The sequence below is a fragment of the Sphaeramia orbicularis genome, chromosome 17 (genome assembly GCF_902148855.1).
Source record: "Sphaeramia orbicularis chromosome 17, fSphaOr1.1, whole genome shotgun sequence".
Classification (NCBI taxonomy): domain Eukaryota; kingdom Metazoa; phylum Chordata; class Actinopteri; order Kurtiformes; family Apogonidae; genus Sphaeramia; species Sphaeramia orbicularis.
In genome coordinates this window covers 5,456,547-5,697,659 of record NC_043973.1, presented here as the reverse complement: position 1 = coordinate 5,697,659, position 241,113 = coordinate 5,456,547, and the positions used below count along the sequence as shown (strand labels likewise).

General features: G+C 38.3%; 5 protein-coding genes and 1 long non-coding RNA gene across 7 annotated transcripts in view; 3 read left to right on the top strand and 3 right to left on the bottom strand.

Moving 5' to 3' along the window:
• paxip1 (PAX interacting (with transcription-activation domain) protein 1) overlaps window positions 1–21,036 on the top strand; it is a 35,887-nt gene extending 14,851 nt beyond the window's left edge. The window contains exons 8-23 of one of the 2 annotated variants that reach the window (XM_030160879.1): window positions 5,420–5,532; window positions 6,948–7,695; window positions 9,021–9,115; window positions 9,214–9,309; window positions 10,102–10,239; window positions 10,429–10,550; window positions 11,634–11,818; window positions 13,335–13,378; window positions 15,351–15,418; window positions 16,722–16,824; window positions 16,992–17,160; window positions 17,460–17,560; window positions 17,683–17,817; window positions 18,553–18,628; window positions 18,861–18,921; window positions 20,747–21,036. In XM_030160879.1, coding sequence (XP_030016739.1) covers window positions 5,420–5,532; window positions 6,948–7,695; window positions 9,021–9,115; window positions 9,214–9,309; window positions 10,102–10,239; window positions 10,429–10,550; window positions 11,634–11,818; window positions 13,335–13,378; window positions 15,351–15,418; window positions 16,722–16,824; window positions 16,992–17,160; window positions 17,460–17,560; window positions 17,683–17,817; window positions 18,553–18,628; window positions 18,861–18,921; window positions 20,747–20,762 — 2,270 coding nt within the window. In that variant the 3' untranslated portion in view covers window positions 20,763–21,036. Of the gene's footprint in view, window positions 1–5,416; window positions 5,533–6,947; window positions 7,696–9,020; window positions 9,116–9,213; window positions 9,310–10,101; window positions 10,240–10,428; window positions 10,551–11,633; window positions 11,819–13,334; window positions 13,379–15,350; window positions 15,419–16,721; window positions 16,825–16,991; window positions 17,161–17,459; window positions 17,561–17,682; window positions 17,818–18,552; window positions 18,629–18,860; window positions 18,922–20,746 lie in introns of both variants that reach the window. The other variant, XM_030160878.1, reaches the window with a different exon arrangement.
• LOC115437596 (uncharacterized) lies at window positions 18,932–20,603 on the top strand. The gene is made up of 2 exons (XR_003937951.1): window positions 18,932–19,816; window positions 19,936–20,603. It is a non-coding gene; the product is annotated as an uncharacterized LOC115437596 (long non-coding RNA).
• Window positions 21,037–29,125: 8,089 nt separating the features above from the next.
• LOC115436836 (sickle tail protein homolog) lies at window positions 29,126–133,250 on the bottom strand. The gene is made up of 24 exons (XM_030159793.1): window positions 132,442–133,250; window positions 108,614–108,918; window positions 95,938–96,133; window positions 92,983–93,181; window positions 91,480–91,573; window positions 75,927–76,209; window positions 75,550–75,820; window positions 72,859–73,152; window positions 68,803–68,907; window positions 68,349–68,387; window positions 68,310–68,314; window positions 68,018–68,184; window positions 67,215–67,390; window positions 55,519–55,637; window positions 55,162–55,309; window positions 54,772–55,069; window positions 53,348–53,549; window positions 52,385–52,486; window positions 51,727–51,907; window positions 50,746–50,827; window positions 50,072–50,269; window positions 38,123–39,970; window positions 37,249–37,380; window positions 29,126–35,864 (listed from the first exon to the last, which is right to left on the bottom strand). Exons 1-24 carry the CDS (start codon window positions 132,704–132,706, stop codon window positions 35,061–35,063), a joined length of 6,513 nt encoding a protein of 2,170 aa, XP_030015653.1. The 5' UTR covers window positions 132,707–133,250; the 3' UTR covers window positions 29,126–35,060.
• A 6,048-nt stretch (window positions 133,251–139,298) lies between these two features.
• Window positions 139,299–160,275, bottom strand: tgs1 (trimethylguanosine synthase 1). The gene is given in 16 exon segments (XM_030160013.1): window positions 139,299–139,608; window positions 140,783–140,861; window positions 141,360–141,576; window positions 143,908–144,054; window positions 144,647–144,808; window positions 144,945–145,290; window positions 146,431–146,590; window positions 148,285–148,371; window positions 151,923–152,046; window positions 152,397–152,903; window positions 154,371–154,463; window positions 156,535–156,622; window positions 157,847–157,971; window positions 158,593–158,657; window positions 160,164–160,209; window positions 160,212–160,275. Coding segments are annotated over 16 exon segments (2,448 nt in total). The 5' UTR covers window positions 160,273–160,275; the 3' UTR covers window positions 139,299–139,467.
• Window positions 160,276–164,293: 4,018 nt separating this feature from the next.
• On the top strand, window positions 164,294–182,000 carry tmem68 (transmembrane protein 68). Its single transcript, XM_030159543.1, is given in 12 exon segments — window positions 164,294–164,869; window positions 164,973–165,096; window positions 168,813–168,986; window positions 172,528–172,627; window positions 174,550–174,717; window positions 176,073–176,098; window positions 176,101–176,268; window positions 176,622–176,682; window positions 177,356–177,409; window positions 177,412–177,447; window positions 177,450–177,493; window positions 180,855–182,000. Coding segments are annotated over 11 exon segments (996 nt in total). The 5' UTR covers window positions 164,294–164,869; window positions 164,973–165,036; the 3' UTR covers window positions 180,960–182,000.
• Window positions 182,001–189,632: 7,632 nt separating this feature from the next.
• Window positions 189,633–226,888, bottom strand: xkr4 (XK related 4). Its single transcript, XM_030159540.1, has 4 exons — window positions 225,471–226,888; window positions 207,969–208,168; window positions 201,888–202,242; window positions 189,633–199,185 (listed from the first exon to the last, which is right to left on the bottom strand). The coding sequence occupies exons 1-4, from the start codon at window positions 226,166–226,168 to the stop codon at window positions 198,585–198,587; spliced, it is 1,854 nt and encodes a 617-aa protein (XP_030015400.1). The 5' UTR covers window positions 226,169–226,888; the 3' UTR covers window positions 189,633–198,584.
• Window positions 226,889–241,113: the final 14,225 nt, after the last annotated feature.

The following is a 241,113-nucleotide window of genomic DNA, read 5'->3' as shown; positions in this document are numbered from 1 at the left end:
CTGCAAAGGGTGGACCCACGTCATATTGAACCCCATAGACTAGGAATGGGATGGCACTGAAATTCATATGTGAGTCAAGGCAGGTGAGCAAATACTTTCGGCAATATAGTGTAGGAGGGTCATGTTCAGCTCATCAGCCATTTTCATTCATTGTGTCTGGGCCCTCATCATTCTGAACACAGTGATGACATTGTCCCGACTGTTAAATCATGAGTCATTAGTATTAGTCACAATTAGGGATGTAACGGTGCAGAAAAATTTCGATTCGGTACGCTTTTGGTACAGGGGTCTTCGGTTCGATACATTTTTGATACATTTTCGGTACAGTGAAGAAAACCAGTGAAGGGGGGGGGTTATAGGGGAGGTGCGCGCCGTAACTACCTGTGGGACACAGGACATGTCTACAAAATATTGTTCGGTCATTTGTGCATTAACAGGCACCCCACATGTTCTGTATTTTTGAATGTTCAATGTTCATTTATGGCAAACAGTGTAATTTACTGAGTGTTTTTGAAGACCTCACAGTATTCCCCGAGGTGCTGTGAACGTGACCTCACAGTAATACCGCAGAACGTCTGACTTGGCTTCTGTGCCTCTGTTATTCTTTCTGTTGTCATGTTTTGTTTTTTTTGCAACCCTGCACATGGGTTCTGCTTGCAGCCACCCTGCTTCCCAAGTGTTTATGTTCTTCACATAAGCTACATTCAGTACACTTCTGTATCGTATTGAAGGCACCGAACCGAAATGATTTGGTACAAACGAGTGCACCGTTACACCCCTAGTCACAATGCTACAGTTTTTTTTTGTCTGGCATTACTAAAAGTATTTGGTTCCTTAACCTGCTTAACTTTAACCTGCAGAACTTTTTGTGAAGTGTTTTGATACCACTGTAAAGGTGTATCATAAGGGTGTGACAGTGTTCAGTGGCAGATACACATGGGTGACCATGACTAAAAAGCCTTGCTTGTTAAGGTTAAAGGTCAACTTGCTTTATTACACTTGTAGGAAAGTTTGGTCTCCACATTTTACCCATCCTAATACACACAGTACCTAGCATTATCATTAGCATATAGTGCACACTTTAGGAGCAGTAGCTGCCATTTAAGGCGCTCAGGAATCACTTTTTTTTTTGTCCTCGATCCAGAATAGAGACCTGGGTTCAGGTCTCTGAAGGGTGGGTCAGCTCTCTGTCACACACTGGAGCTCTGAGCAGCTCCAACATACTGGCAGCAACCAGGGGGAACAACAATCTAGACCAGGTATATACCAACAGAAGAAAGATGTACAGAGCGGTGCCCCGCCCCCACTTGGGCTTCTCTGATCATATTCCCATCTTGCTGATTCCAACTCATCACCCCGTGCTTAAATACTACAGGCCCACACTGAGAAGCATTACTCTTTTGCCCAGCACAGCTGTTGCCATGCTTCAAGACTGCTTGGAGTGCACCGACTGTCAGATCATCACAGAGGCTACAACAAAGGAGAACTGTGTTGACCTTGAGGAGTATGCATCATCAGTCTGTTGTAGGGATGCACCGATACCGATACAAGTATCGGCATTAGCTCCAATACTCGGTGTGTGTACTCGTACTTGTAAAAGTAATCCGATACAAATGCACCGATACCACTTAACGGCCGTTTGACATTCACAGTTCAGTGCAGCAGGTACACGGCAGTGGAATAATGTGTGTGGAGTGTGAAGAGTGTGGAGATTTTTCAAAATAAATGACGGTGATAAAAGTAACACTGACTGCAAGTAACGCTAAAGACACGGACAGATACAGACACAGCGTTCTGTCCGTCCTCTGCGTACATTCCATCCGTTTATCAGGTGCTCGGGGATGCGTAAACAGAATGAGAATACCAGAGGGTGTACCGAGCGGTGCGGACCGCCGCCAACAGAAGTGAACACGAAACTTATCACTCATTTCTCTTTTCTCTACCTGCTGAAGCTAAGCTTTTAAACCTTACCAGTGAAAACGCTGCAATATTAGTATCACATTAGTGTTGCCTCCGTCGTTTCCATGTTTGTTATTACTGACTTTCTTCTTCTTCTCAAAAAACTTTACTCTTCTTCGTGGTATTTTTCCAGTATGGTTAATTAAGAGCGGCGCCCCCTGATGGATTAATTGAGAAACACTCATTCCAACACATTAAATGTCAGTAGCAGCACTTTTTTCCAATCAGACTAATGACAACGACAATAAAGCACATTTACAAAAGGAACTAAGAACTGGAATGGGATTATTAAGTACTCGTATCAGTACTTGGTATCGGCAAGTACTCAAATGTAAGTACTCATACTCGTACTCGGTCTGGAAAAAAGTGGTATCGGTGCATTCCTAGTCTGTAGTTACTTCATCAAATGTATTGATGATGTCACTATCCAACCAGAAACCCAGGCTGAATAGAGAGGTGTGGCGTCTCCTTAGTGGACAGGACCCAGCCTTTAGATCAGGAGAAAGCAGCAAGGAGAAACCTGGAGTACTCTCTTAAAATACAGGTTAATTATTCCACCAGTGACCCCCAGAGCATGAGTAGCCCTAGAAACAGCAAGGGATTTGTTAAATGCCCTTGGGAACCATCTCTCCCAAATGCTCTTAACATATTCTATGATCACTTTGAATCCTCTAAGTCCACAACCAGCTCCAGAACCAGCTGATCAGCTGACCCTTTTGAGGACGTAATCAAAATCTTGCAGCACATCAACCTCCGTAAAGCACCTGGTGCACGTAATATTCAATTTACCCCAGCTCTGCTTTCAATACATTCATCCCACAAATGCTAGTCAATAAATTCCTGCGGCTTGGAATAACATCTTCCCTCTGCAACTGCATTCTGGACTATTTGACAAACTGACCACAGACAAAAATCCATGGCATCTCATCTTCCCCCATCACCCTTTTAACACCAGCTCCCCCCAGGTTGTGTCTTCAGCCCTCCACTGTGTGCACTACTCACATACTACTGCTCCACTTAATGACTTGGCATCTGATCACATATGATGAGTCATTGTATTGACATTAGGTGGAAGACCTGGTGGACTTGTGCAGGCCGAATAACCCTCACAGCACTGTAAGTAAGGCAAAGGAGCTGGTCATGGACTTGGGGAGGAAAATTCATCAATCAACTGCACATGTGATAAAGAGGATGCACCAACACCCTTACTTCCAGAAGAAACTCAAGCAGGTTGCCCTTAACACCCCAGTTCTGGCAACTTTCTATTAGTATATGGTGGAGAGTACCCTCACTTTCTCCATGAGTGCTTGGTATGGAAACTACTCTGCTGTGGACAGGAAGGTGCTGCAGAGTGTGGTAGAAGCTGCCCAGAAATGCACCACCAGCAGCAGCCTCCCTTCCGTAGAGGACAGCAGCAGGTGCAGGGCCAATGCAGCTTACATCATGAGTGACCCCACCCATCTGGCCCGCAAGCTGTTTGACCCCTCCCCTCAGGCAGGAGGCTGCAGAGTATGAAGACTAGAACAACAAGACTCAAATGCAGCTTCTACCCACTGGCAGTACAACTGGTGAATTTTTAATCTCACTAATAAACCTATACTGCTCTACTCTGCTGTGGTCTGTATACTACTCTTTTCTGTTTTGTTGTTACATGTTGTAAACGTATGCTACTCGTTCTAAGGACAAATTACATTAATGTGGAAACATTGTGAATTTGGATATCTGGAGGCAGCAGAATAACTGTTGTACTATCAAAATATTGATAAAACTAAAAGTGCTGCATTCAGTTTTATACTTAAATTAGGGCTGTCAAAATTAACACTTTAAAGGTACCCAACCACACGTATTTCATTACTTTTGTGGTAATGTCTGAAGTTCTACAGTGGACTTTAACATTTTTTGTGTAAAAAATGCCTTGGTTACCAAGTTTCAAGCAATTCTAACATGGTATAGAAAGCCCGCTGGAAGACTCGGCTCAATTTGCGCCAGTTCTCATGATTATTCAACATGATAATCTGCTTGACTGTTTGGCTACCAGCTAGCCAATGAGAGCCTGGCTTGTCAGCATCCCTGCACAACAAGTAGAGGAACTGCCGGAAACCGAAAACGAAACTTAACATGCTTTGAATATCTGACTCCCGGCTTCTATGCCTCTCTTGTACGACTCTTATACCTTACACGGAATTTCACAACTTCTAACCTGTATCCACGGGGCCCCCTCCACTGCTCTATGGGTCCCCCAGGAATGCTTGGCCCCATGAATTTGTTAGGTTTACCCCCCCTTTATAGCGCCCCAGCTTGCTTTATATGAAAAATGTCACTGAGCGAGACAAATTCTGTGGGCATGGTCTCACCCAATCAAGCTCATAAATAGTAATGAGCTCAGGCATTAACACATCACACTGACCAGCTTTTCTAACTGACCTGATTTCTCCACTTATTTCTTTTCAGTGGCAATAGCAGACCAAGGACGTAGCGGTTCATTTTCAAATTCACTACATAACACAAACACCTATGGACCTAACATATTTAAAAAAACAATACAAGGAAAAATGGTTTTATGTGGTAGGGTACCTGTAACATGGATTAATCAATCATGATGAATCTGATAAAAAAAATTTAATGCAATTAACCCATCTGCAATGCAGAATGACTCTGAATATCTCTGGCAACACATTTCGGGGAGTTTGTCCAAGTAGAGTTATTGTCGTGCATGCACAAATGAGCAGTTGTTCCGGTAGTGACAGGCAGCAGAACCAACTGATAAAGATGAAAGACGCTAAACAGCACGTTGGCCCTCTGGATGGGAAATTTTAGTACAAAAAAACCCAAGATTGAGCAGTTGACCGACATATCGTATTATGCACACTCTGCAGGAAGGCGTTTTCTTTTCACTGAAGCATTTCAAGCTTAAAATACCACATTAATGTGAAGCATATATTAGTCCGGGATTCTGCTAGCACTTCAGCTAACACATCACCCAGTTTCTGACAAATACATTAAGTGCATAAGTATTCCCTTCTTTCTTGAGTTTGTTTGCTCATGTGAAATGAAACACAATTTATATAGATAAAGAATTAATGATATTTAATCATGATTAATCAAAATTAATCCACAGCAACCCTTTGATTGATCTGATTAAACATTTTAATTGCTTGACAGCACTTATTTAAATACAATTAGTGAAACACATTTTTTTTTCTTTTGCAATGATCAGTTTTGATTTTTTTTTTAATGACATTCTGTCACTCTACGCATTTCACATTTACTGATTTAATGAAACTGTTACTTGCAGTTTTGCATCTTTTATTTGATTTATGCACTACTTAGTTTTTAAAGTTGTTATGAAAGTTGTTTTGAGACTTGCAATACTAAGTAGTTTCAAAGCAGTTCAGTAGGTGTGTGCTGCAGGTTTAATGCCGTTATTTCTGTTGTATGTTTTGTGTTTTATCATTAGGAGTTGTATCAGTTCCAGAGGGTATTCCTGGGTGGAGTCCAGCTGCAAGAACTCTCCGCAACATCACCAACAACTCAGACATACAGCCGGCTGCTCGACCTGCCAACATAGCACATGTAAGGCATCAAGCAACTTTTCTTGCTTTTAAAAGAGCAGGGCCCTGTTGCATGTCATAGTCTGCTGTTCAGAATCAGAAATATGTCATAAATGTGGACTTTCCATTTAAATTTGATGTCCCAAGTCACTCCAAAAGTGACAGTTAAACATAATGGAGTAACAGACCACAATTGATCTCTTATATGTGCAGCCCCACATGGTTCAGCAGGCATGTGAACTGCAAATTTTTATTTTCATAGTTTGAAATCTTTGACTTAATTAGAAACTGGATAACTATTGTTACTATTGTCATCTCACCGTGGGCTTTTCGTGTTCTGTGTTTTATGTGTTCGCTATGGTTCTCCTTAATGGCGCATTTCGACTGATGGAATCAACTCAGTTCTCTTCAACTTTAATTGACTTTAGCTTGGTTTTAGTATCAAAACATTGCATTTCCACCACAGGTGCACATATATCCGTTATTAGGGCTGGGTAAAAAAATCGATTTAATCGATCTTAGATCCATCTCATTTTAATTTTCATAAATTGCGTAATCGATTAATAGTGGATGAGATCGATTTTTCAGAGCAGGACCGGGAGTATGCGGAACCGCAGGCAGCTCTGTCTTGCGAACCCCAGGGGAAGACTTGGTCTCGCTCGCGAAAAAGACACGGAAAAGACGCGGTGGGGAAACCCTCCGCTGGAGGTCCTCCGGCCTCAAACTCAAACCTGCAGTGTGAAGGAAGTGGCCACCCGGCGAGTTGCGGAAGCCGGTCGTTCTTGGAATAATAACTTGGATCCATACTATCACCTATAGCTGAGTATGGAGTTAGAGGAATGGTACAGCGACAATGTCCGACCGCTACGCTGCTACCCCCTGACCAACATTCACGGAGCGCACCCCCCACCCCACCCCCAGTGAGTAGTAGCCTCCAGCCATAAAACAGCATAAAGGTGACGCAGTCCGTTCTTAGCCACTGTAAAAACATGGCAATGTTTCTGTCCCATTCATTATTTAAGAGCACATTCAGTAATTTACTGCTGAAATGTCATATTTATTTCCTTTCTAATATCAATATTGATACCAGTATTGATGTGTTGCAAGACTGCGGTACTTAAATAATCATCTTACAACTCAAAATTGTACTTTGGTATCACTAAATTACTCGGAATCAATCAATTAATACTGAATCGAATCAATATTGACTCGAATCGAATCGTGATTAATCGATTCAGAACCTTGTGAATCGAAATCGAATCGATTATGGAAATTGGCCATGATACCCAGCCCTATCCGTTATGTCTCCCTTTGTTCTGAAAAGTGACGTGGTCCAAATTATGAGTTTAGTCAACTGTTGCATATGTTGTTAATTAGACAAAACCAGTGCAGAAGTGCACAGTGAATGCTAACATTGCCACTTCTTGTCTCTATTAGTCTAAAGCTACAGGTCAGGGCCTCACTGCTGAGCATCAGCAGCTCCTGCAGCAGCAACAAGCACACCAAGCTGTCCTGCAGCAACACCAACAGTTACCACAGCAACCACAGCATCCCATGATGCACCTTCAGCAGCATCAGATGATGCAGCTACATCACCAACAGCAACAGCATCAACAGCAGCAATCACAGGTCACCCAACAAAGCTTTCCACAGCTGCCCCAACAACAGCAGCAGCAATTCCTACAACAGCAACAGCAAATGCACCAACAGCAGATGTTCTCCCAGCAGCAGCAGCAACAGCAGCAGCATGCCTTCTCCCAGCAGCAACTGCGACCCCAGCAACTCCTGCGGCCAGGTTTACAGCAGCTGCAGCAGCAACAGGTGTTACAGCAGCAGCTTCAACAGTTCCAACAGCAACAACGCATGCAGATGTTACAACAACAACAACAGCAGCAGCAGAATCAGCAACAGTTACACCAACAGCATTTACAGCAGCAACAACAACAGCAGCAGCATTTCCTCCAACAACAGCAGCACATGCAGCAGATGCAACAGGTGCAGCAGCAACAGCAGCAGCAGCAGCAGCATCACCTGCAGAACCAGCAGCTGCAGCACCAGAACCAGCAGGCCCTACAGCAGCAGCAACATCAGCAACAGCAGCAGACAACACTGCAGCCTCAGCTCCAGCAGCCACCTCACATCTCCCAGATCTCCCAGCTGTTTGGCCATGAGCCAGGCCAAGAGAGTGAGTACATTCGCATTTAGTGGACATTCGCAGTAACAAGGCAGGTCCATTACATAAGCATAAGCTGTCTCTTATGTTTGGGTACAAGGTAAAATCATACATTAAACTTTAGGTTTTTTTAAAAAAATATTTATAACTTTACCTGTTTTATAATGCTATAGGTGATGTTAAACATTGACCTTTTAGACCAATTTCAAAACCAAATTTAACATCACAACACTATAAACTACAGGTAATTCCCTCAAGCAAAGCCTGCAGTAGATATCTGCTCACAAAAAGTGGCCATAAATCACATCGGAATTTGACAGAAGGCTCAATGGGTTACCTGGAACGTTCCGCAAAGTTTATGAATCTGGACATTCAAACTTCCTCAGTCAGTGGCAGTTCTTTTAGTTAAAAGCTTTGCTCACATTTTGCAAATAAAGAAGAAAAAAATTGAAAATGTGTTAACAGTACTAGACTGGAACACATGTGCAAATGCCACCTCAGAAAATTTTAATGTGCATGCTATATATCAATTTGGTCAGAGTCTTAAACAGATTTGGTCATGACCAGAATCAACAACAGCTCTCGCCCAGTAAATATGCATTTTGAATTTTATAAGTTTCAGCAAGAAGCAAGGAGTGGAAAGAAATTGGATCATTTTATGAATAAGTATTGTACCATAAAAACTAAAATGTATTTGAGTTGTTGTATTTTATCCCAACTTTAATATGAAACATGTAGAGCTGCAACCGATTAATCGACTAGGTGCTTGAAGTCAATGCAAAAAGTCCCAATTCGATTAATCGACTCAAATTGATTGAAGGGAAATATTCTATTGCAGTTTTCCTGAATTGAAGCTTCTTTGTGCATCACAGTAAGCGTCTGTGTGAAACACAACAGTTGAACCAATGTTTAACAGCAGAGAAATGAAGGAAACAAAGCTTTGATTCAGGAGAATTTTTGATTTTTTTTTTTTTTTTGATCACTTTGAGTCAATTAATCGGTTGCAGCTCTAGAAACATGGCTCTTGGCCAGACTTACACATTTTATCATTAATATGAGGTTGGTGATTAGATATTACGATGTTATGACATTAGATTAGGATTATGAGACAGTCAGTCAGTCATCTTCTGAAACGCTTTATCCTTGAGAGGGTCGCAGTAATGATGGAGCCTATCCCAGCTACATTTCGGGCAAAGGTGGTGTACACTTTGGACATGTCACCAATTTATTGTAGTTTTTAATAAATTATTTTAAAATATATATTTTTTTAATGATGTGTATTTTTAATTTGTTTTAAACTAGTGTTTGTTTGGTGTCTGGTTTTTGTTGTCCTCTAGTTCCACAGGATGGTTTCCTGTTGGGCTGTGTGTTTGCTATAGCTGACTATCCAGAACAGATGGCTGACAAACAGCTCCTGGCCACATGGAAGAGGGTAAGACAGTCCCACTCAGAAAACATAACCAGTACCCGTTACCAGCAGATGGATTTGAACATGGTGTTGGTGTTTGTTAAAAAAACATTATGCTGCAGGTGATCCAGGCTTGTGGAGGTGCAGCTGACCCCACCCTAACTAGCCGCTGCACACACCTACTATGTGAGAGTCAAGTCAGTAACATGTATGTCCAGGTGAGAACATGCACACATGTGCACTTGACTTTTCTGAGACTGGGCTGTGTATGGGCACCACAGCTCTAAACATTTTTTCATTATATATTATTATTTGTAATTTTAATTTGCAGCAAGGTACATTTAAAAGAAATTAATTTTCTGAAATAACTCAATCAAATTAAAAATGAATATGTGGAACAAACCTACAGATTCTGCATCAGTATAGCCATGGAGAGAATAGGTAAACAGGCCAATTTTCATGTCGGTACTATGTGAAGGAGATGATTTGAATTTTCTCTGCAGGGACAGAGGATAATGCAGTTTTACTGGATGAAACAGCCAGGCTATTGTCATTATCAAATGATTAATCATCAGGGAGCAACTCAGTTTAATGCCAAACTTTCTACAATTTGGTAGTTGGTTAGCAAGTAAACAACAAACTACAATAACATTAATGTTAACTACTACTGTTAACATAAAAAATTCAATTGTTAGTATTAATACTAAGCTGACATGACTGGTGTTGATTTCTCTGTTGCAGCTGTAGCTCTCATTGGATCAGAGGCTGTGGTTAAGGGTCTGACTTTGCATATTCTTGTGCTCTGATAACACAATTAAAACAGGCATTTGGCTCATTCTGAATCCATTGCCATCACAGTGTATATAAGGATAGAAATGCTAGTCTTCTGTTTTCACCTCTCTTCTGAAGTTAGGTTGAATTTTGTATGCATATCCATTGTTTCAGTAAAATTCATGGTAATGTGGAACATGGATCGTTTGTGTTGATGTGTGTGGTGTTTTGTCTCCCAGGCCCTCAGAGAGGGTAAGCGATGTGTAACAGCCCACTGGCTCAATACGGTGTTGAAAAAGAAGAAGATGGTTCCGCCACACAGGACATTACACCTGCCCTTTGCCTTTCCTCCTGGAGCTAAACCTTGCTCTCAGCATGTATGTCGAACATGCACACGCTACCACACACTGATCCATATTATGTCCACAAAGTCATATCTTCAATTTGTGCTGTACCTCTGTTCTTTTGTTTTGGTATTTGTTTTACACTATAAAAAAAAACAAAGCACAATGGCTCATTTTATTTCTGGGTGTTTGTCTCAATATGTATGTGTCCTTCCTCCTCAGATTATCTCAGTGACAGGTTTTGTGGATTCTGACAGAGATGATCTGAAGTTGATGGCATACCTGGTTGGTGCCAGATATACAGGTTACCTGTGCCGCAGTAACACGGTCCTCATCTGTAAAGAGTAAGAACATCTACATGAGTTCTTTCATCTTTTATAGTCACTGATTAGTATGGAGTTCAGTTGTAGTTAAAGGTGCTCTGCCACACACATTTCATTACTTTTGTTGTAATATCTGAAGTTCTACCATGGACTCTGTAACATTTTTTGTGAAAAAATGGCTTGGTTACCAAGTTTCAAGTCATTCTAATGTGGTACAGAAAGCCTGCTTGAAGACTCAGCTTGATTTGCGCCAGTTTTCATGAATATTCAACATGCTAATCTGCTTGACTCTGATTGGCTAACCAATTAGCCAATGAGAGTCTGGCTTTTCAGTAGACTGCCACGATGGTACTGCTCCAGGCTTCAACAGTAACCTGATTACGAAGCCTCTGCTGAACTCGCCAAAGTTGATGAAGTCACTCTTCAAAATGTAAGGAAGAGTTAATTTTGAATTATAGTGTTGTGGCATTGTTCCAAAAATAAACTGAAACCATTTGATCCTCAACTCTGGGGTCTTGGGCAACATGTGCATTGCTGAAGTTCTGTTTGAACATAGCGCACAAGAACGTTGAAGTTCAGCCATCCTTGCTGTATATGAAAACTGTCACTGAGCTAGACAAATTCTGTGGGTGCAGTCTCACTTGGGCACCCTCATGAATAGGAATGAGCTCAGGCAACAACACGTCAGACTGACTAGCTTTTTGAATTAGCCTGGTTTCTCTGCTTATTTCTTTTCAGTGGCAATAGCAGACAGAGAAGGTTGTGGTTAATTTTCACATTCGCCACATAACACAAACACCTATGGACATAACATATTTCAAAAAATGCAAGTAAAAATGGTTTTGTGTGGAAGAGCACTTTAAATGTTTTTTTCTCTCCGTATATACATACCTGTTATTAAATATATATAAGACTGAGTCTTGCACAGTCTTACTTGTAATTCTAGCTCAAAAATTGTCATACAAATTTTAGCCAAATCACTCAGCCCTGGTAACAGCCTGCATGTAATGTAATGGCAAACACTGATTCCAGTTACTTGTGCACTTTAGTTTTAGAATTGGTAGGGCCAGGTAAAGTGTTGTCATCTTATGAACATCTCCACAGACCCAGTGGACTCAAGTATGAGAAGGCTAAGGAGTGGAAGATCCCCTGTGTGAATGCCCAATGGCTGTGTGACATACTGCTAGGGAACTTTGAAGCCCTAAGACAGATCCAGCACAGCAGATACTCCATCTACAGCCACCCTGATCCACTGGTCCCAAACCCACAGCTGGTCCAGAACCTGCTGAGTATGTAGACTGTGGATTTCTGTGAATTATCAGATTTGTACAACAGCTATAATCTATAACGTCTGTATATATACAACTCTGGGAAAAATTAAGAGACCACTGCAATCTCCTGTGAAATCAGCATGTCAGCATGTATGACATACAACTTCCATTCCTGTGTCTGTTGAATTCCAAAACAAGCACACCTTATTCTACTCAGTGAACACCTGATCCATGTGCTATTTAAGAAGAAGTATAAAAACCACTGCTGTGGCCATCATTATCTTCTTGCAATAGGTAAAAAGTGCTATTAGTACTGCAAAAGTAATTGGAATCAAAAAATAACTATTGAAAACTACTCGAGTTCTCTGACAATGTTCCCAAACTCTGAGGACTGGTTTTTCTGTCAGGACAATGCTCCTTGCCTCAGCTAGGTCAATAAAGGTATGGATGACAGACCACCAGATGAAGACCCTGTCACGGCCAGCCCAATCTCCTGACCTGAACCCACTTTGAAAACCTCTGGAGGAAGATGGATGGTCACAAGCCATTGAACATTGCTGAGCTTCTTGAATTTCTATGCCAGGAGCTGTATAAAGTTATCCAACAGCAATGGTGGAGAGCTAAGACACGTGAAAGCTGTCATTGAAAATCAGGGTTATTCCACCAAATATTGATGTCTGAACTTCAGTTACAAGTTACAACATTAGTATTGTGTTGTTTACAAATGAATATGAACTGGTTTTCTTTGCATTATTTGAGGTCTGAAAACATTGCATCTTTTCATTATTTTGACCATGTGTCGTGTTCTGCAAATACATGCTCTAAATAATATTTTTATTTGGAATTTGGGAGAAATGTTGTCAGTAGTTTAGAGAATAAAACAAAAATGTTCATTTTACTCAAACACATTCCTATAAATGGTAAAGTCAGACAAAGTGATAATTTTGCAGTGGTCTTGTATTTTTTTCCAGAGCTGTATATGATATAGCAAGTGCCATCAAGTCTATGGATCATTTGTTCATACATTCATCAAAACAAAACCATCACTCAGAAAAATTTAAATCCAATATTGTGTCCAACTCAAAATTTGATGTACAAGCAGTTGCATTCTGCTTTGATATTTTCATGGCACACAAGTTTTGTGACTCAGAAGTCACCACTACATGTGGCAAACAACCAAACAACAACCCACTCTCACAAAAAATGAAATTTGTGTAACTGAACTTGCTGCTGCTGGTGAATAGGTGCATTTGAATAAATATAAGAAAGTTTTGAAGTTGGAACTATTTTTACTTTTTATTTTTGGAAATGATTACTGAAAATGTAATTTTAGTTTTTGGTTTTATTTTGAAAAATGTTTAAAACTGAACAAGTGATACATGAGTATCAGGAAAAAATACATTAGATTGTTGATATGAGTTAGTCCAATGTGGTCAGAGGTCTCAAGGCAGGTAAGAGAATCAGTGTACCATTTGAGAGTAAAAGCCCCAGATTTGTATTGTGGGGTGACTTTGTGTTTGCTCTGTATCAATAGGTGCTTGGAGAACACCCATCAAAGTCTCTCCAGAAGCTCTGGCGGTGAGTTAGACCATTCCCGATAAAATGAGCAGTGTGCGGAAACGAGTTTTCAGACATGACATTCTCTCCAGTCTCTCATAGCCCTTTTCCACTGAAATGGTTCCAGTGCTATGCCAGGGTCAGGGCTAGTGGTGCTTATTGTTTTCTTATTGTGCGCCTTCTAAGACCGGGTTTGCTTTTCCATTGGGTGGGAGTCACTGCAGTGCTACAACATTAGATCACTGTATACGTTTGCAGGTGATGGAAAGAGATGAAGCAGCAAATCTAGACTGGATATCTGTAAGTAAATGTTTCTAAATACAACAGTTGTTGGGTCATTAAATGTAGTTTTAAGCATTTTCTGGTGAAGTTTTCTTGCCAATCAAAAGACAGAATGCCTTTTTTGCCTTTGCCATCAGGAGGTCATAATAGTGTAAATGCTTGAGAGAAAATGACATGAAAGCCAGAATTTTGTGCAGATTTTGCCTTTTGAAGGCTATGGTCTTAAACTTTTTATCAGCTGATACACAGCCTGTTCGAGTTGAAATGCAGCTTCTTCTTTTGGCATTTTGAAGCCATACTTAAACCTGGTTGTGACCCACCAATAAAAATTGTGAATTATTTTTGATTTTTTTTCCCGGTCTTAAGATTTTGTACAGGTGTGTGGGTGTGTGTTTTTGAAAGGAAAAAAAAAGTTGATTTCATAAGATAGAGCCTACTTGAAAACTCATCCCAATATTGTTGGAGATGTGTTATCCCTTTAACTACTCTCATTAATGACTATCTAGTGGCTAGTGGGACTGCCAGTGTACCTCACTGTCTGTCAACATAGAAGACCTGGGCAGTCAGAGCTGGTTTAACTGCAGTTAGATCAACCTTATTTTGGCAAGTACTGTTGGAATATGCTGTTGGCTCTGAGACCACAGTGGTTGTTTGTTTTTACTTCATGCTGACCCCATAACAGTAGTATTTAGAAAATTATAACAGGATTGTAATTTTTTTTCTTTAAAAGAGGACAGACTGAATCCAGCAGCCAGCATGGCACATTGGCTCTCTTGATGGCTTCTAACTTAGCAGCTAAGATTAGTGGCTAGTGAGAGCCAGCCTGGATTGCTTACTGTCAGTCTAACTAGTGATCAGCACCATTTACTCCACTCTGAGAACAGCTTTGTCATAACAGGATCTTTTGTAATGTAGGCTGTGTGACTTTTCTGCATGGACACTTGCTGCTTTGACTTCATGTCTATACTGATGCTCTCATTTTGTTCTTATTAAGCTAGGTTAGGCAGCCCAAACACTATGCCACAGCTGATTTTCATTGTTGTTTCATTTTAAAATCAATATGAAGTACTTTGAACTTTGAGCAACTGCAAACTGCTTACATACTGTTGCATACCTTATAGTCAACCTGTGATTGTGTTATTATTTTTATTAGTTATTATTTTTGATCATTTTGATTTTGTTAATATCACGATTATATTATCACTGGTAATGATAATGACTTTTTTTGGATAATTATAATTTGTCGTTACCAATTCCTTTGTCTTTTCTTTCATTTGTCTCTCTCTCTCTCTCTCTCTCTCTCTCTCTCTCTCTCTCTCTCTCTCTCTCACACATACACACACACACACTAATGTATCATGATGAATATGTAGTTAGTATCTGTTTTTGTTTTGTCTTATTTGTTGTCGTGTATTTCATGTGTTTTGTTATATATATTCAGATATGTGGTTACCCTCGTTCCTGTCTGTGGACAAGTATGTGTCTAGTGTTAATCACAGTTATGTTAGTGCACAGGTTCAGGCCCAAAAGTGTGGTGACTGGATCAAATTTTGTTTATGTAGCACCAAATCAAAACAAAAGTTATCTCATGACACTTTACATTTAGAGCTGGTCAGGACCACAGTGTCACATGTCAGTACTACTAGTTCGCATTAACCTCTGTTAAAACTTTATGTGTCACATGTTTAACTCCGTATGTTGTTGTGTTCAGAGTCTCCAGCTGCTGCAGAAACAGAAGGTCATAGACTCCACCAGCCAGCCTCCCAACAAGAAGGCCAGGTCAGTCTAGCACAGCAGCTCTTCTGTACTCTGCACAAAGAAATAACGCTGCCTATTTACTATAGAGCAAATGACGTAACAGCTGACAGTTCCCAAGTATGATCTTACTGATGAAGTCCTGACTGATCCCTACACTCATAGTTTTGGAGGGTAAAACCAACATGATATGGAATTAGAGATGGCTGCAGTGAATCATTAATTTAATACCTGTTTCTAGCCAATATTCAGATCACCTCTCAAAGAAATAAAACAAACATATGAGAACAAACTAAGTTGTGTGGTGATGTAGTGTGCTTTTTGATATGAAATTTCCATTAGATATGTCCTGTTGACTAAACAGTTACTGTCAAAAGTCATTCTGGTGGCTGGAGCTTGAGCTCCATACAGTATGTTTTGTCAATGCACCAGTTGTCTATCAGCATAGCATACGAAGAGAGTTGGCCTTGACCATTGTCTAGATTTTCTACCATTATTTTTAAACCTGTGCTCTGCTGAGGCTGTATGACTTAGTTAAGCTGTTGCCATGTGAAGCTCACAATGAGTGTAAGCCCTGTTATCTTGGGAGGGATATGACTTAATCTTTATTTTATGTATTCTATACTCAAGGAAATGGGCCATTTCTTATTAACAGAATGTTACATTTCAGTGCCTCAGTTGTTACAATAGGACTAATGTCGAATTAGAAACGGTGGGATATGTTTGAAAATGAACAAAGAAAAGCTGTACCCATTTGTTTATCTATCAATCAATCAATCAATCAAATTTTATTTATATACCGCCAAATCATAACAATAGTTATCTCATGACACTTTGCATATAGAAACCAGACTCTCAAGCCAATTTACAGAGCCCAACAGAATCCTCCCGGAGCAAACACTTAGTGACAGTGAAAAACCTTTTAACAGTTAATGTTCCTTACGAGTCCGAAAATGTTACATGCCTCAGTGCCTCTTTCAATCTAAAGCAGTTGTAGATACAGACTACCTTCTCCTTTTTAGCAAAGCCCTGGTCAGAAAACCTTGCCATGATGACCATGTTTTGAACACTGAACTCAGATGATCCATTGCGTGTCCAGTAACAATGAAGTGGCACTTTCAAGAGGGATGGAAACTTTATTCAATAATCATGGAGTGGAGCTATCATATAACAGAAAAGACTGTTAGGTGGTACTTGGAACTTATTAAACTAAATGGAGAGAACTGAAATTTACTCATTTACAGTACATGGAAGTGAAAACTTCAGTACTGTCTACAGATATGCATAGTACTCAGTCAACCTAACAGTTGTGTGTATGTGTGTGCAGACTGGAGGAGATCCAGTCCCCAAGTAAGAAGCTTCCACCTGAGTCCACTCCTCGAGTCCTGTTTACAGGCTTTGAGCCCACACAGGTGCAGCAGTACACAAAGGTAAAGAGAGCATAAACATGCCCTTCATGACTAATGATCTGTATGCACTTTCCACTCGTTTCCACAGAAGCTGAGAGCAACCATCAGAGCTGACTATGCTGACTTGTTGTCCACTTTTACAGTGTGATCAGTGACTAATGGTCTCTCTCCCTCCTGCATCTCTGCAGAGGTTACATGCCCTAGGTGGAGAAGTGGCAGACAGCAGTCAGAAGGTCACTCACCTAGTGGCCAGTAAGGTGACACGCACCGTCAAGTTCCTCACAGCCATGTCTGTGGTTAAACACGTTGTGACCCCTGAGTGGCTAGAGGAGAGCTGGAGGAGCCAGAAGTTTGTTGGTATGTGTCAGTCTGCTCCTCTTTGAACACAAAGGATCATTTTCTTCTATAGTTTCTCTTTACAAAATTGCACTCCTGTTTGTGAATCCTTAACACAAACAGTTTATATTCAAGCTAAGCTTTATGCATCCAGAGGAAAAAGGATAGATTTTTTTTTTAATTACATTGCCAATTTATTATATCAGCTCAGTCAAGTGAAAATTAGTTTGAAAGGCAACATCACTTAATTTAAACACAGCTCCTTTTTCAGTTGTGGCTAAGCTGTGTGCTTGTGTGTGTGTGTGTGTGTGTGTGTTCAGATGAGCAGAGTTACATTCTGAGGGATGCCGAAGCTGAGGTGTTGTTTGGGTTCAGTCTGGAGGAGTCGCTGAAGAGAGCCCATAATTCGCCACTGTTCAAGGTTAGACAGCAGTATATCATACTGCCAACTAGCAACAAAGAACACACAGTCACTATAACACAATGTCTCTCACACACAACACCTGTTTACTTGTCAACACTGGGCTTAATGTGTGTGATCAGGGCAAGTATTTTTACCTGACCCCGGGGATCTGTCCCAGCATCAGCACAATGAAGTCCATCCTGGAGAGTGCCGGAGGGAAGCTGCTGGCCAAACAGCCGTCCTACAGGAAAATCATGGAGCACAAACAGAACAAGGTGAGTTTGTCCTGCAAAATTTAACACTGTTGAACAGCTTTCAGTAAAATAAAATTAGAAGCCAACAATAGAGATGAAAGTGTAATGAGGAATAGAACAAAGTAAACAAAATTAGGAAGGTCAACAATATTGCCTAAGCTATGTTGACTCACACAGCCATCCTACATAAAACTACATACTACGCAGTAAAGTGGAAATAATGAATAACGAATGGTTTCAGACCCACAATCCATAACTGCAGTTTTCTGAAATGTCCACCATTTTCCTATCCATAACTGACTGGATGTCTCTGTATCTGTTGTACAGCCCAGTTGAACTTAAATCATGATGCGCCAGTGGTCTCTTGGAACAGTAGTCAACACAACGACTGGATTTGCAAAGCACAAGCCACTGAAAATAATGTATTTTGTCCTGCATCTAAAATGAACTGAAGTGGCTGTTAAATTTAACTTCACATTTTGACTGTTGTCAAATGGGATTGTTTCAATCTTCCTGCAACCTTTTCTGGAAAAGTGTTTTCTCAAGGGAATCCAAGACTTGAACAGAGAGGAAATAACCAAAAATGCTAGAATGAACATGCATCACAAATACCATTTATTTCCTGTCACTTAAACTGTATTTTTCACATGGTTTATGGTCTTGATCGCAACTACTGACTTAAGCTATGTGCTGAAGCAGTATATAATCAACTCTTGTCATCTGACTACATGTTATGTATCTGTATGTTCTGTGCAGAACCTCCCAGAAATCATCTTGATTTCCTGTGACAATGACCTGCACCTCTGTAGAGAATATTTCCTGAAGAACATTGGTAAGACACACGTCATCTAAGTGTGCTTGTAATCAGCTAATAATCATTCAAATTATTCGAAGTCTCCGTAAACACCAATAAAATGACACAAACCTTATCTGACAGTTTTTCTACCTACCTGCAATTACAGTGACTTCATGGTAGTTTCATCTTAAATTCCATTCTGAATACATAAACTACTAAAGTCACTAAAAAAAATATTCTAAGTGACCCTCTGACATCTGTTTTCCAGATGTCCACAATGCTGAGTTCATCCTGACAGGAGTTCTAACCCAGAAGATGGACTACGACTCATATCCTTTACAGTTATAGTACAGCTAAAGCTGAAACAGATCAGGGACTTCATGAACCACTTCAGATGAACCAGGTTTGAATTTGCCATATGTTAATGTTTCATATTCTCTTGTACTGCAGCATAAGGTCAAACCACAGTTCTAACACCCCACCAGGCAGCAGATGTTTGAGTATTGTTCACTGCTCAACATGGTCATGAAAAACCTGGAACTGGATCCATGGAATTTTAAAATGTCATTGTTCAAGACTGGATAAGTCCCCATGTTGTGGTGTAATTAGCCATTTTCAGATCAAAGTAGTCGCCTATAAAATCATTGTGTAGAGCAATTGACATTTTAAAGCAAAATGTTAAGAATATGGTCGCAAAAAGATAATAGATGAACTAGAACTAATTACTGAATGTTAAATTCAAAGCTAGCATTCATAAATGTGAATCCAGAGCTCATGCTATAGCACTGGATTGTCTGATACAATGCTGTGAAATTCAGACTATGTAGAAGACAAAGTTGAGGTTGAGTAAATGCAGTATTCACATTTCATCTATTCCCTCTGTTGGTTCTAAGCATTATTAAAAAAAAAAAAAACATAACATGTACAGAAGTATTCACAGTGTTTGCGTAATACTTTGTCGATGCACCTTTGGCAGCAATTTCAGCCTCAAGTCTGTTTGACTGATGCCACCAGCTTGGTACACCTATGTTTGGGCAGTTTCTCCCATTCTTCTTTGTAAAACCTCTCAAGCTCCATTGGGTTAGATGGGGAGCATCTGTGCACAGCCATTTTCAGATCTCCAGAGATATTCAATGGGGTTCAAGTCTGGGCTTTGGCTGGGCCACTCAAGGACATTCACAGAGTTGTCCCAAAACCACTGCTTTGTTATCTTGGCTGTGCTGGGTGGTGCATAGTGCATGATGCTGGGGTTAGGGTTTCACTTTAGGGATGGTGTTGAGCAGGTGATGAGCGGTGCATGATGCTACTACCACCATTTTTCACTGTAGGATGGTGTTGAGCAGGTGATGAGCGGTGCATGATGCTGCCACCACCATTTTTCACTGTAGGATGGTGTTGGGCAGGTGATGAGCGGTGTATGATGCTGCCACCACCATTTTTCACTGTAGGAAGGTGTTGGGCAGGTGATGAGCGGTGCATGATGCTGCCCCCACCATGCTTCCAAACTTCTTCCATTTATGGATGATGGAGGCCACTGTGCTCATTGAGACCTTCAATGCTGCACTTCCCAGATCTATGCCTCAACACAATCCTGTCTCTGACATCTACAGATAATTCCTTGGACTTCATGACTTGGTTTGTGCTCTGACATGTACTGTCAACTATCAGACCTTATATAGATAGGTGTGTGTCTTTCCAAATCATGCTCAGTCAACTGAATCTACTACCACAGGTGGAAACCGGATGCACACTGAGCTCAATTTTGAGTGTCATAGCAAATGCAGTGAATACTTAATGTACATATTATATTTTTCTCTTGTATATTTAATACATTTGCACACATACATACACTTCAAACTTTTTCACTTTGTCATTATGAGGTATTATGTGTAGAATTTTGAGGTAAAATGAACTTAATCTATTTTAGAATAGGCTGTAATACAAGCAAAATGTAAAAAAAAAAAAAAAAAAAAAAGGGTAGCGCTGTGAATACTTTCCGGATGTGCTTTAACTGGAATGACTGAAGTACACTAGATAACAGAGTTGTTATTTAGTTACTTACCACAAAAGTGAGGCTTCATTTTTTTCCAGTGGTAGCTGCAGGACATCAGCTCACATTGCAGTAATGAAGTGAGATTTCCTTGACAGTCACACATATAAATTCACTTGATGGTGAAGCATCATCAACTATGGTGGAGGACAAGGATCAACAGCAGCCTGTATACAGTTCAGTCCCACTGATTTTTCTACATTTTTATTTGGTCTCTGTGCATAGATCAACAGTCATTTTGTAGTTTTTTGTTACATGTTGAGAATAAATAAATTGATGTTATTTTTGTGAAATGAATGTTTAAATTATGGAGGATTTTAACCTTTTTCCTGTTAAAATAGAATGTGTATTGATTTGAGCATTTTGGAATAAAAATTGTACATTTGTTTGTGAACATATTGTGGCTGTTGTTTTTGTATCATTTTCAGTACCAGAAAACACAATTTATTTTAAACATGAGGGCAGCTACACTTAAAACATATTAAAAGAATCCACATTTGAGCTTTTTTCACAGGTTGAACAACCACGTCTAAAAGAAAGAAGGTGAATGAAATGAAACAAAAAGCTGCGTTCTCCTTGTGTCTTTCTTGAAGGTATTTCAGATTTTACATGATAATTCCTGATAGATTTGATTTAATTAACTGTTAATGAGGGTCTGGGGTAGTTACTGGTGAAGTTCTAATTGCTGGCTGTCAGACAAATAGCTGGGGGTCATGTGTGGGTGGGGTGGGTGCTGGGTAGCTGGGTGGGAGCGAGTGCGGAGCGTCGCCTGCGGTGATGCCCTCAAAACTCCAGCAGACTGAATTAGACACAGCCTGATCCAAGGTCATGTGCTACATATTCTGTGTGTGTGTGTGTGTAGTCTTGCTGCTTGCTTAGTGTGAAGCTACAGCATCAGTATGTCACATTCACACTGAAACAATGTTTCGTGGCCGTAGTGAAAAAAACCCCAACCCATTTCTACTTTCCAGTTACTCATGTTACAAAAACCTCATTGTGATTGTGCAATGTTCTCGATAGTAAAATCATAGCTATAATCTCAATATGTTTAAGATTGCAATACGTATACATATTGCCTATATTCTTTTGTCTTGCAGGTTTGTTCACATTCTCAACTAAAACACAATGTTTGAATGTCTTCTGTTGTGTGTCTTGTAATTTTTGTCTTTTAAGACATGTTTATTTTATTTGTCCTCTTGTGTCTTCAGTTTTACCATCTCTGTTTAACCATCTGATTTCTTCAGCTGTAACTCAAGACCAAAAGTATGTGATATGAAAATGTGAAGACATAGACCTATTTTCTGTGTAAATCAGCACATCAAAGCTCACCTCATGGGCATGTTGAAGACATAGCAGGATGTCCAGTGAATTTTGACGTTTACGTCTACATACTTAAAAATAAGACCAATGGCCCTGTAGCTTACCGGCCAAATTAAAAGCTTTGGGAGATGTATCCAGATGCCATTTATTATCACCCAGTTATGTGTATTTATTATATTACAGAAATAGCCCATGTATTGGTCATATTCCAATCAGATCTGTAAAAAAGTCAAATTCCAACTTCATATCATTGATACTTACTGATTTATTGTATCAATCCACTTCCTATCTCTTATAATGGGAACATTTTTCAAAGTGGCACCAAATCCAGAATCAGATCCAGATCCAAATAATTTCACTAACTTTTGTTGACATCATCATAAAGAAGCTGTACACCAAGTTTGAAGTCAATTGGAATTGTAGTTTCAGAGAAGAAGACGATTGAAAGTTTTGTAACAGACGACGGTCGCTGCATGACGACAATAGTTTACGGCCTGTCGGCCAGTAAGCTAAAAACAAAGTGACTAAATCTTTGGCCAGCTTTTAACATCTATTATTGGTTCTTGTATAATTACTCATACCTTTTAATTTATACATGTTATCTATTTTACAAAGCATAATTTCCCTACTGAAATGCTTGTGTTGATGTCAGATGTGAATGAACCTTGTGTCATGAGGGTTTTTTTGGTTTTTTTTGGGGAATTATGAAGTAGTCTGACTTCATTAGTGCCTCTGTATTGTTTAACTATTTTGCCACTAATGGCATGTTATTACGGAGCTTCAAGTTAAGTGTTGACTCACTGATCAAGCACTTGTACACATCATGGTGGATTGTATCCCTTTATTGATTCTCTTTATGAAATTGAGGCCCTGTTTGAGCCTTACATTTACATCCATCCTGAGATATCTGAACATAAGTCTTCAGCTTGAAGAGCGTTTGTTCACATCTAACACTAGAATATGTCTTGAGGGATCAAATTTGACTTAATGATTTTTAAAGTATTTTGTATACGTTTGGGAATTGCAGATTATGTGAACTGTAGATTCTTTCCTCAGAAAAAAAGGTGGTGAGTTGGAGTTTGTTGGTCAGCTCTGGCAACAATGCATGAAGCACTGGTATGCATTTCTCTCTTTTTTTTATTTTTTTTATTTTATTTTTTTTATTTGTCAGACGTCGGCATGGACACTCTTCCTACTTCCTGCTGCTCATGCTCTGTTGATAATGACATCATCAGATGGATAAAGAAATCTGCATAAGCAAGAACACCAACTGAGCCCTGTGAGCACACACATACACACATTCTATTTGGGCAATCCTAATTAATTCCAATTAGAAATGCAAATAAGGAACCACATCTTTGATTAAGCCACAGTCAAGTTCCTTGTTGGTTTGTGATGTCCTCTGCCGACGCAGCCCAGTTGTGAAGAGAAAGAGGGAAAAAAAGTACTGGGACAGAAAATGTTGTAATTAATCTAGAAATGCTTCAAGTGAGATATTTCTAATTACTCCGCAGTCTCTCCCTCTGTTGCATCAGACACACTGTTGGCTGCCAACATCACCCGGTTCCACAGGATGCAGAGGAATTACAGACTAATTACATAGAGACGGGCAGTGGGATTCATCAAGCCCTGCAACTTACATCTGAGCTAATTAGAATATGATGGAACTAATTACCAATCATTTAGCAAATTATAGGCCTGGGCTATCTCATTACAGTTTTAGAAAACAGAGACTTGGAGAAAATGGCATTGTTTGAGCAGCAGACATAGAGAAGAGGTGAAGAAAAGGCTCTCATTTTTGATGTTTTAGTGTAGGAATAAGAGGCTTTAACTCACAGTGTTGGAGGTTTAATGCCTGTGTCTCTGGGAGAACAGTCCACAGCCTGACAAACTCATTCTCAATCCCAAGTCACCCCATTCTACTACTTGGTCATGAGCCCTTGGCATCCCTTTTCATCGCCAGGGGTTCCAAATAGAACTCACTGTAAGTCCATAGACATCTGAAATTGATGACATGGGGCAGATTATGTCATTAAGCAGCAAAACCCTCATACAGGGGTTGGACAAAATAATGGAAACACCTTCACCTCAAGATGATAATGCCCCAATCCATACAGCTAGAATTGTTAAAGAATGGCATGAGGAACATTCTAATGAAGTTGAGCATCTCGTATGGCCGGCACAGTCCCCAGACCTCAACATTATTGAGCATTTATGGTCAGTTTTAGAGATTCAAGTAAGACGTCGATTTCCACCGCCATCGTCTCTAAAAGAGTTGGAGGGTATTCTAACTGAAGAATGGCTTAAAATTCCTTTGGAAACAATTCACAAGTTGTATGAATCAATACCTCGGAGAATTGAGGCTGTAATTGCCGCAAAAGGCGGACCTACACCATATTAAATTATATTTTGTTGATTTTTTAAGGTGTTTCCATTATTTTGTCCAACCCCTGTAGGTTGGTTGTAGATAGGGTGGAGACCAGGATTTGTGTCCTGGTTTCATTTTGTCTTTATTTTAGTCTTTGCCCCTACCTTTTTTCCTGATCCAAACCATGTTGTTAGTATGCCTAATTCTAACACTTATTTCTTCCTTTTTTTTTTTTTTATTTGTCACATATCCAGACATCTTTGAGATTACACCATGCTTCAAAAGACAATATACACCCCTTTACATTCTCAGCTCCAACTCATCAGATACTGATATTGGGCAGCCTATCAATGCAGATGATACCCCTTAAATGTAAGTTTTCAATACACTGGGTAGTCTGAAAGAGGTCTAGACAATGCCGTGACCTGGTTTAGGCAAAAAAAAAAAAAAACTTGGTTAGGGCCAGAAAAAAGGTTAGGGTTGGGTATAAGGGTAAAATCAGGGTGAATAAAAAAAAAAAAAAAGAAAATGTACAAATAAGCATTCCATGACATGAGTCTCCTGTGTACAAAGTTTGATGTTTTATTCTAATTACCACAATCACCTCCTACTTTGTTAGGATTTTGCTTCTTACCATCACCTGGACCATGTTGTCAATTTTCATTTTTTTATTAGAAGCGATGCACAATGACAACTCATTTAAACATACTGAATTTGGTCGCTTCATGCATCAGGTAAAGATGTACAAAAAGCCTCGTAGAGCTGTACCCCACAGACAACAAGGAATCCACCATTTTGAATTGAAGATGTTTAGCCAGTTTTTTGGGTTTTTTTTGCCACAACCTGCTGTTGTACTTTAACAAACTTCTCCTAAAGAATGACATGAAACATTAAATTTTGCTAATGTTAGTTTTGTGATAAACGTTTGTCGTAAAACAATGCTCCGTTTTGAAAAAAAAATCAAAATTAAGACCCTACCTTCAGGCTAAGCTTGAAGGCATCTACATGCTGCCAGCCCACACTTCCCTCCCAACATACATGTAGCTGCTAGGGCCCAGTCTTTACTATTTGCTGTATTTATTCTTATTACTGCTTTAGAAATTGTATGGCTGAATAAAACTGCCTAATACACTGTCCTGCCAATAAAAATCATCACCTGGATTTAACTAAGTTGATAAATTTCTCCCATTGGATAATTACTGCACGGGTGATTGTGTTTTAAGTGGAAACAATTTATTTAACCCTAACTGCTGCAGTGAGTAATTTCTCATTTCTTAAATAACCATGTTGAAGACGTGTCCTGTGGTTGTGAAAAAGATGTTCATCTGTTTGAGAAGGGTCAAAGTATTGGCATCAAGCAAAGAAGACATCTAAGGAGATTGCTGAAACTACTAAAATTGGATTAAGAACTGTCCAACATTTATTTATCTATTTATTTTAAGGATCAAAACTCCCTGTATCTCAGTGGCAGGTTCTATGAAGAATCAATACCAAGTTGAATTTCCAAGGTTGTCAGGGTCTGCTGCTATGTTAGAGTCCTGTGGTCTTGATGTAGAAGATCAATCTCCCAACTGAAGTGGGTGGTACTTTCACTGGAGGATAACTCAACAAATAAACTGTGAGAAATTAACAGGAGTTCAATCCTAATATGAAAGGTTGCATTATTTGAAAAGTTACCGTTAACTGCTGTAACTATAAAGAGTAAATCAACAATAGGACATAGAAATAATGCAATGATTAATTATGATGGGGATGATGATGACATGATGCACATTAATGAGCCTCAAATACTTTGATGAAATACTGAGCTATTTAAATGCATTTAAGATGTACAATGTCACATCCATAATACTTAATAACAAACAAACAAACAAACCATAATACATTAATTATTTTTCCCCTCAATGCACAAATATTAACCCTTTATCAGGCAAGTGACTATTTTTGGGCATTTCTGCATACATCAAAAGACAGTGACAGTACCAGTTCCAGGGAGGACAGTGAGTCACCAATCTCAGGTCAAATGTGGTCTACAAGGTCTGTAAGGTCCACCTGTGCATGAACAGTGAGTGTACCTGCTATGTTAGGTACCATGAAGTAATGAAACTAATGTAAGGAATGATGTTCAAAAGGATAATGTGGATGTTGACAGGACTGGATCAGCACTTATGTTGTTGTGATGTTCTAAAAATGTTGTTCTAGTGTTCTAAAATACATGTTCCTTTCACCTTACATGTGTTTATCTTGTATTTTTTATATTTACTCTTTGCATTTTTTGTCACTATTAGGCAAGGAACCAAATATGGTAACTTCATTGACCTTGATTTTCTACATGACAATAAAAAAAATGCAAAAAATTGCACAAAAGTAATAAAATGTCTTGTCATGTCCTCCAATAACACACTAAGGTTGAAATTTTGAATTTCAGAGCATTTCTATGAGTGACCTATAAAGGGTTAAGGAACTTAAAATTATACAACTTTCTGTAACAGCCAGACCTATATGACACTGTATATCATGTGTGGATCTAGTGCATGTTTGTATCTCTATTTCTTTATATTCAGGTTCACAACCTATTGGTTATTGTCCATTACCACTTCACCAGCAACATGTGAAATTGCTGCGCCAAACGTCTTGTAATGCACTTGCTGTGAAGAAATAAATTACTACCACTTGCCTACAACTACTACTACAAGAATATGTAAGATTTTGGCGATGAAATCAGTATTCAGTACGTATTTTGACGTTTCCTCAATAAATACACAGGGTTTTTTTGGACCAAAATGTAATTGTCAATGACTGAACAGACACTATGAAGACCGAACTGCATTGGATTCTTCTAACATAAAATAAATGAAATCCTTAAAACGATCAGGTAAAATTTGTGTTAACAAATAACACAAACACAGATCAAAATCACATGTACTTAATATTGGGTCATACATTTATCACATAAAAATGAAACAACCGGAGTGACCCATTAGGAATCTTCCATCATGTAATGTTAATTTTTATTGAAATGAGATACATCTACATGTAACATACAGAACCCACAGAGTGTACCATTTCAGACTGAAATGCAATTAATTTCAATTTAGTGGGCCATACAAATGACTTCAAAGAATTACCTGTAAATGACAATTAATTGATAGTACATCAGACTAGGACTAATCATGACCAAAGTTTCTCAAAACAAACAAAAAAAAACCTGTCCCAATTAATCTCCATTCAAAATATGTTTCAGTTTCAGAGAATAAGATTGTTGAAGTCTTGAAAATAATGACCTTGGGCTTGATCTTTCAAGGTCACTCAACACCAAAGATCGTGGACCCAAATGAAAGTCAATATATGACTTCATTTCAGTTCTCAATAACTATACTGATACCTGTAACCATTTCCATGCTATAAGCCATCAAATTATGGTTCATTATAAGTTAAATCAAATTATTTAATATTACAAAAATTCAACAAAAATTTTAAAATCTAAAAATTCTCAAAACTGTGAACAAACTTTGTAGACACTGTCCCAAGGAAGCTACATAAAAGATATGAAATAATCCGACCAGTAGTTTCATCGGAGAAGATGTTTGAAAAAATTGCTGATGAAGACAATGATGATGATTACAACAGCAATGAAAGAATTGGGACTAAACAGTTGTGTAGTCTTAAGAAAACCACTCATCACAGAGTCAAATTGGGGGGTGGGGGGGCTTCATTTTGATTTGGGTGCAAAAACATTGGACTCTGCAGCAATGGAAGAAGGTCATGTGGTGTGATGAGTCAAGATTGACCTTGATCCAGAGGAAGCATCAGGGTGAGAAGTGAAGGAGATACTGAATGACCAGCTTATTCCATCAATGAATTTTTTCTTCCCTCATGGCACAGGTATCATTCCAAGATGACAATACCAGGATTCATTAGGCTCAAATTGTGAACTGGTTCAGGGAGCATGAGACATTATTTACACACATGTACTGGCCTCCACAGAGTCCAGACCAGAACCTCATTGAGAATCTTTGGGATGTGCTGAAGAACACTTTGCACAGTAGTTCAACTCTCTCATCACTGACAGAAGATCTTGGCAAAAAATGAATGCTTTTCTAGATGGAAATAAATGTTGTGACATTGCAGAGGCTTAATGAAACAATGTCACAAGGAATGCCTGTTCTAATGACAGCTAAAGGCTGTGTGACCGTTTTTTGCCCGGACAGTGTACATTTTCTTTACGATCTCAATCCCATTCTACAGAGATCACATGAAAAAATTATAAAGTTTATGTAAGGGTTTTTTAAAGCCAAGGAGTTAATCACTTTGCATTGTGTTTTTTATACATTATATACTTAACATAATTTTATCATTTTTGGCCGTCAACTGTCATGAGTTTTTAGTTCATTGCATCATACTCTAAGTATGGTTATTATATTTACTGTTTTTCATGCCTTGCACACAAAACTTCAAAATGTTACATATTTTGTTAAATGTCCATGTAATTTATTCATTCTTCGTCAACAAGACATCTATTTGTAACATACATTTTATTACAATGAAACTGGTTTTCTTTTGCTTTTCGGGCCTTTTTATCTCTAGGTCTTCACATAATTGCACATCTGAAAGAGATGATTGGGACTTTTAATGAAATAATATAGTAACCTTCAAATTTGCTCAGGGTGATTATTATTAATGATGTAGTCCTGCGTTTTGTGGAACATTAATAGTGTTTGGATCCTCAGCACCCTGATGTGACTCTACTGCCCTCTATTGGAAATACACAACATGCTGAAATATGCACAATAGCGAGATGCTTTGGAAGCCCTTTATTAGTTCTCTTACAAAATAAGCAAACACAGCAGCTACTTACAACAGTGTAAAGACAGCAAGTTTCCAACTGGCAGACAATTATTTTAAGGCATGCAAAGGTTGAGGGGAAAAAAATGATATGTAAACAAAGCTTTTATTGAATTCAGCCTCAGGTTTGAATTCCAAACTCTGATGCTGAACACTGTGAAAGGTCCACACTGTCTAAATCAAATTGTAAAACCAAACACACATCACTTAAAACGGGCAGTTTGGGCTTTCTGTTTCAGAATCAGAGCCACTTTATCATGTGTCCAGTGAAGAGGCGTCACATGATCAAAATGAGATTGAGTTTGTCAGCAGAGGGAGGAAGTAACAAAGTACAAATTCTTCAGTTCAGTTTTATTTATATAGTGCCAAACATAATACACAATTATCTTCACTAATCTTAAAACTTCATTAATGTACTTCAACCTTTTCCTTTTACTCCCTATGTTTTTAAAACAAATATCTGTAATTTCTGCTCTAAACATTTGAAAAACAGGCTTTTTACTTATCCATTATTTTTATTTTGCATCACAACATCCCCAACGTTGAGTCTGATCTCAGTGTACCACAAATTAGTATCACATATCAGACATCTCTCACTGTATAGAACATTATACATCACATGACATATGTAGCAACATAAAATACATCACATGATGAAACAGACGCCAAGAGCCTGAACTGTGGAGCAAAGGTGATGTCCATTTAATGAATTAGAACTAATCCCCTCATGGATGATGTGAGGTTCAGTTGGACAGGAACATGAGGATTCTAGAAATATTTTTTTACATTTCAGACATGCTGCATGTTTGGGACTCTGAGGCTAATAGATAAAATATAGAAAACCAAACTAAACCAAACCAAACCAAACCAAACCACAAAGCTAACTTACTTACTCACTTGTGTTTGATGTGTTACAGAAGAATAGAGTGTGAAACAGCATCACCTTTTGTCTTCAGGATATCTCAATGAGCCATTTTATTTTTTGCAATTAGTGACATTTGTCAAAAGTGATAAATAGGTAATAGTTTTGTATTAACAGTAGCTAAATCTATGTAATAATAGATTGACATTTATGCAACAGTTAGGGCAGGGTACACAAATGAAATACTTTTACACCTGAGATGCGTCCTGAATTTAGTATAAAAAAATGTCTAGTAAACTTTGATACACAAGGAGTAGCTCTCGTCAGCATCAGTGAAAGTGGCACTCCTAAATGGCTGGTGTACACAACATGAACTTTTGAATACGTTCATCTTCTGTGTTGTAAAAGTAATTTCACTGTATAAAAATGCAAATGAGCTGCATTAGGTTATGTTACATACAGCCTAATATAATTTTGATTTTGCTATAATGGGAAATAAGACCTGCTTTTGACGCTGAGGTGCTTCAAAAGCACCTTGAAAGCACTGTTCAATATCAGTACAGATATTGAACATTTCTGAACTCTACCCAGCCCTAGGCAGTGTAACAAGAGGATAAAAAAACAATGGGTAAGAATAAGGAAACACATTAAATGGTTGTAGCAATAAGTCAAAAATATTTAGTAATAATCAAATAAACTACAATCATAAAATGGTTATATAGCAATATCTGGTGTAGGAGTTGAGCTAAGGGGGTTATAAATAATAATGACATAATATAGGCCGTGGACTGAGACACCAGGGCAATATAAGCCACTTTTTACATTTTATGGTAACAGTTACTGAATGTAGTAACATTAGTAAGTGTTGTGCACTAAATTTCAACATATAATCATATTATTCTAGTTTTAGGACAATGGTCTGACATCCTATGGCACAATTTGTCCTGAGGTAAGACAAATTGTGAAACCAAACACACTGACCCATTTATGGGTAAATAACCCATAGTTAGCACTATTGCCTCTTAGGAAGAAGGTAGAAATAAATCCAGTGCCGATTTACTGTTTGTTCTCCCCATGTCAGTGCAGGTTCTCTCCAGCTACTCCAGCTTCCTCCTTTAATTCAAACACGTGTGTTTTAATAGGTCATTCTAAATTGCCCATATGTGTGATCATAATTTTATATTTTGCCTCATTAGTATCTTTAAATGTGTTCCACTATTATTACCCTGTTTTTAACCTATTGGCATACATATTACTGACCAAATACAATTACTGTTAATACCAAGCTATTACCAGTTTACAAAGTCACTACAATGCTGTTAAAAAAAAACACAAAAAAACAAAAAACTAATTGGATTGATTACAATGATTTAAAATGCAAAGAATTAGGGGAGACTGTTGATATATTTTTTTATTATATTATATTATATTATATTATATTATATTATATTATATTATATTATATTTTTTTCCAAATATTTCCCATCTGAAAAACATTGAGCATTGGGAAGCACTGGGAAGTGGCCTTTATACACAGGCAGAAAGGCCCTGTAATCATGAACAGAGAGAGGAAAAAAGAAACACCAAATTCTTTATTTTTGGCAAGAGTCACTTCAAACAACTCACTAAGACTTCACACAATTCTGTAAAAGCACAATAGTCATCAGCTACATAAAAAGACACTACCCAGGCTGAAGAAAGCTGTATAGAGCTGATATATTATACTTTATCTGCATATAAAAATACACTGACACTGACTGATCTTTACAGAAAGTATTCTTTACATAGTGAAATCTATATATGGGACTATAGAGGACTGACTTTGGGAAAAGTGCATATACATAATAACATGTCCTAATACACTTCAAAATTTATAAATATATTCAAATGTTTAAAGTCACCACACATTCTGTATTCCACTAATAGTCCCTTAATTGGCTGGTGTTAACTAATGACTAACCAGTGAGGTAGTCATCCTTAAAAACATGTCGGTAGAAAATAAACTCTGCTTACCTGCTTATCATTATATTCATATTCATAAACATATAATGACTCAGTACATTAAAATAATTAAACTTATAATCAAATCATGGTAAATCTTTTATTAAATAGCCATCACAGAAATATACGCAAATCTGAAGGATGCGTTTGGTGTGTTTCTATAATGAACGACCTCTGAAAACTGATATCATTTTCACCCTGAAACAAGCTGCTACATCATTTTGCGGAAGAGCTTGGAGACGGCTGGTAGGCATCATCATTTTATAACTCTACAGAAAACTAAAAATGTTGAGGTAATTCCTCCTCTCCTCAGCTATGTGGACGTTAGCACTGGAAATTTCTTATGCTGCATGTGATTTACAGAATCTATATAAATACTGAATTGCATATATTTATAGGAAGACTAACGTGTTCATTTGACATTCTGAAATAAAACAGCCAGTGCGCTGACACTTGAAACATTTCTGTGACATTTCTAAATTTTATTTGAAGATAAAATATTAACAAGAAGCAGTGATCAGCAGGTTTTATAATGTATTGTGAGATATTTAGCTATCAGCTAGTCAGCTATGTAGAATATAGTCATTTTTAAAGAGACTTGACCAGCACTAAAAAATGGTATGTTCTTTTTTATAAAAGAACATATAAAAAAATGTCGTTTCTGTATATGAAGTGCATTTGCACCTGTTGGCTACTGTAGTATCATGATAATAAAAAAAAAACAGAATTTAAAAACAGCTGCTAAGAGAAACAGCAAGAAAAGAAGCACTGTAATTTAGTATATGTTGAATCAACATTTGGAGCTGGTCTCATATTGTTCTGGGCAGTGTTCTTTAATACTACATATATGATTATCTGCTACTTCTGAACATATGTTTAGAATTAAGTTTTTTTTGATTTGCAGAAGATTAGATTAAGTCTGATGTTGCTTATGGACATGTTGACATGCAATCTGGATCTTGTTCCAGAAAGCAGGTTTACTGAGTTTTTTAAACTCAGAAATTAGGGAAACAATTTAACCTGGAGTCAGTCACTGGAGCACCTGGTTCTATGAAACTAACCTGCTTCCTGGCAGGTTTTCTTCAACAAACCTTGAGTATCTGTGTGTCTCCTCTTACTGCTTTCTAAATGAAACACTGATTGGTTACTTGCTCAGGTCAGTTCACAATGACTAGATACAATATGAATCTGTTTTGTAAAATAAAATAACACCTGTACTGCACTGCAGACATATGATCAATGAATCACTTTATGTGATGGCCAGAGTTGGAAGTACTTAAAAACAGGCAAGTGATGTTTCATTTAACACTGAGATACATGCTTCTGACATGCTCAGCTTTACCAAGATGCAGCTTATACTGCAGGTTAGTGAAATCCATGCATGAGTTCATGAGTTTATACCTTCATTTACCAGGCACACACTGAACTCAAAATACTGAAGTGAAAATAGGACCAATGGCCCTGTAGCTTACCGGCACTTCCTATCTCTTATAAATCAAAGTCGCACCAAATCCAGAATCAGAGCCGAATCCAAATAATTTCACTAACTTTTGTTGACATCATCATAAAGAAGCTGTATACCAAATTTGAAGTCAATCGGAATTGTAGTTTCGGAGAAGAAGACAATTGAAATTTTTGTAACACACGACGACGAAAGACACCGCCGCCGGAGGCCGCATGACGACAATAGCTTACAGCCTATCGGCCAGTAAGCTAAAAATGGAACTAACACAAATTGACTGTCCTTGAACAAACATTCAGAGTTTATGAACTCAGAATTCAGCTTCAGAATGAGATTCTTAGACCTGCTTTCTGGAGCAGGACCTCACCACCAAAGCAATCATTTGGGTTGATAAGAAAAGTAGATTACTGCGACCTCATGGTTGTATGAATATGTGTCAGAAGAGGCAGGTGAAGACTAGCCCTATAACAGGGCTCTTGGGATGTATCATGACAAACTTTGTGACTCAGTGACTGACTCTTCAAATCCAGACTCACCATAGTAACTGTCATTACAATTACTCTGTACTGCACTTCCTGCACTTCCTTTTCCTTCTGTATTTGTCTTTATCCATTGGTTTTTAGTGCCCTTGAGATTTTTGAAAGGCACTTACAAATAAAAATTATTAATTTTATTTATTGATATTTTTTTTTATGCTAGCCCAATGTTTTGTAGCAAAACTCAACCAAACCTTAGCCATGATATTGCCATACCCATCATGGGTGTTTCATGTCTAAATATCAGGTGTATATGTCTGTTTTAAGACTGACTGAAAATTGATCTATGCTGTCTATGCTGTGTATTTTAAAGTGTTTGGAAATGTTGGTTTTCATCATATATGCTCAGTAAATACTTAAAAATTGAATGTGTGGGATTCAAGGAGATGTAATTTCAGAAATGGAAAATAATACTTAGAAGTACGTTTTAATAATGCAAAAAGAATGGCTGTTCTTTGGTCGGCTTAGATGGAGTTCTCTAAACTGTATCTACAGAGGGAGCAGGCTGCATCCACCATGAGCCATGTTTTTACCATAGCTCACAATAGACTTCATTTTCTTTTCTCGAAGTTTATGGCAAGTGGTATGCAATGCACTTTGCCAACACCTACTGTTTTGGGCTGTGGACCAGACCAAAAAGCCCAGGACACACAGACCAAATACTGACCCTAGAGAGGGACCTTAGTGTTTTTAAACGGTCATTGAAAGGGAGGGTGAGTGGAGGAGGATTCAGCTGGTGGCAATTTGCAATATTACCACTGGATGCCTCTAAATCAAAAAGATTACACAATTCATTCACACTTGTACATGTACAGAAGGCCTAGTATTTACAAGCCTTACTATAATGTTCATACTATAATGTTCATATTTTTCATAAAAAAATTCAAATGGTAAACTTCACACAGTATTGCTGTACGAAAACACAGTGCAATGTTGTTTAATAATCACTTACCCATCAGCTAGATGTGAGCACATCTTTTCATCTGTTTTTGTTTTCATATCATCGGATGACGCTATGAAAGTGTCATGCTGTATCCTTGAAAGCTGTCCCAGACACTGGTGTTTGCAGGACACCACTCACTTTACCCACGCTGCGCTGCTTCTTGCTGTGGCTTGGAGAGCGGGGACTGGATGCTGGTGTTCGAACACTCTTTGCTCCATGACTCACCATAGTGGGGAGGAGGAAGGAGGAAGGAGAGGAAGGGGAGGAGGAGGAGGAAGTGGGAGACAAAGAGGAGGAAGTGGAGGATGATGGTGGGGATGACGAGGAAGAGGAGGAGTAACTGTGTTGGGAGGTACAGATGGTGCTGGAGGTGAAGGCGAGGCAGTGCTGATGTTTGCTGCTGCTGTGGGGCCCGTGCTGAGCGGGGGCTGCAGATGTGCTGCTAGCGTGGGATGGCGATGACACGAGGCTAGACGAGGTGAGGAGACGACTCAGATTCAGAGAGGGGATCAAAGACTTGTGAAGAAGAGAAGAGGATAATAGGGGAGAGGAAGGTGGAGACTCAGACGAAGAGGAGTTTTTAACCAATGAGGAGCGAGAGAGGGAGCACAGAAAAGCCTGCCTGGGATACTGTGCTGAGGAAGGAGGGGAATGAGAAAGACACTTTGAAGAATGATAGTGTTTCCCCAAAGAGGGGGTGGAAGAAAATGAAGGTGAAGAGGAGGAGGAGGAGGTGGATAAGTTGGTGTCTGAGCAGAGAGAAGTGGACAAAGAGGCATATGGCTGTTTCCCAGAGCTATGGCACAAAGCTGGTATCTTTGAGGCACGTGAGGGAGTCGCAGAATCATTAGTATCACCAACTGCTCTAGTGCCTCTGCTGTTAGCCTGCAAACACACACCATACTGCAGGTCAACACCAGCCATAGGCATGAGCCTGCAACAACACAACTGCTCATATCTGGATGATAGAGAGCAAGAGTTTGAAACCTTTGGGAGCTTAAAGCTGCAGTGGCCAAAATCACAGGAAAAAACATCTTAAAATACATCCAGTACCTTCATTCTGTAGCTCTATATCTATCTACATTTGGACGGACGGACAGAAAGACAGACAGACATCTAAAAGCACCTATGATTTTCCTCTCAGATCACTTGAATTACAATATGCCGAATCATAATTATGGATTGTTAGCCCAATGATACCATGAATCTATTGCACACTGCAGCTTTAAGGCATACAACTACTTTAAAAAAAAAAAAAAAAAAAAAGCACCACTGTTCTAGATATACAAGAAAAAAACATTTCATGACAAGCTAGAATTAGTGCCTTGATGTCAGTGTTTTCCATTAAAATGTAATCACTTCATCTTTGATGTTTAGAATTCAAAGATATTCAATCAAGTTGTTCCTGTGATACTAGGTTTATAGGAATTAGACGTATGTCAGAAAAGTTGGATGGACAACTAGAAAACCTGAAACATACAGGATTCAGCTGTCGTCACTACATACAGTGAACAAGACAAAGGTGTTCACAAGGACATGAAAAGGACTCATATACTGGTCTTAAGCTTGAGTCAGTCATAACTTTTGCATTCCAAGTCTAACCTATTAGTTAAGCCGGTTGCATCAGGTCATGCCTTCTCTGGAGCAGGCAAAAATTCAAAGTCTGTAGACACACACCCCTCTTCATTTTAAAGTGAGGGCATCCCTCTGTTGCCCATCAAAAGTTTTCTTTTTCTTGACAAACCCAACCATTATGTCCACAACTCACTGTCAGACGGAGAACAGCCGGGTTTAAGATACAGTCCCTGATTTTAGCTTTACTGTGAAATGTTTTGTTTTAAATATCCAACAAATGTAGGATATGAGGTGTCAAGTACTACAAAAGAATCATGGGATGCACCTTAAAAGGGTGAAGGTGAAGAGGACAGAGACTAGACACAGAGAAAGACATCTATACAAATTGTGCACCACAGAATTAATATCAAAAATCATAATGCATGGAAAGCACTGAACTGAAACAGTATGAGCTAACAATTAACATTAGCAGTGCCTTGTAGTGAAAATTACAATTTAGGAGGCAAGTTGTCCAAATTCCATTTGAGAATATAATCTGATTTATTATGGCTGGATACAAAGCACAAAGCTGCCTTGCTGTTCACAATGTAAACCCAGATTAAATCCATGGTTTTTAGTTCTCCTACTTGAGGAATACAGAGTGCACCATGCAGTCTAAGATTACTAACTTCAGGTCTCTTCAGAGGAAATGTACCTGGCTGCTCTGCTTCTGGATGGTTTGCTGCTGACTTGTGGGTGGTGAAATCTTTGGTGAGCCAGAGGTGGACGAATGTCGGAACTTGACCTGGGATCGCTGAGCTGGAGAGCTGGAGCTACTGCTGGAAGTCTAAGAAGGGGATTAATAAACACGAAGTAGAAAGACATAAAGCAGGAAGTGAACTTCAAAGTTCAAAAGCAAAACATATTTATAATTCAAACTGAACTTTATAAACAGTTAGTGAGAGTGAAATCACAGTGTGAGTGTCAATTTAAGAAAAAACACACACAAAGACTGGACAACATTTTCATATACTGATGATTTATGAAAATAGGAGGTTAGGAAAGAAACAACACCTGGCAGTCCAAGTAATATTTCAGATCTAAACAGTCATGCAAAGCAGATTAAACAAAACTCCACACACAGGACTGATATGTGCATTGCGAGCTTGCCACATCAATTTCTTTCAGTTTGTATTGTTTTTAGTGGAAAATAGTGTGAGACCAAATCTGGCTCATTCTCCATCCTATTGACTTATTTAGTCGTTGAATGTACTGTGATTTAAAGACATGGCCCAATGGTGTAAGCACTTAAAAGGGGCATGAGAGGACTTTCGGGTTCAGTGTTCAAGCTGAAGGTAACACTACCACCTTACAATGGAGTGGACAATACACTCCCCCTCCTGAGCCACAAACACAGATGCCTTACATCTTGGGTATGACTAATTTTTCATCAGAATGGGATTCATTAACCTCTGACTATGGAATCACCAAAAGCACATTTATCTTTTCCCAGGTAATCAGAGTAGAGATCCCACCACCAGCCCCATACCAGTGAAGCAAGTACGCTATACAGGGGAGGAACATCAGACCTGTTTCTTGGTGGATGTTTTCATCTTGCCATGTGGAGGTTGTGCTTTGGCCCTTTTACTTTGAGGCAGATTTGGATCCTTCAGAATTTGAGAGGCTGGCCTCTTGGAAGGACTTTGTTCCCTTTCTCTTTTAACATTGTCTTGAAGTTTAGCTCTATCACTGGAGCCTAAGGAAGGATCAGGGGACTGTGGGGGTGAACATCTAATAGAGGAAGATGAGAGCGAGGAAGTTATACTGTCCACACTGGTTTCCAACTGTTTAATGGACTCTTGTACATTGTCGCAAAATGCAATCTTGCAGAGATCTTGGCTAGTTGTCTTGGAGAGTCTAGGAGAGGATATGTCTCTGTTACAAGTGTTGACTTTGCTCAAGTCTGCTTCCTGCTGTTTGGTGTTGCTGATCTCAAACCTCTTGATTTCCTTTGATTGCTTCTTGGTTTCTCTCCTAGGTTTGATGTCTGATGTTATCACCTGTTCTTCCTCACGGACAACAATCTCAAGAGTTTTTTTTTCTGTCTTGGTTGTTCCTGTTCGAATAGCCTGGCTAATTTGTGCCAATTTATTTTTTGAGAACTTAAATTTGAATTTCCTTTTTGTGTCTGTCTTTCTGAGGGAATCTGGTTTACCTTGCTCTTGGTTATCAAACATTGGCCCATTATCTGTTTTTTCAATGCCAGTCATTTCCAATTTCTGTTCCTCTTCCTCTTGCCTCAATCCCTCTTCATCGAGAAGAATCTGATCCTCTTCATATTCAAATATAGTTGACAGACGCTTGTAGGCAGTCTGAATGTCCATAGGCTCATCTAAGAAAACAATGACAGGTGCCTTGTTAGAGTCACTGCGGTCTTCAAAGCCATGGTTCTCATAAGCCAGATTGATGGCATCCCCATCCTCAGTCTGTATCTCTGAGTCATTCATCTTATTTAGCTTCTCCTCTTTGGACCGAGTTTTGGGTTTGGTCTTTGATAGTCGCAGGCTGATTTTTTTTGCTGGAGGTGGTGGAGGGGGAGGTCCCTCATCATTGCAGCTCTCCGGGCTAAGACTGCATCCATCCTCATCTGTGTATAGAATTAGATCTGTGGATCCCTCCACTGCTGCATTTTGGATCTCCCGTTTGCTGCTGTGGTTGTAAATGAGGTGAGGTTTTATGGCTGATGGAGATCCTACATCTTGATGTGATCTGGGGGACTTCTCTTGTGACCCTGGTGATAATGCTGCAGAGTAATCCTCTGTGGTGTTTGCTTTTTGTACAGTTACAACCACTGTCAAATTAGACTTCTTCTCAGCTAGTGATTGGTTAACAGCCTTTTCATTTGTCTTATCAGGACTGGGAATACCATGTGCTTGTTTGTATTCTTTCTGCAGAGTTACAACTGCTGTATATTTTACTTTTTCTGTATCTACCATAGTTGTAGAGGACACATCTGTCATCTTATTAGGACTCACAGTATTAACAGGAGGAGCCTTTACATCCTGTGAAGTTGACACTAACTTATCTGTTGGCTTTACGGTGGGATTTAGTGCTTCATTTCCTTCATTAACAATGTGGACATCTTGTAAAGCAGGTGCTGGTACCCAAATCTTTTCTGCTGGTGCACAAGTTAAGATAACAACTTCATTGCTATCAGGATCCACAGTGTCTTCCTTAGCATCGCAGGAGTCTTTACATTCAAGTGTTGTGGATTTATCAGGGCAGATTTCTGCAATTGCTGGGCATGGAACAGACTTATGGACAGATGTTAGCAGGTCTGGAGGATTCTGAATTGCCACCTGTGGTTCTGAAGATGTACTTCCCACTCCTTTAGTTTTTCCAATAAATAGACTTTCATGTGATGTATCAACAGTCACCTAAAATGGAAATGGTAAGACCAAAGACTTTACCATATTGAAATTAAGAACAAATATTCTTGATTTTTACTCAAAATTGAATATCACTGTTACTTACAATTTTTGAAGGGTAAACCCATTCACCAAAAGTAAAACATTAATATTAGGATACAAACAAACTCAGGTGAATACAAACATGACTTATATATCACCACAACGTTTTTCAGCAAAGTGAATAAAACCGCTTTTACGATGTTTGAATTCACCTTACAACACTAGTGTTGGGATCTATATGAACAAATTCATGGTCATATGACTCCAGTGTCACTACTGCTACACTTCTAATTTGTATTTTGATTTCACATGCCAACCTTCTATACAAAAACTTTTCCTCTTTGAGTGAATGAATAGAAAAAATTGTAGACTGCAACTGCACTTGGCTGTTGAGGGAAAACAAGTAAATAGGAAATCTTGGTCAGTGTGATGAAGCTTAATGTCCCTGACAACCTCTGTGGTCTTACTGAAACATAGCTTAATGGTTTCTTTAAGACATCATGAATGCAGAGGATGGACAGAACGCTCTGTCTTTATGCGCATGTGTCTTTAATGTAGAGCATGAATGGGCCTTATAGCTTTACCTTCCTATTTCATATTAAACAAAACCTGAAAATCTATTAAACTTGCCTTGTTATTTCAGACATCAAATGAAAACCATATTTAAAAAAACCACTGATTTCAAGAGAAGGGAACTCTCACTCATTTTAGTTTTTAAGAATAATTTCTTTAGCTTTCTACATCTAGCCAGTATAGTTATGTTATGAGATAAAGTTGATCAGATAATACATTAAATATGTTGTGTTCACACTGTCTGCAATGTAATAGGCTACAAGCAAACCATTTTAATTTAACTACTTTCTTTTGTAAATTGCATTTTCCATATCATCTAAACATCTTCATGTCAAAGGTCAATATCATGTTCTCTATACCCCCTACTTCAACAGGAAGCAATTCTGTACTGCACATAGCTGTGTGCTCACAGGGTCATTTCAGATGGTCACTTTATGTTTCTTCAATGTCCTCAAACTTGTAATAATATCACAGTACTCCAAGATGACAGCATCAGACAATGTAATCATTATTCATTTAGTCTTAGACATAACTGAATATGAACCACCTGAACCCACATTCACCAGACAAAAGACATGCATCCAAAAATTGATGAAGTTAAATTTACAGAACACATGCCCTAACAAGGCCTGGGTGATAAAACTAAATAATGATGATGATTGCAATACAATTTGATGTCATATAACAACATTATTTTTATTATATTATATGGTGATCATTTTCCTCATATCAGGAGCTGTGATTATTACAGTATAACTTCATACAAAGTGTTTGTTTGCTTTACTCAACTTAAACTTATTTATTTTGATGTTCAACAAACATTTTTCATCATAATAGTTTGGATGTTCTATCGCTAGATTTGTGAAATGCTCTGTTGTTGCATATTCTGAACACACAAATTACTTTATTTTACACAATAGCCATCTTGTTGAATAACTAAACTATTTTCTTTATTTTGAGTTATCAGCTAAATTTTTGTCATGTTGTGTCTTGTAATATATTCTTGTCCGGTAACATTTTGTTATATCTTTCATAATGTTTTCAATTTGTTTTGTCTTTAATAATGTTTTCAACTTGTTTTGTCTTTTATGATGTTTTTATTTCTTTCTTTTATAGGGGTTTGTCTTGTTGCAAATTTGCATCTTTTTTTTGTCTTTATTCCATTAACTTGTTTTCATCACATTGCATTGTTTTAATCTAATCTTGCCTTTAAATGTGAAAAAAGAAATTACAGTTATAGTGATGATTATGAATGTGTATTCATTTTTTTTTAATCATTACAACATTAATGGCCATCACATATCACTCCATCCTAATAACAACAAATAAAAGTGTTATTACAGCAGAGCAGCAGCAGCGTGTTAATTAGTTAATAAAAAGGCTGATGTGTTAGAGGCAGAGGATATTCACTGCAAACCAGAAATTAAGTGCGAAAACAAAACTGGGATTAATCTACGGATTTCCATTTACTCTAATGAGTTGTGTATGTATGCTATTGTTGTTACATATGTAAGTTTATAATGTATGGATTTGCTATAATTAGGGAGAAATGCATGAATACAGATTATATACATCTTTACATTCACTGTTAATGCAAGTTCCATTCATTAAAGATTAGTACAATTTTTGGAGGTTTTTGGGTTTACCTTAGGGTCACAGACTCTGCTCTGAAACACCTGACAGGGGCACAGTCACAATCACACAATCCATTTTAATCATACATTCATGTGTACATATGTAGGAGAAACACTATCTATTCTCCAAAAGTGTTACAGTGTCAAAGTCTGTGTATCCCCAGCTGCACCGCATTCAAACAGCAAAGAAAACAGAACTTGAATGTTTGTTGTGTGTTGTATGTCTTTTTTGACAAAACAAACTGCTGTAATTTCAATTGATAAGTAACATTAGATACAGTACTGAGCACAAGTCCTAGGCCAACATTAAGTTTGTTGGTTGACTAAGTTATAATAACCACACATAAGCATTTCCTTCTGTATTCATAGCATTAAAAACAAAAGAGTTAAGGAAAAAAATTGCTCCTATAAACCAAAGAGGTAGCATTTAGTGTGACCTCCCTTTGCACTTATGTATTTGACCCTTTTGTTTCAGGCAATATGAGATTTACTGTAATATTTTTTTCTGATATTTTACAATAGACTTCATTCAACACATGTCAGATGTTACGAAGTGTTAGTGGTGCTTCTTGTCATGGGGTCAAAAGTCACACTAAATATTGACTGTAACCATTAGCACCTATTTAGTTTAGCTTTTTGTGCTGTACACATATTTCCTGTATTTTCTTGTTGTATCTAAAGAAAATAGAATGAGAAACAAATATTTATGCTTATTTAAACCCTGTAAAAATGGCAAAGCTAAAGGTTGCCTAAGACTTTTGCACAGTATGTATGTATGTTAAATGAGAGATGATCCAGTTAATGTGAAAATGCAAAAATGTGTATTGTATATGTAGTATATGTATTCTGTATTCTATATATGTAACAAGGATGTGATTTGTTGGGGGGGGGGGGGGGATCAACCCCCCCACCCCTCTGGTTTTTACATCCCTACCTTTGCTAAATGAATGTCATCCTGGGGGGGGGGGGGGGGGGGGCGGTTGGGGGCAACCCTGTTAATGATTAAAAACCAATTGAAATAACAGGCAGGTTGTGACTGACTTTTCTTACATCCTTAGCCTACATTGCTGGCAGGGGCCCACTGACTTCAGGGGCCTACCATTTTTGGGACAGGAAGAAAGATAAGTGTCCAGTGCTAATTGGAGTAAGACCGGTGTGTCCACCCATGCTGTGAACTATGGCACATCAGTATACGACAGTGTGCGCTGAGCCCAGTGCCAACTCAGGGTTTGAGCTGTTCATCATGGGTGTCTTTGGCTGATGGGGTGAGGACTGACATCCAGGTATCGCAGGACACTGAGGCTAAACATTCATTCTCACTCACTGGACTCACTCACTCACTGGACTCACTCTGTGACTGCCTCCAACAGATCACTGTGGATGCAAAACAACTTTCTCCAGCTAAATTCAGACAAGACCAAAGTCATTGTCTTTGGCCCACAAAAACCCAGAGAAAGTGTCATCAGTCATCTGGAACCTGTTACTCTAAAAGCTAAAAACCAGGTTAGAAATCTAGGGGTAATAATGGACTCAGACCTAAACTTTAACAGCCACATTAAATCAATTACATCATCAGCCTTTTACCATCTCAAAAGCATTGCCAGAATCAAAGGTTTACTGTCTAAACCAGACTTAGAGAGACTTATCCATGCATTTATCTCTAGCAGGTTACACTACTGTAACGGCCTTCTCACTGGATTCTCTAAACGAGCTGTAAACAGCTGCAGTACATCCAGAACGCTGCTGCTCGAGTCCTGACTAGAACAAGGAAGTACGACCATATTAGTCCTGTGCTCAGATCTCTGCACTGGCTTCCTGTGGCTCAGAGAATAGATTTTAAAACAGCTCTGCTCATTTATAAGTCTCTCCATGGTCTAGCACCAAAGTACATCTGTGACATGTTGGTCCCATATGAACCATCTCGGACCCTGACAACCTCAGGGACTGGTCTTTTGCTGGTGCCCAGAGTCAGGACTAAACACGGTGAAGCTGTGTTTCAGTTCTATGCAGCAAAAATCTGGAACAGTCTTCCTGATAATGTGAGACAGGCCTCTATACTGTGACAATGTTTAAGTCCAGGCTGAAAACGGCTCTGTTCAACTGTGCATATAACAACTGAAAGGGTTCTATCGGCACTCTTCTCTTTTACTTTGTTTTAATTGATTATTATTTATCTTTTATTGGTTATGTTTTAATTGTAATTGTGTGTTTTTAATCTGTCTCTTTTCCATTTTTGTAAAGCACTGTGAATTGCCCTGTGTATGATGAATTGTGCTATACAAATAAATCTGCCTTGCCTTGCCATTCATTGCTCAGTCAGTGTTGCCTTTTTCATCTGACTCTGAGACTGGTGATTTTGTGCTCATGCAGGGAATGGAACTTGGCTTTGTTCCTGTGCACACATAATGTGGTCTTAGACTGTGACCTTTTTTAAGGTGTATTTCCAGTTGGTGTTCACCCAGCTTTACCTTTAGAGGGAGTGCAGTTTAGCCTACTGGCCCACCACCGCCTGTTGTTGTAGCCAAACCTCTAACTACAGAAGTGTCCTGCGAGAGCTCTGTTGACCTCCAGTCCAGTCTGCGCAGTGACGCACGCACAGAATAAAACTGTGTCTGATCCTGTCACAATAACTAATGTTGACCAGGCATTGATTGATCCAGTTTCACTGTGTAGTCTGTGTCCATCTGTGTCTAGAGACCAGTGGATTAAAGTGTAGAAATCAGACACATCTCTGTCTGTGTTGTGGGACCAGGTTGTGCTACATGACCAAATTGGAGCTAGTGCTCAGGGTTATTTTGTTCATGATGAGTTGTTAATTGGTAAGTGGATGTGAAGGTGATTTGGTGGGCAAAGCTGTATTTCAGATTGTGGTGCCTGCTGAGTTTAGAGCTGAAGTGTTGAAAATGGCACATGGACATTTCGCAGTGTGAACAGTAAAACCTGTCTGCATGTCCTTAAACACTTGCATTAAAGATGAATGTTCAACTGTTTGGCGTGTAAGAGGAACTACCGCTAACTTGAAAAAGAATTAGGCCTGTTGATTGCTTGTTTTTCATGATTAAAAAAAAAAAAAAAAAAATACCCCCCCTCTCTCTGTTTTTTGGACAAATTGCACCCTGTATGTAACCCAACTTTAACAAAAACTCTGTCCATACTGTCTGTTGTCAACCAAGAGCTCTATAAAGGTATTAAAGGAAAGAGACATGACAACATCTCGTCGCCCTTGTAATTATTTTTGACACTTGTGATAAAAACAGTTACTTTTGTTATTCTATCATTTGTTTACTGAAGCAGTAGTTGGTTGGGTTAATAAAGACTAAGCAGACAACAAACATAGTATCACAATTACACTTACACACTGTTTATTTTAATTTTTTAGAGCTAATGGAATAATATATTTCCCCCTGGGGATAAAAAAAAAAGTTGATCTGCATCTGTCTCTGAGTCCTTCAGGTTTTGACCACAAATGGGGAGCACATCTTGATGGGGAAATAGCGCAACACCACTTCCAAATACAAATCATGAAAAAACAGGATAAACTCCTCCTACATGTGCAAATCAGTTGAGCAGAATGTGCAGTACATTTCTGCAGATTTAATTTAATAACACTAACTGCAGTGGTTGGCACCGTCGCCTCACAGCAAGAAGATTCTGGGTTCGATTTGAACCCCAGCTGATACCCACCATCCAAAGACATGTAGGGTTAATTGGTTAATCTAAATTGCCCCTAATGATAATGATGGTTAAAGTTAACAAGGTGATCGTGAGACTTCAGTCTCATCCTGATCAGTGGGGACTTCAACCATGTCTCTCTCCTGTTCTGACCAGTTTAACACAATATGTGGACTGTGTATCGAGAGGGAATAAAATCCTGGACCTCCTGTATGCCAATGTGAAAAAGGGATATAATTGTTCATCTTTCCCTCCCCTTGGTGACTCAGACCACAACCCAATACACCTTGTATCACCTACAGGCCAGGACTGTAAAGGTTTGGTCTAATGACACTGTGGAGGCATTACAAGAGTGTCAGACTGGGAAACTTTTACAGACAACTTTGGGTACAAAAAAAAAAAAAAAGTTTTGCTGCTCCTCAAACAAGCCATGGATCAACAAAGACATTAAAGGCCTTCTTAATAGGAAGAAGAATAGAAGAACATTAGGAACCTGGGGCTGTTCAACAGGACCTGAAGAGGAAACTGAGGGAGGCTAAAACAACAACAAGGAGAAGATCGAGGCCAAGACGGGACAGAACAACACAAAAGAGGTGTAGAAGATGAAGAAGATGACAGGCTGTGGGAAAGCTACACCTGGAGTCAAGAGGAGTGGTTCTACTACAGGAACTTAGGGGTACAAGCGGGGAGGGGGATAATTTACAGGAACATCTCACTCTGCCCTCTCAGCTGCCTTGTCTCCACTGCAGAGTCAGACCCACTGCCATCTTAATCAGTTCAACGTCATGTGAACGTTATGTGACCGGTTTGGCCGTAGAATGCAAGTAGTGCCTCCACATCAGCGTCGGCCCACTAATATGATATGATATGATATGATAATACATTATTCTTTAGATTGAAAAATCCATTGATTCTCCCAAATCCTACTATTTCCTACTTGTCTTCTGCAGGGCTTTAAAAATGCTGCTTGTTTAGAGTACTGTGAGAGTCATGTTCTTTGATTTCTCCAGTGCTTTCAACACCATCCAGCCATTGCTGCTGCAGGGGAAGGTGGGGGAGACAGGCATGGACCAACATCTGGCTGCATGGACCACCGACTACCTCACTGACAGACCACAGTATGTGAGACTACAAAACTGTGTCAGATGTGGCAAATCTTGCTGTGATTACACACTTGAATCTCTTCCCTCACGGTGAACAATTTTGAAGTGTACTCCACCATAAACAATCCATTTGTTTACAAACAGAGCCGGTAGGTCACTTGGGCATTTTTGGAAATTTGTCGTGACGTGCATTGTGAGAAGCGGAGCTCCACGTGGCTGCAGTAGCAAGAGGCAATGAAGCTATTTCTGTGTTTGTTGCTGCTGCAGCCATAATGCAGCTGTGTGGAGCTCTGCTTCCCACAATGCACATTGCAACAAATTTCCAAAAATGCCTGAGTGATCTACCATCTCTGTTTGTAAACAAATAGATTGTACCTACCCCAGAGCAGGGACTCGGTTAGACCCCATACAGGTTACTGTAATTTGATCCGTGAGGGCGGTTCCTGCAGTGGAGACATGGACTGACAACCACAGCCCCGAAAAACTAATCTCCAGACTGAAGGGGAATAAAGCCAATAATATATTTATTGCAGTAAGGACAACATTAGCCCAAGGGTCATCAGAGTGTGCGCAGGACAGCTTGCGGGAGACCTCTTTAACCACTCCCTCAGATTGAAGAAGGGGCCTGCATTGTTCCAGTACCAAACAAAGCTCATCCCAGCACTGTCAATGACTACAGGCTGGTGGCACTCATGTCACATGTCATGAAGACATTTGAGAGGCTCGCACCTGAGGCCACTGCTCTCTCCTTTCCTGGACCCCCTGCAGTTCATGTACCGGCACCAAATCGGAATTGAAGATGCTATCATCTTCCTCACTCACAAGGCTCTGTCTTATCTGGAGAGTTTGGAAGCACTGTGTGAGTCATATTCTTTGACTTCTCCAGTGCTTTCAAGAGCATTCAACCCAGCCTCCTGACAGACAAGCTCCTGGATATGATTCTTCACCCAGACATCACTGCTTGGATTTTGGATTACCTCACAGGCCAGCAGCAGTACGTCAGGGTGGATGGCTGCTTGTCTGAAGTGGTATCAAGCAGCACTGGGTTGCCTCAAGGAACTATTCTTGCTCCATTCTTCTTCACCCTCTACACCTCTGATTTTTGGTTCAATTCTGGATCCTGCCACCTCCAAAGGATTACAGATTACTCTTCTATAGTCAAAAGCATCAGCAATCGGGACAAAGAGGAGTACAGAGGATTGCTGGAGAGCTTTGTTGTGTGGAGCAGTTGGAACCACCTAAAGCTCAACATCAGCAAGACTACTGAGATGGTGGGGGACTTCAGGAGGAACCGGAGGCAGCCTGTCCCAATCACCATCCAGGGCATGGAGGTGGAAATTGTAGATTTATACAAGTCCACATCAACCATTAATCGAACTGGTCTGACAACACAGATGTACTTTACAGGAAAGGCCACAGCAGGATGTTCTTCCTGAGGAGACTGAGGTTGTTTGATGTCTGCAGTGGGTCCTCTAGACCTTCTACCAGGCCATGGGGGCCTGTGTAATATTCTCCTGTTGTAGTGTGCTGGTATGGCAGAGTTAGGACTAGTGAGGCCAACAGGCTCAACAAGCTAGTGAAGAAAACCCTTTCTGTGGTGGGAATGGACCTGGACAGTCTGGATATGATGGCTGAGAGGAGGGTGAAGGACAAAATCTGTGCAATCCTGGATAATCCTTCTCACCCCCTGCATGATGAGCTGTGGCTTATGGGCAGCTCATTCAGCGGATTATTCCACAGTGCAGGATTCAATGTTTCAGATGCTTCTTTGTCCAACAGCAGGTTGGCTTGAATTACATCCTGCACTGAACAGACTATTGCATCTGTTTACTGTCACTTACTTGCATACTTGACACTTTATTTATTTCTATTTATGTCATTTTTAGTCACTTTCACAACCTTTTTTATATCTTGTCTTTCTCTTTTATTTGATGCCTCTTGTCTTGTGCTGCTGCTACATTTTAATTTCCCCCTTGGAGGATCAATGAAGTATATCTTATCTTATCTTGTACAATATAATGATGTTTTGTCTTTGCAGTTCATGATTACATGTCTATAATGTCTGAATACAGTCATTGACGATGCATTATATTTCAGTTTGTAGTTACATTCAAGTGCCACAGGAGAGCAAAGTTTTCACAACAAATGAAAAAGTTTGTGGAGCTTACTAATAACCCCGCCCCACCGCACAACACTTTGCCCTTCTTGCTCACTGACACCCTGCCTCATCAGGGGTTAATTTTGAAATTTAAATTAAAGATAATTGTGAACTAGATTAAACTAAATTACTGTCCTTTTTGGTAGTTCAGTCAAGCCAAGACAAACATTAGTCTTACCTTTCACTGTTTTCAAAAAAATTTCAAAGATCCATAAAAAAATCAGAGAACTGAAATTCAGCCATAAAACTGTGCACTACATGTTTCTTAGTGATAAAGAACATGCGTGTGGAATTTGAAAAGAGTCAGGTGAATAGTCTTGGAAAAATCGGTTGGACAACTTTTCTAAGTTCAAATTTTCCAAAATTTGTAAAAAAAGAAATCCAGAAATTGAAATTCAGCTGTTAAACTCAATGTGTGTCAGATTTGAAAAGAATTGGGTGAATAGTCTTTGAGAAATTGCTTGGACAAAAAATCTGAAACGGACAGAATGAAAGGCAGATGAAATTTCCCTATGGGTGGGTGGGGGTATAATAATTTTTAAAAAAAATCCCTGTTATGAAATTAATGTTTTCACTCTTGATCGTTTCATTTGAGAGTGAAAGTAAAAAGCAGCTTACAAAAATATGACTTGTTTGACACATGAAGCAGAGGGAAATAGAAGTAAAGGCCTGACTCTAATCCAAACCTACTTCAAATCAACACCCAGTACCTTCTGCAGATGAAAGGGATAAAGGCCCAGGACAGCACACACACCTCTACACAGCCATATCAAGAAACTTTAATATTACTAAATGACTTTATTTTCTAATCACTAAAGTTGAACTACATAGAAGTCACAGCTGAACTCACAAAAATAATTTCTGACCTTTTGTACTTCCATTCATAATTGGTTAGGGTATGTTAAGAAACAGTAAAATGAAAATGTACCTGGAGTTCTTTCATGAATTTGTTGTCCTCATCCTCTTCCTCTTCTTGCTCCTCCTTCCTGTCAGTTGTGGCTGGGGTGGGGCTGGAGGTGGGAGGAGGCAACACACCGGCAGTGTTTTGGGGTTTAGCTTTGACCTCGGGTGGCTGTCTGGGAGGTTTGGGCTGTGGAGTCACTGGCAGCTCCTTCTCATGCTTGTCCTAGGACAAGGTCAACACAGAACATTCTAAGATAGACTCTCTAGCCATTAGATTATTAGGAAACATATATAAAACAAAGATGCTTCAAAGTAACAATTTATTTTCAAGGCCAGTAGAAGGCTAAACAAGAGTAGAGTAGTGTTTTATATTTAAAGTGTTACATCAAATCAGAAACTCTTTATTTACATCTCTGTTTTTCACTTTGGTTTCTAACATGAAGTCTAAAGCCTCCACAGGTATAGAAAAGAGAGAAAATGAATATCAAAAATATTTCTTTGTATGATCACAGTTCGATCCATTCAGTCCACTGAAATATAGTCCTGAAGTGCCATATAAGAAAATGAGCCTAAGCCTTTCATATTGCTAATAATGGAAACTGTAAAATGTATTTGTCCAACTGCAAATCATTCTTTCATAAACACACTATCTATTTATTGATAATAAATAGACTTTATAGATAGAGACAGTGCTCATACCTGTACTCCCAAAGGATCTTTTCTGCTGCTGACCACTTCTTCTGACCTTCCTGCGGTGAGGCCTGAACTGACTGCATGAAACCTGCAAGAAGAAGAAGAAGAAGAAGAAGAAGAAGAAGAAGAAGAAGAAGAAGAAGAAGAAGAAGAAGAAGAAGAAGCAGTGAAAGAAGAGGTGTTCTTAAAATGTTATCAAAGCCTAAACAATATGATAGACAATAAAACTATTATAGGAATGTATTTGTTGTGTTTCATATTTCAGCATTAATTCTCATTATTTATTTTGTATTCAGTACATGATGACTGAATTAATGTATTTTTCCCCAAAAATTTCAGAGGAAGAAGAAGAAGAAATAGAAATGTTCTTGAAATTTTACCAAAGCTTAAACAAGATGATTCATAATTAAAGTAAAATGGTTAAATGTACAGTAAAAGTAACTTCCTTACCAGTAGGTGGTGCTATACCCCTGACTCAATACTGACATGGAGATGTGCATGTTGGTATGAAATGAGTTACTTCCTCTTTCAAAATGAAACATCAAAATTTACCATAACATTGGAATTTGCTGTGCTGCCACAGAAATAGTATTCCACTTTGTGTGTAGTCAAATGACGCCAACTAAATCTAAAGTGGACTGAATAAATAGCTATAAATGAGCACTATATTCAAGATGTGTAGAGGTCACATGACCAAGAGACTTTTTGCTGATCTATGCCTGACACATATTTACCAGATTTAAATCATGTGTTTGAAACTTGCTACAGCCAGTGGTTTTTAGGTAGTGAGTAGTTTCTCAGTTCCTTTTGCAAATCCCACTAATATGTGTGCAATGTTTTATAAGTGTTTGAGCAAGCCAAGAAAAATGAGATTCATCCAATAAAAATAAATACTATCCTTACAGTTTCAAAAGGGCACATCATGTGTACTTCAGGCATGATTGTAATAAAAGTGTGGCAAGACAACTTGTGCAGCAAGGAACTGACCTTCTTGGAGGAGGTGGAGGAGGAGACTTGCTGGCTCTTTCTGGACTTTGGTTCAGGTCTTTATCAACAGTGGAGCGGCAGGGTTTGTCAACCTGTGGCCTGCTACTCTGCTCTGTGCTGCCAGCAGCTGATGCTGTTGATGATGATGACAATGATGACGATGATGATGATAGAGCAGTTGCTGCAGGAAGTAATCATATCCAATCTGTTATTGCACACATTCTGTAATTCAGAACAGTCTAAAATAGATGTGTCATTTCCTCTCTCACATGATGGAGTTTCTACTGAAGACTGAGGCAAAGGTGATAGATACCCCTTGAAGATTTTCCTGTTAGCATGTAAAAAGGCTATCACTAAATACTGACTTAAGAAAAACTCCTGAATGTGGACCTTTTTACAAGAACTGCCAATTATATTTGCTAAATAACCCACAAAAGACAGACAAGGGCAGATACAAACATGGGACCAGAAATATTAGCCATACACTGAATTAGCTTGAATTTTAAAGATCTGGTACTGGTTTGAAGTGACATCATCAGAAATGCTACATTTTAAGTAAGTTTAGCATTTGGTTAAATCTATTAAAAACTGGAAAATATTAATGTGAAATCAGCACATTGTGTCAGCATAATGTCAGAACCTAAACATGGAAACCCACCTGTGTCTGAGGGTTTGAGTTGATGTGAATCCACTTCATCACTCTGTGTGGGAGCTTTGTGTTCCTCGGTGTCAGACCCAGCTGTCTGTTGCTCTGCTGGAGCTGCAGTGTAAATGCAACACATTATTTAGGGAGACATATGCCACGTTTCCACTACATGGTATACTCGACTCGACTAACCCTAACTCATAGAGTTGCTAAGATCACTTTTAAAACCACTTTTCCCTGACACAGACAAAAACTGATCCATAATTAAAGTAAAATGTAATGTAGCACAAAAAAGAAGCTTCTAAAAGTATTTTAATGTTTTGTTATTTTGCTTTTATTGAATTTTACCAGAGTCAAAACTCAGCCTATAAACATGGCAGGTTCTTGATTTTATTTTGTATGGATTTAGCCATTTAATGCCAGGGTTTGACTTCACCAACAACAACATCTGGGGCTGAAAAGTGAAGCCAACATTGAAGTGCAAAAAACTGCACTTACACAAATATTCACTCGAAGTTGGCTGTGAGTCAACCCTCATAGAAGTTGAAATTCCCACCTTCACTAAAATTTTTTTTAACAGCCTGATCTCTATAACTAATTTCCCCATTCATGACAACTGCACGAGAGTGAATTTTTTATATAACATCCTCTGTTTAAATTAAGGAATGAATAAGGGAGATGATGTCTGCCACATTAACAAATGTCCCAAAACAAGTTAGAACATTTTTTTAGAAAGACTCTGATGTTGCATCCTTTTTTCCTGTTCCAAAATGCTAAAATATGGCAAGAGTACATGTACTGTGAAGCACTGCTATGCTATATTTTGACGCTAATTAAAAACAAGACAAACACTATCATTTATGAAATCTTTGAGATACTCATGGTGTAGTGAGCTCCTTAAGTCTTCCATGCTTTAATTCCAATCAGTCCAATATTTTTGGAGGACTCTCAGTAAGATTGAATGTTCAGGTCAACCTTGTAGTGTCAGGTTCGGTGGGGTGTCCTGCTCTGCCTTTGGTGCAGGCGGGGTAGGCTGGGTCTTCCGGAGAGCCTTGTCACACTCTGTGATGGTAGTGTTGGGAGGAGCAATGTGACTGAAGTCAGAGTTGCTGCTGGGCTGGATCACAGTGCTGGGGTCTACACTGAGAGGGCCCTCTCGGGTCTGTCTTTCTGTAGTCTATGGAGACACACACTGTCAAACAGCTGCTGCGGTACATTGGAAAAGTGTGATGTATATTGATGAATATGATGAATACCTTGATGAATAATACATTCATATATACATATATTATATGTATATTAATGAATAATATATTATATCAATCCAGTGTAATGTCTACAGATGTTCACGTATGGAGATAATTTCTTATGAAAAACATACAAACAAGGCATTTTTTTCTAAACACAATTGGTTTGGAAATACAACATATGATTAAAAAACGAATAAATTTTGTTTTTGCAAAATACAAACTATCAAACAATTTTGAATCATATTTCTAATACAATAGGAGCCAAATCCACAAAGGACTGATTGTGCAAACTAATTGCACTGTGAATTGCATGTCCACAATCTTCTCCATTTCAAGGACCTATTCACAAAAAAAATTTGCATTAATGAGTGATCAAATGAGTGACTTCAGCACACAGATTTGTGTATTATGAAAACTGCAGAGCAAAAAAACACATGGGTGGGTTTCTCTGTGTGTTCTCCTGCGCTGATAGTGTATACTGACTGAGCCCTTTGTTTGCTGAGGCACTGCTTTCCTGTGCAGAGTGGGTCTGCTCCCCCTGCTACAAGGACTTACCTTCATAACACAACACAACACGACATGACAAAATACGACATGACACAACAAAACAAAGCACGACATGACACAACACAACACAATCCAACACGATACAGCATGACATGACACAACACAACGCAACAGGACAAAACACAACATGATACAAGACAACATGACACAAATTAGGTTTTCGACAATATTAATATCTCCATCTCTTGAGAAACTATACTCTTTGAAAGCAGCTGGCCAAGGTAGTGTGTGCCTATAGTGTGTATGTGTGTCTGCCTTTTCCATACAAAGAACACATTGGAGTGCATGATGCTGTCCCCTACACCTAGCCTACTCTCATCTGGAGGTTTTTCCATTGTGTTCAACACAATCGAGCCCTCCATATTCAGAGACTAGCTCAAAAGGATGGGGGGGTGAATCTTTCCTTTGTGTCCTGAATCACTGATGACCAATCAAGAGGGCCTCAATTTGTCAGGCTGGAGACCTGTGTCTGTGTGGGACAGTAATGACCAGCACTAGAGACTGTTTTGTCTCTTTTCCTATTCACACTATCCACAGCAGGCCTACAGAATGGACTAAACAGGACAAATGTGTTTGCAGTACCTTGACTACAGCCACTGAATCTTCTCCATGAGTGGGTGTCAGCAGGGGGTTGTGATGGGAGGCCTGGATCACTGTAGCTGTTGTAGTCTTCATTCTGTGGGCCTTGATGGGGGAGGTTGAGCCTGCAAAGCCAACTTCAGCCTCTGGTGTGGCCATAGGTGGTCTGAATGAAGAGCGAGGTTGAGGTTTGGGAGAGCTCCTGGGACTCTGAGTTTTCAGAGGGTCTTTGTCTGTTTCCTGGACCTTTAGAGGTTCGCCATGGACTGGTCTGGCAAGAGGGAAAGACTCTGACATACACCTGTTCAAAGAACAAAGATGGCCATACACCCATAGGTTACTTCCTGTCACTCATTTCGCTCCAGTGAGAAGACAGGGTGAGGTGTGATGTACCTGCGGAGTGCACTGAGGTCCTCAGTCAGAGCTTTGACCCTCTTCAACATGGAATCCATTTTCTGGGGTTCATCTTTCAGGAAACGCATTGCTTCCACCTCCAGCCTAAGCACTGAGCACATCTTGACCTGCAGTTCTGGAAACTCACCTGGAGGAGAACCACACACTAGAGTTACAAGGGCTCACACTTCCCACATCTCAGTTCCATGTCCACAACCAAAACATTTCATACTTTGGCTAAAAGTGACTCAAGCTGCCTTATGTATGAATGTATAATGAACTACAAAACATTCATTCATTTTGTGTAACTACTTCTAGTCTCTAAAGTTCTGGGGTGTAGCTACTATTACTACGTACTTTTAAGAATGGCCAGAGTTTCTCCAACATTGCGCAGGCTCACCGCTCCTTCTTCCACATCTCTCAGAGTGACAGAGCAGCGGGAGCTCTGTAGATGTGCCACGTACTCTTCCAGTTTACTGAAAGTGAAGGCAAACATGACCAATATTGCTTTAACAGTCAGCATACACAAGATGGCATCAGAGAGTAAACGCCCAGTCCTGCTGGTACTGGGCTTTACATACAACAGTATTTTAATAAGTAACACATTTTTTGCATGACAGTAAGTGCTAAACTGCTGTGCTTTGACCCTACACTGTAAAGAAGGATGTGTATTGCAAAGCCATTTCCTCCCACTATGTAAAAATCCCACCATCACGTTGCTTGTGTGACATAATATAGAATCTGACTGGGACTTCAGTTTAATCTGCTTGAATTTGTGTTTATTTTAAAATGTAAATGAGGTACTTTATCTCAATATGTGGAATACCTGCTCAACCTGCCACCCACTTGCCTGATGTGTTTCTGGTTGTGTGCCCGGAGCATTCAGGATCACAACTGGTCATTGTCAATCATGCCCCATGATTGATATTGATGTCAAGTAACTTATGAAAACAATCTGATCCCAAAGATGAAGATTTAAACACAGCTTCATGGAGTCTGCCTAAAAAGACAGAATTCAACTTGTGTATTCTTAATGATCTGCACCTCAGTCTGTCACCAGGGGAGATGGAGATGTTTTAAGATCACATCTGAAATGTTCTCGCAGTGACTATGTTTATTTACAGTCTTTGGTTTTGACACAGAGTCTGTCTTTGTTGATCAAGCAAACCTGTTTGGCATTGTCTGTTTAGTAATGTTTAGTATGAGAGCCAGTCAGGACCAGTGTGATTTTGAAGTCACATGTATTATTTTATGCTTATATAGGTAAAAGCAGATTATTGAACTCAATTCCTGTTATGCGAGTTGTATGAAGGTAGGACTCAGAACAGCTTTCCTGACAGATGCTGTGCTATTCAGCAGTCGCACTTATTTTCTTATGCAAGTGGGTCATTCCATCCCAAATCAACCAGATTTCAGACAGTGCCCCACATGACCCCCTTAGAAAATTCTGAAAAAAAATCACACTTGTTCATCTACCAGATAAACGAACACATCCAAAATTTTAATGTCACATCTGTAAAAGTTTAGGAGATACAGCCCTTTGAAAATTAATGTTTTTTTTTTTTTAATTTTGCAAATTTGCTTTTCGGCCAACTTTGAGGAGCTATATCTCCTTAGGTATTCAAGCCACACTGCTGAAACTTACTATCTGGGGTGAAATCCCCCTGAAAAGACCATATTTTGCATCAAAATAATTGTAGGTGCCGTCATGTTTGGTCCATGAGGCCTTGAAATCAGGCAAAAAGGCTAATTCTTCAAAATGTCCTCTCTCTTGATTGGACTTGATTAGGAAAGGCACACACCTGTCTATATAAGACATTACAGCTCACAGTGCATGTCAGAAACCTGAAACAAAACCCATCATAGAGAACTATGTACACAAAATCTGGCAGGAACATTAGGATATATCTGATACTGGAAGACATTTGTACAATATTCAGGAAAACGCTGGCTTGTCCAGGACAGTGGACAGAAACGCAAAGGAAGAAAAAGCATTTACTTGTCTAAGAATAGGCTACTCAGAACTCAACCACCCACTGCATAAAATAAGCAAACACCCTACTGGTTTATGCAATCATTGTCATAACCCAGAAACCATTGAGCATGTTCTGATCCACTGTAATAAATATGAGTGTGAAAGGCGTGATTTAACTGCATGACTTAGAGACCATAGGCAAGATTTTACTTTAACCAACCTTCAAGGTGCTCCTTCACCAAACCTGTGGAAAATCATTGCTTCCTTTCTAAATGAAACAGGACAAATGAATAGATTATAGTAGGTAGCCTCGGAATGCTATAGAGTACATAGTACGTTATAGCTGCTATCTATCTATCTATCTATCTATCTATCTATCTATCTATCTATCTATCTATCTATCTATCTATCTATCTATCTATCTATCTATCTATCTATCTATCTATCTATCTATCTATCTATCTATCTATCTATCCATTTTATTTTATTATTATTATTTAATCTATTTTTTCTGTTTATCTCCTGTCCACACTCCAGCCCAGTAGGTGGCAGTAAATGCACCTTTCAGTTGACTGCCAACCGCCATTAAAAGCAAAAGAAGAAGAAGTCGTAGTAGCGCATGTCAGAGCAAATGACAATCATGAGGTCGAAGGAACTGCTGAAAGAGCTCAGAGACAGAATTGTGGCAAGGCACAGATTTGGTCAAGGTTACAAAAGAATTTCTGCTGCACTTAAGGTTCCTAAGAGCACAGTGGCCTCCATAACCCCTAAATGGAAGACATTTGGGACCAGAACTCTTCCTAGAGCTGGCCGTCCAGTCAAACTGAGCAATCAGGGGAGAAGAGCCTTGGTGAGAGAGGTAAAGAAGAACGCAGTGATCATTGTGGCTGAGCTCCAGAGATGCAGTGGAAAAATGGGAGAAAGTTGTAGAAAGTCAGCCATCACTGCGGTCCTCCACCAATCGGGGCTTTATGGCAGAGTGGCCTGATGGAAGCCTCTCCTCAGTGCAAGACACATGAAAGCCTGCATAGAGTTGGCCAAAAAACAAATGAAGGACTCCCAGACTATGAGAAAAAAATTCTCTGGTCTGATGAGACGAAGCTTGAACTTTTTGGTCTTAATTCTAAGTGGTATGCGTGAAGAAAACCACGCACTGCTCATCACCTGCCCAATACAATCCCAACAGTGAAGCATGGAGATGGCAGCATCATGCTGTGGGGGTGTTTTTCAGCTGCAGGGACAGGATGACTGATTGCAATTGAAGGAAAGATGAATGTGGCCAAGTACAGAGAAATCCTGGACGAAAACCTTTTCCAGAGTGCTATGGACCTCAGACTGGGCTGAGGGTTCACCTTCCAACAAGACAATGACCCTAAGATCACAGCTGAAATAACAAAGGAGTGGCTTCGGAACAACTCAGTGACTGTTCTTGAGTGGCCCAGCCAGAGCCCTGATTTAAACCCAATTGAGCATCTCTGGAGAGACCTGAAAATGGCTGTCCACCAACGTTCACCATCCAACCTGACAGAACTGGAGAAGATCTGCAAGGAGGAATGGCAGAGGATCTCCAAATCCAGGTGTGAAAAACTTGTTGCAATATTTCCAAGAAGACTCATGGCTGTATTAGCTCAAAAGGGTGCATCTACTCAATACTGAGCGAAGGATCTGAAAACTTCTGGTCATGTGATATTTCAGTTTGTCTTTTTTAATAAATCTGCAAAAATGACTATAAATTCTGTTTTTTCTGTCTAAATGGGGTGCTGTGAGTACATTAATGAGAGAAAAAAATGAACTTCAATGATTTTAGCAAATAGCTGCAACATAACAAAGAGTGAAGAACATAGAGGGAATACTATAATCTCTAGTCTTTGGAGAGAGATTGAAAATCATGTTACATTACAATATGTTACGCTATGTTGCGCTACAAAGCAAGGTTTCATAAAGGATAAATGTTATGGTTTTTTTTTAATTTCATATTTTTTTCAGATTAGGTTGATACAAGGAGGGTGTATGAGAATAATAAAACAAAAGATGGTATCTTAATCCATGTGGACTATGTTCATTAGTGCTATAATCATTCTGGATAAGAGGCAGAAATTCCTACACACTAGGCTTGAAAAATGCCATGCTTCTTCTTACGAATCTGTGGGGTCCAACTACCTTAAGAAATGAACTGGGTAAGCTATAATGGTAAACTACAATTTTAAAACTGAAAAACATGATTCAAATGTTGTTAAAATTAATGTGATTTTTGACAAAAAAAATTTAAGTTTAAATTTTAAAGTTGCATTATTGTTATTGCAATATAACATACAGAAACATACATATAAAATAAAACTATAAATTAAAGCTGCAAGCAGCATTGGGTGGGACCTCATACCGGGCGTTCCACGTCCGCGATCCGCCTCCCACACGATCCGTGTCCCCCACGGGAGTCGACACCGTCGACACCTCAGCTCCACTCACACCTCTCCGTCCCGATACCAGTTCCCACCCTTTAGTGTCCGTCCTCCTTACATCTCTACAGAACACCAGCGACCCTCTGGCGAAACCACCATCACCTTTAAATGAGACTTTTATTTTGGAAACCCTACTGTGTGTATGTGCATTTGTTTTGTATGTGAGAGAAAGAATCAGTTTGAAAAATGAATTGAAATTGTATGAATAATTGAGCATAAAAGTGATGATTTCTCACATTTAAGGCTTTTATTTTGGAAAAACCCTATTGTGTGAGCATGTGTGTCTGTGAGAAAGAGTACTTTTGAATGAAGAAACATTGTACAAACAGTTGAGTGTTTGGTCATAAAAACGAAAAGAAGTTATGCAATAGATATTATGTATTATTTTTAATAGGGGTTTTATTTTGACAAAATGTACTCCGTGTACTTTGTAATGTGTGCAAAATGTCCAGTATCCACAATACAATGCAGCAAAACCTGTTTTAAAATGTGAGAGGTGGGGAATTAAAAAAAAAAAAAAAAAAAAAAAGCCAGTGCCCTGCCTGAGTTTTGAACTCATGCCTCCTGCACAACAGACTAATGCTTTAACCAGTGGTCTACCATCAGTCACACACAGCTTAGCACTGGTTAGCCTTATATAGGGATTTTGTCAATGTGAAAAGTGAAACCAAACATACTCTTCAAAAAATCGCGATTATTCCGTAACCGTAGGTCGTATCTGAAAAATTCTTTCACTTTTGGATTCTGCAGACTTGTGGGAATTTAATGAGTATAATGTATTAATGAATATAATGTTTTTGTCAAAAGTCTGAAATGAATAAGCAGTAATTGCAGAAACGTAGAGTAACTTTCAAAGGCAGATTGCCAACTTCCTGTTGGAGTTAGCTAATGAGTGTCAGTGTATGATTTGTCGGGCTCAATCAGACCAACATTTTGGCATTTGTTTCATGTTTCTGTGACATTCCTACTGGCTGCTAGGGCATATTTTGTGTGTTTTTTAGTACAAAGGTGGCGCTACAGAGTCCATTTTGGCACCCAAGGGGTTAATATTTGATATTGAATCAAAGTGTTCACCAGCCATGACATACATGGCAAATTTGGTGAGTTTTGGAGCATGTTAAGGGGGTCAAATGGCAGTCTAAAATGGAAAAAGCATGAAAATAAACAAATTGTTATAAATCAATAACCGTACATTGTATCTCAAAAATGTTTGTATGTGAGAGTTGTGCTGAGTCCCGTGAATGGATAGATATGTCACATGTGTGGAAAAACTCCAAAGTGAAAAATGAGTCCCAAACATCGCAAGTTTGCGGGCTTCTAAAAAAAAAAACTAAGACAGTTATGGAAAAAGTATCACATCTCTTTTTTCGCTCTATCTTTTGGTGCTATTTAGAAGACAATATGACAAACAGTGTCATCAGAGTTAGTTTTAGAAATTTTATTTTGAAAGGCATATTGTGAACTTCCTGTTGGAGCTAGCTCATAGGTGTCAGTACGTGATTTGTTGGGCTCGATTAAACGAAAGTTTTGGCGTTGGTTTCGTGTGTCTACGACATTCCTACTGGAAGTTTGCAATTTGAGCATTTATTTTGAAAGGTAAATTCTGAATTTCCTGTCGGAGTTAGGTCATGAGTGTCAGTGTATGATTTGTCGGGCTCGATGAGACAAAAATTTTGGCGTTGGTTTCATGTTTCTACGACATTCCTACTGGCCTCTAGGGCTGTTTTTGTGTATCTAGGGGGTGCTACGGCATCTATGGGTATAATTTTGACATTGTATAAAATTTTTCGCCAGATCTCACAGGTGTGCCAAATTTGGTGAGTTTTCAAGCATGTTTAGGGGGTCAAAATCCAGGTGAAAGTGGCGGAGTAAGAAAAATAATATAAAAACGAACGAATAACAATAGGGCCTTGCTTGCAGGCAAGGCCTCTCACTGTGTGAGAGGGCCTTACCTTTCGGCTCGGTCCCTAAAAAAAAGGCTGCCCGTTGACAGTCAATGATCTAATCATCTGTTGTGAGAATAGAGGCCAACCAGGTCTGGACCTTGAACACTCGTCTTTAATCCCTGATGTGTGCATGATTGACCCGTTAGCCTTGTGTTAAATATTCCTTTTCATGCAATTCCTTATATTTATATCAGACCGCACACACACACACACACACACACACACACACACACCCACACACCCATGCCCTTACTGTTGATATTAATTAAAATCATTGTTAGTCAATTGGCTAGCACTTGGCAACTATGGTCAGTGAACAGAGCCTTTTTGACGGGGCTTCATGCATCATATATAGTTGCATATTGAAAAACTGTTGCATTAAATGTGGTTAAAATCAATGAAACTATTGCCAATGGATCGCTTGATTGTTACATGTGAAAAAAATGAATGAAAAAAGAAAAATTAATAGTAAAACGTTTGTATTGAACAGCCCATTCTGATTCTACTGCCAAATTTCTGAGTCAGGTACTGCATAACAGCACCAAGTGAAGTTAAAAAATACAGAGACAAATTGGAAACCCTAAAGGGTGAGTGAATATGAACACAGAAGTTATGAATTTGTGTGAAGAGCCAAATTTTTATTTTTTCCGTCAGGTGATAATGTAATGTCACAAGCCATTGATTGTCAAACCACTTTACTTCCAGTAGCTGAATAGCCAAGTGATGTTCAACCCTTAAACTACAGTTACTGATCCAAACTAATGATAGTCTAATGATGTCTAATGTGGCCTGTGAAATTTGGAACAGGTTAATAATTTGCTTGTGTTCACTCTGGAGACCAGAAAACATTGGAATCTCACTCAAAGCAACTAAGAGAAAATTATACAATCACATATTAAGCGAGAAAAAGAAACTCTGAAAGGTGACTGCTGAAGGCCTGTAGAGCAGATTTGCAACACTGAAAATACTGCAATGTGAACACAGTAAAAGTGACTCTTTTGTACATTCAAATCAAGCTTGAGTTTTTGAAGTTTGATCACTCCTTTCAGTTAAAACTCTGAGAATTTATTCAATTTTTTCAAATTTCTGCTTTTGATGTTTTGATTTCTGAAGGCAATTTGAGCTCATATGTAGCATGCTATGAAAATCAGTTCTGATCTCTCTGGAACTCTGTCACGCAAGATCACATCATTTCCCAATCCCAACTCTATTTTTAACAACGTGTATCTACACATTTTCTCTGTGCTACAAGATGATTTCATGCTGTGCCGTGCTTGCCATCCATGATTTCACTCCAGTTGCAGTCACATGCTTAGTGGCATGATGTCAGTGTGAGTGTGAACATTAAAAATGCTAAATCCCTGCTTCATAGACCTCAGCAGTCACACTGAAGATGACTTCAATCTGTACTCTGACCTCAATTCATTTGAACCATATAACTCCAAATCATAACAAAACTCAGTTAACAGCATAAAGTCACTCTACAAGTAGGAGGGAGCCTAGGGCGTCTCAAAAATCACTTTTCTCTTCAGATCACAGTGTTATTTAAACCAGTTAATCTCCAACATGATAATACCCCCCCCAAAAAAATTGAGATGTAGCTGGGATAGGCTCCAAGTGACCCCCCTAGTGAGGATGAAGTGGGTTCAGAAAATGAATGTCTCGGAGCTATCTGTTGTTAACGATGCTGCAGAAAGAGGTGTTAAGGACATCCAAGATTATGCCAATGCAGTCATGGATGGTGTCCACAGAGGGAACATCATCTTAGTGTCTGGTTCCCACAGAATCAAGCTACCAGAGTTCCTCAAGAATGAAATGGAAGAGAAACTATAGAGCGAGTAATATCTCAATAAATTGTGAAATGCACATGTACAAAAGTCACCATTAAAGTCTTTGATTTATGCAACCTTAATTCTTATATTTATATTTTTATATTTAATATTATTATAACATTTATTATTTAAGTGTTCAGCTATATTTGTCTTTGACTAAAATCTGTATTTTGCTGAAAGGAGGTTAAGAAAATAGACATTGTGTTCAACTAGATTTACTGTTCTGAACTTCTTTCTATTTCAAGTTTTTAGCCTATAATTGAGTTATTTTATCTTAAAATCACCTTATTTTCACTTATATATCACCTGATACAATAACCTATAAAGTTGATATTACAGGGACGCTGTAAAATACCAGAAAAAGCAATTTGTGGACACTTAAGACCTCATTACATGTGATTTTCTGGGCTAAAATGAGCGTTTTTGGTGTTTTTTGACGGGCCCTTCATACTTTGTGGTCGGAGGGGGTCAAACATTGACAGATTTTGCTGAAATTTTTTGGGAGGGCTATTATCATGTTGGAGATTAACTGGTTTAAATAACACCGTGATCTGAAGAGAAAGTGATTTTTGAGATACCCTAAGGGAGCCATAGTAGGAAAAAGCCCTCACCAAAAGGGGACTAAAAAGCTAGATGCTAAAAAATGTGCTCTGATGATGATGGTGATACAGCACATGATCAGAGAAAAGAATCCACTGTGACCCCCTGTGATATTAAATACCACTGAGTCTAAAGAAATGGGAACAATGGGAAAGCAAATCAGTTAGAAAAGTTGTCATTATTATGCCACTCGCACTGACAAGTCTGAAAGCCCTGTTGTATATGTAAAGATGAACTTTATTTTTAAGGGGCTAAAGGTACTAAAATGCACAACTATGCACAAATCCTAGAAGTGTATTTAATTATATTATAAACTCAACAGGAACTCTAGCATTTTGGTTTGCATATCCAAGTTTTGCTTCTTTTGTCGTGTCTCCTCTAAAAATCTTCTCATTTGTCCAGGTCATCGTTCATCTTCAGATTGTTTTTAACCTCCTAAGACCCAGGAAATGTCAGCAAAGTACAAGCTTTTTTGTTTTTGTTAAGTAAGTGTCTATATTGGAAACATCATGATGCAACAGTTTTTTCAGATGCAGTTTTTAAAATTTTGATGGAATGTCCTTTGTGGTGGACAGTTTTCTTTTCTTTTCTTTTTTTTTGTACAAAGTTGTGAAACTCTTGCTCACAAATGTGGAGAGAAAACCCATAGCTGGGTCTTAGGAGGTTAAAGTTCAACTGGACTGGTTTTTGTTAATGAAAACATTTAATCTCTCATCAAAGAGACTTCATCAGTTCTTCATCAGAACTGAGTTTTCATGAAGAAAAGCCGGTCTAGTTGAACTTTGAAAACTCCACTGAATAGTGACTTTTTGTTGAATGGTGTTGGTGTGGTACTATAAAAGGTGTAGATGAAATTATGTATAATTAACATGATGAACATTCAAGGAGAACAAGCCTGAACACAACTAGAGGGGGGGAAGTGGCAGACAAATAGAGCTTGTCGCACAAACCATACTGGAGTGGATGATGGCGGAATCAGTATCCATGTCAAACAAATCAAACTTCATGCATGAAGATCAGTAGACAGGACCAGATACATGCATTCTGTGAAACATTGTCCCTAGACATTTCTAGCAAAAGTGATATCTACAGCTTGATAACATGGAAGCCAAAAGAGTCTCTGACAGGTTAGTAAGATACAACTAAGAGCTCAAAGTCAAATTAGCTGATAAGACATGAAGCTTATTTTTTATTCAGTTGTAACATCAGTGTGTAGAGGCAGACACTGTATACACTCACTAGCCTGGACTGAAAGCCTCTTTGGTTCTGTGATCTTTAGCTGAGGGTTCGGTAAATGTTGACCGACTAATTTGACACACATAACACCTTCAGGAAAATTCAAAATTCATATCAATTCATCCTTGATTCGAAGTAAATGTTTGTGCCAAACAATGTAATAATAATAATAATAATAATAATAATAATAATAATAATAATAATAATAATAACTATTATTATCATTATTATTATTATTATCACAAAATCCACCAAAACATTTCTGAGATGTCTGAGATGATTAATGAGAATGCATTGTCAAAATCTCCAAGATGAGCCACCAGGCAACCCAGCATTACCACTTTTAAATAAAATACATTTTAAATAGTTTATAAATTAGCACACTTGATTGACCCATGTAAAATTGCTTTAATCTTCATGCCAAGTATTGCAATTTGATGGCTGCAATGGTGTTTAGCTCAGCTGGTCTATTCTCAGTCATGATGCAAGCCAAGTGACCATGACTGCTGGCACAGGTTCAAGTTCAAACATTTTTTTGCATTTATTTGTATTTATTTATTTAGTTACAGGACAGTGTGTATTGGCATTAGTTACAAAGAACAAGATGCATGCACCAGATTTAACAGAGAACCTAATTTCCATCTGTTGTCCTGGCATAACAAACATCACTCAGATTACAAAGTCCTAATATATTGGAAGAAAATCGTTAAACATGACAGATATAGGAAAGTCTGCTCAGACTGAATGGCTTCAGCCGAATACATAAAACGGGGCTTACAGGGATACTACAGGGGTTTATGGTCCAACTCGATGTTTCTTGTTAGTTAAATAGATTTTTTCTAATAGATATTATCATTAGATATTATTATTTTATCATTGCAGTCTATAAGGAAATTGCCTGAATTTTCAGTTCAGGACCATGAGTGGCCACTGGGAAAATTTTTAACACTTCTGAGTGGTGGTGTTGCAGCTTTTTGTCTTCATACATGCATGGTTGTCAGTGGATTGTTATGGGTCACAGTAGGTCCACAGGAAGAATTAACCAATTAGAGCAATGTGACATTTTCTAGAGCAAGGAAACCTCCAAAGAGCCTTCATTTTATAATTTGTATAGAAACAAGAAAGGACAAATATAGTACATGGGATAAATGAGCACGAGCAAAGTTTCCCATTAGCCACTTCATGGGTACATGACGCTTTGAATAAAAAGATGTTAATGAGAGGCAAACTCTATGGTCAGTGAGTGTGTTGAGCTGAGCTGAGAGGTGTTTACTTGTTTTAGTACAGTGTTTTTCAACCTTGGGGTCGAGACCCCACATGGGGTCGCCTGGAAATCCAATGGGGTCACCTGAAATTTCTAGTAATTGATGAAAATAAAAAAAACAACAACTTACTAATAAAAAATATATGGTGAGTTGACAGAGACAATCACAATACATAAACGACATGACAAACTCTGAAGCTGAAACTGAAGCACTGTGGTACTGTTTATCTTTCAAATGTTCATTATGGTTGGTTTAAGATGCTGCAGCTCTTTCATAATTCATAGTTTGAGTTATTGTTTGTTCAGTATTAATTTGCAGTCTTGTAAATCCAAGCTGGACTGACTGTACATATCCTGACCAAGGAAAAAAAATTCTCACTTTGTGCAGTAATCTACACCTGGCTTTTCTGCCTCCGTCCATAACAATATACATTATATAGCCTAAATGTCACCTAAAATTAACATTTATTTGCAACATAGTATAGCAAACTATTACATGATCAAAACAAATTAATTTTAGCAAAAAAAATGTCTCTGTTTTGAATGTTTGGGGTCGCCAGAAATTTGTGATGTTAAAATAGGGGTCACAATCCAAAAAAGGAAGTAACCACCGGTTTAGTAGTTCCAGTTTTTTCACTGTAAATACAAGGGAACGTGTTTTGTCTTTCCAAAGTCACATACCAACACTGTACACAGACAAAAAGAGAACAGAATACAGAAGTTTGTGGTAGAAACTCTCACCTGAGCTGTGTGAGGATTTTCTCCTCTGTAGCCAGATATTGCATCTTCTCCTCCTCCATCTCAGCTCTTTGTCTGTATGCTGCCTCCTCAGACTGTGCCAGACGTTCACACATCACCACCAGCAGCTCCTGACCTGCCATCCTCAGCATGGAATTCACTGCCTCCTGGTTTGAGATCTGTAACAGATCATTAAAAGAGGATACAGCTCAGAAGATTTTGGCAAGGCCTCACCGAAGATAGTGTTGCAAGGCTGTCTTCTAGAGAAAACTATTGAAGGTAAATAAATCCCTCTAACTTAAAAAAAACTATATTATGATACCTTTTATCCATTCCTGTCTATTTTATTGTTTCCTGTCTGTTTTACCTCTGTAAGCATTAATACTATACTAACAACTCTGTTTTTAAAATGTAAGAAGCAGAAAGTACAGGCATTTAACATCATAATGTTATGAGGAAAAGGAAAAAAGTTTTTAGTGATGTTTGCAAGTAATGCTACTTAAAAACTAACAATGGAATTTTACTTCCCACCACTGACATTTATCTTTCTGATATCTGTACAGAGTAGTTGTCATTGTTCTTGTATTTTCTGTGCCAGGAAATGAAAATGTTCATCTATATATTTTGCATAGTATTTATTCATTCTTCTCTGGCAAACATGTCACATGGAATTATCATCCTTAGGACTCTGATATATTTATGCACAGGTGTTGTTATTTTGAGATTTCTAATTGTTATCATGAATTATTATTTGTATTTAGTAGATGGCCATTAATAAATCATGTAATTGTGAACAATGACAATACCTGCAAGTGCCTGAGTTTGCTGAGTTGCACCCGCAGGTCAGACACGCTCCTCTTTGCTGAAGTCAGGTTGTGCTGCAGCCTGTTGTCACAGGGACGGACTGCCACAGCCATGGATGCGGGACAACAGGTATTAACAGTGGCTGCTGACTTCTGAGCTTCAGATAGCACTGCCACAGGTAAACAAGGGTAATGTGATTTCTTTTTTTTTTATTTAACCTTTATTTTACCAGGTAAGTTATTAAGAAATTTTTTTTTGTTTGCAAGCTCATCCTCATGTTTATGATATTGACACATGGGCTTTAAGTGTACCAGTGGTTACATGAATTCTCACCTGATGTGTTGTTGGTAACTTTGTGGCCCCCATTTCTCTCTGTAAAGCCACACATATATACACAGGACATTAACATCCTCGGTTTACAGATACAGATTCTAGATGCAAGTTCACTCATCCTCGGGTGGAAAATAATTTTCTATCAGTATAACAAAATAAAAATAATCCTGAACAAGCAATTATCAGTTTATAAAGTACTCACAGTTTCATAGCTAGCCAGGGTTTGTAATGAAAAATAACTGACTGGAAGCATAAATTCATTAAAGTCAAGTTATGTACTGCAATACTTTTTATGATATTGTATAAATTACTGTACATGCCAAAATTGCATGCAGTTCAATTTTTTCAGCCAAATAAGTAGTAGATGAGTAGTAATAGAAAACCAAATTTGTAAAACAACAGTATTTCATCCAAAGTGCTGCAACTCTGCAATTGCAGTGATGACTGTACAGACCTTGCAGTGTCCTTCAGTCCTGCACTTTCTGCTCCCATGGACAAAGCATGGTGCACCAGCCCTGCCAGACTGGCAATCTGCTCCTCCATCGCTTTCATTCGCTCACTACAAAAGAAAAGTATGTGCACCTATTAAAGCCTATGATGATGAAGTTCTGTTAGATGGCAAAGTTTTGCTTCTTTTTATAAATTCCACAGGATGTTCTAATTGCTCTGAGTAGAATGTGATGGATGTCCTACCACTAACCAAAAAAGACTATATCAGAAATAGACAAAGCCTTTGTGGTTTGTGGATTGCTGTTCTGAAGCCTCAAGTCTGGCATTTTGGCCATCATCAAGAACCCATATTTGGACAAGAAGGTGGAGGTGGGGAAAATAAATTTACTAAGCTAAGACTAACTTATTGAGAAGACTGACTGCATCAGCTAACAGTGCCGTGATGAATATTCATTTTCAAATCTGCTTAATCCCCAGAAACTTTGCTGGAGTCTGTCCCAGCTACCAATGGGCTAAGGTGGGGTACAATCAGGATGTGTTACCAGGGCTGACATGCAGATAAACAATAGGGTGCTCCTTATTTTTCAACTTTTAAAAGTGCATGCTCTCACCCTACCAATGTGTTTGAATGAATAAAAAAAATGTGGGCAAAATTTTATCAATATTTAGAGGTCGCTCAGGACCTCTGAAGTTTAAACACGTACTATGCATATTTGGGATTTTTTGCATATGATGTGATAGATAATGCTAGCAGGTATAGTTGTTTAATATTATACGCTTATGTTAGCAATGGGCTTATTTGACCATGGAGTCAATGTTTTACCTACGTCACCTAATGAATCTTAGAATGGGAATTCCATACTGTCCATGCAAATTTACAATGCTGATTTGCTAAATGCTAATCTCATCTGCTGATTCCGGTATGTCGCAATAATACGCTGTTGTGAGCAATTTTCATAGCAACTCCTGTTTTAGTTGTGATATGTCTTTCAAAGCAAGACCACGTCAATCTGAATTAAACACAGTAGACAATATACACTGAGACAATGATTGAAGCAACATGTAGCAAGTCCGCTATATGGTTTTTCGGATCAGAAGAGACAGGAACAAAGTTACCCTCCAAGAAGCAGGTTTTATGTGTGTTGTTATATCACCAATGAAACATTGAAAAAATGTATTCATGAAAGTGCAACAGTGGTGATCAAAGAAGTCTTGTAATTCAGAACAAGGCTAGGATTCCTGTTCGTCCCCAAAATCATGCCATAAAACAACTGGAAACACTTGTCAACAACTGGCAGAAGCTGAAAAAAAATGCCAAGAGAACTTCTGAGACTCAGCAGTCCAATACAGAGGCCTTCGTAGACCAGTTGGGAGCCCTGTTTGATATTGCACATCAAGATGCACTCATTCTTCTCAAGAATCCAAATGATAGAGATTTTCTTCTGGCCCAGAGAGAAAAAGGATGGGTGCAGTTGATAAGACCCTTGCAATAAAAGAAACTAAAGACAAGATGAAGAATACAACAGGCTACAACAAGCACAACTAGAGGAGACCTTGATGAATGAAACAGTAGTGTTGACTGCTTCTGAAGATAGTACTAAGTATGATGATACTGGTGATGATGAGTGTTATTCTATAAAATATGCTGTGAACAGAGGTGGCAAAAGTACTCATACTCATTCTGTACTTAAGTAGAAGTATAGCTACTTGTGTGAAAAACCAGGCAACCAGGCAAAATCATACAAGTTTCTGTTTTCTAATTCCACAGTGAATGGTACTGACCAGAGTCCTGCACTGGGTCGGGTACCCAACAGGTAACCCGCAAAAACAGGCGGGGATGGGTAAAAAAAATTATAAGAATTTTCATGGGGTACGGTCAGGGGTAAAATTAAAATACTGGCAAAACTCCAAAAAGAGCTCAAAAGAGCATTGTTAACCCTGAACTGGCTGCTACAATGGACAGAACAAAGCTTTCTGATCGAAAGGCAACATTTATTTTTGATGAACATTTATCGATCCGAAAGGCAACCTTTATTCTTCCTGCGACTGCCAGAAGCCTTGGAAATGACGTTCAGGATTTCACCTTCAACAGGTCATTGATCCGCAGGGCCCATCATAGTTCCAACAGGACATATCCAAGCATTTGAAGGACGAGTTTGACCCTAAAACACCACTAACTGTTAATTGGGATGGAAAACTGTTGCAGGATCTCACAGGAAAGATACTTGTAGATCATTTACCAGTCCTTGTATCTGGACTTGGCACCAACCAACTTTTGAGAGGAGTGTCGCTCTCATCAAGGAGTACAACTTCTTGTTGACCAGTGACGAGGAACAGAAACAATACTTACTGCAAGTTGTCCTGGACCATTGGAGCAGATTCCCTGATGCGATAAAGAGCACACTAACTAATAACTATGAGTGACAATAGTTACTAATCACCAAAACTCTATTTTATCATGATGCTACTATGGCTTTGAGTTCAACATTTAGTCATACAAGCATGACAAGTGTTTCTTGTTTGTTTCTTTTTATGATGTCACATACTTATAATATACGAGTGACAATAGTTAGTTACAGATCACTAAAACTGTACAATATGACACTATACTATAGTTCTGAGTTCAGCATTCTGTCATACAAGCATGACAAGTGTGTTTGTTTGTTTGTTTGTTTGTTTGTTTCTTTCTTTCTTTCTTTCTTTCTTTCTTTGATGTATTATGTTGTTTACCACACTACCACAGTGCCTGTGTTATTAAAAATAATACTACATTTTATTTTTGTAGTTGGTGTGCTATTAGACTACATAATGCTTTGTACCTAGGGGTTGGTTGAAACTTCCTGGTTTATAGTAAACACTTTTTCTCTCAACCAGTTTTTATTATACAGTTTTGTTGTGTGTTCTTAAATGGTACAATTTCTGCAAAAATGAGTGATTCTGGAAATATTCAAAGGCCTTGAGGAACCTCTAGATATTGTAGAAATAATTCAAAATTTTGCAAAGTGTGTTTTATTTGATATCCTAACACATTTAGGGGGTGAGAGTTGAAGTTAAAAAAAAAAACAAACAAACTAATAACCAACCATATTTAGAGTGACCAGTTCACCTATCTAGGTGCATAACTTTGGACGGTTGTAAAAATAGCCTCTCTTGCAGATACATGGAGAGCATGCAAATTCCGCACAGAAAGGACCAAGTTGGCCAGCGCTGGGATCAAACCACTGCAACAGTGCTAACTGCACCAGTATTCCTACCACCACAAACATCAAAAAGTAAACACAATATTGTTGAATAAACATGATAATAAGCACTAGTTCACCTAATTAGCTTGTTAACTGACATACCATAGATGTTAATATTAATGAAGTGCCAAATCAGTGCTAACAGGCCCAGTAATATAATTAAGTATGCTTTGTAACAGAATCTTTGTATGGTTTTATTAGTGTAACTTTTCAGCCACTACTAGAGTTGAGTTCTTTGTAAGGAAAAAAAAAAAAGGTTTATTTGATAATCAGAAAGTCAGCCTCAGTGGCTCCATTTTCTATCAATTATTGTATACAAAAACATGAACCACACTCACATATCAATCACAGTGGCCCTACCCATAATTATATTTAACTTAAATGTCTTAATAATAATCATATAAAAACAATTTAAAATAGTTGAAGTCTGTAAGAAATTCCCCCACAAAAGTGGTAGTGAATGGGGGCTATAGAAACTGTTGTAAAGTGGGGACCAACTCACTTTTGTAATCAGCCTAAAGTTTACACTTAAGGAATGGCACGGAATTTTTGCAAACCTAGAGGATGACACTTGTTTCTAATGCACTATTTTTTCACATGCAAGATTAGAATCATAGGTGATATTGGTTATCATAATAACACAGGTTAATATCATGCAATATTCTAGAGTTCTGTATTGCTTTAATCAATGTAACTTAGATGTGTAACTTTCAAATGTTAATATTTTGTAGCCTACTGACTTCTGATAGTGCAGGTAGGTGGGCTCAACAGTAAAGCAGTAATTTTTTTGTTAATGAGAACTTCATTTTGTCCCTCACCTTTGTGTGTCAGCAGTAGTCACAGGACCTTGAAACGGTGTTTCAGGTTGTGCCAGCGGATTGTCCATAAAAACAGATGACACAGAAGATGACGATCCACTTCCTCTGCTTCTGTTTCTGATCTCATTTGCGGCCCCGTTACTCTCCTGCCAAAGGGGCCGTCGGATCTGTGACATCCTCTCGGGAGACACTGGGCCCACCCCTCTGATGATCTGCGCATCAGCCATTCTGATGGCGGCGGTTTTGCTACCTTGCAGAGGATATTGGCTATCCCCATAGTTCCTGCTTTTTTGTCTGAATGGTGCAAAAACAGATGGCACAATGGATAAATTTACTACACAGATCCAAGTGCATTTATGCAAATTAATGGTCCTCACTTGAAGAAAAAAAAAAAAAAAGCAGTAGCATACGTGTGCAAGTGCTTTATAAAGCTGCATGCATTAACTTGTTGCATATTAGTACACTGAGCAAAAATATAAACACACCCCTTTTGTTTTTGCTCCCATTTTTCATGAGCTGCACTCAAAGATCTAAGACTTTTTCTATGTACACAAAAGGCCTATTTCTCTCAAGTATTGTTCACAAATCTGTCTAAATCTGTGTTAGTGAGCACTTCTCTTTTGCTGAGATAATCCATTCACCTCACAGGTATGACATATCAGGATGCTAATTAGACAGCATGATTATTGTACAGTTGTGCCTTAGGCTGGCCACAGTAAAAAGACACTCTAAAATGTGCAGTTTTATCACACAGCACAATGCCACAGATGTCGCAAGTTTTAAGGGAACATGCAATTGATAGGCTGACTGCAAGAATGTCCACCAGAGCTGTTGCCCATGAACTGAATGCTCATTTCTCTACCATATGCGGTCTCCAAAGGTGTTTCAGAGAATTTGGCAGTACATCCAACCAGCCTCACAACCGCAGACCACGTGTAACCACACCAGCCCAGGACATCCACATCCAGAATCTTCACTTCCAAGATCATCAGGGACCAGCCAACTGGACAGCTGCTGCAACAATTGGTTTGCATAATCAAATAATTTCTGCACAAACTGTCAGACACCATCTCAGGGAAGCTCATCTGCATGTTCGTTGTCCTCATTGAGGTCTCAGACTAACTGCAGTGTGTCATCAAAACCGACTTGAGAGGGAAAATGCTCACATTCGATAGTGTCTGGCACTTTGGAGAGAAGTTCTCTTCACGGATGAATCCCGGTTTTCACTGTGCAGGGCAGATAGCAGACAGCGTGTATGGCATTGTGTGGGTGAGTGGTTTGCTGATGTCAACGTTGTGAATCAAGTGGCCCATGGTGGTGATGAGGTTATGGAATGGGCAGGTGTACATTATGGACAACAAACACAGGTGCGTTTTATTGATGGCATTTTGAATGCACAGAGATACCATGACGAGATCCAGGGGCCCATTGTTGTGCCATTCATCCATGACCATCACCTCATGTTGGACCATGATAATGCACGGCCCCATGTTACAAGGATCTGTACACAATTCCTGGAAGCTGAAAACATCCCAGTTCTTGCATGGCCAGCATACTCACCAGACATGCCACCCATTGAGCATGTTTGGGATGCTCTGGATTGGTGTTTATGACAGTGTGTTCTGGTCCCTGCAGCAACTTTGCACACCCATTGAAGAGGAGTGGACCAACATTCCACAGGCCACAATCAACAACCTGATCAACTCTATGTGAAGGAGATGTGTTACACTGCGTGAGGCAACTGGTAGTCACACCAGATACTGACTGGTTTTCTGACAACCCCAGACTCCCCAAATACAGGAAAACTGCACATTTTAGAGTCTAACCAGCATCTTGATATGCCACACCTGTGAGGTGTGAGCACTTCTCAGCAAAAGAGAAGTGCTATCTAACACAGATTTTGACAGATTTGTGAACAATATTTGAGAGAAATAGGCCTTTTGTGTACATAAAAAAAGTCTTAGAGCTTTGGGTGCAGCTCATGAAAAATGGGAGCAAAAACAAAAGTGGTGCGTTTATATTTTTGTTCAGTGTACATATCAGTAACATGTTGGCTCTTCATAAACACTTGCTCATGACCTAATAACCTTCTATTTACTGCTTATTATTAATAATAATAATGGATTAGATTTCTATAGTGCTTTTCAAGACACCTAAAGCCCTTTTACATACACATTCACTCTCTGGTGGTAAACTACGTTTGTAGCCACAGCTGCCCTGGTGAAGGCTGACGGAAGCATGGCTGCCAATTTGCGCCAAACGGCCCCTCCAACCACCAAACATTCATAGGTATTCATACACCAGTGTGAATGACACTGGAGGCAAGGTGGGTGAAGTGTCTTGCCCAAGGACACAACGGAAGATGACTAGGACAGAGCGGGATTCAAACACTTTGGTTATTGGACGACCCACTCTACCTCCTGAGCCATGGCCGCCCTATTGATAATTAGCTTTGCAGCATTGAAGACTGGCTGTGATGTCTCAGATGAGACACAGTTTCTCCATATCTTGAGTTCCACACAGCTTTGGCCTTGAACACAGCTGTGAGGAAGTCGAGACCACATTACTAACTTAATTACTTTGCATTATGTCACTTATTTGTAAAAATCTATTTATTAAAAACTACTTTACTTACTGCTTTAAATGTAATCAATAATCTTAAATTTGAAATACTTGGTTTACGATCAGTACCTATGGGGGGAGCAGGTCTGGTGCTCTATGCGTTCCCCATAGCCCATTAGTGGTTTAACTGAGGCCCGGTACTGTTGCAAACCCCCTGGGATCCCCGGTACCCCTCCATCCACCAGGTCTGCAGTGAGAGAGGGAGGAGCACTGCACTGAGAGGACGCTATGCTCAGATGAGCAACTTCATCCCAAATCGATGAGCAGTATGAGTCCGCGTAATGTGGTCCTTCACCATGCACCACTAGAGCCATGCTCTTGCTGCTGCCAACATCCTCATCTGAAAACAGTCACATCACAAGTGAATGAATACAGTATATATATATATATATATATATATATATATATATATATATATATATATATCTCCCTGGCATGGATCTTACCGGGCTTCACATCTCTCCTCTCCAGTATTGAACTACTACTGCTTGACAGGGTGCTGGATCGGCCTGACAGGCACTCCCGTGGTAATGTGGCACTTCCTGGATCTACAACCCCAGCTCCTCCATGTGCACCCCCTCCACCATAAGCCATTCTGGAGGGAGAAGACGGCATGGAGCGGACCATGGGTGGGGACATGGAGCCCTGCAGGCTGTGCAAGGGGCTGCGGCTGGATGACGACAGTGTGTGGAGGGGACTGCAGCTTCCATATAACCCCTCTTTTGAGATCTGTACAAAAAAAGACATGATTGCATGTCGTATGTGATCATTCAGTGTTTCTATAAAAGCACATGAAAGTTAAGAATACAACATGTCGTAGTGTATCAGAGCCAGTGTGTGCCTGATTTCTTCATGAATTTTTCAAAATAAAGCAAAAACCCAACAAACAAACAACTTTTTTAGTATAAATAAACAAAATAGTAAAAATCTGGAAATTAAACTTACAGCAGTTTATATCCATATCCATGTCTATTCACACTCTGAGTAGAGCTACAGCCATTATTCAATAAAGTAATGAATCAATTGAAGCTATAAAGAAGCTAAAATGACCAAACAGCAAATCAAAATCAATAGATAAATAAAACTTCCATGTCAAGTCACATCTGATGGAATCTGATCTGTGAACATGAGTTACAGGTCCCAAACCTGCCTGTTGTGATTACCCAGAAGTGGCATTACAAATTAGATTTTTCACCAGCCAGAAATGCAGGAAGGAATAGGTGTACAAGTCTTGTATCCTCTCAGACAACTTGAATTACAGTGTGCTAGGAGGTAATTAGCATCTGTGGAAAGTGAAAAAAAGAAAACAAACAAAACTAATAAGCACTGCAACTTTAATAATCGATTAAGTAGTTCTTTGAAAAAGACTTCACCTTCTGCCAAACATTTCAGATCATCTGCTTATTTTATTCATTTATTATTATTTTTAAGTGCATATTTTATTTCATGTTTTACACATTTGCTGTTTGTTCTTTTGTCTCCATTTTGATTAACAGTTATTTTTCTACACTATGGTGTTTCATGATTAACAAGTGGTATCAGGCACAACAAACCCCACCTCTCGCATGTATTGTAGCTTATTTTGGCATCGATCCAGCTGATGTCATCATGTCTATGCTTGGGCTGATGTTAGCATAGACATAGAAAGCATGGACAAATTTTGGCCATTATAAGTAAATGGGGGGAAAAAAGATTTTAAAAACCAAAAATGGAAAAAACAACCAAAAACAAAGAAACAAACCAAACCAAAAACAAGTGGTGTCAGCCACAACAAACCCCGCCCCTCACATGTACTGTAGCTTATTTTGGCATCGATCCAGCTGATGTCATAATATCTATGTGTGTGCTGATGTCGGCATATCAATTGCCTCTATATATGTGCCAAGTTTGAAGTAAACTGAAACAAAATTTATGTTTTTATTGACATTTGAAATTTTGCCCATTATAAGTAAATAGGAGAAGAAAAAAGATTTTAAAAATGTAAAAAATATGTGAACTTTGATTTACTTTTCCCAAAATGTAACCACATCTATTCTGGGTAACTGGCAATCTATAAACCCAATTTGGTATAAATTCAACCAATAGGTTTGCTGCCACAGACATGTGAAATTTCACCCATTATAAGTAAATGGGAAAAAAAAAGATTCTAAAAATTCATTAAAAAATTTGAACTTTGACTTACTTTTCCCCAAAATGTAATCAAATGTATTCTGGGTCACTGGGTCTATAAACCCAATTTGGTATGAATTCAACTAACAGTTTTGCTGCTAGAGTGTTAACAAACAAAGAAACAAAAAAACAAACAAACCAAACCCCCTTGCCTCCCTTTGGGGGGCAGGGTAACAATAATACTCGATAGCACTTTTCAAGGCACCCAAAGTGCTTTACATTATTGATCCATTATTCATTCATTCTCATATTCTAATGGTGAGCTATGGATGGGCAAGCTGATGGAAGTGTGGCTGCCAATTCGTGCCAAACAGGCCCTCCGACCACCACCAAACATTGACACTGGAGACAAGGTGGGTGAAGTGTCTTGCCCAAGGACACAACAGCACATGATTAGGACAAAGCAGGATTCAAACCGCCAACCCTTCATTATTGGATGACCCACTCTACCTCCTGAGCCATGGCCGCCCCACATAACAGAACATCAACAGAACCCTGTGAGAAAGACTGTTGTGTAAGCTATGCATGAAAGAACAAAAATACAGATAATCAATGACTAAAACAAACAAGAAAAACTGCTTTTAAAGAGAAAGCCAGTATGTGTTCAGGCTCTGGAGTTCCTCTGCAGGAACTCCAATCATGTGTGTTGTCATGAACAAGGTGAACTAAAATATGTAACATTCCACATGCTCTCCACAAAGACCCCAGAACAACCCAATGTCCCATAAATCACACTGATTCAGTACTCAACATGACCCTGGCTGTTTGTGTGGTCCAATCTCAGTTGTGCAGTTACACACTCTAACTGCCAGACTGGTCCCCTGAACAGTAACTGTCAATGCACATGGCCCCCACTTCTGTTTTCCTCATACATATCAGCAGGTGTTCTGATCTTTGCTATTCAAGAGGTTCATTTGGGATGTTTTGCTCAGTCCGTCTGAATGAGCTGCATCTTCTGTGATTTGCAGCCTTTCTTAGGATGTCTTTTATCATTCCACCCACAAAAAACAGGTTTAAACTTGTATGCAAACGTGAAGGATCTGAGTGGTCAGGCAGTCAGTTATACTTTTATGTGTAGAACTGGGTGAGTTCTGCAGGTACTATATAAACATTTAAAAATTTAAAGTTTTTCTTCAAATGACAAAAAGCACAACCTCTTTTTAATTTCCAACACATTTTCTGCCGTTTGTGACTTACCTCAGCATGAACGCATTCAGTAATCCTGTGTGTGTGTGGAAAGGTGCAGGGCTGCTTATAAATCTGAGAGGGTGACACAATTCCAATTCATGTCTTGATTTAAAAAAGCTGTTGATCTCTGAACTTACACAGAGCTGGCATGTCGTAACACATAAACTGTTGCAAGCCTGACAGTCTGACATGAAATAAAGCCTGCAGTGTAACGTCCAGACCAGTTACACAAGGAGAGCATGCTGTCAATCAAATTATTGTTCCAGCACAAATTGAGTTGACACAGATTCCTCTTAACAACAAAATATGCCTCTAACTCTGACTCAGCTCAGAGTCTCTTCAGGTTTCAAGCAGCATCTCCTCTCAGCACGCACACTCTGTAGCCTCCATAAAAGTCCAATGTGAGCTTTTGTTTAGTTGTATGTACCTTTCATTTATTTAAAAAATGACTTATCGCTTTGGCTTCTAGGGGATCAGATCATGGCTGTGTCTGAACTTGGCATCCTCTTTTCAAGGGCTTTGCACAGATTGTGTCATTAAATAAGTGTCGGCACTGTTCTCCAGTGTAAACACACATTGCATTTACAGCAGTATTAAAGTTGGTTCTCTAGCAAGTGATTTAAGTCTGTTCATAATGACTTGATAACGTTGGAAAAACTTAATGACTTGAGAGTTATTCTATTGTAACTTGCAGGGGCTTGTGTAACAGGGATTTTCTGCCACTAATGAAATATAGTCATGATGAAGACAAATTAAAAGTGAAAGCGTTTGTCAGTATGTCCTGTTCATACCAACATAGATATTTCTTCTCAAATAATATTTTTGTCCTCTACTTCAATACCATACATAACTTGTCAGGGGTATAGTTGACAATAAGGTCAGGGCTAGTTTTTCTTCTTGACTAGCTTTGATTAGTGTTTAGGAGTAATTCCAGGTGAACTCAGAGGAAACTCCTGAGGAGCAGGACAAGGCTGTGGAGAACTAATGAAGGGATGGACAAAGAGGTTTCATTCCTTAAGTATTATAATATTGCCATTTTTAAAGCATTTTCATCCACTCATTGTGTTAACAGAAATGTAGGTCTATATTTAAACAAGAAAAATAAGAAAACACATCAACCTTTGCATTTAAACATTTCTGAATTCACATGGTGCACTTGACTGTAGCATATAGCATATATTTCAAAATCGAGGATACTTCCTTTGTATGAATGAACCCCAATGCAATGGTTCACTGACACAGTTACTATTTTGAGGGGGAAAAAAAAATTATACACTGACCCTGACAGCTGTATTTGATTAAATTCTGAAGAATACTTTTAAGGGCAAAAACAATTTTTTCATTGCATTTTTCCCCAGTGTTTGCACAGGTTCTCTCCTGGTACTCCGGCTTCCTCCCACCATCCAGAGACATGCCCATAGATGTGAATGTGAGAGTGATTGGTTGTTCATGTTGGCTCTGCGATGAACTGGCGACTCATCCAGGGTGAACCCCACCTTCGCCCATAGATTGGAAAGGCTCCAGTAACCCCTGCTATCCTAGTGAGGTTAAAGCTGGTTCAGAAGATAAATAAATGAATGCAAAGGCCATGTGTCAACCTCTGACATAGACAGCAGCAGGAACTGAGACAGTATGTGTGTAAATAAGACCAAGACTAAACACAGACAGGGCGACACGGTGGTGCAGTGGTTAGCACTCGTGCCTCACAGCAAGAAGGTCCTGGGTTTGATTCCAACACCAGTCGACGGGGGGTGGGACCTTTCTGTGTGGAGTTTGCATGTTCTCCCCGTGTCTGCGTGGGTTCTCTCCGGGTACTCCAGCTTCCTCCCACCATCCAAAGACATGCACTGATAGGTTAATTGGTTAATCTAAAATTGCCCATAGGTGTGAATGTGAGAGTGACTGTTTGTCTCTATATGTCAGCCCTGCGATGAACTGGCGACTTGTCCAGGGTGTACCCCGCCTTCGCCCCTATGTAGCTGGGATAGGTTCCAAGCGACCCCCGTGACCCTAGTGAGGATAAAGCGGGTTCAGAAAATGAATGAATGAATAAACACAGACAGTGAGACGAGTTTTTAGCAAACTGTCCGACAGGCCATAAGCTACTGTCGTCGTGCGGTGTCCGGCATCGTTGTCATCTGTCGTCGTCTGTCATCCGTTACAAAACTTTCAATCGTCTTCTTCTCCGAAACTACAATTCCGATTGACTTCAAACTTGGTATACAGCTTCTTTATGATCATGTCAGCAAAAGTTAGTGAAATTATTTGGATCCGGATCTGATTCTGGATTTCGTGCGACTTTGAAAAATTTCCCCATTATAAGAGATAGGAAGTGGATCAATGCAATAACTCAGTAAATATAAATGATATCAAGTTAACATTTCTACAGTCCAGCCCTGATGGGGAGATGACCAAAACTTAATGGCCACATGCTGATCAGGATCTTCTTCTGGATCCGGGAACTTATGCAAAATTATCATGGGCTCTTATGGGGAAAAAATTTCAATCGTCTTCTTCTCTGAAACTGCAGTTCTGATTGACTTCAAACTTGGTATACAGCTTCTTTATGATGATGTCCACACAAGGTATTGAAATTATTTTGATCTGAATCTGATTCTGGATTTGGTGTGACTTTGAAAAATTTCCCCATTATAAGAGATAGGAAGTGGATTGATACAATAAATCAGTAAGTATCAATGATATCAAGTTGGAATTTGAATTTTTTACAGATCTGATTGGAATATGACCAAAACATGGGCTATTTCTGTAATATAATAAATACACATAACTGGATGATAATAAATGGCATCTGGATACATTTCCCAAAGCTTTTAATTTGGCCGGTAAGCTACAGGGCCATTGGTCCTATTTTTATCTTGGTATTGTTGAGATTGTTGTATTACCTAGCCCTAAGCTGATGTCAAGTGTTCCCCAGAGTAGAGGGCTGAATACAGAAAGCAATTCCAGGCCTGTGAGTTATAGACTACAGTGGATGTAAGCAGTAGTTGTTCCCAGACCACCACACCAGAGGGTTTTTGTCAATTTTGTTATATTTATGTGGCTAGACCTCACCATGACAGACTATATAACTAGGAAGTATTAAGTTTGCAGTATAGTATCAAGTTTACACTGGAAACTTAATAACATAGCCCTGTATTTTTAACAGTTTTATCTGTTCCTCTGTATTATGCACATTTCCAGAGCTGCATGATGCTTGAATCCTATATCAGACAAAAATGGGACAAAATTCCAGCATGTGGTCTCTCCTCAGATACAAGAGGTTTACATGTACTGTGGTCACAACTTTTTTTCAGACATGTCACTACCATCAGTTGCCTTATTTTAGTGTATCTTTTATTCTGTGTAAAGGATGCAAAAAGACAAAAACTCTAAAATGAGATGAAAACATGATCAGTGATCATTTTGTTCATTTTCTTTATTTCTAAGTTCATTTACACACACTTTGTTTTGGTAAGTATTTTACTCTGTGAGGCACCATTCACTTCCATTTGAATAGCAGAGTCAGGAGGTTTTCATAAGGTCAACTTTAGATGGGAAGGTACAAGTTGTATTAATCATTCAACCAAGACTGATGTTTGGCACAAGGATCTACAGAGCTGCATGTGTCCACAACCCTCCTCAGGGAGCTGTGTGTGTTGAAGGTAACATGGGGGAGTGAGCAGATGGACAGCCAGAAATTCCACATGTTAATTAGTCTGTAGGCCACTGAGAAATAAACAGAGAGGAGTGGAAAGTAGTAGAGGCATTTTTCTGTCAACTATCTTATCCGTCAGTCTAATGTGGTTTTCCTGCCATGTACCAAACCCCATCACTGATAAACATGTCTTTGTAATGTTTACCACTACAATTTTTATAGAAAATTTTAAAAGTACATGATTGGAAATTTTCGTCCTATTTCTATCAGTATAAATTTTCATCAAAGTCATGTTATACCCAATTAATTAGTGCTTAAAAATTTTCTGCTCCTTTCCAATGATATACAAACCTTGTAGTTTCAACATAACACTCTCATAGGTGACATTGTTAGGTGCCATTGTCTATTCTTATGCCAATGACACACAACTACATCTATCTATGAAAGCAGACAAAACAGACAATTAAATAGAAATTTACAAAAATACAGGACTGACCTACATTTTTGATGTCAACCAATGAAAAATTCTTGGGACTTTGATACAGAGACTGCTTAATCTGAAGACATCTGTCCAATTTGTTCATTTCAAAGCTTTACTTTGACAGCCAGAGAGAAGGATGTTGAGGTTTGCAAGAAGGATGTGGGAGTGGTACCGTGGCAATGTTATATTGTGCAATTTATTTTACGAATGTTATACTAGGAATTTTCTTTCAATTGCTGACACAATCAACACAGGTCTGTAACAGATTATGGGTCCCATCCCTAAGTTTGAGAAAGGCAACTCTATTCCAAACGTGAGTCATCAGCAGGGAGGGGCAGAGACCCTCTGAGGGGCAGGTGTTCAAATTTTAAAGAGCTACATGGAGTAAAATTTTTAAACACCATACAAGAACTTATAGTCTACCTGTGGAATTATTCTGTTTAAAGCATAAAACCAGAACCAGTGCAATCAGCGCCACTTAGCAAAATCAGCTATATTTAAACTGTCAATTCCATTTCAACATGTCTCAAGTGTCTGCCTGGGTCAGTGGTCATTTAACACCACTTGAGAGTAACAGGGATGCTCTGTGGCTGTCTGTTACTGTGCCTGTGCAAAATCATGTAGTGAAATGTAATATATAACATTTGGTTAATATACAAACAATGAACAACTTGCAAACATGCTCAGATTGCTAATCTAATAATAATGAATATACATTATATTAATAATTTTAGTAATGTTAAAGTAATGACAAATGGTTAACACGGAAAAGGTATTAAAAGGCTCGATGGGGATCAAGAACAGTAACACATTCCATCAGCTGCTTAACTTTCTCTAATATAACTAAAACATTCCTCTACAAACACCCAACAGTGTCTCCTGGAGCTACAGTTCATAATATCCCGCCAGTTTTAAATGCTGTGCACTGGTTGTCCTCATTTACACTGTGTGAATGAAGAAGAAAATGTGAATCTGACAGTAACCTTCATATTCATGGAATATGTTGGTGGATTCACTCACCGACACAAAGCCACAGAATGTCCATGGAGTGTCCAAAGAGGTCTGTTATTGACACAAATATACTGCAAACTTTGTCCAGTAAAAAGACTAATTATTCACATATAACAATGTCCCAAACCCAAAAACCAAGCTTCTTCTTCTTCTTTTCTTCTTCTTCTTATTAACAATCAAATATTTTTCTTTATTAGTCATTGATATGTCCAAACTAAAATAATAAAAAAGGAAAAAAGAAAAGGTAGCAGGTGGGCCACTCCTTTCCCTCCTCTGTATGTGCTTGGTTGTCAGTATTCTAATGCAACAAATACTCATTCATCAATAGCATTACAACTGCCTTCCAACCATATTTCAATGCATGCTTTGCATGGCGAAGAACATAGCTTACATGTTTAACAACTCTACTCATCATTTCTAAAGTGTCCTGCTATGTTTCCTGCCTGTTTATGATTAGTCATGGGGGTTTTATCATTACGGGTCATAACAGGGTGACATGTGTTACTGATTGTCCTGGAGTCAAATGGATCATTTAGGGGGAACATCATGTTTGCTGCAACTTTGTTGAGCCTGTTTCTGCTCATATTAGTCCAACACACACAGACAACCTCCCAGTGTGTGAGACAAGCTGAGCAATAGGGTCATGTGCAGTGCTCAGCCATAACAACTTGCCCACAGGGAAACTTCAATAGATACTACCACCCAACAAGACTGAGGACATGAACAGATCTAACCTTAGTTTTTAAACACTCCAGATTGGATCAATACTCCAGATCTGTGAAACAAAGGGTGTATTCATATATTCACACCTACCACATTTGGTCCATTTAAAACGGACCAGAGTTCGTTTCCCCAGAAAGTCCGGACCTTTTGTTTTGGTGTGAATACAAACATGCGAACTCTGATTCGAACCAAACAAGCGCTTCCAAACGGACTCTGCGCCGGTTCACTTCTGGTGTGAACATAACCGACCTTGAACCGAACCAAACCAAGGAATCTTGCACCTTTTTGTGCTTGACGAGCCACCGTAGCCACTGGAAGTAGCCGAGGTTTACGGGTGGTCAGAGCTAATAGCAGCAGCTATGAGCTGTGGACAGACGTGGAGCAATGAAGAGACTGAATGTGCCATTGACATTTGGTCAGATGCCCGTATTATGAAACTGGCTCCGACTGAGCTTTTCTTGAGTGTTAACGTTATTTTCGTAAATTTGTGTATGAAAAATACAATTTATATTCCAAAAATGATAACTGTATGTAGGAGCACCACGTCTATTTTCATCAACACCAGCTGTCTCTGATTCACCCCGCCCCCAACTTTTCTGTCCAATGCTAGCGCAGTTCGTCACATGCGGCAGAGCTGTTGTCTAGCCCAAGACCAGGGGAGGGAAAGGACATTTGAGAAACAGTGAGAAAGCACTGATAATATATTCTGACCAGTATTTCAGTGTAGATTGTATGAATGCAATATATTCATGTTTTGTCCGGTTTCATTCATTCACGTTATGAACCGCTTGGTCCTCAACAGGGTTGCAGGGATGCTGGAGCCTATCCCAGCTACCAATGGGCAGAGGCGGGGTACACCCTGGACATGTCGCCAGTTCATCACAGAGCTGACATATAGAGATGAACAACCAATCACTTTCAAATTCACACCTATGGGCAATTTAGGTTAACCAATTACCAATTAACCAATTGAGTGCATATCTTTTGATGATGAGAGGAAGCCAGAGATCCTGGAGAGACACGGGGAACATGCAAACTCCTCACAGAAAGGTCACCCCATTGGCTGGTGTTGGAATTGAACCCAGGACCATCTTGCTGTGAGGCACTGCATCACTGTGTTCCCCACAGTTAATTTCATTTCATTTTTAAAGACAACCATTCCTGACATTCAAGCTATAACACATTCAAGAAAAAAAAAAAAAAGAAGAAACGCAATTTAGGATTAGTAGGGGTGTAACGGTGCACTCATTTGTACAGAACCATTTTGGTTTGGGGCCTTTGAAACAATATGGAGGTGTACAAAACAAATACATTTAACCTATGTGAAGAACGCAAACACTCTGGAAGCCGGGTGGAGCCAAGCAGAACCCATGTGCAGAGTTTCCCCCATATATACTTAACGCCATTAAAAATGCACAGTCCAAACATGTGGTGTAATTTCCAGAAAAGGATTTGCTCAGGTGCCTATTTTGTATGTGTTGTTCATGAGATGAGTAACAGTTAACAGCCGTATTTTTTTCATTCCCAACGCGTGCAACGTTGGTATTTGGACTAATCCCTTAATGCCAGACACTGAGTCAAATCTCTTGTACAGAGTCACGCTTGACTGGTAACTTCAGGTGTGGTCAATAGCCTATATAAAGGTCGCAAAGAAAACGGAGAAATGTTTTTGCCAGCTCAAAATACCACGTCTTACGATATAACAGAGAGAATGTGCCATTGGCATTTTAAGCACAGGTCTGAGCCGTGGTGAAGTCACTAGCTATCTTTGCTGTCATCGCAGTACAATCAGTTGTCTGAGTGCCAGAGAACATGAGACAAGCTCAGATCCCTCAGGACAGGATCATGAGACTTGTCACTTCCATGCGTTGTTGCTGCACTGCTTGTTTGGAAGCCAGAGGTGGACACACCTGATATTGAATGATGACACTTCCAACTTCTGAGTACCTGTATTCGGTGCACTGAATAAATGTGCTAAGTTGATCACAATTTGTCCACAAAGCATTCTCTAATGACCAATACTTCCCTCTTTAATATGAAGGTAACCCCAAACCAATTAATTTAATATATCTCCATATATACAGAATTTTCTGACTCGTACATTTTTAATGGCGCTAAGTATACATTCAGCAGCAGCGAATTCTCAGCCTCACTGCAAAAAACCCCCCAAAACATGACAACAGAGAGTAAAAGAGAGGCACAGAAGCTGGGTCGAACTTTCAAAGCATGTTAAGTTTCACTTTCAGTTTTCGGTATGTTGCAGCTTTGTGGCACAAAAGAGTCCACAGGTTCCTTTATTGCAAAAAGGTTTTTATTTTTTAACTCAAGTTGGCAAAATCAAGTGAACCTGCTCCTCTTCTCCTCCACCGTGCCTCTGCTGTGGTGTTACTGTGAGGTCACGTTCACAGCACCTCAGGGAATACTGAGGCATTCAAAAACACTCAGTAAATTACAGTGTTTGCCATAAACAAACATTGAACATTCAAAAATACGGAACATGTGGGGTGCCTGTTAATGCACAAATGACTGAACAATATTTTGTAGAAATGTCACATGTCCCTCAAGTAGTTACAGAGCACCCCTCGCCACCCTTTACTGGTCTCCTTCACTGTACCGAAAACGTATTGACCCGAAGACCCCTGTACCCAAAACGTACCAAACCGAAATTTGTACCATTATACCTCGAAGTATTAGCAGTTGTTTAAAACTGGTGATGTGAAAACTGATATTTTTCTTTACATTTGTTCCTCTTGTCAACATGTAAACAATGTTTTAAGTTGACAAAAAAAGTTATTTCTTGTGCATTGTCACTTTCCAAAGTGATGTTGTACTGGAAAAATGGAGATGTTGCAGTTCATATTGCACTTACATAAGTGCAACATGAGCTGAAGAGGAGACTGAAGCAAGTAAAAAAGGACAACAAAAACAATGTAGCAAGGAAGCTGCAGCACAACATCAGAGAGTTGTGGAAGAGACTCGATACCATCACTGACTTCAGGACAAGGACTACCCAGGCAATAGCGGGTGATGTGGACAATGAACACCAATTCTTCAACAGGTTTGACACCACCACAGCTGGCACAACCACAGCCACAGCCACAGCCACACAGCCTCCATCCACTTCAGCAGCAACTCCATCGTCATCCTATTGTTCCTCCAGCTTCGGATCATACCTTCCTCCTCCACTATCTCCTTCACAACTGTTCATCCCTAAATCCACAAACACCAGGACCCCCTATGCTGTCTGTCACAGTAGCAGGGGTGCAGAGGGAACTGCAGAAACTGTGTCCTGGGAAAGCAGCTGGTTCAGATGGTGTGTGTTCAAAGCTTCTTAAGGACTGTGCTGCTCAAAAGGGGTGTGCCATCTGAGGCACCACACGATTCTATTCGATAACAATTCAGGGTGCTACGATTCGATTAATCAACGATTATCACAATAATTATGATTATAACAATTATTACAATTATAACAATTTTCGATGCATCTTTTTCCCCATTCAAGATTTTTTTCTCTGTCTGTGGGTACTTCATACTTTTAAACAAGGTATATTTATCAGTATCTATAAATTCAAGTAATCAAACAAATTTGCCTCCATTATCTTTCATTTGTGTCAAACCACTGAATGATCCAACATATTTTCCACCAGGGAACCAACAGGAAAAAGGTAGCAGTGGCATATACAGCAAAAGCTGCTCTTATTCACAAATAAAGATTTCCAGTTACCTGCAAAACCTTTGCTGTATCAAAAGTAGGGATGCACCGATACCACTTTTTTCCAGACCGAGTACGAGTACTTACATTTGAGTACTTGCCGATACCGAGTACCGATACGAGTACTTAATAATCCCATTCCAGTTCTTAGTTCCTTTTGTAAATGTGCTTTATTGTCATTGTCATTAGTCTGATTCGAAAAAAGTGCCGCTACTGACATTTAATGTGTTGGAATGAGCGTTTCTCAATTATTCCACCAGGGGGCGCCACTCTGAATTAACCATACTGGACTAATACCATGAAGAAGAGTAAAGTTTTTTGAGAAGAAGAAGAAAGTCAGTAATAACAAACATGGAGACAACGAAGGCAACACTAATGTGATACTAATATTGCAGCGTTTTCACTGGTAAGGTTTAAAAGCTTAGCTTCAGCAGGAAGAGAAAAGAGAAATGAGTGATAAGCTTCATTTACACTTCTGCTGGCAGCGGTCCGCACCACTCCTTACACCGGCTGGTATTCTCATTCTGTTTACGCATCAGCCAGCACCTGGAAAATGGATGGAATGTACGCAGAGGACGGGCAGAACACTGCGTCCGTATCTGTCTGTCTTTAACGTTACTTGCAGTCAGCGTTACTTTTATCACCGTCATTTATTTTGAAAAATCTCCACACTCTTCACACTCCCCACACATTATTCCACCGCCGCATACCTGCTGCACTGAACTGTGACTGTCAAACGGCCATAAGTGGTATCGGTGCATTTGTATCAGATGTCTTTTACGAGTTCGAGTACAAGTACACACACTGAGTATTGGCGCCAGTGCTGATACTCGTATCGGCATCGGTGCATCCCTAATCAAAAGCAATATTTTTCAAAACTAGAAGCACTCGGGGAGTGCAGACCTCCGCCAAGGCAGATCAGTGCCCCGGATTCGGATGAAAATTTCAGGAAATGTTGATACTGGCACAAGGAACAAATGATTAAATTTTAGTGGTGATTGGGGGTGGGGGGGGGCACTGATCTGCTTTGGCGGAGGTCTGCGCTGTCTTTTCTAGAAAAGCACTCATAGAGCGCGGACCTCCGCCAAGGCAGATCAGTGGGCCCCCCACCCCTCGATCACCACCAAAATTTAATCATTTGTACCTTGTGCCAGTATCAACATTTCCTGAAATTTTCATCCAAATCCGTCCATAACTTTTTGAGTTATCTTGCACACAATCAAACAGACAAACAGACAAACCAACGTCGACAAAAACATAACTTCCTTGGTGGAGGTAACTATAGATTTCGTTATCCACAATCAAAGCATGCATCACATGTTGGAGCTATCCCACGTGCTTTCCTCAGTGATTCCACTACTTTGGTTTTGGTCTCATTGTGCAGTTCAGGAACTGCTTTCTGGGCAAAATACTTTGTGTTCAGAAGTTTGTATCTGTGCTCCAGCATCCGCATCAGAGCACAACAGCCCTGCTTCCAAATGCCAGCTTTTAAACCTGTTGGGTGAATCTCACGCTCTGTAACTGTAACCAGACAGTTAGAGTTAGTTTTACTGTGTTCCCCCTGTTCTGGTCCTTAAGGCATCCGGGCGGCATGCAGCACTTTTATTTTCCAGCCGTGCGCTGCGGTTGTGTTCCTGTCATTTAGTAATAATGAAAACTAATCATTTTTGAACATTTATGAATTGTTACTGAATCACCATGTGTCTCATCGCAATGAATCTAATAATCGATGTAACGGCACATCCTTACTGCGCAAGTGTGTGAAATTCTCCAAAAGATCTTCAACCTGAGTCTATAGTTAGGGAGGATTCCACCTCTGTAGAAAATATCATGTCTTACACCAATACCCAAAGTAGGCTGGTCAGCTGAGCCAGACTACAGACTTGTGGCCCTACCATTACACATCGTTAAAATGACTTGACTGAAGATATCATGGTGGTTTTCAGAAAGGCTGAGGTCTTTTACTGTCTGCCCAAAGATGCTGCACATGTTTTACAAGTCAGTTGTTGCCAGTGCACACATCTATGCTGTTGTCTGTTGAGGAGGCAGCATCAAACAAAAGGATTGCAAAACAGCTGGTGAAAAAAACAGCTGGTTGTTTTTGGAGAGATGCTAGACACCCAGGTTATTGTAGCAGTGAGATGTGCCTGAGTAAGGGTGCAAGACACTAAGGCATAGCCTTGACATGCAGGACTGAGAGGTATAGAAGATCCCTCATGCCCACTGCTATCACAGACATTTGAGTCATGGACTCAATTATTGATTTATTCTGTGTTTACATGGTTTAATTTCTTTTTTTTTATTGAGCTGATGAAAACAGTGAATTTCCCCCTGTGGTCAGTTCATTTAATCTTTATTAGTGTCTTCCAGTGCCATTTGATTCAGAGCAGATGAGTTCCCCGGGTAATCACTGCATTCACATTCACAGCACGATCCCCTAAAACCCAGCCCAACATAAACTGCTCTAATAATTGAATATCTAATTATTTATATCTAAATATGTAACCTTAGTAATATAGGTTATTATTTTGAGTTGTGGGATAACACAGGTGAAAAAGTAGTGTGTTTCCTTGTGTCCTTATTACTGATTATTCTGACGTAATTGCCGTAATCTGTTATGGCCTTTGTATGTCCTGCAGCATGATTATTCTTTGTATCAAGAAGATGATATGTTTGCATTAAGATGTCATCATTATCAAAATGTTACCCTGTACGTTAAATGCCATCCTGCCTGTAAACTGTTGTCATTATCAAATGTGTAATGGATGCAGCAAGTGCCTGACATAGTAACTTTTGGGTATAAAGGTGTCTTTCTTTTGGATGGTCAACAGAGGTCTCTCCTCACATCCCAACTGTACTTTGGTTGCTGTGTGTGCTTTTATCTATGCAAAAACAAGCTCCTAAAATGAACAAAGCATTTCTTCTTCAAGAACCTCATCTCAGAGTGGTCATTTTTTTGTTTTGTCTTCAAATCCCACAACAGGCCATAGGCAGAATAGGTCTGATGTCTAGAGCTGTATGTAGTGAGTGGAGGCTTAGAAATAAGTGTTAGTGACTGACCCTTCCCTCAGTGTTGGTGGGCCCAGTGTGGCGGTTGAACACATGTGCAGGGTCCTTATGGTAAACCTTCAGACAAGAGTGAGGTGCAATGTTTCTGAAATCAAAAACAAGCAGAGCCGAGACATTAACATTAAATTTTCTTTTTACTCCCAACATTTTAACACAAATATCTGTACTTTTACTCCTTCTACATTTTCAGAACAGGCAGGTCAGTGTACTGTTTTCTATTTGATTGAAGGTTGAAATGGTTTAATAGTCTTCACCAAGTGTTTGGTCCTGGAGGATTCTGTTGGTGTCTGTGAGTTGGGTTATTACGAGGCTGGTCTACACCAGCTCTAAATGTAAAGTGTTATGAGATAACTTTTGTTATGATTTGGCACTATAATAAATATGATTTGATTCGATTCATATTAATAAGATGTTAGGTTCTCTTGTCATGTTAATAGTGACACTAAATTATTTAAATCCAAAAGATAAGAAAGGGGGGAAAAGGTTTATAGTGATATAAAAAAAATTAGGGATGAACGATGAACTTCAGTTATTGCAAACATCAAAGGTACATAATTTATATAATTGAATTGCTTAATTTTATCACCACTAATAAAAAGTGACAAAGATGCTGACACTAGATGAGGAGGATCTAAATCTCCAGGTGTGGATGTGATGCAGGAGTATTTTAGGGACACTAGGAAAGAAAATCACCTAATACAAAATTATATGAAGGACTGAAAGGTTAGTGCTTTTTGTACTGCTTTACCAACTAAAAAATGGCCATCTAAAGAGCAATAGTATGTTAAACCATCAAGATTTGGTGATATACTGGGTTCAGTGTCTGTCAGAAAATGAGGAAGCTTGGCAAACACAAACTTAACAACAACTGGGTCACATATCTCTGACCAAAGTACTGATTTTTAAACACAAATTTCATGTTGTTGTAGAATGATCCAAAATCATCATACAAGTAGGAAGGCTCAAGATGATTTTAAGACAAAAAGTGGAATGTTGAGGTGTTTTAATCTATAAAAAAGACACCTGTATTATTGCTAGGATTCAAGTGTTTTATCACAATTCGAGGTGCAGGAGACTGATGAAAAAATAAAACACCAGAATTTAAAACTACAGCTACTAACTTTCTTCTACAGCCCCTCCTCTTGTTCCAAAATGAAAGACTAAAAACACTATTTCATTTCACTGTGATACAGAGAAGCCAGGACAGTTGAGTCATAACTACCAAAAATATTAACTACAGGTATAACTACATGTATTTTACCCCCATCCCTGTCAGAAAGTACTTATGATTAGTCCAAAAATATGGAAGAATTCTTGGTTTACCTTAGACAAATAGAATTAAAATATGCCAACAAGTAATTATGTCGTTTTTTTCCCCATGATTTCAACTAACAAGGATTGTAGCGTTAAGTCATAAAATTCAGTTTTATGTTTAAAGTTTAAAAATGTCTTAGAACTTAGCAACACTTTGAATCTGAATAAAATGTCCCTCACCTGATGTCCTCAAGACCATAGTAGCCATTGCGGCTTGTATCTTTGATGTAGATGGCCATGTTGGGAGACTGCAGCATCTTCATGGTGAGCTGTTGTGGGAAGGCGCTTATAAACATGGCCCGCAGAGCATCCTGACTCATTATTTCTGAAGACATATAGACCTGCTTAGTCTCCTCCCCATACTGCAGGTACAGCACACCTGAACGGGACACACAGTCAAGACCTGCTTCAGTCTCTGACAGAGGGCTTACATCCAACAGGTATACATGCATTCAAATCATGAGACTAACAGCACAATTCTCTGCAGATAGAATGGTCTTCATTGCCATGGTCGCTCAGGTTACATACCCTCTGCTGTTTTGAGATAAATGATAGTGTTGTCTGTGCAATACTGGCAAAATCCATTATAGGTTCAGTCTGTAATATTTATTGACATCTAATGCCAAAGATGCAGATTGTGAGAGACCCCTATCTACTTTCCCTATGGTGGCAACAAAGATGCAAAAGGCCTTCACTGGTTGGTTTGCCAGTTTGCTGTTTTAGTTCAGGGGATTTTAAATCTGTTCCGTACTCCAACATCATTATTACAGAATCACTATGTTGCATTTATTTTAAATAATCATAATTATTGCATATAATCATAATGACAGTATCTTGTTGAACCCCATTCTTCTTTTGCTATGATTTCAATGGAGAACTATGGCCATTTATATTGATTTGATATCTTGGTCTTTCATTTCTGTAATGGTCTTTTTTTTTTTTTTTTTTTTTTTTTTTTGCATCTTAGTCATCTCATATTTCCTATGTTCAATTTTTGTCATTAAAAGCAAACTGAAATATAGTTAATATGTTGTGAAACTGTATGTCAATAAAGATTTCATTTTTATCTTCAAGTATTAGTATATTAACCACTACTATTCTACAATGATGGGATAAAATACCTCAAATTAAAGTAATTCAAATTTCAGTGTCTTGATAACCTTAAATTTTAAGTAATGCACCTGAAGACTAGATGTCACCTCCTCTAACATGGGATAAAGGAGAAAAGGAAGTCCATTCTGAGCAAAGAACATGGTACTTACTATTTCCCTATGTACATAAAACTCATCCTATGGTAACAAAAACACTACTGATGTTGTTATTATTCAGGTGATTACAAAATAAGGAAAACAATTATGAACAATATTAAATTTCTGCTATCTTCCTAAAAAAATCTTAGACAATGGACCTGAAACACATTCAGGATCTAAGGTTTAAACCTGATCCAAATAATAGTTTTGACAATTCTAAGTCATTATCCTATCTGAGCTAAAATTATTCTGAATGATACAGACTGACTTTCTCATAGGGATGTTTTTCTGAATGCTTCTTGTGACTAACAAAGCTTTTTGAAAGCTGAGTATTGAATAACCTTGAGTGTCAAAGAACTACAGTTGCCTGTGGCCTTATTCAACATGGTAACAGGTTCTGTTTAGTTAATAGCTATAATTACAAGCCTGTGGATATATATGTGTGTAAGTCACAAGGCACTGCATCCATTTGTGTTTAGACTAATCATATATGTAGTAAAGACTGAATGAATTTAATTAAAGGTATTAAGCACAATTAATAGAAATTACTGAACCAACTCTGTGCAACCTTATAATTTCATCCAATTATCACAGCTTTTCCGCAAATTGTTGCAGTTTCCTGTGAGTTTTGCCAGTCATAAGCCACATTTACACAGAGATCCCAGAAAAAAGGTGAGATGGTGATCCCACCTTTTTTCCACCAACTGACCAATTTACACAGCCAAGCCAAAGGAGTAACAGAGGTGAGACAGGCTTTACTTTTACACAGCAAACCTGCATTCCGGAATAAAAGGGGCAGTGATGCAGTGCAACATATAGTGTGACGTATAACTTCTGCATCAGAAACACCCCGAGCATAACGGTGTTGGTTCTCAAAACAACAATGGAGGAAGGACAATGTTAGCATGGATAGAGTCCTCCATCCGAAGTGACAATAGCTCACGGATCTCAGCGTCTCTTCAGTTTGACATCTCTCTGGTCGTGTTATACTGTAGACGGCCCGTGCTCGTTTTTAAATCCCCTCAGCATGGGGGTTGCACATGCAATGCGTAATCAAAACATCACACCTCGGTTGCAGAACAAGAGGTGTTCCTTTTACATAGCATTCTGGAATCATGATTCCACCTTTGTTACTACTACTACTACTCTGTTACTACCTTCAGAGACATTAGCCGTGACAGAGGTGGAACCAAATTATCCCACCATTTCGTTTACACAGACGTCGTTCCAAAATAAAGGTGAAATATTCCCGGAACAGAAGTGCTGTGTAAAAGGGGCTATAGATGAAATCCTGCAAAATGCTGAGCCATCATCAAACTCACATCCTTGTGTTTTGAAGATACAAATAGAATATAAATATAATGACTTATTATTTTGGGAGGGAAAAATACAAGATTTGTCTTTGTTTTATCATTGTCACTGATAACAAAGTCCAGCACACTTTAATATTTGGTCATTGTGTGTTGGTTGTTTTGACTGTGAGTCTGACTTTGACAGATTTTGTTGTTTCATGGCAAAAAAAAAAAAAAACCTGCACTTTATTTGGGAATACATCTTGTCATTTTGTTAGAATGTTTGTAATCCAACTTTATTGCGAAGATTATATAACACTCTAAAAAATACAGCACATTCATTTTCATTGGAGCAACTTGTATTCAAAAAATGACACTGGTCAACTATTTCATTTGCAAGTTAATTTAATTGTGTCATCATTAGAAAAAACATCCTTTCAGCTCTGTCCCCCCACAGATGGTATCCATTTGGTGTCCTTAACACTTTTAAATCCTTTGGATGTTGGATGTAGGAAATTTCAGTGCATCTATGGCAATTATCCAACCCTAATTTCTGTATGAATCTACATGTGTGAGTGTGTTCATCTGCCTACCTTTCGATCTCTCTTTAGAGTGACTACTGGAGCGACCTACAGGTAGACTTGCTCTGGCTTTACAACCCCTGGTAAATTGTCCTGCAGTCGGTAGCCCTTCTCCTTTAGACATGGTCACTGCAGCCACAGACTCCTGCTGTGCCAAGCCCAGGACACCTGTACAGTGGGGGCTTTCAGGAGGTTGGGGGTTTCTGGCCTGTATGAGATGAAAAACAGATAATAAAAATAAGTGACTGAGGGAACAATGGATGCAAAATGGATAACTGTCTGTTCAGGATAGGTCATACAACACACAGCATAAGTGTTGCCTGGAGAACAATGTATTTGAGCTCATGGTCAGTCAGATTTATAGGCTGTAAGACAAAAAGGTTGTAAGACAAAAATAAAATGGCTGGAAAAATGAATAAAAATGACTTCATCCAGGCCAGTGGTTGTAGAAAATGTCAAATTTCTCAAAACTTGTGCAAAAGACATTCTCTCTCCCTCATTTCGATACACACTGCTAAAGACTCGACATCCTAGAAAAAGGTAGCAGTGGCATATACAGCAAAAGCTGCTCTTATTCACAAATAAAGATTTCCAGTTACCTGCAAAACCTTTGCTGTATCAAAAGTAGGGATGCACCGATACCACTTTTTTCCAGACCGAGTACAAGTACTTACATTTGAGTACTTGCCGATACCGAGTACCGATACGAGTACTTAATAATCCCATTCCAGTTCTTAGTTCCTTTTGTAAATGTGCTTTATTGTCATTGTCATTAGTCTGACTGGAAAAAAGTGCTGCTACTGACATTTAATGTGTTGGAATGAGCGTTTCTCAATTAATCCACCAGGGGGCGCCACTCTGAATTAACCATACTGGACAAACACCATGAAGAAGAGTAAAGTTTTTTGAGAAGAAGAAGAAGAAAGTCAGTAATAACAAACATGGAGACGACGGAGGCAACACTAATGTGATACTAATTTTGCAGGACTTTCACTGGTAAGGTTTAAAAGCTTAGCTTCAGCAGGTAGAGAAAAAAGAAATGAGTGATAAGTTTCGTTTTCACTTCTGCTGGCAGCGGTCCGCACCACTCCTTACACCTACTGGTATTCTCATTCTGTTTACGCACCCGCCAGCACCTGGAAAACAGATGGAATGTACGCAGAGGACGGACAGAACACTGCGTCCGTATCTGTCTGTGTCTTTAACGTTACTTGCAGTCAGCGTTACTTTTATCACTGTCATTTATTTTGAAAAATCTCCACACTCCCCACACATTATTCCACCGCCGCGTACCTGCTGCACTGAACTGTGACTGTCAAATGGCCATAAGTGGTATCGGTGCATTTGTATCGGATGTCTTTTATGAATACGAGAACGAGTACACACACTGAGTATCGGAGCCAGTGCCGATTCTCGTATCGGTATCGGTGCTTCCCTAGTCTCAAATCATGTACAGGTCAAGGTAACATGATTTTAAGACAAGGTCATGGTTATTTGACAATGAAAAATGGGTAAAATCACATGTTTTTGCTGATTTCTTTATTGCCTAGTCTTATTTCAAAGATATGCACTCAGGGCTTTCACTGGAGAACATTTTATCCTAGATTACCCATCCGGTACCTTCCCTTTTCTTCAGTTCAGCAGGTACCAGATTTCTTTTTCCAGAGAAGGGTAACACATTTTCAGTGTAAATATGCCAAGTCATCCTAAAGGCAAAACACCCAAGAGTAGTGAAGAGAAAAAGGTCAAGCACCCTGGAGGCCCTTTGAAGAGAAACGGTGGCTCTGCAGATAAATGGGAGGAAGTTATTGGCCCTTCACTGAATGCTATTCCAGCCACTCAGCTTCCTTTGGTGAGAACAGTCCTTCAAAGGTACAAATCACTGCCAATAGAAAAGCCATTAGAAGACAGTAAAACCATAGCAAAAGAAATATTTCTAGAAGTTGAGGCAATATGGAATAAAGCCAGAGTTCCAACAAAGGCCTACCATAACTGTGTTCTAGCTTTGTGTGATGTGATCCGCCTCTGGAGAGACTGGCATAACCCTGGAGATCTGACCAATATAAAATCTAAATTAGACTCACTGTTAGATATTAAACCCAGGCTCAGAGGGAGGAAAATTAGTGAGGATGACCATCTTCAGAACCTCAGGTCTTTGATGAGGAACATCTCAGAGGATGAAAATGAAGTCTAAGGCACAGAAGTACAACTGTCATAATCAGTCTCCCAGTGCAATATGACATTTGCATGAGCAAATATAGCATAACTAACCAACAAATGCATGATTTTACATTGAAAAATGGGCTTTCTGCACTCGGCTGATGGGCACCCTGAAGATGGCGGTGTGTGTGTGTGTGTGTGTGTGTATGTGTGTGTGCGCGTGTGTGAGTGTGTGTGTGTGTGTGTGTGTGTGTGGGGGGGGGGGGGGGGGGGGGGTCTAAAACTAGTACGGATTGGGCCGAAATTTTTGGGGGGAGTTACTAATATATAAGAGATTAACTGGTCAAATTAAGAGCTTGATCGGAAAAGAAGTCTCAAAAATGGGATGCCCTACATTAGCTGTACAGATATTAAAATGTTAATGCTGGAAACTGGTTATCTTTTAACAAACCACAATGTAAACTCTCTGTAATGGGTACTTGACAGTCACACTGACAAAGTATAGTCTGCACCCAGTATGAGAACACCAAAACTAAAAGAGAGATCACATTGAGTTTCATACAGAGAACATGAGGAGGAGTTTGTGTGAATACAACCTCTATCTCAGCAGCCAACCTTTTGTCAACACACAGACTTGTCAGAGCATGTTAAATGGGAATGAATTGGAAATCCAACTTTTTTTTTTTTTTTAAATTAAGAGGTAAACAGAATATTGTTACATGAATTTGGAAACAGACTTCCTGCAGCTTCAAAACCAGTCCAGGTTTAAAAAAAAAAACAAACTCGAGTTCATGCACTCTCTCATGGTACTATACTGTATAATATCAACTGCTGAACAATTGTATTCTGGCAGTCAGGGAAGCATTAATTAATTAAGCCTGTGGAACAAATTCTGTACATCTACAGCCACACAGAAACAGTAAACAGCTGTAAATAATGTATATAGCTTTCGTGATTTGTGTTTATCTTTATTTTGCACTTCTTTTGCTCTTGTGTGCTTTTGTACTTTGCTGCTGTACACCTGGAATTTCCCCTTGTGGGACTAATAAAGGTATATCTTATATTATCTTATCTTAACAGAGGTACTAATCTGATCTTAGGCACTGCTCCTATCACCCAATGAGAAAAGAAAAAACTGCACAACAGCATCCCTTAACGTGTAACATTTCTAGTTTGATTTTATTTCATATGTCTCTGTGGTACACAAACCCAAACCAAGTTTAAAAATTGGACCAATGTCCCTGTAGCTCATCAGCATGTTCTACAAAGAATCAACAAGTTGAATTTGCAAGGTTGTCAGGTTCTGCCGCTATGTTAGAGTCCTGAGGTCTTGATGCAGGAGATCCATCTCCCAATAGAAGTAGGTGAGGATGGAGTAGGTCCCCAGGATACAGGTAATCCACTCATTCAGTGAGGATAAACAATCCAAACATATCAGGTAAAGTCCAGCTTTGCAGTTATTTCACAATCCACAACTTTAAACTTAGATCCAGCAGAGAAAATCCAAGCAAGAGAACAGTATACAGGCCTGAGAGAAGTGGGGGACCGACTTGCTGGTGTATGCTCCCGGAAGTGAATACAGTAAATACAGAAATAAAAGTGCATGAGATAACTTTTCTTATGATTTTGTGCTATATAAAAAAAAATTGTTTGATTGATACTGTGTGTTTGTATTAGAATGGATGGGAAAAATGCAGAGACTGAATTTCCCTACAGGGATAACAAAGTGAGTTAACCTTTAACCTTTATATTAAGGGTAATGTAGCTAGCAGAACTTTAATTAATTTCCAGTAAATTTTATGACAGAAAATACAAATTGTAAACCTTAAGATACATGCATGCTCATGCTTTCAAAGTTATCCTTGCCATTTTATTCTTGCTGCTGATAGGGGTGATAACAAAAGAAAGTCCATTGTTGGTTAGTCATATCAGAGAAAGTAGAGGGATTGTGCTTCAGGTTGGGAGACTCTGCTTTACAGATAAAATGCCTTCCTGCGCCATAGATTATAAAACACAAACAGGCTCATTCCAGAATGGCTAAGCATTGATAAGGTACATTAAGCTGCACAGCTGTAGTCTTTGAGGAGTTGAGGAGGACAACATGGACGTCTACACCTCGACTGTACTGTTTACATCAAAAGTTGTATGGACCACTACCAAACAAATTAGGATGTTCCCTAACAAAGAGCCCTGGATGACCAGAGATATGTGCCTTCTACTAAAGGCCCGCAATGCTGCTTTCCACTCAGGGGACACACTACAGTACAGAGAGGCCAGAGTGAACCTGAAAAGGGGCATCTGGGATGCAAAAGCCATGTACAGACGAACGACTGAACATCACTTCGAAAGCTTGGACCCCTGTCATGCTTGGCAAGGTCTGTGACAAATCACTGGACAGAATCACAACCGCAGCCTGACCAGCAACAGAGATTCCTGGGCAGAGCAGCTCAATCAACAACAGCAACTACAGTCACTCCAGCTCCGACCACCAACAGCCAGCCACTCACTCTGCAAACTGCTGATGTGAGACGTACTCTCCAGAACATCAACACTCGGAAGGCAGCTGGCCCAGACTGAGTACCAGGACGAGTTCTCAGAGGTTGCACTGCAGAGTTAGCTGAGATTTTTACAACTATCTTCAACTTATCTCTGTTGCAATGCTCTGTGCCCATGTGTCTGAAGACATCCACCATAGTGCCAGTTCCCAAGCAGGCTGCAGTGACTGAGCTAAATGATTGCGGATTAACACTTATAAGCATGAAGTGCTTCAAGAGACTGGTGCTTAATCACATCAAGGCTGGCCTCCAACCCACCCTGGACCCACATCAGTATGCATATAGGAGCAATAGGTCAACTGATGACGCCATCTGCACTGTCCTCCACATGGTACTGCACCACCTGGAACAACCGGGGACATATGGACAGCCGCTGTTTGTAGACTCCAGCTCTGCTTTTAGTACTATTCTACCCAGCATGCTGTTCTTCAAAATGCACAACCTGGGCATACAGCACAACATCTGCCTGTGGGTCAAGGACATTTTGACAAACAGACCACAGTCAGTCAGGATGGGTACTCATCACTCCTCCACTCTGACGCTGAGCACAGGAGCCCCACAAGGTTGTGTGCTAAACCCCTTTACTCCCTGTACACACGACTGCACTCCATCCCATAACACCAATGCTATCATCAAGTTCGCAGATGACACAACAGTGGTGGGGCTGATCAGTAAGAACAATGAGTCTGCCTGCAGGGAGGATGTGCAGGGGTTGACAGTGTGGTGTAAAGAAAATAACCTCACACTCGACATCAAAAAAACAAAAGAACTTATAATTGACTTCAGGAAAAAGAAGGATGTACACACAACACTGGGCATAAATGGTGAAGATGTGGAGAGGGTGGCAACTGGCAAGTGTCAAATTCCAGATCACCCAAATCACGGAGGAGCTCAAATGGACTGTTAACACCAACATGCTGTTGAAAAAGGCACAGAAGAGGTTATACTTCCTGGAAACACTCAGGAAGATTAACCTATTCCAGCATCTACTTGTGTCCTACTACCGCTGCACCATTGAGAGCGTCCTGACCTACGGGATCCTGATGTGGTACGGGAGTAGCTCTGCAGCAGTCAAGAAGGCTCTGCAGAGGATTATAAAATCTGCACAGAACATCACCAACTCCCAACTACCTGCCCTGAATGACATCTTCACTTCTTGCTGTCTGCAGAAGTCACACAACATCGGCAAGGACCTCCTCCACCCTGCCCACCACCTCTATGAACTTTTGCCATCTGGCAAGAGGTACAGATCCATAAAAGCATGCACCACCTGATTCCTGAGCAGTTTTTACCCCACAGTCATAACCACACTAAGTAAAGACATTTTTATTTGCACTATTTGGTCTCTGCATACATTGGTATTGATGTGTGTGTGTGACATACTGCTGTGTGATAAATGAATGAATGTTGATGTGTGAGCAAATGAATGGATGTTGCTATGTGCGTGATGCATTTTTTTGTTTTTATTATATTTTTATAGTTATTATTACTATTTATGAGTCCACATGCTGACAGTGCACCTAAATTTCATTGCACATTTTGTATAATGACAATAAAATATCTTATCTTATCTTATCTTATCACGGAGGAGTGGATTTAATGACAGGTCACCGTACTTAAAAGGAATCACTAGCAGACTGTTTGTGACACTAAAACACAAAACATGAAATACACAAACTGCATTCCTGCAAGACCCTGTTGAATCTTTCTGACACATTTGAGCTTGTCCCTATGTTAGACAGGTAAAGTGAGGTCTGGAGGACTTTAAATTACAGGCCTAAAGGAAGTTCACGAGCCAGACTAGCTTGTCACCACACTAGAATTTGAAGACACAACTGATGATGGTTTTTAGTGTTGTCATGTGGACCTGATCTGGAGCCTTAACATGAGTCTGATTTCAGCAGGAGGAGAATGTGTCTGTGGTGTGATCTGTCCTTCTAGAAAAAATGTGTGTTCACTGGCCTTCATCTTTTCTTGGATGGTCATTTTTTCATTACATTGTTTAAAATCTTTTTTCCAGGAATTAAATTTATCTGAAAAGAAAAAAAAACAAATGAGAGTCCACAGCATGTCTGCAACTCTGTATGATATTATCCAAAAATCTAAAATCACTACTTCTCAGCATTTTCAGCATGATCATTACAATAACAGACAGATAGATGGCATGCCTTTACCACAGTAATTAACTTTTACTCTTTTCTCTGTGGCCGTTTTGCTTCTTTGATTCATCTCATGGATACATTCTGTCACTGTTGTGGTGATTTGGGGAGTTCATTTTAAGGAATGAATGCTTATGGGGTGTGTTAGGAAAAATATGCCACTAATTTTTTTGTGTATCTGTAGGATCTATGAGACATTTTCTTATGAGCTGATACTGTGTAGAAATACATTTTGAATTTAAATATGACAGCATGACTTCAACTATTCCATTTATTCAACAGGTTCTTTTACAGGGTAGACTCTGTAGTGATGATGTGTTCTGATGTGAAGTGCTTAAAATATTACATGCATTTTTACTGCAAAATGTGAACTGCTGATGTATTTCTTTGCAAAAAAAAAAACCAAACATCAGAACATTCCAGTGCTTGAGTAGACAGCCATGTCACAGACCCAGCACGGAGACAAACAAGAGTACTTCAACATACAATTAAGTATGGACATTGACAACAAACTGAATATCCATTTGTGCCAGAGGCTGACGATTCGGAGCTCGCCAAGACCATTAAAATTCATATAATCAGCTGTCTAAATAAGAAACACAATGATGCTGCCACACACAACATACTGAATATGATTTCCCTAGGTGATTGATTCAACACCCACTCCAACCCAGAGCAATGGTTCAGATGACATAATTCATTCATTCATTCATTCATTCATTCATTCATTGATGAGGTGAAACAGGCCTCTACTCTGACAATGTTTAAGTCCAGGCTGAAAATGGCTCTGTTCAACTGTACATGTAACTGCAAGTGTTGCATCTGCACTCTTTTACTGTATTTTAACATATTTCTTTTATTGATTATGTTCTAATTGTGTTTTTAACTTGTTTCTTTTCCATTTTTGTAAAGCACTGTGAATTGCCCTGTGTATGAATTGTGCTATACAAATAAATTTGCCTTGCCTTGCCTAATTAGTCTTGAATGTGTACGTAAATGATTTTGGGTAGGAGACACCATTTTCATACCTTTGGCCACCACTTTGTTCAGACCTGACCCCCACTGAGAATCTGGGAACTGTGGCTTGTATTGTGATTGTGCTTATGCATTGCATGCCATGAACAATGCCATGGCAAATCCATCCCATAGTTGAAGCTGAAGGCCATCTTATATCATACTGTGTGTATAACTGTTTTAGCTGACCAATGTATATAGTGATAAATACTAATCCAAAATAAAAAAAAAATGTGATCATACTTTTTACTACAACACCTTGCCTTAATGCGTCTTTATGATTATGATTAGCAGGCACCCTTTCGTATGACATTTGCTTTCTTAAATAACATTTACAAATAGTGAATCACATGCCCTGCGCTTCTAACATATGACCAGTGATAATCATAACTGCGCATGTTCCTTTTTACCTCCGCTGCCGTGCTGAAATATTAACCCATACAAATAGGTGTTCCTTCACTTCCACATACATATTTAATCTGTAAAAACAAAGTCGATAGGAGGGGTGAGTGTTGACACTTACTTTAGATTATTCTTTCTATGGTTAAGAAGAACACAGACACAAGTGCCGAGTGTACACCAAACATTACGCATAATGCAGCGTCATCATAAGTCGTTAGTGAGGGTCCAAACAGATTAGAACAGCCTATTTGTTATGAGTCGTTCACTTCAAGGCGTGGGTGTTAAGTGAAAGCCAGATTTGTAGAGCTTACCTGTTGAGGACTCTGCTGCTTCAAACTCCTTATTTGGAACAAATGTCAGTTTGACGAATTTAAGTCAAAATTCCACATAAGTGTAAATATTCTGTAAATCTTGAGCTCTCTTCTACTTGCAGCGTGTTTGTCTATGTTGCAATCAGGTGCACTGAGAAAACCCCACCTCTTTCACTCCTTGTTTTTACGTATCTTTGGCTGGTGCACTATTTCAACAAAACTCCACCTCAGCAAATAATGCTGGCTTTACCTGTCAGACCTGCAGAGCAGTCTGACATGTCACCTGTATGATGGAACACAAGGCACTTCATTTAACTGTCCTGCCCGCTATATTCAGGGGCACACATGGTTACACAGTAAAATGTGTGTATGTCTGTGCACAGTATATGTAGGCCTATTTATAGGCTAAATATCTCTCCAACCTCAGATAAGAAAAAAATACTAAGGTATTAAAAAAAAAAAAGGCAAATTGAAAGAAAGCAGACGTATTAAAATATCCTTTGACTTGGCTCATTAACACAATATATTTTCTGTTCAGTTTCATTTGCTTTATGAACACACATTCATTCCTGACATTCAGACTGTAGTACTTGAGGTAAAACCTGTAATGGAAAAGCATTTCCTACTTTGTAATGCCATTTGCCATTTACCTTCACATCACTTTTTATGTTTAGAAAATGAATACGACAAGAGATCAAGGGTTACAGGTGTGTAAAAGTACCAATCATAACAATCTTTTTTTTTTTTTTTTTTTTCAAACAACTTTATTTCATTATTTTAATTCATTGTTAATCCTAAATTGGCCCTGGTCCAATATCTTTCTTGGACATGTTGCAGCTTGAATGTGAGGAATGCATGTACACTATATTTACAAATGAAATTAAATCGACTAGAAAAAACATGCTTCAGAGATTCAATCACATCCCAAGGGAGGCTGGGTAGATTGAGTCCGAATGGACCACGTACAACACCTCCATTGCCGAAGCTGCTGGCTGTGTGGAGTTGTGGCTGCAAGCTTACAGATGACTGTCATGACAGCTATTCCTCAACCTGGTAGTCAACACCAATGAGAAAGGTTGCTGTCAAGTTTCTTAGAACTCTCAGTCTTATAGGGCAGTCATGATTTACACACTTATTCAACACTGTGGAGGTCTAGGACAGTAGCCTACCACTGGATTAGCAGACTGGGATGGTGGTTCTCCTTTTTTAACCCATAAAGGCCCAATCGTATTTTTGTGGTAGTTCCCAAATGATTTTTTCTCTATTCTGAACTTTTCTTAAGTGATTTATCACCATTTATTCAAATATTATGCTCAATATTTTGCATTCTTAAGTGAAAATCGTGTATTTTCCTATATCTAATTTACTGATCATGTAGATGTCCATAAAAGCTCAAATTAAAGGGTTATTATATCAAAAACAGAGAAAATGGAAGAAAAAGGGTTTTTTTCAGTAAAATATAATAATGTAACCAGTAATATAATAATAAAATAATATAATACCATTAACTGAACATAAAAACAGGTGTCTCCATCCACTGTCATTGATCCAACTCCATGGTGGTGCCGGGTTGCTGGGGTCGGTAGCTGCCTGTGACAGTGCCTCCTCTTTTGCTCTCTGGTCCTCCTGTGCTCAGTCTTGTTAAGTGTGGTTATTTGTACATATCAGCATTGGTAATATGGGTGGTGCGGTGCATGTTTGTAAGCGAGGCGGAGGGAGTTTCACTGATTTTTATATGTAAAACACTTTGTGCTACATTGTATGAAATGTGCTATATTAATAAAGATTGATGGGTTTTACTGGTGAATCAGTGTTGTAGAAGATGACGATGTTTCCACGTTCACTACAGAGCCCCTGAACGTCCAAGTGGGTCATATCTGATGACCATGAAAAGATGACAAACTGTATTTTACACCAATTATTTATGTGTATTGATAGGATTAGTGGCTCAACAGTTATTTTACTTTATATAACAGTAAATGATTTTGGTCACCAGTGGATATTTGGGTCTTTATGGGTTAAGGAAGGGGACTAACTTGTGTGCAGCAATGAGAAGGTTTATGCCTGGGTACTGGAAAGAAGATTCTGACTGATAACTGAACTTTGGATTCAGGTGGAACAACACAGATTTTTTTGTCCTTGCCATGGAACAAAGGACTAGTTTTTTTATCCTTTCCAGGATGCTGGAGGTTCATGGGAGTTTGCCCACCCAGTCCACATGTGTTTTGTGGATTTAGAGAAGGCACCTGGCTGTGTCCCTTGGGATATCCTGCCAGGATGGGGGGTGCTCCTGAAGTATGGGCTCCATTGCCCACTGCTATAGAAAATCATTGGTCACCCTCTTCCCTCCCTGAAGGACCTGTACAGCACCCACTGCCTCAAGAGGGCATGCACGAGCTTCAGGGCCCTGCGTTCAAACAGACTCAGGAACAGTTTTTACAGCAGAGCAATAGCCCTAATCAATGAACAGATTGAATTTGGACATGACTAGCTACTTTTCTTTTGACAGCGGGCCACCAGTAATATGTTTTACCCACTATATTTATTATTATTATTTTCACACATATGCACATTTTTGCACACATAGATTTTATCCTGTGCATATTTTGTTCTTTTTTTACACTGTGGGGAGCAGGACTCCAATTTCATTGTACCGTGTACTTAGTATATGCTTGTGCAGTGACAATAAAGATTAATCTTATCTTATCTTATTTTATAAGCTATTTGGTCCCTGTATGAACAGATACAGAGCTTCTTGTCACATTGCTGGATTAGGGTTTAGCATCACCCATATGCCTGCCCTTCATCCTCGCTTTTGTTTCCATGTGTCCCCTTCTAATGGGAATGGTGATCCATGGAGCAGTCGGTGGTCACAATAGCTCCGCAAGAAAGCTGCCAAAGTCACTAAATTTGTCCGTGTAAAATTTTACACAACTCCGTCCAATGTTTAAAAAAGTGTCTCGCTGTTGTATGTGGTCCTAAGACTATTGCCACTGTTGCATAGATACAAAAAGACTAAATAAATACACAAAAAATAGCATTTGTTTACAGAGCATAGAGCCGCTGCACGTGTCCATGCCACCATCTTGGCGTATCAATTATCACGTGACACACGACTTAGTTTTCGCTCTCTATTTCCGTCTTGTTGTGGAAGAACAATGTGTTTAGATAAAATGAAAAGAAGTTTCAACAGTTTCAGAATATCATTCCTCAATGAAAATTTGACTTTGAATACCTCATGTACAATATATAATGTAATTCACGGTTTCAGAGAATCAGGAGAAAGAAAGGCCAAAATGTTACTCAATTCTGGATGCTGCTGATCTATAGGCCCTCAGGCAGCACTACTTACTAAAACTTGAAATGATTCTGTGATAGAAATTACTGCATGGACTCAGGGATACTTCCAGAAATCATTATCTGTGGACAGAGTTTATCTACCATCCACAACTGCAAGGTAAAGCTTTGTCATGAAGCCATATGTGACTATGACTCAGAAACACAAAGCTCTTTCAAAAAGAACTGAGGCAAAGTGGAGAACAGTTCTGCAGTGAGATGAACCAAAATTTGGAATTTTTTTTGGAAACTATGGACGCTGCATCCTCTGGGAGATGCTACACAGTAGTAAACATGGCCCTATCCCAACGTTTTGTTTTTTTTTAAATGCTATATGTTAAACCTTTGATATGTTTTCAGTTCAGTTTATTTCGAATATGCAACATAACAAACAAAATAATTCTACTTTAGTCCTTAGAAATAAAACAGATGGCAAGAAAACATGAAAACGTATACATATATATGAAAACAAATATGACTTCATTTGCACATTCATTTATTCTATGCTTTTAGTGAATGAAACTTTGGTTTATGGGATTTCGAAATCCTTGCATTATGTTTTTATTTACACTTACACAGAGTGTCACAACTTTTTTGGAATCGGGGTTGTATAAGATGCATCGCATCACAAAAAGAACTACACAGGATGTGTGAATGAACTGTGTAACCTGTGTAAGTGAGTGAATTAGCTTTAAGGTTTTGTTTAAAGACACATTGTGTCAGTATACATGAAAACAGCCTCCAGTCTCACCTGCTCCCTAATGCGTTCCTGGTGGTCTGTGATAGTAGCAGTATGCTGAGAGTACTTGTGTCTCAGCTGCTCCAGGAACACTTCCTTCCTCTCAGCCTCATAGTGCTGTCCTCTCAGGACATCAAACTCATGCTCCCTGCTGCTGGCACCAGTGTGGCGTCCAGGTAAGGTGCTTGGGGAGTGTGGAGCTGAGCTGTATGACTTCCAGGAAGGGCTGCTGTCAGTGTGCTGCCTCTTCTGCAGGGGATGCTCAGTGTTGCTGTCCACAGCAGTTGCAGAGACTGTGGACAGAGTGTTCTCTACGTCTGAGAGGATGGAAACAAAGAGGAGAAGAGGAAACAGAAGAAAGGATGAAAGGGAAAAGAACGTATAAAGTACAGAATACAGGAACATAAACAATATATGTTATTATCACAGTTGTGTATTCTTGTTGTTGGATCTGTCACCAGATTTAAGAGGTTGCACCATAATCATTTCAATTAACAAGGCATGTGTGCAGCAAATAATTTTCCCTAATTTGGAAAATCAGTTTAAACAGTATGGGAGGATTATTTGAAAAACTTTTATATACAAGTTAACTAAATTTTTTATTCACCCACAGAAACTAGATCCCCATTACGATTGGCTGATCTCACAATTTTCAACTGTGATCTAGTCTGATTTGAAATTTCCAGTCATCAACAAATTCACAGGGTTTGAGCAGATGTCAAAAAATGTTCTCCCCAGTTAACATTAATTTTAAATGTCTTTCTTATCAGTGTTTACTGTATTTTCAAGAAAATATTTTTATACAGGTCAGCGTCAAAGTAGTTATACGACCAAATGTATTATGCAAGTCAGATTGTATCAATACTACTATTTATGACACTCAAATATTCAGTTTCAACGTAGGCTACTTTAACTTGCAGAAATGGTGTAATGCAGTGTTTTTCAACCTTGGGGATGGGACCCCACGTAGGGTCGCCTGGAATTCAAATGGGGTCACCTGAAATTTCTAGTAACTGATTAAAAAAAATAAATAAATAAAATAATTAATAATAATAATACTAATACTAGTAATAATAATAATAACTATAATAATAACTATTTGGTGAGCTGAGAGATAATCACAATAAATAAAATACATGACAAACTGTGAAGCTGAAACTGAAGCACTGTGGTACTGTTTATCTTTCAAATGTTCATTGTGGTTGGTTTAAGATGCTGCAGCTCTTTCATAATTCATAGTTTAAGTTATTGTTTGTTCAGTATTAATTGTCAGCCTTGTAAATCCAAGGTGGACTATCCCGACCAAGGAAAATAAAATTCTCACTTTGTGCAGTAATCTACACCTGAGTTTTCTGCCTCCGTCCATAATAATAGACATTATATAGCCTAAATGTTATCTAAAATGTACATTTATTTGCAACATAGTATAGCAAACTATACTATATGAAAAACAAAATAATTCTTGCGAAAAAATGTCTCCGAAATTGGTTGCAGAAATCTGTGATGTTATAATGGGGTCACGAGCCAAAACAGGTTAGGATCACTGGTGTAATGTCTTTGCTGCTGCTTGAGAAATAATGTTGTCCATGAGTGTTGGGTACAACTTCTGAGCTGTAATGGAGGGAATAATTTACACAACTGTTTTTAAGTTATTGTTCTTTTTAAACATTTCAATGAGAGTATGTGAGTTTAAGTCAGATAAAAAAAAAAAGCATCAAAATATCACCTAAGCCTCAATAAACTAGTGAAAACTAAAGGAAAACTTGATGTAAATTTTGTTATAACTAATCTAACCCATCCATTTATTTATTTATGTGGACAGCCTTTGTGTATACATTGCTCTATATAATGCAAATTAACCTGTCTTACAATGTTTAATAAGATTGCCTGATATTTAGATTTATATGCATCTTGCACTGGTGAACTGATCTGCTTTTCATCCTTTTTTGAGGATTCATTCACAGTTGTAAACAGTTTTCATTTTCATTTTCATTTACTGGGATTTTTGGACGTATATTCCAATGAAATCTGATGATAGCTTTACGTTAATGAATCACTGGAGAATCCTTCTGTGAGACTGAGAAACTATTAGGACACATCTAAGGGCAAGAAGAAAAGAAAGAATGATACATGAGGAGGCTCAGCTCAATCTCAAGGAAGAATCTTCCCAGAAGAACAAATACATCCTGCTTCACCCTCATTACCTTGCTTGTAAATATATTAATTATTTTTCTCTTAAATACTACTATCTGTGTCAATGTGTTACTGATTCATTGAGTTGAGGGTAAGACCCAATCTGTTCTTGTTAAACTCTATTCATGAGTTAATTGATCAGGGTTGTTGTTTTGTTTTTTCCCCTCATTTCTTTATTTTTAAGACAATTAATAAGAAATTATCATGTTATCAGTTATCAGCCTATGCCACGAACCGGCCCTGCATGCACGGACACGCATACGCACGCAAATGTACAAATGTAAAGGTAAATGACACCTCTGATATTCAAATCCAAATGTAAAGGTAAATGACACCTCTGATATTCAAATCCGTCTAGCTGACGTGACCCAGGAAGAACAAATGAATACATGTTGACAACTTACGCTAAGCGGTTGGGGATACGAACCATCTTCTGTCCTGTCCAACTTTTTTTTTTTTCCTGTCCTGTCCAACGAGTGGATAACTGTGGCTTTTAAAAGTAGATGGAGTAACAGCGGGGACGGCCAATCACATGTACGATAGCAAAACCGCAGAGCCAATCGGAGAGTGATAATAAGGTTAGAGGCGGGACTTCTAGCAGAGACCCACTATTAACCATTTGTGTGCCATAATCATTGACTAAAGACTATGGACAGCGGTTGGATTGATTGGGATAACATAGTCGTGGCTGGATATTGGTAGGGACGTGTCCCTGGTAGCGTCCCTACGCAATTCTATGGCCCTGGTTACAGGTTTAGGTCAGGTTTTTATCAGTCATTTTGATGTAATGTAATGATGACTGATTGATGAAATGAACAAAATCAGTTCAGTCTTCATTTTTTCTTTTATATATTCTCTTTAGCCATAGGTTAAACTACCAACTAGTTGAAATACATCGAGGTGACAAAATGTAGTTGTATTTTTGAGCAACAATCAGTGATCAGTATTGTGTGTTTACTTCACCAGTTCCATAACCACTATATTTCTATGTAAATCTACCTTTCAGCATTGGTAACATATCTCACATTGAGATGTATTTGGCATCTCCCTAATGTTTTGAACATGACACCGCTCTTCATCATCCACGTCACACAGCATACCAACTTCATAAGTCATATGTCCTGGTTTTCTCACTGAGTCACAGAGTAAGTGACTCTGCAAGTATAAATGATTTCATTGTGGCCTCAGTGTCTACTGGACTAAGTAACTGGCTCACTTGAAATGCCACTCATCCAGCCTTAAGTACAGTTATGTGTTATGTCTCCTGCGCTGTATGATATTTTGCATTGTTACACCAACAGCACACACATTTGTGTTTCTGTAGTATGTAATTGCCATATCATTTGCATATCATAGTGTTGTTTGCCTGCAAGACTGATTGTGCGATGAACTCTAAACAACAGATACACCTCAACTTCTCTGATGTAGAAACACATGCAGACTGATGATGCTTGCTAATGAGTAATCAGTGTGGACAAAACATGCCTAAACCTGACCTCAATCCTGAATGTAAACTTCTAACTAGAAATGAAATGTTTAATTGACTCAAACTGATTAAAAAAAAATATTCCGTTACAATTTTTTTTTAAATTTCGCTGCTGCTAAACACTGGTGTGTTTCACACGAACACTTATTGTGACTGTCTCTGTAACATCACGTGGCAGTCGGGGACAGTACCTCTGGATTGGCAGACCGGGTTGGTGGTCCCCCTTTTTAAGAAGGGGGACCGGAGGATGTGCTCCAACCACAGGGGGATCACACTCCTCAGCCTCCCAGGGAAAGTCTATTCCAGGGTACTGGAGTGGAGGATCCGACCAATAGTTGAACCTCGGATCCAGGAGGAACAGTGCGGTTTTCGTCCTGGTTGCGGAACACTGGACCAGCTCTATACCCTCCATCGGGTGCTCAAGGGTTCATGGGAGTTCACCCAACCACTCCACATGTGTTTTGTGGATTTGGAGAAGGCATTCGACCGTGTCCCTCGTGATATCCTGTGGGGGGTGTTTCGGGAGTATGGGGTCCGGGACCCTCTGTCAAGGGCAGTCCAGTCCTTGTATGACCAAAGCAGGAACCTGGTTCACATTGCCGGCAGCAAGTCAGACCTGTTCCAGGTGCATGTTGAACTCCAGCAGGGCTGCCCTTTGTCACTGGTTCTGTTCATAATTTTTATGGATAGAATTTCTAGGCGCAGCCAGGGGCCGGAGGGGGTCCGGTTTGGGGACCACAGGATTTCATCTCTGCTTTTTGCAGATGACATTGTCCTGTTGGCCTCATCAAGCCTGGACCTCCAGCGTGCCCTGGGGCAGTTTACAGCCGAGTGTGAAGCGAGCAGGATGAGGATCAGCCCCTCTAAATCCAAGGCCATGGTTCTCAACTGGAAAAAGGTGGTTTGCCCTCTCCGGGTTGGTGGGGAGCCCTTGCCCCAAGTGGAGGAGTTCAAGTATCTCGGGGTCTTGTTCACAAGTGAGGGAAGGATGGAGCGTGAGATTGACAGATGGATCGGTGCAGCGTCTGCAGTGATGCGGTCGTTGTACCGGTCTGTCGTGGTGAAGAAGGAGCTGAGGCGAGAGGCAAAGCTCTCAATTTACCGGGCAATCTACGTTCCTACCCTCACCTATGGTCATGAGCTTTGGGTCATGACCGAAAGGACAAGATCCTGGATACAAGCAGTCGAAATGAGCTTCCTCCGTAGGGTGGCTGGGGATAGGGTGGGGATAGGGTGAGGAGCTCAGTCACCAGGGAGGAGCTCAGAGTAGAGCCACTGCTCCTCCACATCGAGAGGGGCCAGCTGAGGTGGCTCTGTGGCATCTGTTTTTGATGCCTCCTGGATGCCTCCCTGGGGAGGTGTTCTGGGCATGTCCCGCCGGGAGGAGACCTCGGGACACGCTGGAGAGACTATGTCTCTCGGCTGGCCTGGGAACGCCTCGGGGTCCCCCTGGAAGAGCTGGAGGAGGTGTCTGGGGAGAGGGAAGTCTGGGCATCCCTGGTTAGACTGTTACCCCCGCGACCCGGCCCCGGATAACTGGTGGATAATGGATGGATGGATAAACTGTCATATCTCTATCTGTTCCTCCGCTCTTTTTCTCCCTCTCCCTTTAATTCTGTCACTCCTCCTCATCAGTCTCATTCCACTCACCTGTGAGCGCAGCTGCAGCTCATCAGGTGGGGCGTATATATTCACTGCTCTGCTCTTTGGTCACTGCCAGATTGTCTTCAGCCCCGTGCAAAACTTTCCAGTGTTGTTCCTGCCTGATTATCTGTTCCAGAACCTGACTGTCCCTGACCTGATCTGCCAACCTGTCGCCTGACCTGTCTGCCTGATTCTGTCCGTTTGTCTGATCCCCGGTAACCTACCTGGCTTCATCCCTGACCACATCTCTCTGTCCGCTGCCTGGTAATCGAACTGCTTCCGCCCCGACCACGTCTTCTGCCCCTGCTTCTCTGGCTTCTACTGACTCTCCTGGTTCTGGATCTCCTGCATGTCCCCGACGTCCCCTTTTGCCTTTCCCCTGTTGGATCTAAGAGACTCTGTTTGACTGTTTATTGGACAATTGAACACCTGTTGCTCCTGCATAGTTTGAATAAAGACTATTCGAACTATAACCTCTGTGGTGGTCTGCATTTGGGTTCTGACTGTATCTGTTACACAAACATTACAGATATTTCTTTATTTTTTTTTAGTTGTGTTAGTTCCATCTTAAGTTCCTAGTAAGTTGGATACAAAGGTGTTGAAGACTGCAGTGCACATATTGTTTGTAGATGTCATTTGACTTGTTTGTTGATATTTATAGATATTTTTTATTTATACTGTTATTTCTGTAGATATTTTTAAATACCTTTTTACTTTATAGTTTAATACCTGCTAGTTCTGGATTAAAGGAAAGAGTTATTTCTCAAATGTTAAATGGAAGTTGAAGGTTATCTCACTGTGGATCAGTACACTCCCACATAGTCTTGACATTCACATTCAGAGTGGCTTTTTGATGTTTATGACTACACTGTTTGTGTGTTTCATTTGACAAAATTGGCTTTTCAACAAGGCTTGAAGGTTTTGTATTGTTGTGCCGCAAAGGAAAAAAAAAGAGATTTTTCAAGAGTCCAAATCTTTGAAATTTCAGTTTTGCTCAAGTCCCATTGAGGCATAGAGGTCATAGTAGGGGATGGGTATTGGCTGCAGCCAGCCACGAGAGGGCAAAAACCTCTCTTTAAGCCTTAAAGTTAAAGGAGTTTACCAAAGTGAGCTCCAAAGTGAAGCCAGTGATAGAAATATATTAGGGTGTAAAACAGCTGACAGCTACTAGTTGCTGCTCCAAAAAGTCCTCTTTCCCACAGACTTCCATGTAACTGCTCCCTAAAATACTTTCATTTGCATCTAATTTGTTTCATTTGGAGCCTAATAAGTGTTCCTCATGTCGAAACCAAAATTCAAAAACCAATATGTGACATCATGGTACCTCTGGCCACTTGCTGTATACAATGTATGATATACAATCTGTGGTTGGTTTCCTCTCTTTTTCTCGCATGGAGCCCCAAGTGGATGGACAGTCTTGGAGCTCAGATGAGTTCCAAGATGAGTATCATTTCTTTGTACTATTAGCAATTAGATCAAGTATCAAACAAACTAACAGATAGATTTGAGTTTTAATTAAAGATTATAGAAAATGTCACATTCCGTGGATTTGTAGTTCAACCCCTAAACCCTTGAAATTATTTTATTGAAATCGTGTAATAAACTTTAATGATTGCAACTATCAAATACATTTTCATAATTTTAACCATTTTAAATATAATCTAAATGGACACAAATAATTGAATGAATTGATTAATAAATTAAATAAATACAAAATACAAATAAATATTTATGATTCAATAAACTGTAGAGGAGAAATATAAGTCAACACAGACTTTGATACATATTTGATGCTTTTTTTTTTTTTTTGTCGAGCCAGTCTGCTGCCTTAAAATATTAATGCCAGCATTAGTAAAAAATAAATTTATTTAACTGGCTAAGCATTTATTAAATAAGAAAGACTTTTAATTTCACAGATGTAAGTCATTTAAAAGGATTGCTTCCAATGTATTAAAAAATGTCAGTTCATCTATAAAAGTTAAACTGGTGGTTTGAGGTGGTGGCTGGTGAAATTATTTTTTGCTGGGGAGCAGTATGCAAGTCAGTTTGCACTATAACAATATATCACCACTAGAATACACTAAAGCACATGCACCACTATTTTAAAATAAAGTAGAAATTAGCCCATGGGCTAAATGTTACTGCTCCTGCCAGGAGTCAAATCTTGTTCTCCCACATCATAGTCAACAGTATTACCTACTGAGCTATCCACTGATGTACCATACTGTGCAAAAGTTTTAGGTGGCTGTTAGATTTGTCGTTTTTGCAGCGTTGAAATGAACATGCATATTTATTTCTCAGTCTCTTTTCTTCAGATACAACAAGAAAATACAGGAAATATATGCACAGCCTTAAAAGACACACAAAAAACAGAACTAAATGGGTAGTAAAGGTTAAAGTCAGTATTTAGTGTGACCCCTGAGCCCCATGACAAGAAGCAGCAAAAACCATTAGAAACATCTGACATGTGTTGAATGAAACCTGGAATAAAAAATCAAAGTGAATGCCAAAAATGTCATATTGTCTGAACAAAAGGATTAAAGACATGTTAAGTGTAAAAGGAAGGTCACACTAAATACGACCGCTTTGGTTTATAGAAGCTGTTTTTTTCAATGAAGCTTTTGTTTTTACTGCTGTACATACTTCACTAAATGGGTTTGTAAAGAAAAGAGCCTGAGAAATAAATATGCATGTTCATTTCAACGCTGCAAAAATAACAAATCTAAAGGCCACCTAAACTTTTGCACAGTACTGCATATATTAATAAATAGTGGATGTACATCATTTTGTCTGGTCATTTTAAAAGTAGCTCACAAGCCGAAAAAGTGTGTTCACCCTTGGTTTAGGGTGATCTGGTGTGACATTATATTTCTGAGGAAGGTCTTGATTCTTTTCGGGATGTGATGTTTACTCCTGTGGGTGGTCCTTAAGGCTCTCCCATCCCTTGTATTGGAAGGAGGTCTACTGCACAGTTTATAACGAGAGTCTATGGAGTTCTCGGGCGACGATTTTTGTGCCCAAAGAGGAAACACATCACTTGACTGTTCACTAAATGACCAAAAACATTTTTAAACTACATTTGAATGCAGATTACAGACAGTACTCATGGGCTACGAGGGCTGTTCAATAAGTTCATGGCCTCACCCAGAACAGAACAACACAGACTGATAATTTATATTTTATTTTTCAACATAATCTCCATTTACAGCAATGCACTTGGTCCATCGATGTTCAAGCATCACTATCCCATCACGAAAGAATGTGACATCCTGTATTATAACAACCAGTATTTCTGGGTGAGGCCATGAACTTATTGAACAGCCCTCGTACATCATGTATAGCTCATTTATTTAAATATTCATGATTTTGTAAAATTATTTTTTGTGATTCCTATCATCTTTTTCTAAATGTGAGACAGGTGGGGACAGTGGAGACACAGTGTGGGATGAAATGTAACAGAGGCTAGGCAACAGGAATGACCCACTGGAGTCTCTTTATCTTGCACACACATTCCACAATTACATAGCACATACATGCATATTCCTTGCCCCAAACCTGAATATCACGTCTGCTGTCTGCCTTTAATGTTCACGCTGTCCCCCAAATTCCTTTCAAATCCATGAAAAAATTTCAGCATGTGTCCACGTGTACTGTGTGAAAACTTTATGATGTCTTATATTTGTACTTTGCATTATCTTGTTCTTCACTGCAAATTTCGAAGAAATGGAGTGACACGGAGAAAATGACAGACAGGAGGAAGAGAAAAGAGACATTTATAGAAGACATTCAAGGAGAAGATAGACACACAGACATGGGACAAGACAAAGGACAGATAGTCTGCATCTGTTAGAGTGAGTTCAGATTCAGACTGAGGACACAGAACAGATTCAGCTGTATAATGTCAGCAGGGACACAGGTAAGACACTGTTTGATTTGGCTTTTGTATGAAATAAATAAATAAATACATAAATTCATACATAGATAAATAACTAGATGTCCATATAATTATTTACAGATTAAACACAGCAGGTGGTCCAACAGGAGGACCTGGTGCAGCCAAGGAAAGGCCAGAAATCTACAGTATTTAGTGAATTTGTTTCTTTTTTTCTTGAAAATGAGGAATATTGAAGTGTTGATATCAAAAAGCTAAACTAATATGTGTTAGACTTATAACTGATGTATGTAAATGTGTAAAGTTTAGAAGGAACCTGGTGCTTTAGAAGATGTTTGGTCTAAAGTTTGGTGAAGATTCCTCCAATATTTTGTGGAATGATGGGATATCTTAGAGCTGTTTGTTATTATTATTGTTGTTATTATTATTTTATTTTCTGATTTGGAATACAGTGTTACTGTTGGTAAATGAGAAAGAGTCAAAAATGTAAATAGGAAATCAATTTTATCTTGAAAATCAATATCTTTGGGGAAAAAAAGGCAGTTTTCTCAGTTTTTTGCTCAAAATTCAGTTTTTTCCTGAAAATGACCAATATTCAAATGTTCATATCTCACGAACAAATGAAGATAGAATAAAATCGTTTCTTGTGTTTAAAAGTTGAAGTTTTGTTCTTTCTTTTGATGTACTCAGTGTTCACATAGTCCTAACACAACATTTTCAGTCAGCCTCCAAAGATTAGTGAAAATGACCAAAAAGGCTGGCGCTGGCTACCAACTCACTGGAAAATGCTCTGGCGGGAAAAGAGTTGAGTTGAAGTATGTATTCTTTGCACAGACAGTGTTTACATTTTAAAAGCCTTGTTGCATTTGAGAATGCATCCAATGGGGCATCACAATAAAATTAGGCATGATGTGTTAATTCCATGACAGGAGATACGTGATGTTACCTAAAATTAGTTTAATATCCCACATATATCGGCAGTGATATCGGTAGATATCGGATTCGGAAATTAAGCGTTGGACAATATCGGCATATCGGTTTTTGGCAAAAAAGCCAATATCGGACATCCCTAACTAAAACATGTTTCCATTCATTCTACGTTGCTGGCCATTTATGTGTCCTAAGTGAGGCTGTATTCCAAAAGAACAGAAAAAGAAGAGCAACGGAAGTGCAACCTAAATATTTAAAATTTTAAGGATCTTGATGCTTTACTGCTTATGTCTGTGTTGAACACATGAAAGTAGACATAAGTATTTAACTTAATGGAAATAGGTTTTCCTACTTTAATATCCAATTTTAAGTTGCTAACTGGCACTGACTAACCATTAGAACTATTGTTCAGTCAGATATCTCAGACTCTTCTACTGATTTTTCACTGTAATTCAGTGACATTTTAGTAACTCTGATTAAGGCAATTTCATGGAGTCTCTATATTGCACAAGTACCATTACACAACTTTGTAAGCAGCAGTCACACTATGCACTCTTGTGGGCAGTGATGACCTTTAGGAAAGATAAGAAAAAAAGACATTCCCTTCAGCATTACTTCTGCATCATTTCATGCACTAAGCACAGACTTATGACCATTTTGTCACATCCAGTAGTTTGTTGCAAAGGTCAAACAGATATGGTCTGCATGCTGACTTTGCAGCCTCAAATGTTCTCACTTTAACATAACAGGACATGCATCTGCCAAGCTCCAACAAACCAAAGTATCAGCTTAACGTTTTTTAGACCTCTTTGACATGAACACATCAGTGTTCATTTCAGATTATATAAATGTGACACATAGTCTGGAGATAACAGATATACATTCATCCCATAGACTGCATAAAAGTAATGGATGGGGTAGCGGTTCAGAAATGATTTCTGAATAGCAGTTCATATAGAAATTAACTTCAACCCTAAGCTATTGGTTTCTGAACTGTTGGTTTCAAAACAATTCTGAACAATTTTGACATTTTTACATTTTGGCCTTTCCCATGTTGGCTTTTTGAAGCCCAAAATGTCTACATTTGGATTAAAGAGGTGGAACTACAGATGTCCAAGATAAGTTAATGCTAACAACTGCCTAACAGATTTAGTGAAAGGGTTGACTTCATAAAGCACTGTATGACAACATCACTTCACAGTCTTGTAAGTGGACCCTATTAACTTTCTGACAAAGCAGTTCTGATTGATCTAATTCAATGGAGGGCTGAAGGGGAACATCAGCTTATCAGTGGGTGGGCAACAAAGTGTGGATATTTGACTCACAATGTGGACAGTTAGCACAGCTGTCAATCAGTGAAGCCACATATGAAGAGTGTTGAAGAGTGTGACAAAAAAAGATGCCACTTGGTGCTGTGATACCTGAACTTAACTTCTTTTTAACACACTATAAAGTCCAACATTAATCAAGTTAATCTCATGGATTTATTAAACCGTGGGGCTCTGTGGCACAGAGAATGGACATACCATCTTGGCCGTGTCTGTAGATATATACATAATAGTGGAAGATCATTTGACTGAAATTGTCCTTAAATTAACTGTTCAAAGAACAACTAAACAACCATGAAGTCATGAGAATGACGCATTAGTTTGCATGAGAATAATATCTTCTAATAATAAAGGTACGGAAATTCATCAGATATTCTTTCTTTTTTTCACACTTAAACACACTTACTAGACTTGAGGATTTATCGTATTACGGTAACTTTATACTACAATGACATAAGAAATATTCCTTCTGGTATATCACTGGACACATGAATTATACTCAAACCAACTAGAATTCCACCTTTTTTTGAGGAAAAAAAATGGACACTGTGGTTCTGTGGACCAAAGTGTTTCATTGAAGGCATTGTCTTTATTTTAAATTCTGACAAAACTTAGGTTACTGCATTTGTCCCTAAACACCGAACGACACATTCTATCCACAAAGCATTATTTTGGCATCCAGAACAATTGTGAGTCACGTTTGGCCAATATTCATAATTTTCTTCACACGTTAAAAAAAAAATTGCCATAGCCATCTTTCTCTTATAATATTGTCCAAATTAGCATCATCTCGTATCAAAGCAACAGCAAAAATTAATCCATACATTTGTTACTTCCAGATTGGACTATTTTATGTTCTTCCTTTTGGGTGTCCAAATAACTCCCTGAAAAATGTCAAATTGATTCAGAATGCAAAATCAAAAAAGAGATGATATTTCTGAGCTTCTAAATTTAATGAAGAGGTCCACTTAAATTGTTGATATGTGAAGGATGCAAACTCAAGACTGCCAGAAGAAAGTTGTATTCTTTGCATACTTATCCATCACCCTGATCTCCACAACCTTTCCACATAAAAGCCACAACACTGGAGTGCTAGTTACCTATGGGAACCTCCTGGAGGAGCTTCTCATTTGACTGGTAAGGGAAAATACTCTCCAGCCTCTGGATGTCTAAATGCTCTGCAGACACATGGAGCAAGCCCCAAGAGCTGCAGTATTCAAAGGCAAAAAGAAGTGAGAAATAAACAGTCCATTGCTAAGGTAATGGAATAGGTGTTGTAGTCATATAAACCTGCTTTTCAAAGCTAAGAGAACTTGCTTTTCTCCTTGTCTTGTGATGCAGTTCGTCGTACCAAAACAGCTACACTGGGGGCATGATCAGAAATAAATGCACGGGTCTCATGAGTCTTATCTGCAAATACATGTAGCTCCAATACAAGTGGACTGACTGATCAAAAATATTCTCTGGAGATATTTGCAGACCAAGCAGCTGCTTCCCAGGGCTCTCGGTGCTCAGTGAGGCGAACAGCAGATTTTGACTGTAAGACAAAAGACTGGGGGGAAAAAATAGAAACATGAATATGGTGGTGTGTAAGGATGCAGAATGTGCTGCAGGGAACAGGACCAAATAGAACTAAAGGATAGATGAATGGAAAGACATTTGTGGTGAAATCGCACTGCTTTTGTCATTACACATCAACTCAGAGAAGCTGCAAGAAAAAGTGAACCATGGCTTGAAAGCTGAAGAGGGAAGCACAAAGATACAAAAAGAAGTTTATTCAAACTGACTTCACAGAGATGGAAGGGGAAAAAAACACTGCCATCATGTCAGTACCAGCATTACTAATATTGCCATGGAGTAGTGGGCCATCAGGGCCAGCAAGGCCTGGCCTAAACACTATCAGAAACTCTGGCCTACATTTACAACCAGAATTCTAATATTGTTCCATGAAATTTTATTAATTTATTCCCAATAGACCCAATAGACTCTATACTCTTTAATTTCTCATTTCTCTTTCTCCTGGCTGCTTCCAGTTCGTGTATGTGGATATTTTGTCCAATCAGATTTCAGTCTCTATGTGCTGCCAGGGTTAATCTAACCTGCCCAGGGCCTTCAGAATCAGTATTGCTGGCCCATGTAACTTGAACTGTACAGCACTGGGACTGTTTCTTTAAACAACCAGGTTTCATTTTCCCCTCATAGGGCCAGCTAGCTGACCTACAATGTCATCAGCATTTATTCTCCCTCTAATTGGATGGTAAGAGCAAAACAATTATTCAGTACAGATTTGGCAAAATTCTTTTTTATTCATGCCAATAAAGTTCATTTGAATCAAACTAAACTGAAATTGATTAAATTTGATGAAATTCCATTTAATTGAACAATTAATACATTTGAGGTAGAATTTTTTACTCCCACAATGGCTGACAGAGGAGAGGAAAATGATACTTAAAATTCATTTTCAAGGCAGCCTTTTCCAGAAAAGCTGGACATCATGAGGAGAGGTTGGCAAACCCCAACGCTAGCTAGTTTGTCAAGTGGACATTCTCTGCCCTAAGAGAATAGGAACTTAAACCAGGAATATGACTGGACAGAGGAGACTCACAGTCTTGGCCTCTATGGCCTTAAAAAAGGACTTACTGATGGAACTGAAACGCACAGATCACCTCTATGACAGTCATTGAAGTTTTCCTGTGCAAAGAAAGGTATGGTATGGATTTTTGATATAAATAATGAGCATCTCTGGTGAGTCTTTTTTATTCACATTTTTTTATGTTTTTGTCATGTTATCAGATAAATATTGATTCTGAACTGTTTCAGACAATGCATATGGCACAGTTGCAGTTGTAGAGATTTGGAGTTGTCTTAACTGGATTTCATGCTTAAGGCGAATAATAGTATTCACCCTCAACATGCCAAATGTCTCTCTCTGTAATGCCACACCTTGTTATTTTTTGTTTTTGTATGGTATTGATGGTTTCTATAATTGTGTGTCTTAGTGGTGGTATTAATAAGGCCCATGTAAAAAATGCATGGCCCGCCACTGCTGCCATGTGCTAGTAAAATCGAAACTCAACAAAAAACAGACGAATATGAATTTTCTACAGCTTAGAAACACATGCAATAAGTAGATGCAGAACTTTTTTGTACTCTCACACCATATGAATTACAATATGCTGACAAGAAATTGTTGAATTTTTGCCAAATGATGTTGAAAAACTAAAAATGGCATGCTGCTGCTTCAAGTGAACACTACATTTAGAAAAATTTCCCTTTTACTTGGTGTTAACACCAGTGTTGTGCAAGTTACTTCTGAACTATCATAAATTACAGATTACTTGTTACTGTTATTTAAAAGTAATTCCTTACCTTACAATATTACTGTCTCAGAATTGAAATGCATTACATTGACGCCTGTATTGTTTTTGAGTTACATACAGACTCTCATAAATAAATGACACGTGTGCAGTAGAACCCATCTGAGAGAAATGTACATAAGATTTTGCAATAAATCTATTGAAATTAAACAACAACAATAAAAGCTGACACAGTGGAAAGGGCAGAGTTAATGTTAGGTCTGTGTGAGAATCCCCTCAGTGTTCCTGCTGATCATGTGAAATCACTGTGAAAATGTTGCTATTGCCTGGTGGCTGAGACTTGTGAGTTTGGGACAAGGACACATGGCCCTGTACTCAGCAGGAATAGAGAAGCATAATTTTTGTGTTAACAGTAACCACACACACAGCTGTGCTATTATAGTTTTACTGATGCTTGGACATTTTACTGTATCATGTCGTACACCATATGAAAATTGTGTATCTTTAAGCAGTACCCACATTTACTGCAAATGATGAGGGCACTTAGTTGCAGTGCTATAAGGAAAATATATGCTTACAGACTTACAGCTAGTGTATTCTGACCCTTCCAGTCATCCACACATCAAGTTTTAGAAACTAGACTTTTATTCCATAGGCCATATCCCATCCTTAAAAGAGTGCAGTCTGGCAGGAACAGTGAATTTATTGATAGAAAAAACAGAAAATATGAGCATTAGCCACCTCAAATATGTTTGCTTAATTAGTAGGATGTTAAAATTTGCAGGACACCACATAACGGAATCAAATTTCATTCATATTTCCTGTCAATCGAGCCTATATACAATGTTGGGCTAAATAATAATAATAATGAAAAAAAAAAGTCTCACACTAATATTTTGTTGGACTGCCTTTAGCTTTGATTACAGCATACATTCACCTTGACACTGTTTTGACAACTTTGAAATGGGTTAAGGTCTGGACATTTCACCAGAGGGGGTATGTGAGAGCAAATGAATAATGAGTCAATAATGTAAAGTGCCCATGTTTGAGTGCCCAAAAAAGTGCTACAGAAATCTAATCTATAATAATAATAATAATAATAATAATAATAATAATAATAATAATAATAATAATAATAATAACAACAACAATAATAATAATAATAATAATACTTATTATTATTATTATTATTATTATTATTATTATTATTATTATTATTATTATTATTATCATTATTATCATTATTATTATTGTAATTAATGGATGGCAGAACTCTGACGACACCCATTTGTTTCTGAACTGCCATTTTGAAGTCATTATCTTGGGATTTGGCTGTTGCCCTGTAGGCTTTTTGGAGCCTGAAGTGACCATATTTGAACATAAGGAGTGAAACTACAGGAGACTGTGGTGGCACACCTGAGCTAATGTAAACTCTACCTTACAGTCTCAGTAAATCAGTAAACTACACTACACTGTCAAACAGGCTTGTTAGTGGAATCAATTAACCACACAATCAAGTTGTCTGCCAAGAGAAAGTGTTTTTTTTTTTTTTAGAAAATAAACTAAAAAATTCTGACTCTGCAGGTGAGTGGGTTGTCATACTGACTTGTCAATCACACACACAATAGGCATCAAAGACTTCTATTTTCCCTGAAAAATTTAAGGATGGACCATAAGATCATTTATTAGAACTTCCAAATAAAGATTTACTGTAAATGCAAAGATTAACTGTCATTTTATGACAATGTCTTTTTTTTTTTTTTTTTTTTTTTTTTTTTTTTTTTTTTTTTTTTTTTTTTTACTTTTCAAAAAAAAACTTTTTTAAAGCACAGTTGATTTGCTAACACGCCAAGCTGGAAAGTCACCTCACAATTTATTGGAAATCATCCTATTAACCACCATCCACAGCTGTTGGATTTGTGCGTGTTATGAGATTAGTATCACTCTCCAGTCACAGCAGGGAATGTGATGATACTAAAAGGAATCTAACTAATCAGCAGCAGGCTGTAATCATTGGGACTAGCCAGGACAATGCTGTTGGACCCAAGCCCCCCACTCAGGAATGTATGACAGGACAGAAAAAGCTATAAACACTGACCAGGGGAAATGTGACTACTGTGCACAACTGTTGGTTGGTTATATTGCAGCTTATATTGTGGTTATACTTATGTATTCTTAAGTATGTAGTTTGTATGTTAAAGTAATTGTTAGTCACTTTTATTGTATGAAAAACATGGAAATATTCTGATTGAGATACTATTACAAATACACACACACACACACACACACACACACACACACATTTACTTATTGTTTTTTTCCCTTCTATCCCACTGCTCAGCCTGTTCCCTAGACCACTTCAGTGTATGTCTTAAAGTTAAAGTGCATTTTCTTCATCCCTTTGCTATTGTTTTTGGCAGAGAATTGCAGTCAGTACAAATGCTTTTACATCTACTACTTATTCACTTGTCATATACCTAATATCTCTATCCGATGGCTGAAAGCTGGGAGTCTGTAATTACCCAGAGAATAAAGTCTACTGAAAGATAATATAATGATGTAAACTATAAAGCAGAATATGAGTCTGCTAAAAAATTCATAGCTAATAAAATATTGCATTTACTTCGCTGTCACATTTACCTCACTGTTACAGACAGCGACACAACAAATCTTAACTGTATGTACACTGTGTTTTAACACAGAATCATTTCCTACCAGTGGCGGCTCGTCAATAGAGGGCACTAGGGCGCTGCCACACCTGTCTCACATGAAAAAGAAGGTGATACGAATCACATAAATCGTATTACAAAAACATTACTGTACAAATAAATAAGTTATACATGATACAGTCTGTGAGTATTGTGTACAATCTGCATTCAAGTGTTGTTTAAAAATGTTTTTGGTAATTTAGTGAGCAGCCAAAGTCACATGTTTCCTGTTTGGGACGCAAAAATCTGTGCCCGAGGGTCTCCGTTGACCATAATACACTCTCATTATAAATGGTGCATGCGTAGTGGACCCCCTCCAATACAAGAGATAGGAGAGCCTTGGGGCACAAAAAAAGTGCACCCAAGCAATACTCAGGAGTAAATGTCACATCCTGAAAAGAATCAAGACCTTCCTCAGAACTTGAATCATTGAATGGGTGGTTAAGTAAAACTACCATGAGAGTGGATCTATCCTTCACTGTGGTTCTCCCTGAGGTTTCTCTTTTCCCACTGGGTTTTTGGAGTTTTTCCTTGGCAAGAAGGAGGGTCTAAGGACAGGGGATGCCCAGGACATTAATCCATTTCCTTCAATCTACTGTTAGTTTGACTGTTGTTTGTTTTCATATACAACTAATTCTGTAAAGCCCTGTGAGGCAACCTCGTTGTGATATAGGGCTCTACAAATAAAACTGAATTGAATGGAATTGAATTGAACTACTACACATTGTCTGAGCGGCTCCATGACTCAGTGGTTAACACTGCAATGGGTGCAGGAGACCTGGTTATCGACTCCTGGCATGAGTGGTCTTGTTGATATGTTTTAGCCCTTACATTGATTTTCTATTTTTTATGCCATATGATCTACCCATACTACCTTCACCTCTGATCTAAATGCATTGTCCATACTATCAGAGGAAAAGACACTTCTCGGGGACATGCCTGACTTTGACAACTGAGTCATGGAAAAATGTGCATGTTTGAAGGATAGACGGGTGAAAAACATATAAAAAAATACATGACTGAAAACACATACTGTGTATTTTTATCTAAAGTAATACTTTAAAATAGTGGTGCCTGTGCATGTATCCTAGTGGTGATATGTGGTTATAGTGCAGCTGAAAACTGACTTGGACACTGTGTCCCACCACAAAATTCTTTTGCCGGCCTCCACTGTTTCCTACATATACTGTGACATTAATAACAGGTTTGTTGTACTACCATTCTGATTGTTACCAGTACTAAGGCTAACTTAGTGACATGGTAAAATGAGAAAACTCAGTGAAACAATTGTATGAAATACAATGAAATTCATACATTCATCTGAACAAGTATGAATGTCTGAAAATGCAAGAACCAATGTTCTTATTTCTTGCTTTGCCACCAACAAAGGAACAATCAAAACATATGAACGGCACATTACAATTTGTAGCCAGTAAACTGAAACTACTTATATCCCCTGAAAAGTTACCATTAAACCATCCAACTGTATTCAGCTCAATGGCACTGTACATGGCTTTAAGCAGTGATTGACTATGACTTCAGCAAACAAGAAACTGCAGTAAAACTGACAAGGATTAATTTGAGTTCCCCAGCCATTCCTCAGTCCTTTCACTGGGACACAGGGGCCTGCACTTGATGAAAATAATGAGATCTCGTTTTTCCAGAACACCAGAGTGCAAGCTGACTGAGGCAGGGATACTTTTAGATTTGACAAGAGAACTTTTAGCCTTCATCACTGAAATGGCCTGTGATGCTGCAATTGCTTACAGCTCACGGCACTGATCTGATCCTCAGCTAGCTTTAATGTCAGTGTGTGGGGGTTGGTTGTGAAGAGGGTGTCTAAACCTTTAGAGTTTGATGAGTTTTGTCCCTAAATGGAAAGATGGCTCCAACGGCCGCTGTTTTGCCAATGGCTCTGTAGCTGGAATATAGAGGAAAATACAGGGGTGATTGGTCTAGAGGAATAGGTTCCCATTCTTGTAGTCACAGATAATAATTTTCACTTGAGGCAACAGTGTGACATTCAGTCATACACTGTGCATAAAAAGTGTGGACAAAGCCTCTGTGACAATACCCACTAATTTGTCTTTTGAAAAGTCAAGTTTGGCATTTTGGCCATTGCCATCTTGGCTTGTTAGAAGCGTAAAGGATCATATTTGAACAAGAAGTAAGTAACAGGAAACACTGATCACACTGATGAATAACAATGTGTTGTTAAATGCCAACACGTAATTTCAGCTACACATACTACTCAGTTTTCATTTCATTTCATTTATTAAGATCCCCATTAGCAACTGATAATTCAGTTGCTATTCTTCCTGGGGTCTCCTCTACATTACATTACGATTTGAATTATTTTACATTAATCTTACACCATTCACGCCCACACACACAAACACACACACACACACACACACACACACACAAACACGACATATACAACAGCCCAATGCAATTAAAATAAATAAACAAACAAAATAAATACTATACATTCGTACGCCTTCACCAAACAATAGCTGTCTGATACAAATAAACAAACAAAATAAGTGCTATACATTTGTACTCCTTCACCAACCAATAGCTCTCTGATACAAATCATAAGACATCTTTCAATATTAGCAATACTCATTCCATTTCATGCCAGCTGTGTAAACAAAAGTTTAACCAAACTGTTGTGTTTAATCACTTTTAAACGTCACAAAATGTATACACAAACTAATAAAGCAGGATAGCTAACACTATAAAAATCTGATATAAATTACATTAGCTAAAGAAGCTATGTTAGGCTACCAGGGTGGGTATAGAATTTAAGTACAGGAAAACTTCATGACACAATCCTCCAATGGTCTTGTAGCTTATCAACCATGTGGACAGATAGCTATCCTCTAACCCCATATGAATAAGGAAACCTATGAACTGACTTGTTTTTGGAACCAGTATCAAACAGTTTAGGAACTGTACTTTCTGGCACTAAACATTATGCCCTACAAGGATTGCTATTACCATTCAATGTCGTGCATATTAACAGCCATCTTCCATGCACAACAGCACAATAACCCTTCTTGACCATCCTTATTTTTAAGAATCTTGCATTTGATAAACAGAGCTAAATTTAGATAAAGTACAGAGTTTAAAATTCTTCATTTATATGCAAAGTTCCATGGGCTTTTAGAGGGGTCACAGTTCTTTACTCTGCATTAAGACATTGCCATCTAATGAAGGCCCCCCTGATGTGTTACACATTAATTCAACTAATAATTCCTACTGCTTCAAACATGTAGTAATGCATTAGTATATGAAAGAGTCATATGACCTCATTATAAAGTGTTACAGAGATGTCCTCAGAAAGACAGTGACTGTCTATTTGTGCACATAGTCATTGCTTTAGGCTCTCTGAGTCATTGAGGCACGTGCGTGGAAGATGCTACTTTTGCTTAATGCATGAAGGAAGCACGATTATTTCCTCTGCATAACAATAAGGTAAAGCCTGTTCTGCATCTGTATACCTCCTACTCTGTAGAGCTAGCACATTATTTGCACAATTGAGAAGAATTGTTGCTTGTATGTTGAACAAAGAAATAAAAATGGTAAATGTGGACATATTACAGACACAGTGCAGCTGTTGGAAATATTTTTTAATAAGTTGTTTGTATACCTTAAGTGCATTGAGTACCTCTTAAATGTTCTGATTTGATTATGATTTTCTATTTATCTTTTTCTGATGGCACCTTCTTTGCAGCCCATGGCTTGAATGCATCACAATATATATTGAAACATAACATACTTTTAACATCCATAATGCTGTGTAATCATAGTTATAAGTGCTCATAATAATTCACAATGGCAATAACAATGCAGTAGCTTTATCTACAGCAAACATTACCAAAGTCACATAACCATATATTGTGACTTCGCTTGTAATTTACAACATGCCCATAACAGGAGGGACATACTTTGGCTGCTTAAACAATAAGTTGAATTATGTTAGTAATTATTTGTTATAAAATGATTATAATTTGTGACAAAAAATATAATTCAAATTCATTTTGGTTCTTCAACCCAAAAATAGCGATAGCAAAAATGTATCGTAAGTCAATTGTAACAAAAAAAGCACTGATATCTAACCTTACGAGTGATTATAAAATACTTTACAGAGTTGTGATTATGATTATTATAAAACATTACAAAGATGAATGAATGCTTTGAGATAAACTTTGCAATATATTACAAGTATATTTATAATTTATCATAGATATTGCCTAAATAATGAGTTTTGACTATTGTGAGAAAGCATTATACATCTCTACAGGCACATTATAATGCGTTGTTCATAGTATGTTCATGTTTTATTGCATTATATGAAGTGTATCATTTACACAGTCAAAATATTTGACAAGAATATGTATTTATAGATAAATGTCATCTGGTAGTCTCATATAGCCACACCTTCTCCACATTTTGTTGTGTGAGTGCAGGAGGTGAGTCTGGCTCATTCCACTATCATTCTGGAATGGAGTAAAAGCTCTCTGGGTTGTTTGGCCAGCTTTCTGTTTCCTCAAACTAATGACATGCATCTTTTGGCAGTGCTACATCCAGGAAGCAGCAACTGTACCTTTGCAAAACAGTGCTAGGAACAGAAGTTGTTTTGTTTGGACATTTCTACTTGGAGAAGTGATCCATGGTATTAAAACAATTAAATCCTAAATACTAACTAGCAAAAGGCTGGAATTTAATGAAATAAAATATATGCTTTTGCGAAAATGATGACCTATTGCAGTGTGTAGACTGGCTGAAATAATACCAATGAACAGATCAAAACAAGCACAACCTCTGTGGTATAGTGATATTTTGGATTTAGTGACAATGACCTTGATATCCTATTAAGTAGATGCATGATAACATTTATCACAATCTCAAATTGCATTTTGTCCACATAATATTACTTTTTCACCATTCATGCAGCCCTTATATTAATGTGATCTTTCTTATTTTTCATCATAGGAGATTACATGAACATATCAAAGATAGCATGGTCATCAGAATGAGATGTGTGAGAAAGTCATGAGTGGTGATGTTAATGAGTATTTGTTCTGCTGAGCTGACACAGTGACATTGGAATGGTTCACGGTCATGCATGAAATGACAGCATGACATCAGCTAACACAAATTTAAGACATAGGGTTGTGCAGTCTTTTTTGAATCAGTCATAGATATCTGGAATTTTGACTAGCTACGTTAGCTTACACTCCTTATATTGACTAAATGTATGTCAGTGTCAGGTCAAATCCTATGTATTTGTCATGGAGTTGCATCATTCACGTCTTTTTCTTCTTGTTACATTTGTCATGTGTGATACAAATAAGAGTCACCAGGGGATTGTCTTTTCTGTGTATTTTCTGTGTCTATGTCTTTTCTTATTGTTTTATCGATTTAGGTAGAAATCAGATGTTGTGAGGGTGCACAAGGATACAAAATAAAAAGGGTTATCAATTCCTTTTAAATGCAAAATAATAAGAGTTATAAATCTGTTTTTGAAAAAATAAGAAGTGTAAAGTATTAAAATATTAAAATAGAGTAAAAGGAAAAAGATGGCAGAAAAATAAATACTCCAAGTACAAATAGTTAAAAACGGAATCACAGTTGTAGCTGTCTGTGATACTGATGCACAATAAAAGAAAATAAATTGTCAAGGACAGTAATAATATTTCACAACTTGTATATTGGATTTTTTAAGATGGAACACGGTTACACTGTCAGTCTGTCAGTAGTTACATCTATTCAGACAGTTTTGTTTTTTTTTGTATGTTCTCACCTTGATTTGGTCTGTGTTGTTCAATGGCTGATGCCTGCCTCTCCCACCCTTAAGGAGTGCAGACTCACATTTGTTGGTTTCTCCATTGGCAGAGAACAACATGTAACATTAACAATTCTATGATATACAAACATATTGTTTTATAACTGAAAAAGAAAAAAAACATCAGGGTTTTAACAGCAGAAAAGTCAGTTGTGTGTTTGTATGTTAGCATTTGAATTATTGGTGTCCTGTGTCTGTTAGTTGGGGACTAGTGTGTTCTTAGGCAGCTCATAGATTGCTTCCTAATGTTGTCTCGCTTGCCATTCCAAAAGTTTGCCCCCAATAGGCAGACACATTACTAATGACTATCATGTGACAAAGTGGATGTATTGGACATAGTTTTGATGGTCCAAGACTCAGTAAAACTTGTAGATGGCAATTCATGATACATTTTGTAGCTGTGGGTCATAGAGGATACCATATTTGTCTTGAAGGTATCAAGCTATACAGTCTGGGAACCCATGCCTTATGTTCTAAAGGTAACTTACCTTTGCTGGAGTGATTCTCTGCACGTGCACTGGAGATTGCAGGTCGTGTCTGCCCATTTGGTCTTTGTCCTAATCCAGAGGAGCATGCCTGGCTTTGGTTCTGGACTGAAACTGGTCTCTGGACGAGATTTCCTTCGCTGCCTGCCCTCATCAGCCTCTCTCCGATCCGCAGCATGCATGAGCGGTTCCCCTGCACCTCCTTTCTCAAACTGGGGCTCTTTAGCCCTGCTGATCCAGGTCTACTCAGACGGGAGGAATTTGACATGTTCCCTCTGGGCTGAACAGAGTGCTGGGTCAATTTTCTACGGTTAGTCAGTGTCCTTCGTTTACAAATCCCGTTTTTTTGTGTGTGTGTTTCTTGTGCTCTGCTTTCGTTGTTATGTCATTGCTCTATGTATAATTCTGTCCTTCTGATTTCCAGAGACTTGTTTTCTATCTCTTAGTCTCTCTTCATGTGGAGAGGAGAGCTGAGTGTGGCATTATTCCATTTCTGTCAGATTCAGTCATGCAGCTATGTAACTTTGTCCTTCTGGTTGTCCTCTTTTGTCTGTGTTTGTTGAAGCTGCTCTAAAGTCTGGTTTGTTTTGAGAAGTTGTTTCTTAAAGTCTTTATCCTTTGCGCTTAATCTTCAGTGTTCAGCTGCTATTCTGTGCATCTGTTCTTGTTTTCTTGAGTCTTGTTCAAACCCTGGTCTCTCCGCAAGACTGTGGTAAAATTGATCATTGGCATCCAAATCTGTGGCTGTTCACACAGCTTACAGTCTATGTTATTACTGCATCCCTGTCGGCATGTTCTCTCTCTGTGAGGTTAAATCTCATCTGAGAGAGCTCTGCCACACTCTCTCTCCCTTTCCCACCACTTCCTCTTTCCCTCCCCTCCCTCTCTTTCATTGTTGCACTCACCCTTTTTTAATCCCCCTTGTGCTCTCTATTCTCTCTTCTTTCCACCTCACTTTTGGTTGTCATCTCATCTCAGTTTTATTAAAATGCCTTTGCTGTTGTCAGTTTGCAGTGCAGTAAAATTAGGGTGGTGTGTGGGTTGTGTTTCAGTCACATGTTAACACAGAAATTACGGGTTCCCCATGTTGGAGCTGGTTGTTTGTTGACACTAGACAACATCAATCAATCAGTCACTCACTCACTCAATCAATCAATCAATCAATCAATCAATCAATCAATCAATCAATCAATCAATCAATCAATCAATCAATCAGTCAATCATATTGAATTTATATAGCACCACATCCTATCAAAAGTTATCTTGTGACACTCTACATTTAGCGCTGGTCTGAACCAGACAATTCACAGACACCCAACAGAATCCTCCAGAGCAAACATTTGGTGACAGTGGTGAGGAAAAATTTACTTTTGGGAGGAGGAGGAGACACATGGATGCACAGGAAACTGAACTATAACTGTTAAAAACTAGAACTGCTGTTACTAGTATTACTACCAATAACTAGTATAACTACCCATAACTGCTATCACTACTACTCCAAATACAAGAACTAACTCTGGATATACCACCACTGCAGCTTTTAGTACCAATAATAGAAACCTCTACCATCCATGTAACTATATGGTGATCACTATCACAGCTATATGGATAAATGAATAGTAATGATGGAGGCATAAGAAAAGTAGGACCACAGCAGCAAGTCCAGAGATGATCTGGGAAAACCTATGAGGACATAAAGCACATAGACTCCAGGGAAGAAGTCAAGTCAGCAGTGGTGGGTACAAATGCATGGCAGTGGTTGGAACAAATGCATGGTAGGACTTTTACTTTGTGGAGCTGGGATTCTCCACCACTGCAAATCAGTAACATGTATTATCTGGGGCATAAATAGAGGAGAGAGGAGGTCAGACAGGAAGTGGAGCTCAGTGTATCATGATGAGTCTCCCAGCAGTCTAAGCCTATAACAGCATATCTAAAAGAGCAGCCTGAGCTGCCCTAACTGTAAGCTTTATCAAAAAGGAAAGATTTAAGCGACAGGGAGGTGGTTCTACAGTAGAACTTGATAGCTGAAAACATATTGTCTAAATCAGTAGTTCCTAACCTTTTTTCCTTGGAGCCCAGACAATGGTAATGATCATACAGAAATCTGCTTAAGCTACCTGTATCAGCATTAGTAGGCATGCTACTCATTTAGTAGAATGGATACACACACAAAAATCTACTATCACTTTTCCTGTTAACTGAGCACTTCCACACTATTTTATTCCACACTATTATGTCATTGGAAAACAAACTTACCTTCCCGCTGTGAAGGTAGATTTGTTTCTTTATAGCTTTAACTGTGGAGAGAAATTTGTTTCTTTATTCATCAATCAAAAAGAATAGATTTGCAATTAAAAAGAATAGATTTGCAACCAAAAAAGAGATTTGAGAGCAAAAGACAGTAAATGGCAATAAAAAAAAAAAAAAGATCATTTTGCTTATAAATCAGTCCTCTTTGCTTGTGAGTTAAAAACTTTTGCTTGAGACTTCAAAAGTTTTGCTTGAAAATCACTCCTCTTTGTTTGCAACTTCAAAAGTTTTGCTTGGGAATTTAACTGCTCTTAATGGGCGTGGTCTACACTGATGGATGAGAGAAGAGTTTCTATTGGTGGCTCCAGCTTCCACCTTAAACCCACTTCTCCACTGTGTTATGTTACTGGGGGGTCAGTTGATAGTCTGTTGCTCTTCAAACAAAGAAAAAAAGTTTTTGAATGCAGAAAACTATTTGAGATCCAAAAAATTGCATTTGAACACTTTTTTTCTTTGATTGAAAAGGTGATTTTTTAAAATTGAAAATTCTTTTTTGATTGAAATTATCTTTTTTGTATCTGGGCCATATTATGGGTAGGATATTTGTGTCTTTATTAGTCAATCCCAAAAAATATCACTTCAGTCAAAAAAAATATTTTCAATAAAAAAAACTTCAGTTCAATAAAAAAAAAAAAAAAAAAATTCAGTTAAATAAACTTCACTTCAATCGAAAAAAAATATTTTCAATTAAAAAAACTTAAATAAAATATAATTAATCAAAGAAAAAAGTGTTTGAAAACGAAAAGAATTTGAGAACCAAAAAATTGCATTTGAACACATTTCTCTGATTGAAGTGAAAAAAGTTTTGAAGTCGTTTTTTTTTTTTTTTTGATTGAAACATTTTGATACAAATATCTTGCAGTAGGCAGATGCTTCCCCATTGGTCAGACATGTTTGAGTGACAAGTGTCCACACCAGTGACGTTTAACGTAGGAATGTCTGTCTAGAACGAGCAAGTCCCCATTTGGCAAAGTACAGGTATGTGGTGAAAATCCTTCTTCCATCTCCATCCTATCGATACACACAAACTTTTCAAATGACAGCATTTCTATTCCACAGACAACATTTAATGCCTTTTCAAATGTACACTGAGGGGAAAAAATGTGGTTTTGTAGGATGTAAATAAGATAAACAGCGTAAGAGCTATCCGTTTCCATTATAAGCTGCTGTGGTGATAGAGGAGAGACAGTGGGCACATGTGGAGACACTAGCATTTGATTCAGAGAAGCCCCCGGCTGTGGACTGTAACATGGGTCAGGTGCTTAGACTAATATGCTGCTAGTGTGTTTAACCTACTGTTCATGCTCCTATTTCCTATCAATTACATTGGACTGTTCACTAAGGAAGCACCTTGTTCGGCTCCACCAGCACCAGAGCAACAAGCATGGAAGTGGGGGCTGTAAATGCTCGTGAGTTCAAGCAGACAAAACAGTTTGTCAAAAGGTATGCAAAACTTAAGGACAGTGACCAATACAAAAATGTGACACAAAAACCTCACAGAAAAGTGTGCACAAGATGTGGGGGACAGCATGAGTTTAGTGCATGTCCAGCTTCAGGCAAATGCTGCTGCACATGCAGCAAAAGGGGCCATTTTGAAGTAATACAGCATTTCCGCCGGTAAGGTTTTGCCATGGCACTGCACCAAAATCACAGCTTTTTCCTTTTTAATACTTAACCAAAGTATTGCGAGCAGGTACACATTAATGACTGACAGCTTAGAGTCACATTTGTTCAGAGAAAGTGATAAGAGAAGAACCAGGAGGGTTTGGTCTCCATAAAGAATGCTGGAGACCACTCTCAGTTGAGAGTGCTCTTTCCTTTATTTGTTCCTGCCAACTTGAAACCCGTATTTTTCATGGTTATTAGTGTCTACCTCTTTGAACCACAGATGGGAGGTATTTCAGTTAAATATATTTAAAACATATGTTTGTTTGAATACATTATGAGTATTTCATCATGTGAAGTTTGCTGAGTAAAACAATTCAGATATAATTTGGAACTGAATCCTTTTAGAGCTAGTATTAGTGTACTGAAATACAGTATATGTACAAAAGTATTGGGACACACTGAATTCAGGTGTTTCATTGTCAAGCAGGGGGTGGACTACAACACAGTGATGACAAATGTCATGAACTAATTGTATATTGTGATAAATATAATTTCAATAATTGTTTCTTTTTTATCTCTAGGGTTTGTTTTGTTTACATGGTTATCTACTCTTACAAAATTTTGTTTGCTTTCACCTAATTTTACACAAGGATGAAATAGTTTTATTATAGTAATACTTTAAAATGTTCTATGTCTATGTTTCTGAAATATGTGTCACATTCTGACCACAAATGGTCATTTTAAACCACCAGATGTTTGTTTGTTTTTTTCCCTCAACTCTCACTCAGGAATAAAAAATCCACCCTACAGTGTTAGTCAAACATACTGTCATTTAACACAGTGCAACACATGAAGACCCAGCTGTATGGGATGGGTAACTTTACACTGAAAAACATGTGTTGAAGTAAAACTACTCTGTGTCTCAGCTAACAAAGGCCTGCAGTGACATCTGGAGGTCTTCATGATTCAGTGCAGTTCCATGATGATGATCATTAGACTTGGTGAACTGGGGCTCATTCTGCACTAACGTCCACTTCTGGGATGCTCTTGAAATGTGACATTGACAAATGGATTAAGGAACAAACACAAGTTCAGAGATGCCTAAAACAATAAGGACTGAAATTTTGCACATTTTTGTAAGTAGCTACTAATTTTAAACATGACTAGATATTTTCAGATTTGCTTTTTGCTCAGATGGTTTTGTGTCTTTGTTTTGGGTTTTAGTACATTACTTTTCAACCTCAGATCAGAATAGTTCAAATAGTTCAAATCTGAATAGTTTGCTGATTTATCAGTGGGAATCTGCTACCCTTTACACAAACATTTTACAGGGTATAGACACTGCTGCCCCCTGAAAACCGTATCTGCTGACACTGTGTTGTCAGTCTTCATTTATGTGTTACCATCTTTCAAAAACACTGTAAACAATGTATGTCTAACTAATATGGGACAATATATCAACCACCTGGAAACAGTTAGGAGCTCCAAAACATGATCTCATGAACTGTATATGACTACTGCAGCCTTACCTGTCCAATAGACTGGAAGTGACTTTCAGTTAACCCTTCTGTCCTCCTCAAATTTACTACCCTCTAGTACAATCTACTCCCCTCATCTTTGCAGCAAAAATGTACACGCACAAAAAACTGCTATAAAATCATCATCAATATATTTTTTTGGCTTTTTTTTTTTGTTATTGTTTTTGATAGAAATCTCTTAAACAACTTTAGCACTGCTTAAAACTACCAAACATTCAACAATTTTCAGGATTGTAACCCTTTAAATGTCAGTTTAATTATTTGAATTCTGAATGATTTATTAAAAAAAAAAAAAAAAAACACACACATTTTTCTTAATATATTCCATATAATAAATAGCAGGGGTGTGGGACATTGGTTGTAATTAAAGCCTTGGTTATGTCAAAGATTAGCAAACAAAATTGATTTGATTGCTTTAGTATTTTTTCTGTAGTGTCAGATAGTCCCTCTGGTTACCCTCGAAGACAAAAATGTATGCAGGGACAGAAGTTAAACCAAATGAAAAATGGTATACATAATTACATGCCTATATACATTTTAACAAACCTCTGAGAACTGTCATAGTGAAAGGCAGAGTGTAACACCAAAGAAAAATTAGCAAACATACATATGTACATTTCAATAGATCTGTGGGGACAAAGCATCAGACCAAAGCAAAATTAAAACATATACATTTTACCTGAGGTCAAGCTTGTACGGCTACAAAATGTTACTAGATGATACATTGTTGACATCTAGTGGACATTAATGGAAACTACCCACATTCACTGACACGTCAATTTACGCACTCTTATGTAATCATGACCTAATATGATGTTCTACTTGTTTTTATATATATCTTTTAGGCAAATTCAACTCAATTGTCAATGTGACTTAATATGTACAACCAAAAAGTTTTAAGTGTTTTTATGCATTTTCTACCCAAAGAAGTGATTTTTGTCATTTGAGACATGTTTCTCATGATGATTGAAGAAAATTTAGTCCTATATGTTAAAAGTTACCTTAATTTCTGCTTCATTTATTTATTTTACCATTAATTTGTATCGTTTAAGTAGAGCTGATGAATTAATTATCTTATAGCATGTTCTTTTCATATTCATAATAATATCCACACAAAGAAGGTGTTTTTGTCACTTTGTCACTGGGATTTGCGTTTTTCATGAAGAACTTCATGAATGGAACAGAAGTTAGCACTACATTTCAAAAACAACCTGTATCTGCCTTCTTTTTCATTTTCCCATATATTTTCTGAATAAAGCTGTTAAATTTAATACCCATAAAAAACTTCTAGTCATATTCATCACATTATCCACTTGTGAGCACAATGAACTCCTGTTCCAAGGCTAATTAATAGAAACAGTCAAAAAAGGCAGCACTCTCTAAAAATGATTTCCACAAAAACACAGATTATATAAACATTTATTTAGTGCTGCAAACAATATAAAAGGCTAAATTATATACAATTGCTGTAAAACTCAGGTTTAGTCAATAGTTAACTCCAGAGTCCTTTGCTCTCTCGAAATCCTCCCCCAGTAACTGGTGTTCGAGAGATCTAGACATGGGCTTTCGTTTACTTGTCCATGTCCTCTGTCTGTCTGTAGCTGTCAGACTTTATCAGGCTGCCAAAGTATGCAGTTATTGTCTTCAGTTTATTGTTGAGGAAGTTTTGCTCCACCTCCACCTTCCCTCCCGGACCAGCCAGAGAGGCTATCTGTGGATAGATGGACATGATGACTTCAAACCCTGGTTAAGTGGGCTACAACAAGAACACATCATACTGTCCAATATCAATAATAAACACCGGAGAAAAAGTTACAACAGGTACAAGTAATAAGTTAAAATAATGCAATCACATTGTGATTTGAAAGAGTTGTTGTGAACAAAGGATTTTATTTGGCTCAAAAGCAGCACCCAGAAAAGGTTTTGTCCCTGACAAAGTGTGGATCACCAGTTTGTCAATAAATGTCAGACAATTACTTAAAGAGACAATTTGGATATCTCAGCCACTACAGTGCAGAACAGAATTAAAACTGTATTTCAGTGTGTACAGGGCAAGCACCTTTAGATGGTACATCAAGAACCCACATTCATCTATAGCTAACAGATCCACTTGGGTTCAGGGTAAGTGTAGCACACCTTTGTCAAGCTTGTCCACAACTGTCAGTTTATACTTCACTGCACCAAAAGGAAGACTTATGTGAAGGGATGGACCATCACTCAGTAGAAACACAGATTATACACAGACCTATCAGTGTTCCATGTCTTTCTGGTAAGAAATGGATACTATGTGTTCCAGACCAAATATGAAACACACCTATGTACTTTTCAGGATTGAAAATTAGACAGTCTCACCAAAAAATATTACACACTAATATTTTTTTTTGGACCGCAGGGTTACAGCACACAGATGCTGTGGCATAATTTTGATAAGCATATGCACTGTTACAATGTTTATTTCCATCATTTTGGAGCACCACATCCTACCTTCAAAACAACTAATGTACTATTCTGCATTAATGGTACACCTTAGAAGTGACAATGATCTTTACCCTTCACAATGACCACTCCAGACCTTGACAGACTGATCTCTGGACTTGTTCCCTTCATGTCCTTTTAGTATAATCATTTCTTTAAAAATTTCAACAATTTACTCACACATTTGATGACAAACTAGTGATCCTTAAAGCATCTTTGTTCCTAAAGGACTAGACCTTCCCTGGATGCTGCTTTTGGACAAAATCGTGATTACAATCACTGGTTTATTTCCATATGTCTCAACTTTTTCTAATTTGGTGTTGTTTATCAGCAAATTGGAAGTACTACTACTAATAAACTAGGTAAGTGCTAAATGCAATCTGACTCAGAAACATATTAAACATACAAACCTGATCCATGTCAGCATTGCGTGGTAGGAAATACACTATGTTTCCTGATATCTGTTTGGCCAAGTGGAAAATTTTAAATGTATCCACTGTTAAGGATAAAAACTGATTCTAGAAATATGCCCCATCTTCAAATATATACACTGCCATAGTATATAGCATGTCCTACTACAGATTATTCTAAATGCAGTATGCCAAGAATACCTGGATTTCCATCTACATCAGATCCCATTTTTGAAGCATGTAGATACATGCTTTGTGGCTCTTTCTGTGCACATCTTCTGTGTGAAACTTATACAGTCCATGAGGCAGCACTGAGTGGGTCAAAGTTCAAGACTGTGTTGTATATGGACAAGTACAAACTTTTCCAGGCCAGGTACAGCATGCATAGAACAAAAAGTAGGTGTGTGATTTGGAGCATAACCTATATGTCAAAAGAAGATTGTGTGCACACTTTAAGAACTTAACTTTCGTTTTGCATAAATATTTGACAAGCTAGTGTACAACACTAATGTGTTCTGATACAGCAAATAAATCACAGTCAGGAAAGCTTTTTTTTTTTTTTTAAATCAAAGGATATCCGTCAGGCTCCATCATAGTCTTAATGTCAAACACTTCAGCAGTCAAGTAGTCTGGTCCCCCCCATGGTGGTGACAGGAAGACCACATCGCCACGGAGACGAGGTGCTAGCTGAAGAAAGTCTCCTTGCAGGAATTCTATTTGGTCTGCGACACCATAAACTGTAGCATTGTGATGTGCCAAGTTCAGCCGCACTGGATCAATATCGATAGCCAAGACTGGGTGTTCAGAGAGCATGAACAAAGCAGGAAAAAGGCAAGTGAGCATTCAACAGTTCAACAGGCGGTTACAGGGTCTGTGGATTTTACAAGGGGAATATAAGCTCTACTTACGCTATCATTTGTTTCTATCACCTAACTGGGGGAAATTTATTTTTTTTAGCTGCAAAATGCTCCAGTATACCTACCACATAGTTTTAAACAATTATCTGTGACATTTGTACTTTACAGATAGCTCAAATGAGAATTTTAAAACTTTTTGGTAAAAAACAACACATCAGTGTGCATGAACCCCAGCAGCTCATGCCAATAAACTAAACACTTAATGCCTTTACACATACTTAAATGCGTCAGTTATATTCAGGTTTAGGATCTGTTAAGCATCCTGTTTTTGTGCCCTTATCCTGGTTTTAAGACACCCTAATATGTTAGCAAAAGTACTTACAAAGAATTTCAGATACTGTTGCATTACTGTATACATATGAATGAATGAATGAATTTATTTTGGTTTCTAAATCAATCATTGCACTTAGTACATTAATAGTAATAAACATAAAAACCAAAAAAGGAATAGGCTAGAAGCAAAAGCTTCCTTGCCTATCCTTTTCACCTAATACACTGCTTACATCAACTTAAATGTGTACAGCATTGAGCATTCATACTTTCCTTGTTTCTGAATGCTACTGACTGCCTCTGCAGGTGTGGCTTAAGGAAAGAGATTAAATTGAAGTGCAAAAACTGGCAACATTGGTAGTGTTTCACCACTGAAGGAATGTTAGTATTTACAGAAGTAGGAAATGACTCTTGGAGTTCCTGAAGCCTATCACCATGACCCTGTTCCACTTGGCACTTCTGCATGTCTTCTAGGGTTGAACATGAATATTTGATTATTTGAGTGTCTGGAGAACAAAAATTTGTTTTTTAATTTTGTAATCTGGATATTTACCTTTTTGTAAAATAAACTGTGGAGAGCAATTCAGGTGTGCCATTTCTGTTAAGATCCCCTCAACTAAAAAGCCCCAAAAGACAAACACAGATTCTTCTATGTTTTTGTAGTTACTGTAAGGCAGGGGTGTCAAAGTCATATTAGTTCAGGGGCCACATTCAGGCTACAATATGATCTGAAGTGGACCAGACCAGTAAAAAAATAACATCATAACATATAAACAAGTGGTGCCAGGCACAACAAACTCCACCCCTCGCACGTATTGTAGGTTATTTTGACATCGATCCAGCTGATGTCATCATGTCAATGCGTGTGCTGATGCCAGCATATCAACTGCCTCTATATATATGTCAAATCTGAAATAAATTGAAACAAAATTTATGTTTTATAGACATTTGAGATTTTGTCTATTATAAGTAAATGGGAGGAAAAAAAAGATTTAAAAAATTCATTAAAAATTCAAACTTTGACCTACTTTTCCCAAAATGTAACCACATCTATTTTGGGTCACTGGCAGTCTATAAACCCAATTTGGTATGAATGCAACCTATAGTTTTGCTGCTAGAGTGCTACCAAACAAACAAACACACACACAAAAAAACCGAACCAAAATACCCCTTGCCCATAAACTACAATGACTGAATATCAGTGTATCCAGTGTAATTTTTGCATTTCACAAATTCATCCCATGGGCTGGACTGGTCTTGTCTGGCAGGCCGGTTTTGGTTCACTAGCCAAAGAGGAAGAGGTATTCGGCATTCTACAACTTCAATTGCTACATATCACTCAAACTCATACACTTGAACCTTTGACTCATTGTCAAGAGCCCCACCCTTTTTTTTTTTTTACCATTAAATTAATGTAACAAAAGCTACAAAGAGACATTATATTGGGTTACTTGTTTGTATTATGTGCAAACAGCACACAGTAACCACATTACTAGTATATAATGCGTACAGGAGTAAGTAAGGAAGGACACAGGTAAGTAAGTAGGTAGGTTTAGATAGGTTTTCTGAGATACTGAATTTTTTGGTTTTCATAAGCTGCAAGTTATAATCATTAAAATGAAAAGAAATATATAACACTCAAAAGTATATCAGTTTGTGTGTGATAATCTATATATAAAGATGTGTTTCACTATGTGAATTGTACTGAAAAAAACTTTTTGATATTTATTATTTATTGAGATGCACCTGTGTGTGTGTGTGTGTGTGTGTGTGTGTGTGTGTGTGTGTGCGCGTGCGTGCGTGCACGTGCGCATTGCATTCAGACATTTAAACTTTACTGTCCTATATGGTCACTTTGTTTGCCATAATACAGTATTATATAGCTAATATGTAGTATGAACTGGTGGACAGGAACATCCACACCCACAATGGGCTTACCTCTCTTTCCAGTAAGTGCAAACTGGATTGCATTTCCTCCTACTCCACAGAAGGCATCTATCACTAGCTGAGAATTAGAGAAGCTGTGGACTACCTTGAGGGCTATGTGTTCGGCAATCCTCTCTGGTGTCACGGAAAACCAGCCCTCTGAAACACACAATGACAACCAATAAATGCAGCGACTGAAAAATTAGCCAAATATCTTTACGTCAAAAACACTGCCTCTCTAGAACATTCTTTTTATGCCCAATCATGTTATTGACCTGTTATTAGATAAGCTATTTAGTTGAATAAATGAAGAAAACGTTCTTCCAATGGTTTATTTGTTATACCATTTACTTTTCCTGCCTTTTGTTGCCCAAATCCCACTTTAACACTCCCTAGGCATGTTGCTACCATCACTATATATGTGATAGAGTTGAATTCATCATGTTTCCACCAATCCCCTGACGTAAAAGTCATATTTTGTGTGTCTACACAAGATTTTTTTTCCCACATATTGGACTTTCAGAGGCTCTGTGTTTTCATTACCAATTCATTTAGGTTTAAATCAGTCATAATGGTGAGAAGGTTCACAATGATGAAAAATGAAACATTATGGATAATTTCCCTCAAATGCATTAAAGCAGAAGCCTGTTTTGAAAATGTATAGACTAGAAAACTACTGATATTTATGGTAAAGTATGAAACGTAAAACAGAAGTAAATACTGGAAATCCACAACATAAGTCTAGACCAACCTCGGTCCAGCTTGATCCCATCATCAAATCGAGAGAAGAGTCTGTAGCGCTGAGCCCAGTATTTAGCCAGCTCCGGTTCTGCTGCCATTTCCACTGGCAGCTGCTGCTGCTTCTTTCCTTGCTTCTTCTTCTTTGGCTTTGTTGCATTATCTTCACTGACCTCTTCACACAAACACAAGCAGACTTATTAGACTCAACTGGGGTGCGCTTTAAGTGTTTTGAAATGTAAAAAAGTAAACAGCAAAAAAAAAAAAAAAAACAGTTAAAACATTTGACAAATATATTATGAAAGACATACCAGTGCTTCCAAGTGTGTCAGGCTGGAGAACATCAGCAATTTCCAGACATAAGTGTCTTCCAGACTGCTCATCCGCTTCCTCCCTCTCAACACTAAAAGCTACAGTCACAGAATTCCTCCTTTCTGAATCTAAACAGGACGAAGAATCAAACATCTCCCTTTCCACTGCTGTGTTATTTTCATCTGCAGTGCTCTCCATCTCCTGTGTCTGCTTCATCTCTTCAACCATTACTGCTCCAGGATATGGAAGCTTATCCTCCTTAGGCTCTTGTGTACTTCCATCTTCCATCTCATCCCTGTCACATGGAGTCATCTCTCTCTGGATTTTCTCGAGAAAGGTTTGAACCTGAGAAACAGTTAGCATTCATTTAATATTTATGTCAAATTTAAAATGGACATTGTGGACAGTCCACTTTCTCTGTACGTGGCAAATGATGCCAGATGTGAGTGCAAATTATCTCAGCTGTGCTTGGTGAAATAGAAACTCAAGGTTCTATATGAAAGATTAGCATATACTACAGAGTACTGACATGGGTTGAATGCAGGGTACACCCTGGACTGGTCTCCAGTTTATCACAGGGCTGATATATAGAGACAGACAACTGTTAATTCTTACAAACACAACTAGGAGCATTTTTATCTACATTTCTTTTAATTGACATACAGATAGTATTTGTTGAGTACATATTGTACAAATTACCATTCTAATTGTATTTAATAGAGTGTTTAAAAAAAAAAAAAAAAGATGTATACATACATACATACATACATACATATATATATATGTATATATATATATATATATATATGTATATATATATATATATATATATATATATATATATATATATGTATACATACACACACACACATATGCATGTGTGTGTGTCTATATATATTTGTAGTATTGATAATTTCTTGCCTGCTACTTTTATTATAGTTTCATGGAGCAAATGTAACACACAATCATTTCCACTGGGATTAATAAAGTATTCTGATTCTGATTAAGAGTGACTAATTAACCTATTAAGGTGCATGTCTTTGGACTGAGAGAGGAAGCCAGAACACATAGAGAGAACCCACACTGGCTGGGTCTAGGTTCAGATGCTTAAAGGGGACAATAAGCCATTGTGCCACCCATTTATTAATTTATATTTAAAACAATATTCATCACAGGGAACATTCATTGATAAAGAAAACAGCTAAAGCTAAACAAATTAATGAAAAAAAAAATCACACAGCAAAAATCAACAAAAGTGTACAGAGCAACATACACTTAAGTATATGGCTAAGATAATCAATAATAATTGGAACATAGCTAACTCAAATACAGAAACCTACTCAGCGTCATCATAATCTCCTTCTCCCCAACTGGGGAATAAAGCCTTTCAGAGACTACTAGAGCCCCTAATAAAATGTCCATTCCAAACAATCAAATAAAGACTTTTTCTTTTCTCTCCAGTCTCAAACAGTGTAAACAAAGTACCTTTTTGAGAGTGGAGCGTCTTGGTGGCCCTTTGTCATCTCCACCTGTCTCAGTTAACCAATTGTAACGGTGTTTGCTGATGCTCTTGGAAGCTCTCTTAATCCTTCGTTTCTGATACTTCTCAGATGAAACATCTTTAACCCTAAAAACGCTGTCAAAACTAGGGAACACAAACATACAGTCATCAGTGTTACAGCTGGTCCCATATGCATACTCAAGATAATGATAATGATAAACTTTATTTTGAACTTAAGTCGGAATAAAATATAAATGTGAACAAAAGGCAAAGAAATTAAAGGTTTAGATGGAGCACTCCAGAATATTGACGGCAATAAGTTAACCAAAAAGAGAAAAAAAAAGTCACACAATGTACAGTCTGTTTTTCAGCTTACGGGTATCAATGACTACAAGCAGGACCTCTCAAGTTTTAAAACTGAATTACTCCTAAAGTTATTATCACACAGTAATCAATCAATTATGTATTTAATCTGCAGAATCTGAACTGAAAATTTATGTGTATAAATATTTGTGCTTTTTAAAAAAAAAAATTATACTTTAAGGTGTTTTTTCTAACAAAACTGTTATGTTACTATTCTCCACTGTAACAAGACACACACTTTCTCTACATTCTCCTCCCTGGCATGGCTCTAAGGTGTCAGATCCTAATTATTTTGACATCTGCAGACAGATAAGAAGGTAAGCAAAACATCCATATCAAATTCACCATTAATTGATGTGTATTTAGCAATTTACAACAACTTGTAATCAGGATGTCTGTTTCTCAATGTCACATGAGGTCCAGACCCCTTAGGTCTGCTGGCCATCACTCTGACCACCAAATTATAGAAAAAGACACATGGATTTGATAATCTGGAAGTACTTTGTCTAAACCAACTCTGTGTACAATGTCACTGATAAAGATGCCTGTATTCTGGGTGAACCAGGGACCTTTAGGATTCTCATAGTGTGTAACTGTCAGTCGGTCAGAGAAGGTCATTCTGCCATACTCAGCTGCAGATGAATTTCTCCATATCTAAAAGTAAGTTTTCATTTATGAAAGTTATATATTCTGAAAGTACTTTTGGAGAACTACACTTTAACCAAAATTCTGACTTTGAAAAGTTAAATCCAACATTTTTGTAGCATTTTTCTTGATTCTCCTTCTTTGAAATTGTTAGGCAGCCGGAGGCTTGAGGCAAGCTGCCTTGTAATATAGGTCTACACAACATCAAGCCTCTATTCTTCTGAACTTTATCATTTTCTCATCAAAATTATATGGTTGGATAGTACTTTTGAAAACTACATTTTGATCCAAATATTTATGTTTTGTGACTGACTGCCTCCTTACAACAAGCAGCATCACAGCCCTGCCTGCCGCCTCACTCCCCTGCCTGTTACATGTGTCCTAAAAGCTGAAAAACAGAGACAACTATTTCATTGTGGCTCTTTAATAACTTATGTCCAAAACAGAGTAGGAAGAAGCCTATCTTATATTGTCCTACCCCAATTTTATATTACTTAGCTAATCAGCTGATGTATACAATCCATAGAAAAGAATAGGTCAGTTATTACATTATTGAAAAAAGAGAACATATTATAACATAACATCAATCATTTTTACTGTTGTACTTCTGTTCATTGTTACTATATTTCTGGAAAATAATTTTTTTTTACACATCTTCTTAAATTTTGTGATGTTTTCACACTGATATTCTGTGATAGATAGATAGATAGATAGATAGATAGATAGATAGATAGATAGATAGATAGATAGATAGATAGATAGATAGATAGATAGATAGATAGATAGATAGATAGATAGATAGATAGATAGATAGATAGATAGATACTTACACAGGCTCTGGATTGCATTTAAGTCCCAGTTTTCTCCAGGCTTCTTCAGACATTAAACATGGATTCTCCTCCACATCCAGTTCATGACTACAGACACACAAGGAGTATAGTATAAATGTCAGAAAACATCACCTCATCATTTACAACTGAATGCAGAAGTTGTGTTTCTTGTGGTTTTTCCTTATTTTCTCTCAATATTCATGCAAAATTGACAAGGAGTGGATATACAAGAGAGAGATGGAACAATAGAAGGAAGACAACACAGCAGAAAAGGTATAAAACAAACAACAAATCCTTCTAATCTTCCTTCCTCTAAACCGCTTAGTCACAGGATTGCGAGAGCCTGTCCCAGCTACCTATGGGTGAATGCGGGGTACACCCTGGATGTGTTGCCAGTTCATCACAGGGCTGATTTATACAGATGAACAATCATGCAATCTCAATCTCACACCTATGAGCAATTTTAGATTGACCAATTAACCTATTAAGTGCATGTCTTTGGATGGTGGGAGGAAGCTGGAGTCAAACCCAAGACAGTAGTTGGGTTTTCATTACAATTTTCCGCAAAATAAAAGCAATATTTCTACAATTTCAACAAAGTACAATCGCTACAGGGTGGGCCAGAAAGATTTAACCACTGTTTATCTCTATTTTATTTGCTCAGCTTTTGTCCTAGAAACATAAAATTTTGGGTAGTGCCTCCTAAAAGGCATAGGTTTTGTTGTACCTGAGTTCATTTGTTTACTCCTAATGATTGTCGAGTATGGCGTCGAAGAGTAAGCGCGACCAGATTGTGGCCTTGAAGGAGGCTGGACTGACAACAAGGCAAATCATGGAAAAGGTGAATGTTTGTCGAAAGACGGTCTACAATGTCATGAAACGATACAAGGAGACTGGCAATACCACCAGCAAGCAAATCCCTGGAAGAAAACGTTCAGTCCGGACCAAAGGTGTTGTTGACAGGGTGAGGAAGAGAATCCAAAGGAATCCTCGCAGGAGCATGAGGGCAACAGCAAAGGAAATGAATATCTCAAGAACGTCACTGAGAAGAATCGTCAAACAGGACCTCGGAATGAAAGCACTAAAAATGCAACGCAGACAACTGATTTCAGCCGCTTCTAAGAAAAAACGGCTTGACAGGGGGACAATGATGCTGCAGGAGATTCAGAGTGCCGCAGAAAAAGTCCTGGTTTGGTCTGATGAGAAGATCTTCACCGTTCAGGCAGTGGTGAATACCCAGAATGACAGGGTTTATGCACGGAGTGCACAGCACCTACCCGAAGGTCGCAGAACCCATTTTTGTCGTCAGAAGCCAGCTGGAGTCATGGTATGGGCTGCTGTTGCTTCTGATGGCTCAAAGTCTCCTTTGGTCTTCATTCAGGAGGGTGTGAAAGTGAACAGCCAGGTGTATCTTCAAATGCTTGAAGAAAAAGTGTTGCCTTGGTGTACCAACGCATTTGGAAACCATTATATCTTCACACAAGATGGTGCACCAGCACACACATCCAAAGTCACACAGGCCTGGTGCAAGCAACACTTTTCTGGTTTCTGGGACAAGAACATGTGGCCTCCATCAAGTCCGGACATTAATCCCATGGACTTTTCGATCTGGTCTATCCTGGAGAGGGAAGTCTCAAGAGTATCTCACAGCAGTGTCACCGCTTTGAAGACAGCTCTGATGAAGTCATGGTCAAAACTTGATGCAGAGACAGTGCGGCGCTCATGCCAGGCAGTGCCAAGTCGTCTCCAGGCTATGATAAAGGCAAAGGGTGGCCATATTGAGATGTAGATGTTTTTGGTGACAGAGAATAAAGTATAGAAACTGTGTTCAATGTCTGTGATGTTTGTCTACAAGCATTTCTTGATAGTGCAGAAAAACCGATGGGTAAATCTTTCTGGCCCACCCTGTAGTTGTTTTCATTGAAGAGTGTTCGGCTTCTGATACATGACTCTAGCAAAGTCCCATCTCACGACATCTCGTAATTCTCGTAAAATACTGTATAGTTCTCGCCAGACCCTCATTTAAGGAAGATGGACGCACTGAGTTTCATGCAAACCCTCCACAGTGTTGGCACTGTAGTGTTTGTTGCATTGACTGCTATTGCAATGACTGTCTTAAACAAAAGAAGAAGGGAACGCATAATCGTCCCAAGGCAAAGTCCTTATTTATGGCAGTAGCAACGCATAATGATTTTCTGGGAGAGAATTGTACATCAGGCATTCACCAACAAGTTGTGGATCCAGAATTTCTGAATGACAGGGGCAACATTTAATGAACTGTGTGATGTTATTCAACCTCTCGTGGCACCAGACTTGTCATGCCCTCGGGAAGCAGTTCCTACACAAAAGCGAGTGGCTATTGCCCTGTACAAACTAGCAACCTTCTCCCCCCCTGTTCTGAGTACAGGGTAATAGGTGAGACTTTTGGGTGAGCAAAACCACCATGTACAGATGTGTGAAAATGTGCAAAATGTGTTTCCATTACACTTTTGTGCTATACTTCTAAATCAAAACGTATCGAAAACCCCCTCATGAGAGTGTAAAAACTTTTTTGCAATCTTTGACAGTTTTTACAACTTTTCGGTGTTTCCATTACCAGTTTTCTATTAGACAATATTTTGAGCATTTCTGAGGGTAACAGAAACCCAGCTTGTGAGGCAATTGTGCTAAGCAGTGCACCAAACAACAAATGATTAAAAAATAATAATAAAAAACTGAAAAAAAAAAAAAAAAATCTTTGTAAATGTAAAAGTTTAGATAGTGGTAATGAGGTAATGTGAACAAGTGAAGGTAAACATGATTTTATTCAAAAGAAATGGTCTCATCCTTTAGAAGTTGATGAGCCAGTTGTTGATAAATGTGGGAAAAACCATTAAAAAGTTTCAAACGTTTGTCAAAAAAAAAGATTTGGACACTTGAATATGAATAGATTTCAGTGAACAAAGGGTAAGGACACCTACATTTTTACTTCCGCCAAGGAACGGCGGAGGTTATGTTTTCATCGTGGCTTGTCTGTTTGTTTGTTTATTAGCAAGATAACTCAAAAAGTTATGGACGGATTTTCATGAAAATTTCAGGAAATGTTGATACTGGCACAAGGAACAAATGATTAAATTTTTGTGATGATCGGGGGGGGTGTTGATGAAATTTTCAGGAAGTGTTGATACTGGCACAAGGAATCTGCCTTGGTGGAGGTCTGCACTCTCCGAGTGTTTTTTTAGTTCTTGAATGTCTAGTAGCCGAAATCCGAAATGTGAGGAATGGATGTATATTTACAAATTAAATGATGCTGACAAAATACAGAATATGACGTGTTTATATGCTGTGTCTCCCATGAAACAGAAAATTTAAGTTCCTTTTCATTTTGTATACGGTTCCAACTTTTTCCTATTTGGTATTCTAAGTTGTAACTTTTTTTAAATTTAAAGTTATTTTCAAATATGAAGGCTAATGTTTACTAAGAAAGGCAGCTACATAGAGAGACCATCAGGTTCAGACCAGATTCACACTGCAAAGTAACAAACCAAAAGGTTTCAGTTTTACATAGCCTTTCAAATATCTTTGAGAGCTGATTCCAAACCTGGTTAAATGTAATTCAGAGTTTCTTAAAATATGAGAAGCATACAGATCAAACTCACCTACGTTTGACCCCGGCATGTTTCCCCCCTGGAGGTTTGTCATCATCATTGTCATCGTCTCTATCTGACATCTTATCCTTGAAAGCATACTGTCTGTTGTGGCTGCCCACAGCCTGTTGGGAACCTGGGTAACAACAAGGTATTAAGTAGTCCATATAAAATCAAATAGTCAATGTATAATTCTTATAAGTTGTATTATGCAAGACTTATATGTGCATGTGTGTGAGGTTTATGTTGGAGACTGTTTTGTACCAAATTAGTAATAAAGTTAGCTTTTGTCTATTGACATTAGGTAACTCAATTACTAAGGCCCAGTGCCAAATCCATTCTAGGCACCAATTATGCCAAATTAAAAAAAATAAAAGAATTATGGAGTGCATTGAAACTATCTACAACCCCAATTCCAAAATGATTGGGACGATGTGTAAAATGTTGATAAAAAAAATCATGATTTGCAAGTCTAGCAGTTCTTACCTGTCTGCTCAGTGGTGTTGTGCTGGGAAGAGCCAGCAGGTCTTTTGTGATCATTCCCACCATCATGTGGCTCATCAGTGTCTCCCTTTAGAGTCTCCAATTTGTTTCCCTTTGCTTCTAATGCACAGTTCAGTCCAAATACATCTGTCAGAGCCTCAACTTCATTATTAAGAGGTTTCACATCTTCTAATTCTGTGTCTCCCTCCTGACCTCCATTACTTTCAACTGTTGTACCTTCGGAGTATGCTTCTGTGCCTCTGTATGTCTCCACTGCTTCATCTGTTTCTTCAGTACCAGTGTTCCCATTACCAGGGGACAAATCAATGGTCCATCCCTGGGCTGTCCAGTATGTATACTGCTCCCAGTAGTGGTAGTATGTTTCTGCGACATGTTGGTCCCAAGTAGCTTTTGTGTCTGCATCATTCCATGGAGCTGTTCCTGGCTCATCTGTAACCTGTGGATGTTTCTCCAACCAGTGGTTCCACAGTAGAGCTTCACCCTGTTGAGCTTGAGTGATAACCAAAGAAACAAAAGACACAGAAAATGACATGTACTTATAAAGACTCTCAGAAAGGCAAGTAAATGGGCCAGAAATTAATCTACGCTGACACAACCATTTGGCAATACTCAACTAGTTTTTGAGAACTATTAAATGGTTAAGACATCTACAAAAAAGTGTTTATGACAATAACTTTCTGTTTTCATAAGACAGGGACGTTTAAAAACTGACCAAAAATGGTTGGGAAAAAAAATGATGGTATAGTTGTAAAGCTGTAGTGATGGTGATGTATTTGGCATTCCTCCCAGTGCAAACAAGTATTAAACAAAAACATTTACAAAAATCCAACAAAAACAAAAGGTGGAAAAGCACTCTTTACAAATATATACAGGGTGGGGAAGCAAAATTTACAATGAACATTTAGTTGTTTTTTCTCAGCAGGCACTACATCAATTGTTTTGAAACCAAACATATATTGATGTCATAATCATACCTAACACTATTATCCATACCTTTTCAGAAACTTTTGCCCATATGAGTAATCAGGAAAGCAAACGTCAAAGAGTGTGTGATTTGCTGAATGCACTAGTCACACCAAAGGAGATTTCAAAAATAGTTGGAGTGTCCATAAAGACTGTTTATAATGTAAAGAAGAGAATGACTAGGAGCAAAACTATTAAGAGAAAGTCTGGAAGTGGAGGAAGCAACAAAAAACGTACCAAAGCTTTTATTAAAGCTCTCAAATCCAAAATCCTAAAGGATCCAACCAAATCCATGAGAAAAATGGCAACTGAACTTGAGGTAGACAACAAGGCCGTTAGAAATGCAGTAAAATATGATTTGAAGATTTAAATTCTCATGACTTTCAATAAACTAACTGGTCATACACTGTCTTTCAATCCCTGCCTTAAAATATTGTAAATTTTGCTTCCCCACCCTGTACACTATTTACATGACTTCAACTCTAACTCCATTCAACAAGGGAAAAAAGCAATCTTCTCAACAATGTTCTCAAAACTCTTTCAAAATGCACTGTTACCACCACAAGCTCTCTCTGTACTAGGCCCTTTTACAGTCATAGCCCCTCCCATGGGCATGACATAACTTGCCTCAACCCCATGAAATTTGGCTATTTAAACCCGGAAGTCCAACTAATATGACTTTGCCACCTGCATCTGGCTGCTGTTGCTGCATGTACTGAAAAGGCAAGTAAAATGTGCGTGTGTGTATGCGTATGGGGATGGTAACTGTGCTGAGTCTGCACCCCCAGTCACAGTGACGGTGGAAAAAGGTAAAAAGTCCAGTGCAGGATCACTACTGCCGACTTGGGAGGTGAGTAAAAACATTTGTCTCTCTTTCAAAAGAGACCTCTTGTGCTACTTTCATCATGTCACAATTCATTTCAACCATTTAGTTCAGACTTAAATCATACTACATATACATAATAAGTACTTCACTATCATAATCCTTATTACCCCAGTATGTTTTCCAGCCAGCATCCTGGATGTTCTGTGTCTCTGTTGCTCCAGGTCCATTCTCTAGAGGATCACACACTTCTTCGCCATGACCTAGATCAAACACTACAGGTTACATTCCAACGATATGATACCACACACAATGACATGATGAGAACATGTAAACTGCACATAGAAAGGCCCCGGCTGGTCAGCGCTAGAATCAAACCCAAGACTGTGAGGCGATAGTGCTAACCAGTGCACCAAACAACAAATGATCAAAAAAATAATAATAACAATAAAAAACTGAAAATAATACATTTGTAAATGTACATTTATACCTGGCATTCAGATCTATAACACATTACGGACAAAGTTTAGATAGTAGCAACTCAGGCCTAGTAATGAGTTACATTCACATGGTATAATACCACACACAAAAACAATAATAAAACTACATACCTGTTTATAACTTAGAAATTATGAAAATTATTATGATTGATAGATTATACAAATTACGAAAAATATGTTCCTGGATTTTTCAAGTGGGTTATTTCCAACCAGGGTTTTTCAATAAATGCATCAGATCAGATTATTACGCTTATCTAATTTCCCCCAGTTACGGGATTTTTATGGTCATGTAAATGGGTTCAGTGTTGCTGCCCCTAACCAGAGGTATTCAGTTCACCTGTCCTTCAGTGAGACTCTTCCAATTATTCTTTTTCAGACAGGGCTAACTGAAGCTGTTATGCCAATTCTATTCCAAAACACTAAACTCACTGAATTGAAAGAGGCAATTTTAAATTTTGATTTTTAAAAATGTTTTACATTTTTAAAACTGCTTCCCCTATCAGTCAAGTTGTTTGATGATTTGAATATGAAGTGGTGTATTAAAACACCACAATAAAAGCTGCAGAATTGCTTTTTGTCAGGGAACTTTGGTAGTTTTATGAGCATTTCAGGGCTTCAAGCCTGTATGATGGTGAGAAAATGGAGCAAACATATTCTAAATGTAGCGACACATAAATGGATGGTGATTTTTAGCAGGCCTTTATTAGATGGTATAGCAGTAAAAAAAAATAGGACCAATGTCCCTGTATCTCACCAGCATGTTCTATCCAGAATCAATACCAAGTTCAGTTTGCAAAGTTGTCAGGTTCTACCACTATAGAGTCCTGTGGTTTCGATGCAAGAGATCAATCTCCCAACAGAAGTGGGTGATACTTTCACTGGAAGATAACACACTAATTAAATGAAAGTCCATATATGACTTTGTATCAATGCTCAATAGTAACTATGTTGAGATCTACAACCATTTCCATGTTATAAGCCATCAAAGTATGGACCATTATAAGTAAAGGCAAACGTTTAAAATTTCAAAAAAATTTTTTTAAAAATTTCTCAAAACTGTGAACAAACTTTGTAGACATTGTCCCAGGGAAGCTACATAATTTTTTTAAATGAATCTGACGGGCAGTTTCATTGGCAAATATGTTTGAAGAAATTGCTAATGAAGATGACAACAAAGACAAAGATGATGATGAAGACAACGACTTCACAATACCTCATGGCCTATCGGCCAGTGAGAGGCTAAGTCAAACTAAACCTTTCAGAGCTTCATATGGTTCTGGATAAGAGTCTGGTGATTCTCTGTCACAATGTCCCAAGATGTCTCTTCTACAACTGTCACATACACACAGACATTCAGCCAGTAACTGCCTCCATCTCAACTTTGTTCCAACTTTGCAGCCATTTTCAGAAAATTTTCAGTAAAGATACAGTACATTTACAGAATTCAGAAGCTACTCCTTCCTCCCATTATCCAAAGACATGCACTTTGATAGCGGAATTGGTCAATCCAAATCAACTGTAAGTGTGAATGAGAGTGAATGGTTGTTTGTCTGTGTCAGCCCTGTAATGAACTTGTGATGTGTCCAGGGTGTACCCCATCTTCACCCGTTGGTGGCTGTGATAAGGCTCTGGCACCCTCACAACCCTCTCGAAGACTAAGCTGCACAGAAAATGAATGGATGGAGAAGCTACTCAGTACATCACTTGGGGGGAAAACAACTCGTTGCCGTCTCAAACATCAATGCATCAAGTTGTTCAATGGGGGCTCTTTTCTATTTGCTCAGTTTAATCCATGTGGCAACTTTTTTTGACCAGGCAGAGTATTAAAATATACCTTTGTGGTAATTCTGTAGATGTTCATCATCTTCATCTTCAGGTTGTGTGATCCATTGTGTGGCTGGCTTCCTGTTGGACTTCCTTGCCTGTCACATTAAACAAAACTTGAAAACACTCATTTTGCAGACTTCACAATTCACATCATTCCCAAGACCAGGGGTGTCAAACATGCAGCCAGTGGGCCAAAACTGTTCCACCAAAACTGTTCACCAAGGTTCCGCGGGATGAATGATCAAAGTGGAAAAATTACTTTGAAGATATTACCAATCAAGGTAGTCCAACTAGTTTTAGTTCAGGTTCAACATACAGACCAATGCAATCTCAAGTACAATAATAATATGATAACCTATAAATAATGACTCCAAATTTTCCTCTTCATTTAAAGGTGGGGTATGACGTCTTAGAAAAGTTGCTCAAGCAGGCTACATTTTGAAAATGCTCAATTCAAAAGTCTAAACCCCTTTCCTCAGACATTCCCCCAAAGCCACACCTCCAGAGTACCAGCACGCGCAATGCTTGTTCTCGAGGGTTCACAAGTGCTGCACAGCAACAATTCGCCCGGCTCTGGCAGCCCAGGTTCCAATCCATGCATACCTCATTCAGTCTCCTCCAACATTTCCATTCTTACAGAACAGCCTCAATTCATACCTGTCTGGTTAACGTTACATTTCCTAGTGATTAGTGTCAGTGACAAAACAGTTTGCCAGTGAACTTTACATCCTAATATAGCTTATATAGCCAAGCTCTGGCTCTGGCTTTGTTTCCTGAACAAGTTCTCCAAGCCTCTGAGAACGCACGATTCATGCACAAAGAGGGGTACGCGCAGAAAGGGGAGGGACACATGGCAGTTGAGTTTGATAGACATATCACCGTTCAATCATTTCAATTGGGTGCTTAAAATGATTGGATGGTGTTTTTTCAGTCCGGTCCATTCCATAGGTGACTAAATTTATTTCCATGTAAGGGTTCAACCAATTAGTCGTATTGATATGCAAAATACTGGTTTGTAACATGGCTCTCAATATGGCTGATAGATAATATTACTTTTTTTCTACTCAAAAAAAATAAATGAGCTAAAAAAAAACAGATACAACCTCAACTTTTCTATGGCTCCTTTGATGTTCACTTCCAAATTTACTGACTCATTGTTTTAAGCTTAAAGTTCACTTCAACACTTGCCCAATTTCTAGTAAAATCAGCCTACTTTTTTCAGGAAAGAAGGAAGAAAGGGGGAGATGCCAGCCAATTAATCAGCTTTTAATTGGCTTATAAAATCCATTATCAGTTAAACTAGTAAATAAAATACTTACTGCTTTCCTGTGGTCAGAGGAACTGCCAAAGGCCAAAGGCAGACCCATATCAGCCATTAGCTGAGATTCATCATCTAGTTCTTCCTCTTCTTCCTTCTCCTCCTCTTCTTCTTCTTCATCTGACTCTGTTGAGGAAAAAAATAGGATAAATGTGATCCTTATGGACTGAACTATAAAAGTTAAAATGGTAAGTAATACCCTTATGATTAAAGCATTTTTGTTTGTCATTTTATTTATTTAAAATAAATAAAGATTTTTAAAAATAAACATTTTTTTTTATTCGTACTAATCAAGCAGTTAAAGGGGTCCTATTTCATCCTCCATAATGCATTATATTCCTTTAAACACACTACGCACTTAGCCCACTTAGCACAGTACAGGTCTTGTACAAGATTAGCATTTCCTCTTTGAAATACCAACTTGATGAGGTGAAGCTATATCAGTCATCAGCAGGTGAGATAATAGCATATGACCATGACCAGGTTATGTGCACTAAGTAAAACACAGATATTTTGGCTTGGCTTGGAGATGTTTGGGGTCAATATCTGCCAGGACATCATATGTGGAACTGTAAGACAGCTTGACTTGCAAACAATAAAATGTAAAATTCTAAATTGTAGCTTCATAGTTGTCATTTAGGCTACTTTATTTGATCTTATATTAATTTGACACCTTTGAGTCATATTCTGACAAAATGTGGTTAAAGTACAAAATTTTCAAAACAGTCAAACAAGTTTATAGCATACCTTCCACAGTAAGGGCAGTGATATGAGACAAGAGACTCTTATCAGAGCGATACAGCTCTCGATCTCTGGGGAAAGGCAGAGAGTGGCATGTAAACACAAATGACAGATTATAGAGAATCAGGAGTTGCTGAACACAGGCAGGAATTTGATCAAATGTATCAAAAGAATTTTTTTTCAGTGGAAAAAATGCAATTGGAGATTTACTTAAGAGTTTTTAATCAGTCTGAAGTTACTTGGCTTTATGACAGGAGTGTCAAACTCATTTTAGTTCAGGGGCCACATACAATATGATCTCAAGTAGGCCGGACCAGTAAAATACCGGACATAAAAACCTATAAATAATAATTAACATTTTCTCTTTGTGTCTTCAGTGTGAAAACGAACATTATACATTAAATGTGAAATAACCTGAACAACCATGTACAACCTGAAATTCCTTAAAGCAGCATATGACTTTCATTACTAATTTTTCTTCAAATTTGTAAAACCTGAGTAACAGCCTTCTTATCACTAATCCATAAGTCTTTCCATGCTAACACACCTATATCACTTCCCTCATGGTGAACAACTTTGAAGTGTACTCCATCACAAACCGTCTGTTTGTTTACATACCAGACCAAAACCAAACCGTCACTTGGGCCTTTTCGGAATTCCATGCAGTTGCAGCAGCAAGAAGCAATGAAGCCGTTTCCATGTTTGTTGCTGCTGCTGTGGCCATACTACAGCTGCGTGGAATTCCAAAAAGGCCAGAGTGACAGTTTGGTTTTGGTTTGGTATGCAAATAAACAGACGGCTTGTGATGGAGTACACTTCGAAATTGTTCACCGTGAGGGAAGTGATTCAGGAGCATCAGCATGGAAAGATTTATGGATTAGTGATAAGGAGGCTATCACTCCAGTTTAACAAATTGGGAAAAAAAAAATTGTGATGAAAGTAATACTCTGCTTTAAGAAAAATAAGTGCAATTTCAAAAATAGTATGTCTCAGTTTACTATTAACACAACTTACAGATCACAGTGCATCTACAAATGCATAAAGCATTTAGTAACAGGCAGAATATTGTTAAAACTGCACTTATTTTTCATAAGACATTCCAGGTTGTTCACATTTGTTTCTTGTTATTCACATTTTATTATGAAAGGATAGTTTGTAAGTGTAAAAATTTTAATAATGTAGCTTTACTTTTTTCACATTAAGCCAACAAGAAAATTTGGAGTTGTGATTATTAATAGGTTATTGTTTTACTTGCAATCAGATTGGTCTCTATGGGGCCCCTGAACAAAAACAAGTTTGACACCTATGGCTGTTAACATCTTAAGTGTAATTTTTGCAAATTCATCACAAGGGCCAGATTGGACCCTGTAGGGTTTGGCCCACGGCCGTAAGTTTGATACACCTGATTTATGAGATAAACGGGGGGGGGGGGGGGGGGGGGGGGGGGGGGTCGTTTTGGCCTCATTTTCTGGGGCTATTACTGTAATTACTATATTACTGTAATTTGTATACTGCCAAACTACTTATTCGAACAAGTGGTACTTTTGTCCATAAAGTATTTTAAAAGAGAGGCTCACACTACGAAGGCTCTGGAACACCGGCAGTGAACGCGTTCACGTTCAATGAGCTTTTCTTGCTGAGGAAAATGTCCGCCACCACAGACATCCTGCTCCTGTCCAGCATCATGCCGAGTCTGTAGAGGACCATAAGCATTTACATCATCCCATCCGATATTATTAGGACACTTTTATTTTACATCAGGTCTTTTTTTCACCTTGAATTCAAAAATCTTTAGCGGGGGTACTGGCGGCGACTTCCTCTGATATTAATGTAATTAATGTAAACAGGACCATAAACAAATTAAAAGATTAACAGACCAGCGGACAGCCTGCATGATTTTCTGAAAAAGCAATATACATCCGTACGACTGGTGCTATTGTACCCACTTCAGTTCCTTGTATTTTCTTCTTCGTCGCCGTCGATGACGTCATCTGCTTCTTCTTCTTCTTGCGTTAATGTGGGGTGACCACCAACGTCAAATCCTATTACCGCCATCTATCATTACGAAGTATGAGCCAGACTTACACTTATTACTTCAGTCCCTGCTTTGTGAGCTGTCAGCCTACTGCTTGATGCAAACTTGCAAGTAATTTATGCAATAAGTTTTGAGATTCATTTGAACATTCAGGGTAATACAACCAGGGGCTTGGACGTTCTGCACAAGGACATTTCAACCAATTTATGTACGTTCAGTGTAAAATGACAAATGTTCTTTACAGCCCCAATTCCAAAAATGTTGGGATGATGTGTAAAATTTGCAACAGATTGCAATGATTCACAAATTTCACAAACTCATATTGTGTGTAGCCTAAAGGAAAAGGAAAAATTCTTGCACCAGGGGACAAATATTGTTACAGCAAGATTACTGGTCATTGTTCACTTAAAACATTCTGCACATTCAAAGCAAATCATGGGCTGGATCTACTAAAGGCGTGTATATAAAAAATCTGTGCAAACTCATTGCACGTGCAAAAAATTTACAAACTGATTAACTGAGAGTGCGCACAAGGGGTATGCATCTTTCAAAGGTGCAAATTATCATGTCTGCATCCAGTTAGTTCTTTTGCTGCAATGAATATGTAATATGGGGCATTTACACGCAATTGTCCGTGTGGTGGGAGGAGAAAATGTAAGTATAATAATTTACCACACGTAAAGTGATTTATCAAACCCCAAAGCAATTTTTCCTCATAGAAACTGTCTATATTTAACAGGTGTCAAAGGGAGGTACAAACGGTTTGTATGCATAATTGCGCACACATGGCTGTGGTTATTGTCGCAAGACGGAGACATCAAAATGATGAAACAAGACACAATGCATTTTTCACCCTCATGTGAACATTTTTGGAATGAATGAGAAAACACTCATTAAAACTCATTAAAATATTGCCTATCCAGCCTTGTCGTTTTGGAGCTGTTGGAGGAAATCAGAACAGATTTGGAGCCAGCCTGAAATGACAAAACTCCTGGCAAGTTTACTTTTTTTTTTTTTTTTTTTTTTGCATCTGGGTCATTCCAGCGTACGGTAGCTATTACAACTGGGATCTCCCAATCCCATTTTTCAGATGTGTTGTCTAAAGTCCTAAATGCCATGCCATGCCGGATGGCCAGGTTTATTAGGTTTCCACACACTTGTGACTCCTTGAATGAGATAAAACAAGGCTTCTTTGCTGTAGCTCATTTAAGTGTTTATTTGCTTCATCTACCAACACCTCTGATTCTCTATTGGTCGAATTTAGCTTAGCATTTTCATCTATCCAAACTTGCCATGCTGCAAACCAACAAAAACCATGCAAAACCCTCATTTAAATAGGTGTGTCTCCAACATGTTTGCACCTGTTTTCATTTACACATTCACTCTAAGTAAATCACCTACAAACCGCAGTTCAACCCTACACGCAAAATTGTAGATTGCGCACGCAAATTAGTACATGCAAATTGGGATCTTAGTATATCCGGCCCCATGGAGTTAGTGCTAAAGAAAAACACATTGATCCATCCATTTCATTCATCCATCAATACATACATCAATATATCCACCTTCTACTGCTTATCCGAGTCATGGGGGCAGCAGCTGATGTAGAGAAGTCCAGACTTTCCTCTACACTTTTCTTCACCCTAGTGTCCAAGACATACAACCATAAGTCTGAAAACACAACTACAAAGTTGATCATCAACCTAACGCCTACAGTGTCCTGGAGCCACATGCACTTGTGAACACCTTCATGTTCAAACATGGTGTTTGTTATAAACAAAGTGTGACTTGTGTATTAGTCCAAGAACAGAACACCACTTTGGCTATTACACCAAATCACACCTATACAAGTCTGTCATTGTAAAGGTGACCACATTTTGATTTCCGAAAAAGAGGACACTCAGCTCCCCTTTGAGATACTTGATCTCACACCATGGTGCGTAGTATTCTGTGCAAAGCCCCTATAAACCCAATGATAAATATTTAAGTGAAACAGACTGCTTGGAATTATTTTATTATTCTATCTGTAGAAGAGTCATAAAAGCTGCTGTGTGTATGTACTTGTGTCCTTTTTTTCAGTTCATATTTCTTCATGTTATTCACATTTTATTGTTAAAGGATAGTTTTTTAATGTAAATATTCTCATAATTTAGCCAGCGTTTGTTTGTTTTTTTTAATTATTTATAGGCATAATCTAATTTTTATTTTCATTTTTCCACACTAAACCAAGAAGATAATTTGGAGTCATCATTCACAGGTTATTATGCTATTATTTTTACTGTAGATCATATTGGTGGCCCCTGAACTAAAACAAGTTTAACACCTCTGAGTCAATAACTTCAGTATAATTTTTGCACTTCGCTGAGTATAAGAGCTATCTCAAAATGTCATCTACAAGTTCACCTGGAGCTCCCAAACCACAAGTAAGTCTGTTTTTTTATGCCATTGTTTATCAAGAAGTGGAATGGATTTAAGATAGTTTTGAAAAGATGGGTTTGCAGAGGTCTACAGTGTTAGCTCATATGTGTTAGCTTACTAACCTTTGACTAATCATGACTAATTGTTAAGCTCTGTGATTTCTTTTACTTCTCCAGGAATTTGAGACCAACGCCATTGCTGTGGCACAAGGCCTCATAAACGTATTAACACAAACCATGCAGCAGCATCAAACTTCAGCACAGCAGAATTCAGCAAGGTCACAACAACAGCAGGAACCTGCACAAACCCCAAAACAAACTGTACAGTGGACCTCTGCCATTCTAGCATCTTTTCAAAACTGACTTAAATCCATTCAACTTCTTGATAAACAATGGCATAGAGAAACAGACTTACTTGTGGTTTGGGAGCTCCAGGTGAACTTGTAGATGACATTTTGAGCAAGCGCTTATACTCAATTTTCGTGACAGTCAGTTTCAGTTTATTGTCTTTGCCATAAAAGAAACAATGACATATCGTTAGACCACCCTACAGCTGGCATCACACCCAGTGCAACCAGTGCAAAAGCTTCTCTCAAAGTGCACAATGTGAATCCTCCAAGTGGCAGTGCACATGTAGTCTGGCAGGGTCCAACTGACTGAGCTGAGTGTCACTGTTTTCAATATGCAAATAATATGCAAATAATGCCCTCCTAGCCCTTCCCCTCAAACTCTTCTCTCCATAACAAAAGGTGACAGAAAGTTGAAACTGAAAACACACAGTAAGCTACCTCATCACCTAAATTATAAACTCATTGATAAAACAGTGACATCAAATAGAAATAATATGATTTTCATTCAAAAACACATCAGAATGCCAAAAAAGTACTTGTTCTGATGCCGTTACAATTATTTACAGTACACGTTTTTCAGTGCCAATGTTTCTTTTTTCAGTTTCAGGGTGTGTTTTCAGTGCAAAATTTTATTTTAAATATCAACCATTAAAGTCATTGTTTTGGCTCCATACCTAATGGAGTGGCTTCTAGCATTGCACCCAGATTCAATACACATGACGGGTGGGTCCTATGAACTGCTGTCTGACAGCCTATACTCTACTGTCATGTCCTCATTTACCCTCCAGACCAATAGATGGCGGTAATGCACTGTAAAGCTTGGTGCCATCCGCCAATAAAAGGAGGAGGAGGAGGAGGAGAAGGACAAGAAGTCGAGGAAGAAGAAGAAAAAAAAGAAGAAAAAACATTTAGCAGTAGTAGCAGCAGTAGCAGCAGCAGTAGCGGCGACGACAGTTGTAGTAGTAGTTGTAGTAGTTGTTGTAGTAGTAGCAGTATCAGATGGAACCTTTGCGTTAGAGTCGTGGTTTCCAGCGATACTAAATGAGCGCTGCGCATGAGCGTGTCACATTCTTAGATTCCGATGTTTGTGATATTTGTGGCAGACAGACATTTCATAACTATACATGTTAGTACCGCTTTGTATACGTAGCTGTTTTTAAGGTGTGTTGTAACAAAACAATTGCTCGAGGAAACGTTGCGTGTATATTTCTATACTTTTAATGTTTAACGGTAACACTGGAAGGTTCACTGGCGACTGTCAAGAGTTTAGTTAATAGTCTGGTTTTACACCACAGCTAATGACTTTCACCGGTGCCGTATTTCATTTTATTTGGATTACGCCATTGAGCGTATAGTACGGTTAGTGAATAAGTTAAATTTCAGTGTTATACAGGGCAAGTTGTCGATACCGAACGTTTACTATGACTAAAAGCTGTCTCTATACCTCATTCTGATGAACAGAAAATACAAAATCTACAAAGGTGCTTTGCTTTAATAAATTGTTATATTATCATGACATTCATTCTGATAAAGGAAAAATGAATAAAAGTTCTCAATGAGGGGTCCATATCTCTTGTTTTTCAGGTCAGATCCTGCCCATGCCCTGTGAGCCTTGTCCTGAGGCTCTCTGTCTCCAGCAGGTCCTGTCATGTCAGGCAGTTCCAATCAGTCCTGCCTGATGGGAGCAGAGGACACTCTCTCCCTCTTGGTATGAACCTTGTCTAACTAAATGACGTTTGTTGTTACAGATAGTAATGTTGTCTGCTTTTATTAATTTGGATGTGTAAATATCAAGTGTGGGTGGGACCTTTCTGTGTAGGTTTTGTATGTTCTCCACGTGTGTGTGGGCTCTGTCTGGGGACTCCATCTTCCTCCCACCATCCAAAGACATGCACTGAGAGGTTAATTGGTTAATCTAAATTGCCCATAGGTGTAAATGTGAGGGTGATTGGTTGTTTGTCTCTGTGTCAGTCTTTTGATGCACTGGCGACTCGTCCAGGATGTACCCCACCTTCACCCATAAGTAGCTGGGATAGGCCCCAGTGACCCTAGTGAGCATAAAGTGGGTTCAGATGATGAATGAATGAATGAAATGCCAAGTGTTATATGCTGCGTTCATGCACTGTCAGTAAGATGGTCCTTTCCACTTGTGAATTTGAAATTACAAGTGTGTTGTGTTCAAGTGCTTTTGGTGTCGTAGCAAGATGAAAAGTGTCTGACAGAATTTATCATGACCTGCTACTTGGGCAAAGAGTTTGGGTTAATTTGTCTGCTGCAACTTTTTTTTTTTTTTTTTTTTTTGGAAATCTTTGCGTATGCTATAAATGTGATAAATCATCAGCTACCATAGTCCATGGGCCAAGACCAGACATTTGGGATAATAGTACCACCCAAGGGGGCAAGTTCTAGTGATGCATTTTGAAATGGCCTTTATCTATAGATAATATTTTGCTATGATAGCCATTCCAGAGTAGTAGCTTAGTCCTAGCTGTCAGCCATTGAATAAACCCACTGTAAGGGACAAAATCAGAGGTCATAAAACATCATTTGAATGTATGGAATGTTAATACCAACACAGATTCGCCACATTCATAGCCAGTTCTTTGTTATCAAAGATCTGAGCTACATATAAACCAAAATAAACAGTTTAGACAGTAGATAAGTGCATACTGCAGCATTACACATATAGCAGTCTGGTTGATGAATAGTCTCTCCTCTAAGCTAAGTTTAATTAAGGTTAAGTGAAATAAGGTGGTAAAGTGAATGTGAGAGAAAGTCCTTAAGGTTAGGAGAAAATGTAAATGTATATAACAGTTTAGCAGTTTCACTATAAGCATAATTAACCCATAAAGACTCAAATATACGCATGTGACCAAAAGCATCTACTGATCTAAACTGTTTAATACTGATTGATCCATTAATTCTATCAACACATGTAAATAATTGGTGTAAAATACAGTTCTTCATCTTTTCATGGTAATCAGATGTAACCATATTTGGATGTTCAGAGGCTCCGTAGTTACCATGGAAACACCTTCATCTTCTACAATATTGATTCTCCAGTAAAGCCCGAGAAGTTGGATCAGTGACAGTGGATGGAGACACTGGGTTTATGTTTAGGTAATGACAGATTTGACAGGAAAAAGTAACTATTTCTCAAGTTCCATGATGACTAAAGTACATGATTCATAAAATAGGGAGATAAATATTTATTATTAATAATATTTTCTGGAGAGGGGGTGGGATTAAATAAGTTGCACTTCTTCCCACCCCTTTTCGGGGATGTAAATGAAATTATTGTGCTGTTCTTCTGTCTAAGATTGTTATAATTGTTGATATTTGTATTATTATTTATGTTTTGCTTGTTGCATATATGTTAAATTCCATTGCATGTTCGGAATAAAACACTAAATCAAATCAAAATAAATGAAGACTCTGGTGCTAAAAGTACCCAAGTCACATTTTTGGACAATTCAAGTTGAGCATATAAACATGATGTATTTGTTTAGCTAAGTCCACCCTCTAAATATTTTTAACAGACTGTTTTTTTGTGATATCAGTACTTTTAGCACCAGGGTCTTCAAATACAGGAAAATACCTGATTTTCACAAAAAAAAAAAGCAAATCACAGAGGATAAAATCCAGATAAATGGTGATAAATCAATTGAGAAAGGTTAAAAAGAGAGAAAATTTTATTTGGGAACTGAGACACAAGTAGTATCAGGCAATTAAGGCTGTTGCCTGTGTGGGTGCTGTGCCACTCATTCCTGAGTCCATTTTCGTTCGGCCCTAGCATCCAGACCTGCAAAGACACCAAATACCTTATGTGTTTCTTTTCTTGTCTGTTTGCCTTGGAATTGGCACTATAACATGTGCTTCTTATGTATGAATTAATGGTACATTTGTTTTCTGCTCCATAGTTATGTCATTATTAAACTGCTGTCTTTGTTGTGATCACTCCAGAACTTTCATTTGCTTTCATTTGCTCTGTATGAAAGAGAATGTATCATCATTTCACTAATTTCAATCTTAACTAGGTCTTGACTAAGTCTTAAATAAACATTGATATTTACTTGCCTTGGATGCGGTGCTCGAATGGAATGAAAAGCATATACTATTTCTGAAAGAAACAATCAATTGTAACATCTTCCTCTAACATCTGAAAGTAGAAGCTAATGTAATGTCACAACCTTATCTTGGACAATTCCACCAGCATTTTTTACAGGAAAAGGTGGAATAATTCAGAAATACCACCATACGCCATTAAGCGTAATGATACATTTTTTGGAAAAAAAAGAAGGTACCATATAATCATGACTAAGCTACTCATTTGGAAAGGCTATCATGGTTTAATACACATATATATGTCCTACCAACAAAATGGCACCACAAAGGTTTTGCCCCCTTTAGTGGTACCACTACCTGGCCTGGCCCATGGACTAACAGCAGCAGAACGTTAAAAGCATTGTATATCATTTGCGATGAATCTCTCATTGCTCTCCATCATGTTGAAAAGTTCAAAGGTTATTTTCATCTCAGCAGCTTGTGGATATAAAATTTTTCCCAGTTCTCCAGTGGAAAATACGACATAAGAGGGCATTTATGTGCAATTTTTTTAAATTCATAACTAGTATTTACTATAATTCCTATAGCCCGTGAATGCAAATGTTTGATGAAATAAAATATCTCATCAAACACCTAACATCATTACCCTCATCTGTCAGTTAATATATATATTTATAGCAGAGGTGTTAATCTTCTTTGGCCTCACAATACTCTCAGCAATTCAAATGCACAATGATTCTTGATGCATTTCAATGTATTGTATCCTCAATTTTCTGTAATACTACACATGGCTGCTTTGTTCATCAGTAAGTCAGACTACATTGATAATGCAAAGAGCGTCTTTTAAGTACCAGTCTCTACCAAAGTATGTAAACATTACTGAAACATAACATTAGTTGTTCTACAGTGCATTATTAGAGATGAGAAGCTTCACTTGTTTCCTAGTTTGAATGTCTGCATTGTAATGCATGTTTGAAATGGAAAAATTTCCACAGTCACACACTAGTGCACACACTGCATGGTAAGATGGATGCACAAGTTAATATGTTGGCTGGTAAACTTAGTAGTTGTACACAACTTGTGGAGACTGCTTTCTATAAAACTTTCTGTACCCCTCTGTATATTGTCCATCTGTAGCATTACCACAACAAAGCCAGCTATCACAGTGGCTTGTAAATAACAATTTGAGCTGCAGATGAAGTTGCTGTCTAGCTGATTGATTGATTGTTAGCCCTCAGATTGTTTTCATTAAATGCACATTGCCTCAGTTTTAGGTTTGACGTGACCATTTCTCTTTAAAGCTGTTCTGTTAATATCCTGCCTAAACAGGGCTAATGACGTGTTTGTCTCCCTTCACAGGCCTGTATATTTAATGCATGGCAGGAGTGGGCGGTCTCTTGGTCAAATGGAGGACTATTTCCGTGTTTTTGGAGTACCTGCTGGGGTGTCACCCCCTCTGGCAATTGTCTTCATTGTCCTTTCCTTATTGTTATCCTCCTTTATCTCTCTATACTCTTCCTCAATGTCTACAAGGTGGCGCAAACACACTTTATACATTGTTCTGCATGAATATTAAACCAGAGTTTATTGTCTTTTACTAATAATGGAGCATTGGCAGTTATTGTGAATGCCATGTTTTTGTTTCTGGCACATGTACTGGCCCCTCTAATGAGCCTGCTTATATAATGCTCACTACTTTTCAGTTAGAACTTTCAAACAATTAGCCCAGAATACAACAAAATTAGGCAAATCATGGAAATAAGCTACTTTGACAAGCTGACGCTCAGCCACATGTATATTATTGACAGAGGTGGAGAAGTATGTACTTCCTTTACTTCAGTAGAAATACAAATACTTCAGTACTAGAAGTACAATATACTTGTGTTAAAAACAGAATGTGGTAAAAGCCCAAGTACTGATTCATCTTGTTGAATGCAGTAAAAGTCAGAAAGTAGGGGCTCTGAAATGTAATCAAAGGGTCAAAAGTGTGCCTTTCAAGGACATTTTTACCAGTTGTTGGTGTGTGCAAAACAAAGTGTGAACCTTATTTTAAATAATATAATATGAAGATCATAAACTACTCTGACTTTTTAAACAAAAAGTGTAATGACTATAAATTATATTACTTCACTTCAGTATGCATAATGTTAGTGTAAGCAACAGAACTGACATCTTTAGACTGTGATGAAGTTTATCTTTATTGTGAGATGAATCAGTGACTTTAGGTTTAGTTTCCTGTATTGTTATTTCTTCTACATCATGTCATCTTTGTTACATCCCCCAGGGACTTGCATTGTGTTTGTCGGTTTAGGCATTTTACATTTAATTGTAAGTTGTCTTATCTGATACTCATGGATGGATACACCGAATGATTGTTTTTAATGTACTATTTCATCATTTTAGATTGGAAAAATTATGTATTAGGAGTAGGTGGTGCAATCCCTTAACACCAGCATTCTCTAAGGCACATAGGCAAGTATGATTCTGCTCAGTGTAGGTCTCTGGAAGGGCAGTGGATGGAGATAGAAGAAGATAAAGTGGTAGAGCAGGGGAAGTTGTGGTTAAGGTAATTGTGTGTGGAAAAAGAAAATAAAGGCTGGGGACATGGAAGGCAGAGTCAGGGAGAGATGTTGGATTGGACTAACTTCTCCCCTGCTGGGCCAGGTTGCTGACTCTGCCTCTCCATACTTTGCATTTCAGGGCCAGAGATAGCCTTTCATGAGGGGAAGAGATGAGAGGAACAACAAACAAGGATGACCCTTTCTTTGGGACTATTATACGTACCTCAAATGCAGACTTAGCGTGGTATCCTAGTCAGGCAGGAAAGAAAGGACACTGTTGGCAGGATAACTGCTGTGTGTCAAAGCAATCGCACTATCATATTCTCTTTCCATTTCTTACATTTTACCCCGCCCCCTGAAGGGGAGGCAAGGGGTATTGTTTTCGGTTCGGTTTGTTTGGTTGGTTGTTAACGCTCTAGCAGCAAAACTACTGGTTGAATTCATACCAAATTGGGTTTATAAATTTCCAGTGACCCAGATAGATGTCATTACATTTTGGGAAAAGTAAGTCAAAGTTCACATTTTTTTATGAATTTTTAAAATCTTTTTCCCCATTTACTTATTAATGGGTGAAAATTCAAATGTCCTGTAGCAGCAAAACTCCTAGGTTGAATTCATACCAAATTGGATTTATCGATTGCCAGTGACCAGAATGCATTGTCATTACATTTTGGGAGAAGTAGGTCAAAGTTAATTTTTTTTTAATGAATTTTTTAAATCTTTTTTCTTCTCCCCTTTACTTGTAATGGCCAAAATTTGCATGTCCATAAAAACATCAATTTGTTTCAATGTACTTCAAAGTATCACATATATATATATATATATATATATATAGAGGCAACTGATATGCTGACATCACCACAGGCATAGACATGATGACATCAGCTGGATTGATGCCAAAATAAGCTACAATATGTGCAAGGGGCGGGGTTTGTTATGCCACTTGTTGGACTTGTTACTCCTGTATCAATGGTGCAGTTAAACCATTCAAACACCAAAATGTTCGACTTGTTCAGGACATTTGTGCTATTACTTTTGACACTTCTGCCTTTTCTATTTTTTGAAATATTAAGCTTTATTTTGTCCCATTGAAAATGAATGGAGTGAGTTTGATCAGTGATGTCACACACTCTAGCTTTCAGTGGTTCAGTTTTTAACAAAATTTTCTCACCAAAGGTTCGTATACCTTTACAAATTCCACTTACACAATCCCAGATGCATAGAGAGATATGTACACTTTCAGGAAGTACAAGTTTAAGGCTGTGTGACTCAGATTTTTAAGCCAAAAACAAGGTTGCTGTCTTAATACTGTGAAGGTGCAAAAGTATATAAAAGTTAATTGCCTTCAAATGCATTAAAAACAAGTGATGCCACGCACAACAAACCCAGCTTTTTGCATGTGTTGTAGCTTATTTTGGCATTGATCCAGCTGATGTCAGCATATCAATTGCCTCTATATATGTGTCAAGTTTGAAGTAAATTGAAACACAATTGATGCTTTTATAGACATTTGAAATTTCAGCCATTATAAGTAAATGGGAGGAAACAAAAGGTTTAAAAAATTCATAGAAAATTTGAACTTTGATCTACTTTTCCCAAAATGTAATGACATCTATTCTGGGTCACTGGCAATGTATAAACCAAATTTGGTATGAGTTCAACTAATAGTTTAGCTGCTAGAGTGTTAACAAAAACAAAGAAACAAACTGAACCAAAACAATAGCCTTTGCCTCCCTGTCAGGGGGCGGGGTAATAGCTTGCATGCCAGTTATGAAAATGTAAGGAGTAGTAGAAAGTATATATATGTGTATTAAAATGTTAAAATGTAACATTATGCTAATTTTTTCAGCACCAGCTTCAAATTGGAAGTTTGTTTGTCAATCAATTATTTATATAGTGTTAAATCATAACAAAAGTAATCTCATGAGACTTTACATTTAGAGCTGGTCTAAATCAGACTCTTAACAACCCAAGTCACAGACAGATCTCAGGATAGGGTGAAACACATGGATGCACAGCAAACTGAACTATAACTGTTGAAAACTAGAAGTGTTGTTACTAGTATAACTATCAGTAACTAGTACAAATACCCACAACTGCTATCATTACTACTCCAAATACAAGTAATAACAGTGGATATACTACTACTGCAGCTGTTAGTACCAATAATAGAAACATCTACCATGCATGTACTTAAATTATAAACACTATCACAATTATATGGATAAATGAGTAATAATAACAGAGGCAGAAGAGAAGCAGGATCACAGCAGCAGGTCCAGAGATAATCCAGGGAAAACCTGTTATCTGTTAGATAGGATTTAAACCACGTTAATGCGGTTCCTTTAATACCAATGTATTGTTGATGTCTAAACATGTGTCTAAACATCATTTTCACACCAGAATAAAACTGTAAATTTGCAGTGACATTCAGCATTGCATATGATCTACTAAGGAACAAAAGCCCTCCTTAAGGTTTTTCCTTCAATCATTCCATGTGTTTGTCATAACAGAGGAAGAATCAACTTAGAGAAGCTTATTCTAACAACCTGTGGGATGGAGCTAGAAAGACCTTGGCTGCTCTCTGGGATGGACATGGAACTATATGGCATGGTAAGACACTGACCAAGTCTTTTAGAATAATACAGATGCAAAATGTTTTTTTTCCCTGAAGTTACCCTGAACTCTTTAGCTTACCATGATGTTACTGTGCTTGATTGGCACCCCGTCTCACTTTACTTGGGATATTGTCTAGAGCAGGGGTCAGCAACCCTGGTCCTACAGAGCCACTATCCTGCATGTTTTAGATGTATCCCTCTTCCAACACACCTGATTCAAACGATAAGCCTATCATCACGCTCTGCAGAAGCCCGGTAATGACCATCAGGTGTGTTGAAGAAGGAAACATCTAAAACATGCAGGATAGTGGCTCTGTAGGACCAGGGTTGCCGACCCTCGGTCTAGAGGGTGGTGAGTGACACCAGACCAAACAACAGCAGCAACAAATGCAGACATGGGAAGAACATGCCAACCCCACACAGAAAAGCCTCTGCCAGCAAATGCTAGCTCAGGTCCTTCTTGCTGTGAGGCAACCGTGCTAACCACTGCGCCATCACCCCTGTTTGAATTAAATTACAGAAAAAAAAAGAAGACACTTCAGCATACCTGAGTATTGCAAGTAGACATCAGTACGGTATCAAATTAGTATCATGCCATCAAATATACTTTATTTCAGCAAAGTGCTTGTAGGAGTTACAGTATAAAGACAAACAGCGAAATGTAGGTCTTAAATTTAACTTGTAGAAATCTGTAGGAACCCTCTAACTGTTACCCTAGGGATTCTTTTTTTACCTCCCTGAGCATTCTATGTTGTGACCTTAGGGTCAACTTGGCTTGTGCCCCACTTCTAGGGAGAGTAACCACTGTTTCTATTGTCTAACTGTGAACCACTTACTTCGGACTACTTTACTTGTAACCCCTCTAGTCTTAAGGAAATGAACAATTCTTGATTGATGGAATTCAACTTCACATAGTTTGAGTGTTTTTTATAAGCCAAAGTAGCTCCACACCTATCTGAAATCAATGTTTTGACTGGACTTTTAAGTTTGCTAACTCCTGCCTTACTTATCCCAGCAGCACTGTAAGTGTTTAATAACTGTTCAGTAAAGACATGACATATTGTTTGTGGTATTAGATGACTTGGATACTGATCAGATCACAGCTTACTACAAATTCATTAAGGTTTTCTGATAGTGTCGGTTATGAATAGTGGAATGATGGATAAAAGTGACAAATATAGACTTTTTACTCATGATGTTTGTTCAAGCCACTTATGATTTAAAGAAACATACTTATATATTCAGAAATTGCCTTCACATGAATTTTTGATGTGTGTATCAGTCTACCTTCAGTATTATAGTAATGGTATATTGGCAATTTGCACAGGTTTTCAAAAACACAGGGCAAGATGTAAACAATCCTTTAAGTGCGAGCACGTACTTTGAGGATGCCCCCAACGCTGTTGACACAGTGGAGTTCCCCTTGGAGGGTGATTCGGGTTATACATCTTCAGTAGTATACCTCAGATTCATTGGGTGTTTCGGCCATTACAACTAGACACCCTCGACTGAGGAAGGCCCTACGGGGGTCATCAAGTCCCCGCAGTGTGTCTCCCGAAATCACCCTCTCAACCGGGGACCCAGCAGGAGTCTTGCCTCTTTATCACAGCCACTGGCTGCTTCTCTCAGCTGCCTCCGATACTGCCTTGATTGCTTGGCGTAGACTCTGGCCTTTGATTCCCAGGTTTTTTTCGATTTCAATCTACCTTAAGGTTTATAGTGATGGTATACTGGCAATTTGCACATACTTGATACCTGTTAAATGTTCTGCCCAACTCTCAATTTTTCTTAGTCTGCCAAAGTTAAACATTTTTTGTAAGAGCCAGGTTTTTTTTCTCCAAAGAGATTATTTTTTTTACAGAATTCACTTTTATTTATTATAACATAACATATATATCTCTTGTCCTCCTTTACCAGGCTATGAGATCTATGGGATGGAGAAAATCCCCGATAAAGGACCAGCACTGATAGTATACTACCATGGCGCCATTCCTATTGATTACTACTACTTCCTTGCTAATGTCATCATCCAGAAGGGGAGAACTTGCCATTCTGTAGCTGACCACTTCCTCTTCAAGATTCCAGGTACACTGTTTCAGTCATGGATGCAAATGAATGTACAGTGCTGTGAAAAAGTATTTGCCCCTTCCTGATTTCTTACATTATTGCATATGTCACACTTAAATGTTTCAGATAAACAAAGAAATTATCATTTTAGACAATAATGAATGAATGATGAATAGTAAATAAAAATGCAGTTTTTAAATGATCATTTCATTTATTAAGGGAAAGAAAATACATAAAACCTACCTGGCCCTATGTGGAAAAAGTCATTTCCCCCTGTCGTTACATCACAAATTATCTGTGATTGACCAATTTTTTTGGAAAACTGAGTTCAATTTCACCAGATCTGATTACTGCCAAAACCCGTTCAATCAAGAAATAACTTAAATAGAAACACGTCTGACAAAGTGGAGTAGGCTAAAATGTCTCATCATTCTGTGATCTAAAGAAATTCAAGAACAGACGAGAAACAGTAACTGACATCTGTCAGTCTGGAAAGAGTCTAGAGGACGATGGAAACCACTGAGTTCTTGGTTTAAAGTTATCATTTCTTGGTTCTATCAGAGAAGTACCAGGGTTACAGGTCTGGAACAGCTTAACTTTTGGTTGAAGTTCAAAATTAGGTTTGTGTACCAGAATGTGACAAATGCAGTTTTTCCCTACAGGATGTTGTAGTGCTCCTGCAAAGATTCTTAGCTTCCTTGGTATTACAACTTCAGATTACTACTGCATTGGCTTCATGTTGGACCAGAGGGCCTTAGTTATGATGAGAGAAAAAGAATCCTATCAAAAACCTCAAATTTGAAGATTTAATTTTGGGCCCAAGTTACAAATGTTGCACAGTGCTATGATAATTGTCATGGGGCAGACATGGCCTAGAAGGATTGAGAAGCGGCTTGAGACTGAAGAGTAAATCCAGCAGAGAAACTGTTAGCTGATGTGTCCTTAAGCAAGACATGCAACTCCCCATTTGTGTGCCTGAAATGACAGCCTTCACTGCTCCTAGTGTTGCAGTGTGTGGTGACTTCCTCCATATTCAGCTTGTGATTGGTTAAAAGCATAGCGTCATTTTGGTGTGTGTGCATGTCCGCATGTATAATATGTATTTACAAGTAAATATTCTGCTTCTTTATTATTTTATTGCCCTTCCCCTACTTAAGATGTAAGGTTAATGCTACTGATATGGTTAAGTCAGTTCAAGATTTATTATCTTTGTTCTTTTCGTAATGTGGACTATAACCTCTCAGTCGACAAAAGCACTATATAAACCATGGCAGCGATAATGTTTTTCCTCACTTCTTTTAGCTAAATCTTTCCTCTGTGATCATTCGCTCTGCTCTCGTCTGTCTTCCCCTGCCATTATCTGGTTCTTGTAGGTTTTAAGTTACTCCTGGAGGGTGTTCAGTGTTCATCCACGGTCCACAGGAGGAGTGTGTCCGGGCTTTGAAAAATGGCCATCTGTTGGGTATTTCTCCAGGTGGCGTGAGGGAGGCACTGTTCAGTGATGAGACGTACCCTCTTCTCTGGGGAAAACGCAAAGGTTTTGCCCAGGTTGCCATAGACTCTCAAGTGGTGCGTTGACATCACATATTATAACATTGTACTGTTTTCTGATAAGCTTGTAACCTGTTGTTTTAAAATCTGATAATCAGAGTCAATCATTGTTAGTCACTAATATATGAACGTGAGCAGCCTGTGAGTTCAGTTTATACACAGATAATATAAAATGGGGGGGATTTGATGGGGGCACCAAAATTTGAAAAATCACATTCCTCCACCCACATTTTAATAGTTAGAGTAGTAATAGTGACTATGAGTTATACTATACAAATACTTTGTATCATAATGGTGTTTATGCATGTAGCATTTTTATTAGACATCATGCTCTCAATTCTAACTGCTATGTCTTCCTTTCTTTCCTTCAGCCAGTGATTCCAATGTTTACTCAAAATGTGCGGGAAGGCTTCAGATCTCTGGGAACCCTCAGTAAGTATATCACATACAGTTGTATGCAAAAAGGACAATATTAACAGCAATTTTCAGGAACTAAAATGAAATAATAAAATACAGTTAGGGCGTGTGCAAAATCTGAGAACACTAATTGTTTGCCACTCTCAGGATTATTTTTACAGGTTTTTTTAAAGCTCGGGTTTTAATCATCTTACTATGCGTGTCAACAGGTGTCATTAGAAAGTGTCAGCTGATGCCAGTTTCAAAGCTTTTTTAAGTATTCTGGCTTTTCAAACCTTGTGTAAACTCCCAGCAAGCATGAAATCCTCTAAAATATCTGTGCACTCTGACGCTTAAATTTGTTGATGTCCACAGCGCAGGGGAAAACCATAAGAAGCTAGTTAATTGTTACTTTTAGTTTCCACAAGAAACTCAAGCTGGACAGAATGGTAACTCAAAACCCCCATTGAAAGCAAGGATGACAAGATGTCATTCTCAGGGATGGACACCTTGGGCTGTATGAGATAACTAGCACTTTTCAACTCTGACCTATTAAAGACTAAATAATTCATCCAGAAAATAATTTATTTTCATAGCAGGTCATACAATATGTACCACCTATCTACAAGAGGGAGTAGGCTCTGAATGTGATAACTTATGTCTTTGACTGCAATTGCTATGTCTTCATTGTTTTTTTTCTGTGTCTCAGGATTTTTCCGCTGGGTGTACGAGAGGTTTCGTTCTCCCTATAGCTCTGTTTATGGTGGTTTCCTGTGAAATTTCGGACCTTTTTGGGTGATCCATCCCTTATGACCCTACCCTAAATGCTACAGACCTGGCAGAAAAAGTGAGTGAGCTACAGCCACTGTCAACTAAAAACAGCCATTACTGTGCTGTTTGTTTGTTTCCCTTATCTTTTCATTTGTTTCTCTCTGTCCCATTCTATACATTCTTGATTGCTTTCTTTAAATATAATATCACATTTCCAGTGGACCCACATGCTTATCTCCTGAATGACTTAGGGAAATTCTCAGCACATGCCAGCAACATGACACAATATCAACTAGAAGCACTCGGAGATCGCAGACCTCCACCAAGGGCAGATCAGTGCCCCCCTTGCAACTTTTACAACCCAATAACGACTCATGCTCATATAGGGGCTCTGCCCAAGTAGATTTATTACAGCAAGGATTTGTAGGATGGAAAGGGACTAATTGGGCAAATTTATTTGTGAGCCGAGTAGTCTGAGCTAGAGAGAGAGACGGTGGGGTGAATCCCTAAGAGGACCTCTTACTTAAGATCTACTCACAACCACTCGCACATAAGATTTGGTTACTCACGGGATCCACTGCAATGTAAGTCATCTGCTTCAGATTCAGGTACATAGACAATTCACTACACTACAAATCTTCTACTTCACATTGGTTACATAGACAATCTGCTGCTAATCTGCTGCTTAATGTTCCATTTAATGGCCCTCTGGTTCCAGTTTTAGGTCTAGTTTGGGTTTCTAGTGATGGTCCCAAGCCCAGTAAATGGAGAGGGTAGCATGAGGGAAGGGCATCTGGTCTAAAACATGCCCCAATTAACTATGCAGATCATGAAATGACTTCTATACCAGATTTGTTGAGGCACAGGTCACAACAGCCACCACCAGTGCTCTGACAAACAGGGGTACTGGCAGAAAGTGGCCTATTTACTGGTCAAAGAAAGAGAGGAGGTATATGTGTCTGTAGACAGAGAGAGAATAGGAAAGCCAAAATGTAGAACTGAGAGTTCGGGACCCTAAATGTTGGTCTGAAACATGGTGTCAAACTCATTTTAGTCAGGGGTGTTCACATGTTCATACAGACAATGTGAATTTCAAGCGGGCCAGACCAGTAAAATAATAGGCATAACTTTTACATACTTAATAATCCAAATTTTCACTTTGTTTTAGTGTGAAAAAGTCAATAGTGATGGGAAATATGAATAACCTCAACAACCATGTAAGCCTGACATTTGTTAAGGAAAAATAAGTGCAATCTCTAGAATTTTATTCTCATCTTATTATTAACACAAATTACAGATAGCAGTGAATCTATTATTTGTTAAAATTGAACTTTTTTTCACTTAAAACATTTTGGGTTATTCATGTTTATTCAGGTTATTCACATTTTATTGTGAGAGTTGTCTGTAATTGTAAATGTTTCATAATGAAATTTGACACCCTGATTGTTAATATTTCAGTGTAATTTTTCCATTTTGCTAATTCATGCTCCAGGCTGGATTGGAACTTTGGCGGGCCGGTTTTGGCCCCCGGTCCATATGGTTGACATCCCTGGTCTAAAAGATTAGTAAGGATGAAGTAAGAAAGGTTTTGAAGAAAATGAAGAGTGAAAAAGTAGTAGGCCCTGATGACATACCAGCGGAGGTATGGAAGTGACTGGGAGAGATGGTAGAACAGTTTCTTAACGATTGTGTTTAGTTGAATTTTGGAGCAGGAGAGGATGAGTTGATGCTGATTTTAAAGAAGGGGGATGTGCAGAGCAAATTACAGAGGTATTAAAGCTGATGAGCCACAAGATGAAGATTAGGAAAGAGCAGTGGAAGCAGGCTGAGTAAGGAAGTGCGCATTTGTGAGCAGCAGTATGGTTTTCATGCTCAGAAAGTAGGGTGTAACAGTGCACTCTTTGTTAAATACAATCCGGAGGGTGTACCGAATAAAATACATGTAGCCTATGTAAAGAACGCAAACACTTGCCTTGAGTTTCACACGAACCTTGAAGCGACAAGGCACATAGTATGAACAGGGTGGCTGGAAGCAGATCCCATGTGCAATATTTGATTTTCCTAGACGGAGGTCTAAGCAGTACATGCACCCATACTGAACCATGCTGACTGTGAACCAGTATGGCAGCTCAGAGCAGCATCACAGGTACAAAGCCAGAGTTGGAAGACCCTCCATCTTCTCTAAGGTCTCCGATTTGAGAACATTTCAGATTCCCTGTTAGTTATGTCAAAAGAGAGAGACAAGTTGACAAAACAAGAGCGGCTTGTGCCGGCATTGTTTCACAAAGATCAGTTATATTTCTGGTAACACGTCAAATTTGTGAAATTGGTCTCCTTCACTGTACCGAAAAATGTAACGAACGAAGAGCCCTGTACCAAAAACATACCGAACCAAAATTTTTCTGTACTGTTACACCCCCTACTAGAAAGGGTACTTGGTGGATTAGAGAAAATGTTTGACAGGGTGCCGAGGGAGGAGCTGTTGGAGTGGCAAAGAAGTATGTTAGATATGTATAAGAACAGTATGACAGTAGCGAGGTGTGCTGTAGGTGTGACATGGGAATTCAGAGTGGAGGTGGGTCTGCGTGGGCTCTGAGCCTGTTCTTGTTTGCCATGGTGATGGACAGGCTGAGGTTAGACAGGAAATCACAATGTCATCTGCAAACATCATAGTCCAGGGAGACTGGACTATGTTTGCAGATGATATTGTGAAAACCAGTAGAGGTGGAGGTATGCGCTAGAAAGAAGAGAATGAAAGTCAGCTTTTCAAGTCAGAGTAGATATGTGTGAATGGAAAGGAGGGAGGGAGGAAAGGGTGCAAGGAGTCAAGGGGAAGAAGGTAAAGTATTTGGGGTCAAGTGTTCAGAGCAATGGGGAGGTTGGAGGAGAGTGCAGGCAGGGTGGAATGACTTCGAGAAAAGTCAGGAGTGATGTCTGACAAAAGAGCATCTGCAAGAATTAAAGCAAAGGTGTACATGACGGTAGTAATATCAGTGATGTACAGAAGGCAGACCTGGACGGCACAGCTGAGGATGTTGAGATGTTCTGTGGGAGTGACAAGGATGGACAGGATTAGGAATGAACACATCAGAGGGACAGTTCAAATTGGACATTTTAAGGACAAAGTGAGAGAGGAGGAGGACATGCAGGTAGTTGATGTGGGGGGAGAAGAAGAAGCAGGAGACAGGGTCAAATGAAAGCAGATGGTTTGCTGTTGCGAACCCTAAAGGTAGCGGACAAAAGTAGTAGTATTTGTTAATGTTTTGTTTGCTTGTTTGTTTAAGTAACACAATTTAGATGTTCAGATCATCAGCAGGATTTAATACAGCATGGACGTCCATTAAAGGGGAAATTTCCTGTTCAGAAACTGTTCAGTTAAAAACCCCAGTCATCCATCCATAAAGTTTGGAACTAAGCTGTCATCCTCTGCTCTGCAGGTGCAACAGGCAGTCCAGTCTCTGATCGACCAGCACCAGCAAATTCCAGGGAACATTTTGAGAGCCTTGATGGAGAGGTTTTACACCAAACACAAAGACTATTAACAACAACAGGGCGACAGAATCAAACAGTCCAGTGTGCAATCAAAGTGGCTCTTGAATCACTGCAGATTGCACAGGTTTGGAGGCCTAACACATTGTAATTTTGCACAGATTTCTTCACTGCCCCGAACTCTGACTGCTGTTGAGCTTGATGATATATGCATTCTTTGTGTTGCATGTTCCTGACAAGTTTTTTTCTCTTTATCTCTCACAATTAGTTTTGACATATACCACAACAAGTAAAAATATCACAATAGCTATTTGTCAGTCTAATTATTTATTCATCACATCATTTATATATTCCAGTATAAGCAGTTTAAAGATTGACCTTCAGACTGAACTGTAGCTTGATGGTTGATTAAAGTGGCCTAGATGAAGTAATAATGGAAGTGTCTGTTGAATGAAGATGAACACTGAATGATGTATGTATTTGGTGAACAGGAAGTTTTTAGTATGTCCTTGAGTGTCTGTCTTTCCAAGTCACAGTTTGCAAATCTTTTACTTGGTTCAGAGCAAGCTATGAGGGTCTTTAAATTATGCTTAATGACTGACTGGGCCTCTTATTAGACACACTCGTTTGACCCTGGCATCACAGCCAGCAGTCTCCCACTTCTAAAACCTTTATGCAGTTTATTATTATTATTTGTTGTAAAGTTGTTGAAATAAAACACAAATAGAATAACCTAAATAAAGTATGACAAGAGAGTATGACAAGATCTTTCAATAGGCTTGTGTATTACACACCAAGAGAAAGCAACAAAATTTATTAATAACTCTTATTTGTATCCAAATGATTCATGCATTCTTTGCATTCCCTAAAACAAATTAGTCACCTTCAATCACTATCACATGACTCATATGACATGGTTGGAAAAAAGCAAAATCAAAAGTCCTGCATGTTAAAAATTGCATTTACAGTGTGTAGTAATCACATCACAAACTAGAAGTACTCGGAGAGCGCAGACCTCCGCCAAGGCTGATCAGTGCCCCCCCCCCCCCCGTGGGCCCCCCCACCCCCGATCACTACCAAAACTTAATCATTTCTTCCTTATCCCATTTCCAACAAACCCTGAAAATTTCATCAAAATCTGTCCATAACTATTTGAGTTATGTTGCACACTAACGGACAGACAGACAGACAGACAGACAGACAGACAAACAAACCCTGGCAAAAACATAACCTCCTTGGCGGAGGTAAATATGGACTGGTCATGAGTACTTAATGTACCAGATATTATTATTACACTGGATAAAGATGAAAAAGTATTGATTTTTATGCTTTTTCTTTTATGTGTGTGCATGTGTGTGTGTGTGTAGGTTTGTCATTGTTTTAAATGCTTTTTTTTCCCACTTGCTTTCATGTCATGTGACCAAGTAAATTCAAATCTACAAACCCCCCCCCCAAAAAAAACATGGTATAACGTGTCAAATGTAAATAAAAACAATGCAATCATTTGCAAATTTCATAAACCTAGAACATAGAAACCTTATCAAATATTTATACAATGCAATACAATCTACCATTTTAAGAGAAAAATATTTTTTTAATTTGATGACAGCAACATGTCTCCAAAAAGTTGGGATCGGGGGGGCAACAAAAGGCAAGAAAACTATGTACTAAAAAGAAAGAGCTTCTGCAACTGGCTGTGTTTGTTGGCAAAATGGCAGTAACATGACAGGAATAAAAAGAGCATCTTAGATAAGCAGAGTTACTCGTTAGTTAAGTAAAGAAGGTTAGATATTCACAAAAACTCTATCTGCAAATTTTAGAACAATTTCAGAATAATACTCCTTGACATAGAATTGAAAAGAGTTTGAATGTCTGGGATTTCAGGCAGAACTGCATAAAAATCAGGCATGATTCTGTAGTGAAAATCACTGCATGGACTCATGAACACATCCAGAAACCAAGGCAAGGCAGATTTATTTGTATAGCACAATTCATTCACAGTGCTTTACAAAAATGGAATAGAGACAGGTTAAAAACGCACAATTACAATTAAAACATAATCAATAAAACATAAATAATAATCAATTAAAACAACGTAAAAGAGAGTAGAGTAGAGTGCAGATAGAACGCTTTCAGTTGTTATATGCACAGTTGAACAGAGCTGTTTTCAGCCTGGACTTAAACATTGTCAGAGTAGAGGCCTGTTTCATGTCATCGGGAAGACTGTTCCAGAGTTTAGCTGCATAGAACTGAAACACAGCTTCACCGTGTTTAGTCCTGACTCTGGGCACCAGCAAAAGACCTGTCCCTGAGGTTCTCAGGGTCCGAGATGGTTCATATGAGACCAACATGTCACAGATGTACTTTGGTGCTGGACCATGGACAGACTTATAGACCAGCAGAGCTATTTTTAAGTCTATTCTCTGAGTGACAGGAAGCCAGTGCAGAGATCTGAGCACAGGACTAATATGGTCGTACTTCCTGGTTCTAGTTAGGACCCGAGCAGCAGCGTTCTGGATGTACTGCAACTGTCTTACAGAAACCATTGTGAACGCAACTCAGTGAAACACAAAAATGCATTTTAAAGGTCTATCGTGCAAAGAAGAAGCCAAATGTGAATGTGATCCAGAAATGCCAGAGCTTATTTAACATACCCGTCTGGTGAGCAGCAAGAGTCCTATATTAGGCAACAATGGGACAACATACCTCCCTGAATACTTCAGCAACAGGTCTCCCCAGTTCTCAGATATTTACAGACTATTGTTAAAAGGCAAGGGCATACGACACTGTGGTAAACATCACCCCGTCCCAACTTTTTGAATAGCTGTTGCTGTCATCAAATTCAAAATTAACTTTTTTTTTGTCTTAAAATGGTACATTTTCTCACCTTAAGCAGTTAATGTTTTCTACATTCTATTTTGAATAAAATATGGGTTTATGAGACCTACATATTCATTTATTCTGTTTTTATTTACCTTTTACACAGTGTCCCAGCTTTTTTAGAGTTGGATGGTTGTGCTGAATTGGACAAATAACCCATATCTCATTTAATGCCAGTGTATTTTATATCCCATTTTCATGGAAAGCTCAACTTCTGTTCTAAAACATTTCATGGGATGTGATGTGATGGTGATTGATGACTGTGCTTATATTTTCTCATCATTAACATTATATAGCTCTGTTGAAGGTAAAAATATTTCCTGAAATATCTTCTAAAGTGGTACTATAAAAATGAAATGGAAATCCCAATGAAAAATTGGTGAACCATGTTAAGAAAATACTGAAATTTACTGGCAGTAATTATCACTGAACCAGTGGTTTCATAGAAGTCAAATGGGCTCCTTTTAGAATGTATGGATTACTTGAGTAATTGTTGAGGGTAATTTTAAGTCGCTGAAATGTAAGCAAAACTGGACTTTTCTGTGTCAAATTTAGTGGATAGATCATTTGTAAAAACAGTTTGTTGTGCCTTAAATTGAGCAATCAAACTTCAAAGTTACTGAAAAACTCAGTGCAATACAGTTCAAGGGACAGCAATGCAAAGAATAAGTTGTTTTTGTTTGAAAATCTAAAGAATGTGCCAATTGAAAAAACTTCATTGCGCACTATACAAAGGCTTGAGTTCCCCTGTCAGCTAATTGTTGTCACTTTGGAAAACTGAAAGGTTCATGCATATTAATGTATACGCAAGTAAAATCAACACAAGACCCAATGCTTATCAGATGTAAAAACTGACTCTTTGACTTCTTCAGTGAAGGTGAAGAAGAAAATCTGTATGTGGGAATTTAATAGAACACTTTTAAAACCCGCTTTAAAAGCGTGTCCATGCATTCTTCAATAATTTCTCAATTTGTACTCTAGAGACAGTTTTTGTACCTTGTAGCTTCATATTCATGTTCTGATCATGACCACAGAAATTTCACAGCTGGTAATAACATTTACCAAATGACATTGAATTTATGTCTGTGGATTAATGAAGATGATCTGTATCCAACTTCTGGAACACACTGAAGCACATTCCTTCAACCTATGCGTCTATAACACACAGATGAATCAAAATGAATGGAACAAAAACAATATCATGAGGTGCATTTAAGGAAATGAGAAGAAACGAAATGGTCTCAAGAGAAAAATGTGAGACTACAGAATATTTCTGTATGTGTAGGTTTCTGTTTACAGATGAGATACTTCTGACGACCAACAGTGTCCCCCTGTGTTATAATGTTAATATATTGCATAGTATGCTAATAATAATTTAAAATGTTCTTTCATTCCTGGATATTCTGTGCTGTATGCACACTGTTGAACACATATAGTTCAATTAATTTTTTGTGAGATGTGATGTTGTAGTCTTGTGTTTGCATGTGTACATATTTGCATGTTTGATCTGTAAATTTTGTGATTCTGTGAATGGTTTGCACTTGTAGTCCTTAAAGTATCACTGCCACTTCAGAGTTTTAAAATGGGTGCGACCAAGTGTGTTTGTGGTCAGGAATGATGTTTATCTGTATGCTTTACTTCTATCAACATGCCTTTTTCTTTATTTATGTTGCAGATTTTCAGATGGTCTAATGTGTATTTTTAAATTATGTCAATATAATTTTAAAAATTGTATTTTTAAAAATTACAATTCACTTCAATCTGTTAATAAATCTATTTTATTAAGATGTGTCATGAACATCTTTTTTGCTGTTGTAGTTGTTTTTCATGCAACTTTAAAATGAAATGGTGCAACACCAGCATATTCTTCCATTCTGGATTACTTTATGGTATATCTATGGTATTTAGTTTCATTCGAGTAGAATGCAGTTTTTTGATACACTGTTAAGCATTAAATAAATAGAAATATCAAAAAATATTTTATAATTAGCAAAGGCCTCAAAGATGCAGTTTTGGATTAAATTGTTTAAAATATTTGTTTGAACCAAAATTATCAAACGTTGGGTGCCCTGTGGGTTTGAGCTCAGGGAAGTGGGTTTGATTCCACACTTTGCAGACTCTTTCTAGACTCTGTCATCTCCTCTCTATTTTTCATTTATTAAAAAATAGGACCAATGATCCTGTATCTCACCAGCATCAAGAATCAATAAGAACTTGAATTTGCATTGGTTGTCCAGTTCTGCCGCTATGCTTAGAGTCCTGTGGTCCTGATGCAGGAGATCAATCTCCCAACTGAAGTGGGTGGTACTTTCACTGGAGGAGAACTCAACTAATTAAATGACAATCCTTATATGACTTCCTATCAGTGCTCAATAGTAACTATATTGATATCTCTAACCATTTCCATGTTATAAGCTATCAAAATATAGACCATTATAAGTAAAGGCAAATTTTTAATACTTAAAAAAATTAATCAAAAATCAAAATTTCTCAAAACTGTGAAGACATTGCCCCAAAGAAGCTACATATAAAACTTGAAATGAATCAAGCCAGTAGTTTCGGAGAAGATTATTTATTGCTCATCAAGACGATAACATAGATGATGACAGACACAGCACCTTCAGAATAGCTCTTGGCCTATTGGCTGGTGAGCTTAAGAGGCAAAACAAGACCACATACAAGAAAAATAACAGTCAAAAGTGGGTGATAGGGACAGGAGCAATGAACTCAATCTGTTCAACAGGTTTGACACCGCCACAGCAGTAGCTCCATCATGATACAGTTGTTTCTCCAGATTGGAATTGTGCCTACCTCCTCCACTGTCTTTTCTAAAATTGTGCATTCTCACTACATCAACTACATTTCCTTCCACACCTGGACACACTACACTATATGTCACAGTTGCAGAGATGAGGATGGAACTAGAAAAACTGTCCTGGGAGTTTTTCACAGGTGGCACAGATGGTGGGTATTCAAAACTGCTTAAGGACTGAGCCACCCAACTGTTTTAACATCTATAAAAGATCTTAAACATTATTCTACAGTAGAAGAGGGTTTATGTGTTGTGGAAAACAAAATTGTTGTACTAGTGGCCCTAATATCACACATAATGAAGACCCTGAGCGGGTGCTTTTAAACCTACTAAAACCCTGTGTCAAACATGCACAGGATCTCCTGCATCTTGCAAATAAAGAACACAGTTGAGTCAATGATATTAGATTAGATAGTACTCTATTGATCCTTTGTGCAGAGCCGTCAGGAAATTGAGAAAATTTCATTGGTGTAGATACCAGTTTTCTATTCATTCATTCATTTTCTGAACCCACTTTATCCTCACTAGGATCACGGGGGTCACTGGAGCTACTTATGGGCAAAGGCGAGGTACACCCTGGACATCTCACCAATTCATCACAGGGCTGACATATAGAGACAAACAATCACTCTCACATTCACACCTATGGGCAGTTTAGATCAACCTATTAATCTATCAGATGCATGTCTTTGGTGGGAGGAAGCCAGAGTACCTGGAGAGAATCCATGCAGACACAGGGAGAACATGCAAACTCCACACAGAAAGGCCCCACCCCCATCAACTGGTGCTGGAATCAAACCCAGGACCTTCTTGCTGTGAGGCACGAGTAGTATCCACTGCACCACCGTGTCGCCACCAGTTTTCTGGTTTGGTTGATTTAAATCTGTTACTTCACGTCACCAGTCATGGCTGGTATTGGAATGGAACCCAGAACCACCTTGTTGTACCTATGCTCATCTGGATGGTCTGGTCGTCATGGTAAGATTACGATCATTTGTTTTTCAATAAAATAGCACAGTTTGTGTACTGCTCCAAGTTCTGTTGTTCAAATAAGGTACACTGAGTTTGTGCAAAAAAGTCCTGCAGGTGACCAATAGCTCCCTCAGGCCATGTTTTAATAGTCCATATCTCTGGCTTTGTTTTCCTTCTGATGGTGCTGGTATATGCTGGTAGCAAGAGCAGTGATGGATGATCCAAGTGTCCCAGATCTGGCAGAGGTACAGCTCTGTATGCATGTTTAATGTTCCAATACACATGGTCAAGAGTTTTTTTTTCCTCCCGTGGCACATTTTGCATATGTAAAATTGGAAAAAACAGTCTTAAAACATGCTTGATTAAAATCCACAGCTGTGATGTAAACCCCATCAGGAAAGGCTTGTACCTGTTTGTTGATGGTGCTAAAGTGGGTAGGAGCTGTGCAAGGGTTATCACAAGGAGGATGTAAACACCCATAACCATCACTACGGTCAGTTCACTCGGTAGATAGAAGGGTGTGCATATGATTGACAAAGCCTCCAGATCAGGGGACCAGTGACTATAAAAAACATTGCATCATGCACACAGATGCAAAGTCCTCCTCCCCTGCTCTTACTTAGGGGTCAATTGTTTTGAAGTTACTTGTGGTGGATTGGATGCCATTTCAGTGTCAATACTGTCAGTTCTGTTCTCAGTGTATAAACAGGTCTGAGAAAAGAAAGAATTAAGACAGAACCAAAACTTACTAGGTGACTCTGTTCAAAACTAAGATTAGGAATGATCATTAAATTTGACTTAATTACAAATGAAATTATAACGTGCTCAAATCACTGTGGAACAAGGTCAGTCTAGACTCATTGGACCACATTACCTTTTTCATTACTCCACACTCGAGCATGTTTGCTCCTTAGTAAAGTGATGGTTGTTTAAGAAATGAGAAGCTTCTCACTGCATCAGTTAGGGTTAAATCACTTGTTGCAGCTGAAATATATTAATCCCTGCAGTTATTATTCAATGGATGACTCTTACCTATTTGTTTAGTTAAATCCAGGTGGAGACTTTATTTGTGGCAGGGCTGTGTATATGAAGAGCTTAAGATGAGCAATTAAAAATGTATCTTGTTTAAACAGTAGTTTTAAAGGATTTGCTAGATTTGTTAAAAGGTTTTGAGTGTCTAGAAAAGAGTTATAGAAATCCAATCCATTATTATTATATTATTATTTTGTATATATGATTCATTTGATATGAAATGACATTTGCATCGTTTTACCAAAATGTCAAAACTGGAAGTATGGCTTGACTGATATGATTCCCCTGATAAATTATAATAAAATAGAACAAATGCATTCCATTAGACAAGATGTTTTATTGAGAATTCCACCTTATTTTTCATATATTTCATGGTAACACTTTTTTACTTTCATTCCTAAAATATTTTTCCAAACTATATTCAAACCAGGAAAAAAATCTAAATAATGAATGTATGAAAGTAATTTCTAAGTTTATTATCAAAGTTCATCTCTCTTAAATAACTAAGCCATAAGGACACAAAAATATAAGAATCTAACTGATGTGCATATCACTCACCTTTTGGTTTATGATATTCATTTCTGCAGAGCATTGCTAATGTTATATTTTGATTTTGGATTTACCCAATTTTTTGGACTTGTGAACAAACAGTTCTCTACCTAAAACTCAAACTGTAACAAATTTGTGCTTGCCTATAATGCCCCATTCACACCAACCACTCATATACATGTCTATTTACAAGTTGGTGTTTTAATTTCACATTTATATATGTATTATAAAAAGTTTAGAAATTATCAGTTAAGGTGTGGGAAAAAATGTGTTAAAAAAAAAAGCATCAGCTTCAGTTTACCAGAATACAAATGGCTATAATAAATTGATGAACCAATAAACAAACTTGAGGCCAGAATGACCACAGTGTACTTTATTAAATGAATTTGGTAGTTTGTGTTGAATTAGAATCAAATAAAAATTTACAAAAATCCAATATATACAAAATGTTATTTCAATCATGTTTATCACGTTTGATTAATTTTTACAATAAAATGTACTTTTCCTCTTTAAATGCATTTTGAGCACTTCAGACTGTCATTACACAAAGTACTTAAAAGACCAATATTTTTGTCTTTTTAAAATACACCACATACACCACATTTATCATTTTATCTCTAAAGTATATCATCATAGTTACAGCCATCTTGGTAGCATCAACCTCTAAAGACACCCTTCACAGTCAGAACCCAAAAAGAGAGGAATGTTCTTTTTAACATGTACACTTTGCATACATTTATTTACAGATAAGCTCAGTTTACTATGTATTCAACCAACCTCTACTCACATCTGTACAGACTGATTCTATAAACCCAACAGGATACAAAAGGACTGTCATCATTCACCTGCTGGTTACTGTGCTTCTACTAAGGCTGAATAATCTCATCTGTACTCTGAAACTGCAAACCATTCCTCCAGTTCCACAGTTTCTGATGTCCATACCTCTACAGCAGAGATTTAGTTTATTTCAGTCTTGGGTCACAACACTCACAAGAAACCCATGTTCATTTGTTTGGAGCTATCATGTGTCTTCGAGATGCCTTTTCTGAACATTTTTGAAATGTCTTGCCACTACTAACTTGCATTGTGCAGGATGAATATGGGCCTCATTTCTCCCCATGTCATCATACCTACAAAACAAAGCAGGTACCCACAAGTACAGTTAGGGAAAGGAATTGAAAAGCACTGGTAAGGGTGGGTTACAGTTGCTTGTGGGTTAAAGAATTTAAAAGCTGTGGTTCTACTCCATTGTCTGGTTTGAAGAGTCATTTGTAATAGAGTGTAGCTCACTCTTTAAGAGTGAGCTAAAATAATCATTACTGTATTGTAGGGATATATACGTAACTATGTGCCAGAGATCCGGGACTCCTATAATACCACTTTGCACCACTATAATGAGTTGTGAGCCAGGTTAGCTTTGAGTCTGCCCTCCCAGACTCTGTCTAATGGCACACAGTACACAAGGAGTAGCCAGTGTGAACTTGCTGGATGGCTGGAGTTTTTCACAAAATGGCCATTATTTACACAACCCTTGGAAACAGCAGTCAAAGAAGTTCTAAAAAAAAAAAAAAAAAAAAAAAAAAAAAAAAGAAAATTAGTGTTGCCATTACTTTCCCTCTGGACCTGTAGCCCTCAGGGTGTAAATTATTAAGTTGTGTGTTGAAGTCACGATATTTCTTCTACACTGGTAAGCTATCAATAAAGCTAAAGATTATGAAAATGTAAAAACATACTGATTATGGTAAGTTTGGTGTTTGTTAATATGTGGCTTTGACCCGTTCTTTGGTCAATTCAAAATAAATGTTTAGTGCAGGTGTTGAAAAAACAAAAAACAGCACAAAAAAACCCATTTCAAATTAGGGTTATGTATGATTTTACTGTAGCCGTTTTTTTTTCTGGAAATGGAGCTAAGCCAGGTAAACTACTGACTGATGCAACATGTAAAAATGAGAGGAGATTGTGTTGTTTTGAGTGGCTATCTCAGTTCTTGTTTGAAGGCGAAATCTTGACGACCCAGAGGCCTTTGGATTGTGCTTTCTGGCACCCCTCCTTATAGCAGTTTTACATTTCCATCTTTATGCTACATACACAGAGAATTAAGAGCCAGGTTGACAGTAGGTTGTACATCAAAGGTATTGTCTTTACTAGACAATACGTCAGTCTTTGTATAAGCACAGTAACTAATGACACACACAAATTGTTGCACTTGAATAAAGTTGAAAGAACACATATATATACACACATATACAAACACTGTCCTAACCAGTAAACCAGGCTGTGCTTTCAGAAATAATATCTTTTTGATAATACAAATAAAACATATATTAGGAAACAGCTAAGAGTGAAGATTTTAGTGCATGGGATTGGATGGGGTTTTGGAGGTTTGGGGTGTGCATCGTTGTTACTGCAGCAAACCCAGACCAACAGGTTCTGCGCATCTGTGGAACATTTATGTGATTTCCTTTAGACTGTTTGACAGCACCTCATTTTTGTTTTGACTGTATACTTCAACAAATCATTACTTAAATCAAGACAGTGAATGCCTAATGTGTCTGTAATGCTGCATGTCTCCACCACAAAACATAATTTGCAATTCACTTCATATTCAATATAATTATGATAATGCAATATAATGAATTCACCAAATATCATTTATCAGTGGAATATTAAAGCTGCAGGAGCTGAAATCATCGGAGAAAAAACACCAAAAATTAAAAATACACACCTTCCTTCTGCAGCTCTCTCATCCCAGTCCAAATCAAGACCAAAAAAACAAACAAACAAACAAACTAAAGATAAACCTGACATCATTTTATGGTGTTATGGAAAGGGAAGCCACTTTTGGGACCCAGAGTGGAGCAGTAAAGTCATGTCCAATCATGTCGAACATAATCTGATCAGCAATCAGTACTTATAGCTGTCAAACCCATATTTAAATCCTTCCTGTTTGAAAATGCCTGTTATTAGACAATAATCTGCTTCACAGAGTAGATTTTCTACAGCCTGAAAACATAGAGAAGGAAAAGATCTAGAAGTCTTGCATCCTCTCAGAAAACTTGAGTTTGAATTTGCTGAAAGGTAATTATGGATTTTGTGTCCAGTGAGGCTAAAAACCTATTAAACTGCTGCTTCAAATGTAATTTTAGGAAATTAAAAGGAAAATGTTTGGATGAATGGGGAGTCAGTGAGCTGGTTTTCCAGAGCCACCCGCTTTAACAGATAAAAAATAAATAACATGATACCCCTTATCCAAAACATGAACCTGGTACTGGCTCTGTGTTTTGCTAGTGCTGGTTTAGAGTTGGTTCCAGTCGTCCCTCAGACTGACCCAAGCACTGGCTTGGACCCACACCATGTCATTATGCCATGGCATATGGGAACCAGTGGCAATAAAGTTAGAAAGAAACCAGCCAGCAATAGTAAGCCAAGTCCTTTAAGTTATAATTGTCAAAATATTACAATTGTTGGGTCGATAAATGTAGTTTTGAGATTTTTTTTTTCCAGGTGAGAATGTAGGTTTCTAAATGTAAATCATTATAAGAGACCCTGGTGATTATATATTAAAGTTTTCAAAGGTGTCTTGATTCACTGTGTGATCCCATTAGGGCTAACTAGCAAGACATGAACACACAAGACGGAGCAGCCAGCAATTATTGTTCCATGTTGAAATATCCTTATCCTCACAGGTCTTTTTGAAATGTATGCTATGTCATTAAATACAATGAGCCCTTAGGTGGTTCTTGGTTATAGCCCAATAAATTGTTGGTGCTGTGCTGGAACCATCCAACCATCTAGAACCATCCTAGCTGAGAGCATGTTTTTTGGTAGGCAAAATGCAATGAACTGAGTGGCGTGAACACCAACATGCCTTTTCCATGCCTTAGTTGCATTATTGCCTGGTGTACCTGAGGATTGTATGTGCTTCTCCAATTGTATATTTTGGTAAGATTGCCTCATGTATTTTAAGCATTTACACGCATTCACCCTTTCTCTCCTAAGTGTGTTGAGCAGGGAGATTGACTTCTCAGTATTTGGTTCTGTTTTCAATTTTTTGCCCATGTGTGTTGAAAAAAATCCGTTCAGCTTTTCGTAGCTGGATGAAAAAGGCCTCAGAAAAGTGTAGTTTTCCCCATGCCCCTATGGACACCTTTCATGACTATTGTGAATGCAGATGAAGATCCTGGAAGCTGTTCAGTCAATTTGCAATTCTACCCAGTCTGTCTCACTGACACTTTCCGTCTCTCCTACCATGTTTAAATACACATCAGCTGTGCAGTAACCAGTATTGCTACATCAAACTAAAACCATATTATTTATATCTGCACATACAATAAGACGCGCTTGTTGGCTTAATATTTATCAAGGCTAATTTCTGAGCAGGCTAGCATTAGTTGCTGAATGAAGTCTTCACAGGCACTACAGCAACACAACAGATTTAAATGACATCAAATACAAAGTTTCTGCTTACCCCCACCGCCACCACCACCACCACCACTCTAACATCATGAAATACAGAGTAAATCTAGTTTATGACTTTAATGAACTTTTTTTCTGGCTGTGGACAGAAAAAAAAAAATCATTCACAGTGATGGGAATGGTTGACAGTCATCATCTAGTCTCAGAAATCCAGTTGTAAAGACACAGCACATAAAAGTCAGATTTAAGTTTTAATTAACAAGAAGGTTACACGTACATGGCTATTTTTGGAGGGACAAATACCTGTGGGAAAAATCTAACCTGCTGAATCTAGATGATGACGGAAATTATTCTTCAATAATTCTAGTGCTGACAGAGAAATCTACTACCAGCCGATAAATATAAAACATGTTCATCTATTAGGTGTAGTCATCCTCTAAAACTTCATATCACTCTTGTTGTGCAATATTAAAATGGACTACTGTTTGTAGTGCAGCCTTGTCCTGTGTGCCACTTGCCTGCACTTACCAACTACTGTGCCATCTGAACCTGTGCTTTTAGTAAGGCTTTTCTATTTTTTTTTTTTTTTTCATTTTACTGACATGTTACCCCTCTCTCCACAATAAAAAAAAATCTGAGTAAACCATTAGACAGTTAAGGCAAAAATAATTATTTAAAAAGAGGCTTTAAAAAGATCCAGAACAATTGACATCAAAAAAACAAAACACAAAAAAGGCAACACACCAACAGAAATCATGAACAATCAGTCTTAAACTGCTAAGGAAAGAAGAAATAACTAGAACAGCATTGACTTGAATTTCACTGTAGACAGAATGAACCCAACATATTTCATGTTTTGTCTGGTCAAGTTTGCATAGTTACATCCACAAATTTCAAACTTTACTGAGCCAAAAGGAAGCTTTATGTAAACTGTGTCCAAAAGTGTCATTGACTTCCCTGGGCTTGGAGGACCAGCACTCAGTGAAAAAAACATGGATTCTAGTTTGATGAATCAGTACTCCAGATCTTTTTAGAAAAACTCTGTATGAAAAGGCTGTAGAAATTGTGTTTGTGGACGTAATTCCATATTGTTGATGCGGTATCATTTAGGTGATCAGAGATCATAGTGTTCAACTTTGAACTGCGCCCTTGATCATCACACACGTCGTCTATCTTTTTTTGTGGAGCACTGTTTTTAAACATTTTAAAAATGTTCTCACAAGCTGGTGACCCATTTCCCCATTTCCTGCTACTTTTTTATCAAGTCATGATTGCAATCACATGTTTCAAATCATATTGTTAAAGGGTGCCTCTAGTGAATTTTCATTGCTAGCTATTTCCAAAGATCACGTATAATACTGGCAGTTCTGTCAGGTAACTTTTGTCATAGCCTCTTGTCAAGTATGCGCAAGTACTAAATCACTGCTCCATCAGGCATGGTCAGTGACATGTTGCCTCTTTCATGGGCTGTTCCCACACCAGTCTGAGATGGCACATTATAGATCAGTATTGGGTCGTGTTCCTAGGACGCTTTGGTGGAGTGCAAACCTTACGGTTGCACAAACAAACGCAAACACATGCTTTCCGCTCAAACTGTTCACTGACTGCTGCTTGTTTACTTGCACTGATGACCCCGAATCAATGATGGTACATCACCTCTGGCTGGCAATGGCTGTTCCCCATAGGGTCTGCCCCCGCCCATAATTCATGTAATAAGTAGGTCCAGTACGGTGCATTTATGGCGATTTTATACTGAATTTGCGCATCTCTTGCTTGTAAGTAATTAACAAAGCACAATTAATATTGTAAGCCTGACCAGTACAGGTACACTCGGAGTATTTTTACTCATTCTTTTTTGTTTTGGTCATATTGTTCCAACTATTTCCTACATGAGATTGTAAAACAAAAAGTTATGATAATAGATAACGAATACATCTACAAATAAAAGTGCAAGCTTGATAGTAATAAACCACAATATATGTGTAACATTTTGTGGTTCATTTTCAATTGCAGGCAGTGTATTTAGTTTAAAGAATTAGACATATACTCATTGAGGGCAAGGCAAATGAAAACAGAAACACACACCAAGATTCACTATTTGACTCTTTCTGGGTGCATCAGTGCAGACTTGTGTATCAAATTCATGTGTAAAACAGGGCAACGATGTAGCTCAGTTTCTGTCTGACTACACCTTTAAGATTTAGGATTTATATTTCATCTACAGTTCCAGGCCTCCATTAAGTTACTGAACAAAACAATTCGAGTGATTACACAACGAAAGTAGGTTTAAAAGCCCTCTCCCACACTTCAAAGAAAAATGCAAACAGTGAAGCTTAGTAAAAGTTCAATCAGGAAGACTCTCTCTGTCTCTCTTCCTTCACTATGCCCATTTAATCAATCCCGTTTTGCCACATTTACTGTTAGCCAATCATTTCACTAATGTCAATAAAGACAAGACAAGGTAAGACCAAGTCAAGTCCAGGAGCAGATACAGCAAAGACATTTTGGCAACCAAGCTTTAAAAACAGACAGTATGAATGACATGGTATGATATGACCAAACCAGGTAGTTTTGTATCATATATGGTGTTTAAACCTCCAGAGAAACAGGGTAGTGAAGACATTTCTGTGGAGTTCTATCACCGATAGCTAAAGTTAGCAAACTAGCTTTGTGTTTCATGCTACCTTTTTATGATTTATAAGTGTTGATAAGTTGTAAAAAGATGAACTCTCCATCTATTAGCACACTGCAGTATTTTCACACTACTGTATGGTTTCTCTTGGGTGTTACTGTTACACATTGAACTTCATGATTTAAGTTGCCAAATTTTGTCACAGTAGGTGGGGCTGAAATCTCCTACTGACACACCTTTGTGTACTTAAATATTGAAGAAATTTATCAAGTTTTTGGTTGCAACAGAAGAAGGAAGTTTTACTTCAAACCACAGTAAAGATGCTCACAAATAAATTGTTGTCTTGAACAGACTTTGGGAAAAAATGTTTGTTCAAAAATCAAGACAAGACTGCGTATAAAATATGGTTCATTCTGAGATGACACCTGCAAAAGGTGGTTTTGAGAAAACTGTTACTGAGTACCACCACACTACATGTGAGCTAACAATGGTCCAAAGTTTCATGTTCTTGTTGCTGAATAATCATGGTAGCTTGTAGAAATATTTAAACACTCTGATTCTTCCTTTAATGCAGTAATCTTCTCTAACCTTTTACTTGACTCATATGTTATCATATAGTTGAAATCCATTGCAACCTGGGATTTTAAGGTCAATAGGCAAAACATTAGACTATAGCATGAAATGAAGTTGCAAAACTGTGATTTGTACTGAAATTCCTGGCTCCTGGTTTGTAATGTGTCACTTGACATATAAAGCTGATAATGACAGAAAAATCGCTATAGCTATAGTGGCACTTCAGTCAAACAAGGCATGATTAGCATTTTCTGGTGACATTTTTATCTAAACTTGTGGGCACATGCCTCACTTGCCAAATGCTAACTGGTGTTATCTAGCAGGGTATAATGCTAAAAGCAGCCAAATCTAAAGCAAATACATGATGTGTACATCAAAGTAAAACCACACATAAGGTCAAATGTCAACGTGTCCTTCCACTCTTCTTCATCTTTGATAACACAAAGTTGATACAGGTATCCAACATGTCCTGTCTCCTGAGCTGCTTTTCCTGTTAAACTCACATGCACGCACATTTCCACACACAAAACACACATACACACATCACCTATTGTCAACGCATACTCATTCAACCACAAGAACATATGGTCACAATGAAGTTTTAGATCATCTCTACAGTTAAAAAAATGCTGCATGTTGTATCAGAGTACTGTACATCCTGGTGGTTGCTTGTTACGTTTGGCTGAGATGGCTGCTTGTCTCTGTTCAACTCACTTCCATTGCTGCATCCTCTCAGATCATCTCTCTTTTAATGCTGTCTGGAACTTTGTTCATTCTTCTCCTCATCTCCTCATGTTCTCCTTATTCCTCCTCCACAAGCAAAGATCAGTATCAGTACATGGCCAGATTTATCAGGCTAGACTGCTATAGTTGTACTGAGCTGCCAGGGGGATTTTTCTTGGCATTGAATCATTGTGACTTACTTCCCGATGAGAGAAAGATTGTGAGTCTCTGTCAGTTCAATCTTTGCCTCCCTATCTCTCCCTGCACTTCTTGCCACCCAAGGTAGTGAGAATTTTTTTTCTTACCAAAATACAATAACTAAGCATAGATGCTACTTTGACCAGTGTCTTCATAATTGGACTGTCTGACCCTCCAGTCTAGAAAAGAATTATGCTAAGGGCCAGAGAAGAACATTTTAGACTATCCAGCCATCTCCAAGGTGTTCTATATCCTCAGCATGTAGAGGACATTTCAAAAGAACCTTTTTGGCACTAAAGAAGAGGAAACAAGAATGTCATAATGCAGATAAAGGTCATGTACCATGTATGGATGTGATTGCTCTGAATCATCTGATTAGAATTTCCACGATAGGATGACAGCACATTAAGTAATAGTAATTATAGATATGATAGATTCAGTTTTCACTGATGCTAAAAGAGGGACACTTTCCGTTTTTATACAATGGAGCAATTACTTTTTAACCATTAATAAAGTTATAAAGATAATGACTCAGACCTTGTCTGAATGAGACATTTGTTTTATCCTTAACATTTCCATTATGTAGACAAAGCCTGGTCTGGGTACATCACTCAAGTCCATTGCTGAATTCTATTTAGTTAACGCAACATGATTTCCCTGACGATGAATTAAAAATAACAGCTAACACCAAATTCCATTGACATAAACTAATCTAACACCAATTCTCTTCTCCAAATATTATGAGGAGGGTCCAATGCCCCTTAGTGCAGGTTAATGTCAAGGAATTGAAAAAAATAAACATGAAAAGTGGATAGTAACAAATACTTATTGCGACAATCTCAGGTGTTTGACACTTTGCTCCCTTGAATGAGCTTTGAGAACAGGGTGGAACTATAGTGTGGTCTCATATTCCAACCTCTCCTGCACCAAAGCATCATCTTTGTACTGTAGCCGTGGAGGAGTCAGGGAGGAGTCTATGGCCAAGATAGCCTTGCGTATACTGCGGTCAAGAACATGGCGCTCCCAGGCTGGATAGCGGTTCCTACAGAGGTCAATCTTAATGACAGTTTCTTCAAGACGTGGAGCACGAGAGGATGGTGTGGATGGTACCGTAGGTCGTACCTGAAACACAGGCATACAGCCATCCCGTTCAGAATACTTTGCCATGTCACGCTCTAAGGTTGTAGTCGCACCCCGGTTGGAACGCAGTGAGTTGGTGGCACCCTCAGATGGGAGAGTGGAGAACTGAGCAGTGGGGTCTAGGTCAAGGCCCTGGCCACTTGGTGATCGCCCAAAGCGAGGTCCATTTGGATGGAAAAAGGCATAGTACATAAGCATGAAAACCACCCCAGTAAGGAAGCTGCTAAAGATGACGCAAAGTGCTGGAACTGCAAAGGCGTCAGTGGTGTGTGGAGAGCGGTACAGATACCACAGCGTACTGAGAGCTGCATTCTCCACCAGAATTACAAGGTAGTAGATGAAAAGCCGACACCTGCAGAATGACACAAACAGGGGATACACATGAGACAGATGCAAAATAGAAGAGGATGTCTCTGAACATGTTTCAAAACATGTTTCTGACTTCCCTGGAGTCTGTGTGCTTTATGTCCTCACAGGTTTTCCCTGGAACATCTCTGAACCTGCGGCTGTGATCCTGCTTCTCTCCTGCCTCCATCATCATTATTCATCAATCCATATAGTTGGGACAGTGTTTATCATATAGTTGTATGGATGGGAGAGATGCCTATTGTTGGTCCTTACAACTGCAGTAGTGGTACTGTTCAAATACAAGTACTGTTAGTGCTTGTATTTGAAGTAGTAGTGTTAACACTTATGGGTATTTGTACCAGTTATTGGTAGTTATACTAACATCATCTCAGGTTTTTTTACAGTAATAGTTCAGTTTGCTGTGCATCCATGTGTCTCCCCCTACCCCCACTCTCTTTCTCTCTCTCTCTTCCTTAAACCCTCTCTCTTTAACCCCAACTGGTCAAGGCAGATGACCATCTTTGAGAGCCAGGGTATGCTGCTAAAAGGAAGCTTAACCTCTCCATTGTCACCAAGTGTTTGCTCATGGAGGATTCTATTGATGTCATAACTTTTGTTATGGTATTATATAAATAAAATTTGATTGATTGATTGATTGATGTTTAAGTAATGTCCATTATTTATATATAAAAATGGCATTTTGTATATGGGGCAGTACAGTTCTACACATATAATTTTGTGGGTCACTTCATTCATATACTCAACGCTTGAGTCCATAGCAAGCACTAAGCCACTCCCTAAAAGGGTCATTGTTAAATCCTTCATTACTAACTGTACAAGGTATGCAGGGCCAGGCGACATGGTTAAAAAATACATATCTTGGAATGAATAAGAGAAATATCATTTTCAGCACATACAGTCAGGTCCATAAGTATTTAGTCTGACATAGGATAACAAGGGAACAGGCCACATCTGGCCCTGAAGCTGTTTGTCACTCAGTTGTCCAATTACGTGTGATGCTCTAAAAATGGAGGTACTCTGTTAAAAATGGCTGTAATTTGTAAATGTAAATAACATTTTTTTTAAACCTGGTGAATTAAAGCTCTAAGTCCACACTTTAAGTACATATTGATTGCTTTATTTCAATTCCACTGTGGTAGTGGACAGAGGCAATATTGAAAAATTTGTGACACTGTCCTAATACTCATGTACCCGACTGTAACCTACATTACATTCATGAGTTGGACATTTAGGGAGTGTATTACAGTCCTTAAGTTCTTATTGACATTGTCCATGAGATTCTGAATTATGTGCCGTTATCCCAGAACAGTAAGAGCAGAAGTTAAGTTACTGTTAAAGATTGTGTGTAACACAGGTCACACAAATCCCAGAGAGACTAGATAACATTACAAACTAACAAATCAGGGATATAACAGTAAATATCAGAACCATCTGTTCATGTTCAGATATTGTCCTGAAAGTGCACCCAGTTATGTTTGAAGTGGTGAAATGAATTGGTCGACCTGTTGCTATTGTCTTTTTCAGTGTCAATTATAATTTGCGTAGCACTGCGCTTGGATGAGTGTCACCTCCAGAAAACACACCAGTTTCACCAAGTCGGTGATGACACAGGACCTTCTTTTCATAATTAGATATTTTCTCTTTTTTCTCCTTCATTATTGAAGTTTGAAGAAAGTGGTGGAAGTTTCTACATTGTGTGTCTGTATGTGCACACACACACCCACATCAATTATCAGGGGAGAGAGAGAGAGAGGGAGAAGAGAACAGCTCATCAGCTGCACGGGTTCTCTCATATTTAACTGGGTTAGTTCAATATAGATGGGAGGAAATATGAGGAAATATCAATATCACAAATATGGCCATGTCTTATATCTTATACAAAACAGAATCTAATAACTGATATTCAGCCCAGTCCACAGGCTGTTGGAAATTACAGAAAAAGGACCTGCCTAAGATGTTTGATGCTCTTGTCTCTGAGGTCTTTTTAAATTTTTAAGAATTGCAGACCAAGTCATCTTAGGTAATTTGAGATCATGTGAAAATTATCATGCAAAAATATGTTTTGTAGATCTGTTTTGAAGGTCACATAACTAAGATTAGAGAATAAAAACTTGGAAACTATACTCCATCCTCAAATTAAGAAGTTACATATCAAAGAAGTGGACTTCATCAAGAAGTAGTATTAAACAAGTGGTACCAAGTGGTACAAGAAACCCTGCCCCTCGCATATATTGTAGCTTATTTTGGCATAGATCCCGCTGATGTCATCATGTCTATGCATGTGACGATGTTAGAATATCAATTGCCTCTATATATATGTGCCAAGTCTGAAGTAAATTGAAACAAAATTGATGCTTTTACAGACATTTGAAATGTCACCCATTATGAGTAAATGGGAAAAAAAGAGATTTTAAAAATTCATCACAAAAATTTGAACTTTGACCTACTTTTCCCCATCTATTCTGGGTCACTGGCAATGTATAAACTCAATTTGGTATGAATTCAACCAATAGTTTTGCTGCTACAGACATTTGAAATTTTGCCCAATATAAGTAAATGGGGAAAAACAGAGTGTTAACAAAGAAACAAACCAAACCAAAAACAATACCCCTTGCCTCCCCTTCGGGGGGTGGGGTAACAAACTTACATCATTAAAACTGAACTGAAAGAGATAGTTCTCCTCACCTTGTACGTCCCTCCTTGACATTAAACCAGGAAAATATGTAGATAATGCCCACAACCATGTCAAACACAATTTCCTCCCACTTGCTGATACAGAAGTCTGTTTCACAGTGGACAATCCAGAAGGTCATGATACACCAGTGCAGGACAATGAAAATGCCAAAGTAGAGTTGAAACACAGAAGCAAACAGAGCAAAGGTGATGACCCTGGCTGCAATAGTAAAGAAGTGCCAGCAGAACTGGATGATAACGGCCAAGTAGCTGATGGGCTTCTTGTCATCTCTCGACTCTCGGAGGGCCTTCTGGTAAGAAGCCAGGGCCCAGGCCAGCGATACAAGGGAGGCAGCTGCTGTCATGCCTGCAACAAGAAGACATAGCAAAAGTAAGGGAACATCAACGAAACATAGACATCTTAGAAATCACCCTTGATGAATCTAAACCACATAGAGAGAAGAAGCTGAACATACATTTACATGTTGCTTGAACTGATCCAATGTGTGTTTAATGCAGTTGTCTTAAAAGCTGAAAGCAAAGGGAAACCATAGGCCAAGAACACTGTAGAACAAAGAGATTAGATAGGTTTTTGGTAGCTTTTACAATGTTATCTGAATGAAGTACCTAGAGGTTTGATATGTCCAAAGCCTGCCCTACACCTAAACAAGTTACTCCTGGCCTTATGTAGCATCTGTTCACTTCCTGGAGGGCTGGGGATCCATAAACCTGCCTGCCCATCTGCCAAATTAGTCCCCAGGCCTTGGGTGACTGGTTGGTTATATACCCACAGGATGGGAATTCTGAGAGGTTTGGAGCCCACCCAAGGTGTACAATGTAAAGATACAAAGAAGAATAAGAAGGAAAGAAGACAAAGGAGGAAGGAGTGGGAAAGTGAGCAAACGTTTGTTATAACATTATGACTAAGAGTCAAAAGTCACCTACTGAATTGGATTTTTAGAACATTTTTTTTTCTGATGGACAGCTCAAGTGTAGATGTGGTTAGAAAGATACACAAAAAATTTTGTTATACAAATGTTTGAAGTTAACTGTTTTTATGTGGTCAGTAAGCTAGTGTTTAGTATTACTGCTCCCATCATCTCTTGCAGTTCCCCTGCTCCATCTTTTTTTCAAAATAGACCCAGCTCTTTCCCTGAAAAATCAATATGATCATGACCAAAACAAGCAGTGGGCAATTTCACAACCTTAGATCACAATCAATTTTAGTTTGTTCTATGATCTGCTTCTCAGAGGTACCATACAGATGGTGTCACTAAAGAAATAACACTGCTGCCAACACATTCCTACTCAATTGCCATTCATTATAAAAGCTTGAGTATCAGTGTAATTTTGATATTTTACAGTGTTGCATTGTGAGTTTGTTGAAATGATGTCGCTAGGCCACTGAGTGTATTTCAGTTACTTTTGCATCTGTGACACACTAAGAGATTTGGTTCTACTTCTCTTTAACTGTGTAATGCTCACATCTTTTGCTGGCTAGCTACTTTTAAAATGGCCGAGTAAAAATGATCTACCTACCCTAAACCTACCCTAAAATTTATTACTAGCAGCTAATATATGGGCAAAGTACTGGGGCAAAAATTTTAGGCAGCCTTTAGCATTGTTTTTTTTGCAAGGTTGGAATCTCTCATAATCTCATATGCTCCCATTATGCACGGAAGTCGTAAGTTTTTGGTTTCTCACTTGATCCAGCTCTCCCACTCATTTTTATAACCCTTTAGAAGATTAAATTGGAAGGCTAACTAGTTGACTTAGCTCACTGGGATTTTGTAGTGGTTGACCGCTCATTTGACTACGTGTGTGGTGACCTGAGTTAGAAGGGAAAAGATCTCAGACTGACTCTAAGTCTGTAAGTCTGTCAAAGTGGCAAATTTCATAGGGAGGATAGATGGCAGACCAACGTCTAAAACATTTTTGAATGGCATGCGATCTGCTTACCCTACCTTTGAGATCTACCAATTGATCATGATTAACCTCTCATCTAATGTGTTGTAATGTGGGTCCAGCATCTTAACTTGCAAAGTGCAGAGAGTCTAATTTACACAGTTAATTTAAAGTTGCAATCCCAATTCCAACAAAAGTAAGGATGTTGAGTAAAATGTAAATAAAATCAGAATGCAACGCTTTGTAAATCTCGTAACCCCATATTTCATTTACAAAAAAACACAGGAAACATATCAAATGCTTAAAGTGAGAAAATGTATCATTTTAAGAAAAAAGAGAAAGTAATTTTGAATTGGATGAATGCATGTCCAAAAGGTTTGTAAAAGTGTAGCAACCCCCCTGGTAACTGAGCAATTGCTGGAGTTTTGGGAGAGGAATACTATCCCCAGGGCTCCCATGGGGTCTTAAAAAGTCTTAAAAGTCTTGAATTTGCAAATCTGTATTTAATACCTTAAAAAGTCTTTAAAAGGTATCACATTTGATATGGTAGGTCTTGAGTTATGTTGCCATAAACTTGTTCACTGTGTTATGTTTAAATGTGTCTGGGAAATGTCCAAGCTGCAAAGAAAGTAGCTTTAGTCTACTCAGTTCCATGTATTCCAACCCGACAATTATATTGAAATTAGGAACCAGTTACTGCTAACTTTGCAGCCCCCGGTGAGAAATGATCACAGAACATTCAGCCAAACATACATGCAGCTGTTAGTCACACATGTCGCCCAAGAAAGCTGACTTTGGGAACTTTAAGGGACAGCTCACAAGCAAAAAGTAAGCACGACGAAATGAAAATTTAATTATGTCTAGTTGGAGAAAGGATCATTCTTGACCTGGTTGACATGAGTGGAGTGGAATGGCTGTGAAATGGGGATTGAATTCTGTTCTAAGTTGTCTTAAAAAGGTCTTTAAAGTCTTATATTTAACTTGTAGAGACCTGTAGGAACCCTGTGTCCCATTCTTATTTTAATATGAATTTTAGCTGCTCAACAGCCCTGGGTCTTTCTTCTTTCTTTGTATTTTTCAGTTTATGATGTGCCTTATGTTTTCAGTTGGTGAAAGGTCTGGACTGCAGGCAGGTCACTTTAGCTACTATGAAGCTTTGCTGTTGTCACAGATGCAGTATGGGTTTAGCTTGTCTCACTGAAACATGCAAGGTCCTCCCTGAAGAACACATTGTCTGAATGGGACCTTATATTGCTCTAAAACAACATTTGCAAGCTGCTCATTTCCAAGGCACCAATGTACCCCTACACCATCAGAGATCCAGGTTTTTGCGCTCTCATAAAAAGTCACACAATTCCCATGTAGTGATCTCCTTTACAGAATCATGCCAGGGTTTAATGATGTGCTGTCTTAGGACATGGAGATAACAAGCTTCCAACATTGATTGCCTTGTCACTTGCGCACAGAGATTTCTCAAGATTCTCATAATCTTTTTTATTATATTATGCACTGTAGTCATTGAGTCTTTGTTGTGGAACACTACTAACCCGTTGCCAATTGCTAATTAACTGCAAAACGTTATCTAAAATATATGAGATTTGCAAAAATTAGTGCATTCTGCTTATATTTTTGCACGTTGGAATAGGTGGAAAAAGGCATCATGTGTGTTGTGTGATAAAAGAGTGTTAGCAAGAATGAAAGGAAAGGTGTGCAAGACAGTGGTGAGACCAGCCATGTTGTATGAGTTAGAGACAGTGGCACTGCGGAAAAGACAGGAGACAGAGCTGGAGGTTAAGATGCTGAGGTTCTCTTTGGGAGTGATCAGGACCGATCAGATCAGGAATGAGTACATCAGAGGAACAGCACATTAGATGTTTTGGAGAAAAGTCAGAGAGGCCAGACTGAGATGGTTTGGACATGTACAGAGGAGGGATAGTGAATATACTGGGAGAAAGAAGCTGAGGTTGGACCTGCCAGGCAGGAGGTCTAAAGAAAGCCCCAAGACCAGATTTATGGATGTAGTGAAAGAGCACATAAAGGTAGTTGGAGTGAGAGAAGAGGATGCAGAGCATAGAGTTAAATGGAGGAAGATGATTCACTGTGGCGACCCCTGAAGGGAACAGCCAAAAGAGAAAGAAGATTGTATTCTGTTTATATTTATATTTATTTATAATTGTTGCATTCAATAATATTTATTTATATTTTACACAATACTCCTATATTTTTTTGGATTTGGGGTTGTTAAAGTGTTAAAATGTTTGTGATTCATAATAACACCCCAAAGGGGCAAATTAGGTCATGGCCGCAGTAATAAATGGCTACACTGTAACTGTCATAAATGCATGTGCAGTTAGGAAACTCTTCTGTTTCCTTCATCTAGATATTGTCAAATATTGTAATAAAAATGTCAGCCCAAAATGATTATTGTTCTAGTCAGATGACAACAGTAACGCCTCCAGAAATCAGAAAAAATAGAGAAAACTGTGGTATTATTTGGTTGTAACTAACTAAAGACAAGTTTTGACTATATAAACACTTTTTCAGGGTTTATATAGCTCCACACTCTCCAAAGTTAAATTTGCACTTTCAAAATAGTTAGATATTTAACACTTTCCCAGAGTTACTTCCTCAACTCGCAAAACAGAGTTGAACTAGCAATAAAGGGTTATAAAATAACACTGCTCTGAGTTGTTTTGTTACTAATTAAATTGAGTTAGTTTCACTTTCAAAAATGTTATACCATCTACACTGAAAAAAATGAACATTAAAATGAATTAAAAATTATGTCCAATAAACAATTTACTTTTCAGAAAGATTTATTTTTTGCTTTCATCACTCAATTAAAACATAGTGAATGAAGGTATACAGTACAAACTTTCATTAGAAGCACTGTATGAGCTTTAAATGTGAAATGGTTTATGAAATTTGAGCACAGAAATTTTTACTAAACACCTTTCCTCACTACGATGACTGCATTCAAAGTTAATGCAGTCCAACCTGACATGTTTGAATGTGTGAAATACCACAAAAAACAAACAAATATTACTTATGGCTCTGTCTCTCTCTCTCGCTCTCTCTCTCTCTCTCTCTCTCTCTCACACACACACACACACACACACACACACACACACACACACACACACAATGGCATAGCCTAATTAAAAGTAGCCTAAGAACAGCCATTGTTTTAATATTTGATTAACTTTATTAAAGGGTATGGTATATTGAAGACATATTGAATAGGTTATATTTGAACGTAATTGATACATGTTATATAATCAACTGGCTATATACAGTAGCTAACTATATATATATATATATATATATATATATATATATATATATATATATATTTATTTATTTATTTATTTTTAATTTTTTTTTTTTTTTATCATTTATTAATTGAGGTTGAAGATATTTGCAGCTCCAAAGATCATGACAGGGTAAGTGCAGGGAAGTCCCAGGAGGATGCCAGGATCCTCTATTCTACATAATCCTTTTTTAAGACTGTACTAGTGCTTTGTAAATAAATAAATAAAGTAACGCAAATGATTGTTGATTGTGAAATGTTATTTTGTGTGAATATCTTGTCTAGGCTTGTGGTAGAGTATCTTGACACGCTAGCAGGTGGTTATTTAAATGTGTAATTGTGTATGGGTTGTGGGCCTAAATTTTGGAAAAGGTCCAGGACCTTTTTTTAGTCCTAGTCTGTCCCTGCCAACACTGGGCACCATTTAAATCAGCATGTGTTAAAATTACACTTTGAGGGTTAAAATCAGCTCTGAAATGCTCAACCCTGAAATTTCAACACTCCAGTTTTTCCCATGAGATTCAGATCATGGATCCTGAGTCTAGCTCAAACGTTTGTCAGATTGCCCAGTTAAGAGCAAACTGTACTTTCAGAACAGCAGTCTAAAATCCATGTTCCGTCCTCGTTTTTTCCATCCATGGTATGGTTTATGGTAGTAGGTAGACATGCTAAGACCATTTCGTAGGGATTTTGGACGGTGGAGGACTTATTAACTATCTTTATTAACATCTGGCCACAAAAGTCACAAAAGTGCTGTTGATACACCCTTACACTACAGTAAAAGTTGTTTGTTCTAAATTTTCCTCTTGAATCTTAATTAGGGTGAAGGGCTATAGAATGTCTGCATGAGTGTCCTTACAAAGGTATGTGTGTGTTACCTTGCACAGCCTGGAGTTTGTGTGTCTGTATGATGATGCACAGCTGCAGCACTAGCTGTGGGGCACTCTCCAGAAAGGTGGCTAGTAGATGGAGCATGCTCACATCAGCAAACTCATACACCATCCTCCAGTAGTAACGCCAGCGCTCTGTCTCAGCACTCTGACGACTGCGAACACCAAGGTAGATAGTATGGAAGTACCTGAGGAAGAAGGAAGGAAAAATTATTTTTGATGTCATGTTACAGATTATGTCTGGCTGGTGTCAAATGTTTCATATATTCAAACTTGTGTCAAACAACAGGTTAAAAAGGATTTTACCAATTAGCGTTTCACTTTCAGACAGCTGAAGAGAAGAAACGAGACCGCCAAATCCTACGACTATGAGTTTGGTTTTGGTAATGCTCCTTTAAGGTGGTTTGCCAAGCACCAATAAACATGAAATAATGAGAGGAAGACGTGAGCCCACAGATTCTTCTTACTACTGCGAGCTATAAGTCAAGAGCAGTAATTTGTTTATTTTTCCTTCTCGCCCCACCTTAATCTCAAAATAGAAGATTATATATCCAACATAATTTGATTGAAAATTACATTTTGATCTTCAATGAAATATGCCTCACATACAGTATGTATGTATAAAGAATGCTGATATGAGACATGAAACACAACCTATTAACTGTTGCCAATCAAATGGTGAATAAGAATAAGAATAAGAATAAGAATAAGAATAAGAATAAGAATAAGAATAAGAATAAGAATAAGAATAAGAATAAGAATAGATCTGACTCTGAAAGAGTCAGTACTTCACCAGTCATGAACCTCAACATGAATCACTGGTCACTACAGTTTCCTTTTTTCCATCTAAGAAATACTACTACTACAAATAAGAGGACCCAAGGACTGCAAATCATTCAAAATGCAGCAGCTTGTATTTTGACCAGGAGTAAGTTTGATCATATTACTCCAGTAATGGCCTCTCTTCATTGGCTCCCGGTGCAGGTCAGAGGTGATTTTAAAGTAAATGACTTTATTAAAGCAATAAAGTCACCTATAAAATTTTCAGTGTCATAACACTTTTGTCTTTATCTGACTTGAAGTCATATGTGCCTGCATGTTCATTACGCTCCCAGGAGACTGGCCTTTTGTGTGTCCCCAAGATCTGAAAAAAGACTTGGCAAACAGACTTTTTTTTTTTTGCACACCAACTCTGTAGAACTGTCTGCCTTTTGACATCAGGCAAGCATGTTCCACTGAGGTATGTAAAAGCACAACTCAAGACCCACTTGTTTACTATTACACGAGTCCTGATTTGTGTTTTATTGTTTTTATTCTAATTTTACTGCAACCATAACCTGCTCTTAACTGTTTTTACTGAAGTATGTTTGTACTTTTTATTATATCTGTTGTACAGCATGTTAATGGAATGCAATTTGTAAATAAATGTATTATCATTATAACAATTCTGGTCCATACTCAATCATAGCAGGTGATAATAATGTACCTGAACACTGAACACTGGATACAAGCCACCATAAAATGGAAATGAGAAGGAACCCAATTCTGAGCTACTGTAGAAACAGGAGACTTTCCTCCTAAATTCCTCTAAATCTTACACCGTACCATTAACATGTAACTGACTGAAAAAAAGACTTTGGAGTAAATTACAAAGAGATACAGTGTTTAGGGATAGAAACTCAAAGTATACCACTAGGATAAACTTTAATGATGATGTACAAGCTATCCATCTGGTTCATGTGTCTGTCTGCCTAGATCTTACAATGATTAGATTAGAGCAAAAGGTCAAAGTTTTTTTTACATTATTACCTCACAAGACAAACTTTTAGCCATAACTGGTAGTAAGTGAGAAAACTGCATGAACAGATTATGATACAGGGATAACAGAGGTACTGTAACCTGTATTTTCTGCTCTTGCCTGTCAGGGCACTATTTTATCTTTTCTTGACCTAATGTGTCTTTAATGTATGAGGAAGTGTAGGTAGGTATCAATCATACATACTGAAATTTACTCAAATTTCAATTCATAGTATAAAACTATGTGAGAGACAAGTTAATTTTAAGAAGAATGCTTATAACTTTGGGTATTGTATTGTTTTTACTGTATTCCCCCAATTTTATTAAATGTAATACAATTTAATTCACTTAATGGATTAATTTAAGATTCAGTTCTTTGCGAGAAATGTTTGTATTAATGTTTTCCATGATCATATGTGTAATATAATGTTTTATTAAGTATTGATGTTTGGGGATGTGTTACACATCTTATTGAACCAGAATAAATAAGGTAACAGAGTATTGAAACTCCTCACTTTTCCTCTTATAATGCAAAGGAATTTACAGCTACAGCACCCCAATGCATTAAAGTATCCTTTAAATATTTAGCATAAATTTTAATTTAGTCACACCGTCAATACAGTTACAGATACAGATCAGACTTGTTCATCTGTCACTCAGGATACAGTCATTTCAGGTAACTCACTTTTTAGGTGTCTCGGTTTTTACATATTCATTGACACCCACTGCAAAGGAAAAAATCAGTACAGTATAGTCGGCCGTCTGCCAAGGCCCTTGCCTTTAGAACTACTGGTATAACCACTGCAGTGTTTCTATTACTGTAGACTTCATAACAATAAATACAACCGCAAAGCACAGAAAATTGGGATTGTATAGAAAATCAAATTAAAAAAGAATAGTGATGGTTAGGGGTGTAAGAAAATATTGGTTCTGCAATATATCACAATATTTCATTTCACAATACTGTATTGATATTAAGAAGTACTGTATCGATATTTGTTAGATATTTATTCAAATGCAGATATTGTGGAGGTTCATTTTTGTTTTTCTTTTTTGTTTATATTTTATTTCTTATTATTCAACATTCTTTTATTAAATAATGTTAGTTCGTTTGTTGAGACTGCACAAAAATAATGTTCTGATGTTAGTTCTGAACTAATAGAATATGAACATTTGATCAGGATCTTAAACTGTAATGTCTGCAAAATATAATTTAAGTTTGAACACAGGAACATTTTGTGATATAGCATCAAATCCTGCTGTGATCAAATAAAAATGTGTTTAGTATTTGTGCAAATTTCTGGTGTAATTCAGTTCTTCAAGGAAATAATAATTTTTAAAAAAGAAGCAAACAAAAAATTGCCATTTTAACAGTATCATGATATATCGTGATATATCGTATGGTGATCCTAGTATTGTGATTTGTATCATATCGCCAGATTCTTGCCAATACACACCCCTAGTGATGGTGGCCCTCAGAGGTCTAAGGGTATTTTCTTGACTTTTAAATTGTTTCTTAAATTCAACTACTTTAGGGTACTTTCAAATAATACAATACTCAAGTTTTATATCAAAAATGTTCAGGGAAATCTCAGCTTTATGTAGGCTGAGGCCTATTTTTGTCTCAAAGCACTGTAGAAAGAGAAAATTCCGCCCACATGCAGAAAATCATAGTCTGATTTTTTAAAATGTTCAAATCTCTTGTGAAAATACACCTTTACTCATGGGGACAAGGTGATTTGGTGTGTGAAATAGGTTTGCCAAAGTCTTAGCTTCACAAAAAAAATGAAAAATATAAATGAAATAATAGGTAAGCGTAGAAAACATGTCTAAAATGAAATTTTGTAATACTGTTTGTTGAGCATAAACGTTTTTCATTTTCACCAAATGTCTCAAATAAGGCTGAATAATGACTTCATATTACATATCAAGCTTCATTAGATGTATGCACATGAGAAAGGAGCATCACATTATATATATTTACAAAGCACATCATATTTACAATATTTTCATACTGTATATTCATTTAGTTTCTTTTTCTTTTTTAATTCATGCCATGCAGCAAAACAGCTATTTTCCAACTTCATACAAAAGGTCACCAACACATTTTCAGCAGGTTTACAGTATTTCTTTCCTGTTTCTTCTCATACCTCTCCAGACAAAACTGTAATAGAGAGGGCCTTAGTGATTTGGTTGGTAAAAGCTGACAGATGAGGGATTCACCCAATTATGTCTACACACATTGAGGAAAGGTGAGATTCTCCATTCACACAAGTATTTGAACTGCTATTTTACAGTGTAAAATGACAAAAAATTTTAAATAAAGCATAGTGAAACAAAAAAAAAACAAAACATGCAAGTGCATGTGCTGCCCTTAGAGGTTTTTTTTAAAACTATCATATTTCCAATTTTACATGGTCTATCAACATCAAACAAAAACTGGGAGAGACATTCAAGTCTGCACTTTTGAGTGAAGTTGACAGGAGCACTCTAGGTGACCTAGTATTTTTCATCACGGTGCTTTGAAAATGTCATATGATTTAACACGCTTTAACCCTTAAAGTTCTCTGATCTCTGAACGGCCTCTGATCACACTGGCGTGATCAGAGACCATTAAGGGTTTAAGTGTGCTTTTGCTTGTATTCCAACATAGACACGCTGCATGTTTCATGTTTTGTCTGGTCAATTTTATTTCATTTATAAATATATATCTGTTCCTCTAATTTGGATTTGGAGCACATTCAAGAAAAGGTTGGGAGGCACAATTTGGGTCCAAAAATGTATTAATAATTAAACAAGTGAAGAAGTAAGCATAGCTTACTGATACCCCAACCCAGTCACACAACACTTTGCTCTTTCTGCTCACTGATACCCTGCCAGGGATTAATTCTGAGTCTTAGCTTTCAATCAAAAAAAGTCAAAAATTTGCAAACAAAGAAAAAAGCAAAAATTTGGAAAAAGACATATGTAAAGAACATGTGTATAAAATTTGAAAAGAATTGGGTGAGTAGTATTTGAGAAATTGGTTGGATAAATTCTCTAAGTTGAAATTTTCAAAAATGTAAAAAAAAAAAAAAAAAAGTTGTATTTCAGTCATCCCACTATGTACTGCACCTCTCCTGGTGGGGGTATTATTATTATAATAATTTGTGGTTTGAAATAGGTGACGTGAACAGGTAAATGTAATCATGTTTCGATACAAAAGCAGCAATAGGTTTGCATTTTGTGCCATCTTAATATTTGTGTGGATGAAGTATCAGACTGGAAGAAGTGAGAAGTCTGTGATATTCCGAAAGTGTTTTAAACTTGTGTAAAAGACATAAGTACATTATCATCAAACAAGTCTCCTAACATTTTCACTTGTTCATCAAATCAGACAAACACCCATAAGGAATTACTGTTAATCCTGAGTGGCATCATGTTCAAAACGATACATTTTCTACCAACAAATTTGATAATGTGTTGCTAGACCATGATAGGGTTTGAAAGTATTTGATTCTCCCTTAAATTAGCTCATTTTTGTACTAGTGAGTTCCTTTAGTAACCAAAAAAGAGCACAAGCCCATGGTTTTGCTCGGTCTTCTCTTTTTTTCAAATATCTGTGAATCCACTCATGAATGATTCTCCTTGACAGACCTAAGTGTAGTAAGTAAAGTAGTATTTGGAAGAGTAAGTCCTCCCCATACTTTCGGTAATTGTAATGTTTTCAAACTCAGTGGGTTTCTTTCCTTGCCCAGTAAACTTTGAAAAGTCTTTTTCAATCTTCCTTGCAAACTTCTCAGGGATGTTGGTAGACAACATCTGCATAGGATATAGAGCAATCAAGTGTCACTTTATTCATTCATTATTTGAACCTGCTTTATCCTCACTAGGGTCAAGGGGGTCACTTGGAGCCTATCCCAGCTACTTAAGGGCGAAGGCAGGGTACACCCTGGACATTTCGCCAGTTCATCGCAGGGCTGAACATATACAGACAAACAATCACTCTCACATTCACACCTATGGGCAATTTAGATTAACCAATTAACCTATCAGTGCGTGTCTTTGGATGGTGGGAGGAAGCCGGAGTACCCGGAGAGAACCCACGCAGACACAGGGAGAACATGCAAACTCCACAAAGAAAGGTCCCACCCCCGTCAACTTGGAATCGAACCCAGGACCTTCTTGCTGTGAGGCGCGAGTGCTAACCACTGCACCACCGTGTCAACACCAGTTTTCTGGTTTGGTTGATTTGAATCTGTTACTTGACTTTATCACTTTAATTTTCAATTAATTATTTTCTCATTCATGAAAGTGGGATTTCCATCCACCTGATGAGATCATTCTTAATGCTTTTATGTACTGCATGGAAAGTCAAGCTCAACATATTTTGAACGTTTGGTTTTATAGTATAGTGTTACTGCTAGGAGTTTGTGTGTCTGCATGGGTTCTGTTCCAGCTTCCTCCCACCGTCCAGAGACATACGCTTTAATGGGTTAATTGCTCGATCTAAATCGGCCATAGGTGTGTTTATCGCTGTATGTCAGATATACTGACAATACATCCAGGGTGTACCCTGCCTTTGCCCACTGGGAGCCGCGATAAGTGCTGGCACCCTCACAACCCTCACAAGGACAAAGACGTTCAGAAAATGGATAGATGGTGCTATAATAATCCCTACGTAAGAGGATCCCAGAAAATGGAAGGTCTGGGAGCTTTGGTAAATTCTTACCATATCCAATTGGTATAGTCATTGACTTGTCCATCTTAAACATAACCTGAAAACCACACAGCAGTAAAGGTGGGCGATATATATCGCCTTCGATAATATCGTAAATGTTGATTTGACGATGTGCAATTTGACATTATTGTGTCCTGAAATGAAAACAAAAGGATGGTGCAAAGATGGTAAAGGAGAGGTGCATGAAAGTCCTCATTGGCCGAAAGCGTGCCTCAGAAGCCAATCAGCGGACAGGATCCATCTCGTGGTGGCTCGGCGGCAGTCAAAACACAATATGATCTCACATGGAGGAAATATGCAGGAGTCTGCCGTCTCAGCGGATTATTTCTTTTTTTTTTTTTTTTCTTCTTTTATGGGCTCAGCTGGCTGACAGGCAGCTGTCTGTACCGATAAGGCAACAGCCGACACCAACTGTACTCCTAGTCATCATTGCCCATTTTTCTAACACCTTTGCTTGTGTATCCTCTTTTATTTGGACATTTTACCAGGGAGTATCTCACACTACTTTTTTTTTTTTTTTTTTTTTTTCCTACTTGTCTTGTCCAGCGTCCTAACAGCAGAATGGTAGTCTGGTTCCTTTTGGTGCTGAACAAATTTGCTTTGCCAAGGGTAACTTCATAAAGTATATGAAGCGCCCTTTGATATTCTACTGTGTTTATTATGAGTTTTGTTGAACCACATTTCGATGCTGGACCTGACATGGGGGGTGGGGGTGGGGGAGTAGAAGAAGGGGAGAGAACAAGAGAGAAGAAGGTGGAGAAGACCCTCACAAGAAAGTATCAACAATACAAACGGCAACAACCATGGAGACAATTATAATGCTGACAATAACTACAACCAGAACTGAGTAAACTGGGCAGAAGAGAGAGAAAAAAAACCCAAAACAAACAAAACTACAAAAAAAAAACAAAAAAAAACACAACAATGAGATACATAAGACCTATGAAATGAAGAATATAAGAAAGAATGAACAAAATGTCGTCTACCACATTCGCACAAATAATACCTATAACAAATAATACCAGAAACAAATCCACACAACAACAGTTGTTCACATTCATCTGCTGTGACAGAGTGAACCAGGCAAAGAGACTGAGGTGAAGAACACAGACATACAACCGCACTCCCTCCAAGGATCAGGGACCGACCAAGAGGGCCCCAAGACCCGGCCATCCAGCAGACACCACAGAGAAGGGGGATCCAGCCCACCCCCCCCGAGAGGCAACAGTGTGCCCGCCCCGAAGATGGTTGAGGGAGGCCCCCGCCAGAGGCCCCACAGCAGCCAAGCACAGGCCCCAGGGGGCCAGGGACGCCAGCTGCCTCAGCGGATTATTTCATAGGAGATGTGGGTCCACATCACTAGCCTAGAAATGGTTTGGTTTTGACCAGACTGATGTCGGTCAAAATAACGCAAGCTGGGGCACCATAAAGGGGGGTAAACATGACAAATTCATGTCGGGGGGGCCCGGTGGATACAGGTTAGAAGTGGTGAAAATTTTGTGTAATATCTGCTATATAATAGAGACATAGAAGCTGGGAGTCGGACATTGAAAGCATGATAGGTTTCACTTTTGTTTCACCCCTGCGTTGGTTATCTTAGTAACGGACCGCTCTCCCACGTATACAACTACTGCCCCGCCCCACCCCCTGTTTGCATGATTTACAGAAGATGTATGAAGAACTTAAAAAAAACAAACAACAGCTGTTGTTTTGAAATGCTGTGTCTATCCATAGATGTCCAGGTAAGCAAGTAGTTTTACAGCATTTGTTGTTAAAAAAAAAAAAAAACAGAAAGAAATTGAAACTTTAAAGGATATTGTCAGATTATCGTTATCGGGAAATTCAAAAAGATAATCAAGATATTTTTTTTTGCCCATATCGCCCACCCCTACACAGCAGTTTGAGTAGTTGATACTAAGGCTATAGTACTGACCATAAATATCATCCACTTACAACACCATTTTATGAGCAGTGGTCTTTATTTAGAACCCAGTTATATTGCCATAACTTCTAATTGCCTGTCCCAGTGGTTCTATTGCTGGTGCAAATATAAATGCGAGATAATAAGACCCCCGTTTAAGTAAAAAGTGCAATTCTGATGATTTTATACCATTACACTTTCACTTGGTCTAGGGAAATATTATATTAGTTGAATATAGTTATCAAAACCCTCTCTGAGGCCAAATTTTTCCATTAGTGTAAAAGATAAGGCCACTCTACACTACCAAAACCCTTTTCTGCATCAAGGAATATAATAAGACTTTGTGTTTGATTCATATTTGTGTATTATATGATTTTAAGAACCTTCCTCATGTTGGTAAGGGAAGCTCTATTCTTTATGTATCCTGTTTGTTGTGGCCTAATTAATTGTGGTAGGTACTGCTCAAATCTTTAAGCTAGCACTTGGAATAAATTCTACTATCTACAATTAAGCTAATGGGATGGTACAAGCTGCATTTTTCAGGAGGCTTGTTTTTTTTAAGAATAAGTGAAATAGTAGCTGAGTATAATGAATAGGGGGGATAACCTTTCTACACTGAATGTAAATATTGAAAAGAGCATCTTTTATCGAGTCTTGAAATGTTTCAGAGAGCTCTGGGCCATATCCATCAAGCCACAGAGCTTTTCCATCCTGTAGAGAACTGATTGCATTCTTCATCTCCTCATCATTTATTGGTCTACCAAGAGCAGCCCTATCTGCTTCTGAGTGAGGAGAAGGGAGATCAAATTTTCTGAAAAAGTCATGGATACAGCTCAAAGGCATGTTAAAGTCTAAAGCATACAGTTTTTTTTGTTTTGTTTTGTTTTTTTTCTTTTCATCATCTCCACTGACATTTTAGTTTTGTAATGTTTTCTCCCAGTTTCATTTTGTAATAAAGAAAGAGCCTTGAAGTCATGCCTGTCAGCTGCCAATTTTGCAAGTGATCATCCTGGGTTGTCCCCCATTTCGAACAATCTATGGTTAACTTACAATTTACCTGCTTCCACTTTTTGCATCAGGACTTGGTTAAGAGCTGATCTGGTGGCTTTAACCCTCTTGTGCAAAGCCACAGACGCAATATCTTTTATTTGGTTATCAAGGTCAAATAATTGCATCTCCAAAGTATTTTGTGAAGGAAATTATAAGATGATGGATTTGTATCTTCATTTTCACTGACTGAGAGGAAAAGTTCAATTTGGCTTTTTAACATAGTCCGCAAAAGAAGGGTTTTAGGGGTGAAAGGTTTAGACACCAATTATGTGAAGCTGGTTGAGGAGAAGGTGGGGAGACTGTGATAAGTATCAACGACATCAAATATGAGATACAAAACCATCCCATTTTATTGTTCAGTGTTCATCTTCACCTGAAGAATATTCTTTGACTTACTCAGACAAGGAATAGCTCTTTCCAGTAGTAACCTTTATGGATATGCACTGGCGCATTTGCCTACTGGTGCCCCTGGCGCCACTTCCCCCCCGTTTGAAAATGTACAGAAAACATGACCACTATAGCCAGGAGTTGAACTCAAGACTTGCACATCACAGTCTGTAGCATTACCCGCTGAGCTGTACACAAGCAGTACTGCAGTGCCCCCGCCCCCCGCATTTTTTCTGGTTCCGCCACTGATATGTCACTGGGGGCATGGTTGTGCAGTGCCTTATATGTAATCAAGTGCACTAAAATAAAGCCCGTGGAGGAGTACAAGAATGTGCACACTGATGGCTTTTGCTGGTTAACTAATATTATAGAATTACCCACCTAATTTGTTTGACACTAATGCATTTTCATAAAAACAGCATTTTAAAATGAAAATCCTTCCTGTCGCATAATATGTAAATTGTCCAAATTGCTTCAATGACAGCTTGCCTGCTGTGAATATAGTCAGAACTATCATGATAAAATCCAAATCTTAACTCTTGCACAGCTGCTAGCACAGAGAACAAGGACAGAATGTCATGTAATTCAGTGTTCAAGTTGAAAACACAACTGAATGGTGGAGTCTGCACTACATCTATAGATGAGAAAAACTATTGTTGAGATCACTTTCAGAGTAATTTGATAAATGAATACATCAGAATTCACAGATGCATTCATGTACAGCACATCATGTCAAAATGCACATCGCATGATCACATCATGTAACTTTTCATTATCATACTCTTACTAATAAGAGTGTGAAAAATCTGAGAACAGCTGGGCTATAAATACATTGTTGAACAATTAAGCCTGTTAAGTGGAGTCAATAACTGAGAAGGCGGACTGGAACAACGGAGTTGTCTGACTTCAATGGCTCATACTGGACTTACATATTCATATTCAGATATTTATTCAAACTCACATTCAGATGTACCGTATATTCATGTTCAAATCATTTTGCTGACCTTTTGAGATAACCAAAATCTTGTGTTGCAATATTTATAGCATTTATATTTTTGCCTTTTATGCTTCATAAAACTAAAGAGGTAATCATGGTGACTTAAAACTTGTACTCTGCATGACTTACATCCTCCAACAGGTGATTGGTATTCATTTTAGGCCCAGAGATGACCCAGTGTTTACAGAACAATGCTGTCCATCAATGTGAATGTTCACTATTTTTTAGTTATAGGTATTGTATGTATGGCTCTTTGTCATACATTAGGATCACTAAAACACATGTACAGAAAGGCAACTGAGACTACAGTTGCAAAGGGATCAAATCCTCAACAAAACACAATGAATGTTAGAAAATAACAAAACGAATTGTGGTGTTTAGAAACAAACATTTGGTTGGAAAATGTTAAAGGCCAATGGCCAGGAGTAAGGCTCTAGGAGGTATGATTATACAACTTCAGCAGACACAAGATCTCTTTCTGACACAGTTGAAGAATCCTAGTCATGGTTAACAGTGTCACAAAGGGGGTTATCAATTTTCTCTGTCAACTCAGGGTTTGATACTCTTGCTATGAGTGTGTTCACAAAAGTGGCAGTTACCACCAGGTCACCAATCACAAACATGACAACACACCAACAAAAGGTGACAACCTGTCCTCTGTATGAATTAGTATTATAATCAATATTGCATCATCTTTACTACGGCAACAATGGCTTATTCCATTAAATTAATGAGTTCTGAGATGTATTCTTATGCCATGTAAGATAATTTTAGCTTTATTCTTTCAGCCACGACTCTGCTGTCTGCTGTTGAACAGTAAAGGGATAAAAAAAGAACACATTAAAATCAGAATTCAAACTGTTAAGTAGTAGGCTCAGAGTCCAGGCTTTAATACTTTAATTTGTCAATGTTCTAAGATCATACATTATATTGCTATACAAAGGAATGCCACAGGGTTTGTCTGTCTGTATAGTTATTTACTTTCTGGAAGACCCTCTCCCTATATTCACCTAAGACATTGAAGAAAGTGGTAAATTAAACTGAAATATGGGAACTAGCGATTCACCAATATGTCAGCCAGACATAAGTATCAGCCAACATTTGCTGGTAATGGAAAATATCAGTATTGACATATAAGATGTCTTTTCACCAGTGAAAGTGGCAGATATTTTTTTATTATTTTACATGAAAGGGTTTTTTTCATAAATTTGCATGTTTGAATCTGTGTTTATGCAAAGATAATGTGATGATGGGCTGAAAGACTTTAAAACAGTAACTATTTCTTATCCTCCTACTATATAATGCACGTTCTGTGTTTGTCCACCCGGCGTCCCTCCCATCGATGTCCATCCAATCGATGTTACAGCACAAGAGGACGTTTGTACGGGTTTTCCTCTGCCTTCACAGGCCCAATCGCCGCCAAACTCACCAAATGAATAGAAACATTACCTGACTACCTACTAGGCACACTTTTATGTCCGTATTCAAATGTTGTGAGGTATGCTAGGGTGAGGTAACAGGGTCCCAGCTCACCACAGACTGGCTCCCTGCTAACCTCGGAACGGGTCCCAGCTCACCACAGACCGGGTCCCAGCTCACCACAGACCTGGTCCGAGTTCACCACAGACAGGGTCCCGGCTCACCACAGACCGCGTCCCAGCTCACCTCGGACCGGGTCCCTGCTCACCTCGGACCAAGTCCGACCTCACCACAAACCTTCACACGCCCAATCACCACCAAACTCGCCAAATGAATACAAACACTACCTGACTACCTACTACGCACAATTTTATGTCTGTATTCAAATGCTGTGAGGTATGCTGGCCGCTTTTAGCCTCTCATGCTATCGTACAATGGCACCACAGGTACAATGCTGCTAGTACTTATAAAATGAAGATTTCTTTGTCAAGGGAGGCTGTAAGTAACAAAAATTAAATAAACACAAAGTAAGATTGGTATTGGCATTGGCATGTCATTTTAAATATCTGCAAACATTTTTTGCAATCTGTGTAACCACAATGGGAAGACATCTTTTCATCTTCTCTGTTAAGTTACAATTTTAAAGTTTAACTCGCTTTATTATCCTTGTGTCCAAATTCAGTCTCTGCATTTTACCCATTTTAATATACACACACAGTACCTAGCAATTAGAATTATCACATAGCACATATTAGGAGCAGTGAACTGCCACTGAAGGCGCTTGGAGACCAACTCCAGATCTTCATAAGCACTGTTGTCGAGGGCTCTGATAGGAGAATTAACCTATGTGTACTTGTTTTTAATGGTGGGGGAAACTGGAGGACCAAGAAGAAACCCACACAGCCTGGAGAGACCAGGTAAACTCAATACAAAGAGTTGATGTTCTTACACAAATTTCACTGGTGGCCATGGCCACATTAAATGCTGTACAATCATAGGAAAATTTGTTGGGCCATTTTTAAATCATAATGCAGCTGTACAAGCTAGTTAGGAAATTTCATCACGGCAAAAGCACTGCTCTGATTCCAGAAGTCCACACGCATAGTACTGTGATATGTGCCTGTTTTAGTGGTTAGGGAAACTGGAGTGGAGAGAACAGGTAAAGTCAACACTGAAAGGTTCTGGTCTGATTGAGAGTCAAACTCAGAACCTTCTTGCTGTGATGCATAAGTGCTAACCACTATGCCACCATGCTGCCCATACCAAAACAATACTGTTTTAATCCTGTTAAGCCATGGCCCATTTGTACCAGTCATAATCACTACAATGTAACAAAAACAATGGAGTACCTGATAGCTGAAGTTATGATCAGAAAACAGCAATATTTTAAAAAAAATTGTAATCATCATAAAGTGACCTTTATTTTAGCACTTTTTCAGCTGATTTAGTCAGTTTTAGTGGTAGAGAAATAATACTTGTACTGTTGGATCTGCTAAGTGTTAGCTTAGCAGTGCAAACCTTGTCGAATTGGTCTGGTTTTTTTAATAAAATTATTCATGCTATATGCTAGTCTTGGACTGTTAGCTTGTTTTTGATATTTACCCATTTCAGTGCTTGTTGTTTGGATTGAGTTCTGTTGTCTGACAATTGGTTTTGTAATTGTATTGTATTATACAATTGTATAATGTTGAATATACCACCAGCTAGGGGTCTCACACACATATTATTTCACTATGACAATATTAAATAACAAAAATAAGCAACTCTGCAGACCAAGATTAATTGGTTTAGTTTTGACCAATTAAGGTGTGTCTCCAGATGGTACTGATGTGTTAATAGCTGATTCTCAAGTGCAAAACATGAAGAAGAGAATGCCAAAGCCATCAGGTGCACACTTTCAAAAAAACATGAAAGAAGAGAAGGAATTGGCAGAAGATGACGGTATGGAGCCATGTCATCTCCTTATGTGTGCTATATTATGGAATTACCTTTGTTAGCCTCTTGCTATGCTTGCTAGTAACTACATGCTTGTTATATACAGAGGAGGGGATTGTTGTGTTTTGTTTTTGCTTTCTCATTCCTCCTCTCTTTGTCTCTCAGTCACTGCAGGTCATTAGTTTGAGTGTGTCCACCTGTGTCCTACCTGATCTAGCCAATCAGCCTCCGGACTCACTATAAAAGCTGCACACCTTGAAGCAGCTCACTCTCTCTGCCCATTCACTACCTGAGCCGCTGTCTGCTGCTGGAGTGTAAGAGACTTTGTACCTGTCTTATGTGATCTTAGAAACGTGGATGGAGTTTGTTAGTGATTGCAAAGTGAAGCTTTCTGAAGCAATGAACCTTGTCAACTCAACCTATTAAAAAAAAAGGTTCACTACTTGAAGCTTGATTCTTTTTCTGCTGATCATATTACCCATGATGTCTGATTTGACACATAAAGCATGTTACTTGTTTGAACGCTGATTCAATGGTAGTAAGTCACACTTCTCTGCTGATATATCTGTATGGGTGATGTGATAGGAACATGGATGAACAAAACAAATAAATGAATTCATGATTTGTCCACATCACTAAAGGCCAATAAACTAAATGAATGTAAAAAAACAAAAAAACAAAACACAGATGTTTGCAAATTTCTTGTCTCTTTTGTAAAGACTTCTGATGAGGCCTGTAATTTCATTTTTCTTAATTCAGATTAACTTCTTTACTATTGAGTTGGTTGAAGGTGGGATTAGTTAAATTGAGAACCCTATACACTGCACATAGTCATTTCACTGTTAAACACACTGGGTTTATTGGCTGGTGACACACCCTGTATAGTTTTGTAAAGTAATTTTTTTTTTTTTTTTTTTTAGTTTAGCAGTCAGGTCTTTTGTTTCCCTTTGTCTTAGCTCATTCGTAGTTTCATTGTTTGTGAAAGTCTTTGTTAAGTCTGAATTTACTTCCTTTGAAGCATGTGTTCAAATAAATCACTCATTTTTGAAGAGCCATCTACTCTAATCCTTAGATGGCTATTTCAGGCTTGGATGAGAAAATGATAATTATCATTATATAATTATATAGAATATCACAATAATTGTTACATAATATGGTGAATATCCTCAGAGCAGCTGTAATTATTGATATAACATATTGTGATAATTGTCATTAAAGGATTTCACTCAGACTCAAAAATGAACCTTTAATAAAAGAAATATTGTAATAAAAACTGATATTGACTGATATGAAAATTCTTCTCATAAGGTTGTCACAGTATTGACCTTTGAGTTGATGATTAATTGTCAAATATATATGTCTCTCTCTCTATATATATATATATATATGTATATGTATATATATATATATATATATATATATATATATATATATATGTGTGTGTGTATAGATAGATAGATATAGATATAGATATATATATATAGATATATACACACACACACACACACACACACACCAGCAGTAGGCTAAACCATGTGAAAATAATGCTAATATGTTATTTCATAATTTACATATGTCCTTCCCATTGTATAGCATTACTCATTCATTTTCTGAAACGGCTTAATGCACTGTATGGTCACATGGGGGGCTGGAGCCTATCACAGCTGCCATTGGGCAAAGGTGAAGTACAACCTGGACAGGTTGCCAGTTCACCACAGGGCTGACATACATTCACACTTAAGGACAGTTTAGAATTAACATATTCAGATTCATGTCTCTAGATACAGGGAGAACATGCAAACTAAACAGGAGGGCCCATGATGGCCTGTGCTGGGTTTGAACGCAGGACCTTCCTTCTGTAAAGCAACAGCAATCACTGTCCATGTATGACATTACTGTTATCTTTTAACAGCAGTAACATTATTGTGTCAATTGATCTTTTAGACCTGATGACTACTATTAGGTTTCTGAAGAAGAAATACTGTCTTCTGCCTGTACAGTTTCCTCGTGCTCAGAGATACAATTTTTGAAATTTCACATTTACACTTTTATACAACATACTTAATTATGACTTGTGTACTATTTTTACCCAAATATTCAAAGTTTTCAAGCCTCTGGTCCAATTTAATTCGAGTTTTGCTTCTGTCAACACTGAATGTTAACACTGTCAATGTCAGCCATGTATATTCTGCTGTATGTCCTAGCATGTATTAGCATTTAGCTCAAAGCACCATTGCACACTCTCATGGAGCTGTATGGTGGGAGACTTTTGTTTTTGTTTTTATCATTTCTATAGCAGACATGAAACATGACTGCTTCTGCTGGCTGTACCATGTTTCACCTGAGGCCAGAAAGAAAACAAAGTTGCTACTTTAAACACCATAAACAAAGAAAAAATGTACATTGAGGTTTAAAGTTTAAAGATTTACTTTGGAAACAGCTCAGTGCAAATATTCTCACTATAGTCCGACCTATTCTCAATAAAGTTCTTTACCACTCTCTCAGTTAGGTTTTATGTCTTTGTTATATAATAATTTTCTACTCACTCTGAGTCTCTCTTTAATCCTATACAATTTTCCCATTGTTTTTGCATCATGTCTTTTGGTTAAATTTCTCTTTACTGGGGGTGTAAGTTTTTGGTTTATTTTAAAATGGTACTTTTCTGTAGTTCTGTAATTCTGTAGGATCATCAAATCTTGATGTGTTACTTTTAATGTTATTTGCTTGGTGTGTGGACCCCTTTTTCCAAAGTCTAGAGAGCTTATCAGGGTGTCCCAGTCACACTGTCATTGGTATTTTACTTGTTTGTGAATAAATACACTGATCTGTACTTTCTTCATTCTAGCCTACCATTATTTCACTGTTGAATACAAGAGGTTATATGCCTCAAATAATGATAAACAGCAGAAGCAGCATTCACATCTTGGAATCTAGTGTGACCAACAGACTAGGGTCGCTGTGTTTAAGATGCAGACTGTAAAGAAGCTTTTCTCATATTTATATCATCTCTGATGGTGAAGATACAAAATCAAATGTCTTAACAGTCTCCCACAATACAGTGTATGCCTGTCCTGTAGTTGGCAGAAGATGGCTGTTAGCCATAAGAGATGTCATGATCCAGAAACCACCACAGTGCCAACTACCAGCTACTGACAAAAAAAACCAATTCATTCATTCATTCATTCATTCATTCTTTTACAGTCACGTGCATAAATATGGAAAGCACATATAGCTTTATATACCATCCCAAGGCCTTCATCCTACCTCCATATCTGGCCCAGCTGGAGGATGTGGATGAGGGACTGGGCGAACCAGACGCAGAAGGAGTAATAGGCCGATCGTTTTTTCCTTCTGCCTCCTACCGCGGTGCTCGCGGTACTGTTGGTCGTGGTGTTCTTGCTGGCGGTCGACGCCTGTCTCTGCGGTGTGGCTGGGTGGTGTTGAGCGGTAACGTCGCCATGTGAAGCCGAACCGCTCAGCAGCTTGTTCCCGTCCAGGTGAGAGCAATCGGCCGCAGATTCGGCCCCGTTTTCGATGCTGAAGTCGTGGACGAACCATCTGAAGCTAAAGAGTTGGACTGAAAACGAGCCCAATACCACGAAGAACAACGTAAGGCCGAACCACCAGTAATCGCGGCGGAGGTAGTAGTCAACCGACAGCCACACGTCGGTGCCCACATCGGCCAGATACACGGCCACTGCGGCTACGATCCAAAGGCAGTCCCACACCGTGTATTTCTGCTGCTCCCTCCCAAGGCGAAGGCACATCGAGTCTGAGCCTCCACCGCCGCAGCATCGCGACTCCCCGTTCGCGAAGTCCCCGTCCACGGTGCCGAGTGCAGAGTCCGGCTGGCCGCCCGGGTGGAGCCCCTGCACCGAGCCGGAGTGCTCCGAGTTCTGTAGGGGAGTGAAGGCCACATCGCTTTTCTTCATCTTCAGGACCCCATCTGATTTAGCCGCCATTATTAGAAGCTTGTAATATTAGTGGATTTCACCTCCGTTCCTCCCCTCCTCTTCTCCGCTACGCCTTTCTCTCTCCGTCGACACCCTTCTGGTCGTCTCTCCTACTACTCCTCCTCCGTTTTGGGCAGGACTAGTTTCTCTATACTGTTGCCTGCTCATAATACAGAAGAACGATAGAAAGAGGAGCGATCGCTGCCCGGTGTTTTCACCTAGCTATATTTCGCTCCACATCACGTCCTTATTCAGTTTCGGATGATGATCCACGGACGCGGGGGTTTCCGTTTGGGTTCTTCCACCTGCCGTCAACCTGCCTCAACGGATTGTGGTTCTGTTGTGTTTCACTCTTTGCCCTCAATGAATGAATCCTGATGCCGGGTCTACACATATAGATGAAGAGAGGCAAATGAGCGCTGCAGCTGTCTGCTTCTTCCATGGCAAAGACTAAAAACTATGACATCATCCTCTCTCTCTCTCCTTCTCTCTTTCGTTCTCTCTCTCTCTCTCTCTCTCTCTCTCTCTCATGCGCGCGCGCGTACCCGCGCTGCCTTTTCCTCTGGTTCCGTCCATCTCTCTTCTCCTCGTTTCCATCATGTTTACCCTCTTTTACACCGCCGACTTTCGATGTAAACCCCAGCAAGCGCAAACACATTTAGTTCACCGTTTGGCTGTCATATGAGGAGGCCGTACTGTAGGACCATATTCTTTTTATTCTAAACTGGTTTTCAGCACCATGGACAGTCCCAGCTGTTTGCCACTGAGCAGCTCCTGCAGGAACTTGTTTTGTGTGTGTAACTACTTTTCATATCTTCTGCACTACTTTTCATATCTTCTACTTTTCATATCTTCTGCATAATTATTCAGTCCTCTGCTTTATATTATTGCTATGTATTTCTCATGCGCACTAGGGGAGAACAGGGACAGTTGTAACACTTCACACAATTTTCTCAAACACTTAAAAAAAACATTTACACTCGAATAGACAATTCACTTTCTTATAAACTTCAGTGTGTCAGCTACTGAAATAACATATTTAGGTGGTTATATGAAATAATAATAATATGAAATTAAATCCAGTCACTGCATTATTACAACCCTCTCAGGAACAACTGTAACATGTCAAAAATACACATGAACTACATGAACAAAAGTAGTGGGATACCTTGAATTCGTTGAGAACAGGGGGATGGACAATAAAGCAATAATGACAAAACCATGTCATCATTTAAATTTTATATTATAAGTATCAATAGGATAAATAGGAAAATTGTATTAAAATCTGTCATATCAGTACTGGACTCTTGTATGTTTTGTCTGTCTTGTGTGTCATTTCCTGTTTTATTTTGTTAATCCTCCTCTTGTGTCATGTCTGGTGTCTTTGCTTCCTCTCCCTGATTGTTTCACCTGTGTTGATTACCTGTCTCCGCCCTGATTTGTTCCACCTGTGTCTCATTGTCTTCCCTCCCTTCTGTGTATTTAAGCCCTGTGTTTTCCCCTGTCCTGTGCCAGTTCGTATTCCTTCCTTGTGTTGTGTATACTTACCAGCGATTCTCTGAACCTGTTCGTCTGCCTGTCTGTTCGTTCCTGACCCGGTTTGTTCCTCGACTTCTGAGCCTGCCTTATCCCTTCCTGTACCTCTGCCTGATTCTGCCTCACTGGTTTTCGACTTTTTGCCTGGACTCACGGTTAGTGCTTTGCTTTATCCCCATGTACCGTTGCCTGTTTTCTGGATCCTCTGTGTATGACCTGGTCTGTCCCCTGACTCTCCTCTGTTTCCTCCTAGTCGGGTTACCCTCGTGTGCTCCCGACCCGGGCAGAGAGTTTCCCTTGCTGGTCTCGGACGCCGTGACGAATTCACACAGTCTGACCTGCGAAGACTCCTTAACGAAACCTTTTTGTGAACTGTTAATTTTGTCCGTGTTTAATAAACACTCTTTAACTTTATTCCTGTCTGTTGGTTGTGCATTTGGGTCCAAGTCTTGTGTCACTGGTTCTAACAAAAATCACTGTACTAAAAAATTGTCAGAGGTCAGCGACACATTTCAGTCTTCAGCCAAACAACATAATCAGTTTTAAAATGTGGCAAAACTAGCAATAAATAAAACACAAAAAAGTTACATGATCAACAGCTGTTAAAATCACACTCCCGACACTGTCCAGGATACATACATCATGAACATGAAATTTGTGGTAAATTAGCTGTAAATGTTTGTAGATCGCTCCTTGTTGCAAGGACTTTATTTGCTTAGATTAGGACATGTGTCAGTGCAGAGACTTTTTGGTTTCTCCTGTACAGAGGTCTGTACATTCTTCATGACACCTGATAACATAAACAACCTTGCTCTCTTGGGATGCAGTCCTGGATGTACCAGACACTGTGTTTTAGTGTTCACCGATTTACAGTTTTTTTCAGTTGCTTTGGTACATTTCTCAGATCGGAACTGAAATTCTCAAAACTAGTTGTTCAGTTTTCACATCACTGAGTCACTTGTGCGCGTCAAAAAAGCAGTTTCTCATTTCTTTGAATAAGTTGCAAGTGCTTTGGTACATCCATGTAAATGGTTATGCACAATTTTCTGCTGTTTCCTACATTATCAATTGCTTATGTCGTGTTGATCAAAATGTATTATAATGGGTCTCTGTTGAATAGTCTCACCCCCCACCACATTTAGGCATTAGTTTATCGCATAAGTCTTTACATGCAAAATGGTTGAACAAGTTGTCATGTCAAGCATATTTCTATACATTTCCATTAGACTTTTTTTCTAAATCTGTACTGAATTAGTAAAGTGCTCCCAGGTGAATCTTGACTTTCTCTAATGAAGGGAAATGTGTGAAGCATTAGATCAACCGATGATCAACCAGTTTTCTGAAATAGCTCAAAGGTGCATGTCATGAGCTATGAAATGGCAAGTATATATAGATATATATATAGCGGGAGCACAACACAATGTTACAATGTCTGACAATGGAAGGAAAAGGGACTGGACGGGGTCAACAGCCAGAGAGAAGAAGAAGAGGGAGAGGAGTGAGGCTGTGTGGCGGAAGAGTTGGGAGGCAAAACAAAGAAAGACGCAGAAGAGACCGACAACATATGCGCATTCCTGATGAGATAAGAGCCTCACTTGTAGACCATGTTCTCAACCATGGGTTTACAATGGCAGAGGCTGGTCGAAGGGTGCAGCCAAAAGTTGGGAGAACAGCTGTGTCCTCAATCATTCAAACTTTTGGTCGACAGAACAGGTATGTAATCTAACAATAGGCACTGTACTGTAATACTGTATACTTTCTCTAATGCTTCATACAATATTACAGTATTCCACTTGCATTTTACAATATGCAGCAAGTATACTTTATACAATGACATTTTATCTTACTCAGTTTTGTGTTTTGCGTTACTATTACATTTTTTCCACATAGGACTGCAAGACAACTTCACAGGGGTGGCAGAGGGCCCCTTTTCACACCTGAACAGGAGGAGGCTATTTACACCATGATTGTAGAAAACAATGCCATAAGACTAATGGAGATTAAATCACTGTTACACTTTATATCACTGTTTCACTTTAAATCACTGTGCCCTGAAATGTGTAAATACAATCAGAAGTCTTTGTTTACAGTATTGTACAGGAAGTTTTTTAGCAAGTTTTTTTAGAGTATATATACTAACCTTAATGTCAACGTAGTAACTAACTCACCTGTTTTGGTCTGTCTATTTTTTGTCTCCTTGTGCAAAGCTGCTGAATACTTGAATTTCCCTCGGGATTAATAAAGTAAGTATCTATCTATCTATCTATCTATCTATCTATCTATCTATCTATCTATCTATCTATCTATCTATCTATCTATCTATCTATCTATCTATCTATCTATCTATCTATCTATCTATCTATCTGTCTGTCTGTCTGTCTGTCTGTCTGTCTGTCTGTCTGTCTGTCTATCTCAGCACATGTGCAAGTAGTTATTTGAATATGTCGTATCCCAGGAAGAACACCTGCAGCTTTACTGTAGCTAATGAGGTTCCAAATAAACTAAACAGTCTGATAAAAGGGTATCAATGAATGTGCTACTCTTAGTTCTATTTTCATAAAGGGTTACTTTATTTTTCAAAGCTGGTGTTCTGGGCTTTAACGCAGATCAACAGATCTTGCCCTAACTACAGTTCTGTTCAACTATTCTGAAAATTAACCATGTCTCTTTATTAAATGTAGACTACAGTACAGGCTACAGTCATTCTCGCAACTTCTGAATTATACTAATAAAGACTCATCATGAAATGTGGGGCTATCCTAGTCCAACATGAGAAAGTCAAGTTTTCTTCAATTAGCACTTTCTGAAGATTTGAAATCTCCTGCAGTTAAATAAGTCACAGATTTTTGTTGGTATAGCAATTTAGAGAATGATACTGGAAACCTTTGTATACATATACAGATAGTCTACAGTGGGACAGTGACATACACTGAGGACAGAAGTTAGGAATATAATTATAGTAAACTAACACTGAAACAATGAGGATATCTACAGTGGATTATTAATAAAACACACACTCACAATGTTAACAAATGTACTATTCCCTAAAACACCATGTATTTATTCCATACATAGCTGGAGTTTTCCCAAAGCTCAATATTGTGTATTTTCTAAATTGTATATTTTACAGTTTTTCTCAGTTGCTTTGGTACATTTCTCGAATCATCCTTGACATTTGCAAAACAGTAAGTGCATTTCTCAAAACAATTCAAACAAATAGCAATACACCATGGATTACCTGCAAAAGCCAGTTTCTTGCTCAAAATCCTTAGTTCATCTCTCTAAAGTAAATCTGTGTCAATGAACATGTCGGTGCCATCAGAATGACAAGTCCTTATGTCATTGTGTACAGACAAGACAGTCCAATTAGTCATGTTGTTAGTATAACAGTGTACTCTGGAGGGATGTTCTGATGTAAACTATGGCTAAAGTTTTGATGACAATTATTGCAAATTGTAAGTTACACCTTAGTGTATGTGGGAGATTGATTGCAAGACACTGGACAAGATTCACATTTACGCTCTTACCGTAATTTGTTGACAGACCATGTAATTGTGATACAGAAAGAAAAAGACAGCACTGCATAGCACAAAGAAAAAAACAAAAGTAGAAATGTGAACATAGGACAGTCTCCTTAAGGAAAACTGTACATGCAGTGCTGTAGGAATTACAGTGCAGTCTTCCTACACCTCCTGATGCTCCTGTCTGTTGGGCCACAAATTCTCATCCACATCACAATGAATATCTTCTTTTATGATGCAGTGTGGAAAGAATCTTTTAGAGTGTCTTATCCAGCTTCTGCAGGCATCTGCTGTGATGTCATCACACGCTGTATCCATGGCAGCCAAGGGTCAACTGTGTATGTGGCTGGCGATCACATACTTTCCACCTTCATGCTGAGAAAAATTCCTAAATGGGGTTAAGGAATGGGGAATAGGGTGAGAGGAACTCCATCAGCATCCTGTTGTGAGACGCAAACCATTGGCTGATGATGTTGGAGTGATGGAAACTGACATTGTCCCAAACTATCACATTGGCAAGTCATCTCAAATCTGATCCCTCTCTTGTTCAGGGATGAGATCCCTGTAGAGAATGTCTAAAAAGATGACAAGACGCTTTGTATTGTATGGCTCAATACAATAGGAATATGCATTAGCACACCATTCTCGGATATAGGGAGACTAACTAAAAGGGACAGATGTTTACATGAACGATCACTTGACCTGAAGGAATGCCGACATCGCTAAAAAGGCAAGATATCTCAAAAAACAACGCAAGATTCAACACACCTGGGTAACAAACTGTAAAATATACATCAAGCTGAATGGAACTCCAGGGGAAGCAAGAGTGTTGATGATGAGGAATATCAAAGGACTGGATAAGTACTGATCCCAACAATCAAGGTAACATCTACCCTGAACAACACACCTAACCCACAGACTGCACGAAGGAACAACAGTGATATGGATGAACAACAGAGAATCCTCTACCACAAACAAATGGAACTGGGCACTTTTGAAATAAAGGAGCACAACACAACAGATCCAAATATAGAAATAGATCCTGACAATAACTTTTTCTCTTCCATTGTTACAAACTGCAATTATCTTACACAAGAGCAGTATGAAAAGATTATCAATTCAGTAGGTAAACTGTCAATAATACATTTTAATAGCATGTACAAGCATGTACAAAAATTTCAATTCCATCAAAGAGTACTTGCAACAATTACTACCAAACAATATACAAAAAAACTTCACATTTCAGGAGAGTACTCATGATTTGGGAGGCTTTGGAGATTTCGCATTACCCAAATTTCGAACCACTCGTAAACATTTTTGTGTGTCTGTATGTGGTGTGAAACTTTGGAACAGTCTGGACATCCAACACAAACAATGCCAAAATATCCACCGATTTAAACTGTTATACAAAAATATGGTGTGGTCCAAGAATAAAGATGGAGGGTCTTAATACTGTTACATCAATATTCTGTCTTGTATGTTAATATGTGCTTGTTGTTCCTCATGTAGTTGGTATGTGTTGTCCTTTACCATCTGGCATTGTTCTTATCATTGCTGGTATGTGCTGCCATTAGTGCTGTTGTAGTTTTTTCTTTTTTTTTTTTTTTCTTACCATTGACCATTTACCATTTCTTATGTAATTATTGCTGGTCTTTACCACTTGTGGTATTGCAGTTTTTTGTTTTTACCATTGTTGGTATGTAATTATTATCGTGTAAGTTGATGGTTAACTGTTACCTGTGGTAACACCACCAGGAATGTGCTTTGTTTCTATTTTTTTTACACACATTTTGGTTATGCAATGTAAATGCTGTCAAATGAGTTCATTCTAATTTGGTTTAGGCCTATTTTGTTCATTGTTCTGGCTTGAAGTCAAAGGACAGGAGTGAGTATTTAAAATGTTATTATGTTAAGTTATTTGATATGAGAATGGGGGTGGGATTAAATACGTTTTTCTTCTTCCCACTCCTTTTTGAGTTTAGATGAATGTTTTTTTTTTTTTTAAATTTTGAATTTGCATGTATTCTGTAAATGCTCAAAATATACAAACAAACAAATAGCAGCACCCATGGCACCCATTGGCCTGGCACGTCAACTGTAGCTCTGTGGCCATTTCATTTGGTTGAAGCCAGCCTCATCCATGTACTGTAGATGAAGTTGCTTCCAGTTCCATTATACGCTATATCCAGAAGACACAAAATAAGTTTTATCAATTACATGCATTTTCATTTTGGATAAGATACAGTTACATCAAATGTATACAGCACATATTGCATCTTCTTTTCTACAACCATAGCTAATGTATAATGGTCACACTTACTGTACTGTATATCACCATACAATGTTGTACTGTTTACTGTGAGGTACAGTTACTGCATGCTCATACATGTTTACCTGTACATGCGCAGCTCCTTTGCTCATTCACCATTTCTTTCAAATGGAACAGTGTACAGCTGCTTCATATTAATTTGGTGTCAATGGCATTCTAGACAGACAGACAGACAGACTGTCGATAGATAGATAGATAGATAGATAGATAGATAGATAGATAGATAGATAGATAGATAGATAGATAGATAGATAGATAGATAGATAGATAGATAGATAGATAGATAGATAGATAGATAGATAGATAGATAGATAGATAGATAGATAGATAGATAGATAGATAGATAGATAGATAGATAGTGTAACTGTTGACAATTTTAACTTAGAGCTTTTAGCTATACAAGCACAAAGTTCAGATCTCTTTGTTTTATATGTCTTATTTTTAAACACATAACTCCTAAAACTGGAAATACATAGCCTAGAACTGGTCTGTTAAACAGATCAAAACAGTGCACATCCATACATCCACCAAACACATACATACATGTACATCGGTCAAACTCCCAGCAGCAGCCAAACAGTCACCACTAGGTGAATATTTCAGTAGTCTATATTTTATAATTCTATGTTTCATGGTATTCAATATTCTTTTTATTTTGGTGAGTAATTATTATAAAATATATCTCTATTATTGCTTGATACAGATATATTTTATATCATTAGATATTGCTTTGGATACATTCCATCAATCATAAACTGCTTGAAAACTGTACTTGCATGCATGAAATGTAGAAGCATATATAATTGAGTCACCTGCATACATCCCTTCAGTAACCATGTTCAAGACTAATGGCTGATCATTATATAGTAATGGCCCCTAACAAATCCCCCAAAAGCACTCCACAAGTTACAGCTTTCTCCACTGAAAAACTACCATGTGTCTGTCTGAGAGATGGTTCTTAAGTCAGTATGGTAAGGAAAAAATCAAATTCACACTGTAAACCCAGGGTTTAATTATTATTATTATTATTATTATTATTATTATTATTATTATTATTATTATTAATAATAATAATAATAATAATAATAATAATAATAATAATAATAATAATAATAATAATTAGCTGTCATTAATAATAGTTTTTTGTTTTTACATAAACCTAAGTCATTACTTAGCAAGATCAGCAATAATGACTTAAAACAGAAAAACCTTAAACTTAAGTACTTTTACAGAGAAAACTTAACAGTTTTTACAGGCAGCTGAAGGTCTCTGGAAGACTGCAAGAGCTCCTCAATGTTCAATGGTAGAGCAGGAGAAACACATCCTTTGTTTGTTTCATCTCGGTTTATCAGATTCAAAACTTGTGATAAATACATTTAATGTTATATTATATTGTGTAGGTATTAACACCAAGTTGCATTTGGCTTCTTGTCTGTTTTTGTTGTTTTTCTTACAGAGGTGGAGATAACCACAAAGCTTAAATCATAGGTATTAAACATGTCACCCGTGGGCCGTCAAAAGGTTCAGTCTGGCCCGTGGGGTGAATTTGTGAAATGCAAAAATTACACTGAACATATTAGCAATCATTTTAATACTATTATAACTAGAAGCACTCTGAGAGCACAGACCTCAGCCAAGGCAGATCAGTGGGCCCCCCCGTGGGCCCCCCCACCCCCAATCACCACCAAAATTTAATCATTTGTTCCTTATGCCAGTATCAACATTTCCTGAAATTTTCATCCAAATCCGTTCATAACTTTTTGAGTTATCTTGCACACAAACAGACAGACAGACAGACAGACCGACAGACAGACAGACAGACAGACAGACAAACCAATGCCGACAAAAACATAACCTCCTTGGCGGAGGTAATAACCTACAAATAATGACAGCTCTGATTAATTCTCTTTGTTTTAGTGTAAAAAAGTAAAATTACATGAAAATGTTTACAATTACAAACTGGGCGACACGGTGGTGCAGTGGTTAGCACTCATGCCTCACAGCAAGAAGGTCCTGTGTTTGATTCCAACACAAGTCGATGGGGGTGGGACCTTTCTGTGTGGAGTTTGCATGCTCTCCCCATGTCTGCGTGCGTACTCTGGCTTCCTCCCACCATCCAAAGACATGCATTGATAGGTTAATTGGTTAATCTAAATTGCCCATAGGTGTGAATGTGAAAGTGACTGTTCGTCTCTATATGTCAGCCCTGTGATGAACTGGCGACAAGTCCAGGACCCCTGTGACCTTAGTGAGGATAAAGCAGGTTCAGCTGATGAATGAATGAACTATCCTTTCACAAAAAATGTGAATAAATTAAACATATATGAATGTCTTTGACCAATATTCTGCCTGTTATTAAATGTTTTGTGTATTTGTAGATCCACTGTAATCTTATATCTTTGCCCAGGCCTGGACCCTGTAGAGTCCCACTGCACAGCGGCAGCAAAACACGAGGTCCTAAACTACCTCTGCCTTGGTTTATAGGTTTTTATCAACATGCAGTGGTTCTGTAACTACTGTGAATTTACATGGGATAAGAGGGGTTATCTGCTAAAACACAATTGTCTAAGACATGAGAGCTACATGGTACAGAACAGTGCCATTCCTTTGGTTGCATAAAGACTGTATGTTTTGTATGCACATTTAATTCCATCAGTGGAATTAATTCTCCATGTTCGCCTGCCTAAGTTTCACATCAAAGCCTGTGAAACACTATCTAATGATGTTAAAAGTTTTAGATGCCATTCATGTGATTTTGTTGTTTCTGAAGCAGTATTTTTCATTCACCTTCATACACATTTAAATGTTCATCAAAGTTCATCACAAAGTTCATTGTCCATTTAGAGTAGTGTTTCTCAATGGGGGCGGTACTGGCCCCCAGGGGGCATTGGGACAACATTGTGGAGCGTTTTAAACAAGAAAGCTGTGGGGGGGGCTCAGGCACAAATGGGGGGTGTTAGTCACTGTTATTCATCACAATGCATAAGTCAGTCCCTCCAGAAAAACACAATCATGCGATTGCATAATTCAATGCATAATCAAGCAAATAGCGCACATTATGTGGGGGATATATTCATGGGGGATATATAAGCATATTCACAACAAAAATAGCATATTTCTATGCAAAATCTGCGAAATATACGGGGCTCACATGATTTCATAATCCCCACATTTTTCTGCATAAAGTTAAAAAAAAATATTGCATTGTAACTTGACACAGGCAGTGATGTAATATGCAATGTGCAACGTCATCAGCTCGCGCGTCCACAGAAAGTAACTGCAAGCCTCAGAAAAAATCTTGCAAGGTGATGAAAAATACAGATCATTTGCCGACAAAAATATATCGACAAAAATATCTGCAAAAGATAGAGCAAACCAGTGCTCGATGTCCTACACAAAAGCTAGGGAATAATATTTTGCACCCCATGCAACTGTATGTTGGAACATAAGAGAAAATCCATGCCAGAGCCACTTTTCCAGTGTGAAACATTTAAAAATGGTTTCTGCTACAGTGATAATGACATTTTATGAACATCTCTTTTATAATACAGGAAGGTCTCAGCCAGGGCATCTGTCTGTCTGTATGTGTATCTGCATGGTTCTGAAAAATTGTTACATTTTTAAGTGGTCAATTTGTTACATACAGTTGAAGAATAGTTCCATCTCAACATTAAATATCTTTTTCTTTAAAATTCCCTTTTTCAAAGTCAAGAGGGACTGATTTAATTCATGTTGTTAAGATTGATTTCAGATTTGCACCCCCCACCCCACTGAAAATGTGCAGAAAAAAAAGTCACCACTATAGCCAGAGAAGAATATTAATTCTTGCCTTCTCCGCACCCCTCTTGCTCATTCTATTATCCATGTTTCAAACAGCAAACACAGCTGACCATCGACATAGCCTACAGAGCACAGATTGTATGTGCTCCACAACTACAGTATAGAGCTACTAACCGTATGCAACAACACATTATGTCAGGTCACGGTGCGTCTGCAAAAAAGAGGAAGAAAAAAAAAAAAAACAGCTTGCAAGTACATGGGGTGGTAGCCCAGGAACAGCAGTTGCAAATTACATGATCAACTCAGTGCTATGACTGAACACCCCCCCCCACCAAAAAAAAAAAAAAAAAAAAAAAAAAAAAAAAATCAATAAATAAATAAAATATTAAATATATATTTAAAGTGAACGCCGGCTCTCGCGGCCTAAATATTATACCGGCCCACCAGGAATTGTCCCGGTCCTCCCGATTAGCCAGTCCGGGCCTGATTATTATTATTATTATTATTATTATTATTATTATTATTATTATTATTAGGTATGTCACAACGGGGAAATGAGAGGACTCAAATGCACAGTACTGAAGGGAAAAAATAACACAAGTTTATTTAACAAAAATGAAAACCAAACAACGGAAAACACAGAAAACCTAACACAAAAGCTAAATCAGAGTCCATAAAAAAAAAACACACAAAACCTGAGTCAGAGTCCGTAGAGAAGATAGATAAACGTCCGGGTTATGGAGTTGAATGGAGAGAAATGAACCAGCGCTGCATGGCTGCAAACCTAATCCTTAAATAGGCAAGAGAGTAATTGGCTGCAGCCACGCAGCGCCAGCAGGTGAGTCTGATAATGATGAGGAGAGGGAGGAGCCGAGGGCCACGCAGACACAGATCATGACAGAGGGAGGAGCTGAGAGTCACACCGGCACAGATCATGACAAGGTAGGTAAATTTGCCATTGTATACAGATACTTATACAGATACGCCATTGGACACAGATACTGATAACTGTGACTAACGTCCCCCATTTGTGCCTGAGTGCCCCCCCTCAGCTTTGTTGTTCAAAACGCCCCACAATGTTGTCCCAACGCCCCCCTGGGGTGGTACTGCCCCCATTGACAAACACTAGTCTAGATGATTGAATTCAGAACTTCAATTAGGATGGGTGCGAGAAATAAAAAATGTACCCGAATTGTATGTGCTAGGCATTAAATCTGTATGTGTTTAAAGGCAAGTAAAAATTTGTTAATGTTAATATTGCTAAATTTTTAAATTGCTGTTTTTAATGAAGTGATTTGTAATAAACTCAAAAAGAAAAACACAATTTTTCAATTAAATAATGCAAATAAAATGTAAACTGTATGTTTTAGTTTATTAAACAATACTTGTGACAAGATAAGATGAACTGATAATAAGTCAAGCTACCATTACTCATTTCATGTAGTTACTTTAGTTATGACTACTAATGTACATTTAGACATTGAACATATGCATTCAAAAATCTATGTTAGCATTTTTTAGTTTTAGTTCATGTAAAAAAAAGAAAAAAAAAAAACAGCTCTGTGATATAATCACTTTACTTGCACAAATTGAGTAATGACTACTAACTGAGGTTCACAGTGTAACAGTCCACTTTTTTCAGTAATATGTTGTGGTCAATTTTATCAAATGCTGCTGAGAAAGCATGCATAAAAGCACCAGTTACTTTAATATTATCATTTTCCCTTAACCAGTATTCTGTCATTTGAGTTAAAGTTGCTGCTGTGGATTGCTCCTTTCTATAGGCATGCTGAAAGTTTGTTATTAGATTATTCCGGATAAATTTGTAATTTGTTCAAAATACTTTCCATTATTTTACTTGATGCCAACAACAGACTTATAGGAGGGCTAGTGGGTCCAGAAAACAGTTCTTTCCTATTCTCAGGTAGTAGTATTATATTAGCACTTTTCCATTGCTGTGGACATAAATGTTAACAAAGCTTGAATTAATATGACAAATTAGAGGTGCAATTGGCTTTGCCAGTAGTTTTAAAATTTTTAGTTCATCAATACCTGGTGATTTGTTTTTACTAGTTCTTATTAATTTTTCTATCACATACTTTATCAAATCTGAGTCTACAAGTTTTATCTTTAATAATCTTGTTTTGTTGTTGTTTTTTATTAATGAGCTTGAAATGTAATTATAAATATCTGTAGGTGGCATACTGTTCTTTAATTTGTCTACTTTACATAACTTATTGAAATAACTATTCATTTTTATTGGCTAAGTTAGGAAGTTTCCATCTAACTCATTATTGATGAGTAAAAACGAATATTTCTGCCTAAAAGATCATTCCGTGTTTTTCAGTTATGTGCCATTTAATACCCAGTCAGACTCATTTCCTGTTACCAACGCTGTTTTCTTTGCTGGCTGCCATTGATACACAGCTTCAATCGATTGTCTGATGGTGAGTAAATGGAACGTCAACCGGTGGCAATGATTAGGGGTGTCCAATCCTAGTCCTCAAGGGCCGGTTGTTGTGCTGAATTCTACTCCCTGCCGAAAACTGCAGCACGCAACAGCTGCCGAGAACAGCTCCCCCTTCCTATATCAGCCATGAAGAGGACAAAGTGCACCAAATTCAACCTGTCACACTAGAATAGCTCCAAATGTGAGCTGCTAAAGTCATTTCACTCCTGTAGCTTCGCAAGCTTATTGTACTGGGGGATGCAGTTTTCGGCAATATCTGGTACCGAATTCTGCTCCCTGCCGAAAACTGTAGTTTTCAGCAGTATCTGTTTTTATTGCTATATATTTTGTGTGTTGTGTATCTAAGCTTTAACTTTAGAAAGTTTTATATGCCTTACAGTTTGCCCATTCTTTAATATTAACCAGATAAAAAAAAAAAAAAACATAACTGCAATATCTTACAATATTATTCATTACTTAGTTGCTACACAGCTATGATGGTGTTAAGAGGTTGAATAATTCACAATTAATTTCATACCCTACAGTCAGAAAGGAGAAAAAGTTGAACTTTCTAATCACTAATTAATTAATAACAGAACTGAACTGAAAAATGAAAATCTGTGAAAATCTTTATATTACAACACTGTAACTCTTAAACCTTTGCTCTGAACACACCACAAGATCTAAGAAAGAAATAAAAAACAAAGATATTACTTAAACATTCTATCCCTTTGAGACTTAAAATATTCCAATTACAATTTGATCACGAAGGAATACATTTTACTGTTGAGGCTGAAGTCTGAAAATGAATTAACTTTACTATTCAAATAAAGTTATGAAATGGGCCTTTTTAACTGTTTTTAACAGTGACAATGTCCAGTAGAGTGCTATAATATGAGGCCTACAACATAACTCCCACAAAAATGTGCAAATTGTACATAGACTACAGTTTTGAAAGTTTTTGCTCACATTCAAATATACTGCAGTTATTGCAAAAGAAATCTTACAGCTTAAACACGACTTTCCTCTATTTTACTTGTACCTCAGTTGGTCTGACAATGTCGCTAACCTACACATACAGGCCTACTTAAGACAAACTCTGAAGACTTCTAAAAGTAAATTATAATGTGACTCAGTGTTGCACACAAATAACATAAACACTGACAATCCTTGTGCTTTTTCAACTAGGTGCAATGGGTAAAAGCATAACTGGCTCTTACTTATATTTATTGCAGTGATTAAGTGCATTTTCTTTCCTTTAATGGGAACATTTATTGCACAACAATTAGAATTCTTACAGTTTGTTGAACAAATATTCAATTCATTATTCAAAATTCAA

Coding starts and splice junctions, on each gene's coding strand:
- LOC115436836 (XM_030159793.1), bottom strand. CDS start 132,706: ATGTCAAATTCCTCCCGTCTGAGTAGACCTGGATCAGCAGGGCTAAAG. Junction 108,919..132,441: donor AGAGAATCACTCCAGCAAAG/GTAAGTTACCTT, acceptor CCATCCTCTCAG/ACGTAGAGAACACTCTGTCC. Junction 51,908..52,384: donor ACTCAAACCCTCAGACACAG/GTGGGTTTCCAT, acceptor TACTTCCTGCAG/CAACTGCTCTATCATCATCA.
- xkr4 (XM_030159540.1), bottom strand. CDS start 226,168: ATGGCGGCTAAATCAGATGGGGTCCTGAAGATGAAGAAAAGCGATGTG. Junction 202,243..207,968: donor CAAACTCCAGGCTGTGCAAG/GTAACACACACA, acceptor TTCTTGTTGCAG/GCATGACAGCAGCTGCCTCC. Junction 199,186..201,887: donor GTCAAGGAGGGACGTACAAG/GTGAGGAGAACT, acceptor GTCATTCTGCAG/GTGTCGGCTTTTCATCTACT.